Source organism: Hemiscyllium ocellatum, chromosome 4 (assembly GCF_020745735.1).
Source record: "Hemiscyllium ocellatum isolate sHemOce1 chromosome 4, sHemOce1.pat.X.cur, whole genome shotgun sequence".
In the NCBI taxonomy this organism is placed as follows: Eukaryota; Metazoa; Chordata; class Chondrichthyes; order Orectolobiformes; family Hemiscylliidae; genus Hemiscyllium; species Hemiscyllium ocellatum.
The window spans coordinates 106,658,787-106,890,173 of NC_083404.1; the positions used below are offsets into that span (position 1 = coordinate 106,658,787).

The following is a 231,387-nucleotide window of genomic DNA, read 5'->3' on the forward strand; positions in this document are numbered from 1 at the left end:
TTCTATTCATTGGCTTACCTAGGATGTATATCCTGCTTCACAATATTGCACAGGCTTACCAACTTTTGGATAGTGAAATTTCTCCTCATCTCAGTCCTAAATGCCTATCCCATATCTTTAGTCTGACCTTTAGTTCTCGAATCCATCGTCATCTCTATCCTGTCCAGTGAATATAATCCTAACTGATTGAGTTTCACTTCCTATAGTCGTCCTGCTATTCCAGGAATCAGTCTGGTGAACGCTTGTTGCATTCCCTTCTTTGCCAGAACATTCTTCGTCAGATAAGGAAACTAAGCAGCAAAGGTAACTTGTAGTTCTTTTAGTTGTTCCATGTTGGATTCGCTATTTGCAATGGAATCTCCTCTCCAACTTGGAGACTAAATAGGTATTGGTTGAACCTTCTGTTGAATACCTCTGCCACAAACATGAGCGCAAGTTTCAAATTGCTTGTCACTCAATTTTCCCACCTCGTTATCACACGAACAGATTCCTATTATGCACTCAGTTTTCAACTCTCAACATTTGGAGATGCCGGTGTTGGACTGGGGTGTACAAAATTAAAAATCGCACAACACCAAGTTATAGTCCAACAGGTTCCAGTGCTTCCAATTAAGCCTGTTGAACTATAACCTGGTGTCGTGTGATTTTTAATTTCCAACTCTCAACATTGAGTTCTGATATTTCAGACCACGAACTTTGTGTCCTGTTTGTGTCAGCTTTCTAGCTTGTACTGGTCTGAATCTTGCTTTTCGTGTTTCATTTTTAGACCCAAGCTACCCATTATTCTGCCATTTATAGTCAGTCTGGATCAATGCATTTTTTTAATGAAAGCCATCACCTTTTGCCTTTAGATCCATGAGCTCTTCCAATTCTGCTCCTGTGAGTCCAAAAACCATATGTGTCAGCACACGTACATGGGCAGCACGGTGGCACAGTGGTTAGCCAGAGACCAGGGTTCAATTCTCGACTCAGGCGACTGGCTGTGTGGAGTTTGCACGTTCTCCCCGTGTCTGCGTGGGTTTCCTCCGGGTGCTCCGGTTTCCTCCCACAGTCTAAGGATGTGCAGGTCAGGAGAATTGGCCATGCTAAATTCCCCGTAGTGTTAGGTAAAGGGGTAAATGTAGGGGAATGGGTGGGTTGCAGGTCGGTGTAGACTTGTTGGGCCGAAGGGCCTGTTTCCACACTGTAAGTAATCTAATCTATAAAAAAAGGGAGAGGGAACCTCTGAAAATTAAAAATAGTTCTTAAGAAATCTCAAAAAGAGTCCTTGAAAAGAAAACAAAAATGCCCCATGGTTTCTTTTTCTGCTTCTGTATCAATACTGGGTGTAAACTATCAATCTATTTTTCACTCCCTTGTCATTATCAATCTACTTTCCTTTGGCCCTATCATATAAATGTAACTGATAACACCCAGAACTGCAAGCTCTCTTGACCCCTGTACAGTCTCTAAACTGTCACATTGTTCATCTGACACTCATCAGAGGATATTTTCTCAAATTAAATATTGGAAAACCAGAGTCACTTGTCCTCAGTCTGTTACCTAGATATCAAAACTATCTCTTTAGCTGAAAACTATCTGCTGCTGAATCAGACTCTTCTCATCTTCAAAATCAAACATGAAACCAATTTCCAGCTTTACATTAATAAATATTGCTAAGGTCACTAACTTTCTTCTCCATCTGGGGCAATTTTGGTTGAATATTATTAAGCTGGAGAGGATTCAGAAAAGATTTACCAGGATATTACAATATTAGAGGGTTTGAATTATAAGGAGAGGCTGGATAGGTTGGGACTTCATTCACTGGAGTGTAAGATGTTGAGGGTTGGCCTTACAGAGGTTTATAAAATCATGAAGGATTTGGCAAGGTGAATGGCAGGGATCTTTTCTCTAGAGTGGAGGATTTCAAGATGAGGGGGCATTTTTTTAAGGCAAGAGGAGAAAGATTGAAAGGCAATGTTTTTTTACACAGAGAGTGGTTTGTGTGTGGAATGAACTTCCAGATGAAATAGTGGATGTCGCTACAGTTAAATGACATTTGGTTAAGTACATGAATAAGAAATGTTTGGAGGGATGTGGGACAAACACAGGCAGGTGAGACTAGTTTAATTCAGGATTATGGCTGGCATGGACTGCGTGGACTGCAGGATCTATGTCTGTGCTCTATGACTCTGAGGCTCTATGACTCTATGACTCTATAACATCACACCATATTGCTCCTGTCTCAATTCATCTGTTGTGAAATACACTCACCAGTTTGACTATATTTATACATCTGGCTGACCTCATTTGTGCTACCCCATGTAAATTGGAAACCACTAAAAACTCTGCTGCTGTGACCTAAACCATATAAAGTTCCATTCACATTGACTTTGTGTTCACTAATCCATTACGGATCTAGGTTTTGCATTATGTTAAATCAGTTTGAAGAGACTGCAGTGATATTAAAAGTCATCCTATATTATCCAAGTTAATTGAAATAGACTGCAATGTGCCATGAACTACAAATGCTTTCCACTTTCCTCAGAGAAGATTCAAAATTAAGAAAATGCATAATTAGAACTTCAATGTCATAGCATTTTATGAAATAACACTCTATTGTGTGGTCATTAAGACATCTGCAGAAATTGGTCGGATCCCCTGTTTAAATGTGTACCATGTTTTGTTATTGCAACTCTGTCGAAGCTGACAATGGTCAAAAATCATTTTAAAATCTAATCTCAGTTTTCAAATCCTTTTCCTTTCTATCTCAGTAAGCTCCTCTAGCCACTGAAACTATCTCAAGATATCTGCAGTCCTCCAATGTCTTAAAATTTCTGATTTTAATTGCTGCACAATTGGCAATCAAAGCATAATGAGTCAAAGGCAGAAATGTCAGTTCAAGCAGAATGGAGCCTCTTCGTTTTCTGGTTTTCAACAGTGTCAAGCAAGAGTGTGTTCTGGCATTGGCTCTTTTCTCTATTTCCGTTAGCCTGATGCTTTAGGAGGCAAAGGCAGACTTGACAGAATATATATCCATCTGCTACAGATGAGAGCCTCTTTAACCTCCAACAACTGCTGGCATATACTGAAACCTGTTGTGAAGGCTCTGTTTGTTGATAATTGCCCTTTTGACATTGATTAAGGAGGTAATGCAGCTGTTTGTGCACTCTGTTTATCTGGGGCAGCAAATGCTTTTGGCCTTATTATAACCTAACGAAAAGAGAATGTTGAATGAATCACAAAACAAAGAATTTACAATCCACTGCTGATTAGCGTTGTAACTGCAACTGTAATGTGCAAGTCTGGAACAACCTACTCAGGCAACATGATAAATTATTTCACAGTCAACAGAGACAATGTCTATCTGAAGCCAGCAACTCCTTTGGCTGCCTCTTGAAGTTTTGTTTATGATCCCAGTTGATATTATCATAGGACAAGTCAGATACAAGACTAAAACCTGGATTGACAGAATATATTTTGTTACCTTTTGTTATTAATGAGGTGGACTTTCAAATGCTGCATTGTAGTCTCAAAAGGAGCCCTTAGATAGATAAAACATTAAGTTTCAGCCCTGCCTGCCAAGGCTTCTCTTCCTGCTTCTGCACCATCACTGAATGTCCAACGCAATGTGGCTGATTTGTTTTGCACAGCAAAATACAAGTTTATCATGCAGAATAAAGTGATCTATTTGCATGTAACACAAGTATAAACATATTGAAACACACAGCAAACTACAATCTCATTCATCTAAACAGTAGCCCTTTACATACTCACCAGAGAAAAAATTCTCTCTTGATCACACAAAGAGTTTGACTTCACTATGGCCTCAATTACCCAAACTTGAGAATCTGATTGCCTCTTTCTTGAATCTTCTTAGATGAGATTAGACTTTCTCAATCACAAATAATCCTTCAGGGTTTTAACCAAACACTTGTGATCTGGAACTTTAAAACTCATCCATACACTGACGGAAGTCTATTCCTTAACATTTCTAAGCAAACATCCTTCTTTATGAACGACAGTTTTACACATCTCACCTTAGCCAAAGCTTCTTGAAACCTGAAACTAAAATGGCTTTCCTTAATCTATGAGTATTTCCCCAAGCCAAACTGAAAGTAATATCCAAATCTGTTGATCTGAAGCCTATTGCACAACTGTTTCCTCTCCTTGCTCATAAACCACACCCAATGTCAACAAAACTCATTCCGCTCCAAGAAGTCTCTCTCTCTCTCTCTCTCTCTGTCGTGCTGTGTCTTAAAATAAATTATCAAGTTTACAGAAATATTTACAAGTTAATCATGAAAACTGTTCATAAACACAAAAACAAACCCACATGCCACTCGATAAAACTCCAAACTAAAATAACCAATATTAAAATATAAATAAATTATGCAGCTTGCGTCAGTGTGTCTGGCAGTACTAACGACTACACCTAAACTCAGGTTGAAAAGAAATTGTCATTGTTGCCTTCTTGCAAGTGTCAGGCTCCTGGATCCTGGACAGAAAACAAAAGTGCCTGTTGTAACACTATTGTTAACACTTTTTAAAATTAATCACGAACATCAGTTGGTTGAACCACATCCAAACAATGATGTCCTCATCAGAACCAATTGATCCAGCCTTGTATTGGTTCATTTCCAATGTCCGTTGTACTGGGTATACCCTGTTTTACATCCAGAAAACTTTAGATTATGAAAAGCAGAGTTTTTTTGTGGAGTACTGCTCTGGGAAGTGAGACAACGGTACACTTGCAAATGCTTCAACGAGCAGATTATATTGTGGATGCAGAAGGCACCCCGCAAGGACAGCTAGTGAATTTCAACCAGGAAAGAACCCAATCAGTTTGAAACCCAGAGAGGCTGCTGAAGTAATTGCAGATAATGGATGATTCTGTTTATACCAGAGCTCATTAAACAATTAGTTACCTTTCTTCTGATGATTCAGCATTTATTTGGCATAAATGCACATGGTTATCATAAAATATACTTCATTGTGAGTGTAGTTGACAAAGTTTCCCATTTAATTAAATAATTATGCAACTTGATTCATGTTTGTCTAGCATTAATGAAAGTGCAGGAACACCGTATGGAGCATATATAGACAAGTGATTCATGGCAACTTCTACAGAGGCTTTAACGACCTCCTGATTTTTCGACAGAATTGACATTGACCATATGGGTTAGGATCAGGAGTGGGCTACTCAGCCCCTTGAGGTTTTCTCATCATTCACTAAATTATTCTGATCTGATTACATCACATTATTACCTACTCCCCATAACCTTTCTTCCCCTAACCTCTGCTTTAAAAATATTCCAAGAAACAAATAGCATGTGGCAAATACTTCTTCATACATTGAACGGTTTGAATCTGGAACATAGCGCCTGGAAGTATGGAGACAAGTTAAATCAAGGAATTCAAGAGTATATTCGACGATGTGCAGGGAAATGGGAAAAGGCAGGAGATTGGCACTAAGTTATAATGCTCATACAAAGTGTCAGTACGGATATGCCTAAGAAGTGTCTAAGAAGGCTCATGCAGCATGTCTCAATGACTACCACCTAGTGGCCCTAACCTTGATGATCATGAAGTGCTTTGAAAGGCCAGGCATGGCATTAATCAACTCCAGCATTCCCATTACTCTTGACCCACTCCAATTTGCCAATCAAACCAACAGATCCACATTAGATACCATATCACTTTCCCTTCACTCCTCCCTAGAACATCTTGACACCAGGAACAGCTACATAAGAATCCTACTCATTGACTACAGTTCACCCTTCAACACTATTACCCCATGAGACTGATTACTAAACATAGTGATCTCAGACTAAGCCCCACTCTCTGCAACTGGATCCTCAGTTTCCTGACCCACAGGCAACAATCACTGAAGATTGGGGACATTATTTCATCCTCACTAAGACTCAACACTGGACCCCCCAGGGGTGCATACTCAGCTCCCTACTGTACTCACTGTATATCCATGACTGTGTGGCCAAATAATGCCATTTACATGATCATTGATGCAACCAACATAGTCAGTCGAATCTCAGATGGTAATGAAACAGACTATAGACAGGAGGTGGAAAATGTTGAAAAATGGTGTACCGATAACAACCTAGCTCTCAATACCAGCAAAACTAAGGAACAATTTATTGACTTTGGCAATATGTTACTCATGCCCCCCTACACATTAACAGCACAGAGAAAGAACGAATGGAGAGTGTTAAACTCCTGTGAGTGGTCAGCAACAACAAGCTTTCTTGGACTTTTCATCTGGATGCACTGGTTACAAAGGCCCAATAGCATCTCTTCTTCCTCAAGCAGCTGAGGAAATTTAGCATGGCGGTGAATACCCTTGCCAACTTTTATAAGTGCGCCATCGTGAGCATTCTGTCTGGATGTATCAGTACCTGGCATGGCAACTTGTACCATTCAAGATTGAAGACAGTTACAGAGAGTGGTGAACTCGGTCGGACAATCACAAAGACCAACCTCCCATCTATAGAATCCACCTTCCAGGTCCACTGTCAAGGAAAGGCTGCCAGCATTCTCAAAGATCCATCCCACCCGGGCAATGTTTTTCTACAACCTCTACCATCTGAGAGAAAGTACAGAAGCGTAAACACACGTACCAGCCGGTTTTGAAACAGTTTCTGCCCTACTGTTGTTAGAATACTGAATAGACTCACAAACTCTTAACATTCGCCCATACCAGTGTTTTTGCTTTTGCCGCTGTTTACCTATTATTTACTTATCTATGCTATTTAGCTATGTGATCTGCCTGTACTACTCACAAGACAAAGCTTTTCACTGTGCCTCGGTAAACGTGACAATAAATTCAATTTGATTCAATTCAATGATGGTTCAAATAGCGTCCTTCTGTGCTGGAATGATTATATGTTTCTGTGGCTCTGATTTCAATGCTTTTTAAAGAAAAGTGTTCCAAAGGTCAATGATAGCTTGTGGAACAAAATGAATGCTTTACTTGATAAATTTTTATGCATTTTAAGTTCTAATGAAGACTTCTCTTAGATTTGAACATACACTGTGGAGACAATTCCAATCATGCTACATTATGTTGCAGATTATTTTTCAGTTAAGATGAGACATCTCTGCTGAGAGGACAGCAATATACTTTTAATTTAGGTCCAGTCTGTCACTCTCTAAATGACTCAGTATATAATTAAAGATTCTATATTACAGCACAATTGAATATAAATATTCAAATGATGATATTGCTCTGCTATCAGCAGAGCTGAGTAGTAGAGAAGATCAGACCAGAGAAAAGCCTGTAATACGGTAAAAAATAAGACATTACAGTAGACAACTGTACTCAGCCACCTGTACATATGTGAGCGCGAACTAGAAAGTGTTACAGAATTGAAGGAAATGAGAGAGTATTTTAATTTCTCCTCTATTGGTCTAAACTATATTATTTCCTTCTCCCTATTTCCTCTGTTCACTTCTCTTCTCTACTGTCTGTCTTCCTTGCTCTGTCTTTCTCTTTCTTTCCTTCTCACTCATCCCCTTGCTCACTGTAAAAAATCCAGATTGATGTTGAATTATAATGCTCCCCTCGAGTACTTATGGTGAACTGATCGCTTTTTTTCCCATCTCTGTTCGAACAGAAAATTATCCAGTGTTCTAGTTCTTGATCATAATCTGCTAATTGTTGTTAGTTGATGACAACATAATGTTTGCTTTCATAATCAAACGACATTGTCCTGTGTGGGAATATTCTAGTCCTATTCCAAATGCCAGCACACACATGGGACTAGCACTTGGCCGATTTTCCAAATCTTATTCCCTGCCAAGGTGTGAAGCAACAACACAGAATGTTGGAATTAAGATAAACATCAGCCTTTGTTCGGATAAAGTCATATAATGGTGGACCCATTTTTTTTAAATTGACCTATTTTTCTAATCAACCTGTTCAGAGTTGTTATTACACACACCTGGAGCAGGTGGGACTTGAACCAAGAGCCCTCAGTCTAGGGGTAGGTACACTATGACCGCACCACAAGGGGACCATTGTACTAACTGCTTTTAAAGTCATTTAGAAGATCTTTGCAGACAGAGTGAAGTTGAAGAAGCCGATGTCAACCATAATCACAGCAATCTTCGTTAAGAGCAAAAAGATATTGTATGAGAAGTGCTTTATGGAATGTGGCATTATCTGACAAAATGTGATGGAGATGGAAAAATTGGGAAAATTAAATCATGTCCTCACAAGAATCGGTGTGTGAGGAAGTGTGTTCAAGGTAGCTTTTTGGTCTGACTTGTAATTAAATGCTTGTTTTAGTACAACACTCATTATCATCTGTTATATGACAACTCCGCTAGCTGGCTGTGCAATCAGCCGCCTTCAAATTGGATCTACTCAACATGAATCACTGAAACAAGGTACAAAGGCCGACTATAATCATGTACTCCAATCTACAGAGACTCGTGTAATAAATGTGATTGGATGAGTAATTGTGGCTTTGAATTATTAAGCCATGAATTATCTGTTCATTCCCCCATCTTGACAATGGTATAGGCAGTTCGCAAACTGTCTCAGATGGGTTTCTCCATGCCAGAATCCAGCTGTTTCTCCGAGTCCCACTCCAGAGATTTGAATGTTTGATGTTGTATTTCTTTCCCAACATTTCTCTACTTGAGTGAATTGTTTCGGGGTATAGTTTCACAGGCACAACCAGGAAGAGTAAAAAGCTGATTTGGAGATCCTGACCCTAGTTGGGTGGGATGTAAAAGTTTTAAAAATCTTATACTATTTTTAACAGAGGTAGGATGTGTTTGGGCACCTTTGGGAAACATGTTTTCATATTTAATGATGATGTGTGCCTCAGCTTTACTCTCCAATTTCAATTCACCTCTGGAAGGCAATATTTCTCCAGCTTAAGAAAATCTGGCATTTAAAAGATGGCAAAAAACTTCAGCCTGGATGAATTAAGAGACCTTTCAAAACCCCTGCGCTTCCAGTGGAGCAGGACCACTTTCCATTCACTTACCCCACCCTTTTCCCCTAATCTGCTTATTTACACAGTGGAATGAAATAGTCTTCACCATGACATCACCAATCCCTGACAGCATTCGGAGCCATCTTTACACTTGAGTGTACACTTGAGCCTTCCCTGTGACCACCAAAGTCTCAAACTGTCTCTGTTCCTGTACGGTTTTCTCTTAACCTAACTTAACACCTTTCTACCCATTCTCTGCATAAGGAGCCCAAACTGACTCAATTTTGGATGGCAACTTCTGCTTCAGTGTTTTCCCACCTGGGAGAAAGCCATCCTTTCAATCAGATGTACTTCTGTGTGGAGACTCCATTTAAAATTAATTATACTCACTTTGGAGTTAATACTCTGCACTGTTCTGGGAAAACAGATTCCTGAGCATCTCACCCAAACCTCCTTCACACAACATGAAAATACTGCCCCATTAAACAGTGGCATTGCTGGGTATCATTTTCATTCTGAACAACTACAGCTCTTAAGCAGAAGTGGTGAATTGAAGCTTGAAATGACTGTGGGGTCAAGCCCCACTCCAGAGATTTGAGTGTGTAATCTAGGCTGACTCATTTGTGATGGAGTGTTGCACTCTCAAAGGTATAGTCTTCTCATCTTTACCAGGTTATATAAAATGATTATATAAGAGGACTTTGTTCAGTCCATGTCACATATGGGGACTCCTTGAGTGAGCATACATTTAACCACTTACCAATCCTTTCCCATATTTCTTTTTAAATATGTATCTAATTTTGCTTGTAAGTTACTTCAGTACCTTTTTCAATCTGCCCATTCAAAACAATTCTCTTCATAAATACTCTCCTCATCTCTCTCTGGTTCTTTTGCTAATTATCTTAAATCCACTTCCTCTGGTTATCAATCCTCCGACCAGTGAAAACAATTTCTACTGAATGATTATACTGTTTACTTTTGAACAGCTCTGAGTAAATCACACTTTAATCTTCCTTTCTCTGAGGTGTCTATTTGCACCTTTCCTAAACTATTCAAAATTAAAGGGAATATCTTGGAAACTAAGGAAGAGAAGTATTAAAAGCATTTTAGATGTCAAAATATTGATGTAGTGTCTGGTTAACACAGTGTTAAAGCTGGTCATTTCTGAATTTGTTTACGATGATATAACATTCTGTTCACTTTTGGCATCACTGTGTGTGTGAGCTGAAAATATACAAACACACGGGAGGCCGGAATCTCAAGGGTCTGCTGACATTCTAAGCTAATTAGTTTCCTCTCTGATTTAACCTTAAGGCATTTTGTTAAATTGTTTGTGTTAAATCCCCTAATAATAAAGCAGCCCATGTCAGCCCAAAGCTCAAACTGCAATCAAGCCACTTACTTCGAAACAAAGCCCAACTGTTACTCTCCTGTCACCCTACAGGAGTCATCACCATCTCCCACCATTGGTATCCAAGTTCTGGGCTTTAGAAAAGCCAGGCAGACAGCCCGTGCTCCAAGTTGAAAAGTGTGGCGTTGGAAAAGCACGGCAGGCCAGGCAGCATCCAAGGAGCAGGAGAATCAACATTTCAGGAATAAGCCCTTCATCAGGAATTGCACACTTTTCGAGTCTGACTTTCCAGTCTTCATTTTCTCTCGGTCCATGCCCTGGGTTGTCTTCAATCAGACAGCCAATTCCACTTTGCAAATCATCCATATTGTTATTGGATCTTGCAGCACCTTTTTTTTGAATGAAGCCCTACTTTGACTAATAACAATAAGATTCAAATAAGATTACTGATGCAAAGTTGTTCTGCCTGATTTCCAGTCTAATGTTACTAAAATCCCCAAAGTCTGACTTCCAATTTGAATTCTGCTTTGAGCCCATTTATGATGTTTTCAAATTCACTGCTCCCATCCTAAAAACAAACATATATGAGCATCTTAAAGATGCCTGAAAGCAGCCCACCCCCATGTTATGGAGCAAGTAAAACATGGCAGGGTCTGTTTCTAACTGAAGAAAGCCCAGTTTTAATAAAATCAACTTTACTGAAAAATACCAAGAGTCATTATTTAGGCCACATAAAGTTTCCATACTCCTCTTTAGAGAGAGATAAGTAGTGGTAGTTTAAGCTGAAAGTCTCCACCCCTCCGCAGCTGAGGGGTTAGATTGAGAAGAGGAGTCCTTCATGGTACTGCACCAGAGTAGGAATTGAACCTAGGCTGTTTGTATTAGTAAACCAGCTATCCAGGCAACTGAGCTAACCTCCCACTCCACCTCAGTTAGGCCATATATGTATTCATTTAACTTCAGTGCTTTCTTTAGAGGACAAAGAAAGAGTGCCATCTTCAGCTGATCTCCCTACAGAAAGTCACCCTTAATATTGATTAATCTACATTCTCAAGAATGTATTACTAATAAAACCAAGAAAATCTTCAAAATTTCTTCTCCTGTTATTGGTCTATTTACTCTTATACATTACTCTCCCAGTTTTTCTTTGAAACCTCATGCCATTTGCTTTGCTCTAGCTTTATAAATCCTGTCAGAAAGCACTTTCTCCATGAATATTCACCGTGATAGAGTGGTTGACCCAATCAGGTACATCTGTGTACACTCCAAATTGTCTTTCATTTTGTAATTCTTCTGGTTTGGAATGTTTTATTAACTTAGCTTCCAATTTGTTCATGGCCTCTAAGACTTGCCAATTTCATTGGCTTCTGCTCCTAGCTCCTCATTTGGAAGTTTCTTTTTCCTTTTTAAGCTATATCCTCTTTCTTGCCTTCATCTATTTCTGACAGCCCCCTTTGACTAATAAATTTCCTTTCAATGGTTCTCGATCTTTTCTCCTGGGACCTTATTCACTCCCAGACCCTCGGTTTGATCTTACACGGCATTTTCTTGCCTTCCATCTTTGTACTTCATGTTCAACTGTATTGGCCTAATGTCCTGCCCCTCATCTTATACAATCATCCAGCTTTTATCTTTTCCGGTAGCCTTCCCTACTCAACTCATGATAGTGACATTTCTGCATTGATTAGCCCTTTATAAATATTTTCTGAGACTTTGGGAATAACAATCGGTCTTCCTATCATGGTCTTAACTGGGTCCTGACCCATCACCCTCCCACCTGATTAAATACCCAAACCCACCACAAGGGAATGTATTAAATATCATCCAATGAAAAACAGATTATTAATCGTGTACCTAAATGTAATTTTTTGTGACTGGCTTTGAACAAGCTGGTATTTGCTTTTGATTGTAACACAACAGCAACAGCAATAACAACTCACCAGCTTAAAAAGATTTGCTGATGTCCCCAGTATGTGAAAGGTATGAAATCGCAACCGTAAAGGTATATGTCTATTCTACTCATTTGAAGTTGACATCTTCAGAGGACGAAGAGAAATTGGCGGTTTTGGCTGAATTTCTCCTTTAATCGTTTGACGATTTCCCCATTAACATTGCTTCTGATCATATATCTTGCTTCAAATTGATCCTTTCAATTTGATATCTAAAAGCTCCTCTGAGATCTAAAGGCTGGGATCAACAACAATAGAGACAGGGGAAATAAAAGCAATTTCCACAGCAATCAGTCCACCATAATTATTCAAGGGAAGCATTTTAACTCAACATCAATCTGGATTCTTTACAGTGAGCAAGGGGATGAGTGAGAAGGAAAGAAAGAAAGAGACAGAGCAAGGAAGACAGACAGTAAAGAAGAGAAGTGAACCGAGGAAACAGGGAGAAGAACATAATGTCATTTACACCAATAGAGGACCACGTTCAAGAGAAACTAAAAATATGTTTAATCAGGAATGTGGAGGATGAAGTATGAGAATGGACAGCGAGGGATAAGATGCTCTGGTTGGACAATTCACTGGGGGGTGACATGATGGTCGGATACTGGATTAAATTGACATTTCATTCAGGGGCGAAAAGGAGAATACAAGGGAAGAATAGTTTTCTGAAACTATTAAGGGAATAATGGAAGCTGAGAGTAATAAAATGGGATGAAACTGATAAAGTGTCAGTGCTACAATGAGGGCGGCACGGTGGCACAGTGGTTAGCACTGCTGCCTCACAGCGCTAGGGACCTGGGTTCAATTCCCGCCTCAGGCGACTGACTGTGTGGAGTTTGCACGTTCTCCCCGTGTCTGTGTGGGTTTCCTCCGGGTGCTCCGGTTTCCTCCCACAGTCCAAAGATGTGCGGGTCAGGTCAATGGACCATGCTAAATTGCCCCTAGTGTTAGGTAAGGGGTATATGTAGGGGTATGGGTGGGTTGCGCTTCGGCGGGTCGGTGTGGACTTGTTGGGCTGAAGGGCCTGTTTCCACACTGTAAGTAATCTAATCAAAAGTTACAAATAAAAGGTCTCTATGAGACACAGATACCCAAGAAAATGGAGTGGAACTGTGAAGACGGAGGGGGAGACGGAGAGAGAGAGAGAGAGAGAGAAAGAGTCACTCAGAAATATAGATAAAGACAAATTTCCTGAAATTTCTGAGGGATTCTTCCTGTATCCAATTGGAACTCTCTCTATATGCCATGTCTTCACAATTTTCTGGTGTTTCATGCTTTTACTGTCTGCTCATTTCAAGGCAGGCCCGAGGACTCTGCAGCAGGTAAGGATCACTGTGAAACAGAATTACACAAATGTGAAACAGGCCAGGATTATTGTGAAACAGTCTGGGACATGTGAGAGGCAGGTCAGCATCATAGTGAGGCAGACTGAGAGGAGTGTGAGGTAGGCCAATATTGCTGTAAAGCAGACCAGGAGGAGTGTGAGGCAGGTCAGAATTATTGTGAAGCAGACTGAGATGAGTGTGAAAAAGATCAGGCTTACTGTGAAGCAGAATAGGCAGTGAATGGGGCTGGTTGGGATCACTGTGAAGGAGACCAGGGGCATAATGAGGCAAATTGGTACTAGTGAAAAGAGTATGAAAGAATTAGCATCACCATGCAGCAGGCAAGGAGCATACAAAGTGGATTGGGAGAAGTGTGAAGCTGGTCAGGACCAATATTGACCAGTCAGAATAAAAGTAGAACCTACAGTTGCCACATTTTTCATCATCCTTAGCACAGAAAAAGGCCTTTTGGCCCATTGAGTCAAACACAACCACCTAACTATTTTAATCTCATTTTCCACCACTTGGTCCATAGTCTTGTATTTCTTGCTATTGCAAGTGAACATCCAAATATTCTTAAATATGATGAAGATTTCTGTCTCTGCCCTCTGAGGGTACAGGCTTTGGATTACAGAACCCCACCACCTTCTGAGTGAAAATTTGTTTCCTCAGATACCTTTAAACTCCTGCCTCTTACCTTAAATCTACACCAACTGGTGTTTGTTCCCTCCACCAAAGGGAAAAGATCCTTCCTGTCCACCCTGTCTATGTCCCTCATAATTTTATACATGTCAATCATGTTCCCCCTCAGTCTCCTCTGCTCCAATGAAAACAATCTCTGCCTATCAAATCTCTTTTCAGAACTAAAATTCTTCAGCCCAGGCAACATCCTGTCAATCTCCTCTGCACATTATTCAGTGCAATCAGTTATTCAATATAAAGAGAATTGCATAGAATTTCAAAAGGATGTAACAATTTTGACAGAATAGACAGACAAGTGACAGACAATTTATTGCATAGAGGAGTGAAATTTTGGTAGGAAGAAAACAGAGAGATAATAAAAATTAAAGGAGAGAATTCTAAAAGGAGGGTGCAGAAGCAAATGGATCTAAATGAATAATAAATCAAAGAGCTGCAAATCAAAGAGCTGCAAATCAAAGAGCTGCAAATGCTGGAGATCTAAAACAAAAACAGGAAGTGCTGGAGAAATTCAGCAGGTCTGGTAGCGTCTGAAGAGAAAAATGTTTCAAATCCAGTGGCCTTTTGTTAGAACTGAACTTTTTTTGTAGACCTAAACAAACATGTGCATAAAACAGTGAAGGTGGCGGGAGAGCTTGGATCATCAGCTATCAAAACATTCAATATACTATTTTAATAATATATCCATTTATTATGGCAACATCGAATTAAATGAAGAAAGTTACATTAAACTGGTATAAAATACTGGAATCCCCTGAACTCTAGTAGAGCATTCAGTTCTGGGCACGATACATCAGGAATGATTTGAAGGTATCAGAAGATTCATGAGAATGGTTTCAAGTGGGAAGAATTTGTGTTAGGTGATAGATTAGAGAAGTTGGGCTGTTTGTCCTTCTAGAAGAGAAAGTTGAGAAAGTGATTTGATAAAGAGGTCACGACAAAGCAGATAGGGAAAAACTGTTCCCATTGGTGGAAGGATCAAGAATCACAGAACCCAGATTGATGGATTTGGCAAAAGAAACAATGGAGACATGGGGAGAAGCTTCTTTAAACAGAGAGCACATTTCCTGAAAATGAACAGTGAATGGATGTGTACTGAATCCATAGGAATATATCTGGACCTAATCATTTGAATCAAAGCCAAGTAAAATTTTGTTTTGTAATATTTTGTAGATTCAAATTCTTGCATGAAAATCTTGGTGATGAGTAGTTTGGACAAATCGACATTCCCTTCCTTGTAGGTGCCTGAACCGCAGGAATTTGATTCCTTCCAACCTCTGCAGCAAACCCTGCTGAGGTCTATAATGGAGAACACAGGGGAGCCAAGTACAATCAATCTATAATTGGATCATGACTGGGATCTTTAGCACCAATAGGAATCTTTGTGAGAAATTAAGACTTATAGAAAAAGGCAGAGAAACAAAGATGGTGATAATGAACAAGGGCAAGAACAGATCGAACCATATAAGAAGAACAGATTAAAAGGAAAGTAGGCGACAATTTGTTTGAGACAGCAAGGGAAACAGAGAATAAGTGAGAGATGGCAACTGAAGGATAGAATATGAAAATGAGGAACTATATGAAAGAAAGAATAAAAATTAGACTAAACAATCACAATATTTCAGCACCATTCATATGCCAAATATTTCTCTTCAATATAAAACATAAATGAAAGTTTGCAAGTGTTAAATCTGCAGAAATAGCCTAGCTACTGAGAAGAAAACACCTTAAAAATGGGATGACCTCTGCTAGGCCATAACATATCACTCAAAATGACCACATCATTCATCTGTAAGTCAGAAATTGCTGAATGTAAAAAATGAATGATGGACTGGCGTTGTTTATGTTATTTACACTCAACAATTTCTTTCTCCTGAGTTTCTCCAGCACTTTCTGTTTTTATTAATTCTCTTCAGTTCAGATGAAAGGTTGTTGTCACTGCCAGGACCAGCATTTAGTTTTCATTCTTTATATTAAGGTTATGGCTGTAGCGATTTTGTACTTTTGAATTCTATACTTAAAAATGTACTTCAAGATATGAAAATTAATGGAAATGTAGACTTTTCTTTTGAAACATAAACTGAGAGTAAGCCATTTGTTCTTCAAACCTGCTCTACCATTCAATAAAATCAGAGCTGATCTGATTTTGGTCTAATCTCCAATTTCCTGTCAAACTCCATAATCCTTGATTCTCTTGTCTATCACAATCTATCTCCTTGAACAAATTTATAAACCTAGCCTTCAATACCTTCTCAGAATAAGAATTTTTCATAATAATACTTAATCTTAGATTATTTTACTTCATCTCTGTTAAAATAGGGAGATCTCTTATTCTTAAACTTTATCCATAGTTTAGTTTTCCCCACTACAGGAAACATCCTCTTGGGTTATGTTTCAAACAGATCATCAATGGATGCAGGCATAACCTATGAGTAAAAGCCTCAATATTTCTTCATGAGATAAGATCTTCGTTCCAGTATATGAGTCAATTGCACCTTCTCTAAACTGCTTCTAAAGCAGTTTTATCTTTTTCCAAATCTATGGCGGCATGGTGGCTCAGTGGTTAGCACTGCTGCCTCACAGCACCAGGATCCCAGGTATGATTTCAGCCTTGGGCAACTGTCTGCGTGGAGTTTGCACATTTTCCTGTGTCTGTGCAGGTTTCCTCTGGGTGCTCTGGTTTCCTCCCACAGTCCGAAGATGTGCAGGTTAGGTGAATTGGCCATTCTAAATTGCCCATAGTGTTAGGTGCATCATTTGGAGGGAAATGGGTCTGGGTGGGTTGCTCTTTAAACGGTCGGTGTGGACTTGTTGGGCCAAAGGGAATCTAATCTAAATACTTGGATGATGCAAGGTGAAATAGATGAACCTCACTCTTCTTTTTGTGGTAATTTTGATAATTCCTTCTGACATCAATTGCACCGCAACTGCTAATTCAAGCTGATGGCCCAACAAACCTAAGATGAAACAGAGAAGAAGACGTTCATGAAGATGCACAGACAGACAGGAGTTAGGTTTAGGTGTGGAAAGCAGCAAGAGTGAGGCCTCAGTACAAGTGATCAATGGGAATCAGGATTCAGTATAGGCCATCATAGACCAGGGTTCAATGTGAGCAACTAATGGGTGTTATGGATTAGTTTGGCAAACCAATGAGAGTTACTGAATTACAATGAACAGCCAATGGAAATCAGAGCACAACAGCAACATCCAATGATGATGAGGCATTTAGTCCCGGTTGCTACTAAGACTCAGAGTTTTTGCTTTGGAAAGACAAGAAGGTCTTTGAGTTTTAAGTCTGACAGCATGAGTAAGTGCTTTGGATCAAGAATTCCAGCAGGAACCATCTTTATGGATCAGAAACTTTACTTCCCTAGTTTGTTGGCTTCAAAATTTACTTTAAAGAAACTTGAATTAATTAAAATGAATTGACAATTAAGCTGTAACATGTATAGGGAAATTTTTCCTTTTTCCTTCTGACCTTAGGGAAGGGTGGAGTGAATCCTATTCAATCAAAAGGATAATAAAGCTACTGTGTTCGTATATAAGTAATCATACATAGTCAATGAAACATCTGCCTGTGAATCAATGACAACACTACACTGGTTTTTATTTAAAAACAGAAAATGTTGGGAATATTCAGCAGGCCTGACAGCAACTGCTTTTCACAGTCATACTCTCTTTAGCCCAACCTTTTGCTTCTTTCCTTTATTCTCCACGTTGCATTTTAATTTTCTTTGTCATTTAATCTGTCTTGTCTTTCAATCTATCACATAGTTTCCCTTTCGTTCTTATCGTACTATCACCCTGCTAACCTCCTGCCTCCTTTGTCTGCTTTCATACTTCCTTAAAACAGAGTGTAATTCTTTGCTACAGAAGGCTGTCAAGGCTGGATTGTTAAATATATTCAAAATTGAGATAGATATTTTTATTCTGTTAGGAAATCAAGGTTTATTGGCAGGAAAGTGGAATTGAGCACAATCAGATCAGCTATGATCTCATTGAATATGAGAGCAGATTTGATGGGCTAAGTGGTCTATTTCTGCTTCTGTATCTTATTTCCTTATATCTCTAAAGAATCATATTGGACATGAAACATGAACTCTTTCTCCTGAGTTTCTCAAGTACTTTCTGTTTTTATTAATTCTCTTCAGTTCAGATGAAAGGTTGTTGACATGAAACATTTATGCTGTTTCAACTTTCAACCTTGCTGCATGACCTGCTGAATATTTCCGGAATTTTCTATTCCTGTTCCAGATTTCCAGCATCAAGAGTATATTGCTTTTTTTAATGACTGGTCCTCTATTTATTCATTGATTTTCCTTCACTCACCTCCTGCAGTGAATTCCACATTTGTTGATTCCTAGTATGGATTGTGTCCACTTTCTAAGCAATAAGTTAGCAAACTTTGCTCAGCACTATTCAAACAAGCAGCCCTGTTGTTGTATTATACATATGTTGACAGAGAGGCTGGATTCTGTCTTTTCATACCAGCCCTGAATTCCCATAACAGATCAGGAACTGAAGACTAAAATGTAGCATTCCTACTAAAACATTATTGCAAATCTGGACTTTATGGCATGCAGTTGTCAAAACATTCGACAAATTCACTTTACTCAAAACAGCAAATCTGATAATAGCCCTTCAAATAAGAGACAAAAAGACACGAGAGGATGTTTCTTCAGTTACAGATTCTTGTTGGTGGAGGAATTGAAATAAAAGAACAAAAGTTGACCCAGTGAGTAGTCATCTTGAATTCAAAGGGGTGCCATTTCATCTTCCTCCTGAAGGACAGGTAGAGAGTGGACAGATCTGTGCTGGAGTTGACCAGAGACAGTTTGCAAAGGGATAGTGTCAGAGGAATCTAGGATTTTAGGGTAAAAAGAGAGAAAAATAAAAAGAGAGAAAATGAGAAAGCCGATCAGGACAAGGAAAGTAAGACAATATGACGTTCTTTCATTTAAATTTCATTTTACGGGAAATTTACTCTTATTTTTAAGCTCTTATGTTCTGAAGTTGAAATGCAGATTCGCAGGGACCATTAACCTTCCCTATCTGGCCGAATGACTGTTGAAAGTATCATTATAGTATGTTCTTGTACTTTCTACAAAACATCCACAGATATAGCTCACATGAACAAATGTACACACCCAAGTGATGACGCACACACATGTACATAACTCAAAATAACTATGCTGAGTTTTTAAAATTAATTCCTGATGCTCCAACTGTTGGTTCAGCTGAGACCAGATAATTTCAGTGTGCTGATTGACAGCTCGGAGATTCAACTGAAATCACAACCCCAGGGCACTTCATCCAGAAATATTTCAATTAGTTACAACAGCACAGAGGAGGAAGATAAATACTGATGGGACACTGATCTAATTTTGAAACACATAAATCAAAATAACAGCAACAAAAACTCACATTTAAACAGCACCCATAAATGTAATAACATTTTACAAAACTTTGCACTGAAGTATCTTAAGCAGGGGATTACGTACAGTTGGGTTTTAGTCGGGATATGAAGTAATGAAAGAAAATCATTTTAGTGAAATCTTCTAACTTAATCTTTAACATTTGGCATAATTTCAGAACCCATGTTGGGAGAACCTGAATGAATGACAAGATGAGCCAATTGGAATGACAGAACAAGCTCAAGAGGCTAAATAGCGTACTTCTCTTACTATCAATTCAATGGAGTGTTATTTGATTCATAATTCAACATGGAGCCGAGTGGGCAACAGGGATGTATCTCAGTTGTTATTGGTCTTTGATGACCTGCATGTCTCTCTTCTTCCTTATAACTCAAGTGAAGTTTGTTCTGTCTCTTCCACGTTTTGTGGCTCCTTTATACTCTAAATGTTAAACAGTCCTTTATCTTTGGTTAAAGTTAATTTTGCAGGCATCACCAGCATTTATTGCTTATCCCTTATTCCTTCTGTTCTTGAACCAATATAGTCCTTATGCAGAAATGTTCCCAAATACTGTCAGATGCAGTGGAGAAGATCACTGCCTGTAGTTGGAGTGACATGGCTGCTTATTAGCTATTTACCAAATCAGGATAATCTCTAGGCCTTGCTGCAAGCAGACATGTTTCTTTATGTTCAGAATTTCAAACAGAGCTGAACTCTGTGCAATCATCAGGGAACAATATAACATCTGATTTTTGTATTGATAGTGATGGATTAGTGGGAGTTTCCTGCAATTTTACTTTTTATACAAGCAAAGAAATTGACTGAGAGCAAGTGATGCCTTTAAAAGCACTTTAAGTGGAATCTATTAAAGGAGTGTCGCTTGACTTTATTTCAAGGGAGTTTTGGGAAGGAGTTTACCGTTCCCGAAATTAAGGAGGAGATAAAAAATGGCAGGGAGTCTATTATTGAATAAACACACCAGGGCCCCTAGAAGTTTCAGTTGAAGGAGGTTTCCTCGTTCATACACAGAGTTTCTGTATAATTTGATTGTCTTGCCTGAAAAGTTAATTTCCATGAATTCCAGAATAGCATAACTGGACACCCATCAGCGTCTAATATCCTTGGCCAAAATCCGAGCTACAGGGTGCAAAGATTTCATTGTTTGATTTAAATCTTTTGTCTTTTGTCTATGTTTTCCTTCTGAACCTTTAGTACAGGAGGAAGATGTCTTCCCAGAAACATATTTTTGAGAAAGCTTGTTTTTAATATTTAGGAAACTCATAGCTCACCTCCTGGCATCTCTGTCAGTTCGTTGAGTGGTGGAACATTATCCAAGGTGTTGGCATACCTCTTTGCAGCCTGGCGCTGGGCATAACGTGCTTCAATCTCCTTCTTCGTTCTGGGAATTCTGCACTTGAAGATACAGCACAGTACAATTACTGGAAAGAAAGAGAAAGATCTTATGATTCTCTAAGAATTCTGGTGATCTCCATGTACAAGTTGTCTTGCTGCTGAGTTGGAGAGTCAAGGCATCAAGTCTCACTTGCTGAACAAAACAAAATCTGGCCAGCCATTCCAATGCAATACTGAGGGAACGCTGCACTGTTGGTGCTACAGTCTATCTGAAGAGAATTGTGAACATAAAGTTCCCAAGGGGGAGTTTTTATGATAAATGGGGAATGCAAGTTACAGAGGGAGTATCAGGAAGGAAGTCAAGACTTTAGGCCTAAAAAAGAGATGTCATAGCTGGACGAAGTGATTACAAATGGGACAACTCAAGATGAGTGCAGATCTTTGTGGAACTTTTGCAGTTGGAACAGATTATATAAACAAGGATGAGTGAGGTCATGGAGGGGTTTGAAAATGAGGATCAGGAATTTAAAATCAAGTTGTTGCTTTATCAGAAGTTAATGTTAAACATTAGTAAGTAAATGAGATTTGGTTCAAGTTAAAACATGTGCTGCAAAGTTTTGGAAGATACCAAGTTTACAGAGGGTTAATGTGAGGCCAGCCAGTCTTTCATTGGAATAGTTAGGTAGCAATAATCAGATATAAGGATAGTTAGGCATGAATGAGGGTTTTAGCAATGAAGGCAGGGAGAAGTGTGAACTTCGGTAATGTTACTGATGGCAACTAGGGGATGGAGTTTGGAGAATGGGTCTGAAAACTGTCGTTTTAGTTTTCCAAATAATTAATCAGAGCGTTGTCTACTTATCCAGTACTGGATAGTAAATGAGTAGAATAATAATTCAGACAGCGGAGGGATTGTCTCACTTGATGCTGCAGTTTGATTGGTCTGTTTCCTGATCAATAGAAATTCAAGCGTTTCAAAAAGGTTGACTTCCTAGCTGCAGTCTGCTGTGGACTAAAGAATGTGTACAATAGAATTAAAACCCCAAAACATGTGGGGATACCCGCCATCCTGCCTAAGCAAACCACCACTACAAATATCCAGGCTATTGATCCTGTTATGTATTGGAAGGTGCATGGTGTGTGGCTGTAGTTAAGAACAGTTTGAGCATCTGAATCCTTATCTCAGGAAAGATATACAGAGGAACCTCAATTATCCAGCATTCGATTGTCTGAATTTCAGATTATCTGGACAAGATCGTAAGGTCCTGATGTTTGGCTGAACTGTGTTATCTGAACATTTGATTATCCAAACAAAATACTCCCCTCCCAAGGCTTCCGGATAATCAAGGTTCCTTTGTACTGGAATTAGAGATAGACCAGAAAAGGTTCACAAGGTTGATTCCAGGGATGGAGGGACAGCCAAATGAGGAGAGGACAAGGAGGTTGGGTTTGCACTCAGTAGAGTTTAGAAGAGTGAAAAGTAACCTTATTGAAACACACAAGATTCTTAGGAGACTGGATAAGGTACTTGTGAAAAGATTGTTTGCCCTTGTGGTAAAATCTAGGACCAGAGGGCACAATCTCAGAATGTGGATGGCCCACCTAAGACAGAGATGAAGGAAATCTTTTACATCAGAGAGTAGTGAGTCTGTGGAACATTTTAGTACGGAGGGCTCTGGTGCTGAACCATGATATTCAAAGTTGAGTTAAACAGATTTTTAGGAATTTAAAGGAATTAAGCATTTTTCTTATGTGGGGCAATCTGGAATGAGAAATCACAGTTTTAGGATGGGGGGGGCGCGGAGTAACAAATTTAAAACAGACTTGAGGAGAAATTACTTTTTTCAATGGGTAATGAATCTAAGGTAATCACTACCTCAGAGTGCAGTGGATGTTGGGACATAGAATAAATTTAAAGAGGAGATATGCAGACTTTTCATTAGCAGCAGGATGAAGGATTATGGAGAGTGGGCAGGAAAATAGGGCTGAGGCTGACATGAGTTTGGCCACCATTACGTTAAATGACAGAGCAGATTTGAGGGGCTGAATTGCCTACTCCTGCTCCTAATTCTTAAGTTCTTATTATGGGGAAAAAGCAGGAAAGTGGAGTTATCATCTCATTGAATAGCTGAGTGAGCCCAATGGGCTGAATGGCCTACTTCTGCTCCAATGGCTTAATATTTGGGAAACTCCTCCAGCGCCCGTTGTTGGATAAGGATCAAGTTACAACTTCAAGATTGTCAGTGAGAAAAGCTGAGGAGAAACTTCTTTACTCTGAGTGTTGTTAGGATTTGGACTGCGCTGTCTGCCTTGGATAATGCTGGAGGTGGAGTCTGTGGGAAGTTTCAAAAGAGAGCTGAAAATATATTTGAAGGTGTTGAAGTTAGAGGACAATGGAGATGGGGCTGGAGAATGGGCCTAGCTGGGCAGCTCTTTAGAAATTGGCACAGACATAATGGGTCAAATGACCTTCTTCTACACTATAATATTCTATAATTCTATGATTCCGTAAGTCTCATTATGTTAATGAGTAGTATATGTGACTAGTGATACCTGCTAATGTGAGGGGCAATTTGAACTAGGACTGAAACAGTAGGTTCTCTCACACTCACTGCTGTATGTTTTGTAAGTAGTTAATGTAAGTGTTATTCACTAGTATGAGGACGGACTCACTTTTCTACAACCTCAGTACAATCTCACTACACTAGTTACCTTTAAAATCAGGGTTTTAATTGTATTAAAGGAGGCAAATTTCATTATGTGAATGAGAATTCAGCCTCTCCATGCTATGACCACTCCCACTACAACGTCCATAGCTCTTGTCATTCTGATTTCATTACATTTAGCTATGCCTTATCCTTGCCCTTCCAGCAATGCCTTGTTAATATTGAGGCTATAGTTGCCATGGAAGAAAGATGTTTCAGCTGGCCTCTCCTCCTTCACAGCAATTTGGTGAGAAGGAACAGGTAGTGCCCATGATGTTTGCTGGGAGAGAACATCTTTTTTTCTGTTAAAATGCAGCTTCAAAGAATGTCAGCACAGCTTGATGGATTCTGTCTCACTGATCAGCCCCGAAGCCAATTAACCCCAACAGGGACATAATCGCTATAGAGAGAAAAAAAGTCACAGTTGGCATTTCACTGCTCTACAGAAATTGATTGTAAAGAAGTGATCAGTGCCGAAGGCCCTCATCTGCTTAGAATCAGACCAGGTAGCAGGAAATTTAGATCAAACATAAACACTCAATGACAGAACTATTGAGTCTTTATCCCTTGGCACAGCATAAGACTAATTTGAGCAGGGGCACAGTGTGATGCCAGTTACTGCCTCCCTATAACAGTTAGACTGGGAATCTGGGTCTAATAGGGAGGATTTAAGCATTTTCAGATGGGAATCACTTTTCAGTAATTCCCATAATTGAGAAATCAGAATTTGTCAAAATCATGTTTTCCTTCCACTGATGTGAATTGGAGTTGGCACTGTTTTCTTGGGTATGGCAAAAGAACTGAACAAAAGAAGTAAATTAAGAATGTATCTTAGGAAAGGAAGGTTTTGCAATCAATTTTAACAATACCACTTGAGTGGACTTTATTGAAATATGCGTAGTGACATTTTTACATAATTCATGCCCAGTGAATACTACCTTTTTTCTTATTTTGTTGTTGTCATGTGTAATTTAGGGAGAGGACCCTTTGATTGCTGCCAACATCTGAGCTTCTAGATTAGATTAGATTCCCTACAGTTGGCCCTTCAGTTCAACAAGTCCTACTCTCAGAAGAGTAACCCACCTCTAATGCACCTAACACTATGGGTAATTTAGCATGGCTAATTCGCTTGGCCTCCACATCTTTGATCATGGGAGGAAACTGGACCACCCAGAGGAAACCCACGCAGACATGGGGAGAATGTGCAAACTCCACCCAGTTGCCCAAAGCTGGAATCGAACCTGGGACCCTGGTGCTGTGAGGCAGCAGTGCTAATCACTGATCCACCGTGCTGCCATTGTAGGAATAATGTTGGGATTGCCTTAAAGTAAAATTGACTTGCAAATATTTCCAGAATTCCATTACCCTTTGAATCAAAGTACTTCCTGATTTCCCTCGTCAATGGCCCATCTCCAATTTTGCATTTACGCTGTATTGTTCTGTCTTCCTCCACCAGAGTATCAGGTAGAATCACATGAGAAGTTCAGCAAGTCTAACTTGATGTTGGGAGTAAGACCTACATTTTCCAACTACATTCTGGATATCAAAACAAGATACCAGGCAGCTGTGAGATGCCTATTAACAACCTCATTAACACCAAATCTCTGCTCATTAACATACAACTTTCCATCCTACCATTTGCCCTGAGGAAACAAGATATCAATGATTCATGACACAGAAGTTTGAGTGGGGATCTGGTGACCGCAGTCTTAGACACTAAGCAACAGTATATCAGGGCACACTCCAGGACACAGCCTCATGTAACTCTAAATCATGGAGCCTGGCATTTGAGACTTGACAACCTCTCAGGACCTTCCTGGTTCCTGTCCAATCCATTTTCAGGAAACTTCAGCGCTTCAATGCTGCACCTCAGGGTGCACCAACAGCTGGCATTGCAATTCTCTAATGAGGACACTGCATGCTGAGGCTAGCATCCAACTCAGACACTAGGCCAGACTGCATCTTAGGGCTGGTCACATGATCGCTTAGCTCTCAATTACCTTGAGGCTACCTAGATGCTCACAGTACCCTTGCCTTGCCAAACCTTTGAGAACTTTATCTCCTCAAATGGAGATATCAGGCTCACAGTACTCAGGCACAAAGGCAGGAAGCTTGCCATGATTGTCAGCACTCCTTAGTCGCAGCAAGGGAGATAGCCTTCAGTCAGGGAGTCTGTTCTCAATGTTGCCGCTGCAGATATTGTCGCTGCTGCTGAAACTGCCTCCTCTCCAATCTCCCCCGCTGCCGTTGGAACATGCCTAGGCAGGATCCATTTGCATGCCGAGCTGAGGCAACACTCTGAGCCCACTGAGAGACAGCTCAAATACTGCCGAAAGACCAGGCCAGGATCCAGCACGAGCCACTGAGAGACCAGGCCAGGATCCAGCACGAGCCACTGAGAGACCAGGCCTGGATCCAGCACGAGCCACCGCGAGACCAGGCCGGGATCCAGCATGAGCCACTGAGAGAGCAGGTGTTGCATTCAGAATCTAAGGAATTTTGGAAGATTATATAATAAGTGCATCTATTTTGCAGGTACTTCTTGTTGGAACATAGGATGGAGGGCATCTGAACCTAGGGGCAGCATATATGTCCAATAGCTTTCCCATTAATTTTGCTTTAGTGATGGTGCTTACTTTCGGTTCTTCCCTCTCATTTACTTTATGATTTTCATAGAGCTATGGAGAAGACAAAAAAAAACTCCCAGTGAAGCTGTACACAAGATAGCTCAAATGGACCTTAGTTTAATACCTCATCAGAAAGAATATTCCTGCAACTGTATACCACTGCCTTGGTACTGTATGTGTGATGATAATTTCAAAGGTTAGGTAGTGTTAAATTTTCTGGGGTCAGATTTGAAACAACAAATGAATCACAGTGACTGTGATCATTTTCAAATCTCCAGCCCCACTCTTCCATTTTGAAATTTCTCCCATCATATCCTCTGTCTTTTAGCTCAGTTTGAATGCTGTTTATGTTGTTTCCACATGTCATAAATACTCATTGCCTATTGAATGGAACTGTCCAGTGCTGGCAGTTTATATTGTCCCTCCATTTTTTAATGAAACCTTATATCTTAATCTATTGCCACAGCTGGCACGGTGGCACAGTGGTTAGCACTGCTGCCTCACAGCACCTGAGGCCCGGGTTCAATTCCCGACTCAGATGACTGACTGTGTGGAGTTTGCACGTTCTCCCCGTGTCTGCGTGGGTTTTCTCCGGGTGCTCCGGTTTCCTCCCACAGTCTGAAGATGTGCGGGTCAGGTGAATTGGCCATGCTAAATTACCCGTAGTATTAGGTAAGGGGTAAATGTTGGGGTATGGGTGGGTTGCGCTTCGGCGGGTCAGTGTGGACTTATTGGGCCGAAAGGCCTGTTTCCACACTGTAAGTCTAGTCTAGTCTAGTCTAGCTGTCAATGTTAGACAAACCAAAGTTGAGAGATATTCCACTGGGAACCAAATAACTTGAGGCAGTGATTCACAACTAAACATGAACATACCTGAAATCAACAGTTTTGCCTGCAGGGTGCCAGGGGACTATTGATTGGCAAAGATTCAATCTCTTTCCCTTTGTCCCCTCCTCTTTCTCTGCCGTTCTCTCTTTCTTGAACCATTTTGTTCACAAAACTACATTGACCCTTGACCTCCATTTCCCTGGCCCTGGGATTCACAAGTACTTTCTTCCTATAGGTACAACAATGGATCTCTGAATATCCCTGAAATCACTGCACAGAGGCCAGTATGCCATCATTCTTTATTTACACACGGAGAGTGTTTGACACTGATCCAGCTCCCTCAGGGCCAGCTCTCAGGGTGAACAGACCCTCTGACACTCCTGATTATGTCTGTCAGCCAGTGCTCCCTGCTTGGGCCAGATTAACAGCCCTAATCAGAGAATATATATTCTATGAGGTCCACCTGGCTGACCTTATCATGATCACTTCATCCCTCCCCCTCTAAGTACTGGGACAGTGGCCTGTTCTTTTTCTTGTATCTTCTCCTGGGGAGTTTTCACAAGGTGTCCCAGTCCTCTGACTCAGCCTCAGATACAGGTGGCGTGTGCAGGATTGTAGTCCACCTTTTGCTCACAGGGTGTCTTGAAAGGAATTTCATGTTCTTCTTCGGGCGGTAAAGGCATCAAGGTTGTTAAGTCTGCTGTGTCTATCTCAGACTCCTAGACTTCTCCTGAGTGGGAGGGGGAGAACCCATGGCCTTTCTGGCTGTTCTGAGGGGCTGGTATGTTTTATTCCTGCCCTGTTTGTGAGTTTGCAGCTTTCATGTGGTCCACGTACATGTTCAGGACCACCTTACCTACCTGAACCTTGTACACTACGTGACCTGACCTTATAATGACCTTGCCTCTTACCCATACAGGGCCATTTCCATGACTTTGGCACCAAATTTCAACTCCATAAAGTAAATTGTCTCTGTCGCTTAACAAAGCCTTGTGTCCAGCATCAGCATTCCTGAAGCCATTTCACTGTAACCTCCAGGTCAGGGAAGATCAGATTTAACCTGGTGCAGCATTTTCTCCCTTTTAGTAACTCAACTGGAGTTATCCCTGAGGGATGGTCCAATAATCAAACAGGAACCAAGGCGGTTTAGAATCGAGTGAAGCTTTGGACTGTTTCTTTAAGCTTGACTTAAATGTATGGACCGCTCTTTCTTCCAGACCATTGGATGATGGATTGTATGGAGCTATCCCTATATGCTGAATGCCAGTTGGCTTTAAGAAATACTCAAATTCCCTGCTGGTAAATAATGACCCATTGTCTGGGACCAACACTTCTGGGAGCACATGTATTGCAAAAGATGTTTGCAGTGTTTCTATTGTCATGCCGGTGATAGACTAATGAACTCTATGCATGTCTAATCAATTAGAGTAGGCATCCGCAATCACTAAGAACATTGTACTCATGAAAGGACTTACATAGTGTAACTGAGTCCAGGGTTTACCCGGCCATTCCAGTGAACGTGGGGGAGCTGCTGGTGGTAATTTCTGGCCTGGTTGGCACTCTGGGCACTGCCCCACCAACACAGCTATATCTGTATCCAATCCTGGCCACCAGACATAACTGTTAATCAATATCTTCATTTTGGACACCCCCCAGGTGCTACTGGTGGAGTTTAGCCAGTATCTGGTGGTGACCTTTGCTTGGGACAATCACTCTTGCTCCTTTTAATAAAATGCCATCTGTTATGGTGATCTGGTCTTGCAAGGTCCAGAAAAGTTTCAGTTCTAGTTCTGATGGCCCCTTTGCTTCCCCCCGCCCCCACCAGCTGCTTCGGGTTTTTGTCAGGGCCAGATCTTTTTTTGCCCACAGTGTGATATTGTCAGCTGTGATTGCAACTGTGTCCCGAAAGTTTAGAACCAGAATGGGTTCTTCCAGTGGTGTATCTGCCAGTTGGAGGAGGCTTAAGGCTTCCACATTTGCTACTTCCTCCTGGTTGGTGTTCCAACTTGTAATTGTATACACTTCGCATGAGAACCCACCACTGAATTCGACCTGAAGCTGTGGGTAGCTTGAGCCCCAGCCTTTTACTACAGCCAGTGGGAACTGATCCAGCTGCTTCTCATACAAGACCAGAACCAAAATTGTACCCATAATCTGTAAAGGTTCCCTGGGATAGGTTCTTAGTCGAGCTGAGGTCTTACGTAAACTTAAGGGTTGGAGTCTAGAGTGAATTTTGTTTAAGACTGGCCCTGCAATTACTGGTACTGTCGCACCAATATCAACCTGCATTAGAGCTGGGTGACTATTTAACCAGACGCTTATTTTGATTGGTTCTGATTTGAATGTTACTAAGAAATTTAGTAGTTCCAAACCAGATATAAGTGGAGTTTCCAGGATGTGCATTTTCCTGGATACTAGTCAATGAAATCTCTTACTTAATTCAGGCCCAGTGGGAGTCTTTTGCTGTCTCAAATGTGCATAGTGGCAGCAACTACAGTGGCTCGCTGGTGCGGATCCTGAAGAAAATGTTAACCTGTTGGCTAAGGCTTGTCTTTGTTTTGAAGTTTTGCTGTGGGCTGATCTAGAGTCCTTCTGTTCATGATATATTCTGAGTGAGGCTATGCAATTGTTTTCCCCAAGCTCAGTTGGCCTTGTGAAAGTGTCCACTTCCATTGGCATACCCTGTAACTCATATGTTCCACTTGCTGCATTTGATAAAGCCAGTTGAAGTCCAGTTGGGTTTCACCTTGGAGGCGTTTTTGCATGCTTATATCATTAATCTCAGATACCAAGCAGTCTCTCAGCATCTCATTAAGGGTTAAACAAAAGTCTACCAGTCATCTTAACCTCGTCAAGCGTTCCCCTTCTTCTCGAACTGCCAAGTAAAACAGACAGCATCTCAGAAATAGAGAAGGCTTGAGGTCTAAATATTCCTTAGCGTCAACTTTTGAAAGGTTTTAATATCTGGTGCCTCAGGAAATGTTAGGCTCTGACGGAAAAAAACTGTGGATCCACAAGCCGTCAGGAGGATCACTTATTGTTTTTTATCAGCCTCAATATCATTTGCCTGCAAAAAATAATGCTTCTTTCCATATACTGGGCCCAGTCTTCAATGGCAGGATTGAATCAGTGAAGCATCTAAAACAACTACATGATGCCAGAAATGCTTACCCCAACTCAAAGATGTTACAAGTGAATTTCTTCAGGAGCATGTTTTTTTCTCTCATCATTACTGAAATAACTTCACAGTCGCTGGCATCCCATCATCAAGTCATCGTTTATTTACATTTTTGAGGTACTTGACACTGGTCTGACATCCACAGAACCCAGAGTGAACCGTACCTCTGACACTCCTATTTATTTTTTATTTGTGCTTTCTCAGAGCCAGTCCCTCAAGCGAAGAGAAGCTCTGACAATCCAGTTTATATCTGTCAGCCAGGGCTCCCGAATTGGATCAGATAAACAGAGTCGAAAAGTGTGGCGTTGGAAAAGCATAGCAGGTCAGGCAGCATCCGAGGAACAGGAGAGACGATGTTTCAGACACAAGCCTTTCATCAGGAATGTGGAAGGGAAAGGGGCCTGAGAGATAATTAGGAGGGTGGGGGTGGGGGGAAGGTAGCTGGGAATGTGATAGGTAGATGCAGGTAGGGGGGTGATTGTAATAGTTCTGAGGAGTGGGTGGAGTGGAAAGGTAGGAAGGAAGATGGAAAGGTAGGACAGTTCAAGAGGGGATGGTTTGACCTAGGATGAAGTGGGGGGGAGGGGAGGTAAGGAAACTGGTGAAGTCGATGTTGATGCCGTGATGTTGAAGGATCCCACGGCAGAAGCTGGGGCATTCTTCCTACAGTCGACAGGTGGTTTGGATTAACAGTGCCAATCAGGGAACTCATATTTATGACATTCAACTGGCTGACCTTGTCACAAGCCCTACAATCCCCTATGATGTGAAAATGCTAGTGTTGGACTGGGGTGGATAATGTTAAAAATCACACAACACCAGGTTATAGTCCAACAGGTTTACTTGGAAGCACTAGCTTTCAGAGCGCTGCTCCTTCATCAGGTAACTAGTGAGACAAATTCATGGGACACAGAAATTATAACACAAGATCATAGTGTCATGCAACTAATATGATAAATTGAACAAACCTAGATTACTGTTAAGTCTTTCATCTTTTAGAATGAATTGCAAGCTTTGATTCATTCATATGTAAGCCTCTGAACTCCTTTCAAGTCACATTCTTGAGATAACTTAAGGTTTTAATTAAAAAAAAGCTAATATTAGCTCAGACAATGCATTAAAGGTTTGAGGTTAGAGTCTGTCTGTATCTTAAGCTTGAGTCAGACTGGTTTTATTTCCAAAGTAGTAAGTTATTAAATGTTACCTGGATTGTCTGCCTGTATTGTGCTTTTTGAGCAAAATAGAATGTATCTGCATATACAATTCTGCAAATGCAAATTCACCCCACAGACTTATATGTGTGTATGTGTGCGCGCATGTGGGGGGTTGGGGGGAGAGACAGCATATGTCTGTGTGTTTCTGTGTGTGTGTGGGAGAGAGTGCAAGTGTGACTGTGTGCATACATGTGAGTGTGCATGTGTATGTACATGAGTGTGACAGAGTATAAGCATGTGAGTGTGGGGTGTGTATGTACGTGAGTATGAAAGAAAAACTGTATGAGGGTGTGTGTGTATGTGTATTTTGTGTGAGTGTGTGTGTGAGAATGTATAGTGTACTGGAGTCACCAGTAGTGTGACATGAACCCCAGGCCCCAGTTGCGATCATCCTCATGGGTATCGAACTTGGCAATCAGCCTATGCTTGGCCACTCTGCGTTGTTGTTCTGTCTTGGAGAACGGTCACCCGAAGATCTGAGGTCGAATGCCCCTGACAGCTGAATTGTTTCCCGACTTGGAGTGCTTCTACCTAACGAAGGCACAGCACTCCAAAAGATAGTATTTCCAAATAAACCTGTTGGACTATAACCTGGTGTTGTGTAATATAATCCTCTAATGAAAGAATGGAACCAGCAGGAGCATTGCTGAAACTGTACAAAGACTTCAGTAACTTGGGTTTATCTTCTTCCTCTTATATTTCTTTAATTCCTCTGCATTCTTAACTCTTCCAATCAGTATTTTCATATTCTTTTGTATTAATGTATTAGTAAAGATCCTATATGTCACCTCACAAATTCTAAATTAACACAAATTTTCTCCTAGCTGAAACTGGGAAATATTCTCTTTACTAATACCAGGTTGCATTTCCATGTAGTTTATTTTTCCTTTACTTTTTGAGACATTGCAGCTCAAGTCATACTTTGGCATGTTTGTGAGGGTGGCAATTATCTGCACTCATGCTGGTCTTTTTGACTCTGCCAGTGCTCAGGACTCCAGTCAGATTAAGGGTACAGGGTAATTACATAATTACACTTTGGAAGACAGTTATTTTTCCATAAAACATGCTCAGCACGTCATCAATTTCCAGCTGGAAAGTAGTCTAGCATCAGTATTGGGTCCTTTCTTGATAGATTTTATTACCTGTCACTTTTAAAATCCTTTCACCATCCAAATTGGCTGCTGTGTGAGCTTACATCAGGAAACAGCATCAAAGTTGAATTCATTGAAGCATCTGTGAGTCTACCCAATCCTTTCAGGAAAGGAACAATATTCTTCAATCATTTTCAGATACAATGAAAGGTCATCAATGTGTGTACTAGGTGTCATTTGTAACAGCAATTTCAGATTGGGGGTAATGTGGGGGAGTAAAATGTAAATTAACCTTGTACTGAATATATTGCAATTTTAATGAAGGTAATTCGATGGGTGGATAGCTAACTGCCAAAACAAGACTGAACAACTTGTTCATTTCAAAATCTTAATGAAACCGAAAGTTTTGTTTTCTTTAGGTTTCCACATGGATGGATTTCCTGGGCCTGTGGGAACCTGGTGGCTAAATGGAGACAAAAACTGCCAGCTGTCATGAAGTTATAGAATCATACAACATGGAAACAGACTCTTCATTCCAATTCATCCATGCTGACCAGGTTTCCTAACCTAAACTAGTCCCATTTGCCTGCATTGGGCCCATATCCCTCTAAACCTTTCCGATTCATGTATCTGTTCAAATGCTTTTTAAATGTTGTAATTGTACCTGGATTCATCACTTCCTCTGGCATTTCATTCCACATCTGAATCACCCTCCATGTGAAACAGTTTCGCCTCAGGTCCGTTGAATTTTTATTCTTTCACTTTAAAAACAATGCCCCCTGGTTTTGAACTCACCCACCCTAGGGAAAAGGCCTTTGCCATTTGCCTTATCTATGCCCCTCATGATTTTATAAACGTTTGTAAGGTCACTCTTCAACTTCCTATGCACCAGTGAGAAAAGTCCCAGCCTCTCCTTATCACTCAAACCTTCCAGGCCTGGCAGTATCCATGTAAAGCTTTTCTGTACCCTTTCCAAATTAATAATATCCTTCCTTCTGAAGAAATGTCACCTTTGCTTTTAAAAGCTATGCCCTTAACCTTAAAAGCTATGCCCTTATTTTAACATGCATTTTCTGACCAGCTGAGCAACTCCAGCATTTTCTATTTTTATTTCAGACCTTCAGCAACTATGGTGTTTGTGGCTGACCATCCACATCTATTACCATAGCAGTCAACATCAGACTAAACTTAAGTTGAGAGAGTTTCCATTGGAAACTAAATAACCTGAGGCAGTCATTCACAATAAAAGGCAAACATGCCTTAAACCAACAAATCTGTCTGCAAGGTATCAGGGGATTACCCATTGACAGTGATACATTCTGTTCCCCCTTCTGGCCCCTTTCATTTCCCTCTGTTCTATCTTCCTCTCATTTCTATCTTCACTTTTCCTCAGGTCCTGGGATTTGCAGGTACTTCCTTCTTCTGGGTGCAGCTATGGATCTCGATGACCAGTATCCAGGACCAGGATCAGTTCCAAAATACCAGTCTTCCCCTGATCTAGTTCGACTGTTTTTTTCCCTCTGGATCAGCAGATCCTCAATAAAACCTGTTAAACTAATGGGACCAAAAGTATTTTGGTAACTTCCAATATTGTTTGCTCATTCTCCATGCTTTGCTTGCATGTGGGATCTTTATGACCTTCATCCCAGTGTTTGCACATTCTTTTGATCTGTCAGAGTCTACAGTAAAGACACCTTCTATGTCAGGAAATGTGAGGTTACACAAAAAGATGGAGGAGTTGAATGTCACTTAAATGGAGAAATATTTCAGAAACCCATAGAAGAAAGGCATTTGGGAGACGTCATCCATGAATCATAAAAATCTAGCATCCAAGTTCAGTGGGTAATAGAGAAGGCACATGGAATATTGACCTCCAACAAAGGGCAATGGAGTAACAGGGAGGTTTTGCTAAAACTGGACCAGGCACTAGTCAGGCAACAACTGGAATGTTTATCATAGACCATCATAGAATCCCTACAGTGTGGAAACAGGCCCTTCGGCCTAACAAGTCCACACTGAGCCTTTGAAGAGTATCCCACCCAGACCCATTCCCCATACCCTGTACTTACCTGACTAATGCACCTAACCTACACATTCCTAAACACAATGGGCAATTTTGCATGGCCAATTCACCTAAACTGCACATCTTTGGATTGTGGGAGGAAATTGAAGGACATCCACATAGACACGGGAGAATGAGTAAACACCACACAGACAGTCAGGCAACATGGGGGCAGCACAGTGGCTCAGTGGTTAGCACCAGGGACCTGGGTTTGATTCCAGCCTCAGGTGACTGTCTACATAGCGTTTGCACTTTCTCCCCGTATCTGCGTGGGTTTTCTCCAGATGCTCTGGTTTCCTCCCACAATCCAAAGATGTGCGGGTCAAGTGAATTGGCCATGCTAAATTGCCCATTGTGTTCACGGATCTGTAGATTAGGTGCGTTAGTCAGGGTAAATACAGGATAATAGGGTAGGGGAATGGGTCTGGGTGGGTTACTCTTCGGAGGGTCAGTGTGGGCTTGATGGGCTGGAGGGTCTGTTTCCACACTGTGAGGATGCTATGAATACAGTTGCCCAAGACATTCTTTATAATATAGAAGAATGAGAGTCAACTTTATTGAAACATACACAATTTTTAGAGGACTTCACAGGATCGATACAGAAAAAAACCCAGAAATTGCTGGAGAAACTCAGCAGATTTGGCAGCGTTGGTGCACAGGAAACACAGTTGTGTTTTAGGCAGGAGCCCTTCCCTGACCTGCTGTGCTTTTCCAGCACCACTCTAATCTTGACCCTAATCACCTGCATCTTCAGTCTTCACTTTTGCCTAGAGGACAGATTGTTGATGATCATCACTCCTGGAAACTTGATGCTCTCGACCATCTTCAACTGAAACTCCATTGACACAGATGAGGCATGTCCTCTACCTTGCTTCATTCATTTTGCTGATGTTGAGGGAGAGATTGTTATCTTTCCAACATGCCATCAGGCACTCTATCTCTTTCTTGTATTCTGTCTCGTCATTGCTTGAAATCCAGCCTACAATGTGGTATCATCAGTGAACCTGCAGTTGGAGTTCGGATGGATTTCGGCCACACAGTCATGAGTGGGCAGGACATATAGTAAGGGGCCAAGTACGCAGCCTTGCGGGGTACCAGTGCTGAGGATTGTCATGGTGGAGGTGTTGTTGCCTATTCTTATTGACTGTGGTTTATCAGTCAAGAAGTTGAGGATTCAGTTGCAGAGGGCAGAGCAGAGATCTAGGTCTTAGGGTTTAGAGATTAGTTTGGTTGGATTATAGTTTGAAGATAGAGCTGTAATCAATAAGTAGGGGCCTCATGTATGTATCCATGTTATCCAGATGTTCCAGGAATGAGTCCAGGGCCAGGGCGATAGTGTTTGCCATGGACCTGTAGGCACTTTACAAGAGACCAAGGCAGGCTGGCAGGGCAGAGCTGATATGAGCCATGATTAACCTCTTGAAGCACTTCACAATCATGGAGGTCAGAGCCACCAGGTGGTAGTCATTGAAACACATTGCATGAGCTTTCTTTTGCACCAGGATGATGGTGGTCTTCTTGAAGTAGGTGGGAACTTCAGATCATAATAAGGAGGGGTTAAGGATGTCAGCGAATACTCCTGCCAGCTGGTCCACAACAGGATCTGAATGCCTGACCAGGGAATCCATCTGGGCTGGTCACTTTCCATGGGTTCACCTCAAGCAATCTCATCTGACGTCTACAGCAGTGACTGAGGGAACAGATACATCTGAGGCTGTTGTAGCAGGTGACACCGTTTTACTGACCTTCTGTTCGAAACAAGCATCAAACGTGTTATGCACATCAGAGAGGGATTTAGTTTTGTTTGTTACTATGTTTTGTTTCACCTTGTCGTCTGTTATATCATATAGGGCTTGGCACAATCGGCCTGGAGAGAAAACTGCAGGTGGCGGGGTTCCCATGTATCTGCTGCTCCTGTGCTTCTAGATGGAAGTGGTCATTGGTTTGGAAGGTGTTGTTTAAGGATCTTAAGTGAATTTCTGAAGTACACACTATGATGACTAAGTGTTGGTAAAGGGAGTGAATGTTTGTGGATGTGATATCAATCAAATTCGAAACCTCTTCAGTGTTGTTAGAGCTACACTCATTCAGACAAATGGGGAAAATGTCATCACATTCCGGAGTTGTGCCTTGTTGAAGATGGACAGGCTTTGGGGAGTCAGGAGGTGAGTTACTCACTCTAGTATCCCAGTCTCTGACCTGGTCCTGCAACTGCTTTGCATTGTGGCTAGTCTGGTTTAGTTTCTGGTCAATGGTTACTCCCAGGATATTGATAGTGGGAGATTCTGTGATGTAACACCACTGGGGAAACAAAGCATAGACTGGCTCTCTACTTCAACTTCTTTTCCATGACAAAATGTTCTATACTCTTTCACTCTCTGTGCGACATGCTTTCTCCCAATGTTTTTTCTCGTCATCTTTTTGCGTCCATGTTGCACTTTTTTCACTGACTTCCCAAACAAAGTAAATAGCTATCCCCTATTCATCTGACTGTAATCCTACCTAATTTTGAAGGGCTCTGTTCAATCTTCATTTAACCCTTTCTTCTATATTTCTATGAGATTCCCCCCTCATTCTTCTAAATTCCAACGACTATTCCTAGATCATTCATCTTCAGGTGTTTACAAACACACACTCACTATCACACACGTGTCTACATTCATTCAAACATACTACATTCTTTTCACAAAAAAAAGGCACTGAGCTTCCAGTGCCTTCCACTTTACTACATCGCTGTGTTCCCTGGCCAACATCTCTGTCTCAGGTTGCTGCAGTGCTCTAGTGAAGGTCAGCACAAGCTGGAGGAAGAGCACCTCATTTTCTGCTTGAGAACTGTACAGCCTTCTGGACTCAATGTTGAGTTCAACTATTTTAGTACCTGAGGCATCTTCACATGTGCTTACCCCAACCTCCACATACCATGTCTTGTTGTCACATAGTCTGCTATTACACACAAACCATTGTTAGCCACCAACAGTCCCCATTCGTAGCTATTCATCCTTCCAGACCAATCATCATCCATTCCTTTGTCTGTCTATCTGTTCTTCCCTCTCTTTGGGCTCCATCTCCACCTATCATTTTTACCTTCCCCCCTCCCCTCATTCTATCTTCTGCATAAAAACCAAGTTAAGGAAAGGTCATATAACCCAAAACTTTAATTCTGATTTCTCTCTATAGATGCTGCCAAACTTGTTGAGCTTTTCCAGCAACTTTTGATTTTGTTTCTGATTTCTAACAACCACAGTTCTTTCAGTTTGTATGTAACACCATTGGTTATCAAGGGGCGGTGGTTAAATAGTCTCTTATTGGAGCTGTTTATTTCCTGGCATTTGTGTGGGGTGGATGTTACTTGCCACTTTTCAGCCCAAGCCTGGGTATTGTCCAGGCCTTGCTGTATTTGACATTATTTATTTAAGGATGCGGGCTTTGCAGGCACAGTTACCATTTCTAGCATTTCCCTAGCTGTGTTTCAGGAAGTGACTGTGGCCCTTCTTGAACTGCTGCACACTCAGAGTACTAACAAGAAGGGAGTTTCCAAATTTTAATCTAGTGATAATGAAGGAACATTGATTTACTTCCAAGTCAAGATGATATGTGGATCAGAAAATGTGGAAGTTTTGGTGTTTCCATGTGATTACTTTTGATTTCATTCTGGGTGGTGGAAGTTACAGATTTGGAAGCTACAGATAGAGGCAACTTGGTGAGTTACTGCAGTGCAATACATCTACAGAGCACACTGCAGACATGATGTGCCAGTGGTGGAGCATATGGTTGGTTTAGCTAATTTTTACCAGCATAAACAAAATATAAGTACACTCATTGCAAATGAAGGGGAATAGAGATTACAGGATTATATTTGCCTTTACTGAAGTAATTCATATTAGGAATTGGTGCTCAGGGTGATTACCATTGCATCTGAAGAACTCTGGGCTCGATCTTAGAAACCCTACAGTGTGGACACAGGTCATTTGGCCCATCGAGTCCATACCCACCCTCCAAAGAGCATCCCACCCAGATCCACTCCTCTATTTCCCATGGCTAATTCACTTAGGCTCTACATCCCTGGGATTTTGTGGCAATTTAGCATGGCCCAATGACCTAACCTGCACATCATTGACTATGGAAGGAAGCCAGAGCACCCAAAGGCAACCCACATAAACACAGGGAGAATGTGCAAACTCCACGTAGACAGTCGCCTGAGGTTGGAGTTGAACTTAGATCCTTGGTGCTGTGAGGCAGTAGTGCTAACCACTAAGCCACCATACCAATTGATGGAGTGATGGTTTTCTCCAATTTAAAGCTTATAACATTGGTTGCCTTTTTACTAATACTAGCTTACCAGATATTAATCTTCAGTTTGATTATATTCAAGGGACTGCAGCTCTTGTGTTATAAATATAAAACTTGACAATATTATTCTAATTGACACTGTCTCCTGTGGTTTATGGTAAAACAGAATGTTCTGAATAAGGGATAGTATGATCATGTTAATTCTGCCCAGAGATGGGCCCATGTGATCTGTGACCAAACTTGTCGTAAACCAGGTGACAAGTTTTCCAAGTATAATATGTTTAGTCTCAGGTTGCTAAACAATATTTAGAGTCTGTTGTGGGAAGGAGAACATTAACTTCATTGAAAAAGCCATCATATTGTGAATTTATCTTGCCGTGGGACTGCTTACAGAGCAAGATCATGGAGATTGCACCATTTCCTGTGGTGATTTACCCTATGTCTTATTAGTAAATTACAGAGACAGACCTAAACCCTTTATATTACAATAGGTCTAGAACATCCTCTGATACCAGTTCCGAACCTTGCACCTAGTCAGTGAGCCACCTGAGGTGGTCAGGATCTGGATCCTCTCCTTATGAGGAATAAGGTGTCAAATGTCAGATAGCCCACCACCCTTCTCAACTCTTCCTGCCCTACACTAGTCTATTTTTATCCTGGAATGAGAGTCTAGTAGGTATTAAGGGAGATGAAAGTGGATGGCAGTGCTGGTACAGATGGGGAGGTACCCTGAGTGAATGAGTATGCAGCACTAAGGGAATACAAGGTTAGTGGTGTCAGGGGCTGAGGTGGGTCAGAGAAAGTGGGAAGATGTCATGAGCAATACTGAAAGTGGTAGGACATGAGCCTTATTGGGAGACAGACACAGGTGCAGTGAGAGAGAGTGAGTGTGAGATGTCAGAGAGAAGATGGTGGCACTTAAACTGGTACAGTGGTGAAGGTCATTGATCATTTGCCTGCATTGCTGGGCATGCCAATGTAGAGGCCACATTGACCCAAGTGGCAACCTCTGATCAGGTTGGCATAGTTAGGGAGTTGTTCATGGGTAATGATGATGTGTGAGCTGGACACCTTACCATCTAATAGGATGCCTAGACAATGTTCTCTTCAAGGGGGGTGTGTGTGTGTGTATGTGTGTGTGTGTGTGTATGTAGTCACTCCAAGGTTTTGCACATGGTGATTAGCATCGGCTAGGCTATCGTGGCATTGGCTTCTGGTTCCAGAAGTTGCTGCTATGCATGGACCACGGTGGCCTGCAAAGATGGAAAGAAAATTAGAGGCAATACTGCCTCCAGGTCCTCGCACAAACAATTTTCCTTTCTTTGCCATGCCATGGGCATTTGTCAGGAATCATGTAGGGCAGCTCTGGAGTGAGAGTGTTTGTTTGTTTGAACACTGGCCTTTAAAGACGTCAGGAGTGCTGGTCCTTTGACTGGATATCCCAGCAGCAGCAGCAAGTTGTTCTGGGTATAACAAGTGGTAGAATGGGGTCAGAATTGGGTGAGGGTGTGCCATAGGAGAGGTTAGGTGGTTTATGAGATGTGTTTGGTTGGATATTGTGGGAGATCTTGCTATGCCTCGCTGTGAGAAACTCGAAGGTGCTAGCAATTAGCCAAAAAAAGTAAGATTCAGCCTGACATCTCCTTAAACATAAATGAAAACTTTCAAAATGAAGAAGCGATTGCTCCTGTTGGAAAAATATTCAATCATGTTTATTTTAATTTGCTACTGTCAAAGTCTTAACAATTGAAATCTTGTCCAATTGTTTCATGTTTCTTCTTTTTAATGTATTAGTCTCCAAGGCAATAGCAACATTATTTTTACCTCGAGCCTATGTCTTAAGCAGGCCATTGCTCTGTACTAACCCTGACCTTGTTGATTCTCTGAGCATTTATGACTTCACTCCCATTAAATCTAACCATGCTCTCAACTTGAATGTAATTACCCAATTGCACACAGCGGGAGATTTTTTTTTAATGCATGTCCAGTGACATGCTGAGCATTCACCTTAAAAAAAGGTGAGATAATCTTGGGAGTTGAGTGCTGGGGTTATTTCATTAATCTTTCTTTAAGTCAGTTTCCATTACTAACTCACTAATCTATTCTGAATCTCTCAATTCTGAAATAACCCCAGCACTAAACTCCCAAGATTATCTCACTTTTTTTGAAGGTGAATGCTCAGCATGTCACTGGACATGCATTAAAAAAAAATCTCCCGCTGTGTGCAATTGGGTAATTACATTCAAGTTGAGAGCATGGTTAGATTTAACGGGAGTGAAGTCATAAATGCTCAGAGAATCAACAAGGTCAGGGTTAGTACAGAGCAATGGCCTGCTTAAGACATAGGCTCGAGGTAAAAATAATGTTGCTATTGCCTTGGAGACTAATACATTAAAAAGAAGAAACATGAAACAATTGGACAAGATTTCAATTGTTAAGACTTTGACAGTAGCAAGTTAAAATAAACATGATTGAATACTTTTTCAGCAGGAGCAAACGCTTCTTCATTTTGAAAGTTTTCATTTATGTTTAAGGAGATGTCAGGCTGAATCTTACTTTTTTTGGCTAATTGCCAGCACCTTCGAGTTTCTCACAGCGAGACTGGCTTCCTCTTGCCAAATGGACCCATATCCGGGGGCAGATCAATAGGGTGCAACAATCTGTATTAAAATAATAGCACATTTCAAGATACTTCATAGGAGTGCTATGAAGCAAAATTTGACAATAATTTCTACAAGGCAATAATTGCCAAAAGCTTGGTCAAAGTGGTTGGATTTTACCATAAATCGGCAAAGTTTCAATTTGTTGAAGGTTTCTGTCTGTGTACCCTGGAATATTTTCTCAAGCAGTTCTCTGCATCTTGCCTTCTGTGCTATGCACCAGGCCTCCCCAGTGTTCCAGTGGCACTGTAGAAACTGGTCAGACACAAGTTAGCTCCCTACTTTGCGCATAGGGATGTAGAGGTCCTGGAGAATGGGGGTTCTGCAGATGAGATCTTTCCGCAGCACTGGTGAAGGAGACACACACCATCAGAACCTGCCAGCCTGTTCCATGTTTGTGATCAGAGTCTCTGCTCTATCCACTATTTAAAGATACACCCAGCAATGACTCAAGGTTAATGACTCTCTCCATTACGTGAAGTTGAGTGCCTTCAAGTGAAGGTCAGATTAAGTACCAATGACATGCAAATGGATCTCTCACAGTTTGCTAGTCAGATTATTGTCCCAGCATTTAAAGCTGAGTTTCAGAATCAAACTTTTATCTCAACATTGAGAATCTAATTTCTACAATCTTGCCGTAGGTTCCAAACTGATTCCCCATTCCCTATGCTATGCAGTGGCTGGAAATTCTGCCAGAGATTTTAAGAAATCTCTTGAAAGAAGAAAAAGAGCTGGAATGAATGGAGGTTTAGAGAAGGAATTCCTGAACTTAGGCAGGTAAAACCATAGCCACCAATGGTGGAGGGATAAAAATTAAGAATGTGTGAGTGCCTTGAGCTAGATGAACACTGATATCCCAGAGGGTTGAGCTGGAAGGCATTATAGAGGTAGAGATGGAGGGAATTCAAGGAGGGATACAAAAATGAGTTTGATTAGATGCTAACATAGTCCAGTGAGCAGGTAGCTGAACTGGACTTGAGGTGAGTATGGATTTCATGGCAGAAGTTTGAATGACCTCAAAGTGAATGATAGTTTTTTTTTACTTTGATATCACTGGCTGGGTCAACATTTATTGCCTGACTTTAGATGCCTTTTAGAAGGTGAACTGTTGCCTGTTTGAACCACTGCATCCATGTGCTATGGATAGATCCACAATGCTGCTCATGAGGAAATCCCAGGACACTGAAGGAACAATGGTATATCTCCAAGCCAGGATGATGAGTGGCTTGGAGGGGAACATGCAGGTGGTGGGGTTCCGATGTATCTGATATCATTGGTCTTCTGGATAGAAGTGATCTTGGGTTTAGAAGGTGATGTCTAATGAGCCTTAGTCAATTGATACACTGCATCATATAGATGGTACACACTGCTGTTACTGAGTGTCAGTAGTAGAAGGAGTGGACGTTTGTGAATGTGGTGTCAATCATGTGGGCTGCTTTGGCCTGGATGGCATCAAGCTTTTTGAGTGCTGTTGGAGCTGCACCCATCCGGGCAAGTGAAGGAATTATATCTGACTTGTGCCTTGTAGATTGTGGGCAGCTTTGGGGAGTCAGTAGGCAAATTACTCACAATAGGATTCCTAATCTCTGAGTAAAAAGTGAGGTCTGCAGATGCTGGAGATCAGAGCTGAAAATGTGTTGCTGAAAACTTCCTGATGAAGGGCTCTGGCCCGAAACGTCGAATTTCCTGTTCCTAGGATGCTGCCTAACCTGCTGTGCTTTAACCAGCAACACATTTTCATTCCTAATCTCTGACCCTCTTCCCAAAGGCCCTGTGTTTATATGGCTAATGCAGTTCAGTTTCTGTCAACTGGTGACCTCCAGAGTGTTGGTGGTAATGCTATTGAAAGAAAAGGGGTGATCGTTACATTGTCTATTGTTGGTGATATTCATTGTGTGGTACAAATGTTACTTACCACTTTTCAGCCCAAACTTGGATGTTGTCCAAGTCTTGCTGCATTTGAACATGGACTGCTTCAGTATCTGAGGAGTTGCAAATGGTGCTGAATGCTGTGCAGTCTTTTGTGAACATCCTCATTTCTGACTTCATGGTGGAGGGAAGGTCATTTTTTGAAGCAGCTGAAGATGGTTAGGCCAAGGACATTACCCTGTGAAACTCTTGCAGAGATGTCCTGAAACTGAAATGACTGACCTCCAACAAGTATAACCATCTTTCAGTAGACCCAACCCATTTTCAACCATTCATAGTCTCCATGATCACCATCTAGTTTCTCTTCCGTCCTGCTCTACTATTAACAAATCCTTTATCTGCCTTTTTCTCTCTCTCTCTTCCTGGGCTCTGTCTCTACCTATCAACATATTGCTTTCCCACCACTCCATCAGCTACTGTCATCAGCTTTCCTAACTGCTTCTAGTTTTGAAAAAGGCTCACTGGACTCAAAATGTTAACTTAGTTTTCTTCCCAAGATGGTGCTAGACCTGGTGAGTTTCTCCAGCAATTTCTGGTTTTGTTTGAGCCATAACCATATTCCTTTGTGCCAGGTATGACTCCAACCAATGGAAAGTTTTCCCCGATTCTAACTGACTCCAGCTTTGCTGGGGGAAAAAAGAAATTATTGAGATGTTGTGTGAGATTTGTATAACATGTTTCGTACCTGCAAAGTGTTCACTGATTTCACAATAAGTTCCATGTTCCTGGATATAAACATCTGATCTATGTAGATGTTAATGAGAGCTTTGTGTGTCTTATGTGTTCACAAGTTTATAGTCTTAACAGAGTATAACTAAATCAGTAATGGCCCAGGGACTCTAAAGGCGTTGGAAAAGATCTGACTGAATGTAATCTTGTTTAAAATTGCCTACCCACTTGTTGGTGAGATTTTTCAGGCTGTATTTTATTCCAGCCTGCCCCAAATGAAGGAAACAAGTAGGAATCTATTCAGTACAGCGGTGTTACAGGGGAAAAAAATGTCCTTCTTAAAAGATAATTGCTATAGTCTCTCAAGAGGTAACATTTCCAAAGACACTTTACCAGTGATTGAGGAAGGTAAGTATGTCAGGAAAGTGTGGCAGCGGAGGAGTGGTGGGGTGGTGGGAGTGGAAGGTACCAAATGGGTAGGTGTGGGGGTGCTAGGGTGCCAAGTGGGTGATATAGTTAAGGTGCTAGGCTAATGGCTGAGTGCTCGTGCGAGGGCCGAGGATTGCATCAGGCCAGGTTGAGGGTGGAGTCGGGTCTGCCAGGGCTGTGGTGAGAGGAAAATATCAATTCTGGCAGGATCTGGTCAGTGGGAAGCAAATGGTTAGATCATGTCCAACAGTGCTGAGAGGTAGGGGTGAGGGGATGAATCTGATCCGGTGTGTGTCAGGAGTTGAGAGTTCAGTAGTGAGTCAGGCATTTGCTTTAAAACTTGCTGAAGAGTTAAAACAGGAACAGGAGTAGGCCATTCAGTCTCTCGAGTCTGTCCATCATGCAATGCGATTATGGCTGATCTGTGAATATAACCCCATATGCCTTTGGCTAATTTTCCTCAATACCTTTACTTAATAAAAATTTATCTATCTCAGATTTAAACTGTGCAACTGATCCAGTATCAACTGCCATTTGTGAAAGAGAGCTCAAACATTTACCACCCTTTGTGTGTGGAAGTGCTCACAAACATCTCTCCTGAATGGTCTGTCCCTAATTTTTAGATATGCCTGTTAGTTCTAGAATCTCCAATCAGTTGAAGTAGTTTCATCCACCCTGTTTTTTCCTCTTAAGTCTGGAAAACTTTCACTAGTTCACCCCTTTACTTTCTAAATTCTAAAGAAAGCAGGCCTAATTTATGTAATTTCTCTCCATAACTTAGCTCCTGAAGTCCAGGTATCATTCTTGGAAGGACCCATTATAGGTGTGAAGCTCAGATCTGCTGTGGGGACTAACAGGATTTGTATAAATGTAGCATACCTTCTGCTCCTCAACCTAATCCCAACTTCACTTAAAAGCTATCGCCTTTGAGAGATTTGCTCAAAAAGGAAGTCTCCTGTGTGCAGTAAGATGACAGCCAATATATCTTTGATTCTTTCAAGTGGGTTCTGTCAGCAAAATTTTGCCTACTGCATTGCTATGACCACAATGAAAATATGAATCTTCGAATGGATGCCTTGTGAAAAAGGCTTTGGTGTTTGTCTTTTGCAAGATGATAAAACCCATTGCTTTTGGTTTGACCACTCTGTCATCTGTGCAGCAAGGTGATGTCAATGGTCAAAAAAGCCTCTGATCGCCTTATAATGTTGACATAACTTGCAAAGTTAGTCACATAGTACAAAGGGAGGATATTCTGGGGAGAATGTCCAGTGAAGTCTTTTTGGGTGGAACTGAGAAATAGGATTGGGATGATCGTTTTATTGGGATTGCTATATAGACGCCAATAGTCAGCAGGAAATTGAGAAATAAATATGTAACAAATATCGCAGATATCTGTAAGAATAAGAGGGTTGAATTGGTAGGGGATTTCAACTTTCCAAATATAGACTGGAACTATCAGTGTTAAGGGCTTGGATGGAGAGGAATTTGTAAAGTGTGTACAAGAAAATTTTTTTATTTGGTACATGGATGTACCTACTAGAGAAGGAACATGTGACTGAAGTGTCAGTGGGGGAGTACTTTGGTGCCAGTGATCGTAATACTATTGGTTTAAAATAGTTATGGAAAAGGAGACACCTCATCTAAAAGTTAAAGTTCTAAATTGAAGGAAGGCCAATTTTGACAGTATTAAGCAAGAACTTTCAAAAGTTGATCGGAAGCGATTACTTACAGGTAAAGTGATGGGTGGAAAGTGGGAGATCTTTAAAAATGAGAGTTCAGAGACAGTACATTCTTGTTAGTGTGAAGGGCAAATCTGGTAGTTGTAGTGAATGCTGGATGACTACAGAAGAAGAGGGTTTAGTCAAGAAAAAGAAGGCATAATTTGGGCAGCATGGTGGCTCAATGGTTAGCACTGCTGCTTCACAGTGCCAGGGACCCAGGTTCAATTCCAGGTCTTGGGTGACTGTCTGTGTGGAGTCTCCCAGAATCCAAAGATTGTGCTGTCAGGTGAATTGGCCATGCTAAATTGTCTATAGTATTAGTCAGGGGTAAATGTAGGTGAGTTACTCTTTGGAGGGTCCGTGTGGACTTGTTGGGCCAAAGGACCTGTTTCCATACTGTAGGGAAATAATATTTCAGGTAGAGACAGCTGGGATCAAGTGAATCCCTACAGGAGTATAAAGGCAGTAGGAATATACTTAAAAGGGAAGTCAGGAGGGCAAAAAGGGGGCATGAGACAGCTTTGGCAAATTGGGTTAAGATGAATCCAAACAGATTCTATAAATACAATAAGGGAAAAAGTGAAAATAGGGCCCCTTAATGATCAATGATAACTGTGGAATCACAGGAGACAGGTAAGATACTAAACAAGTATTTACATGGAAAAAGACATGGAAGCAACAGAACTTAGGGAATTAATAATGATGTCTTGAAAAGTGTCAATATTACAGAAGCGGAAGTGTTAGACATCTTAAAATGCTTAAGACCTGATCAGATGTATCTCAGACATTTGTGGGAAACTAGGGAAGTGTTTGCTGGGCCCATTGCTGAGATATTTGTACTGCCACAAGTGAGGTGCCGAAAAATTGGAGGTTGGCCATTATTTAAGAAAGGTGGTAAGGAAAAGCCAGGGAACATAGACCGGTGTGCCTGACATCAGTGCTTGGTAAGTTGTTGGAGGGGATTCTAAGGGATAGGATTTGCATACATTTGGAAAGGCAAGGGCTGATTCAGGATCTTCGTAAATGGGAAATCACAACTCACTTAACTTGATTGAGTTTTTTTAAAGAAGTGACAAAGAAGATTGATGAAGGCAGAGCAGTAGACATTGTCCATATGGACTTGAGTAAGGCATTCAACAAGGTTCTGCACGGTAGACTGGCTAGCAAGGTTAGACCTCATAGAATCCAATGGGGAACTAGTCAATTGGATACAAAACTGGCTTGAAGGATGGTAATAGAAGGTTAGTTCTCGGACTGGAGGCCTGTGACCAGTAGTGTGCCACAGGATTGTTGCTGGGTGCATTGCTTTTCATCATTCTGGTAAATGATCTAGGTAAAAACAATGACTGCAGATGAAGGGCTTTTGCCCGAAACATCGATTTCGCTGCTCCTTGGATGCTGCCTGAACTGCTGTGGTCTTACAGCACCACTAATTCAGAATCTGGTAAATAATCTAGTTATGAACTCAGGAGGAATGGTTAGTAAGTTAGTTTTCAGATGACAACTAAATTGATGGTGTAGTGGACAATGAACAAGGTGATCACAGAATATAACAATCAGATGGGCCAGTGGGACAAAGAGTGGCAGATGGAGTTTCATTTAGATAAATGTGAGGTGCTGCATTTTGGTAAGACAAATTAGGGCAGGACTTAGACAGTTAATGAAAAGGCACTGGAAAGTGTTGCTGGACAAAGAGACCGAGGAGTGCAGAAACATCATGCTTTGAAAGTGGAGTTGCAGGTAGACAGGGTGGTGATAAGGCATTTGGCATTTTTGCCTTCATTGGTCAGTGCATTGAGTATAGGAGTTGGGATGTCATGTTGCACAGGACATTGGTTAAGTCACTTTTAGAATACTGTATACATTCCTGGTTTCCAGCTAAAGGAAAGATGTTGTTAAATTTGAAAGGGTTCAGAAAAGAGTTAAAAGGGTGATACCAAGATTGGAGGATTTGAGCTATAGGGAGAAGCTCAATTGGCTGGGGCTGTTTTCTCTGGAGCGTCGGAGAATGAGGGGTGACCTTACAAAGGTTTGTAAAATCATGAGGGGATTGGATAAGGTAAGTAGACAAGGTCTTTTTTTCCCAGGATAGGACAGTCCAAAACGAGAGGACATAGGGTTAAGGTGAGAGGGGAAAGATTTTAAAAGGACTTGAGGAACACCTTTTTCACGCAGAGAGTAGTAGGTGTATAGAATGAACTGCCAGAAGAGGTGGTGGGGGCTAATATAATTACATCATTTAAAAGGCATCTGGATGGGTATATGAATTATAAGGGGTTACGGGGATATGGGCCAAATGTTGGGAAATGGGACCGGATTAATTTAGGATATCTGGTTGACATGGATGAGTTGGACTGAAGGGTCTGTTTCTATGCTATACAATTCTATGATACTATGACTCTAAATAGAAAACTTGCTCATCTATGATTCAACTGTGTCAAATCTTGTTACTTCCACCACAATGGATCTCATTGAAACCTCATGAAATGTGCCTGTACTGACATTGCTGGACTATTGGCTGCTGTCAGGTCAAAGATTTTGGGGAGCCATGATAAGCTTACGTATTGCCACTGCAGTGGAATTGGTGATCTGTTTATGTTGAGAGATGGTCTCTCCCAGGAAGCATCACTTGTTGAGGTATATATCCTTCAGGATGTGGTATTGCCATTAGCTCTTGTGTCACCTTTAGATTTTAACATGTGTTGACCTGTCTTTTCAGGATATGCTAATTGTCATAAAAGCTTCTCATCACCTTATAATATTGACATAGTTTGTAAAGTTAATCATGTGGAAAACCTGCTCATTGACTAAAATTTACCTTTTGCCTCAGTGACTGTGATAGGCTTGCATTTGTACATGCTCTTAACATCTTCCTTGCAGCCACTGTTGTGGTGCTGTTGAGCACCTCTGTTTCTGTTCTGGTGCCTTTGAAACCAGATTTCCTGCACATATGTACTCATTGTGTCTTGGCCAGATTGGCACCACAGACAGGTCACTCTACTATTTGTTTGTTAGAACTTTTTTTCTGTGATTATGGCTGACCTGAAGAAAATCAGGTCATAAGACCCTATGATGTAGGTGCCAAAGAATCTTCTTTGGTCAAGGCACATCTTAGATCTTTCAAGAGTAACTGGAGTCAGGAAAGGTCCCGGATGATTGGAAGATGGCTGTTGTAACCTCCTTGTTCGAGATAGGATCAAGACAAAAGATGGAAAATTATAGGCCAATGAGCTTAACCTCGGTTGTTGGTAAAATTCTAGAATCCATCATTAAGGATGAGGTTTCTAAATTCTTGGAATTTAGAGTCTGATTAGAACAAGTCAACATGGATTTAGTAAGGGGAGGTCATGCCTGACAAACCTGTTGGAATTCTTTGAAGAGGTGACAAGTAGGTTAGACCAGGGAAACCCAGTGGATGTGGTCTATCTAGACTTTCAAAAGGCCTTTGATAAGGTGCCACACGGGAGGCTGCTGAGCAAGGTGAGGGCCCATGGTGTTTGAGGTGAGCTGCTGGGATGGATTGAGGATTGGCTGTCTAACAGAAGGCAGAGAGTTGGGATAAAAGGTTCTTTTTCAGAATGGCAGCCAGTGACAAGTGGTGTCCCGCAAGGTTCAGTGTTGGGGCCACAGCTATTCGCGTTACATATAAATGATTTGGATGAGGGGACTGGGGGCATTCTAGCGAAGTTTGCCGATGATACGAAGTTAGGTGGACAGGCAGGTAGTACTGAGGAAGTGGGGAGTCTACAGAAGGATCTAGACAGTTTGGGAGAGTGGTCCAGGAAATGGCTGATGGAATTTAACGTGAGCAAGTGCGAGGTCTTGCACTTTGGCAAAAAGTATAAAAGCATAGACTACTTTCTAAATGGTGAGAAAATTAGTAAAGCCAAAGTACAAAGGGATCTGGGAGTGCTAGTCGAGGATTCTCTAAAGGTAAACATGCAGGTTGAGTCCGTGATTAAGAAAGCGAATGCAATGTTGTCTCTTATCTCAAGAGGGTTGGAATATAAAAGCAGAGATGTGCTACTGAGACTTTATAAAGCTCTGGTTAGGCCCCATTAGAGTACTGTGTCCAGTTTTGGTCGCCACACCTCAGGAAGGACATACTGGCACTGGAACGTGTCCAGCGGAGATTCACACGGATGATCCCTGGAATGGTAGGTCTAACATATGAGGAACGGCTGAGGATCCTGGGATTGTATTCGTTGGAGTTTAGAAGATTGAGGGGAGACTTAATAGAGACGTACAAGATAATACATGGCTTGGAAAAGGTGGACGCTAGGAAATTGTTTCCATTAGGCAAGGAGACTAGGACCCGTGGACACAGCCTTAGAATTAGAGGGGGTCAATTCAGAACAGAAATGCGGAGACATTTCTTCAGCCAGAGAGTGGTGGGCCTGTGGAATTCATTGCCACAGAGTGCAGTGGAGGCCGGGATGCTAAATGTCTTCAAGGCAGAGATTGATAGATTCTTGTTGTCTCGAGGAATTAAGGGCTACGGGGAGAATGCTGGTAAGTGGAGTTGAAATGCCCATCAGCCATGATTGAATGGCGGAGTGGACTCGATGGGCCGAATGGCCTTACTTCCACTCCTATGTCTTATGGTCTTATATCAGAGGTGAATAAATTGGCCTAAACTGCTCAAACTGAAACTGAAGCACAGGAAGTTCTGAAATCTGACTCTACTAAAATCAAGGAAGTGGTGACCATTTGCAGATGAAGAATGGATGGTGAACCACCCAAATACTGTCTGGCGATATTGGTGATAACCGATGAAATTCCAACAGCTAGTCTGACATGCACTGATCCAGAAGTGTGAATAAGGTCACATTTCTCTTGGCCAGGTCTTTACAAGGATCTGATGCATTTTTAAAAAAATGTGCTTAACAGTGCGAAATCCCAAATTACAATAATTTGGTGCGCCTTATTCCTGTACCAGGTTTGGAGGATCATTTAGCACGGCGTTGGTAGACTGTGTGGCAGGCCTTCAGAAACACAAGGGGCCACCAGTATGTTTTCAGTATTATGGATGTGGCGAATCAGTTTCTGGATGCCATTCCATGGAGAACCAGCGCTCCCTAGGCCAGGCAGCAAAGTGAACCAAGCTCTTTATTGATGTAGATTACTGACTGAAAACCAGCCTGAGGTATCAATTTTGTGCCTAAGGTTTTTCAGAAAGTTGTGGATTGTCTGGATCTAACATAGCTAAAGTCCTCAGCTTACAACCCATAGACCCAAGGGGCTATAGAATGGTTTCACTGGACTCTCAAGATGATGTTCAGGGCAGATCAGCCCTATAACTGAGACTGAGGGTTGGGATTTCATGTGTTTGTCAGCCAATAAACCATCAGGTTTAATCGCTTTGAAGTAGTTTATGGACACAACATAAGAGGTCTTCTGAAACTGACCAATAAAAGCATCTTAGAGCAGCAGACAAATCTTCAATGCTAGATTATGTTCTGTTTTCTGGAAGTGGCTTATGACATCCTGTGATGTGGCTCAATAGTATCTTTAAAATGTCATAAATAGGTGAGAGGAAAGTGAGTGAATGAATAGGCTGAGACTTGAACACTTCAATCAGTGGAATGTTGTTAGTGCTACTACTTTGACAGCATGAACCACTGAAAGTTCTTTGGTCCATTTAGACGAGCCAAGAGGATTGATGAGGTGAATTATTTGATTGATAGTGCAGACCACAGGAGAAGTATACTATGTCACATCACATTGCTGAAACAATACTACAACTGTGAAAGAGGATAAACAAGCACAGGTCTGTCAGCAGCAAGTAGAGTGGAGAATGAAGGGGAAAGTGAGGATGTTTAGCTAACAGGAAATTTATAGAGAGATTTGGCATCATGCTCACACACATAGATACAGAAAAGCAAGGGGACTGACAAGGCTACTCACAGTATTTAAAGAGGTCTGTAAGGAGAAGATTTCAGGCTGAGCAATCTTTCCCATATATGACATCATGTAGGGCATTCCAATCCCATAAAAAGGCATTATTATTACCGAGATCCCAACAAACCAACCGAGTTGAAAAGCAAACATTCTATACATATTAGAAAACCATCTGAACAAATGTAATCAAAGTACTTGGAGTTCAACAGTCATGGTTCAATCAGTATTTTTATGAACCACAGAAAGGTTAATGCAATAACTAGGGCAAACTCCTCTGACCCAATTCCTTACCTGGAGGATGAGGTTAGAAGTGCCAGTACAAATAGATCTGCTCAAGAATTACAAGCTGGTTTCCTAGACAGCCTAACCTAAAGGACAACTGGTCTTTGTTACACTAAACAATGCTGAGTGATGCCATATGCTCTGTCCACTTTCCAGAGGCTAATTAACCAGGCGGCAGTTAATGTTACTAATGGTGTAATGTATGTTGATGACATGCCAGCAAACGGACACTTTGAGGAATCATTTGGAATAGCTGGAAGCCATCAGACTGATATCTGGGATGGTATGAAACAAAGTTGGATCTGTTAGGACTATTTTCACTGGAGTTCAGAAGAATGAGAAGGGACCACATTGAAACCTATATTTTTTTTTTAGATTAGATTAGACTTACAGTGTGGAAACAGGCCCTTCGGCCCAACAAGTCCACACCGACCCGCCGAAGCGAAACCCACCCATACCCCTACATTACCCCTTACCTAACACTACGGGCAATTTAGCATGGCCAATTCACCTGACCCGCACATCTTTGGACTGTGGGAGGAAACCGGAGCACCCGGAGGAAACCCACGCAGACACGGGGAGAACGTGCAAACTCCACACAGTCAGTCGCCTGAGTCGGGAATTGAACCCGGGACTTCAGGCGCTGTGAGGCAGCAGTGCTAACCACTGTGCCACCGTGCCGCCCACAAAACTCTAACAGTCCCAAACAGAGCCAATGCAAGAAGGATGCTCCTTATATCCAAGCCAGAACCAGGGTCACATTCTAAGGATCCACGACAGGTCATTTAGGCCTGAAATGGGGAGAAATGTCTGCACCCGGAGAGTGGTCAGCCTATGGAATTCTCTGCCGCAGAAAGAAATTGTGGCCAAATCATTACATGTTTTCAAGAAGGAATTAGGTATAGTGCTTAGATCATAAATAGATCCAAGGGTTTGCGGGAGAAAGCAGGAAGAGGGTCCTGAGCTGGATGATCAGCCATGATCACATTGAATGGTGAAGCAGGCTCGAAGAGTTGAATCAGCTACTCCTGTCCATATTTTCTGTGTAACTCTTCATGAAACATTACAGTCAAATAATGTTTTGGTAAATCTGGCTCGAGTAAACTTTCGAAAGCGTATGCAACCTACAGAAGGTATTTATTGACTCAGAGACAAATGTTGTCAAGAACAACAAAAGAACGAACCTTGAAAGAATTCCCCTCCCTCAAGACCAAATGGAAAATTAATATTTTTGCCCAGTCCACTTGGGCCAACTCCTTCCTCAGGCCTGCATAATAAACAATGTCAAAACTCTCACATATGACTCTCTTCACCCTCTCAATCTGAATTTCAAACTGTAGCATGTTGTGATCACTCCTTCCAAGAGGATCCTGAACTACAACACCATTTATCAATCCTTCCTTGTTACATAACACCAGAACTAAAGTAGTTGGTTCTCTGGTTGGCTCCATAACATACTGCTCGAAGAAACAATTCCTCATAGACTTTAAGAACATTCCTTTGAGACTATCCTTGCCAAGCTGATTAATCCAGTCCATATGCATGTTCAAATAACCCATAATTACTATTGTGCTCTTCCCACAAGCCCTCATTATTTCCTTGTTTATAATGTGCCGACTTTGGAAGTACTGTTCAGGGGCCATGAATTACTCTTACTACCGTATTTCTTCCATTCTGTTCATTTCCACACGGGCGGATTCAACATTTTGAGCTCTAGTGCCAATACCACTTCTTAATACAACCTTGATATCATCCTTAACCAATAAAGTAACTCCACCTCTCGCTTATCTATCCTTCTGGAATATTAATTAGATTTGGTCATTTAACTCCCAGTCAGGATCTTCCTGCAACCAGATTATAAAGCCCTGTAAAGTTACCATAGTCTTACCAGACGATGGGGCTGTTCTCTCATTATAGAGATGGCCATGCCTCAGGTGAGGTGAGAGGTTGAGATGGAAACCTCTTCATGGTAACCTCAGTCAGTACAGGAATTCAACCCACACTGATGGCATCACTTTGCATTGCAAACCAACTGTCCTGCCAACTGAGCTGAACAATCCTCAAGTCACGAGTATTTATCAGGAAAAACAAAGTTCCAATCCCGAACCTAGGGAATTCAATTACAACCATTCCTCCAGCCCAAAAATTAGCCCATCAAAATATCCCAAATCATTGAAAATGGCAACTTGATAAAGTTGGTAAAAAGGCATGTGCTACTAGATTTATAAATAAAGGTACAGATAATAAAAGCAATCAGTATAACATCTCATCTGGAAGACAGACCCTTCAACCTGCATTATTAGCCTAGATTCTTCAGTTGAAAATTCTGGTGTAGGTCTTAATAACTGTCTGACTTAAACCAGGCAGCTGACACTTAGCATTAACGGATGTCAAACAAAGCTTGTTAAGCAGTGTTGAGGTACAGATGAGTATTATCAGATTGAAGGGTGGGACATGTTTGAATGGCTGAATAGCCTACTCCTGTTGCTATGTTCAAAGTGCATTACATTAGTGCAGTCAGCTCTGGGTGACACATGCCCTATATTCCCAAGATTTGCTTTAGGATACAAGTTGTCAGATCCAAAAAATAAAAACATGTTTTTTACCGAAACAAAATTATCGTTTTTCTATCATGGAAAATGCCAAGATCTTGGAGTCTTACCCTGAATGTACTGAAGTCCACTCTGTGTGAGTTGCTGATTTTGAATGAACCACAGATGAGAAGGCATTAATTAGAACTATTCTTGCACACATGCTATGATTAATATTGTTTCTGCCAGCAAATCAAGGCTCAGGACCTGTTATTAAGTGCAAGAGTTTGACCCAAACATCCTGCCACCTGGACAAAGTCTGATCTGACTGTTTGGCAGATGTATGTAATGAGGAGTCCTGAGCACAGATTGCTTCCTCAAACCTAATATCTGAGAGAGTAGGGAGATGCCAACAGTGATTTGTTTCTGAAGCGATTATATCTGCAAGACAAGTGGCTTGTGGGACAATCAGCGAGATAGGACGACAATCTAAAAAGTAGTGCTGGCATTCTTCAAAGCTCAATCTAACAAAAAGCATAATATAATTCTACTTTTTCAAAGATCCAATAAATGGAATTGGAGAGTAGGAGGGGATTAGGTAAGGGAAGATCACCTAGATGAGGTAAAGAATGGGCTGGATGCTGTTAATCAGCTCATATACGGCCCATTAATCACCATAGCCCAGGATAAACAGGGCTTGGACCAGCAACACAATAATCCTTCTCAATCTGTTTCATCAAAACTGGTCAGCCTGTGGTGACACAGCCTGGAGCAGGTTGGATTTGAAACCAGAGGACAATAATGAACCCTCTCTGAACCCTCCAACCACAAGGTATGAATTCAGATTTCTCCAGTTTCCTCATTTCCCCTCCCCCCACCTTGTCTCAGTCGGTTCCCTCAACTCAGCACCGCCCTCCTAACCTGCAATCCTCTTCCTGACCTCTCCGCCCCCACCCCACTCTGGCCTATCACCCTCACCTTGACCTCCTTCCACCTATCCCACCTCCATCGCCCCTCCCCCTAGTCCCTCCTCCCTACCTTTTATCTTAGCCTGCTTGGCTCTCTCTCTTATTCCTGATGAAGGGCTTATGCTCGAAACGTCGAATTCTCTATTCCTGAGATGCTGCCTGGCCTGCTGTGCTTTGACCAGCAACACATTTGCAGAATGCCTCTATGTTAGCCCATTAAAGATTCCTAAATGGGGAGGCAATGGCCTACTGGTATTGTCAGTGGCTTGCTATTCTATGGACCCTGGTCCAAATGTCTTGGGGACCTGGGTTCGATTCCCACCAAGGCAGGTAGTGAAATTTTACTTAAAACAATCTGGAATTAAGATGGCTTTGATTGTTGGAGAAAACCATCTGCTTCACCAATGTCCTTTACAGAGGGAAAGTGTCATCCTTACCTGATCTGGCCTACATGTGACTCCAGACCCACAGCAATATGGTTGACCTTTAACTGCCCTCTGGGCAATTAGGAATGGGCAATAAATATTGGCCAAGCCAATTATCCCCTCAGCCCATGAATGAATAAAAAAAATCAGGAACAGTTTGAGTTAACTGGTATATATCCCCCTCTCTCCCATTCCATCAAACACTACAGGGAGAGTAAAAACTGAAGAAGGAATTTCAGACAGACCACAAATGATGCCCTTGGATTTGATGAGCTTGCCTGAACCACAATACTCCACAGTGCTTCTGTCATGATATGAATTTACTAGAAAATAACTGTGCACATCAACTTGGCAGGCCAGGTGTTAAAATAGAAATGGCATCCACCAGGAATTAGTTAGAAAGTTTATAAACTCCCTCGATAATTCCCTGGAATGCTGTTGCTTGGGCACTGTTGTACTCAAGGATGCAGAGTAACTATGAACAGGACTCATCGTACTTTGAAAAAAAAGCCAATCAGCTACCCAGACCTTGTCTCTAATGGTATCATGCCATCATGAATTTGTTCTGCTGTCATAATGAAAGGCTCTACATTAGCAAAAGATTAGAAAAAGAGAGAAAGAAACATGCCACAGGTTGTATGTTTGATCCATGTCTACATCTGTAGAATCATAACTTGTCAAGGACAATAAATGGATTAGAGCCAAAGGAAAAAAATGAGCTGGCATTTATATTATGGCTCAAATAAACTAGATTTTTATTCACAGCTTGATCATGTGTGAACGCTTATCTTACAACAAACATAAAATGGTTATGTTTCATGTCCCATTTGAAAGGAAGAAATTGGAAACAGGTACTAAAGCTGTTCAAAAGAAAATCTTTAGTGTTTTACAGTAATAGTTCGTAATGCTAAGGGTCAAAAGCTTTACTTTCTAAAAGAAACTACCATGGACAATAAAAAAGATCTTGAGACATCATTAAGTAATTGAAGTAGAGGCAGATTTCTTCTGGCCATTTTGCGGTTGTTGACAGGAGTTATGTATCAGGACAGTGTGGAATCTCCTTTATTAGCAGACTCTGAAGAAATTGTCCGGCTAATTGAATTTTCCACTGGGTAACTGCAGAGTGCCTGGAACTGTACGAACAGCTCCGTAAAAGGCAGATACTTTAAATAGTTCCAATGAAATTAAGTAAGTAGTTACTCAAGAAAAGTTAGACTGTTAAATATACAGTCTAACTCCTATACAGCTATTAAACTGACCCCACACTTATCTAACTCACCTCCCACCTCCCAACCCAAGACCCTGACCTGACACCTTGGGATCTAACGTCCCACACTTCTTTCTCAGATGACAACATTCACTGCCTGGGACCCAGCACCACCAAACTCACACCCCCACCCTCAGGACCCAACAACCTTTCACCCAGGACCTGACCAACAGATCCTGCCCCATGACCCAATACCAAACCCACCACCCGAACACTCCACCCACCTTGTTCCACTACTCACGCACTCACTTGCACACACACACACACACAGAAACATGCTTACACCTACACTCAAACACACACACACACACACACACACACACACACACACAATCCCCATCCACCCCCTGACCCAATCTGCACTCGAATCCCTCCTCCATCACATCAGACCAAACCCTGTCATTACTGGATCTGTCCTGAATCCTTCCACCAGGCTAACCAGACATGACCTCGACCCTTCCCTCAGTCCACATGATCTGACCTGAAACCCCCCTACCGCCCCCCCCACAAGCCCGCTGCCAAACATGAGCACTCTCTATACCCAATCCCAACTCTCCCCACCAACCAGTGAACCCGATTTCTCCATCCTGTCTCCATCACAACTAGCACTCTACCTAGTTGGCACACATTTCCCTGGCACCATGCCCACCTGGTATCCTATTTACTGTGCAGTCTAACCCTGTGCAGTTGACACCTTACTTATCTGGTACTATACCTGCTGGCACCCTTTACACCACATCTAGCACCTAACCTTGCCAGCACCCTATCATTGCACTTACCTTACGGATTTACCCTTTGACAGAAGTTGCCAAAATGGCTGTCAGGGCCTACATGTTTCAGAATATGGCAGTTGACTACTGTGAAAAGAGGGTGTGATTTGTCTTCCTCGGTCTATTCTATACTATGAAAGAACTGTTAGATATAGCTCTGTATTTCTGACGCAGAAATGTGGAGCTCTTTTAAAAAGAGAGAGAGGGACTGGAGTGATGATCCTCATGTGATTGCGATTCCCCACAAAACCTGGCCCTGGTTTACATAGATACAAAATGGAGCACATGGTGGCTCAGTGGTTAGCACTGCTGCCTCACAGCACCAGGGTCGATCCCAGGGTGACTGTCTGTGTGGAGTTTGCACATTTCTGCGTGGATTTCCTTCCACAGTCCAAAGATATGCTCGTCAGGTGAATTACCCATAGTGTTAGGTGCATTAGTCAGAGGGAAATGGGTCTGGGTGGGTTACTCTTCAGAGGATCGGTGTGGACTGGTTGGGCTGAAACCCGTTTCCACACTGTAGGTCTGTTGAATTATAAAGGAACAAGGCATGACAGATAGTAAGGACTCCAAGGAAGAACAAAAATAAACTTGGAAAGAATATTAAAGCCAGCACTTTTTTTTAGGAAAAGGAGGCTAATCAGATCAAAATGGGCCCCTTGAATACTGATGTTGTCAATGATTATAAGGAAATGACTGACATGTGGAATGATGAATTTGCAGTAGTATTAAAAAAAAGGAAGCGGTTAGCTTGAACTGAAATGCCAACAAAACTAATAATGAGTCAGGAACAAGAACAGAAGTTGTAAGAAAAGCTCAGCAGGTCTGACAGCATCTGTGAAGAGAAATCGGAGTAAATGTTTTGGGTCTGGTGACCCTAAGGAAGGGAATTCTTTGAAAGAGTAACATGCACCGTGGACATAGGGGAGTCTATAGATGTAGTATAGAGTCATAGATTCAAAATGCATGGAAACCGACCCTTCAGTCCAACCAGTTCATGCTGACCCAGTTTCCCAAAACTAAACTAGTCCTACTTGCCTGCATTTGGCCCATATCCCTCTAAACTTTTCCAACTCATTTAATTAGATTAGATTAGATTTGATTAGTTATTTGATTAGATTACAGTGTAGAAACAGGCCCTTCGGCCCAACAAGTCCACACCGACCCGCCGAAGCGCAACCCACCCATACCCCTACATTTACCCCTTATCTAACACTATGGGCAATTTAGCATGGCCAATTTACCTGACCTGCACATCTTTGGACTGTGGGAGGAAACCGGAGCACCCGGAGGAAACCCACGCAGACACGGGGAGAACGTGCAAACTCCACACAGTCAGTCGCCTGAGGAGGGAAATGAACCCGGGTCTCTGGCGCTGTGAGGCACCTGTGCTAACCACTGTGCCACCGTGCCGCCCACTATCCATGTACCTATCCAAATGTCTTTTAAAATTTGTAAGTGTACCTGCATGTGACAAGGTGTCATATCATCAGTTACTTCAAGAAAAAAGAGCTCATGTTGTAGGAGTAACATATTAGTATGGAAGGAAGAATGGAAGAGTAGGCATAAATGGGTCACTTCTGGTTGACGAGATGGACTGAGTGGCATGCCACAGGGTCTAGCGCTGATGGCCAATTCTTGAAATGTTTATAAATTATTTTGATGAATGGATCAAAGATACAGTGGCTAAATTTGCTGGTGACATCAATATAAAGAGAAAGACATGCCGTGACGAGGATATAAGGAAGCTACAAAGGGATATAGAGGGGTATGCAAGTGCACAAAGATCTGGCCACTACATTGAAGAATTCACTAGAAATTGGCTATATTAGATTTGAGTTTGAGCAATGAGAAGAGGGTTAAATGATAACCAGATATGAAGATGAATCAGGGTCATATTCTAAGGATAAGGGTAGGTCATTTAAAACTGGGATGAAAAGAAATATCTTTACCCAAAGGATGGTGAGCCTGCAAAATTCTGTGTTATGGAAAGTGGTTGAGGCCAAAATACTGAACCTTTTCAAGGATTTGGCCATAGTTTCCAGGGCTAAAGGGATCAAAGCGTATAGGGGTGGGGACTGGAAAGTGGGAAAAATGTACTGAGTTGGGTAATCAGCCTTATTTATATTGAGCAGTGGAGGATGCTCAAAGGGCTGACTGGCCTACTCAGACTCATCAAGTTATAGAGGTCTACTACAGCACAGCCAATGTGTCCTTCAGAATTCAAGTCTATGCTGGTCAAAAAATAAGGAGCTAACTATTCGAATCCCATTTTCCTGCACTTGGCCCACCGCTGTATATGCCTTGGCACATCCAAATACTTCTTAAATGTTTTGTGGGTGTTTGCCTCTACCAATCAGGTAGCAAGTTCCAGATTCCCAACCAGACCACCCTCCGAGTGAAAAACGTTTCCTCACATCCCATCTAACCTTCTGCACCTTTCTGTAAATCTATGCTCCTTGGTCATTAATCACTTCACATAGGGGAAAGGTTTCTTCAACTCCTCTCTATGTCCCCCATAACTTTATTAATCTATACCCAGTTGGCCTTCTCTGCTCCAAGGAAAACAATCGTAGACTATGTAAACTCTCTTCATAAGTAAAACTCTCCAGCCCAGGCAATGTCCTGGTAAATCTCCACTGCACCCTTTCCAGTACCATTGCATCCTTCCTATAGTATGGATTTCAGAACTATACATGGTACTTGAGCTGTGAACAAATCAAAGTTTCATACAATTCCAACATAACCACTTTACACTTGATGTCTTGGCTAATAATGGCTATTATCCCATATTGGATAAACTGCTTTATGTATCTGTTCTACTACCCTAAGGGACCAGCGGACAGTTGCCTCCTGATTTTTGATGCTCGCAAGGGTCCGATGGTTCATCATGAAAGGGTAACTAGGGAGAGAATAGAGCCCCTCAAAGATCCTGTGTGGAGCTGCAGGAGATGGGAGAGATACTAAATGGGTATTTTGCATCAGTATTTACTGTGGAAAAGGATATGGAGGACATAGAATGTAGGGAAATAGATGATGACATTTTGAAAAATGTCCATATTGCAGAGGAGAAAGTGCTGGATGTCTTGAAATGCATAAAAGTGTACATCCCCAGGATCTGATCAGGTGTATTTTAGAAATCTGTGGGAAGCTAGGGAAGTGATTGCTGGGCCTCTTGCTGAGATATTTGTATCATTGATAGTCACAGGTGAGGTGTCGGAAGACTGGAGGTTGGCTAATGTGGTGCCACTGTTTAAGAAAGGTGGTAAGGATGAGCCAGGGAACTATAGACCAATGACCCTGACGTAATTCGTGATCAAGTTGGTGGAGGGAATCCTGAGGGACAAGATGCACTTGTATTTGGAAAGGCAAGGACTGATTAGGGATAGTCAACATGGCTTTGTGCATGGGAAATCATGTCTTACAAACTTGATTGAGTTTTTTGAAGAAGTAACAAAGAGGATTGATGAGGGCAGAGCAGTAGATATGATCTATATGGACTTCATTAAGATGTTCAACAAGGTTCCCCATTAGAGACTGGTTAGCAAGGTTAGATATCATGGAATACAGGGAGAACTACCCATTTGGATACAGAACTGGCTCAAAGATAGAAGACAGAAGGGGGTGGTGGAGGGTGGTTTTTCAGACTGGAGGCCTGTGACCAGTGGAGTGCCGCAAGGGTCAGTGCTGGGTCCTCTACTTTTTGTCGTTTATATAAATGATTTGGATGTGAGCGTAAGAGATATAGTTAGTAGGTTTGCAGATGACACCAAAATTGGAGGTGTAGTGGACAGCGAAGAACGTTACCTCAAATTACAACCAGATCTTGATCAGATGGGCCAGTGGGCTGAGAAGTGGCAGATGGAGTTTAACTTTAGCTAAATGTGAGGTGCTGATTTTGAGAGAGTAAATCTTAGCAGGACTTATACACTTAATGGTAAGGTCCTAGGGAGTGTTGTTGAACAAAGAGACAGGTTCATAGCTCCTTGAAAGTGAAGTCGCAGGTAAATAGGATAGTGAAGAAGGTATTTGGTATGCTTACCTTTATTGGTCAGAATATTGAGTACAGGAGTTGGGAGGTCATGTTGCGGCTGTACAGAACATTGGTTGGGCCACTTTTGGAATATTGCATGTAATTCTGGTCTCCTTCCTATCGGAAAGATGTTGTGAAACTTGAAAGGGTTCAGAAAAGGTTTACAAGGATATTGCCAGGGTTGGAGGATTTGAGCTACAGGGAGAGGCTGAACAGGCTGGGGCTGTTTTCCCTGGAGCATCGGAGGTTGGGGAGTGGGGGGGTGACTTTATAGAGGTTTACAAACTCATGAGGGGCATGGATAGGATAAATAGACTAAGTCTTTTCTCTGGGGTGGGGGAGTCCAGAACTAGAGGGCATAAGTTTAGGATGAGAGGGTAAAGATATAAAAGAGACCTGAGGAGCAACTTTTTCACGCAGAGGGTGGTTTATGTATGGAATGAACTGCCAGAGGAAGTGATGGAGGCTGGTACAATTGCAACATTTAAAAGGCAACTGGATGGGTATATGAATAGGAAGGTTTGGAGGGATATGGGCCAGGTGCTGGCAGGTGGGACTAGATTGGGTTGGGATATCTGGTTGGCATGGATGAGTTGGACATAAGGGTCTGTTTCTGAGCAGTACATCTCTATGACTTTATAACTCTATGTATTACCTTCCTTGTTAGTCCTGCCCGAGAATTTCACCTCACACTTATCTGGATTGAATTTCATTTATTGCCAATCAGCTCACCTGACCAGACTGTCTATAACCTCCTATAATCTAAGACTATTCTCTTCACCATTTGTCAGCACACCAGTTTTATATTGTCCACAAACCTACAGATTGCCCTCGTGCCATTCCTACTCCTGTTCCGATGCCAACTCCTGCTCTTTGTTTCTTTGATTCTATGTTTCTATGTACACACCATACAAGACTTGGTATATGAAACATTAAGGTTGAAAATGTGTTGCTGGTTAAAGCACAACAGGTTAGGCAGCATCCAAGGAATAGGAAATTCGACGTTTCGGGCATAAGCCCTTCATCAGGAATTCATCCTGATGAAGGGCTTATGCCCGAAACGTCGAATTTCCTATTCCTTGGATGCTGCCTAACCTGCTGTGCTTTAACCAGCAACACATTTTCAAATGTGATCTCCAGCATCTGCAGACCTCATTTTTTATATGAAACATTAACTTTGTTTCAGCCTCGACAGGTGTTGTTAGATCCTGTTGACCATCTCCAGGGTGTTCTGTTTTTCATCATTATGACTAATCTTGTGAAAGGGTCATAACATAATAGAATTCTCCATTGTGATAGGAAGTGAAATACTGTAGCCCAATCTGAAATTACCAAAAACCACAAAGGTACGAGGGGTTTTAACGTCATTAAAAGGCATGGCAATGGCTAGGTAATGCTTAATATGTAAAGAAAGATGACATGCATTGCAACAGTTATGCACTATTTTTGAGTGAAAGAGAACCATTGGAAAAGTGGCACAACTCTGGCTAATCAAAGAAGTTAAGGATAGTGTTAGATCCAAAGAAGAGTCACATGAAGTTCCTAGAAGAAGGAGCAAGATTAAATACTGGGAGCCGTTTAAAATTCACTAACGGAGAACAAGAGATTGATTAAGGGTAAAAAAAAATTGAGTATGAGATGAAATTGTCATGAAATTATCAAGATATTGTGATCCTGATCCTAATTTGAAAATCAAACCCCCGATCAAACTGACAATTCCCTTGTCTTTACTATATACATAAACGTGCTGACAGTTCTTAAAAGCTTCATTCAAGCCATTGGCTAAAAACAAAACATTGTGCCTTTGCAATTAAACAATGTGCATTAAATTCATGTTTTAATCCATTTTTACCCTCATTTATAAATCTTGGAGAATTTAGAAACATAACTTGATCAAATAAATGCAGAAAGTGCTGGACCGGCTCAGTGGCTCTGGCACCATCTATGGTGGTAGGAACAGAATTTATGTTTCAGGTCCGATATGGCTCTTTTTTGGTGGAACTCAGTGGAAAAGACCTAAAACAGGAAAGAAGGAGTGAAGAAGGTTCTTAGATCTCTAAAGGGTTTACAGATGAATGCTGAACACACTTCCTCAGTAGAGCAAGACATGCTGTACTCTGATAAAGAGAGCACGTCTCTATCGTTCATTCACATTCAGGACCAGCATGCGCAGCAAATTGGTGAACGTGCTGTACTGGTTGAGTGACTCCTCAATGTCATCGAGAAGGGAGTGTCTGCAGTCCTCCTCTGGCACTGTCCTTATCCCAGATCTACAACAAATGCTCAACTTCTCACTATATTCAGCTCCGAGTGCTGTGACACTTATGTGACAAATAATGAAGCAATTTTGTGTGGCTCCCTCAGTATCTTAGACGTCAGATGAATAACAGTTCACTTTTGGTCAAGTCTTTCATAACATCATTACTGCTAACTTCAAAATCTTTAGATGTCCAAGTTCAACTTCCAAACAATAATGGTATGTTACAAATCATCCTTGACCAGCATCTGACCCCTAAGCACCATCACTCAACATGTACAGTGAAAGAGTGATGAAATGATTGCAAATTCAATGTAACAGAGGTTCCCAAATGGCTGATTCGCGTAATTGTGTTTCCAGTGTCCTAACATCCAGCATACATGGATCACATACTTCCACCTATCAACGTGATACTTCCTGCTTCCATCCTGGACATTGTCATCCATTTTCTATTGGCACTTACATGACAGAGAACACAGAGTGATGGCAGGGAATACAGCTTGTAGTAGACATCATCAACATCAGACCCCATCTGTTCACCAAGTACCCCATCCCCCATCCCACCTAAAGACTCCATTTCACCTTGCTTTACCCAAGGAGCTCATTTTGACACCAAGATAGACCTTGCTAGACATTTCATTTACTTTGTCATAAATCTTGCTGCAGCCACATTGCTCAGACTCCTATATTTCTACTATGTATATTTTTAACATTTTCTGCATTTATTATAGAAGGATCTGTGAAAGGGTTAATTGAATTATAGTAGAACTCTATCTTGGACATGGCCTATACCATTTGGACTGAAAGGTCTATTTTTGAATGGTGTAGACTAGGTATTACTTTGTTTGTTTATGCTGGTTTGGACGCCAGAAAGAGATGGTCTTTTTAAAAAAACAGTGCCTTGGGATGTTTTATATTTACCTAACAAGGAACTTAGCATCTTCTCTTGGCATGTTTAGTATATGCATTATCCTTCTTTGAAAGCTGAAAGCTTGCAGATGCACTTTCATTTTCAATCTACATTCATAATGCTTTAGATTAACTGTGCTTTTTAATGGTTAGCAATCAGAAGATTTTTTGATGACATCCTTATTCCATATGCAAGTTTTGTGTTCTCAAAAAGCAGTACCATTTAATTATCCATATTTAAAATCTATCAACACTTCTGCATGTGAAAAACTGTCACTGTATTTTTAAATAATTCTTTTCTGAGATGTTTTACAAGATGTTCTTGACATATGCAATAGGCTGCAGTGTGAAAATTCTATGTGAACTGTTTTCACAAGGTCAATAAAACATTTTTGTTGAACTTTACTTTGTGTCGCCCATCTAAAGCACCAACTTTCATTTGGTAGTATTCACATCTGAGTCAGAGGGTTATGGTTTCAATTCCCACTCCTGGGTCCTGAGCACAATAATCTAGGCTAGCATTCTGTTGCAATATGGGTGGAGATGCTGTATTCTAACCAGTTAAACATAGGTACTTATGCTTTACTTTAAATTAGAACAATGTCTCCTCCTTAAAAGATTGTATGAATAGATTTTGAATGATAGCGGAGTTTATTCATCCCTGGATTACCATCATAAAAGTATTATGGTGGCACGGTGGCTCAGTGTTTAGCACTGCTGTCTCACAGCGCCAGGAACCTGGGTTTGATTCCCTCGGACGACTGTCTGTGTGGAGTTTGCACATTCTCCCCGTGTCTGCGTGGGTTTTCTCCAGGTGCTCCGGTTTCCTCCCACAGTCCAAAGATGTGCAGGTCAGGTGAATTTGCCATGCTAAATTGCCCATAGGGTTAGGTGCATTAGTCAGGGATACATATAGACTAGGTGAATGAGTCTGAATGGGTCTGGACGGCTTACTCTTCTGAGGGTTGGTGTGGACTTGTTGGGCCGACGGGCCTGTTTCCATACTGTAAGGAATCTAATTATAACATTTCTGCTAGCTGAACATCTCACATTACAACAGGTCTTACACTTTTAGAAATAATAATTGTAAAATGCTTTGTGATATCCTGAGATTATGAGAAGTGTTTTGCAAATGTAAACCTCTTCAACAAAACATTAATATGATACAACTTTAAGATTTCAGTATTTCACTCACAGAGAGAATTGTTCTACAAAAGTATTGCTTTATTTCTTTTATCTAGAGAGCAAGAAACAAAGAGGCATTTTTTTCACCTCAGTTAACATCCCAACAGACCGAATTTTGGGAGTACTGATAAGAACAAGGACTAACTGTTTGCAATGACTTACTGACGGCCAAGACGAAAATGGAGAAGACTCCGATCACCTGCCATAGTCGCAGTCCCCAGAAAACCACCGTTTCTGATGTCACAGGGTCTGGTTTCTTTGGAGGAACTGTAGTGGACTGTGAAATAAAAGAATGTCACTGACATTTCTGCAAGTTTTAAAATGTGCTATAGCATATTATGTAGAAGATCTGCAACTACATTCACTTAACATAATATAGTGCAAATTTACTGGGAATGTAGGAACAGAAGTAGGCTATTCAGCCCTTTGAGCATATTCTGATGTACAATTAATTGATTTGTAACTTAATTTCATTTACCTCTTGATAGTCTTGTTTCAAAAAACTCTGTTGACTTAGCATTTGATAATTTCAAGAGCATCCATAATCTTTTGTAGGACCAAGCTCCAAATTTGTGAAATGTGCTTCCTGATTTCACTCCAGAATGGCTTAACTCTAATAATCATGCCCCTTATTCTGATTCCCCCACCAACTGAAAGAATTTTCACATATTTGTGCTATTAAAGTAATCATCCTTCAGCCATCTGAATCACAAGCCACAGTTTAACATTTAAACTGGTATTATTCTGGTGAATCTGCTCTGTTTCCCATTCCAAGGCTAATCAATTCTTCTTGCGGTCCTATATCAAAAACTGAGTTCAGTAGTTATGGTTTTGTCTTTCTAAGCTCTGTAAAACTGAAGGATAATTTCCTTCCCTTTGTATTCTAGTCCCATTGAGATAAATGCTGATATTTTAATGTTTCCTCATGCCAATTATCCTATGTCTGTGTCCACTGTTTATTGACCTTTCCACAACAGAAACACTGCCTGTTTATTCTATCAAAAACCTTCAGGATTTTGAATATCTCTCTCAAATTTCCTCTTACTTATCCTTCCCTGCTTTTAGCAGAACAACCAAGCTTCTGTAGTACCTCCACATAATTGAAGGCTTTCATTCAGTAGTACACTAGTAAATCTCTTTTGTGCCCATTCTGAGGCCTTGGTAGGCTTTCTAAAGTGGGATAAAATCAACTAGGAGAGGAGGAGAGCTTCTTCAAGGAAGGTATCCTTGCAAGAGGATTCACAGTAGGTTAAAATCAACTAGGAGAAGGGCATATGCCTGAAACGTTGATTCTCCTGCTCCTTGGATGCTGCCTGACCTGCTGCGCTTTTCCAGCAACACATTTTTCAGCTCGTTTCTAAAGTGGAATGACCAGAACTGAATACAGAATCATGAGAGGTAACCAGAGCTTTATAACTGCTGAGCATAACTTCCTTATGTTTGCGTTTATTAGCATAGACGAGCACCTTGTACGTTTATTTTTTAAATAGCTTTTTTAACTGTCCCTGTCATCTTCAAACATGTGTGTGTACACACCCTCAGGTTTCTATATTCCCACACACCTATTAAAATCGACCATTTTGTTCATGTTGTACCTTTCCATTCTCCTGACTATAATGCATTACCTCACAATTCTTTGTGTTCATTTTTATGTCCTTTGGGATGCTTCTTAAAACCTATCTCTTTGACCAAGCTTTTGGTCATCTATTCTGATGTCTCTTTCTGTGGTTCTATTATTAATGGAATTGCTCTCATGAACTGCTATGGAACCTGTTGCTTCAGTAAATACATCACCTAAGCTGGTCTGTTGTGATGTGTCTTCCCATTACACCATTGTTTTCTTTTTCCTAATAAAGCCTGCTACTTTCCTTTTCACTACTACATTTCTAAAGATCCTGCAAATGCTTGAATTTTCCAAATTGTGCTCTTTATATCATGTTCAGGTCCTTAATGTGCATCAAACTTCCTTCCTTGCTTTGCTAGATTTGAGATCAATAATTGGAATTATAGGCCTAGACGGTGTTACAAACATTTTGTAACAGAGAACCTTTGGGCTGAGGAAATGATGAAAAGCACAAACTGTTAGGCTTAAAGGTTGAAAAGGTGCTTCATTACAAGGTAGCATATATATAGGCAGACAGGCTAGTGATAGGTGTTTGTGTGATTATCGACCTCATAGCTCGTAAAGTTTAGTGTATAATTTTTGGTTTCAGGAATTAAAATTTAACTGTACAGAATAGGAAATGTGCAATTAAAGCACCTTGAAGTCTACTACTTTTAAAAAGTTTGGTAATATTTCTTTAAGAAATTTAATAGGATGGGAGCAGTGACCTTGTTGGGTACTTATTATGGACCTCAAAGTAGTGGGGAGGAAATAGAAGACAGCATTTGTCAGGAGATCATGGAATTCTGCAGGACACATAGAGTTGAGATAATTGGTGACTTCAATTACTCAAAGGTAAACTGGGAAAAGGTGGAGAACAGAAGAGAAGAAATTCATACAATGTGTGCAGGAGAACTTTCTGGAACAGTACATTTCCAGTCCTACCAGGGAGGGATCTGTTCTGAATCTCGTCCTAGGAACTGAGGCAGGCCAAGTGGAGAAAGTCAGAATGGGGGAAATTTTAGGAAATAGCAATTTATGGAAATAATATATTATGGTCCAATATTAAGTTAAAAAGGATTTTAAAACGTCAATGATTAAGATCCCAGACTGGAAAAGGGCAGATTTTGTGGGTCTAAAGGTTGAACTGAAGCACGTTGTTTGGAAACGCATTTTAGTGGATAAAGAAGTGGATGAAAAAAGTTAGAAACAGAGATGAATGGAGTGCAAGCTATGTACATACACATGAGAAATAAATATGGGCTGTCTAAAGCTAGAGTAGCCTGGATAACTAAGGATATTGATGAGAAACAGGGAAGATAAAGCAGGCATATGATGCATACCTGAATAATAATAGCAACAGAAACCTGGAAGAGTATCTCAAATGCAGGACAGAGGCTAAGGAAGGAAGTTTAAGAAGATTCATGAGGAAAAGATGGCAGGCTGTTCAACAACAAATAAAGAAATGTTCTTCAAACGCTATTAGTAAAAGATTAAAGGATAGCATAAGGCCCAAAAGGAACAAGCAGGGTAAGCTGCTCACTTAATCAAAGGACTGAGTGAATACTTTGCTTCTTCTAATTACCAAATTAGAAGATGAATGTAATGGTCGAGTTGAAAATGTGGGTATTGAACAACTGAGCAGCATAATGACAGACAAAGAAGAGGTGCATGAAAGGCTGGCAGTACTTCAGGTAGATAAGTTGTCAGGGCTGGATGGGATGCATCCCAGATTGTTGAGAGAGATAAGACAGCAAATCACAGAGTCATTGACTGACATTTTCCAGGCCTCTGTGAACACAGGATTAGTCCTGGGGGCTGGAGGTTTGCATATAGTTATTGTTGTTTCAGAAACAGGCAAAGGATACCCAGGAAACTACAGACCTGTCAGCTTGACATCAGTAGTGGGAAACTCAATGGGGGCCATAATATGGGATAAGGTAAATTTATACTTAGAGAAAAAATGAGTTAATACTAGACAGTCAAGGGCGGGTCATGTCTGACAAATTTTATTGAGTTCTTTGACAAGGTGACACAGATAGTTGATGAGGGAAATGCTGTGGATGTTGTATATTTGGACTTTCAGAAAGTATTTGATACAGTACCATATGGCAGGTTGGTTAGCAAATTAGAAATGTTTGGTGATTGATGGGTCCTTGGCAGCAAGATTAGAAATAAAACCAGAAGTTGCTGGAAAAGTTCAGCAGGTCTGGCAGCATCTGTGAAGAGAAATCGAAATTAACATTTTGGGTCCTGTGACCCTTCATCATGGTAGCTAGGAAAATGTCAGTTTATATGTAGAAGATAGGGTGGGTTGGGGGTAAGGGGTAAATGATAGGTATGGATAGAGGCCAAAAAGAGTGAAGAACAGGTGGACAGATAAAGGGGTTGATAATAGTCTAGCTGGGAGGGTAAATAGCTGTTAATGGAGACTGTTAATAGCTAACAATAGATAGTGTGTAATGGCAGACTATGTCATAAGAAGGCCTAGTATGTATGATAGGGGGCTAGAACATGGGGGAGTTCAGGCCCTATTATTATTCAACTTGATATTGAGTTCAGAGGGCTGCAGGGTCCCCAAGCGAAAAATGAGGTGTTCTACTTCCAACTTACACTGAGCTTCACTGGAGCGCTGCAGCAAGCCTGAGACAGAGATGTTGGACAGGGAACAGGGTGGTGTGTTAATGTAGCAGGCAACTGGAAACTCAGGGTCTTTTTTGCAGGCAGAAAGTAGATATTCTGCAAAGTGGTCATCCAGTCTATGTTTCATTTCCCCAATGTAGAGGAGACCACTTTGTGAGCAGCAAATGCAGTAGACTAGATTGTGACAAGAGTCGAGAGTGTAGTGCTGGAAAAGCACAGCCGGTCAGGCAGCATTCAAGGAGCAGGAGAATAGACGTTTTGAGCATAAGTCCTTCATCCTGATGAAGGGCTTATACTTGAAATATTGATTCTCTTGCTTCTCGGATGCTGCCTGACTGGCTGTGCTTTTTCCAACACCACACTCTCTATTCTGATCTCCAGCATCTGCGCTCCTCACTTTCTCCTAGATTGTGAGAAGTGCAGGTAAAATGCTGCTTCACTCAAAGGTATGTTTGAGCTCTTGGATACTGAGATGAGAAGTTGGCTAAAAGATAGGAAACAATGGTTAGGTATAGAGTTGGAAGTGGTATTTCCTAGGGATTGGAGTTGGATCCTTGCTTTTGCTGATTTACGTTAATGAGTTGGAGATGGGTGTTGAAGTAATAATGTCTAAATTTGCCGATGATGCAAAGCAAGGAAGAATAATGAATTGTGAGGATGCCACTGATACATTGACAAATGGGTCAAATGGGCAGACACTTGGCAGGTACGTTTCAATACAGAGAAATGTGAGATAATGCATTTTGGTGGAAGAAACAAGAAGAGACAATTCAGGCTCAATGGTACAACATTGGAGGGAGTACAGGAGCAGAGGGACCTCAGAAGCTGAAACAATTGTTAAGAAGGGGACAAGATCCTTGACTTATAAATAGAGGCATTAAGCATAAAAACAAGGAAGTGATGCCACCCCATACAAATGATTGGACAGACTACATTTGGAGTGTTGTGTTCAGTTCTGAACACCTTAATTAAGGAAGGATGCTAAAGCTCTGGAGAGAGTTCAAAGGAGATTTACATAATAGGAATGAGGGATTTTAGATACAAGGAGATTTTAAAGAAATTGAGCTTATTCTCTTTGGAACCAAGAAGATTTAGAGTTTACTTCATTGAGGTGTTGCAAATTATGAACAACTTTGACAGGATACAAAAGGATGTTCTGTTTCCACTAGTTGGCATGTCAATAACAAGGGGTCACAATTTCAAAACTGTCAGCAAGAGAGCTAGGAGTGATATGAGGAGAAACCTCTTTAGATTAGATTACCTAAATTGTGGAAACAAGCCCTTCAGCCCAACAAGTCCACACCAACCCTCCAAAGAATAACCCACCCAGAGCTATTTCCCTCTGACTGATGCACCTAACACTATGGGCAATTTAGCATGGCAATCCACCTGACCTGCACATCTTTGGATTGTGGAAGGAAACCCACACAGACACAGGGATAATGTGTAAGTTCCACAAAGACAATAAATCTGGGTCCCTGGCACTGTGAGGCCGCAGTGCTAACCACTGAGCCACCAGGCTCTTTATTCAGAGAGGTGTTAAGATTGAAATGTGCTGCCTGGGAGAATGATTGAGGCCGATTTCACATAAGATTTCAAAAGAGAAGTAGATATATAGTGATGAATTTAGAGGGTTACAGAGATAGGGCTGGAGAAAGGGACGTCTGTCCAACTTTTTCACGAGCTGGCACAGACACAAGGGGTTGAATGGCCTCTTTCTGCAGTGTAAAATTCCACGATTCTGTGATTCTAGGGTAGAATCAATTTATAAATAATTGTTTGTCTTGTGAGTTACAACCAAATTAGCTTCAAAACATCCAGTGAACTCCAAACATGGAAACCTGGAGGCAGATGTTGGCAGTTAGCACTTCAAACGTACTCCACCATTCAATAAAATCATATCGAATCTAGTTGTCACAACTCATCTTCCCGGTCTGCAGTTACTTCTTCAGATCAAGGAAGAAATTGTAGATGAAGGATGCTAAACCCCCTAAAGGTCAGATTAAAGACAGAGAGGAGTAAGCAATATTATAATGAATTTGGGTGTAACTTAAGAAGTTTCTCTGTGTTTCAACTTGTCTGTGTGTTTGCTGTAATAAGCTATTTGCAGTTTCAGAACTGGAAGAGTGCTGAAGCAGAAGAAGTGCTGCTTTTAGCAGAATCTAGGCAAATAGGAAAGAAGTCCCTAGAAGCCACTGACAGTTTAGAACAGGGATGAATGAAGTCCATGTGCAGCGTTTGATGGGTGCAGCTAAGAAATATCAAAGCTCAGAGAAGCCCCAGGGATAGTGTCAGCTTAGTGGTGTTAGCTGCCTTTGAAAAAGTTAGAATGATTAGATACTGGAGTGCAGCCTTGGGAGTCCAGTGGAAAACATACAATCTCAGGGGAAGGGATGAACAGCTTGGACATGAACATAGGAATTGACAATAAGAATAGACCATTTAGCCTGTCATTAAATACGATCATGGATGATGATGCCATTTTTATGCTTTTTAACTCATCTCATCCATAAGTACAACTCTGTACTAGATCAATAATGGGAAATCTATAAATCTCACAGGAGAGGTTAAGTTTCTGCAGTGATAAAGAATTTCAAAGGTTCTCAAAACTCTGAGTAAAACAAAACTCCTAATCTCAGACCTAAAGGCATCACCATTATATTTAAATTACAGCCCTCCGATTCTGGACCCCCCCAACCAGAAGTAAACTCTAGCCCTGTCTATCGTAGAATTACTCCACAGAGGCCAGTATCCCGTCACCAAATCACCCTTTATTTGCATGTGAAAGACTTTGACACTGGTCCAGCTCCCTCAGAGCCATCTCTCAGAGTATCAAAATGTCTGACTCTCTTCTTTTTCTATATTTTCCACCATGGGGAAAACACCCATGTGGCTAGTGGAACATTAACAAGCAAAGACTGATCAGGGCAATGAAGAAATGTGGTGGGGAGGTGTAGAGAGAGAGGGAGGGGACTAAATTAAAATGGAGTTCAAGGGGGAAATAAAGCACTTCAACCCCACAGTGCCCACCTTCCCTACAGGCATCTAGAACATTGGTAGAGTGTTCCCTCTCCAATGACACCTGAGCTTGAACATAACTTTAGAAGAGGGCCAGGCAGTTGACAGAGCAAAGCTCCTCCACAGCCCGCTGCTTGGACCTGTTTATCACCAGACCCAGGAGCACACCCTTGAGGAGGTCCTCTGATCTGCCCACACCCCTCATCATCGGGTGACCAAAGATCAGGAGCATGGCGGTGCAACCAAAAACATAATAGAACATTTTTTAAAAAAGGGAGTGCGAACACCCATGACCAATATATACAAGGTCCACAGACTCCACAGTGCTGCAAAATAAGCAGTTGGGCTGGGAGTCTGTGAACCAGCACAATCTGCTGTTGTAAGGTACTGCTGTGTGCAACACCCTCCATCCCAGGTCACCGGTGGATCAAGGGAGGACTCCCATGTAGAGAACATGCCACTGGGATTCACTCTCACCCCGTGGCCAATAAACATGCCAAGGCGTGTCTGGGCAGGAAATGAATGAAAAGAAGTGGATGATGTGCAGCAGCATTCCGGACAGTGCCCACCATTTGTCTCCTTGAAAGACATGCATCTCATGTTCCAGAGGTAGCTCAGGCTGTGGGGCACAGGGTGGTTACAGGATCCTGGGGCCAATGTGAATTTCCACCTGGGCAGGGGTACACACAGACAGGATTCCACCGCCCACCTGAGCATCCTCCAACTGGTGCACAATGTCAGGTCTGAACATTGCTGTTTTTAGGGGTCAGATGGCATTGGCTGTAAACCAGACATCTACCGCTGCTTGCCAATCCCTGCACTAACATCTAGCCCAGGCTCCTGCCACCCAGCCTGTCCTTGACTCTGCTCACCCCCGCGGACACAAACCTTTCCTCTATCAGTCACCCCATGATTGTGGAGGTACGGATTCCTGAGCAATGGCTCTTTGATATAAGATTTGCTGATTTGCTGTCACCAATTTCTGATGCTGCTTATTACATTAATGGAAGTAAAATGAGCAATTGCATTCCCACACGCTCTCCAGCATTTATTCAAGCACAACATTCAGACCTTTCTACCCTGATTCTGAACCATAGTTTTATATGGACTTGCTGTTACTGTCAGGCCTTGCACTCATAATCTGCTAACTTATAACAATATGTCATGAAGCTTTACTGTAAAGAACACCAATAAGAAATGTGTTTGTGTCTGGTTTTGTCTTATTTGATTGCAGGTCTCTCATGAACTTTCTGTTTGTTATTCTCTCTCAGTTCCTCAGCTGACCTCTCCTTACTGTACCCATCCTCATACTCTCTGTTTCTGTTTCCTCATATTTCTCTACAGTTCTGTATGCTTCCTCCTTACATCTTCCCTCTTGTCTCGTTTACTGTGTGTATACAGATCTTGTCTTGAAAAGTATGAGAACAGTTTGTGAAGGCACAGGGTCTTAGTAATTTTGACAGATCTTTAAACATGGAATGCAATTCAAAAAATAAATTATAGCTTTTAAGTCTTCAAATTTCTAAAGCATAATCCTGAATGACAAAAGTGGTGATAGTCTGCCAATCAAAGGATATGGACTGCTGTTTAAAAAATGCTTTTAGTTGTTCCCTGTTTCATGGAAGTCTGAATCAGAGCACTTAAGGAATGATTGTTATGATGATTTTAACTGGACTGAATAATTGATTTCCATTTGGCTTCAGCTCCTTCATACTCTATTTATTTCACTAAATTTTACTTTTATTCTCTTAAATGTGGGTGACATTGATTCAAAGACTCATAGAGATGTACAGCATGGAAGCAGACCCTTCAGTCCATCTTCAATCCATGCCGACCAGATACCCCAACCCAATCCAATCCCAATTGCCAGCACTTGGCCTGTATTCATATCCACATCAAGATGCCTTTTCAATGTATCAGCCTCTACCACTTCCTCTGGCAGCTCAATTGATACACACACCTCCCTCTGCATGAAAAAGATACCCCTTAGATCCCTTTTAAATCTTTCCCCTCTCACCCTAAACTGATGCCTGCTAGTTCTTGCCAGACTGGTATTTATGACCTCTTCCCAGTTAACCCTAGGAAGGTGGTATTTGGCCTTCTTCCTAAAATACTGCTGTGGTTCATACATGTTGAACATACACCCAGAACGTGGTTAGATACTGTGTTCTGGGATTTTGACCTTATGACAATGAAGGTGTATGGCCAAGTTAGGATGGTTTGTGGCTGAGATGAAAACTTGGCAGTAATCATGGTGTTTCTATGTTCTTAACGTTTTGATGTGGTAGACGTTTTGAGGTGGAAACCGCCTCCAAGTGATTTGCTGCAGCTCAAGCCTTAGAGAAGACCAAAACTCAACAACACAGAGATTAAACAGTCAGGAATTTCTTCAGATTGTTTATGTCTCCACCAGAGTGATAACAGGAACTCCACTTTACTTCCAGGCTTGTCCTACTTGACAGAGTAGATGAAGAAAATCAACTATCAGGAACTTGTTGGCTTTAAGACTTTAACGCCCTCCACTGGGCTGGAATGGGCTGAGGGGGCAGTCTAAATGGAGCTGCGTGATTTACTCACTTTTTTCTTATGTGACTCTGAGTCAAATTTCAAATCAAAGGCAAACAGGACACCCACTTCAAGCGCGTAGGACTCTATTTAATTTATGCTGAACAGGCTCCAATAGCGTTATGACTTGAGTTTTAAACATTTGTTCATGTGTCTTTGACACCTTTGGTAAGACCAGGATTTATTGATCCTTCCTAAGTGTCCTCAGGCTGCTGGTAGTGAATTATTCCTTGAACCACTGCTGTCTGTCCAGAAGGGCACTCACTGAACTGTTAGGGAGGGGCTTCTAGGATTCTGGCCCAGGATAAGTGAAGGAGCAGCGATAGTTCCAAGTCACTATGGTATGTGGCTTGGAGGGGAACTTGTAGATGGCAGCTGTCCTTAAGCTTCTTGATGCTAGAGGTCAGGGGTTTGGAAGAGGCTGTTAAAGGAGGAGTGCCTAGTTGCTGCAGTACACTTTGTAATGCTAACACTGTGTGTCGGTGGTAGAGGGAATGAATGTTTGAAAATATTGATCAGTTGCCATTCAAGTCAGCTGAATGAGGTCAACTTTTTTTTCATGGTTTGAACTGCATGAGGCATCCAGGCAATAGGAGAATATTTCATCACACTTCTAGAATGTGTCTTGTAGATGATGGGAAGGTCTTCAAGAGTCAGGAAGTGAATTGTTTGCCAGTCTCTGACCTCAGACAGACCTGTAGTTATGTGGCTGGTCCATTTAAATGTTTAGTCAAAGGTGACTCCAGGACAGTGATGTTGGGACATTCAATGCTTCAATTGAAGAGGGAAGACCTTTATTTCTTGATATTTTGACTGGCAGCCTGTCAGTTAAACAGTTGTAGCTTCCCTGTTAGATTGAATATGCCAGGAGCTGTATTTAAAGTTAGGAGTGGCCCAGAGTGGAAATTTTTAGGAAACTGCAAGTTGATTTGTTGGTAGTGGAATGCTCCTCTTAACTCTGTAAAGGACCTTTGAAATCCCTTCTCCTGAGAATTTCACATGAGTGGCCATTCAAATGAGTGGCCATTCTTCAAGTACATCAATATTCATTGACTTCAACGTTTTGACCTTCATCTGATCCCTGAGCCTCTGCCTCAAAAGCTCCTTCCATCCTGTGTGTCCAACATCTATGCTCTGCCCTTTTGTCCTGTAGATGTTCATAGTTTTCACTTTGCACGTTCAAAATCCTCCTCAAATCCCATCATTTTGAAAACTTGTTCAGTTACTTGCCCTGCTCTTCAAAAGTAAATATTTGGTGGATCAATTCCTCCCTCCATCCCCCTTCATTTCAGTGAAATATCTTAAGTAATATTGGTATGTTCAAGATACCAATGTTATTGTTCCGTGTATGTGTGTGTGTGTGTGTGTGTGAAACTGAATTAATCCTGGTCTGTGATCAAACTGAACTCCATCTTGTCCTCATTTGCTGCCAACTTGTATTGTCCAATATACAGGAAAGTGTCACGGAATGGCTGTTAGGGGCAGTAACTCTTACAGGAACAGTTACATTTTAACACTCCTGACTTGAGAATAGGGAAAGTGTTTCAAGCAACCTGTAGCATTCCCTTGCTAAGTGATTAATTAGCTTTCAGGCAGACTAAGTTAGCACACATTGCAACATTAAAAATGAGAGCTTCTGATCTTTAATTGCAATACAGTAGCCAAAACTACAAGACAGATTTCTGCGCAGCTATTCAAACAGCCTACCACCTCACAAAGAATAGAGAATAGGAATAGACTATTTAGCCAGTCATTAAATATGATCATGGATGATGATGCCATTTTGATGCTTTTTATTCACCTCATCCATAAGTACAACTCTGTACTTGATCAGTAATGAGTAATCGATCAATCTTACAGTCAGAGGTTGAATTTCTGCAGTGCTTTATGAAAAAGAATTTCAAAGGTTCTCAAAACTCTGAGTGAAACATAACTCCTAATCTCAGAAGTAAAGGCATCACCATTTTAGTTAAATTACAGCCCTCCGATTCTAGACTCCCCCAACCAGGAGTAAACTCTTATGTGCATTAGCCCTGCCTATTGTAGAATAACTCCACAGAGGCCAGTATCCCATCACCAAATCACCCTTTATTTGCATTTGAAAGACTTTTATACTGATCCATCTCTCAGAGCCATCTCTCAGAGAGTCAAAATGTCTGACCCTCCTCTTTTTCTGGGGAAGTGTAGGGTGAGAAGGTGGGGACTAAACCAAAATGGATTTTGAGGGGGAAATAAAGCACTTCATCACCCACAGTGCCCACCTCTCACTACAGGCATCGAGAGCATTGGTGGACACTGTGTGTTCCCTCTCCAATGACACCTGAGCTTGAACGTAACTAGAAGAGGGGCAGGCAGTTGACAGAGCAAAGCTCCTCCACAGCCCGCTGCTTGGACCTGTTTATAGCCAGACCCAGGAACACACCCTTGAGGAGGTCCTCTGATCTGCCCACACCCCTCATCCTCGGGTGACCAAAGATCAGGAGCATGAGATGTGCAGCCAAAAACATAACAGAACGTTTTAAAAATAACTAAAAATGGAGTTCAAACACCCATGATCAACATATACAAGTTCAACGGACTCCATAGCGCTGCAAAATAAGCAGTTGGGCTGGGAGTCTGTGAACCAGCACAATCTGCGGTTGTAAGGTACTGCTGGGTGCAGCACTCTCCATCCCAGGTCACCAATGGAATACGTCACTGGGGCTCTCTGTCGCCCCGTGGCCAATAGACACGCCAAGATTTGTCCGGGCAGCAAATGAATGAGTAGAGGTGGATGATGTGCAGCAGCAATCTGGACAGAGCCCACCATTTTGCCTCCGCGAAAGACATGCCACACATGTTCCAGAGGTAGCTCAGGCTGTGGGGCACAGGGTGGTTATGGGATCCTGGGGCCAATGAGAATTTCCACCTGGGCAGGGGTACACACAGACAGGATTCCACCGCCCACCTGAGCATCCTCCAACTGGTGCACAATGTCAGGTCTGAACATCGCTGTTTTTAGGGATCAGATGGCATTGGCTGTAAGCCAGACATCTACTGCTGCTTGCCAATTCCTGCACTAACATCTAGCCCAGGCTCCTGCCACCCAGCCTGTCCTTGACTCTGTTCACCCCCGTAGCCATGGCCCTTTCCTCTACCAGTCACCCCGCGATTGTGGCAGTACAGATTCCTGAGCAATGGCTCTCTGATAATATCCGCTACTCCTGACAGTGGGTAGGCCCGGTGTGAGTTGCCCATGTCCCAGACAGTGATCAACTCCTGATAAAAATCAGGCAGCATCCTGAGGGTGACCTGTAAACCCTGGCGGTCAATAAACAGGAGCTGCGTGTCGTAATTGAGATTACGCACCCAGTGGAAAAGATGTGCTGCCAGGGCACACCATCCAGGAGGACATTCAATGTAAAGATACCGCTACAGCGTCTGAAGGCCAAAGTCATCACCCGGGTGTGGAGGCGCACCAGCGACTGACCGTCTTCCTCAATGGGGAGACTTATGATTTCTTTCTATTGCGAAAGAAATGAACCAATGTTCTCTGGATGTTTTTGACAAAATCAGGAGGATGGGTTAAAGGGCCAAGCCAGTACCACAACATGGAGGCCACCAGTTGTTTGACACTCCTCTTTTTATGTGTCAGCCAGAGATGCCTGACTACACTGGATTAACAGTCCCAATTAGGGAACTCATATTCTATGGGGTCCACCTGACTGACCTCATTACAATCACAATAGATTCCTTTCAGCATTTTGAAATGTTGTGAACTGTCATTGCGGTAGCCCATGTTGGATATGCTTCTCAGAAAGTTACAAGGTTAGAATTTTGAAAGTGGAATATTGGAATTCTTTATAAAGGAACCAAAGTTTTTCTAAGATTTGGTGACCCACAGTTTAAGTATCGCGTGGGTGGGTTGCTGAAAAATCCATGGGTTCAGCCTTCTTACTTTTGTTCAACCACAGTTTGTCTGTTAAATGGTATAGAATGGATTTGTTTGCTTTGCTAACTTTGTACAGTAACATATTACTTATTTGATCAAATACCTTATGGCTTCATTTTCTCATGAATCTGGGTTCTCAAGTTTCATCTACTTTGAAAAAAAATGGTTCCAAGTATTTACCATTATATGACAGTTGTGATTCATATTATTAAGGTACTAGCATAACATTAGTATTACAGTAATAATGGTATTGAGAACACTGAAGCTATAATGGGATAATTCTCGACTTCTTGCAAGCAAATGACAATGAATCTAAATGTCAACAAAAATGAATGTCAGCAGTAATGCAAAATGAGCAGCAGATTTGCTGTCACCAATTTCTGATAATGTTTATTACTTTAATGGAAGTAAAATGAGCAATTGCACTACCACACCCTCTCCAGTATTTATTCAAGCATAACATAGAGACCTTTCCACCCTCATTCTGAACCATAGTTTTTGTATGGATTTGCTTTTACTATCAGGCCTTGCACTCATAATCCGCTAATCTGCTAACAACATGTAATGAAGCTCTATTGTAAGGAACACCAATGAGAAATGTGTTTGTGTCTGGTTTTCTCTTACATGAGGTCTCTCGTGAACATTCTGTTTGTTATTCTCTCTCAGTTCCTCAGCTGACTTCACCTTGCAGTATCTGTCTCTGTTTCTGCTTCCTCATGTTTCTCTACAATTCTGTATGCTTCCTCCTTATCTCTTCCCTCCTTCACTGTCTGAATGCAGATCTTACCTTGAAAAGTATGAGAACAGTTTGTGAAGGCACAGGGTCTTAGTAATTTTGATTACATTGATTGCAATTCAAAATATAAATTATAGCTATTAAGTCTTCAAATTTCTAAAGCATAATCCTGAATGACAAAAGTGGTGGTAGTCTACCAATCAAAGAATATGGACTACTGTTTAAAAAATGCTTTTAGTTGCTCCCTGTTTCATGAAAATCTGAATCAAAGCACTTAAAGAATGATTGTTATGATGATCTTAACTGTACTGAATAATTGATTTCCATTTGGCTTCAGCTCCTTCCAGCTTTTTTTTTTCAGTAAATTTTACTTTTCTTCTCTTGAATGTGAGTGTCATTGACTCATAGACTCATACAGCATGGAAGTCCATCTCATCCATGCCAACCAGATACCCCAACCCAATCCAGTCCCATTTGCCAGCACTTGGTCTGTATTCATATACACATCAAGATGCCTTTTAAATGTATCAGCCTCCACTACTTCCTCTGGCAGCTCATTTGATACACACACCATGAAAAGGCATGAAAAATATACGCCTAAGCTCCTTCTTAAATCTTTCCCCTCTCACCCTAAACTGATGCCTTCTAGTTCTTGCCAGACTGGTATTTATGACCTATTCCTAGTTAACCCTAGGAAGGTGGTATTTGGCCTTCTTCCTAAAATACTGCTGTGGTTCATACATGGTGAACGTACACCCAGAACGTGGTTAGATGCTGTGTTCTGGGATTTTGACCTTATGACAATGAAGGTGTGTGGCCAAGTTAGGATGGTTTGTGGCTGAGATGAAAACTGGGCAGTCATCATTGGTGTTTCCATGCCCTTAACGTTTTGATGTGGTGGACGTTTTGAGGTGGAAACTGCCTCCAAGTGATTTGCTGCAGCTCAAGCCTTAGAGAAGACCAAAACTCAACAACACAGAGATTAAACGGTCAGGAATTTCTTCAGATTGTTTATGTCTCCACCAGAGTGATAACAGGAACTCCACTTTACTTCCAGGCTTGACAGAGTAGATGAAGAAAATCAACAATCAGGAACTTGTTGGCTTTAAGACTTTAACGCCCTTCACTGGGCTGGAATTTATGCTGAACAGGCTCCAATAGCGTTATGACTTGAGTTTTGAACATTTGTTCATGTGTCTTTGACACCTTTGGTAAGACCAGGATTTATTGATCCTTCCTAAGTGTCCTTAGACTGCTGGTAGTGAATTATTCCTTGAACCACTGCTGTCTGTCCAGAAGGGCACTCACTGAGCTGTTAGGGAGGGGCTTCTAGGATTCTGGCCCAGGATAAGTGAAGGAGCAGCGATAGTTCCAAGTCACTATGGTATGTGGCTTGGAGGGGAACTTGTAGATGGCAGTATTCCCATAAGTCAGCTGTCCTTAAGCTTCTTGATGCTGGAGGTCAGGGGTTTGGAAGACGCTGTTAAAGGAGGAGTGCCTAGTTGCTGCAGTACACTTTGTAATGCTAACACTGTGTGTCAGTGGTAGAGGGAATGAATGTTTGAAAATATTGATCAGTTGCCATTCAAGTCAGCTGGATGTGGTCAAATTTTTTTTCATGGTTTGAACAGCATGTATCCAGGCAATAGGAGAATATTTCATCACACTCCTGGAATGTGTCTTGTAGATGATGGGAAGGTCTTCAAGAGTCAGGAAGTGAATTGTTTGCCAGTCTCTGACCTCAGTCAGACCTGTAGTTATGTGGCTGGTCCATTTAACGTTTAGTCAAAGGTGTCTCCAGGACAGTGATGCTGGGACAGTCAGTGCTGCAATTGAAGAGGGAAGACCTTCATTTCTTGATATTTTGACTGGCAGCCTATCAGTTAAAGAGTTGTAGCTTCCCTGTTAGATTGAATATGCCAGGAGATGTACTTAAAGTTAGGAGTGGCCCAGGGAGGTATATTTTTAAGAAACTACAAGTAGATTTGTTGGTAGTGGAATACTTCTTTCAGCTCCTAAAGGATCTTTGAAATCTCTCTTGCTGAGTATTTCAAATGAGTGGCCATTCAAATGAGTGGCCATTCTTCAAGTACATCAACATTTGACGTTCATCTGATCCCTGAGCTCTGCCTCAGAAGCTCCTTCCATCCTATGTATCCATCATCTATCCTCTGCCTTTTATTCCTGTAGTTCACTGTGCAATGTTCATAGTTTCCACTTCCACCTTCAAACTCCTCCTCAAATCCCATCACTTTGAAAACCTGTTCAGTTACCTGCCCTGCTCTTTGAATGTAGCCATTTGGTGGATCAATTCCTCCCTCCCTTCCCTTCATTTCAGTGAAACATCATAAATAGTTTTACTATGATCAAGATACTAAAGAAGAGGTTGTTATTCTTCCAGGTTAGTGTGTGTGTGTGTGTGTGTGTGTGTGTGTGTGTGTGTGTGTGTGTGTGTGTGTGTGTGTGTGTGTGTGTGTGAAGCTTGATTAATCCTGGTCTGTGATCAAACTGAACTCCATCTTGTCCTCATTTGCTGCCAACTTGTATTGTCCAATATACAGGAAAGTGTCACGGAATGGCTGTTAGGGGCAGTAACTCTTACAGGAATAGTTGCATTTTAACACTCCTGACTTGGGAATAGGGAAAGTGTTTCAATCAAACTGTAGCATTCCCTTGCTAAGTGATTAATTAGCTTTCAGGCAGACTAAGTTAGCACACATTGCAACATTAAAAATGAGAGCTTCTGGTCTTTCATTGCAATACAGTAGCCAAGATATTACTACATTGGAAAGGGTCCAGAAAAGATTTACCAGGATGTTGCTGGGAATGGAGGATTTGAACGGGACTTTTTTAAACTGGAACTTAGAAGGTTGAGCGTATAGAGGTTTATAAAATCATGAGGAGCATAGATGGGATGAATAGCAAGGTTTTTTTTCTCTAGGGTGGGAGACTTCAAAACTAGGTGGTATATTTTTAAGTGAGAGAAGAAAGTAATAAAAAGGACACAAGGAGCAACTTTTTTAGACAGAGTGGTCAGTGTTTGGAATGACCTGTCAGGGGAAGTGCACATATGTTTGGGAACATGGTTGATTTGGACTAGTTGGACTGAAGGGTCTGTTTCCATGCGGTATGACTCTATAACTAACACTCAATGATACAATGTCATAAAAACAGATTAGAACCCCTAAGTGAATGGAAATATTTTAACTTCCAGACTGTATTAGTTACAGGAGAACTGGCTCTGTGGATTAGAAGGAAAGGGGGAGAATAGGAGAGTGATAGTGGTAGGAGATTCAATAGCAAGAGGAACAGATGGGAAATTCTGTGATCGCGAGAGAGACTCCCAGATGGTATGTTACCTTTTGGGTGCCAGGGTCAAGGATGTCTCAGATCAAGTCTACAGGATTCTTAAGGGGGAGTGAGAGTAGCCAGAGGTCATGGTACACATCAGTACTAATGATACAGCTAGGGAAAGGAAGGAGGACCTGAAAAATGAATATAGGGAGTTAGGTTGGAAGCTAAAGGGCAGGATGAGCAGAGTAGTAACCTCAGGATTGCTATCAGTGCCATAAGCTAGTGAGGCTAGGAACAGCGACCGAGTGCAGATGAACACATGCCTGCAGGGCTGGTGTAGGAGGGAAGACTTCAGATATAAAATAGAACATAGAACATAGAACATAGAAGGATACAGCGCAGTACAGGCCCTTCGGCCCTCGATGTTGCGCCGACCGAATCCTACCTAACCTATACTAGCCCAATAACTTCCAAATGCCTATCCAATGCCCTCTTAAATGACCATAAAGAAGGAGAGTTCACCACTGATACGGGCAGGGCATTCCATGAACTCACAACCCGCTGTGTGAAGAATCTACCCCTAACATCTGTCCTATACCTACCACCCCTTAATTTAAAGCTATGTCCCCTAGTAACACCTGACTCCATTAGCGGTAAAAGGTTCTTAGTATCTACCCTATCTAAACCCCTAATCATCTTATACACTTCTATCAGATCTCCCCTAAACCTTCTCTTCTCCAATGAGAACAGCCCCAAGTGCCTCAGCCTTTCCTCATAAGATTTTCCTACCATTCCAGGCAACATCCTGGTAAACCTCCCCTGCACTCGTTCTAAAGCTTCCACATCCTTCCTATAGTATGGCGACCAAAACTGCACACAATACTCCAGATGAGGCCTCACCAGAGTCTTATACAACTGCAAAATGCAATATGTGGATCATTGGGATATCTTCGGAGGAAGATGGGACTGTACAAGATGGACGGATTGCATTTGAACTGGAAAGGCACCAATATCCTGGACAGGAGGTTTGCTAGAGCTCTTCGAGAGGGTTTGAACTAGTTTGGCAGGGGGGCATGGAGCTGTGGATTTGAGGATGGAGTAATTAGTGAACTGCCAGATACAGCTTGCAGACAGTCTGTGAGGAGGGATAGACAGTTGATAGGGCAAAGTTGCAGTCAGTGTGATGGGTTGAAGTGTGTCTATTTTCACACAAGAAGTATCTGGAATAAGGATGGTGAATTTGGAACTTGGTACTTGGAGCAATGACGTTGTGGCCATAATGGAGATTTGGGTATCACAGGTGCAGGAATGGTTGTTGGATGTTCAAGGGTTTAGATGTTTCAAAAGGAATAGAGGGAGAGGTAAAAGAGTTGGAGGAGTGGCATTGTTAGTCATGGGTAGTATCAGAGCTGCAGAAAGGGAGATTGTCGAGGAGGGTTTGTCTACAGAGTCAGTATGGGGGGGGGGGGGGGGGGGATGTCAGAAACAGAAAAAGAGGAGTCACTTTACTGGGTATTTTCTACAAACCCCCCAATAGCAACAGTGACATGGAGGAGCAGATTGGAAGGTAGATTTTGGAAAGGTGTTGAATTAGCAGGGTAACTTAACAAGGCAGACTAGAGGGGAGGCCATATTGGATTTGGTGCTTGGCAACAAAGCAGGTCAGGTGGTCACAACTCCCTGACCTTTACTATAGTCGAAATGTGTGTTTTAGAAAAACACAGTCAGTCAGACAGCATCTGAGGAGCAGGAGTGTCGATGTTTTGAGCATAAGCTCTTCATCAGGAATGAGACGGTCTCCTGATCTTTACTATAGTCATGGAGAGGGATAGGATCAGACGGCATGGAAAAATATTTAATTAGAGAGGTGGATTACAATGCTATTAGGCAGGAGTTGGAGTGCCTAAATTGGGAACAAATGTTCTCAGGAAAATGCGCGACACAAATGTGGAGGTTGTTTAGAAAGCACTTGCTAATAGTGCTGGACAGGTTTGTCCCACTGACAAAGGAAGGGATAGTAGGGTGAAGGAACCTTGGATGACAAGGAATGTGGAACATCTAGTCAAGAGGAAGAAGGAAGCTTACTTTATGTTGAGGAGGAAAGAATCAGACAGTGGTCCAGAGGGTTACAAGGTAGCCAGGAACAAACTGAAGAATGGACTCAGAAGAGCTAGAAGGGAGATAAAAAAACTTAGTAAATAGGATTAAGGAAAATCCGAAGGCATTCTACACTTATGTGAGGAACAAGAGGATGGCCAGAGTGAGGGTAGAGCCAATCAGGGATAGTAGAGAGAACTTATGCCTAAACTCAGAGGATGTAGGGGAGGTCATTAATGAACGCTTTGCTTCAGTATTCACTACTGAGAGGGATTGTAATTTGTGAGTACAACATGTAACAGGCTAATATGCTCAAACAGGTTGATAGTAAGAAGGAGGATGTGATGAAAGTTTTGAAAAACAAAAGGATAGATAGGCCCACTGGTCTTGATGAGATATAACCAAGGTTACTACAGGAAGCAAGGGAAGAGATTGCTGCACCTTTAGCGATGATCTTTGCATCCTCACCGCTGGAGTAGTGCCAGATGATTGGAGGGTGGCAAATCCCTTCCCTTGTTCATGAAAGGGAGTAGGGATAATCCTGGGAATTACAGACCAGTCAGTCTTACGTCTGTTGTGTGCAAATTATTGTAGAGGATTCTGAGAGACAGGATTTATGATGACTTGGAAAACCATAGATTCACTAGAGATAGTCAGCATGGCTTTGTGAGGGACAGGTCATGCCTCACAAGCCTTATTGAGGATATGACAAAACACATTGATGAAAGTAGAGCAGTGGATGTGGTGTACATGGATTTTAGCAAGGCGTTTGATAAGGTTCCCCATGGTAGGTTCATCAGAAAGTAAGGAGGCATGGTATACAGGGCAATTTGGCTGTCTGGATACAGAATTGGCTGGCCCATAGCAGACAGAGGGTGGTAGTAGATGGGAATTACTCAGTTTGGAGCTTGATGACCAGTGGTGTTCCACAAGGATCTGATCTGGAACCTTTGCTCTTTGTGATTTTTATAAATGACTTGGATAAGGAAGTGGAAGACTAGATTATTAAGTTTACCAATGACATGAAGATTGGTGGATAGTGTGGAGGACTATTGTAGGTTGCAATGGGACATTGACAGGATGCAGAACTGGGCTGAGAAATGGCAGATTGAGTTCAACCTGGAAAAGTGTGAGGTGATTCATTTTCGAAAGTCAAATTTGAATGCAGAATATAGGATTAAAGGCAGGATTCTTGGCAGTGTGGAGGAAGACAGGGATCTTGGGATCCATGTCCATAGATCCCTCAAAGTTGCCACCCAGGTTGATAGGTTTGTTAAGAAGACATATGGTGTATTGGCCTTCATTAGCAAGGGGATTGAATTTAAGTGCCGCGAAGTTATGCTGCAGTTAGTAAAGCCCTGGTTAAACCACACTTGGAATATTGTATTCAGTTCTGGTTACATAATCATGGGAAGGATGTGGAAACTTTAAACAGGGTGCAATGGAGATTTACCACGAAATGGCCTGGACTGGAGGGCATGTCTTATGAAGAAAGGCTGAGGGAGCTAAAGCTTCTCTCATTGGAACAAAGAAGAGCAAGAGGCCCTTGGTGGAGGTGTACAAGATGATGAGAGACAGAGATGGAATGAATAGTCTGAGACTTTTTCCCAGGGCAGAAATGGCTATCACAAGGGGGCATAATTTTAAGGTGATCGGCGGAAGGTTTAGGAGAGATATCAGAGGTAAGTTCTTTACACAGAGAGTGATTGGTGCATGGAATGCACTGCCAGTGGTGGCAGTAGATCAGATACATTAGGGACATTTAAGCAAATCTTGGATAGGCACATGGATGAGAGTAAAATGAAGGGTATGTCGGTTAGTTTATGATTACTTACAGTGTGGAAACAGGCCCTTCGGCCCAACAAGTCCACACCGACCCTCCGAACAGCAACCCATCCAGACCCATTCCCCTACACTTACCCCTTCACCAACACACTATGGGCAATTTGGCATGGCTAATCCACCTAAGCTGCATATTTTTGGACTGTGGGAGAAAACCAGAGCACCCAGGGAGAACATGCAAACTCCATACAGACAGTTGCCTGAGGTGGGAATTGAACCTGGGTCTCAGGTGCTGTGAGGTACCACTGTGCCACCATGCCACCCATATCTTAGAGTAGTTTGAAACAACATCAAGGGCTGAAGAGCCTGTACTGTGCTGTACTGGTCTATGTTCTATGTTCAATTACAGACCAAAACCAATTGCTGATGTAAATTCAGTGCTGTCTGGTAAAGTCATTTATGTGACTCACGGAATGTTGTACCTGTAGAATGTCAAAGAAACTTAAAACAAAGATAGAATTGTAACAGAAAAAAATAACAAGGCTCCTAATGATCTTCTCCATCTCATGAATGATGATGAGAGACAGAGATGGAGTGAATTGACTAATAGTCACAATTAACTAAAAGAAATAGTGTCTGAATTTTGTCACTTTGAAACCAATATTTTAAAAGAAAAGAATGTAAAGGGCTTTCAGTGTGAACTGCTACAAGTATTGGAATGTTCACATTTGATGCTAGTGCACCCAAACAGAATCAGAGGAAGTAATTTTTAAATATTTAAAAGTTCTATGACCCAGGCAGTTAAAAGATTAAGAGAATCACTTGGGGTTAAAATTTCACTTGAAAACCAGAAAACCTTAAATTGGTAAAGCTAACTCAGAATCTGCTCGTAACAACAACATGGGTATGAGGAGAGAGGTCAAAGCAAATTGATTAAAGAAAAATGAATGAACCAAATCTCGGAGGTGTTTCTAGTCTATGCTTCGAATTGCAGAGCATAATCAGGCAAAGCATGTGATTTCACCAAAAAGCATTGAATAGTGCTCAAACAACAATGAAAACTAGAACAGATAGAAAGGACTAAAATTCAAAATGTTAGCATTGTTAGCTTTCCATAAGAAGCCTTTAGACCATAAGACATAGGAGTGGAAGTAAGGCCATTCGGCCCATCGAGTCCACTCTGCCATTCAATCATGACTGATGGGCATTTCAACTCCACTTACCAGCATTCTCCCTGTAGCCCTTAATTCCTTGTGACATCAAGAATTTATCAATCTCTGCCTTGAAGACATTTAGCGTCCCGGCCTCCACTGCATACTGCGGCAATGAATTCCACAGGCCCACCACTCTCTGGCTGAAGAAATGTCTCCGCATTTCCGTTCTGAATTGACCCCCTCTAATTCTAAGGCTGTGTCCACGGGTCCTAGTCTCCTCACCTAATGGAAACAATTTCCTAGAGTCCTCCCTTTCCAAGCCTTTAAATGTGATGTTTTTTGGTCTTATCAAATCAAAAAGAGTCTCTGCGATGTAAATGATGTTGTGAATACTTCAGAGAGGAGGAAAAATTAGCAAGTGTTTATGTAAATGGGAAAAAAATTAGTTACAATCATGAAAGTGGTGATATTGAAATGAAAATATCAGTGCAATTGATGAATGAATCAGACATTGAAACTTCAAAGGTTGATTTATGAGAATTAAGGTTGGATTCTGGTACTTAAAAGGGTTAGGTAGCACAATATTTTATGTTCTAGAAAAGTATCAAAGAGACATGCATAGTTTATTTCAGAACCTTAAATAGATTTGTGTGAATAGGCCAGGAATACATGTTTGGTTGTTCATGATGTAGCTGTAAAACAACATCCTTTCAAACTCACTTCAGGAAAATTTGCTCAAGTGAGAGGAGTTGTTGAATTGAATCATAGTAATTGGAGCTTACATATCATGGTGGTTCTATACTTGTTAGTAGTGGTGAGTGGACTCAACAAGTGAAACCTGTTATCAAGCTGGAAGCAGGATGAGTGATATTTTCCATGAATTTAACTGTTGTGAAGTTAAAAAAAAGTTCTACAAACCACACAGATGAGTGGTGTGATATATGAATTTCAATTATATTGTGTTGCCAGGTATGTATGACTGGCCAATCATATTAAATGGTGCATTTCACCAGACTGTTCATAGAAACAAAGTACAGACCATACCTAACCAGCCTATTTGCAAAACTTGCAACAGTATCCAACGTTAGATGTGATACTACAATTGGACAGCATTTGCCAAATAATCTTGACAATCAATTTAAGATTATTAGTCAGGTTTGTAATGTGGCACACTGGTGTTCACTGGAAGCCACATCTATTAACAGAGAGAGCTCTGTTCTTTGCAGGCAGAAAGATATGTACACACCCAGTGCAAATCTCAAATCAATGAAATAAGTGACAGCCATTCTCTCGTTCATTTGTCAGACTGCTACCCTGATCAATTAGAGTCACCTGCCTGGTTTAAAATAAAAACAAAGCTTGTCAGTTAACTGTCAATCATCAGAGTCCACTGACAACCAATCAGCACTCTATTCTGATACCGTATAAATGTTGGTTTTTACCTTGAATTGGTATTCTTGCAAATTGTCCTAATGTGTAATTTGAAAAGCTTCAGTAAGATATATCTTTTCACAGCAATACTCAAATAGAAACTTCACTAATCCCGAATTGCCCTTGAAGAGATGACGGTGAGCTGCCATCTTGAACCAATGCAGTCCATTTGAAGAGCTTGCACTACATTCTGCGTAATCTTTGTAGAAATATTAAAAACAAGTGTGGGGTGCAAAAGCAGCAGATCTTCAAAGTGGCTGAAAAACATCATTCAACCACCTTGGGAAAAATCAAGTTTAAAACACTTTCAACAAGTTTTATAAAATGCGTCACTGCTGGCACCCATTGGCTGCAGGTGGTATTACAGTTTGATTGTTAACTTTGCCCAGAGGGCTTTTCTTCCTTCTGATTCTTCTAAAGAAACTGTCCCTTACTGGTCAGTCACTCAGGCCCTCTTCACATGTAAGTATTAGTGTGATACTTGGAGACTGGACAGTGCTGGCACAAAATGGGGATAATAGATGATTTCTATGCTGGAATGGTCAGAACCAAGTAATACTCGAAATGAACTGAGCTTTATTTAGCCAAATGATCCAAAAGTTTTTATGGTACCTCCCCAGGCAGCTCTCCAGTAATGTAAATTCAATTTGTCCTGCTGCATTGCTACCAACAGCCTCAGGAAACATGGAGTGAGAGAAAATTAACTTTGGCTTTTCTGCTAAATTTACACTCACATATGTATTTTACTTATCAAATTTTGGTATCAAGCGTCCCCACAAAGAATCAACAGTTTACATTTGTCAGGAGTTCTGAAGAGCTCATTAGGTTTGAAACATCAGCTGTTTCTCTCTTCAAAGGTACTGCCAGACTTGTTGAGTTTCTGCAGCACTTCCTGTTTTTATTTTTGATCTCCGACATTGGAAATATTTTGTTTCTATTTGAGGTGACCTTGTCATTCTAATCATGGCCATAACCCACCTTAACTGTGCATAGGGAAACTAAATTTTGGAAAGGGGTCCTGAAACAATATGACTCCTATTAGTAAATGAAAAGGGTCAGTTTCAGAGTTCAGCCTTCAGACTTTGCTAATAAAGCTGATTGCACATTTTGAGCAGTGAATGTGTATACTTCAATAAAACAGTCATGGCATCAATAAATCTCAAAGCTGTACCATTTCTAATTTCTTTCCAGACAGAATGCAAAAATTAAATGTTTAATAGTTGTTAACAGCTGCAATGGATAATTGTGCTCAGTTCAGTGATGCTGATAAGAGGTTTTTTATAATCCCCTCTCTTATCGACACCTAGGTTTGAATTAAACAGATAAGGTAGTTCAACTCAGGAAGTTGTATTAAAGCACACCAACAGGAAATATTCCATTTGTAATAACAAGGTTTACGCTTGTTTGGAATTGTAAGGAATTGTAATTTTTATCAGCACATTAATCCGGTAGCTGCAATGTCACAAACTGAGGATGCAATCTTACTGGAAATCGGCTTAGTGTTATTTTTGTCGACTTTCATTGACGGTTTCTCTTTGTGAGGCCCATTGAGTTTTCTCGCATAATCATCTCAGTCTCAGTTCATTAACCACGCACCACATCCCAGTGCCACCCATCTGTCTGACGTTTTTCACATGTTGGAGGCAGAAACACTTCGCCGTGTTGGGACATCCCAGGATTTATGGTGCTGGCACCATAGTTAAAAGGATGCTGTGCACCCAGTCAAGTGCGGGCAGTCGTGAGCTGCCCTGTACAGTTGGAGATGCCCGTTGATTTATCAGACCCTCCCAGTACCTCAAATGCATGTAAATATACAAGTAAGAGATGCCTTTGGTTTGTTTGTTAGATAGAGTCAAGCTCCAATGTTTGTTTGTCTCCTTATATGCTACAGTACAGAACTGAACTGAGTTTGTTATTTTGTATATATTTTTAACAAAAAAAGTACATTTTTGAAATAAAGAAAGCGAGAGAATATTGGGGTGCTGCTCTCCAGTCAGGAATGTGGAGGTTCTGCTGAATGGGGTGATGCAGAGGAGGCTCATTCTCTTCCTCCAGGACTGCAAGAGGGGGGCTGAGACACCCTGAGGTTGCCACCCAGGTCGGTGCTGTCGCAACAGTCTGAATCAGCATCCAACATTGCCATCAGTGGTCTTACCTGCTTCGCTACCATAAGTACCACCATCTTCTCTCTGCCACCTCATGGTCACTCTCTGCTGTTGCACCCATGTCCCAACAAGGCTCGTGACTGGCCACTCTCACTATTGTCTGTGATGCTTTTCATCAGTTGCTCTTAGCCAGTCCAACCACTCCTCCCCGCCCTCACTACCCACTGTGCATGCCTTTTCCATGGTCATCTCACTCACTGGGGTCACCTCAGCACCTTTCTCCTACCTGCTCCTGCACTAACAGCAGTGCCAGCCACTTTCACCTGATTCAACTCTCCCCTTTGTCTCATTCCAGAAGGAAAGAAAACCTGAAATAGCCAGGTCAAATTTGGGGCACCCAGAATTCAGATCATCAGCCCCTATGAAGACAATGTTTGCCCTTTATCAACAAAGACCAGAACCCATTCTGTGGATGTACAATAACACCCATATCCTAGCAAGCAAGTAAGAACCATTTTCCTTTGCTGTGGACTCTCCATTGTGAATGTGCTCTAAATGTGCCCAAATCTCTAGCCTTCGATCATGGCGCATTCTCTCTTTTGTCTACCGTAGGCACCAGCAACATTACTGCAGTCTCCGCAGTTAAAAAGGTGGCCCCACAAGAATTCCTTTCCTCTCCCGCCTGAGGAAGAGAATAAGTCTGTCACAGAGGAAGCACTGACAAGGCTGGCACTCTTGCACCCTCCACCAGTTCACATACAGGCACCTTGGTGGGAACATTCGCTAGATTAGAGATGGGGTTAGATCCTGGGGAGTTCTTCACTGTCAGTCTCCACAGTGTTTTGAGGAAGAAATGCCACAGGTCATAAGAACACAAGAACCAAGAGCAGGAGTAGGCCATCTGGTCCACGAGCCTGCTTTGACATTCGATAAGGTCATGGCGGATCTTTTTGTGGCCTCAGCTCCACTTACCCGCCCTCTCTCTGTATCCCTTAATTCCTTCTATCTTAGGTTTAAAAACATCAACTACTTCACTGGGCCAGGCATTCCATAGATTTACAACCCTCTGGGTGAAGATGTTTCTTCTCAATTCAGGTGGACGAGGGACCTTGATCTCAATCAAGGTGCCCATTCCTCACCAAGCAACAGGGTGGCACCAAAAGGGTACTCGACTGGTGTGGGAAACACTTACAGGACCCCCAAAGGTCCCCTTTCAGAATGCTCCAAGGGTAACTGGGCCTGCCACCTCCATGCTGCCTGCCACCCTCAGCCCTGTGGGAGGGACAGCCGAGGAGAGTTCACTCCCTCCGAACAGGATACACTCACTATGTCTGGGCCCGCTCGACACAAATGCCCCTGAGGTCCACCAAACAAAGGTTCAAGGCCAACAGGCTCCATTCCAAAACAGACACCCTCAACTCTAGATGTGGATTCCAGGGCTGAACCGAGAGACAGTGGGGAGGAGGATAAGAAAGAAGAAGACATTGTGAAGGCATTGAACAGACCTAGAAATCTAAGATGGACACGGCAGATAGCACCGCATTTATGCTCTGAAGAGGGGAAGGAATTTCTTCTGAGATGCTCCAGGCATCTGTGGTATCGCACATCACCCAGATCAGAGGCAGAGTCAGTGGAACCTGGCTCAGTGCTAAAATGTCCCAGAAGGTACTATAAAAAAAAAAGGCCTAAGTCCTTGGACTCAGAGAAGGAGAGATGTAGTGATTGTAATGAGGTCAGCTAGGGGGACCTCATAGAATACAAGTTCACTGATTGGGGCTGTTAACCTGATCCAATCAGGGGGCCCTGGCTGACAGATGTAAACAGGATTACCAGACATCCTGACACTCCCAGACCTGGCTCTGGGGGAGCCAGATCAATGCCAAGCACGTTTTGCGTGTAATTAAAGGGTGATTTGGTGACAGGATACCTGCCTCTGTGGAGTTATTTCAAGTTGAAGCCTTCTTCATCACAGATTGAAACACTTATCCCGACCGATTCAGGCGTGTTGGCAGTGATCTTCAGTTCCACTCTACATTTGTTAAATACATCATGACAGAAGAAACAACTGTTCATTCCTCATGAAATGAGTTCAGGTTTAACTTCTTACTACTGGTGAACTCCCAAACATACGCCATCTCATCTTGATGGTCCATCCTATCCACCCCCTAGATTTTGAATGTTCTCACCCAATCCATCGAGTGAGTGAAGAACTTAGATACATTGAGAAAGATAATGGTAATCTTCTTAATAGAACATTTTATCTTGAGGCACATCATGTTACCATCAATAAAATGATATTGAATTTTAATAAGGGATGTGGAAATAACAACTGAAAACAAGGTCAGAAAGATAAATAAAATCAGAAAATACTGGAAATCTCAGAAAGTCAGGTAGCAAATGTGCAGAGAGAAGGGAGTTAGCACTTCAGTGAAATGGGCATTCTTCACAACCAGATAAAGTTAGCAATTAATCAGATTTTAAGCAAAATGAGAGGCCGAGGAGGTGATGGGATGCATAAAGAATAAAACAATTTGGACAAAGATAGATAGCAGTGATTAAGCGAGTAAAGGCAATATAGTGCAAGGAAAGAGGAGATGTTGATGGGACATGTAAACAAACAAGGGATGTAGCTGGAAGTGAGTAAATGAGAAAGCAAATTCATTACAAACTGCTTCCAGCTGGACGTTTGAGGACAACAGTTATGAAAAATGTGTTGCTGGAAAAGCGCAGCAGGTCAGGCAGCATCAAAGGATCAGGAGAATTGACGTTTCGGGCATAAGCCCTTCTTCAGGAATCCCTGAAGAAGGGCTTATGCCCGAAACGTCAATTCTCCTGATCCTTTGATGCTGCCTGACCTGCTGCGCTTTTCCAGCAACACATTTTGCAGCTCTGATCTCCAGCATCTGCAGTCCTCACTTTCTCCTAGTTTGACAACAGCTATGACCTGACTTTGTTAAACTCAAATAAAAGACTGCTGGAAATTTGAAACAAAAACAGAAAGTGCCCAAGAAACTCAGCAGATCTAACAGTATCTGTAGAGAGAAAGCCAAGTTAATTTTTTGAGTCCAATGACCATTCTTTACAACTAAGTGTGGCTAGGAAAAGGTTGGTAAATAGGTTGAAGATGCGTTGAGGGGAGGGGGGTGGGGAAGAATAAACGATAGGTGGAGATGGAGCCCAGAGAGAGAACAGCAGTCGGGCAGACAAAGAATTGGGTAAAGGTCAGCCTGGAAGAATCAATAGCTGCTAATGGGGATCATTATATCATCCATTAAACTTGACTAGAACAGGCTGAGAATATAGAGGTCACAGAGGGAGTTGAGTGGAGAATTGCTAGTCATTTTAATTCTCCATCTCTGCTCCTTCTGCCACCTACAATTTAAATGAAAGACCCTAACCCTTCTTTCCACCATCTTTATCCAATGGGAAAGAAACCTAGCTTCTCCAGTTAAAACAGAAGTTTAAGATTGTTAATGTAATGGAGCCTAAACTTCATAAAGTACAGTCAACTTTCAATCAGCATCTTCTTATCTGCACTGGAGATTCAACTCAAAGGAAGAAAATATTTGCAGGTTTCACCACAAGACATCCCAAATGCTTTACAGCCAATTAAGTACTTTTAAGTGCAGTCATTGTGAAAAATTGCAATTAGCAAACTTCAGGAATTACAATGAAATAAAACTTTCAAATTAGCTGTTTTAGTGATATTGATCGATGAATGAATATTCACTCAGGTGCCAGGAGATTAGATCTGCACTGTTTGAACCAAAGCCATGAAATATTCTTCATCCAGCTAAAGCAGCAAACAGGGCTTTACATTTCATTCCTTTGACAGCACAGCAGTGTATTTGGATTTTATGTCAAAGTCTCAGTGGGACTCTGAGCTAATGATCTTTTGAAAGTTAGAGTGCTACCATTGAGCCATGCTAAGGTCTATTCTAAACCCCTCACTATGCTGTGCTTGTATTCTGTCCATTTCATCCTGTTTCTCCTTGAATGAATTCAGGCAATGTTTAAATGAAAATAACTAAGGGTGATTTTTTTCCAGCCCTTGAGTAATGTGGGTCCTGGCAAGCAACTTGGAAAAATTGAGTGAGATGTCCAGCAAGGAGCATTGTGATGGCGAGTCACATTTTCCAACCACATGATGAATAGTGAGACAAGATCGCTAATGAAAGACTTATTTGCATGTATTTGCAGAATTAATATCACTTTAATCTCACCTCATTCTTCCTTCCAAGTACAGTCCTAACAAGGACCTTGCCTCCCTCAATTTTGTCTCCTTGTTAAAGTTCCAGGGTTTATCCTTGTCTAACCAACACTTCCTGCTTTATCTTGCATGATATTTCTAGCTCCAGTGTTATCTTGAACTCTGAACTTTGGCCTTTCAGTATAACTATAATTGCTTGGTTGATGGTTAAGATGTTGCTAAGCACCTAGGTTCCATTAAGCATGGCAATATCTCAGTGATTGTTTTCTCTGATAGCTGTAAATGAAGCTCACCAACAGACAATTCCAGTTAGTCATCTGATAGATACATGTAAGCAATGAAGGACATAACTTTTAATGAAGAAATCTAGAGGCACAGAAAATCAGATGAGATTAAAGGGCAAGAACTTTGTAATTTCAGCTGCCTTTAATTCTATTAACAAATGATAGTGATACACTTTGTCCTGTTCAAATTATTGTCTCTGCCAACAAGGTTATAGCTATAGTTTAATTGCAAAGCTAGATAGTGAATTTGCATATGATTAAAATTAACATAATCGAGTAGTTTATGAACCAGGCTTTCTTTTTTAACTTATATTTCATATCTGAGCTTCTGAACACAGATATTCTGAACACATACCCACACCATCAGTATGACTGTCCATTTCCAAATCTGTAATCTGACTGTATACCTGCCTCAGCCCATCTGTTGTTGAAATCAAGAACACAAGAGTTTGGAGCAGCATTCACAACACTGTTAAAATAAATATGTACATCCTTTTCATTTGCCCTGTGGAACCAATAAGCAATTGTTATTCATCACACAAGTGCAGAAAACTGTCCCTACTTGGGATCACTTCTTGCTGATAGCAATAGTAATTGATAATTACTCGTAGAACAAGGGAACATAAACAATATTCGTAACTGGCATGTGGGTAGCAATTAGTCAATCTGAACATCAGACTAATGGTCTGTGGATGCCAGCAGAAAACAGCATATATACAGAAGCGAGATGGTGCAAAGTAACAAATTTGGAACGCCAAATGGCACGATAGTGCAAAGGGACAGTTATCAAACAGAACAGTGTCACAAATAGAAATAAGTATATATGACTTGATAACAATTTCAGATACGTGGTTGTAATGTTTAAGTGAGTATTACCTTAGTTCTAAAGATCAAGATGTAGAATCACTTTGGGTGGAGTTAAGGCATAGCAGAGGTAAAATATCACTTGCAGGCTCTCTAACACTAACTACACTTTGGGATAAATTAAGGATCAAATAATAGGTACTTGAGAGAGGTATTACAATAATCGGGGATGATTTTAATCTTCATGTAGATTTGATGAATCAAATTGTCAAATGAAGCTTCGAAAATGAGTTCCTAAAGTACATTCAGGTCCAGTTCCAGAACAATGCATTCTATAGCCAATCAGAAAGTATATTACCTTACACCTAGTCATGTGCAATGAGACAGGATTAATTCATGACCACATTGTAAATCAGTATAGTTACTTGCTTATAGTTACTTTTTGTATGTTACTTATATGTCAGAACTGTCCTATTGGTTTTCAGCGTCCATCTTTAGTAGGAAAAAATTACTATGGTCTCTATGAACCATAGTTAAATATTATAAATTATTTTGTGCAAAAAAAAGGGTCAATTTAAATTGAAAGTGGAAAGATAGAAAATCAGACAGAAACACAGAAAGCAAATTAACAAATTATCCAGAAAACATCTCATCCAAAAATCAACTGATGTCCTGCCAGGCTTAGGTTAGTCAGCAGAAGGAATAAGCTGGCCCTGTCAGGTTTAGTCAAAACCAGGTGAGCATTGTGATTGTATGACAGTCAGTGTTGGCTCTTTTAGGCTTAGAGTTTCGAGGATTTGGTTTAGGATTAGTATGTAAGATTATTTTTAATTATATTCTAATAGAGTAAATTGTATGTGGAGTAGATATTCACTTGTTTCCTTATAAATAGACACAGACTGAAATTATAGTTTTAAGTTGCAAATGTGCATGCTTGCATTGTATAGTTATGTAAATACGTGCTCATAAACATGAGGAAAGTTTGGCTCCAGCTCTACCCTTCACCAACTAGTTTTCTGGATAAAATGCTCACAGACAGAAGGATTCTTCAAGGTAAAAACTGAATATTAAAAAAAGTTTATTTGGACAGAAAACCACAATCCCAATGACCATTGCCAAAAATGAGTGAAAGCTCCCCTTAGTTGCCAAGATAAGAGGCTCTTAAAATCAGAACTATGTGACTTGGAAGAATGAAGGGGACTTGTGGGCATGAACTGCATTTTTACCAAAAAAAAATAAACAAGGCTTCGCCTTAGTATTGTCAGAGGTAAAATATTTTATGACGTGGATCCTCATGAATTAGAAAATGGTGAAGATTTGAATCAAGTGAATTCCATAAGAAATATACTTTGTTAAATTGCTGAGAGGCATGGTCAGAATTTGACAACTGTCACACAATGGGTGGTCAATCTGAATAATATACCATGAGCTTTAGCAGGTTGCATTTAAAAGATTGCGAAATGCAACTGATCCTAACTGGGACGATCACCTCTCGGGGTGGGGCAGGGGAGGGGAGGGAGCATGTTAGATTGAGGTGTGTATTAACTTCAAAACAGTTCTGGGGAAACAATCACGCCTTTCAACTTTCATGAAGCAAATGGCACATTCCATAGTGACACAAAGACTAGGGGATTCAATAGTGGCTAGGTTTCCCCATTCAGGACATCCTTGTATCCCTTAACAAAACTTGATGAGCTGAATTTTACCAGATCTTACATTGTCCCATCACTGGGATCAGAAATGCATCCTGAGGCCATGGGGATAGACACAGGACCCCGATGTGACATTACCTGCAGCAGTTAATTAAGAGGTGTTCCATTTTACTAGGATTTCTGCCTCGCTGTCCATATCTAGGAAGCTAGTGCCATTTAACCCAATGGTACTCATTTACATGTGAGACAATTACTAATGACATCTGGTTTCTTTTTAATTCTTCTTTAATTCTTTGATGGACTGAATGGCTTCCTTCTGCACAGTAACAATTCTGTCATTCTGCCATGGGATGTGATCAGGCTTGGCTAGGCCAGTATTTATATCCCATCCCCAATACCTGTATTCTTGAACCACGGTCATCTCCAGTGTGTTGGTAAGTTTGCAAAGTTGTTAGGGGAGGATGCTCCTAGCAACAAGAAGGCACAGTGTTACGGTACAAAATTAGGATGGTGTATGGTTTAGAGGGGAACTTGAGGGTGGTACAAGATTGCAGACATCTTGTATCACCGAAGGAGGCTTATCAAGTTGTTGCACCATCACCTGCAAGTTCCCCTCCAAACCACACACATTCCTGATTTTGTAGCAGCAATGTATATTCTAGGTAATAAATAAACTGCTGCTAATCTGTATCATTGATGAAGGGAATAAATGTTCAAGTTGGTGGGAGGGATGTCAGATAAGTGTGCTACTTTTTCCTGAACACTGTTGCACTTCTTGAGTGTTTTCGGAGTCTGCACATTCAGGCAGTATTCCATCACCCTCCAAACTTGCACCGTGTAGACGATCAACAAGCTTTGGAAAGGCACGAGATGAGTTTCTTGCTGCAGAATAAACACCACAGAGAAATAAAGCCAAGTGTCTTAAAGACACAAAGCCAATATGCCCATCCTAATGGGCAAAGGTTAAAAAATCCTGTTAAACATTTTAGGTATGGTTAATGAAGAGTACATGGGTTAGTCAAAAAGCTTAGTGAGAAATGTGAAATCTATAAAAGACATTGGATGATTCTGTCACATCCTTTTGTAAGCTTTCTATTGGCATGTGACATTAACAAGTTGTTTGCAGCATGGTGGCACAGTGGTTAGCACACAGCACCAGAGACCTGGGTTCAATTCCTACCTGAGGCAACTGTCTATGTGGAGTTTGCACATTCTCCCCGTTTCTGAGTGGGTTTCCTCCCACAATCCAAAAATGAGCAGGTTAGGTGAATTGGGCATGCTAAATTGCCTGTAGTGTTAGTTGTAGGGAAATGGGTCTGGGTGGGTTGCTCTTCGGAGGGTTGGTGTGGACTTGTTGATCCGAAAGGCCTGTTTCCACACTATAACTAATCTAAATAAATAGGCACCATGCATTTAAAGATATGGAACAAAGAGAAACATATTTTCATTCTACATTTTATAAATGTGAAAATCAGAATTAGGCTTTCTACAATAGTAAAGACAAAAGCATGATTATAGAGAAAAATTTAGGGAAATAAACTCAGACCAGATATTGGCCACCATCACGTTTCCTGATTGATAATGCGCAGAATTTGCTAATTATGAGTTTAGAAGCATATGTGAAAACATAAACATTACGTCATTAATTCTACAAATGTAAGTCTTTTCAGCAAAGAGACATAGCATGAATTGTGCTTTTAGCTGTTCAATCAGACTGTAAATTGATAATCAGATTGACATGGATGTGTAGGTATTCAATTCACTGGTGAATATTGCTCCAAAACATGGTCTCTTAGCAAAATCAGAATTGCCTTAATTTTGTGCTTTGTTAAGGTCCTTCTTCTTTGGATGCTACCACAATTAGCCCTTTTCTCCCCCTCTATTTGCAGGAGGACAGACTTTCATCATCGTTGAGGTCTCTGTGAAAATTCTGAGTTTTGAGGCACGTGCAAAGGGACCAAAGTCGAATCAGGAAATCAGATGTATTAAAAAGGCAAGGCTATTGTCAACATGAGCATGACAATCAAACAATTAAGGTCATTTCTCATAATTGAATAGAATTAATTAAAAAATCTCAGAATCAAAGTAGCTGATAGAACATAGAACATAGAACATAGAAGGATACAGCGCAGTACAGGCCCTTCGGCCCTCGATGTTGCGCCGACCGAGTCCTACCTAACCTATACTAGCCCAATAACTTCCAAATGCCTATCCAATGCCCGCTTAAATGAACATAAAATGAACATATAAGTAAACATGGTACTTTGTATCCCAAATGTTTATGTATTGTGATGAATGTCCTGACAAACAGAATATAATATGATAAATGTAATAAATAATAAAATATTTAAATAACAGATATAATAAATAGCCTGATAGATCACTCTAATGAAAGAAATCATTACATATATGACAGATCTGTCAGATGCAGCACAAAGGGGTAAAATGGATCCACAAGTGACATTCTTGAGGGATCCAGTTGTGGGATGTGCGGGAAAAGTGACCAGCAAGTTTAAATTTTGTTAAATCTAGTGGATAAATGGCCAAGAGATGATGTCCATAACTTGGAAAAACGTTATGAACTTCATTACTAATAGAGACTAGACAATATGAGCACTGGTGTTGACCTGATTCCATTCTTCCCTCACTTCCGCTGCTCAGTGGCACATTAAAAGTAAATCCTTTATTCTGCTACACTCAACAAATTGCACATTTACTCTTTTCATAACAAGACCATAAGACATAGGAGCAAAAATTAGGCCATTCAGCCCATCAAGTCTGCTCTGCCATTCAATCATGATCTGATAAGTTTCTCAACCCCATTCTCCTGCTTTCTCCCCGTAACCCTTGAACCTCAAGAACCTATCTATCTCCATCGTAAATATACTCAATGACCTAGCCTCATAGAGATCATAGAATTCCTACAGTACGGAAACAGGCCATTTGCCCAACAAGTCCACACCAACCCTCTGAAGCGCAACCCACACAGACCCATTCCCCTACCCTATTATTCTACATTTACCCCTAACTAACATATGTAACTTGTACACATCGCTGAACAATGGACAATTTAGCAGGCCAATTCACCTAACCTGCAAATCTTTGGGTTGCAGGAGAAAATCTACGCAGACATGGGGAGAATGTGAAAAATCCACACAGATAGTCACCCAATGCTGAAATCGAACTTTAGTTACTAGGGCTGTGAGGCAGTAGTACTAACCACTGAGCCACCATGTCTCCACAACCTTCTGTGGCAATAGATTCCATAGATTCACCACTCACTGGCTGAAGAAGTTTGTTCTTATCTCCATTCTAAAATGCCTTTCCTTTACTCTAAGGCTATGCCCTCGGACCTACCAATGGAAATGTCTTCCCGACATCCACTCTGTCCAGGCCATTCAATATTCTGTATGTTTCAATTAGATCCCCCCTCTCATCCTTTTGAACTCCATTGAGTATAAACCCAGATTCCTCAAAAGTTCCTCATATATTAAGCTTTTCATTTCTGGGACCATTCTTGTGGACCTCCTCTGAGCATACTCCAGGTCCAGTACATCCTTCCTGAGATATGGGGCCCCAAACTGCACACAATACTCCAAATGTGGTCTGACCAGGCCCTTATAGAGCTTCAGAAGTACATCCCTGTTTTTATATTCAAGTTCTCTCGAAATAAATGCCATCATTGCATTTGCCTTCCCAACTACTGACTCAACCTGCAAGTTTACCTGGAGAGAATTCTGGACTAGAACCCCCAAGTCTCTTTGCACTTCAGATATCTGAATTTTTTCCCCATTTACAAAATAGTCCATGCCTCTATTCTTCCTACCAAAGTGCCTGACCTCACATTTTCCCACATTGTACTCCATCTGCCACCTCTTTGCCCACTCTCCTAACCTGTCCAAATCCTTCTACAGCCTGTCCACCTCCTCAATGCTACCTCTCCCTCTACCTATCTTTGTATTGTTCTAGGGAATTGACTGGGCCTATGTCCCCCAGTACATGCTAAATCAATATTCAGCTTTGATTTCCTCCTCAATGAATTCTCAAGCCACATTTAGGTCCCCAGTGCCTAGGAAATTCAGGCCCATTAATTCATCCATTAATTTCTGATCTCAATGTGGCATAATTCAAAGAGTTCCCCCAAACAGGACAGTTAGCCAAATAGTCATTGTGTTGGTGCTGGATCCCATTCATGTAATAACTAATACATAATCTAAATCTCACTACAAATACATGAGATTAATGAGAGAAGCTAGCTATACTAGTCATGAAACAATTTCAATTGCTCAACATATTTTGGTATCATGTAATTTTTACAGTTGGGCACATGATCCTGTCTTTCATGTGTGTATTCATAATCCTCTTCTTCCAGGCAAGCTTTGTTATCTTATAGATTTCAACCAATCATAAATAAGAGAAAATTGAACAAGTAGACCCTAGCACCATTTGTGTTATCTTATCCAGATACACTGCACCTGCTTTGATGTTAGGTATCTCAACAGATTATTAGCTTTTTGAACCTGACATTAAAATGAATTGGCAATTTCAAGACATTTACAGTAGGAATTATTGATTCCTTGAAATCAGAGCAAAAGGCTAATATTATTTCTATCTTGTCTTTATAAATTGCATCACCATGGGTTAGCTTCCCATCCAAGAGAGCTGGTTGGAGAGTGTTGATAGCCTGGGATTGGTTCCTGTCCTACTAAAGCTTAGGACAGTAATAATTCTCCTCCTTTCACCAGGCCCACCGTCCCCCTCATTCAACCCCAGTATTGCGATGGAGTGTAAAATTTAACTTCAGTTAACAGCTTCTGATCACTATTGGGATTAAGTTGTTCATTTTGAGGGCAGAGCTAATGCTCCAAAATTATGAGTTCAAATCCCACCATGATAATTCAATAAATCAGTAATGTTGGGCTAAGAGTCCAACTGCATTACTGGAGACTGTGAAAGTATAGGGCTATTGTAAACAGCCATTTGCTTTCCTTTTGCCCTTCAGGTAAGAAATATCCTTGGAACACCTGCAGGTAACCTCAGACTCACAGACACTGAACTGCCCTCTGAAATGGCCTTGGAGACCTTGTATCACTTGTATCAAGCTATGAGAGAAAGTTTGAAGAAGAAATAAATCAGACAAACCCCCAGCATTGGCCTATGTACCAGATGCAATAAAAGACAGACAGAAAGAACAGGTATACACATTATGCCTGTTCCAACTTGCCAAAACAGGTGACAGCCAATCTCTAGTTCAATACCTCGTCCAATCAGAGTCAACCTGCCTGGTGTAAATATTTCTATTCACCCACTCACTTTAGGTAACTGTTTTCATCACTGCCAGGATACCTCAAAATCCCAGGCATCCCAGAAATGGAACAGCAACCATAAATCAACGCTTTTGATGACATCAAGTGACGTGTCTAAAACCTTCCTTGCACATACAACTGTGCATTCCTACACTTACTTATGTTCAATCAACAAGCCACAAAGTTAGCCTGCCCTCAGCCACATCCCACCCTACATCACTCTCTAAGTCACTTTTACTCTTCTACTGTCAATGATGGGTGTATCCCAGCGTCTCATTGTCATTCAGTGTGGGGTCAGCATGCACATGAAATCTTCAGATGCTTGAACACAGTAATTTTTTATTCACCAGTAGCAGAACCAACGGGAAACAAACAAACAGAAGCTGAATCTGCCGCTTGGAACAGAGACAAACTACTTGCCTTTCAGCACAATTTTATAGACAATGAAATGATCACTACATCCAGCTGATGTACTGGATACTCAGTGTCAGTTATGTCCTGTCTGGTTTAGTGCACCTAATGTTGTTGGGCAAGATGATGTTCCTGCTGCCCAGTATCCTCACCTTCCTCCTCCCACTCTCCCAGCTCATTAGCCTTCATCACTTCTCATCTTTACCTGCTCCAGTTGTAAAGCATGCTAGCGTCATGTGGTACACTCTGTCTGGACTGTACTATTAGACTCACCCCCTGGCTGATCCACAGATTGGAGCCTCATTTTCAGGAGGCATATTGTCTCCTCTACATTGGGCCTTGTTGAAAAATGGATTGCAATGTATCGCAAAGCAACTGGGGAGATTGAGTAACAGAGTCACCTCTCATGGCACCCCCCCCCCCTCCCCCCACCGCACCATCCAGGTTACCATTCTGTCAGAAATCTGGTTGTACAGCACAGCAGGAATTACTCAAGGATATCGGTAACATGGAATTTCCCAGAGCACCAGGCACAGACTTCTGAGAAGAGGCATTGATGATTATAGATCACTTGGACATTGTGCAATGGAAACTCTTTCAATTTATGAACTCAGCAGCATCATGATATGGACCTCTCAATGTTCTGTTTGTGCAGTCCATGACATCCTGACCTGGGGGAAGGTCAGTGAAGTAATCAAATCTGACTGACAGGCTGTAACAGTGACCATGGAGTGTAACAGTGACCCTAGACAGTAACACTGACCCCAGACCGTAACACTGATCCCAGGCTGTAAAACTGACCTCCGACTGTAAAACAGATCCCAGGCTGTAAAACTGACACCGGGCTGTAAAACTGACCCCAGACTGTAGCGTTGATCCCAGACTGTGACACTGACCCCATGCTGTAACCCTGACCCCAGGCTGTAACCCTGACCCCATGCTGTGACACTGACCCCAGACAGTAACACTGACCCCAGGCTGTGACACTGACCTCAGGTTGTAACACTGACCCAGGCTGTGACACTGACCCTAGGCTGTGACACTGACCTCAGATTGTAACACTGACCCCAGGCTGTAACACTGACCCCAGGCTGTGACACTGACCTCAGGCTGTGACACTGACCCCAGGCTGTGACACTGACCCCAGGCTGTAACACTGACCCTAGGCCGTGACATTGACCCCAGGCTCTACGCTGACCTCAGGCTGTGACACTGACCTCAGGCTGTAACACTGACCTCAGGCTGTAACACTGACCCCAGACTGTAACAGTGACCCTGGCCTGTAACACTGACCCCAGGCTGTAACACTGAACCCAGGCTGTGACACTGACCCCAGGCTGTGACACTGACCCTAGGCTGTAACACTGACCTTAGGCTCTAACACTGACCCCAGGCTGTAACACTGACCTCAGGCTGTAACACTGAACCCAGGCTGTAACACTGACCCCAAGCTGTGACACTGACCCCAGGTTTTAACACTGACCCCAGGCTGTAACATTGACCCCAGACTGTAACACTGAACCTAGGCTGTAACACTGACCCCAGGCTGTAACACTGACCTCAGGCTGTAACACTGACCCCAGGCTGTAATATTGACCCCAGACTGTAACACTGACCTCAGGCTTTAACACTGAGACCAGGCTGTAACATTGACCCCAGACTGTAACACTGACCCCAGGCTGTAACACTGACCTCAGGCTGTAACATTGACCTCAGGCTGTGACACTGACCTCTGGCTGTGACACTGACCCCAGGCTGTGACACTGACCCCAGGCTGTGACACTGACTCCGGGCTGTAACACTGACCCTAGGCTGTAACACTGACCCCAGGCTGTAACACTGACCCTTGGCTGTAACACTGACCCCAGGCTATAACACTGACCCCAGGCTGTAACACTGACCTCAGGCTGTGACACTGACCTCAGGCTGTAATACTGACCCCAGACAGTAATACTGACCTCAGACTGTGACCTCTGGCTGTAACACTAATCCCTGTAACATTAATTGATCACCATATATCACTTGGACATAGTGCAATGGAATCTTTTACGATTGATCAACTCAGCAGCATCATGATATGGACCTCTCAATGATGCATGTGTACAGTCTATTATATCCTGCACCTTGGAAAGATCTATGATGTTACCAAATCCGTTTGCCCAGATTGTAACACTGACGTCAGACTGTAACACTGACCCTGAAGTGTAACACTGACCTCAGATTCCCCAGGCTGTAACACTGACTCTAGATTGTAGCACTGACTCCAGACAATAACACTGACCCCTGGCTGCAGCACTGACTCTAGACTGTAACACTGATCCCTGTAACACTAACATCATGCTGTAACACCGACCCTAAAAAGTAACTTTGACTCTAGGCTGTAACACTGATCCCAGGCTGTATCACTGACCCCAGGCTGTATCACTGACCCCAGACTGTATCATTGACCCCAGGCTGTATCACTGACCTCAGACTGTATCATTGACCCCAGGCTGTAACTCTGATCCTGGAGTGTAATACTGACCCCGGGCTATAACACTGACCCCGGGCTATAACACTGACTCCAGGTATAACACTGACTCCAGGCTGTAACACTGACCCCAGGCTGTGACACTGACTCCTGTGACACTAACCTACGTCTGTAACACTGACCCCAGACTGTAACATGTTCCTCAGGCTGTAACACTGACCCGTGTAACACTAACCACATACTGTAACACTGACCCCGGACTATAATACTGACGCCAGGCTGTAACACTGACCCCTGTAAAACTAACCTCAGGCTGTAACACTGACCCCCGGCTGAAACACTGACCCCGGACTGTAACACTGATCCCGGACTGTAACACTGAGCACAGACTGAAACGCTGACCTTAGGCTGTAACATTAATCCCCGACTGTAACAATGGCCCCAGGCTGTAACACTGACTCCAGGTTGTTACACTGACCAGATTGTAACACTGATCCCAGGCTGTCACACTGACCCAGACTGTAACACTGACCCCAGACTGTATCATTGACCGCTGACTGTAACACAAACTACAGACTGTAACATTGACCGTGGACTGTAACACTGACCATGGACTGTAACACTGACCTCAGACTGTAACACTGAGTCAAGGCTGTAACACTGATCTCAGGGTGTAACACTGACCCCAGGCTGTAACACTGAATCCGGACAGTAACACTGATCCTGGACTGTAATACTGACCCTAGGCTGTAACACTGACACCAGACTGTAATACTGACTCTAGGCTGTAACACTGACCTTGGACTGTAACACTGACCCCAGTCTGTAACACTAACCCCGGACTGTAAAACTGACCGTGGACTGTAACACTGACCTTAGGCTCTAACACTGACCCCAGGCTGTAACACTGACCCCAAAATGGAACATTGACACCAGACTGTAACACTGATCCCAGACTGTAACACTGACCCCAGGCTGTAACACTGACCCCAGACTGACACCGATCGCAGGCTGTAACACTGATCCGAAGCTGTAACACTGACCCTAGGCTGTAACACTGACCCCCGACTGTGACGCTGGCCCCAGACTGTGACACTGACCCCAAGCTGTAACACTGACCCCAGGCTGTAACAATGACCCCAGGCTGTAACATTGACCACACACAGTAACACTGACCTCAAATTGTAACACTGAATCTAGGCTGTAACACTGACCTCCGGCTTTAACACTGAGCTCAAACTGTAACACTGACCCTTGACAGTAACAATGGCCCCAGGCTGTAACACTGACCATGGACTATAACACTGACCCCAGACTGTAACACTGATCCCAGGCTGTCACACTGATCCCAGGCTGTCACACTGATTCCAGGCTGTAACACTGACTCCAGACTGTAACACTGACCCCAGACTGTAACACTGACCTCTAACTGTAACACAGAGGCTAGGCTGTATCACTAACCCCGGGGTGTAACACTGACTCCAGGCTGTAACACTGACCTCGGACTGTAACACTGATCCCGGACTGTAATACTGACCATGAACTGTAACACTGAACTTAGGCTGTAACACTGACTGTGGACTGTAATACTGACCGCGGACTGTAACACTGACCGCGGACTGTAACACTGACTCCAGGCTGTAACATGACCCTGGACAGTAACTCTGACCCTGTAACACTAATCTCAAGCTGTAACAGTGACCCCAGACTTTAACACTGACTGCAGACAGTAACACTGACCCCAAGCTGTAACACTGACCCAGGGCTGTTACATTGAACCAGACTGTAACACTGACCTCAGGATATAACCCTGACCCCAGACTATAACACTGACCCCAGCCTGTAACACTGACCCTGATCTGTATCACTGACTCCTGTAATATTTCCCATGTAACACTGACCCCTGGCTGCACTATTGACCGCAAGCTGCACTACTGACCCCAGACTGTAACACTGACCCCTGTGACACTAACCTCAAGCTGTAACAATGACCCCAGGCTTGATACTAACCCCTGTATCACTGACCCCAGACTGTAACCCTGACTCCAGAATGTACGACTGACCTCAGGCTGTAACACTACCTTGGGCTGTAACACTGATCGCAGACTGTAACACTGATCTCAGGCTATAATATTGACCTCGCGCTGTAACACTGACCCCATCTGTATCTCTGATCTCAGGCTGTAACACTGACCCCAGGCTGTAACACTGACCCTGATCTGTATCACTAACTCCTGTAACATTGTCCTGTATAACAGTGACCCCAGGCTGCACTACTGACCCTGGGCTGTAACACTCACCCCAGACTGTAACACTGACCCCTGTAACACTAACCTCAGCTTGTAAAACTGACCCTGGGCTGTAACACTGATCCTGGGCTATATCACTGTCTCCTGTAATAGTGACCACGGTAACACTGACCCCAGGTTGTAATCCTGACCCCAGGTTGTGTCGCTGACGTTGGGCTGTATCACTGACTCCTCTAACACTGACTCCAGGCTGTAACACTGACCCCAGGCTGTAGTATTGACCACACACTGTAATATTGTGGGCGGCACGGTGGCATGGTGGCACAGTGATTAGAACTGCTGCCTCACAGCACCAGAGACCTGGGTTCAATTCCCGCGTCAGGCGACTGACTGTGTGGATTTTGCACATTCTCCCCGTGTCTCTGGGTACTCCAGTTTCCTCCTGCAGTCCAAAAATGTGCAGATTAGGTAAATTGGCCATGTTAAATTGTCCATAGTGTTAGGTGAAGGGGTAAATGTAGGGGAATGGGTCTGGTTGGGTTGCGCTGCGGTGGGTTGGTGTGGACTTGTTGGGCCGAAGGGCCTGTTTCCACACTGTAAGTAATCTAAAAAAAACACTGACCTCAAATTGTAACACTGCATCTAGACTGTAACAATGGTCCCAGGTTGTAACAGTGACCCCTGTAACACTGATCTCAGGGTATAACCCTAACCCCAGTCTGTATCTCTGATCTCAGGCTGCATCACCGACTCCTGTAACGTTGCCCCATGTAACACTGACCCCAGACTGTAACAGTTACCCCTGTAACGCTAACCTCAGGCTGTAACACTCACCCTGGGCGAAATCACTGTCTCCTGTAATAGTGACCCTGTAACCCGATCCCAGGCTGCGTCACTGACGTTGGGCTATATCACTGACCTCAGGCTGTAACACTGATCCTGGGCTGTAACAATGACCCCTGTACTACTGACCCCGGGCTGTAACATTGAGTCAGATTGTATCACGACCCCAGGCTGTAACACTGACCCCGGACTGTAACACTGACTCCTGTAACATTGACCCAGACTGTAACACTGACCTTGTCCAGGGGAAATGAGAAGCAATGGTATGACATGCTATAAATGGTATTAGCAGCAGCCTCGATCCATGTGGGTGATTGAGAAATTCCTTGCACACATCTCCAGCAGCTGCTTCACAGGAGCGATTTGCACAAAAGTTCAATACAGCTGTCGTGCCATCAGGATGGGATGGCCAACCCTTCATATTGTAGGTGCCACCCAGCAGTTGCCACAATTCTGTGACAGTGTCCTGGGACTTCTACTTGTCTGAAGCGACAGCATACTTCACTCATTTGGAGGAATTAGCATTAAGGATGAGAGATGTGAAGCCTCCCATACCTTCTGCACACACAGATGGGACCTTCAGCTCTGAGCTGTTCATGTGGAGGCTGCTTGGTATCTGCTACTGGTCATGGGCTCACTCTTACATCTGCACAGGTCCTCCTTTGTTTGGCTGCATTTTCATTAGTTCACAAACAATAGCAACATTAACTCCTGCCATTCTGGATTCTTTAGTCACACTTATGGAGTCATAGAGTCATACATGCTCCATGCCAACCATGTTCCCAACTAAACTAGCCCCACCGGCATGCATTTGGCCCAGATCTCTCCAAACCTTTCATATTCATGTACCTGTCTAAATGCATTTTAAATGCTGTAATTGTACTTGCATCCACCAGTTCCTCTGGCAGTTCATTCCACACATGAATTACCTTCAGTGTAAAAACGTTGTCCTTCATGTCCTTTTCAAATCTCTCTCCTCTCACCTTAAAAATATGCCGTTAGTTTTGAACTCCCTCACCCTATGGAAAAGACCTTTTTTTTAATCACCTTCTCCATGTCCCTCATGATTTTATAAATTTCTCACACCTCAGCTCCTACACGCCAGTGAAAAAAGTCCCATCTTATCTCACCTATTTTTATTACTGAAACCCTCCATTTCTGGCAACATTTCGGTAAATCTTTTCTGAACCCTCTCCAGTTTAATAATATCCTTCCTATAAAAGGGCGATCTGAACTGTACACGGTACTTCAGAGGAGGCCTCACCAATGCCCTGCACAATCTCAACACGTCCCAACTCATTTACTCAAAGATCGGAGAATTGAAGCCAAATATACTAAACACCCATCAAACTCCCCTGTCTACCTGCAATGAAACTTGTGTGGGAACAATAGAAGCAGAACACGTCCTTCAGAATATGTCCTTCCTGTATTTGCCTCACCCACAAATCACAATTTACCATACTCCTCCACATAGTGGGATATAAAGCACCCCACTAGAGGGCCATGAACTACCTCCACAAGGAACTTTCGCTTTGCACCTGATTCCGATGAATGCAGTTTCAGTCACTTTGCAAAGATGCAGTAGGAGATTATATGTCCTGCATTAATATTGTCCTATCCCTCTTCCACATCACCCAGGAAAAGCATAATTGTATATAAGAGCATGGTCAAGAATATTTACAATTCAATGTGAGAAGAATCAGTCCTTGCCCCTGTGCAACCTATGAGGTCTCGCATTAACATTGTGCTTTGGGACTTATCTCTTTTAATGTCACCTTTGAATATATCTGTTTCATAGCAATGACAATCTTCAATCTGTTATGATCAATAATGTAGTCATGATTATTTGTATCCCACACAGTGGGACATTGCCTGCATTTCACATGCACAATGAGATGGTTACAGATGTTGGCAACCTGCACTTTGCAAGTTCATCATGGTTGATGTTATTGTCTCATGAAGAGCTTCTTGTTGCTCAGAAAGGAAATCGTATGTTGGGACAGAAATAAAAAAACACAGAATATAGAAATCAGGAACAGGAGCACACCATAAGGTCCTTCAATCCTGCTCTGTCATTCAACAAGGTTATAGCTGATCCTTCATTACAACACTATATTCTCACTTTCTCCACATATGCCTTAACGTCTTTAAAGTGTAAAAATGTTTCTATCCTCCTTACGTATATATTCAGTGTCTTGGCCTCCACAAACTTCTATAGTAGCAAATTTCACAGAGTCATCCTTCTTTGAGTGAAGAATTTTTTCCTCCTCTCGGTCCTAAATGGTCTTCCCTGTATCGTGAGACTATGTTCCTTGGTTATAGACTCCCCAACCAGGAAAAACATTCACCCAGCATCTAATCTGTCCAGCTCTGTTAGAATTTTATATGTTTCAATTAAAACCCCTCTCGTTCTTCTAAATGTAGCAAATATACATCCAGACGGACAAATGTCTCCCTGAGGACAGGCCTGCCATCCCTGCTATCAGCCTGGTGAACCTCTGTAGCAATACCCTCTCTTAGTTAGGCAGAACAATACTTGAAGTGTGGTCTCACCTTGGCCCTATATCACTGCAGTAAGACATCCCTACTTTTAAATCAAAATACTCTTACAACAAAGAGCACAGCACCTTCTGAGTATGGTCTCAGCTATTTTCTATTCCTCATTTGCATTTAAGAGTCAAGTGACTACACCAGGAAATGCAGGTTGTGCTCGACACAGTGAGTCACAGGTCCAACGTGGTCAGCATAGGACACCATCCCACCACACCAATGCTCCATGACCCTTACTACCTGCACTCCATAGACAGACCAATCACTACTGCTCCCCTACATTTATTCACATACCACCTGACATTACAGCAGTAACTCTCATCCATATTACCAATCCCTGTCCCTACAGCTTAGTCCTGCGACCATTGTGATGTACAAGAGAGTGAGCAAGCAGACCTGAAATGTAACTCATGTTTATGCAAATTATCTTTGCCGGCAGCATTGTAATGACAGGCTCTGCTGATCCTTAAAGTGCAATGTTGTTGAATTGCAGCATTGCAGAAACTTATTGTGAGTGGATCGGAAATGTGCCATGTTAGCACAGAGGTTGGGACATATTGGATGCCAATGTCCATGGAAATGGGGCGTGTGCAGTCCACTGCCTGTGGAGTGAGCCCAGAGTTGGTGGTGCCGACGGTCTAAGGAGGAGGTCAGGAAATGCAAGCACCTGCCTTTGTTCTGAATTTCCTGTCAGGAATTCTCAGCATCTGATCTCTGTCTGGTGGGTGGAAGAATGTGAAACTGCATATTTAATGGATTTGATCTGATTCATTATTGTCACATGCACTGAGATACAGTGAAAAGTATTGTTTTGCATGCTATTCAGGCAAATCACACCCTACATACGTACATCATGATGGTAGAACAGAATGCAGATGATACTGTTACAGCTACAGAGAAGGTGCAGAGAAAGATCAACTTTAATAAATAAGACGTCCATTCAAATATTTGTTAACAGCGGGGAATAAGCTGTTCTTAAATCTGTTGATTCATGTTTTCAAACTTTTGTATCTTCTGCCTGATGAAGAAGGTGGATTGAGATTGAATAAGATATCAATGCACACTAATGCATGAAAATACATCTCTCACTGCTCACCAGCAAGAAGTTTGGCTCACAATTTAATATTTGGTTGGAAAATTGGACTTTTTGCTCTTGAAGTCGGGAAACTCCTCATTAGATTTCTCATCCAATTTTCCCAACTATCTTGCCATGGTCCCCATCATTCAGGTCTATGGAGATTCCATCCTGAGTCTCCAAGAAAGATCATTGTGCTCAGACTTTGTACAGGAAATCAATGTGCCTACTGCCTTGTTGGAGTACTTCCATCAATGCTGTCTTCACACCATCATGAAATTTAGGTGGTCCTCAACAGAACCAATTTGTTTGGCATGACATGCATTCTCTTCCAATGCCAAATGAACCAGGACAGATTTGTATCACTGATGGGTGATTCTAGAATGTCAAAATCAGTGTTTAATGTTGAACCAACCTCTGATAACAGAGAGACTGTGCTACAGGAGCGGACGCATTATAACAAGGGAACTAATCAACAGGTTTGAAACAAACAAATATGAGGCTGCTGAAGAAAGGCAGAGTCAATGGAAGGAAATTGCTTATACCAGAGCTCCACCAAGAGTTCCTTTGGCAAAACTGCTCAAGAAACTGCAGATGAAGAATGAGCTGGTTGACCAGTCTCCAATGAAGATGCCAATGGAATTAGATAAGCCATCCTATGAAATTTTTCCACAAAGAATTTGATATCATCCCACAGTGCTTATGTATGTGGCACAACATAGAAACAGGTCATTTAACTTTATTGACATTTGCCTTCTATGTGAGTAAATAGTCTTAGAAATACTTACCCATCTTATTTGCATCGGCATTCAGCCTTTTTCCTTTCGCCCACCTATCCATTCTAAGCTTTAATGTTGACAAAATTACTAAATCTGAGTGAGCCAGTTACATAACAGTTTCTACCCTACTGTTGTTAGAATACTGAATGGACTCACAAACTCTTAACATTCACCTGTACCTGTGTTTTCTTTTGCCGCTGCTAACCTATTATTTACTTATCTAGGCGACTTAACTCTGTGATCTACCTGTATTGCTCAGAAGACAAAACTTTTTACTGTGCCTCGGTACATGTGACAATAAATTCAATTCAAAATAATTCAATTTTCACAGCCTTACAGCTCTCTGTGGAAAGGGATTTCTCATTCCTCCTGTTCTATATCTCTTACATTTAATCTTCTATCTTCGGAAACTCATTATGCAGCTGTAAACTGCTGGAAACAGCCAGCTTCTATCTAAACTGCCCACTCTCTCATAATCATAATACATATCTCTCATGTCTTGATTCATTTCATCTTCTTTCCAACATTCGTGTTCTGCGTCACATGTTTTTGTCCTGCACCTGAGTTTCTTAATAAAACTAATTCTGCCTCAGTGATTGCAGGAAATTTAAAAAGAAGGTCGATCTTAAACTGAGAGTTGAAGGTCACAGAAATAGCATGTGACAGGATATTCATATCTTTGTTAACCATAAAAATATTCATGCACAATTTCTTGGAGATGAGAATGCTGCTTGCATTCAGAATTCTTTTAATAAGTTGCTTTCATCTTTACAGTTTCACTGATAAGCATGTGAGATCATCAATATTTTTTATTAATCACAAAGTGCAGCTGGCTTTCAAGTTTTCATTAATTTGTCTTCAAATAACATTGCTCTCAGAGACGTGCAAGGTGACCTTTGCTTTTTTTCCCTTTGTGTAGCTATCCTTATGAACTTCAATCATTTGTTGTGTTGTTTCTTCATAGGATCATGGAGTCATACAGCACGGACATAGACCCTTTGCTGAACATAATCCCAAACTGAACTAGTCCCACCTGTCTGCTCCTTGCCCATATTCCTCCAAATCTATCCTATTCATGTACCTATGCAAATGTCTTTTAGAAGTTGTAATTGTACCTGCATCCACCACTTCCTCAGGAAGTTTATTCCACATGTGAACCACCCTCTGTGTAAAATTATTTGCCTTTCATGTCTTTTTTAAATCTCTTTCCTGTCACCTAAAAATTGTGCCCTCTAGAGTTGAAATTCCCCATCCTAGGGAAAAGACAACTACCATTAATTCTAAGTACACCTCTCATCATTTTATAAACTTCTACCAGGTTGCATCTCAACCTCCTATGCTCCAGTCTATCCAGCTTTTCTGTACAACTCAAACATTCTGGTATGTCTCTTTTGAACCTCTCCATGCAGTCCTGCTTGCCAGCAAGCACTCTGCTCCTGCAACTCTGTCATCCTGTGTATCATTCCTGCCCTGCCATTCTATCATCTCCAGAATGGCTAATGTTACCTACAATGTCCACATTCCAAGAATACTTTTTATTAAAAAAAATCTTTCTTCCTGTACATTCAAGGGAATTAATCATCATTTCTTAAACACTATCGATAAAGGTCGTTGCCTTACCACCCCTTTCCCTAGTTTCAAAAGACTCCTTACAGCCTTGAAGCACTTCCCCTCATCAATCACCCTTTCTGCTTTGTTCAATCTTTTTATTGGGAATCCGAGGGGAAGTACCAATATGACCTGCTTAAAGCAATGAATGATGGGAATTACACGCCAGACCTGACTATATCCAAAGATTGAATTTAAACAAAACAATGTTGCTTCTTCTCAAATGATGAGGGAAATTAACTTTTTACGGGATTTTTTTATATGAAAACCAAGCTTTAAAAAAAATCCACAACTTTAACTATGCAGGAAATGGATACAGTATTGGTACAGGATGTGACTAATTTGAGACATAAAATACTTAGATGGAGCAGGTAACTCGAGATCTTCCGTCACCATAGCCCTTTCTCTCTGGGATTTTCTTTGGGCTGTGTCTGGATTTATTGCAGATTTATTGATAAGGATTAGTTGCAATGATTATTCAACTACTTCATCATTATTTTATCGTCCAAACATCAGTTTGGTAAAATATGAACTAGTTGGATTGCGGTCTTTTCATGTCTCACAATTCCAATGTTCTTGTGGTCATTGCTGCATTATTGAATCATTTTGTTAATTCTAGAACATGAACACTGAGACTGTATTATTGTTGAGAACAAGTACCAGAGGATGTATTCATATAGCAATCTCTATTACAACTCTATCACGGGTATTGATACAGTCTGGACTCAATCTGCTTGATTAACTGATTATACTGTTGGATTACAAACTAAAGCAAGAGTTGTTCAACATGGAGCTGGTATTTTATACAAAGACATAATCACTTAATTTTCTTAAAGGTACCTGCTTGCCCAATTATAGAAACAATGCAAGATCACAGCAATCGCCATCATGACTCTCGGGGTAGGTATCTTATTGACAATGGAAATAGAGTCACAGGTAGATAGGATATTGAAGAAGGTGTTTGATATGCTTATCTTCATTGGTCAGAGCATTGAGTACAGGAGTTGGGAGGTCATGCTGCGGCTGTACAGGACATTGGAATGTCCAGTTGGAATATTGTATGCAATTCTGGTCTCCTTCCTATTGCAAAAATGTTGTGACTCTTGAAAGGTTTCAGAAACGATTTACAAGGATGTTGCCAGCGTTGGAGGATTTGAGCTATAGAGAGAAGTTGAACAGGATGGGGCTGTTTTCCCTGGAGCATCGGAGGCTGAGGGGTGACCTTATAGAAGTTAACAAAATTATGAGGGACATGGATAGGTTAAATAGACAGTCTTTTCCCTAGGGTAGGGGAGTCCAGAACTAGAGGGTATAGGTTTAGGGTGAGAGGGGAAAGATATAAAAGGGACCTAAGGGGCAACCTTTTCATGCAGAGGGTGGTACGGGTATGGAATGAGCTGTAGAGGAAGTGGTGGAGGGGGGTATAATTGCAGTTTTTAAAGGCATTTGGATTAGGTATATGAATAGGAAGGGTTTGGAGGCATATGGGCTGACAGGTGGGACTAGATTGGGTTGGGATATCTGGTCAGCATGGATGGGCTGGACCGAAGGGTCTGTTTCCATGCTGTACATCTCTATGACTTTATGACTCTAAAACAAAGACAGTCCTGTTAAGTTTAACACATAATCATCCAGATGAAAACTGGATGGTTCATTCCTCTCCCAACTATCCAACCACAGGTACAGTACTGACCCCTGAACCTTCCTTGTCCATTTTCAAATGTATCCTACTCAATTGCCTATCTTTAGAGAATTGGAACAATGGCCAGAAATCAAGAGGAGAACAGTCCTGTCCATGTTTCATGTTGCCAACATAAAGGTCTACACATAGGAATCAGCCAATAGCAAAACAGTTGATTTGTGGATGGCTGTGACAATATTGGGGAGATGGTGGCACAGTAATCATGATGTCACTGGGCTAATGATCTAAAGACAGGAATTCAACTCTCATCACATGGGAGTTAGTGGTATTTGAGTTCAAATAATAAATATGGATTTAAAGCTAGTTTCCGTAATGGTGAGTATGAAAACAGGGTTGTAAATAACATCAGATTGAATAATGTCCTTGAGGATGGGCAATTTGCCATCCTTGATTTGGTTTACATGTGAATCCAGGCCAACTGCAATTAAGCTGAGTGTTAACTGGTCTCTGAAATGGCCCTGTGAACTATTCAGCTCAAATACTCAGTTACTTAGAGATAAGCAACAAATAATGGCTTTGCCAGCAACACCCAGATCCCGTCAGTGTCAAACAGGAAGATTGATAACAGGAGAGACAATTATCCCCTTTCAACTACTCGTAACACTCAGTACTCTCAATGGTGGTGACAGACTTCAGTCACTGATAGCACTCCCATGTCAGAGTCACAAGGCTATGACTGCAACATAGTACTGACACCAAAGTAGGGTATCTTCTGGAAAAGACATTAAACAAAAGTTCCATCTGCCTTCTCAAGTAGATATTAACATTCTGTGGAACCATGTGAAGAAGAGGAGGGATGTTTCCCCAGTGTCTTTGACATGTTTTATATTCCACAATCAAAGATCAGAATATCTTGTTACTTAACTTTTGCTAATTGTGAATCTTATTCTGTGCAAATTGGTTATTTGCCCACTTAGTTAGCTGTGACTTATAGGTGAAAGTGAGGACTGCTGATGCTGGAGATTAGAAGCGAGAGTGTGGTGCTAGAAAAGCTCAGGAAGGGCTTAGGTTGAACCCTTAAAATGCCCTATAATGGCAAGTTCTTATCTTAGATAAAAGAAAGTCCAATGGCACAACGTATGCTAGTTTTACAAAATTTATTTCCTCAGCCTTCCATCCCAATCTCTCTTCTATCCAATTCTTCCTGGTGTTTTTGGTGGAATCTGGTTCTCCTCCACTGGGTGCAATCAGCGGGTACTGGGTGCAATTTGAAGGTGTGAACTGCATTTCCTTAGAATGGGTAGTATTGGGGCCAAGAGACTGGTGCTGGAAAAGCACAACAGGTCAGGCAGCATCCGAGGAGCAGGAAAATCGACGTTTCAGGCATAAGCCCTTCGTCAGGAAATTTGCCCAAAACGTCAATTTTCCCGCTCCTCAAATGCCATCTGACCTTTTCCAGAACCACATTCTCGCCTCTAACCTCCAGCAGCTGTAGTCCTCACTTTCACCTGGGCAGTACTGGACCTGAATCCAGGTACCTTCCTGCCGCTATCTGAATTTAGTTCTGGGTCGGAACAGCAATGGTCAAAATTCCAGCCCTGTCACCAATTGAGACTGTGAAGTGTCCAATTAAAAACTAGTTAACAGCCTCCTGGTGCTGCTGCTTGGTTGAAGCTGGTGGCAGGGGAACCCTCACCATGCAGCATGTATATCCGCACAAGCTGCATGGGCAGTGGGATGGTTCAAAGACCTAAACGTCACAGGCTTGGACACCAGGAGGCAAGATGTGATTTGCCCTTTGCTGGACCCTCTCCCAATGACCTCCATCTCCAACCCCACACCCCATATTGTGAATGGGGTCCCCTGCAACCCTGTGATTCTGGCAGACTGATCTCGTCGCATGGGTCTTCCACTTGCGGGGCTTTGTCAGGGAACACCTCACCAATGTCTGTCTGGCTTGCACTTCAAGTGGGCCTTCCCTGGGAGAGGCAATGCAGGTTTCTTACTGGCTCTACACCCAACAGGCCAGACTGCTCTCACCAGAACAAGATTTTGCCTGTCATTTCAATCATACATGAATCTCTGACATTGAGCTATTCCAAAACCTAGAAAAGATCTCACGCTGGCATTGACCAGTAACATCTTTGAGGGACATCTGCTATTATTGGATATCTTTTGGAGTTAAAACCCAATCCTTGATGCTGACCAAGTCAATTTCCATAAATGATGCAGAATACGTGATCATATTCTGGTACTGAAGGTTTAGGCATATTGCTATAGGACCTCACAGCTGCATATACTAGAGTGTGACACATTGTCCTGCTCTTAAAGTTGTTGTGAATTCTTCCCACTTGGGTCGGGACATTGTTGAAACACTCCACTGAAACTGATGATTTCGAGTTCACCTTGGACATGGGAGAATTGTATGGAGAAGATTGAACAAAGGACTACTGCAGGCTCAGTGCTAACCACTGTGCTGTCCAACATGAATACAAATGACCTTCTAACACCTACATCTTGTAAGTTCATCTTCGCTGATGACATCTGTTTTGTAACCCAAGTTCCATCCTTTAAGAATACATTCCAGACTAGCAGATGGTATCTCACACTGAACCCTTTAAAACTATATCCAGTGTGGTCCATCTCCACAATGTTGGTGCCAAAAAAGAATTGTATTTCTCCACTGATTATCAGAGAATAAAGCATGATTCCAATCCAACATATTTGGCAGCAACTCTGGAGAGGACTTTGTACTTTAAATGTCTAAAGCAACAGCAGTAAAGGTCATACCAGAAGCAACCTCTTAACCTAGAGTGCAGATTCCACATGGGATTCTGGTGCCTTATGTTAATGATTTGGATACAGGGATAGAAAATGTTACAGTCAAATTTGCAGATGACATCAACATAGGTGGGAAAGTAATTTGCAATGAGGAAATCAGAAATTTACAAATGGATATAGATAGTTTAGTTGAATGGTTCAAAATTTGGCAGAAGAAGTTAAACGTGAATTATTGTGAGATTATTTATTTTGGTTGGAGGAATAGAAAAATAGCTTATTATCTAAATGTAAAATAACTTCAGAATGCTTCAGTGAGAGGGATCTGTGTATCCTTGTGCATGAAACACAGGAAACTAGTATCCAAATACAGCAGATAATAGGGAAGGCAAATGAAATCTTGACATTTATTCTTAAATGAATAGAATGTAAAAATAGGGAAATGTTGCTGCAATTGTAGAAGGCAATAATGAGACCTCATCTCAAGTATTATGTACAGTTTTGGTCCCCTTACTTGTGGAGGGATGTAGTTGCTTTGGAGGTAGTTCAGAGGAGGTTCACTAGATTGCCTTATGAATAGAGATTTAGCGGCTTATGCTAAAGTCTCTGGAGTTTAGAAGAATGAGAGGAGATGTAATTAAGATATATAGGATGCTAAAAGGGATTGACAAAGTAGATGTGGAAGAGCTGTTTCCTTATGTTGGTCAACCTAGAATAAGATGTCATTGTTTTAGGATAAGGGGTGGCAGATTTAAAACGTAAAAGAAAATAAATTACTTCTCAACAAAAGGTCATGAGTCTGTGGAAGTAATTACTCCCGATTGCATTGGATGCTTGGACATTGAGTAACTCTGGGTAAGAGATAAACAGGTTTTTAATTAGTATCAGTTTGAAAGGTTATGGAGAGCGGACAGAAAAGTGGAGTTGAAGCTGAGATCAGCCATGAGCATATTGAATGGCGCAGCAAGCTTAAGGGAATGAGTTACCCACTCCTGCTCCTGGTTCTTATGTTTTAACACTCTAAACCTCAGTGTTTGCCCTAATCTGCAGTATGTTCATCTGTTTATTCATTATACAGACATCTTATTGACTACTGACTGTATGCAACAATATGCATGATAACTGTGACTTTCCACACAACTCCCTGGTGACCTGCCCTCACAAACATCATTGCTCAAATAGTCACCATTCTGAAGTTAGGTCATTAAGATTTCCTTTCTACAAACTGGTTGACTAGAAATAAGGAAGGAGAGGATCAAATACGAAGGTAGGCTAGCCAGTAATATTAGAAATGATAGTAAAAGTTTCTTTCAATACATAAGAAACAAACGACAGGCAAAAGTAGACATTGGGCCACTTCAAACTGATGCTGGAAAGCTAGTGATGGGAGATAAGGAAATAGCTGGAGAACTTAATAGGTACTTTGCGTCAGTCTTCACAGTGGAAGACATGAGTAATATCCCAACAATTAAAGGGAGTCAGGGGGCTGAGTTGAGTATGGTTGTCATTACAAAAGAGAAAGTGCTAGAAAAGCTAAAAGGTCTTAAAATTGATAAATCTCCTGGCCCCTATGGGATACACCCTAGAGATCTGAGGGAGGTGGCTGAGGAAATAGCGGAGGCGTTGGTTGAGATCTTTCAAAAGTCACTGGAGTCAGGGAAAGTCCCGGATGATTGGAAGATCGCTGTTCAAGAAAGGATCAAGACAAAAGATGGAAAATTATAGGCCAATTAGCCTAACCTTGCTTGTTGGTAAAATTCTAGAATCCATCATTAAGAATGAGGTTTCTAAATTCTTGGAAGAGCAGAGTTGGATTAGAACAAGTCAACATGGATTTAGTAAGGGGAGGTCGTGCCTGACAAACCTGTTGGAATTCTTTGAAGAGGTGACAAGTAGGTTAGACCAGGGAAACCCAGTGGATGTGGTATATCTAGACTTCCAAAAGGCCTTTGATAAGGTGCCACATGGGAGGCTGCTGAGCAAGGTGAGGGCCCATGGTGTTTGAGGTGAGCTACTGGTATGGATTGAGGATTGGCTGTGTGACAGAAGGCAGAGAGTTGGGATAAAAGGTTCTTTTTCGGAATGGCAGCCGGTGACAAGCGGAGTCCCGCAAGGTTCAGTGTTGGGGCCGCAGCTGTTCACGTTATACATTAATGATCTGGATGAAGGGACTGGGGGCATTCTAGTGAAGTTTGCAGATGATATGAAGTTAGGTGGACAGGCGGGTAGTACTGAGGAAGTGGGGAGGCTGCAGAAGATCTAGACAGTTTGGGAGAGTGGTCCAGGAAATGGCTGATGGAATTTAACGTGAGCAAATGTGAGGTCATGCACTTTGGCAAAAAGAATAAAAGCGTAGACTACTTTCTAAATGGTGAGAAAATTCGTAAAGCCAAAGTACAAAGGGATCTGGGAGTGCTAGTAGAGGATTCTCTAAAGGTAGACATGCAGGTTGAGTCCGTGATTAAGAAGGCGAATGCAATGTTGTCACTTATCTCAAGAGGGTTGGAATATAAAAGCACCGTTGTGCTACTGAGACTTTATAAAGCTCTGGTTAGGCCCCATTTGGAGTACTGTGTCCAGTTTTGGTCCCCACACCTCAGGAAGAACATACTGGCACTGGAGTGTGTCCAGCGAAGATTCACACGGATGATCCCTGGAATGGTAGGTCTAACATACGAGGAACGGCTGAGGATCCTGGGATTGTATTCATTGTAGTTTAGAAGATTAAGGCAAGATCTAATAGAAACTTACAAGATAATACATGGCTTGGAAAGGGTGGACGTTAGGAAATTGTTTCCGTTAGGCGAGGAAACTAGGACACGTGGAGACAGCCTTAGAATGAGAGGGGCTGAAAATGTGTTGCTGGAAAAGCACAGCAGGTCAGGCAGCATCCAAGGAACAGAAAATTCGACATTTCGGGCATAAGCCCTTCATCGGGAATGGCTTATGCCCGAAACGTTGAATTTCCTGTTCCTTGGATGCTGCCTGACCTGCTGCGCTTTTCCAGCAACACATTTTTAGCTCTGATCCCCAGCATCTGCAGACCTCACTTTCTCCTTAGAATTAGAGGGAGTCAATTCAGAACAGAAATGCAGAGATATTTCTTCAGCCAGAGAGTGGTGGGCCTGTGGAATTCATTGCCACAGAGCGCAGTGGAGGCCAGGATGCTAAATGTCTTCAAGGCAGACATTGATAAATTCTTGATGTCACAAGGAATTAAGGGCTACAGGGAGAATGTGGGTAAGTGGAGTTGAAATGCCCATCAGCCATGATTGAATGGCAGAGTGGACTCGATGGGCCGAATGGCCTTACTTCCACTCCTATATCTTATGGTTTTATAGGCCACTTCGAAGACCAAGAAATTTAATCTATCCACTTTGAAAATTCAGTTATCTAAGGTAAGTATTTCAGGCTTCCATACCACGCTTAACTACAGTCAGCTGTGGTTCAGTTTAGAGCACTCTTACCCCTGAATCCAAGTGTCATGGGTTCAAGTCCTGCTTTGCGACTTGAGCATATGAATCAAAGCTGATATTCCGTTCAACACTGATGTAGTACTGCATTGTTCAAGACACTGTTGTTTGAATCAGATGTTAAACTGAAGCTTCTTGGGTGGAAATTATCTCACAGTGGCACGTTGAAGAAAGGTAGGTGGGTTATCCTAGTGTTCTGGCCAATATTCATCCCTTAACTAAAATTACAGAAACAGGTTGTCTGGCTGTTATTATATTGTTAGAAATGTGCAACAGGTCATTTAGCATCAAAGAAGCTGAATAGGCTGAACAATTCTGCTTTGTCTGTAAGGGTGATCCATGCCTTTAGTTCACCACTTCAACTTTCTCATTCCATCTTCTCTGATGTAGATTAATGAACTGAGTTGATACAGCAATCTAACAGGTTTAATGCCAATGGCTGAATAATGACTGGGTTTGGTGAACTATGTTTCACCACTAGCCACTGGCACTGACCCGCTATTTGATGCCATAACCAGTATTTTAGAGACTTGGGGACAAAGTGAACCTTTTCATGACAGAAAATGACATCTCGAGAAACACTTTTGTTATTTGAATTGAGTTCGATTGTTCTTGTTAAACAATTATTTCTAAATTACATCCTTTGAAAATGCAATTAGAATGACATCAACTCCACTGTTGATTCATTCAGATGTGACAAGGCCAAGTGTTGAGAGAACTGTTCTGAATCACACTAGAAGCCATCTGTCCTTTTAACTTTCATTGTATCTCATTAGGATAGTATCAGTTACTTTTCCGGAAGCTTCTTCCACCTCTGTTCAACCACATGATTTGCTTAATTGCTTTTGTTGGTGAGCTTAGCTCTTACAACTTTTCCTCATCTTTCTCTGTTACTAAACAAACTTCTTCATATTGTTTATTTTCAGAATATGACATTCACTGAAAAGACCAGCATTAATTGTCCATTCTGGTAGTGAGCCTTCTCTTTGAGTATCTCCTAATATTAAGCCACTTCAGAGGATAGTTAGTGAAGCATGTTAGTGTGAGACTCTTATAGTTCAGATTGCATAGTACAAACATAGTAACAAGGAACAGAAGTATGCCATTCAGCCCTCTCCTTTGTTTTGCCTGCTGTCTAATCTCACTTGCCTTGTTTTTCTTCCTGCTGCCAACATTATTTTCTTGCAATTTGAGCTACCCCTCAATTTCCCATTCCCAGACAATGCCAGTTTAAAGTCTCCCTGACAGGATTAGCAAATCTCCCGACAAGGCTGTCAGTTCTGGTCCTGTTAAAGAGTGATACATTCAGACTGTGCAAGCCCCATCAGCCTCAGAACCAGGCCCAATACCTCAGAGATTTGATGCTCACCTACCAACACTTCCATGCTTGATCAAGTTCTCCAGATATTAACAGCACTTGGCATTGTGAGTAATCCTGTGATTACTGCTCTTGGGGTCCTGCTCTTTCCTTCATAAATCACTAAAAACTGTTTACAATACCTCATCCCTCTTACTATCTATATTGTTGGTCCCAATGAGGACCATAACTTCTGGCCTTTCACCTCCACCATCTCACCCTACTCTGGAAGGATATTCTGTAGCCATTCCATGACTCCTAGACGCTGATATGTTTCTAAAACTAATTTAAACCACAGAATTATCACCATTCTGTGCAATCTTATTAGTATCGCCTTTAGATTTAAAACCATCCTTAACAACTTTCATTACGCCATGTACATTATTAATCTTTTTCACAGTTAATTGCATCGGAAAATTGTTTATCTCTTGCAATTTGTGAAAAAAGCTATAGCCTATATGACAAACCTCCCACACCGATGCAGCAGGTTATCAGGAAAGCTAATTATTCTTGGCCCTTGTTTCAGCAGGGTTGGAGTAGAAGAGTCAAGAAGTCTTGAAACTGTGCAAAGTGCTGATGAGACCGCAGCTGGAGCACTGTCAGTAGTTTGATCCCCTTATGTAAGGAAAGGTGTTACTTCATTGGAGGCAGTTCAGAGAATATACACTCAGATGATTCCTGGTATGGTGGGATTGTCTTGCAAGCTAAGGCTAAACAGTTTGGGACTGTTAAGGGGCTTGACAGGGTAAAAGCTGAGAGGATGTTTCCACTAGAAATGTAATGGAACAAAAGTAAATTAGATGGTTGTAGGAAAAGAAATAAAGCATTTATGTAAAGTAAATATACACAGCAGAAGAATGAAAAGCTCTGTCTGAAAACAAAAACATGAAAAAAAATTAGATAAACACAATTCATAGCTCTCAACTTCCCAATATTTTTTAAAAAGTATTTTTGGTTTGCATTGGCTCTATGTCTTGAATATACCCAAGCCATTCTTTGTGGTGGATAATTCCAGAGATTCACAAACATTTGAAGAAATTCCTTTATATCTCAGTTCTAAATGGTCAACCGCTTATTATGAGACTGTGACCCTGTGTTCCCAAATCCCTAGCTGACAGAAACATTTCCTCATCTTCCACTTTGGTAGTCAACTTAATATTTTATGTGATTCGATTACATGACTGCTCATTCATCAAAAAAACGTAGGGTACTCCTCATAGTACATTCCTCTCATCCCAAGAATGAGTCAAGTGAACTTCATTGTACTCCCTCTGAGCCAAGTGTGGACTTCTTTAGGTGAGAAGAGGAGAACGGCATACAATGTTCCTGGTGCAGCATCACCAAAGCCCTGTGAAATTGTGATAAAGGACAAGGGTAACAGGCACATGGCAACCTGCAAGTCATGAACAATTCTGAAGTAGAATCATGTGTTCTATCATTGTTGATGGATTAATAACTGAAGCTCTGTATCTGACAACTGTATGAGCGTATCTACACCTCATAGAGAGAACACATGACAGTTCATCCCAACCTTTTCAAGGACAGATAGGAACTGGCAATAAATGGCATCCTTAGCAAAAGCACCTCCATTCCATGAGCAAATTAAAAAGGATAGATAAAAACAATCAGAGAATAGATTTTCCTGACTTCTTTTCTCTAATGAATCCTGCAAGATAGGTGTAAATCAGAATGACATTGGGAACTAGTCATGTTAGCCTGTTCTGGGCAATACACTGTACTTGAATTTCGTCCACAGCATTTCTAGTATCAGTACTTGTCTGTACCTAGAGAGGGCAGAGTAGCCTTGATTATGAACCTCAGATGCCCTTAGATTGATTTATGTAATAGGCCAGGCGTAGGTGCACTCAGTGAAAACTAAAATCCTGAATTAAGCTTCCATGGCATTTGGCTTACTGACAATGTTGTCAACTAAAGCCTTTAGGGATTTGTCTTTGTCAGGAAATGAAAATGGATACAAAATGGATTGGCAGCTCATTTTACACTGTCCCAATTTTCACTTTCAATCTTTTTGGCACAATGTAAAATGAGCTCTTCATTGGTTCTCAGCACATTTCAGCTACTTTATCTTATTAAAATGTTGCTTTTGCTTGCATCAGAAAATTGTTTATCTCTTACAATTTGTGATAAAAGCTACAAACCTAACACACAGGTGCAGCAGGAAAGCTAATTATTCTTGGCTCTTGTTTCAACAAGGTTGGAGTAGAAGAGTCGAGAAGTCTTGAAACTGCAAGGAGCTGATGAGACCGCAGCTGGAGCACTGTCAGTAGTTTGATTCCCTCATCTAAGGAATGATGTTACTTCATTGGAGGCAGTTCAGAGAATATACACTCAAATGACTTCTGGTATGGAAGGATTGTCTTACAATCAAAGGCTGAACAGTTTGGGACTGTTAAGGGGCTTGACAGGGTAAAAGCTGACAGGATGTTTCAGAACAAAAATGTAACAGAACAAAGGTAAATTAGATGGTTGTAGGAAAAGAAATAAAGCATTTATGTAAAATGAATGTACACAGCAGAAGAATGAAAAGCTCTGTCTGAAAACTAAAGCATGAAAAAAAGATTTGGATAAACACACTCCATAGCTCTCATCTTCCCAATATTTTAAAAACCTATATACTGCTTTGTTTAATATTTTCAATAATCGAACATCAACAACTCTCTGGGGTAGAGATTTCTAGAACTTCCTTTGCATCTCCATTTTGAATGAGTGTCCCTTTATTCAGGAATTATAATTCCTAGTTCATGATTTCCATACTACAGGAAGCATCTCTCTACTTCCACCCTGTTAAGTCCCCTCAGAATCATGTACATTTCAATAAGATTAACTCATTGTTCAAACAGTAATGAATGAAAGTCTAACTGTTTAACCATTGTTGATAAGTCAACTCCTCATTCCAGGATGAGAGTGGTGCTGGAAAAGCACAGCAGGTCAGGCAGCATCCAACGAGCAGGAAACTTGACGTTTCAGGCAAAAGCCTTTCATCAGGAATTTCCTTTCGAAGGGCTTTTGCCTGAAGTGTCGATTTTCGTGCTCCTCGGATGCTGCCTGACCTGTTGTGCTTTTCCAGCACCACTTTCATCTTGACTCTAATCTCCAGCATCTGCAGTACCCACCTCCTCATCCCAAGAGGCAGTCCAATGAATTTCTCTTGAATTGCCTCCTATGCCAGTATTTCGTAAATATGGAATCAAAACCTGTACACGATCCTCCAGGTGCAGCCTCGCCCAACACCCTGAACAGTGGTACCAAGACTTTTCTGTTCTTAAACTCCAAACCTCCCCTCAGCAATGAAAGTTAAAAAGTTAATTTGCTTTTTTTAATAATTTGCTGCACTTGTTTTCCAACTTTTTTTTAATGCATAGTTTTTTTCCATTTAAATAGTTGTCTGCTTTTTGATTCTTCCTAACAAAGTGTATGACCTTGCACACTCTTACATTAAACCCTATCTGGCAAGCTTTTGCTCACTAACTCAAAAGATTTATATCCATTTGCAGATGCTTTATGTCCTCATCATAACAAAACCTCACACCTATTTTTGTATCATCAGCAAATTTGGATATATTACACTCTGTCCCTGCTCCAGGTCATTAATGTAGGTAGTAAATAGTTGAGATCTTAAGACTTATCTTTGTACCACTCCACTAATTATATCTTTCCAACCTGTAAAAGACCTGCTTATCCTGACTCTCTGTCTTATGTGTTAACCAATCCTCAAACCATACTAATACAGTATCCCCAATATAATGAGCTCCTAAGTTGTGTAATAATCTTTAACGTGGCATATTATTGAATGGCTTTCGTAAATCCAAATGCACTTTATTGGCCCCCTTTATCAACTCTGTTTCTTATACTATCAGAGAACCCGAGCAAATTTGTCAAACTTGAATTGTCTTTCACAAAACTATGTTATGTAGAAACATAGGAGACAGGAACAGGAGTAGGCATCTGGTCCTTGAAGTCGAGAGTGTGGTGCTGGAAAAGCACACCAGGCCAGGCAGCATCTGAGGAGCAGGAGAGTAGATGTTTCAGGCAGAATCTCTTCATGTGGTCCTTGAAGTTTGTTCTGCCATCTAATATGATCATGGCTGATCATTCAACTCAGCACCCTGTTCTTGCTTTCATCCCACACCTTTTGATCCCTCTAGATGGATCTATCTATCTTCTTCTTGAAAACATTGCCTCAGAAGGCAGTTGAAGTGAAGACATTGCGTGTCTTTATAATGGAGGTAGGTTCTTCATTAGTAAGGGAATGAAGGATTACTGGGATAAAGCAGGAGAATGGAATTGAGAAACATATCAGGCATGATTGAATGTCAGAGCAGACTTGATGGGCTGATTGGCCTAATTCTGCTCCTATACCCCATAGTCTTGGGGTCTAATATTTAATGTTTGGGCCTCAACTACTTCCTGTGGCAGAGATTTCCATAGGTTCATCCTCTTTCTGTGAATAAATTTCTCCTCATCTCAGTTCTAAATGCCCTACCCTCTATCCAAGGGAGTTAGCTCAGTTGGCGTAATTGGGTTTGTAACACAGAGTAATGCCAACAATTCCCACACCAACTGATGTTCCTATGAAGGACTTTCCTCACCTGAGGTGTGGTGACCCTCGAGTTAAACCACCACCGGTTGTCTCTCCTTAATGAGAGAGTAGGACTATGATACCTTTACTTTAGATTGTGACTCTTAGTTCTAGAACTTTGACTGTTAAGATGTTCTAAATGCCCTGCTATTTCTTCCTGAATAATGAACTCCAGCATTTTCCCAATGGCAGATGTTAGGCTAACTGCTTCTTATTTTCCATCTCTCTCTCTCTTCTTGACCATAGACATTACATTAACAGTTTTCCAATCTGCTGGAACCATTCCAGAATCCAGTATGTTCTGGAGTACTTACACGAAGGCCTCCACTAATCTCTACAGTCAATGCCTTTAAAACCCTTAGATGCTAACCATCAAATACCTGTGATTTGTCTGTCTTCAGTCCCATTAGTTTGTTAAATACTGCGTGCCTTTTGATAGAAACTGTTAGATTTTCCGCCCATTAATATATTGTTATATCTGGGCTTGGAACATTAACTCAGTTTTTCCCTCACATGTACTACCAGACCTGCTGAGTTTCTCCAGTGTTTTGTGTGTTATTTTATATCTCAGTACTTTGCTTTTATTTGACTGATGTTTGCAAAACAATTATGTATTTTGAGGCAAGCTGGCTACTTTGGCTGCAAGGGGGAGGTGAACGCCTAATGGTATTATCACTAGACTGATAATTCAGGTAATGCTCTAGGGCCCTGGGTCCAAATATCACCAAGGCAAATGGTGGAATTTGAATTCAATAAGTATCTGGAATTAGGAAGTATAAATCTATTGTTAGAAAAAACCCATCAGGAAATTGCCATCCTTACCTGATCTGGCCTACATATGATTCCAGACCCACAGTAATGTGGTTAGGTCTTAAAGCCCTCTAGCAATTAGGGATAAATGCTGGCCGAGCTGGCAATGCCCTCATCCCATGAATTAATGAAAAAAAGGCAGTGAAGCAGTCTGTTGAAGACCTTGAGAACTGGACTGTTTCAGTCAGCACTGCACATTGCAGTTGAAAGAGAGAAAATGAAATGACAAGGTCCACTGATAAACTGGGCCGTGCAGTGCAATCTTCCATCCCATGAACTTTACTCAGCATCCAGGCACCGAATCTCACATGGTCAATGCGCTACAACTGTGACTGCTGTCCATCTAGTGGGGGGTGTCCTTCCATTAAAATGCAAGCAGTGTGCCCTTCTTCAATTTAAAACTATATATATATATATATATATATATATATGAGCCTACCCAAGCACACATCATAGATCACAGAGTCATAAAGCATGGAAACAGACACTTCAGCCCAACTCATCCATGCCAACCATGTTTCCCAAACTAAACAAGTCCCATTTTCATGTGTTTGCCCCTTATTCCTCTAAACCTTCCCTACTCATGTACCTGTCCAAATGCTTTTTAAATGTTGTAACTGTATTATTTCCTCTGGCAGTTCAATCTACACATGCACCACCCTCTGTATGAAAATGTTGCCCCTCGGGTCCCTTTTAAATCTTTTGCCGTTCCTGTAAAATTTCACTGTCAGGTAACCATCTTGACACCATGCAGAGTCAGGAACCTGATCCTAAATAGAAATACACTCCCATCACCTCCCAACCTCTCGAATAACCTCACATATCTCCACCCTTCTCCCCAGCAATGTTTCCCCATTTAACATCTATTAAAGGGATACCCTGTTGTAAAACCTTCACCAGTGACAAAAGGATATTTTTAACAAACTGCTGCCCTCAACACACAGCAAAAACACAGAGGCAGGCACTAAAATTGGAGAGGGAAATAAATTTCCCAGCATTGAAACAGTGACAGTGTCAGGAAGAAGAAAATGAAGCAAGAGAGGAAACAAGGGATCAGAATATGTGTTTGAGGAGCTGCATGACCTCCAAGTGTTTTTCTGTAGCGAACATTTGTCTTTCTTGTTGAGTGGCCAGGGGATCCAGGCCTCCTGAGACAGTGACAGCACTGCCTGTACTAACCAGTAGCACCAAGGCAGCTCAATACCACAATGACGCAGAGGATAGGGTGTCAGTGAGAAAGGAAGAGGAAACAAATACGTAACTCACGTCTGGATCCAGGAACTGAGAAGATGCAGCTGAGATAAGGAGAGAAAGCAGGGCCGTGACAGTGCTGATTATCCTGAGGGCTGAAAGGCAGCAGTATGGGTCCTCACGACACGCCATTCCCTTGTATGCTCGCCTTGACCCAGAGGCGATCAGGATAGTTGCACATCTACAAGCAGGCACATTCACACACCGTGAGAGGCTGAGTGATTGATGAGGAGAAGCTGGGCTCACAGACTTCACATCTGCCCCTGAATCAGCTGCCTTCTTTATTTTATTTCACGGTACACAGGGCCTGCACTGCACCCTGGGGAAATTCATTAATTAATTAAATGAATCTCCTTTTACACACAGGCTGTACACAAACACTAGTTAAGGAAACCATGAGTGCTGATGACTGGCGCAGAATTCTTCCGTGCCAACAAAAACATGTTTCAGTTTTCTCTGCAGCTGGAAATGTTTTTGCATTGATCTCTGCAACATAGCAGCATGACAAGAAGTAGCTTATACTGAGGCTGTGTCCATCTCCCTGACTGATCAGTATAAAAGGAACAGGAGCAGAAGTAGACCATTCAGCCCCTCAAGCCTGTTATATAGAGCATAGAACATAGTATAGTACAGAACAGGAACAGGTGCTTTGGCCCAACGTGTCTATGCCGACCACAAATAAATTAATCCCATTTGCCTGCACATGCACCAAATCTCTCTATTCCCTACCTGTAAATATGTCTGTCTAAATGCTACTTAAACTTTGCTAATATATCTCTTCCTCCCACTTTCCCTGGCAGCATATTCTAGGCACCTATCACATTCTGTGTTAAAACTTTCCCTCACACATCTCCTTTAAACTTTTCCCCTCTCACTTTAAACCTATGTCCCCCAGCATTTGACATTTCCACCCTGGGAAAGATTTTTCAACTTTCCATCCTATCCACGCCCCTCAGCAAAAAACAATCTAGCAACATTCTAGCAAAAACAATCCAAGTTTGTCTAACCTTTCCTTATAGCTAATATGCTTCAATCCAGGCAATATCCTGGTAAATCACTTTTGCACCTTCTCCAAAGTCTCCACATCCTTCCTATGATATGGTAACCAGAACTGCACACAATACTCCAAGTTTGCCCTAACTAAAGTCTTATATAGCTGCAAAACGACTATATACGCAAAGCCCATTCAGTGAAGGCAATCATACCACATGCCTTCTTTTCCACATTGTCCACTTGAACTGGACTTGAAGCTCAAGATCCCTCTGTATATCAGTGGCTGCTCGGGGTCTGGCCATTAATATACTTGCCTCTTGCATTTGACCTCCCAAGATGCATCACACTTGTCTGGATTAAACTCCATTCGCCATTTCTCTGCCCAATTTTCCAACTGATGTATATCCTGTTTTATCCTTTAATAACCTTACTCACTATCCACAACTCCACCAACATTTGATTCATGTGCAAACTTACTACCTGCATTTTCATCCAAGTCATTTGTATATATTACAAACAATAGTGGTCCCAGCACGGATAATTGTGCAACACCACCGGTCACAGACCTCCAGTCAGAAAAACACTCCTCCACAACACAGTCCACCTTCAATGACCAAGCTAATTTTATATCCAACTTGCAAACTCACCATGGATTCCATGTGACTTAGCTATCAGGATCAGCCTTCCATGAGGGACCTTGTCAAATGCTTTAGTAAAGTCCATGTAGACAACATTCATGCCCGACCTATACCACTTGCCCAAAAATCTGAATCCAATTTGTGAGACATATAAGGCCATCCTGACTATCCCTAATAAATGCATTCCTCTCCAAACGTGAGTAAATCCTGTCCCTAAGAATCTTCTCTGGTAATTTCCCTGCCACTGATGTAAGGCTCACTGCCTATAGAGTCATAGAGTCATAGAGATGTACAGCATGGAACCAGACCCTTCGGTGCAACCCGTCCATGCCAACTAGATATCCCAACCCAATCTAGTCCCACCTGCCAGCACCCAACCCACATCCCTCCAAACCCTTCCTATTCATATACCCATCCGAATGCCTTTTAAATGTTGCAATTGTACCAGCCTCTACCACTTCCTCTAGCAGCTCATTCCATACACGTACCACCCTCTGTGTGTAAATGTTGCCCCTTAGGTCTCTTTTATATTTTTCCCCTCTCACCCTCTAGTACTGGACTGCCTGGCCTCAAGTAAAAGACTTTGTCTATTTATCTGATCCATGCCCCTCATAATTTTGTAAACATCTGTAAGGTCACCCTGCAGCCTCTGACCCTTCAGGGAAAACAGCCCCAGCCTGTTCAGCCTCTCCCTATAGCTCAAGTCCTCCAACCCTGGCAATATCCTTGTAAATCTTTTCTGAAGTCTTTCAAGTTTCACAACATCTTTCCAATAGGAAGAAGACCAGAATTGCATGCAATGTTACAATAGTGGCCTAACCAATTTCCTGTACAGTCGCAACATGACCTTCGAAGTCCTGTACTCAATACTCTAACCAATAAAGAAAAGCATACCAAATGCCTTCTTCACTATTCTATCTACCTGTGACCTCACTTTCAAGGAGCTATGAATCTGCACTCCAAGGTCTCTCTGTTCAGCAACACTCCCTAGGACCTTACCATTAAGTGTATAAGTCCTGCTAAGATTTGCTTTCCCAAAATGCAGCACCTCGCTTTTATCTGAATTAAACTCCATTTGCCACTTCTCAGCCCATTGGCCCATCTGGCCAAGATCCTGTTGTAATCTGAGGTAATCCTCTTCGCTGTCCACTACACCTCCAATTTTGGTGTCATTTGCAAACTTACTAACTGTACCTCTTATGCTCGCTTCCAAATCATTTATGTAAGTGACAAAAAGTAGAGGACCCAGCACCGATCCTTGTGGCACTCCACTGGTCACAGGCCTCCAGTCTGAAAAACAACCCTCCACAATCATCTTCTGTCTTCTACCTTTGAGCCTGTTCTGTATCCAAATGGCTAGTTCTCCCATTATTCTGTGAGATCTAACCTTGCTAGCCAGTCTCATATGAGGAACCTTGTTGAACACCTTACTAAAGTCCATATAGATCACATCCACCGCTCTGCCCTCATCAATCCTCTTTGTTACTTCTTCAAAAAACTCAATCAAATATGTGAGACATGATTTCCCACATACAAAGCCATGTTGACAATCCCTAATAAGTCTTTGCCTTTCCAAATACATGTACATCCTGTCCCTCAGGATTCCCTCCAACAACTTTCTTACCACCGAGGTCAGGCTCACTGGTCTATACTTCCCTGGCCTGTCCTTACCACCCTTCTTAAACAGTGGCACCACGTTAGCCAACCTCCAGTCTTCTGGCACCTCACCTGTGAGTAGCGATGACACAAATATCGCAGCAAAAGGCCCAGCAGTCATTTCTCCGGCTTCCCACAGAGTTCTAGGGTACATCTGATCAGGTCTTAGGGATTTATCCACCTTTATAGACATCCAGCACTTCCTCCTCTGTAATATGGACATTTTGCAAGGAGTCACCATCTATTTCCCTGCAGCCTATATCTTCCATATCCTTTTCCATGGTAAATACTGATGCAAATACTCATTTAGTATCTTCCCCATTTTCTGTGGCTCTGCACAAAGGCCACCTTGTTGATCTTTGAAGGGCCCTATTCTCTCCCTCGTTACCCTCATGGCTGATCCATACCTCAACTCCATTTATTCATCTTTAATCTACACTTCTCAATACCTTTACCAAAGAAAAAATGATCACAGTCTTCAAAGTTTGAGTTGATGCAGCAACCAAATCCTGCTGTTTGAAGAATGAATTCCAGGTTTTCAAAATGCATTAACTCTACAATTATGAAGCTTGTATTGTCAGATTTCATCTGTTTGTTCTTGATTCGCCACCAAAGAAAATAATGTCTCTATATCTATCATATCAAATAAGTTTATTATTTTAAAGATCTTGAGTAGCTCACTCCTCAATCTTCTAAATTCAAGGAAATATAAGCCACATTTCTTCAGTGTCATCATAACAATGCTTGAGACCCTATTAAGGTTCTGATTCAATCTGTACTGTAACATCTCCAAAGTATTATGAATAGTCCCTGGTGATGCTCCTTAATTCATTATGTTTCCAGACAGGATGCCCCGAGTTGTTATATTCTCATGTGCAGAGACATGACTGTCCCCCCTTGTTTACTCACCCATTCCCTATGTGAAGATCAACTCAATGGTCCAGTTCCTCTTTTCTCAGCATTTCCACATTAATCAGTACCCATATCATCCACACTAATCATTCAGCCATGTATTCAGTCTCTGATTTTATTTATCCTTTTCTAATTTACTCATGGCTCAGGCAATATGCCAATATTTATTAATCTTGTAGTTCCACATTTTGATTTAGATCTCATGTGGTCATACTCCCTCAGTAGAACCGTTTACTTAGTCCAATCTGTATCATTGGTGCTCATATGGACTGCAACAACTGGATTCCTCCCCTCCCAATCTAAGTTCCTCTCAAGCTCTGTAGACCTGTCCTTACTTTGGCTCCAGAGACAAAAATATGCTGGAATCCAAAGTAGACAGGGAGGAGGCTAGAAGAACACAGTAAGCCAGGCAGCATCACGTCGACTTCTGCAACTCCTGACGCTGCCTGGCTTGCTGTGCTTTTCCAGCGTCCTGCTTGTCCACTCCTTTTCCAAACAGGTAACATAGACTTCAGGACTCACATCCTCAGCTACAGAGAATAATATCCATACCCCTAACTATTTTATTGTGGGCAGCACGGTGGCACAGTGGTTAGCACTGCTGCCTCACAGCGCCTGAGACCCGGGTTCAATTCCCGACTCAGGTGACAGACTGTGTGGAGTTTGCACGTTCTCCCCGTGTCTGTGTGGGTTTCCTCCGGGTGCTCCGGTTTCCTCCCACAGTCCAAAGATGTGCGGGTCAGGTGAATTGGCCATGCTAAATTGCCCATAGTGTTAGGTAAGGGGTAAATGTAGGGGTATGGGTGGGTTGTGCTTCGGCGGGTTGGTGTGGACTTGTTGGACCGAAGGGCCTGTTTCCACACTGTAAGTCTAATCTATACTGTCTACTGTGTTAGGAGCAGGTGAGAATAGGGGTGTATTGGTTTCCTCCTCTTGTCCATTCTTTTGTTGGGTACAATAAATATTTAAAGTCTTTTTAGGCACAAAGATATATCTCTCTCCAATTCAAATGTAGCTTTCTAATTTGCAACACAGCAGTAAGGAGACAATTACCAGGTTTTCTTGAGAGAAAGAACAAGCAAGTTTATTAGCTGCTAACGCTGAGAAAAAAAACATGATGCAACATCAAATAAGTACACACACACACACACACACACACACACACACACACACACACAGATGAGTTTGTTATGTTGGATGAAGTCAATAGCATTGACATTGCAAATTGAGATTCACATAGGTTTTGCAAGTTAACAGAAATTCCGTTTCTTGCTTCCCTGTGATGGCAACTAGTTTGTAACAAGAAGTGAAAGGTTATTGTTTTCTTTTTACCTGCAATGCAGGGGTTTTTAATGGCTGTCCTCAAGCTGTGACCTTTGCAGCAAATTTGTCCACACACCAGCACATCAGGCTACTAACACATCCTGATCAAAGATTGCAGTTGTTTTATTTTAATGCCTGTTTAGTATATCCCTAGAACAATAAAAACCTAAAAATAACTATCAACTTATCACCTGTCTAGAATCAAATCAGTAGGAGAGCTTATGTGGCCCCCTAAAAGGTACAACATTCCAAGATTTCACACGGGAAATTTTTCAGCATTCAAAACTTAATGAAAAGTCACCTGACATGAAACATTAACTCTGCTTTCTCCCCACAGATGCGACCACACTTAATAATTTTCATCCAGTGATCTCTATTGTTGTGTCATTTTACTCCCATGTCAAAGAGTCTGAATTCAAAAGCTTGGTCAAGGAAAAGGCAATATTGAGAACTACCTTCTGAATTGGGCTTTTCTAGAATAATGTTTTTTACTTGCTCCGACTAAATGCTACAATGTCTGGTATTCAGTGATATAACAGGCTCTAATTTTGTTGTTATATTATTGAACTATTGTTTCGTACACTCCACTATCTAAATGCTCATCAGTCTCCTCCACAATCTTCTCCACACACGTTTCTAACATTTAAATAGTTAGATTTTAGGCATCTACTTAGCTCTCTGTGTTTTTCTTTTCCTCTTTGAGCTGTTCAAAAATCCAACCTTGGTCTTTTTATGACTCATCCAAATGCCATTCCTCAGAGACATTATCCTAAAATACAGTGTCAGATTTCACAAATGCTCTAATGATACCTAGCTCTATCTCACAATCATTTCTCATGACCCCTCCAATTTCTCAATACTTGAGCAAAGTTCAGTCCTGAATGAATTTCACATAGAACATTGATAAGGAAAAGGCCATTGTCTTTGGTTCCCTCCCACACAATCTTCTATAATTCTCTCCCATTGCTTGGCTATTGTCTCAGACCATTGACTGGTTACAACATTGGTGTCTCTTTTGACCTTAAGATGAGTTTTCCACCCAATATCTTCTCCAGTTCAGTGGTCATTTATCTCCACCTCTGTAAAGTTATTTGTGTTCACAACTGCTTTTATTCATCTGTGGCTGAAACTGAGTGACATTGACTCACAGAATCCCAACTCTATTGATTTAAAATTATTTCTTCTTCAGCACTCCACCCCCCCCCCCTCCCTCCTTAGAATGCTCCAAGCAGTCTGCCATTTTCCAGGCCTGGGATCACTCATTAACAATGAAGTGATGGGTCTTGAATAATGTCCATTGAACAATGAGAGACTGATAGAAGGGACTGAGACAGAGATAATAATTTGAGAGAGATTTTTCACAAGACAGATTGATTTCAGTGGAGAAACAAATATAAACTAGAAAAGGTAATAACCAATTTGCAAATGAACATAAAAGAGATAACGATGGAACAGCAAATCAGCTTGAAGGGATATATGGTCTATTCTTGTTCTTAAGTTCTTGTAATCTCTTTTACTTTATGTGGTTGAAGAACAAATGTTTGTTAGATCTTTAGAACATCTCTTCTGCTCTGCTTTGAATAGTGACATGGGAATCACCCGTTAAATCAGAGGGGTCATTGGTTTAATCCAAAAGACACCATATCTAAATCCAATGCCTCTTCAATGCTGTACAGGAATGTCAAGTGAGCTTTTGTCTTCAACTTCCTTTTGCTTTATAATACAGGATGGGTTTTGAAAAACTTGCAGCAAAAATGCAAGTTTTTAAAATACCAATGGGCCAATTTTACATTGTCAGGCTTAAAGAAAGGACCTCATGATTGACCTTTGAATGTAGTCATAAAAATATGACGGCATTTTGTGAAAAGCAAGCTTCTCCAAACAGCAATGAAGATACCTAAGTAGTTAATTTGATGGATTTGATTGAGGAAGCACACTGGGAGAACTCTGCTGTTCTTCTTTGGAAGAATTATCATTGGCCCTTTAATGTCTTGCCAGACAGGGAAATGGGGATAATTGGCATTTTTTTCAAGAAATCATAGACAAATTTGGAAAATTATCCTAAGTAAACAGAGGCACAGCCTATGATTAAACACGTTACTGCCTGGAAGGGTGCTAATTTCTTCGATTGCAGTATAAATAATTTCTCTACCAAGCTTAATCATAGCTGGTTTGTGGTGAACCTCTGGAATTGATGCTCCAGGACCTCAACCTAAATCTTCTTGATGCCTGAGTATCGGCTGTGACATCTTTGCTGAATGTGTCTAGGAAATTACTGAAGAATACCAGCCTGATGTTGACTAAATTTTCTGAGGAAATATAGCTAAGATAGTAAATTGTGAATTGGAAATAATGAAGCTACAAAGGAATATAGGTAGATAAAGTGTGTAGACAAAGTTCTGGCAAATGGAGTATAATGTAGAAAAATGTAAAGCTGTCCATTTGAGCAGGAATGAAAAAAGAAGCAATATCTAAAGGGACAGAGACTGCAGAGCTGTGAGATGCAGAGATATCTGGGTTTCATGAAGTATGAAGGGGTGATTCAGTGGTTAGCACCGCTGCCTCACAGCACCAGGGGCCCATGTTCGATTCCAGCCTCAGGCAACTGTCTGTGTGGAGTTTGCACATTCTCCCCATGTCTGTGCGGGTTTCCGCCAGGTGCTCTGGTTTCTTCCCACAATCACAAAGATGTGCAGGTCAGGTGAATTGGCCATGCTAAATTGCCCATAGTGTTAGTCAGAGGGAAATGAGTCTGGGTGGGTTACTCTTCAGAGGTCGGTGTGGACTGGTTGTGCTGAAGGGCCTGTTTCCACACTGTAGGTAATGTAATCTAAATTGCAAACGTTCAGTTTTCAGGTAGAGCAAGTAATTGGGAGTAATAATAGAACTATATCATTTATTACAAGGGGAATTGAAAATATAAGTAAAGATGTTATGCTTCATCTAAGCAGAATATTGGCAAGATTACATCTGGAATACTAAGTATACAGTTTTGGTCTCTTTACTTAAGGAAAGATGTAAATGAGTTCAAAGCAGTTCAGTGGAAGTTTATGAGAATAATACCTGGAATAATACCTGGTTGTCGTATGAGGAAAGGTTGGATAGACTAAGCTTGTATCTCGTGGAGCTTAGACATGTAAGGGAAGGCTTGATTGGGACATACAATACCTGATGGGTCATGACAAGGTGAATGAGGGCAGAATGTTTCCTCCTGTAGGAGGGATTCTAGAGGTCACTGTTTAAAAATAAAGGGTCACATGTTAAGACAGAGATGAGGAGATTATTTTTCTTGCAGAGTGGAGTGTTTGAAACTTTCTTCCTCAAAAGCTGATGGATGCAGCCTTTGACTCTTTGTAAGACTGAGATGAGTAGATTCTTAACAAGTAAGGAGGTGAAATGTTATTGGGGTAGTTAGGATTACAACTAATCAGATCAGACATGATCATATCTAATGGGAGGATGGGCTTGAGAAACCAAGTGGCTTACTTTCACTCCTAGTTTGTATGCTCCATATCACTTTTGCACCAAAATATTTTTTGCTCTTGTGTAATATCTAGTTCAGTTCTGGATTCATGCAACTTTACGCCAAAACAAAAAAAATTGGAGATGGTGAATGAATGAACTGACATCATAAAATTTTATTAATCCTTTGACACCTCTGTAAACTACAACAAGCTATTAAATTATCCTTTCCTCATAGCTGCTGTAATTGGACTTTTAACCTGTTTATGACAGACTACAGTTTCTGATCTCACCCTTCCATGGATAAAAATGATCATCCATTCAGCATCACATGCTCCTAAAGGTAATGAATTGTTCTCACTGATGAAATTCCATGAGGAAGTAAAGTATAACAAGAGTGAAAACAGGCGCTGAATGAGTGCTGTTAGAATGATACACATCACTTTGGAAGTATAACTTTAGCACACAATGCTTTACCTAATTGCTAATGACCATAATTTCAATTTGTTTAGAGATCCTCCAAGTTTACCTCTAACATGATGTTCAGACTAAGGTTTGCAGAGTGGTATGATCTCTTCATATTCACTGGAATTAGACGTATGGAGCATGATGGCTAATCCACAGTGGAATAATTTAAGATAGTTCAGTGACCTTGTGAAAGGGCCCACAGATTCTCTGACGTCTTCCTGGAGCCCCTAGTTCAGAGGGTGGTGGTGGAGGAGACATGTCTTGTACACAAGGGAAAGATTCCACCTTGCCCTCATGTTTTTTTTAGCTTCCCTACAGTGTGGAAACAGGCCCGTCAGCCCAACTAGTCCACACCGATCCTCCGAAGACCTACCCAGCCAGACCCATTCCCCTACATTTACCCCTGACTAATTTAATTTAGCGTGGCCAATTCACCTAACCTGCATACCTTTGGACTGTGGGAGGAAACCAGAGCACCCGGAGGAAACCCACGCAGACACGGGGAGAATGTGCAAATTCCACAGTTGCCCGAGGCGGGAGTTGAACCCGGGTTCTTGATGCTGTGAGACAGCAGTGCTCACCACTGAGCCACCATGCCACCCCAAGATATAGGGGCAGAAATATGCCATTCGGCACCTCAAGCATACCCTGCTGTTAAATGATACAATGATTAGATTCCCTACAGTGTAGAAACAGGACCTTTGGCCCAACAAGTCCACACCGACCCTCCGAAGAGTAACCCACCCAGACCCATTTTCCTCTGACTAATGTACCTAACACTACGGGCACCTGGAGGAAACCCACGCAGACACAGAGAGAATGTGCAAACTTCACGCAAGCTGGAATCAAACCTGGGTCCCTTTCACTATGAGGCAGTAGTGCCATCCACTGAGCCACCGTGCCGCCCGTAGCTTTCTCTTCTTCAGCAGCTGGTACTTTTCTGCCTTGTCTCATGTCCTGCTCCCATTCCTCCCACAGTTGATGACCCACAGCATTCTCTTTCTCCTTGGCGTCTCCAGGAACGTAGCAATAAGGCACCGAATTGATTTTTTAGTTGAAATCCTTAGAGAACTTTGGCATAAAGTAGTGATTGAGTGTGGATGAAGTCTTGATGGTGTATGAGAAAGTGTTGCAACAGTCCTTTTCAAACTCCCAGCAATGTCAGTAAAAGGTGACACACTTTGAAGTAATAGTTGAAAATCTCTGCAGTAACCTGTCAGTCCTAATCAGCTCGTGTCTGCAAAGAGAAGGTCAAGAGCCATTCACTAAAATGCCATGTATCCCCCGAACCAGGCCTAGAAAGCAAATAAAGTGTCAATCTGCCCCTTGCTTGTCTTATGAGGCGAGTTGGAGCATCTTTGGCTGATGTTCCTTAGAGTTTAGAAGAATGAAAGAAGATCTAAGATCTAAGCTGATAAGACGTTAAAATGAATTGACAAGTAGACATACAGCGGAGGTTTTGCCTTGTGGGGTAACCTAGAATGAGAGATCATAGTTTTAAGCTCGGGGTGTTAGATTTAAAACAGTGTTGAGGACTAATTACTTCTCTCAAAGGGTGGTGAGTCTGTGAAATTCACTGCCCCTGAGAGCAATGGATACAAGGACACTGAATAAATTTAAGGAGGACAGAGACAGATTTTTATTTAGTACAGTAATGTGTTAAAGGTTTATGGGGAATGGGACAAGTGTGAAAAGTGGAGTTGAGATGAAATCAGAGCTGAAAATGTGTTGCTGGAAAAGCGCAGCAGGTCAGGCAGCATCCAAAGAGCAGGAGAATCGATGATTCAGGCATGAGCCCTTCTTCAGGCCTTGAGATGAAATCAGCCATGATCATCCTAATTAGCAGGCCAGGCGCAAGGGGCTGAATTGCCAACTCCTGTTTATAGTTCTGATGTGTTTACCTTCTTGCCAAGCTTCAACTCTTTCAATCAAGGCAGTGCCTCATGTGAGATGCGATTTGGCCACATCAGAAGCTCACTAGCACTTGAAGTGTTCAAGGAATATCGTCCTCAAGATAGCACGATTCAAAAATCCTCAGCTGTCTTCCGTGAACTGAAGCTGAAAATTAAAACATAATTCAAATATAGAACATTAACCAACCTGCAATTTAATCATCCCTTCCTCCCTCCTCCCTCACCACTTGGCACAAAATTCAAACCACAGGAGGTCTTTCTCTCAGTAAATGGTGGGTTAAAATGTGCCAATCCTATTTTTAGGCAAATGCAAGTGACATTTCAGAGGACATACAACTCATAAAGTTCTGCGATGCTTCTCAATAAGTGCTGATGACTATGGGTCACAGTACATAGATGTACTTTTCACCTAAGATGTACTGTTCTCAGTTTAACAAGGATTTCAGATGAGCCAGTTCGTGCACTGTGACCACCTGACCACCTTCACTCTCCCCCTCAAATAAATAATTCAGCCTCAGAGCAAATGAAATATCTCGAGACTCACCTTTTGAAGAAGTCATTGAACAGTTTCCATGACCGGGAAAGAAACCTCATTCTCTATTCACTGATGGATAGGAAATGGAAATGTTACAACAATGCGTTAGAGAACCAACTTCTATTTTACACTTAGGGCACATTGGGACACTCCTATCTTAAACTTTGCAAGCTGCTCTGGTGCCATATGGGCCCTGTGAAGTACCTTCAATTGAACATCTTGAGTCCTATTCCAGATGGAGATCTGGCATTTTCCCAGATGTCCTCCCACGTCTCTGAGGAGACTTCTACCCCAATTTTTGAGTCCAGATTTTATAAAGTTGTTCCATTTCCTTCGACACATTATTACCTCGCGAGTGATAGAAAGTACTGACTGAGGGGGCACCCAAGCCAAAGCACGGTTCACTCCATATCCAATTTATAAGGATTGACCATCAATGTAATCTTTTTTTATATGAAGTCTTGTACTTGAAAATAAAGAAAGACGTCCCTGCTAGGTAACCCGAACTTCTGACGCAACTATTCGAAGGACATCATGATCTCCCCATCAAATAGATCTCCCAAGCAGGAGATTTCTCTGGACTCCCAAAGTTTAAAGCCAGCATCTATCAAGCCTGGCTGAAATGCCAACATTCCCACTATAGGAGTGAGGGGGGAGGTTTTCTGTCGGATCATCCTCCAAGCTTTGATTGGGTTGAGGACATCAGGCTTTTATAATGATCCGTGACAGTTCTCATCTTATCCATAAACAATTGGTTGATGAGGGGGCATTTTGATGGGAAGCCTCGATATCCAACCAAATTGATTGTGGATCACGAGAGGCCCAATCAGCCACATATGATAGGAAGGAGCTCAGTTGGTACTTCCTAAAATCTGGGTAATCTAGACCCCCACTTACCTGTGGGAGCTGCAATTTGTCTAATTTGATAAAGGGCCATCTATGACGCCAGACAAAGGAACCGAGCGAACCATAAAGCCTATGCAGCACTTGCCTCGGCAATATCAAAGAAAGCATTCTCCTGGGGTATAATAGGCGAGAGAGAACATTCACCTTGACCAGAGATATTCTTCCCAACCAGGATATCAGGAGATCTTCCCAGTGCCAAAGGTTCTGCCTTATTTTCTCTATCAGATGCACATAGTTAGCTTTATAAAACTGATCAAATGTCGGGGTAATAGAAAATACCTAAGTGGAGCAAACCTCCCTGTGACCACTGAAAGGGAAAGCAGGTTCTATCCGCAAAGTTGGATATGCTGGTAAGACCTCCCACTGGCATAGCTTCTGATTTCATAAAATTAATTTTGTACCCTGAAAAAGTACCAAATAAATGAGCCACTTGTATTAGGCGGGGCACAGATGTCAATGGATCAGCTGAGAAAAGAAGGATGACATCCGCATAAAGAGTAATTTTATGCTTGCTTGATCCTACCTCCGGGGCCGTTATACTGGGGTCCATCTGGATAGCTTCCGCCAGCGGTTCGATCACTAGTGCAAATAATAGTGGCGAAAGAGAGCACACTTGATGACAACCTTTGCCAACACTAAAACTACCTGACCTTATGCCGTTAGTAAGCACCACTGCTTTTGGGTCATTATATAACACTGCGACCCAATTGGTAAAAACCTCTCGAAGGCCAAACCGCTCCATGATATGAAAAAAGGTACAGCCATTCCACCTGATCAAATGATTTCTCTGCATCTAGGGAGATAACGAAGCCTGGTATCGCTCTTTGCTGGCATGCCTGTACGTATTTAACACTCTTCTAATATTATGAGTAGATCTGCAACCCTTAATAAACCCCGTCTGATCCTCTTTTATGATAAATGGCAATACCCTCTCCAATCTTTATGCCAGCATTTTCGACAGGATTTTAAAGTCCACATTCAGTAAGGATATAGGCCCGTATGAAGTACAGTCGTCTGGGGCTTTCCCTTTCTTGAGGATGAGAGAGATATTTGCTTCTCTCAAGGAGGGTGGGAGACTACCTTGTCTAAATGAATAATCGTACATGTCTATAAGTGATCCAGCCAGTTCATCTATAAACTCTTTCTAGAACTCAGTCTGAAATCCATCTGGCCCAGATGCTTCACCACTCTGGAGCTGCTGGATAAGAATGGCCATTTCTCTACTTTTCAAGTTGAAAGGTGAGAACACCTAGCCAAATCCTCCCAGATGCAGCTTCAAATGCTCTTTGTCAGTTAGGTGTGTTTTCTGTAAAAGGGCTACATCGACCTTCTCTTTTTTAAGACTTGACAGTGTCTTTTTCCTTTTAATTGGAGAGTAACTCCTTCTAACAGTCCAGGTGCACCATTTAAACGAATGACTAGCCATGATTGCTCAGGAAAATCTGAGCCCCCCTTCCCCCACAGGAGGAAGAACCCGACTCATAGAGCATTGAGTAGAAACCGTAAACAATTCATATAAATTTTGAAAATACAACCTTTAAAACTGCTAGATCAAAACTATTAAAAACTACTCCTAAGAAATAACAACATAAAACATAACTAAAAGGAGACTTTCCCACTTGTCCACAGGGGGCACTCCTACCATCCAATAATCCCACCATGACTCCTTCCCGCTGGGACCGTGTCCTTGCCCCAGACATCGCAAAGTAAGATAAACAGATGGCAATATCTTATAACAAGGAAATTAAAAGTGGGTATCCAACCCACCCTTCCACACTATTACTCTGGGCGTTCTTGACAAAGCAGCAGCATATATAAAATTATGATACCATCATATATTAAAGGAGAAATCAAAATCACCCCCCAACAACCAGGTAAACCGGGCAGATTATAAATAAAGATAAGAAAAAGAGAGAAAAAAGGGAGAAGGGGGAAAAAGAAGGATAAAACAAAATAATTGTCCATATAATTCAGTCCAATCAGTCTATTTAAGAGTGTCCAAAAATTCTTTTGCCTTTTCCGGCGATCTGAAGTTATTCACAGACACTCTGTGACTGAAGCGCAATGTTGCCAGCTATCTCATGGAATACTGAATATTCCGATCCCTCAGACGCGTCTTTACTTTGTCAAATGTCTTCTTCTTGTGTATCACGACCAAAGAGAAGTCCTGAAAGAGCATTATTCTTGATCCCTTGTACACCATTGCTTGGGGGTCCTTCCCCAGTGCTCTGGAGGCCTCCAGCAACATTTGTTCGTCTCTGTAGTGCTGGAGTCACATTAGGATCAGGTGGAGGCACTAGTCCAACCGGGGCCTGTGCACTGTGACCTGGTGGGGCCACTCGACCAGCACTCAGACTACCTCACACTCCAGCCTCAGCAGTTGTGAGAGCCACTGCTCCAGAAAATTAACAAGCTGGACTTCTTCTTCCCATTGAGGAAGGCCCAGCAACTGGATATTCTTCTGATGACCTTGATGAGTCCGTTGTTCCGCCCCGTCCGACATGCTGCCCGAGGCTCTGGATCTCCAGGCTTGCCTCTGCAGATAAGTCCCCCGGGGAAGCCGTGGATGCATCTGTTGCTGCAGGGGGCGTCCATGTCTGTTGCGAGCTCTGTGCTCCTTTGCCTTTGGTCATTTTAGAATGCACCAAACCGCTCATGTTTGTTGCAAAATGGCTATAGCAGCCAGGAAAAAAACTACATTTAGCAATTTGAAAGGTGAAGGGAGGGTAGGTGCCCCACTTTGTCTGAATCCTGGGCAGAGTTCAGCAAACTCAGACCGCCATCTTGAATCCACCAAGCCTGCTCCATTATCATGGCTGATCCACTTGATTCATTCTTTGGATCTGGACATCACCAGCAAGGCCATCAATCATTTTCTTTGAGAAGGTGACTTTCGTTGTTAAGCACTATACTCTGGATGTTTAAACTGGTCCATGAATGATGTTCGATCTGGAGTTCCAGAACTTCAAGCCAAAGACAATGAAGGAATGGCAAAGCTGGTGTGCTACTTGACTAGGAGGCATGCTAGAGATTATGATATTCTTCTCAATATGCTGCCTTTGTCTTCTAGACTGGAGATATCACAGGCTTGGGAAGTAACATGTTGAGGAGTTGCAGTAGATCTTCTAACTTGTACACATACACTGAGAAGAGGCCAACAATGATGGGAATTAATGTCCAGATAGTGAAATGAAATGACAGTCAAGTGGACTGTTTTTCCTGCATGATGTCTGCCATGTTGATGGTCATTGACTAATAATAAATCAGTCATCATGGATTGTTTAACTTCATGAGTTAATTTATTTAAAACAATAAGCCACATTTTAAGCAATGAAGCAAATATTACAGCAGATCAACAGATATCTGCATGTATAGTGTGCAAATCCAAAGCAGACTGGTAGCCAGATAGATTAACAGCACTGCCTACATGTAACATGTGAATATTTAGAGGGAATGCTCTTAAAAGCAAAGTACATACAAACAACAGATTCAATCTTTCAGTTAATAAACTTGCTGCAAAAGAAATAATTGCAACAATATGTATAGAGCAAATACATGAGATTACACAAGAACTAGGAGCAGGATGAGGTGATTTAGCCCCTGGAGCTTGCTCTGCCATTTAATACAATAATGGTTAATCTCATCTCAATGTCAACACTACTCCTTACAACCTTTCAATCCAATTAAAAATCTGTCTACCTTCTCCTTTAAATTTAAGCAATGTCCCAACATCGACCACATTCTAGAATAGTGAATTCCACGGATTCATGATCTTTTCAGAGAAGTAATTTCTTCCCATCTCTGCATTTAGGGAAAAGAACTTTCACCAAAAGAGTATTGGGAGTCTGGAATGAAATACCTGGGAAGGTAGTGAGATAGGAAATTTCACAATCTTTAAAAAAGATACTTGGATGAGCACTTGAAATGTCAAAAGTCTCAAGGTATGCAAAAGTGAGGACTGCAGATGCTGGAGATCAGAGTTTAGATCAGAGTGGTGCTGGGAAAGCACAGCAGGTCAGGCAGCAACCAAGGAGCAGGAAAATTGATGTTTCAGACAGAAGCCCTTCATCTGCCTGGCCTGCTTTGCTTTTCCAGCACCACTCTGATCTAAACATAAACTCTCAAGGTTACAGGCCAAGTATGGGAAAGTAGGACTAGTCTAAATTTTGTCAGTCCTGATGAAGGACTTATGCCTGAAACATCAATTCTTCTGCTCCTCAGATGCTGCCTGACCTGCTGTGCTTTTCTAGCACCTCACTCGACTCTAAATTTTGTCAGTGCAGACTTGATGGGCCAGGTACTATATGATTCTGTCATTCTTTGATTTGAGGTGGGGGGTTGCTGCAGAAATTCATCCTCAAACCTGGGAATGTGGAAAACAGGCTAGAGGAGTTTGGAACAGGCTAAAATCCTCCTGTGGTTCCTCCATGGAACAGGTGGGAGATTCAGAGGATTGGTGAGGTGAGGAGAGGGACAGGGAAGCCACATGTCCATCCATTGAACACAATGGGAATGATGGTACGGAGAATATTAGGAAGAGAGGTTAATGAATCTGTCACATCAGGCATTACCATTTTCATTAAGAACAATGGGAAGCTATTGATTAGATCATGGCGAAAGTGGGTACTGCAGATGCTGGAGATTAGAATCAAGATTAGAGTGGTGCTGAAAAAACACAGCAGGTCAGGCAGCATCCAAGGAGTAGGAAAATTGACATTTTGGGCAAAAGCCCTTCATCAGGAACCACTAATTGATTACACCATGTCTCATGTCCCTCCTCACCAGGGTCTGGCATAAAGTGACTCAGCAACCCCATGCCCAGTGATTGGAGGCAATGACACTTGATCTATTACATTCTGCTATTGGCATTGCATGTATTCCAGAGAGTCGTACAGAATGTTAACCTGAACCTGGTTCCACCATGAAGCTCCACAACAGACCCAGCCATGATACGACTGCTGTCTCAGCTTTCATGTAACATAGGCAGAAGTGAACATCTCAGTGCTTCAGAGGAAGGCCAGAGGGAGGTCAGAGTGAGGTCATTAGATCCATGAAGCCTCAGACTGCTGCCATTTTTCCTGTGGATCTGAGTACACAAAGTGACATTCAATTTCATGCTGCAGCCCAGCAACTGTCTGTACAACACATGAGGTAAGGCAGTCCAAAACGAAACTTTAGTGCCCAGAATTGCCCGAGGTTGTCCTGCAAAAGCATCTGTAGCCTCAGCCAGTGAAAGTCTGCAGTTTTGATGCTACTGTCACCAGGGGAGCACCACATCAGTCAAGACAGGTGCTACAGGAATGCACAAGGACAAGTAGCTCATTGCATATCTTATGTCTTTATACATATCAAAAGATTTTACAAATATGTTATATATGACATACAACGTACATATACATTACATCATATGAGTAATTTATTGTTGTTTTTATAATCAAATGCATTCTTGTAGGAAAATGCTATGTCAGGGTTTTGTGCTGATAATATTAGTGGCTAAAGTAAAACTGACTGGGCAACTCTTGTGCAGGGAGTGGTGCCTTCATATTATTCAGGAGAATGTTGTATCACTCACAAGGGAGACGGATAATTTGCTCTCAAGCATCGTGTTTGCTTAGGGGTCTAGGATACATTCCCTTCTCCCATTGTTACTTCTTCAATGTTTCAGATCTCCTTGTTGCCCTACAGCTTGCTCCAGGCCAAAAAAACACTTACTGCCATCACAGCCCCTGGGACAGACCTCCAAACCCCAATACCAAAAATGCAGGAGGATACTTTCAAGCAGTTAACAATAGCAGAAATTCTTCAAAATAGCTTTGCCTGCAAGTCAGACACCTGCCCTTGAAGGTAGTGCTGAGCCCCTCTTGCAGCTGAATACTCGATCTTCAAGTGACTACAAATTTGTTGGATAAACCCAAGTAATCCAAGTTAGGATAATTTTGTCACTTCAGCTTATTGGCCTATGTGACACTGGCTCAGCTGTGGGAATGCCATCCTCATTGTTTGGATCATGCTGCAATCAATTGGCAGCACAGCACACTGGCTGTGAAAAATGATCAGCAATGTTCCAGATATGAAATTTACACACACAGACATCACAAATGGGCATTCAGAGAGAGATTTTACTTCAGATATGGGACCAATATAAACAAAGGTAACCACAGAAAAAGTGTATAGGAGAACGAGTTGAGGATGAACAGTTTTATCTCCAGATTATGTATCACATTTCATTGAATTTTGCGTCTGTTTTATCAGTACTATTATACACAGCTTTTTCTAAACAAACTTGTCTTGTTCTACTTAGTCATTGTGGTACGGTTTGTTCCAGTCCTATTCCTTCCACTTGTCATACCTTCTCATGTCTGCATTGTCACTAGCTAAAATTAAGATTCTCCACACAATCTCCTACTATGCAGTCTGTCCAAAGATTTCAACATCATCTCCTTCAATATCTTCCTATACTCTGTTGGCTTCCTAAACCCAAGATTTACAGCAACTAAGAGTTGCTGCTGTTGAGTACCGGGAATTGCTGGATATTCCAGCCTTCAAATGAGACCTTAAACAATGCCACGTCTGTCAGTTCAAATGGGCATTAAAGATCAAAATGATATTATTGGACAAAAAGAGAGGAGTTCTCCTTGAGTCTCATCCAACATTCCTCCTGTAACCAAGATTACCAAAAGCAGTTCAACTTGACTGTTCATCTGACGCCCATCTGTGAAATTGCTGTGTGTGAATTGATTGCAACATACCTAACAGGCAATGTCGTTGGAATAGGAAATCTTCAGATATTTAAGTTTACTACTTACAACAATTGCCCTTCATTAGTTGTAAAGTGCTTTGTGTCATTCTATATTCAGGAACAATGTAATAATCATGTCTTTCTTTCTTTCTTTCTTTTGTTTGAACCATGACATTATCAAATTATTACCCTTTGTTTTCTTCATTACATTTTTTACTTTATATTTCCTTCTTTCTCATTTTCTATCTTTCTTTGTTTTACATTTAGTTGATTAAAGGGTGAACAATAAAGCAGATCACAGCATCTAAATATCAGAGAGAAATCATGAAACATTGGGTCTCTCTAAATCCAAGAAAAAAAACTGCCAATGCAAATAAAAACAAAAATAAAAATAAGAAAAATGCTGGAAAAACTCAGCAGGTTGGGCAGCATTGGGGAAGAGAGAAACAGAGTTCCTGTTTTGAATCTGATATGACTCTTCTTTGGAACTCTAAATCACCGACTGTCTAACAACAGGTTACTTATTTGATGTGGAGGTACCAGTGTTGGATTGGGGTGAACAAAGTTAAAAATCACACCACAACAAGTTATAGTTCAACAGATTTAATTGGAAGCACTAGCTTTTGGAGCACTGTTCCTTTGTCAGGTAACTAGTGAGGCAGGATCATTATTCACAGAATTTATAGTAAAAGATCAAAGTGCCATACAATTGATGTAATGTATTGAACAAACCTAGACTGCAGTCCTCCTCACAGTTTACAATCCTCCCAAATTTTGTGACATCACAAACTATGAAATTTTCCAATGCACACCAAGATCTATATCATTAATATGTATCAGGAAAACCAAGGCCCCAGTACTGACCCCTGGGGAACTCTACTCCAAACCTTCCTCCACCCCAAAAAATGCCCACTCAACATTACTCCCTGTCTCCTGCCACTCAGTCAACCTTTTTTCCATGTTGTTCAAGTTCCTTTTAGTCCATGTAACTTTCCTCACATTGCTTCTATAAATTTTCCATCCCCAAAGTTAAACCGCTCTCTGAAGTGATTTAACAAGCCATTCAATTCAGGTCAATTGGGAATGACCAGAAACCTTCCACTTGTCATACCTTCTCATGTCCGCATTGTCACTATGCTAAAATTAAGGTTCACCACACAATATCCTACTATGCAGTCTGTCCAAAGATTTCAACATCATCTCCTTCAATATCTCCTGCTTCCTATACACTGTTAGCTTCCTAAACCCAAGATTTACAGCAACTAAGAGTTGCTGCTGTTGAGTACCGGGAGTTGCTGGATATTCCAGCCTTCAAATGAGACCTTAAACAATGCCACGTCTGTCAGTTCAAATGGGCATTAAAGATCAAATGATATTATTGGACAAAAAGAGAGGAGTTCTCCTTGAGTTTCATCCAACATTCCTCCTATAACCAAGATTACCAAAAGCAGTTCAACTTGACTGTTCATCTGACGCCCATCTGTGAAATTGCTGTGTGTGAATTGATTGCAACATACCTAACAGGCAATGCCATTGGAATAGGAAATCTACAGATATTTAAGTTTACAACTTACAACAGTTGCCTACTCTCGAATAATATAGAGATGCACTTTCTACTTTGCTGTTTCATAACATTTGTCAAATCTTAACTTGAAATTTGATTTAATTGATGATTTATGACCTTCAATGAAGACTGACAGAGCCATCATAGCAAATGTCTTTCCAGAGTAGCTGGCAGCCCAGGAGTTAGGATGGTCCTAGTTTTCATACATTGAACTGGAACTTTATCACATCTTTCAAATAGTGCCCATTGCACTTTATGTATGATGAATTATTTTGAAGAGTAATCACCATTGTTTTTCAGGAACCCATCATTATGCTTGCAGCAAAAGCCACAAATAACAAGTTGTTAAATGAATAGTTCATCTATTTTTGGTGTCGACGAAGGAACGAACATTGACCTGGAGAAAACTTGCTGCTACTTTCTGCGTAGAAATGTAATTAGATCTGGATGAGATAATTCAATAAGGCCAATCAGAACTGATTGTTTCATATGAATGAAACCTTGTCTGTCTGTGTCCAACACCGTGCAGTTTTAAATCTACATGCTAAAGAACATTTTCAAATGCTTTGAAAATACAGGGGAGCATGTTCACTTCCTTCTGGCCTTGCTGCCCGCACATTTGGTGAAATCAGTTTAAAAGATTTGATTTATTTCATTCAGTACAGAGGGACTCTGCAACTTCCCATGTGATCATAGCTGAAGCAAGCTGTTAGGGCAAGTTATAAATGATATTAAGTTAAGGATCTGACACCCTGTTATCTCTGATTCAAAGGTAATCAAAAATAATTTGGGAGTGCAGAATTCAGAAAATAAACGAACCAATCATGATCTTATTGAATGGTGGAGCATTATCCACTCTCTTCAGCAGGATCATGGTCATGTGGGTTGAATCAACTGTTTGGAGACTGGCATATGTGATGCTGGGGCTGTCAGGAGGGAGTCAAGATGGATCACCCAACTGGCACTTCTGATGGAAGATTGTTGCAAAGTCTTCAGTCTTGTCTTTTGCACTGATGCGCTGGGCTCCCTTGTTATTGATGGAGATAGCTGAGGAGCCTCAATGTCCAGTTGGTTGCTTTTACCCACCTTTATTCATGACTGGACAGGGCAGAGCTTAGATCCAATTCATTGATTGTGGGATTGTTTAGGCCTGTCACATGCTGCTTTATTGGCGGTCATGCAAATACTCCTGTATTGTAGATTAAACAGATTGACACCTCAGTTTTAGGTATCTCTGTTGTTGTTCCTGGCACATGCTCCTGCAATCCGCATTGAACAAAGTTTGATTTCCCAGCTTCCTGGTAATGGCAGAGCCTGGAATAACCCAGGCCATGAGGTTACGCAGAGTAGTTGAAAATAATTTTGTTGCTGCTGATGACCTACTGTGCCTCTTTGTTGTTCAGTTTTGAGTTGCTAGATCTGTTCAGCATCTGTCTGATTTAGCATAGTGGTGCTGCCACCTGGCATGATGGATGATATCCTCAATATGAAGATGGGTTTCACCTCCACAATGCCAGTGCAGTTGTCATTTTTCCCAAAGTTGGTGAGGATGAGGTCAGGTAGATTTTTCCTTCTTGTTGGTTCCCTCATCACCTGCTGCACAGATAGTCTAGCAGCTTTGTCCCTTTAGGACTCAGTTGGCTCAGTCAGTAGTAATGGTGGCATTCTTGGTGATGGACATTGACATCTTCACACTCAAACTACATTCTGTGCCCTTGCCGCCCTCAATGCCTTCTCTAACTGGGATTCAACATAAGGACTACTACCTTGGAAATATATTTTCATTCCTTCATCATCGCTGGGTCAAAACATTGCAGATCTCTACCTAACAGCATAGCACATGTAACAACATGAGATGGACACTAGCAGGCCAAGAATGTTAATCAACACCACCTTCTCAAAGATACCTAAAGATAGGAAAGGAATGTTGTCCTTGCCAGTAATGACCACATTCTATGAAAACAGCAAAGGACCTGTATTTATATTGCATCCTCCTCAAAATAAAAGCCCCCCTCCTCTCACAAAGCACCCCCTGAAGTACTACCATTGGAATGCAGCTACATTCTTGTGATGTGGGAAATGGGACAGAGTGCGTGCACACAGCAAACTCTCAGACAGTGATGTGTTAGAAAGGACAGTATCAGTTTGGGTGTTGGTGCTGCAAGGTTCATAGCCAGTGAGATCACACATACAACAGCTAATGGAAGGGGGAGATCTGGCAAAGAAAATGAAGTCTTCAGAACAAGTCTTGTGTTCCAAAACCTGCTATACAACTATTTCTGACAGAATCACTGATATAGTAACATAGAAATAAACAATACAAAGCAATTCAGCTCACGACATTAGAAATAAAGGTGAAAATAATCATCACTTCATTGGAAATGAGGTCATTATTATACAAACTAATGTGACTCTTCTGGTCTGCTTCCCTTTCTGTTTCTCATTTACTGCACTTTATTAAAAGGGTTTCCTTAAAATTGTCAGGATTGAAATTTGGAGATGGACTTTTGCAGAGTTTGTTGATCCGGACACACACTGATTCCCATTTACTTTGAGTGTTGCGGTCTTTGAACATCTGCACACCTGTCTGGATTGTTAGTTACTATTCTCATTGTCATGCACAGAGCAGCAGATTGTGGTTCTTGGCCCAGATGGTACATCATACTGGAGAGAAACTGGTCTATGGTAGTATTCTCTGAAATATGCCTCAAAATTCAGGCCCAAATTTCCTGGTAAGCTGGAGCAACAAATGAAAAATACATTGGCCTGAATTTCCTAGAAAGTGAAATTGCAATGGAAACATTTTTCACTTGAGTGTCAGTTAGCTGGATGACTGGTTTGTGGTGCAGCGTAACATCAACAGTGTGGGTACATATCCTGTACTGGCTGAGGTTACCATGAAGGACTCTCCTTCTCAACATCTCCCCTTGCCTGAGGCACGGTGACCCTCAGGTTAAACTATTAATGAGAGAGCAGCCCTATGGTCTATGGTGACTTAACCTTACTGACCTGTCCAAGAGTCCAAGGGATGAGAGTTCCATGAAACACATCCATATCCTTGTTTCATTTTCATCATGATGGGCTGTAGTAAGCAATTAAATGTCTCAGCTCTGTTTCCACATGCGACAGCTAGAACTGCTGTGCTCTGATAAATATCCCCAGTGGTTGCTGTTTACATTTTTCACCATTCACCATCATCTGTAACTGTGAGATTGACACACCTCATTTTTTCATTATGTTTCTGCGAAGTCACTGAAGAAGTTTCTCTAATTTAAAGGATCTATGTAAATAAAAGTTGTTGCTATTGTTTTTGGCGAATGATTCATAAATCTGTGGAAATAATATTTCTGCCAAAATACTATTTCTGCTTAAAAGCTACCACCAACAGTACATCAGGAGATAGACCACACCCTGCCTGTGCATCTAACGTTATATGAAAGCTTAGCTTTCCCTAGTTGCTTGGACCAATGTGAGAATATTTCAGTTTATTTGACACAATCTGCATTCTCCTAGAAAGAAAATCAATCCTTAAAGAGAGGATTGGGGAGTGTCAGTGTGAGTAAACCTTTGCATCTAATTTACTATAATTACAGCAAAGAAAAGCAAGATATAAACCTCAAAAGAAAGCAGATGAAGCTATTGAGGTTTGGAGGGAAAAGGCAGTTTGTAGAGAGTTTTCAAACATGATGGTTAAACGTGGGACTACCCTACAGATTTGCACTGGTGAGTACAAGGCATTTTAATTTCCTAGATTTTATTCATCCAGAATAATTCAGGGCTGATTTCAAAGCAATAAAAAAGTATTAATTTAAATCAAGTTAATTTTAGTGTTTGAAAAGAATTATTGTTAGAAAGCATTAAGTTCAGATTTATTACAATCCCATTATACAGCATTGGTGGGGCTAATAGAAATAACTAATTAATGGTAGCAAGAAGATTTGCATTTTTACAATCACTAGATGCCTCAAAGTGATTTACAGCCCCAGAAAAATAATACGTAGAAACTGTTATATTGTAGGAAACACAACAGCCAATCTTTGCTCCACGTTGTGGGCGGCACGGTGGCACAGTGGTTAGCACTGCTGCCTCACAGCGCTTGAAGACCCGGGTTTAATTCCCGACTCAGGCGACTGACTGTGTGGAGTTTGCACGTTCTCCCCGTGTCAGCGTGGGTTTCCTCCGGGTGCTCCGGTTTCCTCCCACAGTCACAAAGATGTGCGGGTCAGGTGAATTGGCCATGCTAAATTGCCCGTAGTGTTAGGTAAGGGGTAAATGTAGGGGTATGGGTGGGTTTCGCTTCGGCGGGTCGGTGTGGACTTGTTGGGCCGAAGGGCCTGTTTCCACACTGTAAATCTAATCTAATCTAATCACGTACTCCCACATACAGTGACATGAGAACAAGCAGATAATCTTTTTTTTAATGATAGTTGTCAGGATATCAGTGAGACATTCCTCTTTGAAATAACCAAGCAGGCAGACGGGATCTCTCGGTTTAATGCATCATCTGAAAGACAGAACCTCTGACAGTATGGTTCTCCCTCAGCTCTGGGGCATCAGAACTGATTTATTCTGTTCAAACCCCGGAATGGACTTGAATCTGGAATCTTACAATTCAGAGGCAAGTAATCTACCAAGTGAGGCACAGGTAGCTCAATTTGTACGTCTATCCTCAGGACAAATTCTCTAATCTTGGGAATACTCCCTGTTCCAGTCCAAGTGAGGCCAGAAATTGGAAGATAATACAATTACGTGGCTAAAGTGCTGGTATAGAAGGGAGAGTTTCAGATATCCGGATCTTTGGGATCACTTCCAGGAGGGGGGATCTGTACAAAAAGGATGGGCTGCACCGAAACTTGGGCAACAATATCCCAGCAGGGAAGTTTGCTAATCCTATTCAGGAGGGTTTAAACTAGTGTGGCAGCTGGTGGAAACCAGAGCAGTAGGTCAGCATGTGGAGTGATTGAGAAGAAAGTAGAGTTTAAGTCAAGTAAGTCTAATAAGAGGAACAAAGCAGGGCCAAGTAGTGAACAGGACAGCAGTGGTGGGCTGAAGTTTATTTACTTCACTGCAAGGAATATAGCAGGTAAGACAGATGAGCTTAAATCCTGCTATGGTACATGGAACAATGATGTTCTAGACATGATAGAAACTTATTTGAGAGAAGGGCAGCATTGACAGCTCAAAGTTCCATAGTTTAGATGATAAAGAACAATGTAAAAATGTTGGGGGATTATTATTGATTTAGGAGAATATAACAGCTGCACTAAAGAAGGACATCAGGGACAGCTCATCCAGTAAAGTCATAGTCACGATGGATCATTGGTTAACACTGCTGCCTCACAGCACCAGGGACACAGGAACATAAGAAATAGGAGCAGGAGTAGGCCATCTGGCCCTTCAAGTCTGCTGCGGCATTCAATAATGTCATGGCTGATCTTTTCATGGACTCAGCTCCACTTATTCACCCTCTCACCTTAACCTTTAATTCCTTTACTGTTCAAAAATCTATCTATCTTTGCTTTAGAAACATTCAATAGTGTGGTGTTAACTGCTTCACTAGGCAGGGAATTCCACAAATTCACAATCCTTTGGGTGAAGTTCCTTCTCAACTCAATCCTAATTCTGTTCCCCCTTATTTTGAAGCTATGCCCCTAGTTCTAGTTTCACCCACCAGTGGAAACAACCTTCCTGCTTCTATCCTACCTATTCCCTTCATAATTTCAAATGTTTCTTTAAGATCCTCCCCATTCTAATAAAATCCAATGAATATAGTCCCAGTCGACTCAATCTCTCATCATCAGCCAATCCTTTCAATTCTGGAATCAACCTAGTGAATTGTCTCTGCATCGTGTCCAGTGCCAGTATATCTTTTTTGAACTAAGGAGACCGAAACTGTACACAGTACTCTAGCACCCTATACAGCTGCGACATAACCTTCTTATTTTTAAACTCCATCCCTCCGGCAATGAAGGACAATGTTTCATTTACTTTCTTCATTACCTGCTGCACCTGCAAACCAACATTTTGTGATTCATAAGGAAGGACACCTTGGTCCCTCTGCATAGCAGCATTCTGTAAATTTTTATCATTTAAATAATAGTCCATATTGCTGTTATTCCTACCAAAACAGATGACCTCACATTTACCAACATTGTACTCCATCTACCAGACCCTTGCCCACTCATTTAACCTATCTCGATCCCTCTGCAGACTTTCAGTGTCCTCTGTACACCTTGCTCTACCATTCATTTTAATGCCATCTGAGAACTTTGGCCCCCAACTCTAAATCATCTATGTAAATTGGAAACAATTGCAGTCTCAACACTGATCCCTGAGGCACACTACTTCCTACTGATCGCCAACCAGGAAAATACAGGTTTGATTCCACCCTCGGGCAATTGTCAGTGTGGAGTTTACATATTACCCCCATGTCTGCTTGGGTTTCTTCCGGGTGGTCTGGTTTCCTCCCAAAGATGTGTAAGTTACGTGGATTGGCCTTGTTAAATTGTCTGTAATGTTCAAGGATGTGCAGGCTAGGTGGATTAACCATGGAGAATGTGCAATTACAGGGACAGGGTAGGGTGCTGGGTTTGGGTGGGATGCTCTTTGGAGGGTTGGTGTGGACTCAATGGGCCAAATGGCCTGCTTCCATACTGTAGGGATTCTATGATTCTATGATGTATCTTGTGAGGTCAAGTGCAAGTGGAAAGTATACAGTAAATGGCAGGACCCTGAGGGGCATTGATATATAGAGGGATCTTGGGGTGTAAGTCCATCGCTCCCTAAAAGTGCAACACAAGTAGATAACATGGTAAAGAGGGCATATGACATGCTTGTTTTCATCTGGACTTTGAGTATAAACATTGGCAAGTCATGCTGTAGTGGTATAATATTTTAGTTGGCCACATTTGGAGTATTGTGTGCATTTCTGGTCACTACGTTGGAGGAAGCATGTGGAGGCTTTGGGGGAAACTGTTCTGAAGAAGGATCACTGGATTCAAAATGGTAACTCTGTTTCTTCTCCACAGACACTGCCAGATCTGCTGAGTTTCTCCAGCAGTTTCTGTTTTTGTATTTTTTCAGATACAATGAGTGCCTGACACAGTCCATGTCATCATGTTTATTTCAGAAGAGTTCACAGTAATAATAACAAGCCTATCGTTTTTTCAGATTATTTCTTGTGTTTTTGCAACAGATGTGGCCTGAGATTAAGTACATTTTAAAAATAAAACAGTATTACAAATAGAATTCAATACACGTAGCAACAAATAAATGTTATTAACTAGATTTAAAATTTTAACAAACATTAAACACGCCAAAATTCTGATCAATAATGTTAACCATTATGCAAGCTATTTCCTACTTGCTGTCTCTTCCCCTCTTATGGTGACTTGCTGTTGTACTCAGCCAAATTCACTTTTACATATAGCCCCAATTAATCATTGCCAGACTTCTCTCTATATTAGTCTATTGCTGATAATAAATACTGGTGTTAAACAGGCTGATATTTCAACTTGATTTCCTGTTCATTCTTCAACTTTTTCTGTTGCTACATTCTCTCTTGGGCCTAAATCTTTCCAACAAGGCTTTCCTGACATGTCCAATCAAATATCTCCTAAAGGTCCACACTTGTGCATTCCCTTCAACACTTCTTTAAAAAGTTCTTATTTACTTTGCGAAGTACCATTATTCTTTAGCAAGCACATGGTGATTACGTTTGATTAACTCTGCAATTCCTCAAAGTATCTTGAAAGATGGATTCTGTGAATTTCTGCTGAAGGCTTACAGCTTCTTCTTCCATTTCTCCACAGGCCTCATGCTCTTCCTGTTGATGCTGCAAGTGGACGGACGGCCCCAGCGTCGTAGACGTGATATCTGGCAGCTCTCTAAAGTGCTGTCCTGCGCTACTGGCAAGAACTTCTTTCAGATAACTTGGCGATACCTTAACTACGGCTGCTGGTGTGGTGTCCGTGGATCTGGGAAACCGGTAGACAGGATTGATTGGTAGTGCCAGCTTTAATAGCTTACAAGACACCTGCTGCTTCTTCTTTAAGCATCCTTTCTGACTCTGATGTCTTCCATTGAATGGCACTGACACAGCACCCGGAGGACACTGCTGTTTTAAAATGCCAGCTGATCTTTGATAACTCTTCCATGTAGCCACCATGTCTTGTCATGTCCTCATAATCCAGTGTTATCTATCCAATGTCCATGCATGCACAATCTGTAGGTTTGGGTGTTAGATGTTCATCTCCCCACATCACTTGGATGTGAAGAAACCATGAGGGAAATATCGAAGAGGGTGGTGCGGGAAAAGCACAGCTAGTCAGGCACATCTGAGGAGCAGGAGAGTTGACGTTTCGGGCCTGATGAAGGGCTTATACCCAAAACTTTAATTCTCCTGCTACTCAGATGCTGCCTGACCTGCTATACTTTTCCAACACCACACTCTTCGACTCTGATCTCCAGCATCTGCAGTCCTCACCTTTTCCCATGAGGGAAGTATCCCATATTAGTGACAGAAACAACCTACTCTCAAAATAGACTTCAACTGAAATCCAACTTCCATAATTACATCCATTATGGCATATAACCCTGAAACTAATCATTCTCTCCTGTGATACTGGGATAGTTTGTTTGTTGCCATTTTCACAACACCTCTAATTCCATTGATTTAGACGTTTATATAAGTTAAAAGTGTAAGTCTGACCTCTTACCCTTGGATGGGTTTGAGTAGGTTGAGATACTAAGTAGGACAGGTAAGATAGACCCAATATTTCAAAGCCATTCTGAGCAGCAGAATGCGCGAGAAATTCGGAGCTGTGAAGGATAAATCATTGAGAAATGCAAATTATTGACACAGTAGACATTTAACACAATGTTGGGAATGATCATTGAGGAAAAGACACTCCAACCATTTAAGGATGATTGCGATGTTGTAATGAGGAGCTAGTGGATTAATGTTCATAATGGACATACTGGCACTGGAGCATGTCCAGCGGAGATTCACACGATGTTCCCTGGAATGGTAGGTCTAACATACGAGGAACAGCTGAGGATCCTGGGATTGTATTCATTGGAGTTTAGAAGATTAAGGGGAGATTTAATAGAAACTTACAAGATAATACATGGCTTGGAAAAGGTGGACGTTGGGAAATTGTTTAGGCGAGGAGACTAGAACCCGTGGACACAGCCTTAGAATTAGAGGGGGTCAATTCAGAACAGAAATGCGGAGACATTTCTTCAGCCAGAGAGTGGTGGGCCTGTGGAATTCATTGCCACAGAGTGCAGTGGAGGCCAGGATGCTAAATGCCTTCAAGGCAGAGATTGATAGATTCTTGTTGTCTCGAGGAATTAAGGGCTACGGGGAGAATGCGGGTAAGTGGAGTTGAAATGCCCATCAGCCATGATTGAATGGTGGAGTGGACCCGATGGGCCGAATGGCCTTACTTCCACTCCTATGTCCTATGGTCTTATGGTCTTATGGTAAACATTCATAAATGTGGGTGGCACGGTGGCACAGTGATTAGCACTGCTGTCTCACAGTGCCAGAGACCCTAGTTCAATTCTCGCCTCAGGCAACTGTCTGTGGAGTTTGCACATTATCCCCGTGTCTGCGTGGGTTTCCTCCGGGTGCTCCAGTTTCCTCCCACAGTCCAAAGATGTGCAGGTTAAGCGAAATGGCCATGCTAAATTGCCTATAGGGTTAGATGAAGGAGTAAATGTAGGGGAAACGGGTCTCGGTGGGTTGCTCTTCGGAAGGTCGGTGTGGACTTGTTGGGCTGAAGGGCCTGCTTTCACACTGTGAGTAATCTAAAAAAAGGATTTTTACATCACACTTTCCATATCCTTAAAAATTTCAAGTCAATGATGACTGTATGAAGTATAGCCATTGTTTTAATGGAGGAAGCGTATCAACCAATTTGCACACAAATAAAACAACCACAACCTGCACTAAAATAAATGACTGGATGAACTGTTTGACTGATGTCCAGTTCTGGATGAGCTGTTCTTTCCTCCGTGTGAAACAATGAGAAGGGAAAAATCATCTGTTTTCAGGCATTGTCACAATTTCCGTTCCCTAATTCCAAAGCCCCTGCCAGTACCACCAGGTGAAACAAGACAGGTCCCAATCTTAGCAGCATACTCATCTGAGAGTTTGTCCTCATATCTCTCCTTTACCAATGCCACCTAAAGGTACCTCTTGATAACCACCTTAGCTCTCTTATTGATGTTACAGTTGACTATTCCATAACTACCCAGCTGGCTGCTCATCTTCAAACCTGTGTCAATGTCTAATTGCTGTCTGTATTCAAAACAGAGTAATGTGGCAGAGGGGGTGGGGTTGCCTTGTTAGTTAAGAACAAAATTAAATCTATGGCACTGAATGGCATAGCGTCGGATAATGTGGAGTCTGTGTGGGTGGAATTGAGGAACTACAAAGGCAAAAAAAACCCATAATGGGAGTTATGTACCGACCTCCTAACAGTGGTCAGGACCAGGGGCGCAACATGTACCGGGAAATAGAGAAGGCACGTCAGAAAGGTAAGGTCACGGTGATCATGGGAGACTTCAATACGCAGGTGGACTGGGTAAATAATGTTGCCAGTGGATCCAAAGAAAGGGAATTCATGGAATGCTTACAGGATGGCTTTTTGGAACAGCTTGTCATGGAGCCCACAAGGGAGCAGGCTATTCTGGACCTAGTGCTATGTAATGAACCAGACTTTATAAAAAACCTTAAAGTAATGGAACCCTTAGGAAGCAGCAATCATAATATGGTAGAGTTCAGTCTGGAGTTTGAAAGAGAGAAGGCAAAATCGGATGTAATGGTGTTACAGTTAAATAAAGGTAATTATGAGGGCATGAGAGAGGAACTGACAAAAATAGACAGGAAGCAGAGCCTAGCAGGGAAGACAGTAGAGCAAAAATGGCAGGAGTTTGTGGGTATAATTGAGGACACTGTACAGAGGTTCATCCCCAGGAAAAGAAAGATTATCCGGGGAGGGATTAGACAGCCATGGCTGACAAAGGAAGTTAGGAAATGTATTAAAGAAAAAGAGAGATCCTATAAAGTGGCCAAGAGCAGTGGGAAATCAGAAGATTGGGAAGGCTACAAAAACAAACAGAGGATAACAAAGAGAGAAATAAGGAAGGAGAGGATCAACTATGAAGGTAGGCTAGCCAGTAATATTAGAAATGATAGTAAAAGTTTCTTTCAATACATAAGAAACAAACGACAGGCAAAAGTAGACATTAACTTCAAACTGATGCTGGAAGTCTAATGATGGGAGATAAGGAAATAGCAGGAGAACTTAACAAGTACTTTGCATTAGTCTTCATAGTGGAAGACATGAGTAATATCGCAACAATTAAAGGCAGTCAGGGGGCTGAGTTGAGTATGGTTGCCATTACAAAAGAGAAAGTTCTAGAAAAGCTAAAAGGTCTTAAAATTGATAAATCTCCTGGCTCCAATGGGATACATCCTGGAGTTCTGAGGGAGGTGGCTGAGGAAATAGCGGAGGCGTTGGTTGAGATCTTTCAAAAGTCACTGGAGTCAGGGAAAGTCCCGGATGATTGGAAGATCGCTGTTGTAACCCCTTTGTTCAAGAAAGGATCAAGACAAAAGAAGGAAAATTATAGGCCAATTAGCCTAACCTTGCTTGTTGGCAAAATTCTAGAATCCATCATTAAGAATGAGGTTTCTAAATTCTTGGAAGAGCAGAGTTGGATTAGAACAAGTCAACATAGATTTAGTAAGGGGAGATCGTGTCTGACAAACCTGTTGGAATTCTTTGAAGAGGTGACAAGTAGGTTAGACCAGGGAAACCCAGTGGATGTGGTCTATCTAGACTTCCAAAAGGCCTTTGATAAGGTGCCACATGGGAGGCTGCTGAGCAAGGTGAGGGCCCATGGTGTTTGAGGTGAGCTACTGGTATGGATTGAGGATTGGCTATGTGACAGAAGGCAGAGAGTTGGGATAAAAAGTTCTTTTTCGGAATGGCAGCCGGTGACAAGCGGTGTCCCGCAAGGTTCAGTGTTGGGGCCGCAGCTGTTCACGTTATACATTAATGATCTGGATGAAGGGACTGGGGGCATTCTAGTGAAGTTTGCAGATGATATGAAGTTAGGTGGACAGGCAGGTAGTACTGAGGAAGTGGGGAGGCTGCAGAAGATCTAGACAGTTTGGGAGAGTGGTCCAGGAAATGGCTGATGGAATTCAATGTGAGCAAATGCGAGGTCATGCACTTTGGAAAAAAGAATACAAGCATGGACTACTTTCTAAACGGTGAGAAAATTCGTAAAGCCAAAGTACAAAGGGATCTGGGAGTGCTAGTAGAGGATTCTCTAAAGGTAAACATACAGGTTGAGTCCGTGATTAAGAAAGCGAATGCAATGTTGTCATTTATCTCAAGAGGGTTGGAATATAAAAGCACTGTTGTGCTACTGAGACTGTATAAAGCTCTGGTTAGGCCCCATTTGGAGTACTGTGTCCAGTTTTGGTCCCCACACCTCAGGAAGGACATACTGGCACTGGAACGTGTCCAGCGGAGATTCACATGGATGATCCCTGGAATGGTAGGTCTAACATACGTGGAACAGCTGTGGATCCTGGGATTGTATTCATTAGAGTTTAGAAGATTAAGGGGAGATCTAATAGAAACTTACAAGATAATACATGGCTTGGAAAGGGTGGACGCTAGGAAATTGTTTCTGTTAGGTGAGGAGACTAGGACCCGTGGAGACAGCCTGAGAATTAGAGGGGGGTCAATTCAAAACAGAAATGCGGAGACATTTCTTCAGCCAGAGAGTGGTGGGCCTGTGGAATTCATTGCCGCAGAGTGCAGTGGAGGCCGGGACGCTAAATGTCTTCAAGGCAGAGATTGATAAATTCTTAATGTCACAAGGAATTAAGGGCAACGCGGAGAATGCGGGTAAGTGGAGTTGAAATGCCCATCAGCCATGATTGAATGGCGGAGTGGACTTGATGCACCAAATGGCCTTACTTCCACACCTATATCTTATGGTCTTATGGTTTACCCATCATTCCTAATCTCAATGAACAACATATGCCTTTGATCTCTCAATTCTATTTAAAATTCAATTCTCATATATGTTTTGGATATAGGTTTGCTGGCTGAGCTGAAAGGTTCATTTCCTGGTGTTTCGTTACCTTACTAGGTAACATCTTCAGTGGGCCTCATGCGAAGCAATGCTGAAAATTCCTGCTTTCTATTTATATGTTTGGGTTTCTTTAGGTTGGTGATGCCATTTCCTGTGATGATGTTATTTCCTGTGGTGATGTTATTTCCTGTGGTGAAGTCACTTCCTGTTCCTTTTCTCAGGGGGTGGTAGATGGGGTCTAACCCAATGGGTTTGTTGATCTATCAACAAACACATCAAATTAGACCCCATCTACCACCCCCCGAGAAAAGGAACAAGAAATGACTTCACCACAAGAAATAACATCACCAACCCAAAGAATCCCAAACATATAAATAGAAAGCAGGAATCTTCAGCATTGCTTCACATGAGACCCACTGAAGATGTTGCTGAAAATGTGTTGCTGGTTAAAGCACAGCAGGTTAGGCAGCATCTCAGGAATAGGGAATTCGACGTTTCGAGCATAAGCCCTTCATCAGGAATGAGAGAGAGTAGCCAAGCAGGCTAAGATAAAAGGTAGGGAGGAGGGACTTGGGGGAGGGGCGATGGAGGTGGGATAGGTGGAAGGAGGTCAAGGTGAGGGTGATAGGCCGGAGTGGGGTGGGGGCGGAGAGGTCAGTAAGGAGATTGCAGGTTAGGAGGGCGGTGCTGAGTTGAGGGAACCGACTGAGACAAGGTGGGGGGAGGGGAAATGAGGAAACTGGAGAAATCTGAATTCATACCTTGTGGTTGGAGGGTTCCCAGGCGCAAGATGAGGCGCTCCTCCTCCAACCGTCGTGTTGTTATGTTCTGCCGGTGGACCTGCATCCACTGAAGATGTTACCTAGTAAGGTAACGAAACATCTGGAAATGAACCTTTCAGCTCACTTACATTCAAAACCTCAACCTGAGCTACAAATCTTCTCAAAACTCTCATATATGTCTTTGAATCTCTATATCGCCTTTTTTTCTTGCAATATCCTCTATCCCTACAATTCTCGGATCCTATTCCTGTTTGTGTGGCCCCTTTTGCATCCTTGCATCATTTCATCCCATCATTGACAGCCAGGCCATGAGACAATAAAATCAGCCAATTGAATCTACTCTGCCAACCAGTGAGACTCTGGCTGATCTGACAATCTGCAACTCCATTTTCTTGCCTAATCTGGTCCTTACACACCAGTCAGTGACAGTAGACAGGCAGGTGCTGCAAGCAGTTCGGAAGGTCAAAGGTATTTTGAACTTCATTGCAAGGGGATTTGAAAGTCAGAGATGCCTTACTGCAGTTATACAGGGGCTCGGTGAGACTACACCTGAACTATTAGATGCAGTTTTAGTCTCCCTACCTAAGAAAGAATGTACTTGCCATAGAGGGAGTGCAGCAAATGTTTGCCAGGCTGATACTGGGGATAGCAGGACAGTCCCATGAGGAAGGATTGGTTCAATTGGCTTGTATTTGCTAGAGCTTTGAAGGATGAGAGCATCGCTGATTGAAATGTATAAAATTCGAACCGGCTAGATGCTGTGAGATTGTTTACCCTGATGGGGCAGTCTAGACCCAAGGGACAGAGTCTCAGGATACAGGGTAAACCATTTAGGACTGAGATGGGGAAATACTTTTTCATTCAAAGCCGAACGAATCTACGAAATTCTCCACCACAGAAGACTGTGGAGGCCAAGCCACTGAATATATTTAAGAAAGAGATAGTTGTTTTACTTAAATGTTAAAGGCATCGAAGGGTACGAGGTGCAAGTTGTAATATGGCATTGAGATGGAGGCTCAGCTATGACCACATTGAATGGTGGAGCTCGCTGGAAGGATTGATTGGCCTACTCCTACTTCTAGTTTCTATCCCTACTTTTATATTCCATTGAGAGGAAGAAGTTTCTGAATTCTCCAACATTAAGGAGACACAGGGATATCCCCCATTAAAATCTTTCATTTGCCAGACAACTCCCACAGTGTATGCTGTGTCTGTGATTTTGCAGGGCCCCAGTACACAACTCCACCCTGGGCTGCTCCAAAGATTACCTGGCCATCAGAATATCAGGCAATAATGTCTTATGAACAGTGCCTCTTTGAAGGATGAAGTTGCTTCTAGGAGTGCAATGGTTGAGAGGCAATGCTTCCCAGTTCTGTGATTTCACAGAGCTTTCTAATCAAGCTTCCAGTTCTAAGCTGACAGCTCCATCTGGTGGATAAATGAAGTCAGCCCTACACTCATAACAAGTCGAGAATATAAGGAAGTTATATTTATATAGCACCTTTCATGACATCAAGACTGCTGGAAGCACTTTACAGCCAAATAAGCACTTTTGAAGTATTGCAATTTGGAAAATGGTGGTTAATTTACATTAGCAAGCTCTCACAATCAACATTTTTTAAAAAAACTAACTTATTTTATATTGTCTTTTGGTAGTACAGAATTTGCTGAAAACATATACATTTTATTGGAACTTTTAGTTTGGACTCATCAGGACAATTCATACTTGAATTAGTATTCTTGCAAATTGCCCTGATGAGTGTGAAATCAAAATCTTCCACAAAATGCGTCTTTTTTTTGGCAGTAATCTATTTTAGATTTTGATGGGGAAATAAATGTTGACAAGGCCATGGTAAAACTCTAATTTTACACTTCTGCTAGAACATTGCGATGTTTTCTTATGCTCAATTGGGAGGGCAGGCAAGGTCTTGGCTCGTTTGTCATCCAAAAGAAGGCACCTCTGACACTGCAAACCTCCCTCATTATTGCACTGAACTGGTAACATAAATTCTCATGCTCAAGTTTGTACAGTGGTTCTTGAGTCTCAAGCAAGAGTGCAACCTCTGAGCCATGCCACTTCATGAGAGAAGTAGAATATGTATTTAAGATCCAGTTAGGTGGATAGGCCTTGCTAAATTACTAATATCCAAGGATGTGCAAATCAGGAGGGTTAATCATGGTAAACGGGGATAAGGTAAGGGAATGCATTTGGGTAGGATGCTCTTCTCAGTGCAGATTCTGTGGGCTGACAGGCCTCTTTCTGCACTGTAGGGATTCCCTGATTCCGTGATGTGGGATTTTTAATCACTGAGGATGTAGTCTGTCAGAAACTGAAGTGGCACTCCACGTGGTTCAGCATGTAAAAAGAATGCCTAATTTCTCCTACATCATAACAATGACCACATTTCAAAAGAACTTGATTTGTCATCAAGCACATTGGGGCATTCTGAAGTTATGAAAGGCAGGATTTTCCTTTTGTACAGACTCCAGAGAAATATTTCCACTTTGCAAAATAAAATCCACCTAAATCAAACAAAGAAAGGACATGCTACATGAAACATGGGTTAGAAGTATGTTTGTTACATTGTTCTGGCCATTAAGGAATGCACAAGATTAAACCACAGGCAGAAATAGTGAAATAGTAAAAATATTACTTAATAATTTTAATTCGGTATTTATCAAGGTAACAAGATGTAGGAGCGAAATGCCCATCCAGGGACAAAGACTCAGGAGGCTGGCAGAGTTCAGGCACATGGCAGTCTTCATTCTTATTCAAGCAACAACCGGTTAATACAGGGAGAGGACCAAAGACTTCCCTGAATCTGACCTCGCCGTGAGAACCTAGTCGTTCTCTTAATCTTTGGCTCAGATCAGAAGACAGATCAATGGCACACTCTGATTTTCACAGTGAGGTACAACATTTTTACACATCATGTGTTTCAATAATCACAAAAATCATGGTCACTGTGTCTTTCCCCTTATTCATACATCCAATCCTGTGAAACACTTAATCAATGATGGGCACTCCTATTGACAATACCAGGTTCCCATGATCTCATGGTGTTTAACAGACATTGCAATCGCCAGGCCTTGGGATCTTTCTATGCATCCTATTAACTCATGTTCCAAAGCTACTGACCATTGTCCTTCAGATATGTTCCAGACTTGCCTATCCCTAAGGTCTGGATGGGTATATGAATAGGAAGGGTTTAGAGGGATATAGGTCAAGTGTTGGCAAATGGGTCTGGATTAGGTTAGAATATCTGGTCAGCACGGATGAGTTGGACCGAAGGGTCTGTTTCTGTGCTGTACATCTCTGTGAGTCTCTGACTCTGTGACACTATGACTGGTTGAATTCTGTTAATCATTATATTCCATTTGCTATCTCTATCACTCCTCTTACATTTTCCCACTGTTCCAATTATATATACAGGTAGTTCTCCTATAATGCAAGTTTATTAAACGCAATTTGTCTGTAACGCAATTTGTGAATCGCCAACCTTTTTAATAAAGTGAACTCCCGTTCGCTGTTACACGAGTCTCATCCCCAGCACAACGTGTCGAGGTGCATGGAGGACTGGACTCTGCATCGGCATCACGTGATCAGTCAGCTCATGTGTTTTCTCATGAAGAGCTTCATGAAAGTTATTATGAAGTGCTTGTGTAAGTGGACTTGGAAAAGCATCGCAAAAATATCTCTACAGCCTGAGGACAAGAAGCTGGGAGCAATTTGTTAATGTAAAATCTGGAGAAGTTGAGATACGAGTGAAACTTTATTGGAATTGACTAACTGTAAAATGACAGTGTTGAGCAATTAGAAACTTGGCTTTTATATTTGTATTAAAAACTTTCTTTCCTCTCTTTTTATTTAAAAAAATGTGTTGAGATGATAAAGGATATCTGCAGAATCATGTAAATCTGTTTCAGAGGCTAATAACTATGGTGACTAACTGCAAAAAAATACCAGTACTCGGGGCTTGGACATAGTCAATCAGCAGGTCAGGGGGTCAGAGTCAGGAAACTCTGAACATAGTGGGCAAGGGAGAGAAAGGTGGGTGGTACACTGTGACTTTTGGTACATGAGTGGAGATATCCTGAGGGGGTGAATAGGCTGCACAGAGAGATTCATTGTTAGGGTCAGATGTTAATGAAGGTGAATGGGGAAGATGTTGCAGGAAATGCTGGGTACAGTGGCAGAGATAGAGAGAGTGTGAAGTATCAATGAGAAGATGGTGGCACTTGCATTGACAGAGTGGTGAAGGTCATTGATATTCTTCCTACATTCTGTACATTCCTTTAGATGGGTGAGAATGCATTGACTTGGATGGTAACCCTGGTCCAGGTTGGCATGGTTCCGGTAGAATGGTATCCTCTGTTGGCCTGGGAGAAAAGGATATCCTGCCTCTGCATCACTCCATCCACAGCAGCAGCATCTCCATGTCCCAGCCCACAAAGAGAGGCACCAATTTTCCATTGCCTGCCATGCCCAGGGCTGGTGTCAAGAGCCATGCAGGGGAGCTCCGGACTGACAGCTCTTATCTAGGTGCACAATCTCTTTTTAAAGATAGCGCTGCATCATGGGTGTTGGTCAATTCTGGGATATCCAGGAAGTGGTGAGCTGTTTTGGAAATGGCACATGGTATGATTGTGCTAGAATACGTGGGGGGGGGGGGGGGCACAAAAGGGTGGGGTTTGTAATAAATCTGGGAGGGTTTTGCAAATCAAGGTGATAGACATCCCCAAGCATCATGATGTGAAACCCTCTGAAAAACTTGACAAAACTGACACTTAGTGGATGAAATTAACACTCCATCCTTGATCTATCAAGGTACATTTCATTCTGTGATCTGACTAGTTACCATTGGGTGGGATCAAAAGACTGGCTAGAATGTAGTGTATTGAGAAGGTATTGATGCCAACCAAGAATAATCAGTTGAAGATCTTGCTGAATTGCACTATACAGTACCATAGAACAGGTCAGTTACAATAGGCCAAAATTTACTTAGACTTGCTTTTGTTAGGCGAAATACTATTTTTGTTTTGATTTTTACTGGTATTTTTGGTGGTTCACCCCAACCCCATTTTTCCCATTGACCCCATTATTTCTATTGTACAATTTTCTATAACATGGCGTAACAAGGCAATGCAACCACAATAATAGGAGAACTAACTGTATATAAAAAGTACACAAGACCAGCTGGTTCTAATTAACTGCTATAAGATTCACAATATTAACTTCTTTTATAAAATTAGTTGCATGTAAAATTTTATAGCTATTCTGCTGTTAGCACTCTTTAACTAATGAGTTGCAAATAATCTACTTCATACAGGCCATGTCAGTAATCATTTTAGAGATAAGAAAAGCATTTCCCAAAACTACTTTCACATCTATATTTGAATATTTTCCCCTAATGCTTCTATTATATTTTGGTTATGTATGTGTATCTATAATTCTTTAACTAGAATTTATGTCTTAATATTGTGAATAACTTCAAAGAAACAACTGATTACTACAAAGTAACTTCAGCTGTTGTTTTCACAACTGCATGATGAGTTAGGTTGACTGTCTCATGGACTGAGATTTACACCCCTCATTTTAACTGACACTGGTCACCGAATGGGACAACATCCTTTCATTAATGAGGCTAGACTCAATTACTTGTAGCTGACACAACTTGTAACTATCCTCAGACATCTTCTTATTGAACTGTCTCTGATGGCTGTTTATACAGGGCCTTCCATTCACCGTAGAGTCACCCTGTTCAAAAGTATAATTGTGTTTCACTTAAACGCTGGAACAGGCATTTAATTCTGTTTTAATTACTTGTCCGCCATTTTGTGTCTAAATGCTGGAGCAGGCTGTTTGTCCCTTGATTGTCATTTTGTGTCTTTCAAATGTGGGCAACCCTTACACATGACATCCAAATATGATAGTAATAGTTTCATTTACAATAAATAAGCATATAAATAGTAAATAACTCAAACATAAGGATAATAAAACTTCTATTCCAGATGGATTGCATCTGCACATTCTAAAAGAGTCTAAAGAAGAGGTACTAATCACATGTTTAATGATTAAAATAATGTATAGGTTTATATGACTATTTCTTAGACTGAGTCTGAGAATGACTAACAACACAATTTGACACTGAATCTTTATTGAAACTTTTACAAAACATATTTTCAACTCTTACATTTTGTTTTTATTTATTTGGGGTCTGAGGGCTTCAATGTTACTGGGCCAGGATTTATTAGCCATCTGTAATTGCCCTTGAGAAGGTGGTAGTGAGCTGCCTTCTTGAATTGCTGCAATCCATTTGAAGTAAGTAAATACCCAAGGAAAGGAAAGCAAAGATTTTGTTGCAGCGACAATGGATCAACAATGATCTATCTCCAAGTCAGGATGGCCTGTACCTTGAAGGTAACCTTGCAGGTGGTACTGTTCCTTTGTATTTGTTGGTGTTGCCCTTCCAAATGGCTGTGGTTGTGAGTTTGGAAGATGCTGTGTAAAGAGCCTTTGCAAATTTCTGTAATGTATCTTATAGATGGTAAAGGTGTGCAATCCTTTATCCGAAATGCTCGGGGCCAGCTGGTTTTCGGAATTCAGAATTTTTTGAATTTCAGAAAAAGTGACAGTTTGATGGTGAAATTTTAAAAAATTTTACTGAACAGCAGACTCACTGAGTAAAGTGGGCCTTGGAACAGAATCGAGGCCTGCCAGTGATGGGCCACGCCCCGCAACGTCGCATCTGAGTGACACACATCGAGGGAGTGTTGACTTGGGTAAACTGTTTGCACACCAAACAACCTTGTTAATGAGAAAACAACTTCACAAAAAAAAACCTTCGGTCTTTGGAGCTTTTCTGATTTTGGGATTTTGGATAAAGGATTGTCTGCCTGTACACACTTGTTCCTGTTGTGGGGAATGTTGTATTATAGTCCTGACTTGTGCCCTGTTGATGGTGGACAGGCATTGGTGAGTCAGGAGGTACATTATTGGTCACAATATTCCTGCTCTCTGACCTGCTGTTGTATCCACTGTGTTTGTATAATGGCTAAGTTCAGTTTCGGTCAATGGTAACACCCAGGATGTTGATAGTAAGAAATTCAGTGATGGTAATGTCATTGAATGTTAGATTTTCGCTTGTTGGAGACGGTCATTGCCTGACACTTTCCTGACATGAATGTTACTTGTCAGCTGAGGCATAACTATTCCTGACGAAGAGCTTATGTCTGAAACATTGATTTTCCTGCTCCTCGGATGCTGCATGACCTGCTGTGCTTTTCCAGCACCACACTCCAGACTCTGATCTCCAGCATCTGCAGTCCTCACTTTCTCCTAGGCATAACTATTACCCAGGTCTAGTTGTGTATTGGCACAGGTTTTCTCAGTACGTGTGGAACTCCAAATGGCACTGAACATTGTGTAATCATCAGTGGGCCGACTGATCCTGATCTAATGGTGAAAAGTTGGTTAGTGATGAACCAGTTGAAGATTGGAGTCACATATACGCTACATGAGGGGAGGGTGGCTGAATTTTGTTCTGGAAAGACAACTGTGAATGGTCTGAGTTTTACCCCATAATTGTCATTTTGACTGATGTTGGTACTGAAACTTGTAACCACGCCTACCAGTCGATAGTGGGATTTCATACTTCTCTGAACTGTAATATCCTCAATGTCTCCTGTAGCTTATCTGCAACCATTCTGTAACAGTCAGTATCTACGTCAATCATCTCAGTCAATTTCTTTATTTGCTGTCCTCTACTTTGCCTCTAGAAGAGATTGCTTGCTTTTCAGTTCTGGCCAAATGGCAAAAACACTGACATTTTCTTCACTGTACATCACCTTGTAGAACTGTTTATGTTCGTACAGCTTCAATCATCTCTGCTTGTCTTTCACTGATAGCAGCAGTTCATTTCTTGGTTATTTAAAATGAATTTTAATTCTCACATTATTGTGGAGGGATTATAAAGTTGCAATTTTCTGGATTGTTGGTGCAGGTCCTGGATTTATTAGGTGCCAAACGACAGTGTCTGTATTTACGATAAGGATTCACTGATTCTGTCTGTTTGTTTGTTTGACAGGTGCTGCATGAAACATGACAAATGTTATGAGAGGCTGAACTCACAGTGCCGTTTCTTCCACCCATATCTTACAAGATATTCCTTTCAGTGTACTTCAAGGCAGCAAGTACAATGTGGTATGTTTCCTCATTTTCTCATTTTCTCACCTGCTTCCTCGCTCAGTGATAAATTACCGTAAGGATTTAACCTCCAAGCCATTCAGAAGGTCATTGCAATATAGTCTCTTCATCCTGTGGTGTATCACAGAGGACAAAATGCGAGTGAGGTACTCGATATAATTGAAGCATTAGGATACCTCATTGTTGGGTGGAAATGCCTTATTCATTGAGGTATTTTAGAGACAGTGGATATAGTACTTCAGAAATGAAGATGAGAGAAAGTGTTAGCTATAATTTTACAAGTTATTCAATATCTTAGGCAAATTGAAGCCAAAGTATCATGCTATTCTGCAAGAAGGTGCTAAGTGTACCTTTCTTGTACATCCCCAGGAAAATTCCTCATCTGCCGATGGAAAAAATAAAATCTCAGTCCTACTCGGGTCCCTCCCCACAACATTTTCTTCGGTACATTGATGACACCATTGGCACTGCTTCCCTCTCTCAGCCGGAATTGTAAAGATTTATCAGATTCACTTCCAATTTTCGTCTAGCTTTCACCTTCACCTGGTTCATCTCTGACTACTCCCTTCCCTTCCTTGACATCTCTGTTTCCATTACTGGGATAGACTGGTCACCAATATTCACTACAAACCCACCGACTCCTACAGTTATCTCGATTGTACATCCTCAAACCCTGCTTTCTGTAAATACCCAATTCCATTCTCCCAGTTCCTCCGTCTCTGTTGCATCTGTTCTGACAATGCCACCATCCACAAGCGGGCCTCACAAATGTCCACCTTTTTCCTCAGTCGAGGATTCCCCATCACTATGGTTGACAGGGCCCTCAGCTGTGTCCAACCCATTTCTGCCCTCCTGTCTTCTCTTCCCTCCCACAGCACTGAAAGGATTCCCTGGTTCTCACTTACCATCCGACCAGCATTCACATCCAAAGGATCATTAGCCCTCATTTCCTCAACCTCCAGCGGGATGCCACCACCAGTTACACATTCCCCTCCCCTCCCTTGTCAGCCTTCGACAGGGATCATTCCCTCTGGACCAACCTTGGTCCACTCTTCCTCCACTCCCAACACCACCCCACATTCCCACAACATCTTCCTCTGCAATCACAGTAGGTGTAACACCGCCTGTTTACTTTCTCCCTTCTCAGTATTCAAGGCCCCAGACATGCCTTCCAGATGAAGTAGCAATTTACCTGCACTTTACTGAATCTAATCTACTGTATTCGCTTCTCACGATGTGTACACTGGGGAGACAAAATGTAGACTGGTGACTGCTTTGCAAATCATCTACATTTTGACAACAAAAATGACCCCATGTTAACTGCCACATCAACATAACACATTGTTCCCTGGCCAACAGTTCTGTCTTGGACCAGTGAAGCTGGAAGAACAGCATTTTGTTTTCCACTTGGGGACCCTAAAGGACTCAATATCAAGTTCAATAATTTTAGGACCCGTACACGTTCTGGAATGTCCTTTACCCAAGGTAGATAAACAGGAGGCTGGAAGAACACAGCAAGCCTGGCAGCATCAAGAGGTGGAGAAGTCGACATTTTTGGTGTAACCGTCTTCAGGACGCTTTACCCATTCGCACAATCCAGACCTTGTCATCGAATGGGCTGCTTTCATCGCAGCCAACCTATTTTCACCCACTAATTATCCCTTTTAGCAGCTTTTCTTTCTCCTAGACTCACATTATCCATTCCTTCATTTGCCCAATTGTTGACACCTCCACCACTCCCCCCCCCACCCCCCACCCACCCTTTAACACATAAACCATCCTTTTCGGAGCCACAATCAGTTCTGAAGAAAGCTAACTGGACCTGAAACATTGACTCTGTTTTCTCTCCACAGATACTGAATTTCCCCATCAATTTCTGTTTTTACCTCAGTTAGTTATCATTTTTAGTGACAGAACTGACAAAATGGTGTCTTCCCCAACTCTTCCTAAGACAAATGGACAGCAAAGATTGTGTGGAAAGGAAGATTAAAAAAAAGTGATGTATCAAGTTTAGAACACAGCTTCAATCCAAAGAACTTGACAATGTAAAACAAATTGAGAAAAGCTATGCCAGCAGCAGCAGAGGGGGCATAACTCCAGGCATAAGGTGACAACTCTGTCAACATTAAGGCTAAGTTAGAAAGTCTGGTTAAAGGGCCAGGAAACCAGAAGCCAGAGTCATCACAGTAACAGACCAATGGAGATCTTAGGTTATTAGAATGCCTGAGGAGACTTTCAGGAAGGTTAGAAAGGCATTGTCTTACTCATGTCAAGGGTCTTAATCATGACTATGATTATGATTATCATAGCAGTGTGTACAAAGTGGTACAACTATTTCAGATCGAGTATAACAGCACCAACTTACTGCTGAAATTAAGCAAAGTGTCAGAGGATTAGGGTTAGGATTAGTGCAGACGGATGTGCTGCCAATCAAGCACACTGCTTTTCTCTGGGTAATTCACTTATTGAGTATTTTTGGACCTCACAAGTGAACAGTATTCCATCACATCTTCGCCTAATCCCTTGTAGATTATGGGCAACTTGTGGGAGGTCAGGCGGTGTGTTACCTAGCCCAGACGGCATTGTGTTTATACTGTTGGTCCTGTTCAGTTTCTAGTCAATAGCAATTCCCCAGGATATAGATATCCCGGCATTTAATGATGATAATGCCATTGAATGCCAACATGCAATGGTTAGATTCTCTCTTGTAGATGATCATTGCCTGGCACTTGAGTGCAGTAAATGTTTCTTGCTACTTATGAGCTCAAGCCTGAATATTATCCACATCTTTCTGCACTTGGGTAATGATTGTTTCTTGACTATCTTCCCTCATTGAATGAAGATCCACGAGACCTTTCATTACCCAATCAGTCCAGTTTTTAACTGCCAGTCAATTTTTAATCACCAGTCATTTGACCTTTCCTCCTCATGTCCATTAATTTTATGTGATTTTTCTTTCCTCCTGGGTTGCTCAAGAAAATCATTTTTTTCATTTCCTGAGGAATCCATGTTGATTCGAGAACTCAAACTGGGCTCACAGGGCGCAGCTTATGACACAGCTGGCTAGATTCTGCCATATTCTCAAAGGGCTGTGTAACTTTGGAACTGTTTCAGAAGGTGGTGGAGGTGGAATCACTGAATATTTTTAAGATGGGGGTCGGTATTTTCTTGCTAGGTAGGGAAATTAATGGTTAGCATGGATAATTGGGAAGATGGAATTGTGAATGCAAACACATCAGTCATGATCTTATTGAATGGTGGAGCAGGCTTGAAGGGCCATACAATCTGCTTCTGCTTCTATTTTATATGGTTGTAAGCCATGGGTCAGCATCAAACTCACTGAGACAAGACTCAGACACTTGATTTACACCTTCACAAGGGAGCTAAAGAATACAAAGTTTTATTTAATATTCTGTAAATTCATCAAGAGGTGTGCTGAAACCATTTTCCCCCAAAGAAGTGAAACAGATAAATAAAACAAAGGATTGTGGTCTGAGGACAGTCACCAGACTCGAAACGTTAACTCTGTTTTCTTCCCATAGATGCTGTCAGACCTGCCAAGTTTCTCCAACCATTTCTGTGTTTGTTGAAGATGAAATTGAAGTTGAATCTATTTGCTCTGCTCTTGAGGAACTGTGCATTTGGGAATGAGACTGGATGTTGCAGGGATATTGCAGGCTGAGGTCAAATGACTGGTTCCCACTTGATCTCACCCTTCCGAAAAACCCACAGGGTTTACTCCTGATTTGATCATCCACTTGTTTTGCAAGGGTCCTCTATGGAGTAGGCCCCAGAAACCCATCCTGACAGTCACTACCAAATGCTGATTTGAAAACTGTTGTCAGTGCATGCTCACAAATCAGAGTGAACATGGAGGATGAAACAATACTCCAGAGCTTCACTTTATTCCAGATTATCAATTCCTACTTTCTTTGGGTAAGGAACATAAAGCTTAGATAGTTTCTGTGTGCCAACTTTGTGCCACATTACCTTGCTCACATAATGTGATCTTGAAATGTAAATGTTGTAAGTGGGTCTGAGGTGAACTTAATGCCCAGTTTGTGGTTTGATATGTAACCGGGAGGTGGGAACTGCCTGAGTGACCAAGGCAGATGGCAACAGCCTTATAAAAGGGCTTCTTGCTGCTTTGATGCCAGTACTATGATGGCCTGCATTCTCTGCCTGTAAAAATGATCAGTCAGCTAAATGTAAGGGAATGCACAAGATTCAGAGAAAGATTACCCAGGCCCCATGATTTTTCACCCACGATATGTGAAAGAAACTTCAACAGCATTGAATCCAACAGTTACATATGCACCAAATTCTCAGGTTTGCTGACTTACAGGTTATTCTTCCCCAGGCCATTAACAAGCTTCTACTCTATCCTTCCTGCCCTCCGTTGGATAATTCAGGCTGGTCCTGGTTGCACTGGAATATGTGCGAGTAATCCAGAGGCCTAGGCTAAACTCTGGGGACATGGGATCAAGTCTCCAAACTGCCATTTTTAAAACAGTTTTAAGCTCCATGAATTAAAATCTGGAATTGAAAGTTATTCTCAGCAATGATAATGATGATTGTTGTAAAAACCCATCTGGTTCATGAATATCCTTTTAAGGAAGAAAATCAGTCATCCTTACCTGGTCAGCCCTTTGTGTCACTTCGGGCCCACAGCAATGTGGCAGACTTCAACTATCATTCACTACAAAATATAGGAATAGGAAACACCACTGGTATTGAGGTCCAAGCTGCCATAAAAGAAGAAATAAAACTCAGGAAAACTTCTGGGAATGCAATATTAATCAACACACATAACTCTGCCCACCTTGAAGCACTTTGAGATGTAATGTAGAAATTAATACTGTATTTGTAAGGAGATTTGTAAATGAGTTGAGTCTCTAAATGTGTTGTTAATAAACAGTGCAATGGATGCTCTGAGCCCCAGGCAGAAGCACATTTGTCCATTTCTTGTCACCAGTCTCTATCAGATGGTCAGAAAGTGAGGATAGGTTGATCCAAGTTTTCATTGTAGAGCCCGGATCAAAGTAAGTTACTCTTCTAGCCCCATCTTCGCTTCAGGTAACAAGTTTGGCCTGGTATCATGAGAACAATCTGCATATTTAAAGAACAGCACTTATCTGTTTTCAGGCCAGTTTCCCTCTTGCCTTTTATGAGGAGCAGGCTGATACCGATGCATTGATGAATTGAAGGAACATGGCAAGTCACATGGGCCATTGTAGTTGTCTATTTGGCCAGAGCGATTAGTCTCTCTTCCAACCATCCCACCACATGACAGTAGTGATTGTGGACACTGTGAGTGGGGTGATTGTAGTATTGGACATAAAAATGACATCTTCAAATCAGATCATTAAGGGTTAATCATTAGGGGCAATTACTCATACCAATGAGCAACTGAAGGTAGGTAGAATACTACATGGAAGACAGGCCTGTTTTGATTGGGAGGTAATTATATGACACTGAATTGTCTGTCCTATTGTGCATGGGGCCACCTGGATTGGTTTCTCAGCCTGTTTTCAAGGCTGGAAAAGGACTGCAGTCATTACGAAATGCAGCGTATAATCCTAGAGTCAGGATAGTATTTATCTCAGTGACCTTGCCGCACTGATCAGACTTTTCGCCATCAGGCGGGGGTTCAAACCAGTGTTGTGGAACCTGAGCTAGTGTTCTGAGTGCCACCATTGCCAATGTCACTGATAGATATAAGGCAGTGGGAGACTCACTTTGTTTATATAAATTAGAAACAAAAACAGAGATTGCTGGAAAAGCTCAGCAGGTCTGGCAGCATCTGTGGAGAGAAATCAGAGTTAACATTTCAAGTCGAGTGATCCTTCCTCAGAACTGTATGTATATTATGATTATACATGATATATTATGACAGATTGCAAATATGTGTCCATTATGTAGTTTAAGCGAAAGATTTTCAACCATTTGTTTGCATTTGTCTCTGATATATATTAAGTAGATTAAACTAACATATTTGCTTCATATTGAAGTGCATGTGTCTACTTATATTCATTTTGATCAGACTTTCCAGAACCTGTTAGGTACTTTCGGCCTAACAATACAGAGATTAAACTGGCGGCCAAGTCTGTGGATGTACAATATAAGAGTTTTAAGAGATGAGATCAAAAGGCTACAGACAAATGCCAAAATGGGAGATTCTATATGAACCAGAGGAAGAATGGACCTAATAGGTTGAGTAGGTTTTTCCCATGTCGGGCTGGCTAGTCTTTCATATTGAAATACATTTCTCAATGTTGCTGGACAATAATTGACTGGTCATGTGATATCTCCTACTCATTCTTAAATGGCTGAAATTGTATTCATTCACCAACTTATCCCTTTGCTTTCTTAGCCCCAGGAGGCCTAGGCAGTAAGTGCAAGTATCTGCTGTGTGAATGTGACCAGCGATTTGCAAACTGCATCAGCCATCAGAATGACTACAGCTCCAGATACGTCCGTTACACGCAGCACCATAGGTGTAGCTAAACACTGCTCAACCAACACAATACGGGCATGAAAATACTGAGAATAGTTACTGCTGTCAGAGGACTGTTAAACTCACAAGATGATCCAGGAGGATGAGTGACCTCTAAGAATAACAAAGTTTTAAAGGAATATCAGCATGCACACTGAGAATCAACAGAAGAGACTGGGAAACACCTCGCAACCAAACTGGATATTAACAAACTGCTACTTTATGATTCATCAAATCCTGTTTGATTCTTTCTAATTTCTCATACAGAGTCTCAAGCTTTTATCTGGTTTTCTTCAATTAAGAAAATGTATAGCTCAGACACAAATGACACTGATAATTGATTTAACATTAATTGAGGTATTAAAACTTCTGGTACTATAGCCCTAGGTCATTTATTATGTTTGTGATTTGAGTCTGTTTATATCATTTTATTCCATTGCTCAACAACTTTGTTGAGACCACTTTCCTACGTTGAGTGTATACCACAGCTTCAAGCACTCTGATATGTTATAGCATAGATAGAGATGGACTAAGATCACTAGATTGCTCCAGCAAACACTACCTGATGTTATAGCATGGTTAAGCATAGACTAGGTCATCATTACAGTAAAGTACCAAGCATTGATGGATGGGGTGGGGGAGGTGATGCTACAGTTGTATTATTGCTAACCTAGATATTCCAGCAAACCCAGCTAATGTTTTCGGGACACCGATTTCATTCCGGTTGTGACAGATGTTGGAAGTTCAATAAATGTCTGGAATGAAAGGGCTGATGTTGCCCATGAAACCATTTTGATTTTTGATAAAAACCCATCTGTCTCACAAATATCATTTAGGGAAGGATAAACTGCCTTTCGTACCTAGTCTGGCCTATGTATGACCCCAGCCTGACTGCAATGTGATTGGCTGTAAAGTTTCTCTGAAGTGACCTTGTTACAAATTCAGCTGAAAATGTGTTGCTGGTTAAAGCACAGCAGGTTAGGCAGCATCCAAGGAATAGGAAATTTGACGTTTCAGGCATAAGCCCTTCATCAGGGCCTAAGCCTTCCTGATGAAGGGCTTATGCCCGAAACATCGAATTTCCTATTCCTTGGATGCTGCCTAACCTGCTGTGCTTTAACCAGCAACACATTTTCAGCTGTGATCTCCAGCATCTGCAGACCTCATTTTTTACCCGAAGATTGTTACAAATTCAGCTGTGTCTGCCACTAGAAAATCTGAAAAAAATCTAAAACTGGACTGATCACCTGGAACTCACCTCAGCACTAGAAATAACATTAGCAAATTCAGCTGTTAACACTGTACAGTCCTCTTGAGTAACATCTGGGTGCCAAATCAAGCACAGATTAATCAAGCAATAGAGCGATGTAATCATTCTTATGGGCTCATACCTTACAGACAATGGCCCAGACACCACCATTATCATCACCTTTCCCATCTCTGACAAAACAGATACAACAGAGGTGCGGGCACAGTGGTATATAGTTGTGAAGGAGTCCTCTACATAGATCCTGGATACAATGAAATCTTATGGTCAAACATGGGCAAGGATATTGCTGCTGACTATCATGGAAAAGGGGAAGTAATTATCAGCCATAGTAACCTTCACTTGTGCTTGGAAATGTTTAACTATTGGACATTATAAGTTTCAGTACATGAGAAATCTGAGACTTGATGTAGTAAGTGTAATGTGCTTAGGAGGAACTGGCAGCATTGAACACTCTGGTTCATAAATCTCTGGGGCTTTTCCTCACATCATTTTTGTGTTCCTCCTCATTTACTTCAGAGAGATTGATTGCTATTATTACAAACAACTCCATTAACATTATGCCACATGACTAGAATGGCCCTGGTCTGTCTTCAACCTCCAACATTCTTATTTGCAGAAGAAAATCTTGAAGAGGCTATCAAGAATGACAAACTTCAATTATTTGGAGCAGTGAAGGTGAAAAAAAAAACTGCACAGAGGCTGGTAAACAGACTGCACGTATACAGTACATGGGCTCTGATCAGCCAGCTCAGAGCCAGTCCCTGGAAGGAGGACACTCTCTGAATCTCCAGTTTATGTAGTTTATTACCGCAATGATCACTGTCTAATTCCACCCATTTACCTGATTCAAATTTTACCACCTGCCAAAGTATGATTTGAACTTGCATTCCCACAGGTCCTTGTTCTATTGATCCAGTGACATTGCCATGATCTCCTACAGCCAAAACAAGGATGGCTGTTAGTGGTGTGGAGTCAAGTTGCCATAGTCTTACCTGACTATAGGGCTGCTCTCTCATTAGAGAGAGGTAGCCTAGTGGTGACTTAACCTGAGGGCCATCACACCTTAGGCAAGGGGAGAGGTTGAGAAGGAGAGCCCTTTATAGTAACCTCAGATAGTGATGGGAATTGAACCCACATGGTTGGCATTACACTGTTTCGCAACTGAACTACACCAATCCACTCCTCTGCCAATCTCCTTTTTTTAATTCTTTAGTGCTTATATTTTCCCCAGCATCCAAGTTGATCTCCTGTTTATATATTTTTTTCTTCAGAGTGAATAGAACCTCTGAGACTCCCAGTGATTTTTAAAAATTGGTTTAACCTACACACTGCTGCTTAACCTCAGCACCCATGTTGTGTGTGTGCAGGTGTGACATCTCCCCTTTACTTTTAAAAAAAACTCCCTTTTTTATTTTATTAAATAGTTCACAGTTTATAAAACAATTAACATTAACAGCTGTTCACAAAGAAACAGCAATTTCACAAAAGAGAGGAATGGCAAAAGCCAGGCCCTCAAACCCTAACGTTCAACCAGTTTTCAGGGAAATAAGGAAAACCTCAAATCCCAACTCCCCTTTATTTTTTTCCCTGTTTATTTATATTTTATTAAACAATTCACAGTTTACAAAACAATTAACATTAATAACTGTTTACAAAGAAACAGCAATTTCACAAAGGAGGGGAATGGCAAAAGCCAGGCCCCAAACCCTGACATTCAACAGGTTTTCAGGGAGATGAGGAAAAACCTCAAATCCTAACTCCCTTTTCTTAAAATTATTTTTATCACCCCCATACTACCGGCTAACTGCGGTGCCAACTCCCCTTTTTTTTCTTCTAGAACCAATTACACTCCTATTTATTATCACACATCCTTTTTTTCAGAGTGAACAGAACCTCTGACACTCCTGGTTTTTTTTCCCACACTCCCGCCTAATTGTAGTAGTGCTTATTTTTCCAACTCCCCTTTTTTTTATTTTATTAAACAATTACGAAACAGTGTACATAACAGTTTACAAAAAAACAATTAACATTTGCAGCTGTATACAAGAGACAGCACATTTACAAGGGAGAGAGAGCAGCAAAACCAGGCCCCAAACCCTACTGTTCAACCAATTCACAGGAAATGAGGACAAAACTCCAATCCCCGAACTCCCCTTTATTTTTTTTTACATATTATTTTTTCCCCCAGCACCCATGTTGTGTGTGTGCCGGTGTGAGACACAGTGAAAGACATAAGATGCATGAACCTTTATTCAGATTCCACCACCAGAAAGAAAGGAAACACCGAGTGGCCAGTGACAAACACTGCCCTTCACATCAAAGGGCAATGCTGTGTGATCAAACAGTGAAGGGCAGGGCAGGGATTAAAATAGAGTTGGAGGGGGAAATAATGTATTCCACTCCCTGCGGTGCCCCCAACTTCCTTTGTTTTGTGAACAGAACCCCTCAACACTCCTGTTGATTTTTTTTTACCCCCACACTATCGCCTAACTGTGGTACTGTTTATTTTCCCTCAGCACCCACGTTGTGTGTGTGCAGGTGTGAGACACAGTGAAAGACACAAGGTGCACAAATCTTTATTCAGTTTCCACCACCAGGAAGCAAAGAAACACCCAAATGGCCAGTGACAAGCAGTGCCCTTCTCAAAGGGCAATGCTGCGTGATCAAACAGTGAAGGGGAGGGGAGGGGAGGGCAGGGATTAAATCAAAATAGAGTTGGAGGGAGAAATAATGCACTCCACTCCCCAGGGTGCCCCCAACACCCCTTTCTTTTTGCACGAATCTTTATTCAAATTTCCACCACCGGGAAGAAAGGAAACACCCGAGTGGCCAGTGACAGGCAATGCCTTTCACATCAAAGGGCATGCTGTGTGATCAAACAGTGAAGGGGAGGGGAGGGGAGGGGAGGGCAGGGATTAAATCAAAATAGAGTTGGAGGGAGAAATAATGCACTCCACTCCCCAGGGTGCCCCCAACACCCCTTTCTTTTTGCACGAATCTTTATTCAAATTTCCACCACCGGGAAGAAAGGAAACACCCGAGTAGCCAGTGACAGGCAATGCCTTTCACATCAAAGGGCATGCTGTGTGATCAAACAGTGAAGGGGAGGGCAGGGATTAAATCAAAACAGAGTTGGAGGGGGAAATAATGCACTCCACACCTCTCGATGCCCCCAATTCCCCCATTTTTTTTGTTTTTTTCGGGATATCTGACACTCCTGTTTATTATTTTTTAATTTACCCCCACACTACCGCCTAACTGCAGTAGTGCTTATATTTTCCCCAGCACCCATGTTGACACCCCTTTATTTCTTATTTTTTGAGAATATCTGACACTCCTTTTTTTTTCTTTCTCCTCCTTTTTCTTTTTACCCCTACACTATCGCTTAACTGCGGTAGTGTTTATTTTTTCCCCCAGCACCCATGTTGTGTGTGTGCAGGTTGAGACACAGTGAAAGGCACAAGGTGCACGAATCTTTATTCAGTTTCCACCACCTGGCAGAAAGGAAACACCCGAATGGCCAGTGACAAGCAGTGCCCTTTACATCAAAGGGCAATGCTGTGTGATCAAACAGTGAAGGGCAGGCCAGGGATTAAATCAAAATAGAGTTATAGAGTCATAGAGATGTACAGCATAAAAACAGACCCTTCGGTCCAACCTGTCCATGCCGACCGGATATCCCAACCCAATATAGTCCCACCTGCCAGCACCCGGCCCATATCCCTCCAAATCCTTCCTATTCATATACCCATCCAAATGCCTCTTAAATGTTGCAATTGTACCAGCCTCTACCACATCCTCTGGCAGCTCATTCCATACACATACCACCCTTTGCGTGAAAAAGTTGCCCCTTAGTTCTCATTTATATCTTTCCCTTCTCATCCTAAACCTATGCCCTCTATTTCTGGACTCCCCCACCCCAGGGAAAAGACTTTGCGTATTCATCCTATTCATGAAACCTCAATTTTGTAAACCTCTATAAGGTCACCCCTCAGCCTCCGACGCTCCAGGGAAAACAGCCCAAGGCTGTTCAGCCTCTCCCTATAGCTCAAATCCTCCAACCCAGGCAACATCCTTGTAAACCTTTTCTGAACCCTTTCAAGTTTCACAACATCTTTCCGATAGGAAGGAGACCAGAATTGCACGAAATATTCCAACAGTGGCCTAACCAATGTCCTGTACAGACGCAACATGACCTCCCAACTCCTGTATTCAATACTCTGACCAATAAAGGAAAGCATACCAAATGCCTTCTTCACTATCCTATCTACCTGCGACTCCACTTTCAAGGAGCTATGAACCTGCACTCCAAGGTCTCTTTGTTCAGCAACACTCCCGAGGACCTTACAATTAAGTGTATAAGTCCTGCTAAGATTTGCTTTCCCAAAATGCAGCACCTCGCATTTATCTGAATTAAACTCCATCTGCCACTTCTCAGCCCATTGGCCCATCTGATCAAGATCCCGTTGTAATCTGAGGTAACCCTCTTTGCTGTCCACTACACCTCCAATTTTGGTGTCATCTGCAAACTTACTAACTGTACCTCTTATGCTCGGGGGGAAATAATGCACTCCACTCCCCGCGGTGTATTTTTCCGGGATATCTGACACTCCTGTTTATTTTTTTTTAATTTTACCCCCACACTACTGCCTAACTGTGGTAGTCCTTATTTTTTCCCCAGCCCCATATTGGCTCCCCTTTATATATGAAAAGCTCAGCAGGTCAGGCAGCATCCAAGGAGCAGGAGAATTGACGTTTCGGGCATAAGCCCTTCTTCAGGAATCCTGGAGAATTCCTGAAGAAGGGCTTATGCCCGAAACGTTGATTCTCCTGCTCCTTGGATGCTGCCTGACCAGCTAGAATTCCCTGATTGACCCAGGTTAACAACCTCCCAATCAAGGGTCCCGTAGTCAATGAGATCAATCTGGCCCTGGTTCCAATCACTACGGAAGGTCAAGGGAAGAGTTAATGCAAGCATTCGATTCCAAGAATAGTTTTGAAAGAGTGACTGAGATAAGGGTTTCTTGCAAAGTAGTCCCTACTTCTCCCACAAGGCCCAAGTTCAAGTTCCACTTGATCTGTTCCTTGATAGATTAAAAATATCAAGAATGCTTAGGAAGAGACCGATTCCAGTGACTAATGATCAGAAGACACAAGTTTAAGGTGATAGTTTAAAGAGCATGAGGTGACAAACAGGGAGTGAACTACCTGTGAGAGGAGCAGAGGCAGATTCAGTAGCAACTTTCAAATCGGACAAATACTTCAAAGGAAAATTAGATACAGCATCATGGATAAATAACATTGGGATAATTGAAAAGCTTGATCCCTCAGCTACCACAGGGAAGACGGGCCGAAACGTCTCTTTCGTGCTGTGCTGTGCTGTTGATGGGGTTGAGAAACGGCTCGGATTTCGGGGGGAGGGAACGTGGAGGTCAAAGGACAGAGAAACCATTTGCTGACACTTTAAAAAAATTCCGTCTGTGCTGGGATATTTTTAGTGACTGGGACAAATCCGACACTAACAGAGGCAGCTGAGAGGGGAGGTGGGTCTAAACAGCAGGGGCTATTGGAGAGAGCAGGCAGCTGAAATATTCTCCTCAACTTGATTTCACTTTCATTTTCCCCGGCTGGAGACGCAGTTCAGAAAGGGAGGACTCGCTCACCAATTCAGGGAGACTTCAGCATGAAACGACGTCAAGTGAAGCCCATTGCCCCGGAGAGGTAAGAGGTAGAGGGGGATCTGTTGGAAATCCCCTGTTCCACAGGAGCTGTCACTGTAACGGGTACTGTCTCTTATCAAAGGAAACTGCGCACACTGTTAAATATTTCGAGTCTTCCCAATATTTTCAGTTTCTACTCGTTATTAAGAAACTGATTCGAGCAGGAAAACCAAACGAGGGTCAAGCTTCTTGAGTCGGTCAGTTCAAAGCAACAAATGGTCAGTTTTTGAGGGGATTAGGGCGCTCTCGGAGTCACTCTGTCAGTGGATCATCCAGACTCTCAAGGGATTGGGGGAGGTGGACCTGAAGGTGATTTGCTGCCTGAACTGCTGTGCTCTTCCAGCACCACTGATCCTGAAGGTGATAAGATCGAGTTTACCAGCACAGCAGATACAAGTCCGGATTTTGCACCTTGCAAAGTCAATGAAGAATATTTGAGGAGGAGCGAAGCAGAATTTTAGTTTTAAATCTGGAGCATACTTCCTGCAAGTGGCTTAGGGGAAACAGAATCAATAATCACTTTCAAAAAGGAAGTGGAAGATGTCAGCGACACAAAATTAGGAGCGGGGGAGAGGGCAATGTGACCAAATGAGTGGGACAATAGAGTAAGACCCGTTCTGGAATATGTCAACAGCTTTGGGCCCCTTATCTAAGGAAAGATATACAGGCATTGGAGGCAGCCCAGAGAAAATTCGCTTGGATGTGGAGAGATTGCGTTATGAGGAGAGGTTGAGAGGGTTGGGCCCATTCTTGTTGGAATTTAGATGAATGAGAGGTTACCTTATTGAAACGTAAAAGATTCCTATTCTTACGGACTTTCCACAGAGGATGTGGAAAGATTATTTCCCCCTTTTGGAAGAAAGTGAGGCCTACAGGTGCTGGAGATCAGAGTCTGGAGTGTGTCGCTGGAAAAGCACAGCAGGTCAGGCAGCATCCGAAGAGCAGGAGAATCGACAAGGGGTTAGGCAAGAGCCCTTCATCAGAAATAGGTTGTGAGCTGAGGGGGTGCCAATTCCTGTGCCGCTGGAACCCAATTCCACGGCATCTGCTCCCAAGAGGACCAGTTCCACCACAGAAAAAAAAACGCTGTCCCTTATTTCCAATTCCTCTGCCTCTGCTACATCTCCCAGGAGGACCAGTTCCACCACAGAACACACCAGATGGCTTCCTTCTTCAATATCCATAACTTCCCCCCATGTGGTTGATGATGCCCTCCAGTTCATCTCATCCAATTCCCGCACCTCCACTTTCAAACCCCACCCCTCCGACCGCAACAAGGACAAACCACCCCCCCCAGGTCCTCACTTTCCACCCCACCAACTCTGTATACATCGCACCAGTCTCCACCATTTCCGCCACCTACAAACAAACCCCACCACCAGAGATACATTTCCATTCCCATCTCTATCTGCTTTCTGTAAAGACTGTTCAATCCACAACTCTCTTGTCAGGTCCACACCCCCCCAGCACCCACCCACCCCTCCCAACACCTTCCCCTGACACCACAGGAATTGCAAAACCTGCACCCACACCTCCCTCCTCACCTCTGACCAAGGCCCCAAAGGAGCCTTCCACATCCATCAAACTTTCACCTGCGTTTCCACACATGTCATTTACTGTATCGTTGCTCCTGGTGTGGCCCCCTCTACATTGGGGAGACAGGATGCCTTCTCACAGAGCACTTCAGAGAACATCTCCAGGACACCTGCACAAACCAACCCCACTGCCCTGTGGCCAAATACTTCGATTTCCCCTGCCACTCCACCAAGGTTATGCAGGTCCTGGGCCTCCTCTATCACCAAACCTTTACCACCCAACGCCTGGAGGAAGAACGCCTCATCTTCCACCTCAGGACTTTTCAACCCCATGGCACGAATGTGGACTTCACCAGTTTCCTCATTTCCCACCCCCCCCTTTATTTCCAGTTCCGACCTTCCAACTCGGCACTGCCCTCATGACCTGTCAATCTTCCTTCCCATCTATCCACTCCACCCTCTTCTCTGATCTATCACTATTATCCCCACCTCCAACTACAATCATGCTCTCAGTTACCTTCCCTCCCATTTATCTCTCTACCTCCTCAGCTGACAAGCCTCATTCCTGATGAAAGGCTCTTGCCTGAAACGTCGATTCTCCTGCTCTTCGGATGCTGCCTTCCCTTTTGGGGGAGCTTTGGACAAGAGGGACATAATCCCAGAATATTGGGGACACACATTTCAGACCAAGATAAGCAGGAATTTCTTCTCTGAGGGTAGTGAATCTGTGGAATTCTTTACTACCGAGGCAGTTGAGGCTGGATCATTACATATATTCAAGACTGAGGTAGAAGTTCATAATCAGTAAGAGAATCAAGGCTTATAAATAAAATGCAGGAAAGTGAAATTGAGCATTATCAAATCAGCAGTGATCTCATTGAAGGTCAGAACAGACTCGATGGGCTGAATGGCCTATGTTTGCTCCTACTTCATATGATTTTATTAGGGTATAGTAGGAGGCCATTTGCCAATCACATCTGTGCTGTCTCTCTATAGAGCAGCCCAGTCGATTACATTTCCTGTTCCGCCTCTGTAGCTCTGCTTCTCGAAATGCACATCCAGTTTCTTTTTGAAACCAATGATTGTGCCTGCTTCCATCAAACTCATCTATAGCAAGTTTCAGGTTGGTAACATTTGCTGTAAGCATATGGTATCACGTGGCTTACTCTCCCTCCATATCCTTTGCAGTACAGACTGCCTATTCAGAACTGACTTCCATCAACAATTTGGATGCAAGCCCTCTGCACAAATGTTTCATTTTATTCACTCATGGATGTGGGTGTCACTGGCTGGGTCAGCATTTATTGCTTGTCCCTAGTTGCCCTTGAGAAGGTGGGATTGAGTTGCCTTCTTGAGCCACTGCAGTCCACATGCTATTGATGGGCCCACAATGCCATTAGGGAAGGATTTCCAGGATATTGATCCAGCAACAGTGAAGGAATAGCAATATGTTGCCAAGTCAGGAGAGAAACTTGCAGGTGATGGTGTTCCCATGTATCTGCTCCCATGATGTTTGTGGATGTGGTGCCAATCAAGCGGGCTGCCTTGTTCTGGTGTCAAGCTCCTTGAGTGTTGTTGGAACTGCACTCATCCAGGAAGGTGGGGAGTATTCCATCAGCCTTTCATGATGAAGGGCTCTGGCCCGAAACGTCGAATTTCCTGTTCCTTGGATGCTGCCTAACCTGCTGTGCTTTAACCAGCAACACATTTTCAACTGTGATCTCCAGCATCTGCAGACCTCACTTTTTACTCGAGTATTCCATCACAAACCTGACTTGTGCCTTGTACGTGTAGAACAGGCTTTGGGGAATCAGGTGGTGAGTTTCTCACGGCAGTATTCCTAGTCTCTGACCTGCTCTTGTAGCCACTGTGTTTATATGATGAATCCAGTTGAGCTTCTAGTCAATGGTAACTCCGAGGATTTTGATAGTAGGGCATTCCATGATGATAACACCATTGAATGTCAAAGAACAATGATTAGATTGACTATCTTCAATAAGAGACATTGTCTAGCATTTGTATGGCACAAATGTTACTTGCCAGTTGTTAGCTTGATACTGTTCAGATCTTGTTGCATTTGAACATGGACTGCTTCAGTATCTGAGGAGTCACAAGTGGTGCAGAATATTGTACAATCATTGGTGAACATCCCCATTTCTGACCTTATGATGGAGGGAAGGTCATTTCATGAAGCAGCGGAAGATGTTTGGGCCCAGGATCTATCCATTCTAAGCATGGTAACCACCACTACTCTCCATGCCTTTAGGGAGAGGTGAGCACAGTGAGAGATAGAGTGCTTTATTTCCCCCTCCACCTCCATTTTGATTTAGTCCCTTCCTGCTCTCCCTACAGCCCCCTTTCCCTTTGATGCTTGGCAATACCCACAATGGGTTTTACTTATAAATATTCAATTGACTACAGGAGTATTTTACTGATAGTCATTACCAGTTTAAAAAAAGTAAAATCCCACTGTTTTTGTGGAGGGCACATCATTCAGTTGTGTGTGATAACACTTCCAGGTAGAAGAACAAAGAAAATGAAAATCCACTTCTAAGCATTCTTCAGTCTTTCAGCACACTTTCTTTTCTTCACTCCCAGGATGTGAGTGTCACTGGCTGGACCAGCATTTATTGCTCATGCCTGGTGAAGGTGGTGGGGAGCTGCCTTCTTGAACTGCTGCAGTCCTTATGGTTTAGAAGCACCCACAGTGCTTTTAGGGGAGGGAGTTTCAGAATTTTTCAGGACTTTGACCAGTGACCATGAAAGAACAGTGATATATTTCCCTATCAGGATGCTGTATAGCTTGGAGGTGGAGGTATACCCATGTAGCTGCTGCCTTGGTCCTACTCTGTGGTAAGTGCTGATGCTGGAACTTTGGTGAGTTACTGCAGTGTATCTTGGAGGTGGCACACAGTGGTGCCACTGTGCAACAGGATGGATGAAGGTGGTGGATGAGGTACAAATCAAACGGGCTACTTTTATGCTGAATGGTCCTTGAATATTGATGGAATTGCACCCATCCAGGCAATCCATCACGTTCCTTGTAGATGGTGGACAGAGGACAGCGAACAGAAGGAGACAAGACACAAACTTGTGGATTGTTTCAGATCTCTGGGACACCAGCACTAACCAACCTCACCATCCTGTGGCTGAATACTTCAACTCCCCCTCCCACTCTGCCAAGGACATGCAGGTCCTAGGCCCCCTCTATCGCCAAATTCTAACCACCCGACGCCTGGAGGAAGAACACGAGATATTCCACCTTGGGACCCTGCAACCACACAGGATAAATGTGGATTTCACCAGTTTCCTCATTTCCCATCCCCCCATATTATCCCAGACCCAACTCGGCACCACCCTCCTGACCTGTCCATCACCGTTCCCATCTATCCTCTCCAACCTATCATTTTTTTCCCCACCTTCATCCTCCTATCGCATTCTCAGCTATCTTCCCCCCCAACCCCACCCTCCCTCCCATTTATCTCTCAGCCCCCTGGCCCACAAGCCTCATTCCTAATGAATGGTTTATGCCAGAAACATCGATTCTCCTGCTCTTCGGATGCTGCCTGACCTGCTGTGTTTTCCAGCTCCACAATTACCTACAGATGGTGGACAGACACTGGAGAGACGGGAGTGAGTTACTCACCACCGAATTCCTAGTTTGTGACCTGCCCTTGTGGCCATGGTCTTGTTATGACATGTCCAATTCAGTTTCTAGTCAATGCTAACTCCGAGGATGTTGACATGTGCCTTGCAATTTTGACTTCTTTCATTCGTTACCCATACCAACTCACTAGAGGAAGAGGTTCTACAATGTCCTATCCCTATGACTAAATATCGGTCATCAGTGGTGAGCCTGCAGTATTTGTTTTCCCAGTTCTAGATGATATATGATTCCCCTGACTTGTGAAAGGAGGAATTGTGATATGTGCCTCTCACCTGCAGTCAGTGTGGTGTTTGGAGGAGTAGAAAAGTTTTAATGAATTTCACATGCATTAAGCTTTTGGAATTTGTCACCTCAGAACTTTGGAAAGCAAAGGCACAAATTTTGGTGGAGACTGTGAATGAGGCTGATGATTAGTCAGCTGGCTTAAATAATATTTGCTTCTGGATTAGTGGTGCTGGAAGAGCACAGCAGTTCAGGCAGCATCCAAGGAGTAGCAAAATTGATGTTTCGGGCAAAAGCCCTTCAGGAATAAAGGCAGAGAGCCTGAAGCGTGGAGAGATAAGCTACAAGATGATGGGGGTGGGGAGAAAGTAACATAGAATACAAAGGTGAGTGGGAGAGGGGATGAAGGTGATAGGTCAGGGAGGAGAGGGTGGAGTGGACAGGTGGAAAAGGGGATAGGGAGGTAGGACAAGTCCAGACAAGTCATGGGGACAGTGCTGAGCTGGACGTTTGGAACTAGGGTGAGGTGGGGGAAGGGGAAATGATACTTGTACATTTAAGGAAATTGTGAACATTCACACGCACATGCTCTTCAGCTACAGCAAATCAAGTTTGAAGTTTTTAGAAGCTGCCAATGGAATGAAAATGGGTTACTGGAAATATTTAATGACAAGCTGAATAAGTTTCGGCCAAACATCGTAATTGTAAAAGAAAACATTGAATAAAAGCAAGCATTTTGAGAATGGTGCAGTGACATCTAGTGGCCAGAGCTTCTAAATATAACGTGACAGAAGTGATTTACATTGGATGTCTATGGAAAAATAAAACTACTTGTAGGTGCTGAAATCTGAAATGTAAACAGAAAATGCTGGAAATTTTCAGGTCAAGCAGCATCTATAAAAAGAGAGAAGAAGAGTTAATGTTTCAGGTTGATGACCTTTCACAATGGCACTTTGAAAAGGGAGAGGAACAGACAAAGGTAGCACATGAGCTGTGCTGAAGAGAGAGAAAGAGAAAGAAACCCACACTGCTAACTGACACAGCAGTGAACCTGCACAGTCACTACCTTAAGTCAATCTTACTATTTCCATCATCTTTTGGGACCCTACATTCCATACTGAAACAGCTAGTTACATTCAATCACTCCTCCTTTACTTGGGTATCATTTGGAATGACATACAGGAAGTCAAAATAAATTTCATTTCATATAAAGGTTTGTTTCCACAGGCTCGGGAACCCAGAAACAATGCCGCAACACCCAAAGAAAATTCAAGTCCTGAATGTTCCTGAAAATGTTTCTGTGCAACGTCTGCTGGATAAACTGACCATCTATTTCCAGAAGTCGAGCAATGGAGGGGGTGAAGTATTGGACGTGGAATATCAAACTGGTGTTAAAGGCTGTGCTTATGTCATTTTTGAGAAGGAGGAAGGTAATTGAGCTCGGTGATTGCTGCAGTGGGGTGGTGATATTGGGGGCTTTGGGCTGGTGCAGAGGCCTGAATTGAGGAGGGCATGGTACAGAGCAGGGGAAAGGCAGTTGACCTTTTACAGACACTAGTCACAGGTTTGCATCAGCCCCAGTGTTCAGAAGGATATGAATGCTCTTGCACGTAAGACTCAAAATGTAACCGTACAGATAGTTAGCAAGGAAAATTGCATTTTAAGCTTTATTGTTTTTAAAAATGAATAGAGCTTACAGTATAAGAGCAGGGAGGTAATGCTGGATCTCTATAGGATCTCAGCTGGAATATTGTCGACAGTTCTTGTGCCACACTGTAGGAAGGATGTGAATTCATTGGAAAGAGTGCAGGAGAGGTTTATGAGAATGATCCCAGGGATGGGACACCTCAGTTATGAGGATAGGTTGGAGAAATTGGATTCTCCTGCTTGGGTAGGAGATTTGATCAATGTTTATAACATCATATGGGGCCGGGACAGAGGGACCTCTAAATTGAAAGAAACTATTCCTGCATGTAAAAAGACCAAGAATCAGAGGCCACCTTTTCTAAGTGCTTTGCAAAAAAAAGCAAATGCAAGATGAGAAAAAACTTTCTCACAAGGAGAGTAGCCCATGTTTGGAATTCACTGCCTGGTAGCAATGTGGAGCCAGTTTCGTTGGGATATTGAAGAGAGCATTTAATGATCATTTAAATAGAAACAATGTGCAGGGTTATCGAGAAAAGGCAGGAGTTTGGCACTAAGTCACAATGCTCAGAAAGCCAGCGGTAACATGATGAGCCCTACACGCTCTATCTTGTAATAATTCTTCAAATTAGCATATTGTCTTACTCTCAGGTCTTGGTGAAACCTTGTCTGAATTACTGAGCGCACCTTTGGACTCACTACCACCGGAAGAATATATTTGCCTTTGTGAAAATACAACAAAGTCTCCCCAGGCCGATTTGTGATATATTGCATGAGGAAAAATTGAGTCATCAAGCTTTATATTTCCCCTTATCCTGAATTTGTGTCTGTGTGTTCAAAGTGTCTTGGCCAAGGGAAATAAATACTAACTATGCTGTTGAGCCCCTTTAGAATCTTATACATTTTCAATAAGATCTCCATCCAGTCTTCCAAACTCCAGAGAATATAAGCCCCATTTTTTCAATCTGTTATCACAGGGGGAACTGTTTCATCCAAGGGGACAATCTAGTAAATCTTTTCTCTGCTGCCTCAAAAAAATGTCCTTCTTGATATATAGAAACCAAAACTTGGACAGTATTCCAAATGTGATCTCGCCATCTACATTTGTAGGAATACTTCCTTATTTATGTAGCTAATCTCATTCTCACTCCTACTCCTCTTGACTCCATATTTAGATAAGTATACTTAAATTCTAATCTTAATGCAAGTAGCCTGCAGAGCTGCTTTAACAGTTACACTGTTGGGTCTTAGCCTATCTAGGAGATAATGGGATCCACTCCAATCTGCAATTTTGTGTTTCTTAAAATGATTTCTTCCTTACAGATGCAAACAACGTCCTTAAAAGAGAACACGTATTTACATTTGACAATAAGAAATACAAACTGGAAGTACGGGAAGTTGAAAAAGAACCGTGCGATGCTGATGATGAACAGGTATATGTTTTGAGGGAGAAATTTAAAACCTGTGAAAAATGGGGATAATTTTAAGTCACCAGATGGGCAGCCCACTATTGCTTGTACACATTCCATCTGGCACTTATTATCAGCATTGTAAAGAATAATTTACAAACAAGGGACGATAGTGCAAGGCAAGTGGATCAGTAGTTATCTGAAATGAGTCCAGTGGAGGTGTAAATGTTTACTGTGGAATCAATGCCAATGAGAAAACAGTCAGTAACTAAATTGTAAAAATGAGTATTGAGACCTTCAAGGCTGTTAAAAGCCTAATGAAAGATAAAGTGCTTCTATTGTGTCATGGGTCACTCAGGTAATGTGCAGGAAATCAAGTCCCACTATTCTGGAGCTGTTACGAATGTGAAAATTTGATTAAACTATCAAATTGCCCAATTTTATCCAATAGTCTAGTTCCGGTTATTAGAATGCACACAGCAGGTTTTGATCATTTTCAAGATAATCACCTATTAATTGCCATCAACAGTTTAACAGCAAAAAAGAACCATAAATTGCTAACTTGCAATTAAATAACTCAAACCTTACCCCCTTTTTTAAAAGTCCTCTGTAAGTACAAACAGACACACACACAGACAAACCAGACACAAATATTATGAGAGGGGGAAGGAACATAAAAATTAGTGATGCACCATTCTAGCACCAGTTTGGATTTCAGGCATTAATGAGTTGTTTTCTGTTAATTCACTTTTGATTCTTTGATAAGGACGTGTGGTTGTGGACAAATTGATTTTAAATCTTCCGTTTACTGATTCTTTCAGGGTCTCTTAAAGTAGTTCATCCTCTTTTCTTTCTCAAGAAAGGATTTTGCACTGAGAAAGAGAGAGAGAGAGAATAGCTAGGTGCTGAGAATTTTCTTTTACTTCTCCACTCACAAAAGAAATAGAGATTTAGGCACTTGTTCTTTCACAGGCTAGATGCTTCTACTTTATTCTCCAAACAGAAAGCTGTAGCCACTCACCCAAGAATAAGTCAAAAACTTGTTACTATGCTGAATATTTCTGATTACAAATAACTGGTCCTGGTTGAAATATCAATCAAAAGTCTTTGACTGGATAAAACTACCCTGAACACACACATAGCCATCTGGAATTCTCCCCCACTGCTTGAATGGGCCATATTATGGATATAGCTCACAATGAGTTCTGGTGAATCATTTTTAAAACTGCAACGCTTTCCATAGTTCCTTGTTTTAAAGGAGTATCTTTTCACATATTATAGTCATCAGTCCAAAAAGTCTACTGTTGAGTATCTGGAACATTGTGGGAGGCCAAAGACGACAACAACTGGAAATTTGGGATCAGTGTTCACTGAATATTCACCCAATCTGTGCTTTGTCTCCCCACAGTAGATACTGCACTGTGGGTGGTAATTATAATATATTAAGTTGGATGAGTGCAGGCAAACTGGCATTTCACCTGCAAAGTGTAATTGAGGGCAAAATAGCAGAAAGGGAGGGAATTAAAGTATATATAGTGCTAATTAGACATTTCTTTTTAACCTAATAGGTAATGCTGTTTGTGACAACAAAACTGGACACAAGCTGCTTTTCAGAAAGGAAGGCTCGTCAATTAATCTTTAGGCATGATTTTCAAGTTATACGTTCCCAAGGCTGCATTGTGGAGATCAAAGGTTCTTTCCCTTCTTTAGTAAAACTTCGGACAGATCTTAGGGACTTGATTTTGCCTCAGCCAGCACATGTAGTCTCCAGCCAAAGTCACTCAGCCAACAAAAAGAGGTGTGAAAGAAATGAGGAATTTTTACAATCTGGAGCTTTCAGAAAATACAGGCAACCAAGTTCCCCTGATAGTGGCTCTGATTCATCAGCATCCAGTGAAGAAGATTATAGTACCAGCCAGTATGCCTCAAATGTCCACTCAAGATCCTCTGAGCCAGAATTTTCTTTGAATAAAAGCAATAATTCCCCAATGCCTTTGGTTGCTTCTCCATCTTCTCTGTCAGTTGCCAGTTCCAATAACAAAGAAGGCACTGCTTCATATATCAAGAGGAGCACTCATGACCCTCAAGAAGCAACGAAGTATATGAGTACTTCTGCTGTGGAAAACGATTCCATTTCTAAAATGGATGCTAGTAGCCTGAATTCATTTTCATCTCAGTCTTCAAACAGTTCTTTTGCCCCTCATATAAGCTTTATGGTTGATAAATGGACCTTCAAATACCTGCAGGCTTTTAACAGCAATTGCCTTCAACAGTTTCTTACAAAATATTCCGCAGACATTAAAGCATCTTGTTTTGATGAGCTGTGTGAAATATCCTTATACCCAAAAAGGCCAGCACACAATTCCCAAAGAAATCTATCTGAAGCCAAGTCAGTAATTTGTACACAAATTCAGGAAATACAACAGCAGCTAAGGATCTATCATATAGATTTAACTTCAAGGAATTCCGACAAGGAGGCGATCCTGCAAAGGTGCAAGAGACTTCGTTCCATTTCAGTGAATGTCCTGGTGAAAATAAGTGATCACAATGTAACTGTGGTGGGACCATCAGCTGAGAGTCATGACATGAAGCAATATATTTTGGGGAATGGTTCTTTGGTCTAAACTGGGCCATGACACTGAGGTAATTGAACAGGTCTGAAGGACACATTAATAGCAAATCTTTATGTTCTCTAACTTGCAAGGAAATACATTGGATGACTCAAATGCCAATCTCTCATCAATCAAAACTACCAATCCAAACTCAGGCCACAAACCAGTGATCAAACTAAGATCCTTTCAAGAAAAGCCAGTCCAGGTTATACCTGTCAAAAGCAATGTTCTTCACCAGAGAGCAGAAAGACAAAGTCTCCAAGTGACATTGATGCACAAGATTCATTAAAACAATTGGATATCTCAAGGCTCAAAGACCAAAGAATTCAGAATCCCCAGCAGCCTGTCAAAAGCTGACTTCAAATTGTGGATCTCATTTTTATAGAGGTAACAACAGAGGAAAAACAGGATTAAATATCTACCATCCCACAAGATTAAATATCTATCATCCCACAGGAATAAATCTCTACCATCCCACATGTTTATTCTTGGTGCTTCATTTCCCCTCAACAAAGGAATTTCAAATTGGGATACAGAAGCAGAAAATGAAAATTTGATGCGTCCATTATTTTCTCTTAAGGGAGGGATCTGTGTTCCTTTGTAGATTACAGTAGTGTCTACACCTTTATAAGTACTTTACTGTTGTAAAGTATTTTGGATCTCCTGACATTGTCAAACATGATATATAAATGCAAGGTTTATCTAAAATAATGTTTACTTTTGCTAACCCTACAAAATGCACCAGGCTCAGTACTATTGGGTGGAACCCTCAAAATAATGGTTAATGGATGTTGAAGGCTATATTTTCCCCAACTCCCAATCATTACAATATTAATTATCACTTTTAAAAACTCCTGAGTCAGTTTGAAGAGGCAGTGGTGTGGTTGTAATGTTACTGGGCTGGTAATTCAGAGCCCCTGGTTAATACTCCGGGGATATGGGTTTGAATCCCACCAGAGCAAATAATGAAATTTGAATGAATTTCTTAAAATGCCTGGAATTAAAAGCTAGTCTAATGATTACCATGGAAACGTGGTTGATTGTCCCTTTATAGAGAATGAATTCTGCCATCCTTGCCATAAATCTGACTCCAGACCAACAGTAATGTGTTGGACTCTTAACTGCTCTCTGATCAGAGTGGCTTGCTTGGGCTATTTTCAGTGACCAATGCTTGCTCAACTAATTCCCATAAAGAAATAAAAAAAGACTCACTTGCTTCAAATCGTCTATCCTGGTTGATGAGCCTGGTTGAAAAATTACTTTAAAATATCTGTCCTGCAGCTGCCTTTAATCGGTTTGTTTCCTATGGCCCTTTATCCTGCAGCAATGACTCGATTGGGGTGCTACAGGACAAAGTGCAATGATTAAGTTAATTAACAAATAGTATAAAAAGCACAAGTTCAAGTCCCACTATAGTAGCTTTAGCAAATGTTAAAAAATAAGTGTTTTTGGGCTTTGATTTTCATAGATTGACCATGGCACAGCTATATTATCATAAAAACCTAACTGTAAGAATTAATTCACTGAAGACCTGAAATGACGGAAACCAGCGGATCCATCTGGCCTTGCCGAAAGGTGCTGTGAAGAAATGAGTCAGGTGTCTTAGGCCAGAAGATCCAGGTTCAAGCCACCCTCAACCCCTAACATGATTGTGTGTCATAACATTAGATTAGATTCCCTACAGTGTGGGAACAGCCCTACAGCCCAACAAGTCCACACTACCTAGACCCATTTGCCTCTGACTAATGCGCCTAGCATTATGGGTGATTTAACACGGGCAATTCACCTGACCTGCACATCTTTGGACTGTGGCAGAAAACCAGACCCTGGAAGGAACCCACGCAAACACGGGGATAATGTGGAAACTCCACACAGTCAGTTGCCTGAGGTTGGAATCGAACCTGGAATCCTAGTGCTGTGAGGCAGCAATGCTAACCACTGTGCCACCCTTGTCCAAGCAGATTGATTTTAAAAAACATAAAACCAATTTGTGACTCTGCTCCCATAGCAATATGTTTCACTCTAAATTAGTATCTGAATCCATTCAGTTTAATTTGAAATTTATCCAAAGAGGATAGGCATTGCTGCCAAAACCTGCATTTAGTACCTGTCCTAAATTGCCCCTGAGAAAAGTATGGCTTCATATTGAATTGCTGCAGACCATGTCTTGAAGGTACTGCCTTAGCCCTGTTCGGTTAGGAGTTCCATATTTCTGACCCAGCAAAGGAGTAGTGAATATTTGCAAATTACAATGATGTGCGGTGGAGGGTAAGTTAGTGATGTGATGGTGTTCATATTTACTTGCTGCCTTCCCCTTCTTGGTTATCAGTGGGAGGTGTCAAGCTTTGCAAGCTGCCACAGTGCATCTTGGGATGGTACTAATTGATGTCAAGAGTAATCACTCTCGCCTCACCTTTATAGCCCATGTTTGGGCCAAGGCTATAATTAGATCTGGAGTTGAAGTGGTCCCAACATAACCCACTTTGGTCATCACTGAGCATGCTGAGTAAGTGCCCTTGATAGCTGTCAGTGACAGTTTAATTACTCTGCTGCTGTTTCAAATGTAGCTGATGGAATGGTAATGAGATGAATGAATTTCTGTTTTTTTGTGGATCCAACATACTCAGGCATTGGAATCGACACTGCGGACAATGTTGAATGTTTGCTGGGACAGCCTGATAAGAAGCATGGCTAATTCTGGAGCACAAGTACTCAGCATGTCGAGTTGTACAGGGCTGATAGCCTTAACTGTGTCCTCAGCTATTTTTAGATGCCATAAAGATGTAAAAAAATTGGCTGAAGATAGACGTTTTGTTGGCGGGGAAACCAAGAGGAGGACAAGATGAATCATTAACTATGTACCTCTGGCTGAAGGTGATCGGGAGAATTCTCTACTCCAAAAAGTTGTAGATGCTTAGCTTTGAACGTACTCCATAACGAAAATAGTAGCTATTTAGATTCTAGGAGGATCAAATATTTTGGTAGTTGGGGAAAGTAGCAATAAGTTCCAATGTCAGCCATCATCTTATTACAAGACAATGTATGTTTTAAGGGTTGTAGGAGCTGTTGTACCTATATCCAGTCAATAAATGCATTGTACAAAATAAATTCTGAAGTTTCTGATTTACCAGTTCACTTTTGACCCCCATCAACAAAAAACACAATAGATTCTGCATCAGGATGAGATACAATCACCCTGACAACTTAATGTCTGGCTAAACTTTACACACCTCTCATTCCAAAAATGGGCCACAATCATTTTGACAATAGCCTGTAGCTCAGAGAAATAGGATGCCTACCCAGTCCCTGTACAAAAGTTATAAAAAAAAGGTGTGAGATGGCCAGACAGGAGCTTCTCATGTTGAAAAAATCCAGTTTTCCAACCATGAGATTGGTTCTTACTAGACAGCAGCGAGTGGCCTATTTACATGTAGTAGCATGCACTAACATCTCAATATTAGTTATTCCTGTTTTATTGATATGAAGTTTCCAATTTTCCCATCTGCTGGATAGAAACCAGATGACAGCAGTTTCCAAGATGAAAGTCATAGTGGTTCCCTGGTGATTCCAGCTCATTGTTTGCTCCTCCCAACCTGCAACTTGGACACCAGGCACCAACATGTCATGGCACACTCCATGAGCACTGAGTGCATGTACCCTATATTATTTATTTCCCTTGGCATCCAACACTTGTCACTCACACCGTGCCTTCATGGTGAATCTCTAATCCACTTACAGTACGGTTTTCTACTTCAACGCGGTGGTTTGGAGTGGACTGGCAACTTTCATTGAAATCAGGATGTTTTGCCATCAAGGACAGTCTCCTATCTCATGGATAGGGAAGCATTTCAAGGCTTATTCTCTTTTAGCACGGGCTCACTTTGTGTCTACTACAATGTTCACAGCATTCCTGCCTTGCCCTGCCTGGCCTTGTTGTGCTTTAGTTAGAGCTTAAAGTCTCATGGTAGTTCTGTTTTGACCTGCCTTTTGGTGCAGACACAAGGCCAGGCAGCAGGTCATTGTTAAAGAGGGTGGCCATGTGTTACACCACTGTGTAACAACAACCTCACACTTGTGCCATGTTCCAGCAGCATAAGCGATGTGCGCACTGGAAGTGCACAAAGGATAAATTATGGTGTAATGGGAATGTCACTGAACTAACAATCCAGACATCAGCATTCTGGAGACATCAGTTTGAATCAATCAATGGCAGATGTTTTTTTTTGTTTTAAACTTTTTTGAAAATCTGGAATTAACAGCTACCGTGTAACACCGTTGATTATTGTGAAAGAAGACCATCTGGTTCACTAAAAACCTTCAGGGAAGGGAACCTACTGTCCTTACCTGGTCTGACCTACATGAGACTCCATACCCACAGCAATGTGGTTGACTCTCAAATGTCCTCTAAGCAGCAACAGATGACCTAGACAGTGATACCCACCTCCTGTTTAAAGAATAATAAAAACAAGTTGAACAAAAGTTGCCCGCAGTCAAGTTGGGGGTGGGGGATATTGTCATCTTTCGAGGGTCCTGGCACAGTAGGTTAACAGCAGCCTCTGCAATCAGCCCAGGTGTCTGAGCACAGAGATGTACCAGGAAGAAAAGAAAACCTTCTGAGACCACATTGATAATATGGATGACATTCAATGGTAAATATGTTATCACATTTACAAGTAAATGTTCTCTTTTCATCATCAGGTGTATGAGTAAATATGTGTCCTGCAGCTGCTTCAATGGTAAAGGCTTTGAAGCCAGATTTAGCACTAAGTAAATGCTTTGTGAACCAAGGTGTGAAACTTGGTTCACAACTACTGCATCTTGTGCATGATATGAGACATGTGAGATGTTCACAACTTGGCCAAACTGGGTGAATTTTTCCAGGATGCATCACATTGCTTGTACATCACAGCCATTAATCGGGATTCAGTTGAAATGTTGCATGATGTGTTCAAAAGTGCTTCGGGCAGAATTTGTACTTCACACAGTTGGTTAATGCCTCAGGTTCACACAAGGATGCAGTGCTCACATTGATCTTTGAAGGACCTCAGATCATTTGAAAGTGATGCCCCTTCCCTCACAGAATGAAGTAGATACTCCACCCTTAGCTTATAGGGTGAATCTTCACTGGCCCTTTACCTGACCTGCTGCATGAGCTCCAGTCCAATAGGCTATGTGAGAGCAGCTGAGGGCTTAACTGTCAGTATCTAACAGGGGAGTTAAGAGCTGCCAGAAAGCTCACTACAAGGTGGCTGTGAGCTCCCACAAGCTCCAGGCTTCTAGTACAACATGGAATACATAACACATCTACGTGTGCCACTATAACACACCCAAAGATGTGCAGGTTAGGTGTTAAATTGCCCACAGTGTGAGCTGCATTAGTCAGGGGTAAATATAGGGCTGTGGAATGGGTCTGGGTGGGTTGTTCTTCAGAGAGTTTTTATGGACTTGTTGGGTTTCCATACTGTAAGGAATCTAATCTAATCTATAACATGATTGATAGGAGCTCCTCCTCTGCGTGTCTGGGTACATATTAAAGATCCCTGTACATTCTCCCATCAAATAATCCAGGTAAATGTGAAGTTAGGGGTTTGATTTAGAGAAATATATCATTTACACTGTCTCATGAGAGCACTGAATAAAAAACAAAAGAATTACACAGTTCTGAGGAAGAGTCACTTGACCTGAAACGTTAACTCTGATTTCTCTCCACAGATGCTGCTAGATCTGCTGAGCTTTTCCAGCAAATTCTGTTTTTTGTTTTCCACTAAACATTGCCAGGTCTGATACTTCATGAATTTGATACAGAATATAACTGTCTCTACAATATCCTATCAGAGGTACAATACTCCTCTATGTTTAGTTCTTTCACTGTAATTTTCTAGTTGATTTATATCACAATTTTAACTTACTTCTTACTTTTTAACTTACTTAACTTACTGTTTAATGTGAAAACAGGATGCTGCCACCTCACAACCATTGCTGTCTGTTGATCCAAATGCTTACAAACGGAAATGATACTGCCATTGACCACATGAAGTGACACAAAAGGACTTGACAGGAAGTGCACCCACCTTAATACTATTCCTGATAACACAGTTGGCGGTTTAAAAGAAAAAACACTGCCTCAGTTGTTTGAAGCAAACAGCAACAGTATGTATTGCCTTTTGAGAAAATCAACCTTCAAGATAAGGGAATAACTCTCCTCTACTGAGTGCAATTGTGAAAACCTCCATTTTCTGGACAGGCCAGATACCTGCTCTATCAAGTCCCTGACCTTACATCATTTCACTTGAATTGTCAATAGCTTTAATGAAGCTATGCCAAAATCTTGGTCTATAACAAGTGTTGATCAAATCTAATCATGGAAAGTGGCAGAAAGGGATCTCTTCCACATTCATCTACTAGATATCAGAATGTTGGGGAATTCTGGGGGGAAAAAACGAGCAGAGGAATTAGGCCAGGAATGTCCTGAAACATAAAATGTCCAAGGAAAAGCTGAGAACAACCCAAAGTGCTAGGATTAGCAAAAGCATTTTTATCCTTTGCTTGTATTTGAGATCTCCTGGGATGCCATCAACCAGAATGCCCTGTGAAGTCTTCAGCTAGGGCGGCACGGTGGCACAGTGGTTAGCACTGCTGCCTCACAGCGCCTGTAGACCCGGGTTCAATTCCCGACTCAGGCGACTGACTGTGTGGAGTTTGCACGTTCTCCCCGTGTCTGCGTGGGTTTCCTCCGGGTGCTCCGGTTTCCTCCCACAGTCACAAAGATGTGCGGGTCAGGTGAATTGGCCAAGCTAAATTGCCCATAGTGTTAGGTAAGGGGTAAATGTAGGGGTATGGGTGGGTTGCGCTTCGGCGGGTCGGTGTGGACTTGTTGGGCCGAAGGGCCTGTTTCCACACTGTAAGTCTAATCTACACTCTTGTTTTTCATTCATCATAAGCTTCTGCCAGCACGCTAGCCTGTGCTTTCTGGGCACTACCAATGGAGAGGCAAAAGGCCTAGGCAGCAATTTCAGACTGTCTGGCATGAGAGGGAATAAAAAATGTCACCCCTGACATTATTAGGTCTATCGTAACTTTAGTGATGTAGTGTATGGTCCCTCCTTGTGTTCTGTCATGTTTGGCATAATCAGTCATGCCCTGTTTCATGGCACTGCTCCTTTGACATTTTACTCCTATGCAGCACTACAAAGAGACTCCCGGAATGGCTTCTCTTCATCAGCACCAGCAGCTCAGGAGACCCGTAAGAATCCTGCTTGGCCCTCTGTTTTCCCTTGTTTACATGTTGCCTCTTGACACTATTGTGATACCAGCTTGCTCTCTGTCTCTCTCACACTCTCTTTCAATCTACCAGGACCCCTGTCCATCAAGTTGCAAATGAGTTGGTCAGTCAGACAACAGATAGAACATAGGACCAAGAATAGGCCATTTAGCTCTTCAAACCTGCTTCACCATTCAATAAGATCATCAGAATGGGCCTTAATTTGGCTTTCCTGGCTACCTCCTTTCATCCATAAGTCTCTTGCCAATCAAAACATTTACTATCCCAGTCTCCACTGGTCTCTTGAGAAGGGGATTCTAAATTTTGATGATCCTCTGTAAGGAGATTTTCCTCCTCATCTTTATTTTAAGTGGGACACCCTTTATTTTCAAATTGTTCCACCAAACTTTGTTTTCTTTATATTTTCTTTTATCTTGTCCAGTAACCTCAGCATAAGACCTAAGACAGAGGACCAACAAGATCACTTTTCATTCTACTAAACTCCAATGGGCACAGGGTCAATCGACCCCACCTTTCCCCATAAGGCAACCCCCTCATCCTAGGAATCAGGATCCGAACTTCTTCCAATAAGTTATGCCTCCTTCAGTGTGATGCATTTTGTTGATGCCATATATAGCTGTAGCAATACTCCCGTACTTTTAGAACGTATCTCCTTTGCAATAAAGACCAATGTTCCACTTGCCTTTTTATTTCCTTTCTGAACTGGTGGAATATTTTGTGGTTCATGTATAAGCAAGTCCAGATCCCTCTTTACTGTAGCCTCTTCCCATTTAAGTTATCCAATAAATCTATAAGTTAATATGGTTCAAAGCCTAGTCATAAGACTCACCAGGAAACTATAAGATCAACTCAATGGTACAGCTCCCTGTTTTCTCAGTGCTGTTGCTATTTCCACATTAATCATTAATCCTGCACCAATCTTTCAGCAGCATATTCAGTCTCTGATTTTATTTACCCTTTTCTAATTTACCCATGGTTCAGACAGTATACCAGCATTTATTAATCTTGTAGTTCTGCTTTGTAATTTATTTCCCATTTGGCCATACTCACTCAGTCCAGCCACTATCACTGGGGCCCATATGGACTGCAACAATTGGATCCCTCCCCACCCAAGCTCTGGAGAGATGTCCTTACCTTGGCTTCAGACAAGTAGCATAGACTTCAGCACTCATATCCTCAGCTGCAAAGAATAATACCCATACCCCTAACTATACTGTCCGCTGTGTTAGGAGCAGGTGAGGATGGGAGTGTATTGGTTTCCTCCTCTTATCTACCCTTTTGTTGGCCTCAACAAATATTGAATTTCTTTCCAGCACAAAGATATATCTCTCCAATTCAAATGTAGCCAACTAATTTGCACAGTTAACAGTAAGGAGGCAATTATCAAGTTTCTCTTTAAAGGGAAAAAGAACAATTTTACGCCGAGAAAAAAAACATGATGCAACAGACACAGATACACCCACATACCCACACACAGACACAGACACACACCCACACACCCACACACAGACACAGACATACACCCACACACCCACACACACACACAGACACAGACACACACCCACACACCCACATACCCACACACAGACACACACCCACACACCCACACACACACAGACACAGACACACACCCACACACCCACACACACACACAGACACACACACAGACACAGACACACACCCACGCACACCCATACACACACACACACACAGACACACACCCACGCACACCTACACACACACACACAGACACAGACACAAACATCCACTTGGAAAGACCCACACACAGACACACACAGACACCCATACACACCCAGACACAGACACACACCCACACACACACAGACACATACACACACAGACACATACACACACACAGACACACACACACACACAGAAACATACACAGACCCACACACCCACACAGAAACACATATAGACCCACACACCCACACACAGACACATACACAGACACACACACACGCACAACAAACACCCACTTAGAAAGACCCACACACAGACACACCCACACACAGACATCACAGACACCCACACACACCCAGACACAGACACACACACAGACACAAACACACACAGACACAAACACCCACACACAGACACACACACACACACAGAGACACACACACACAGAAAAATACACAGACCCACACAGAAACACACACAGACCCACACACCCACACACCCACACACAGACACACACACAGACACATACACAGACACACAGACACACACACACACACACTTGGAAAGACCCACACACAGACACACCCACACACAGACACACCCACACACACAGACACACACACAGACACAGGCACACACACAGACACAAACACCCACACACAGACACACACACAGACACAGACACACACACACACACACACACACAGAAACATACACAGACCCACACACCCACACAGAAACACATACAGACCCACACACCCACACACAGACACACACACAGACACATACACAGACACACACACACACAAACACCCACTTGGAAAGACCCACACACAGACACACCCACACACAGACACACACAGACACCCACACACACCCAGACACAGACACACGCACAGACACACACACAGACACAAACACACACACAGACACAAACACCCACACACAGACACACACAGACACACACACACACACACACAGAAAAATACACAGACCCACACAGAAACACACACAGACCCACACACCGACACATACACAGACACACAGACACACACACACACACACACACACTTGGAAAGACCCACACACAGACACACCCACACACAGACACACGCAGACACCCACACACACCCAGACTCAGGCACACACACACACACAGACACACAGACACACACACACACAGAAACATACACAGACCCACACACCCACACAGAAACACATACAGACCCACACACCCACACACAGACACATACACAGACACACACACACACACACAAACACCCACTTGGAAAGACCCACACACAGACACACCCACACACAGACACACACAGACACCCACCCACACCCAGACACAGACACAGACACAGACACACACACAGACACAGGCACACACACAGACACAAACACCCACACACAGACACACACACACACACACACACACACACAGACACACACACACAGAAAAATACACAGATCCACACAGAAACACACACAGACCCACACACCCACACACAGACACACACACAGACACATACACAGACACACAGACACACACACACACACACACACACAAACTTGGAAAGACCCACACACAGACACACCCACACACAGACACACACAGACACCCACACACACCCAGACACAGGCACACACACACACAGACACACAGACACACAGAAAAATACACAGACCCACACAGAAACACACACAGACCCACACACCCACACACAGACACACACACAGACACATACACAGACACACAGACACACACACACACACACACAAACTTGGAAAGACCCACACACAGACACACCCACACACAGACACACACAGACACCCACACACACCCAGACACAGACACACACACAGACACAGGCACACACACAGACACAAACACCCACACACAGACACACACACAGACACAGACACACACACACACACACACACACACAGAAACATACACAGACTCACACACCCACACAGAAACACACACAGACCCACACACCCACACACCCACACACACACACCCACTTGGAAAGACCCAGACACAGACACACACACACAGACACACATACAGACACAGACACACACACACAGACACAGACACACACGCAGACATAGACACACACACACACACAGGCACACACACACAGACACAGACACATACACTCACACACAGACACAGCTAGACACAGACACACACAGACACAGACATAACACACACCCACACACACACACAGACGCAGACACACACACACACATACACCCACACATAGACACACACAGACACACACACACACACAGACACACACAAACACTCACACAGAGACACAGACACAGACACACACAGACGCACACACAGACACACACACAGACACACACACAGACACACACACACACAGACATACACACACCCAGGCAGACACCCACACACATACACAGACACACACATACATGCATGCACACAGAGACACCCCCCCACACACACACAGACAGACCCCCAGACAGACACAGAAACACATACACAGATGCAGACAGACACACACACAGACACACCCACACACGTACACAAAGACACACACAGATGCACACATATACACAGACACGCACACAGGCACGCATACACACAGACACACACCCACACAGACACAAACATACACACACACACACGCACACACACATGCGCATGCACACACACAGACTCACTCACACACACGTAAGCTCACACACGCAGACACCTGCACCAAACATTGCAGTTATCCTTTGAATCCTCAGGATTCTTGGTTGTTTTTCAATCCGTCTTGCATTCTGGAGATGCAGCTATAGGGTTTCTCAAGCTGGTTCCAGTTCTGCAGTTATAAAACCACATTCACCCATCAATACAAACAGCTCCCTGAAATACAACAAGAGTTCTGACGAAAGGTCACTCCATCCAAAACAGTGCCAGACCTGCTCAGCGTTTTCCAGCAATTTCTGTTTTTTTGCTTGAGCAAAAAGCTTTTTTTTGGTATTCCATCTGAGGACACTCACCTTTATCAAAGCTTGCTAAGTGGGGGTTCAGTGCCATTTCTAATGTATAAAACTTCCCATAAAGGTGTAAAACAAAACAGAAGAAGAGGACATTTTCATTCCTAACTGAGTTGGCTGTTTCCAGGGCTTTTGAGAATGTATTAATTTCAGTTCAGATTGGTTTTGTTTGGTCCATCCTGGTTTCATGAAGCTGCATGGTCAGGTGATAACTGTGGTCATTTTATGGCAGTGTTTTGATTCTTGCTGTGAAACCATTTCAGTCTTTGAAAGTCCCAGGTTTTAAAATCAGGTGATAGAATTTGAAAGCCTTTTTTGAATCACTAATATGACATCTACCACAGCTACATTCTTGACACTGAATTCTTTTTCCTGGCTGTACACTGAGAATGGACTTGCCGCAACCTTATTGTATGGCGTGCAAGGCGAAACACTGACCAAATGGCATATGGGGCAGTTTTCTGCCACCATCTTCTTTCTTCGATACCATCAAGGGGCTTCACATTTATTCACATTGATAGAGGAAAATCACATCAGTCTTAAAGAGAAGAGGCTCTTATCTTATGCAGGGGCTAGATCAGAGTAGTGCTGGAAAAGCACAGCAAGTCAGGCAGCATCCGAGGAGCAGGAAAATCAACGTTTCAGGCAAAAGCCCTTCATCAGGAATAGAGGTAGTGAGCCTCCAAGGTGGAGAGATAAATGGGGGCGTGGGGCTGGGGAGAAGGTAGCAAACAGTATAATAGGTGAATGGGGGTGGGGATGGAGGTGATAGGTCAGAGGGGAGGGTGGAACAGAGAGGTGGGAAGGGAGATTGGCCGGTAGGACAGGTCATGGAGACAGTGCTGAGCTGGAAGGTTGGAACTGAGGTAAGGTGGGGGAGGGGAAATGGGGAAACTGGTGAAGTCGACATTGATGCCCTGGGGTTGAAGGGTTCCAAGGTGGAAGATGAGGCATTCTTAAGCAGCATGTACTTTATTATATGATAGCAAACGTGTACAAAATAGTAAGTTAGCCATTGGCCCAGATATTCTGATTAGATTATTTACAGTGTGGAAACAGGCCCTTCGGCCCAACAAGTCCACACCGACCCTCCGCAGAGCAACCTACCCAGACCCATTCCTCGACATGAACCCCTTCACCTAACACTACGGGCAATTTAGCATGGCCAATTCGCCTAACCTGCATATTTTTGGGGGAGGAAACCGGAGCACCCAGAGGAAACCCACGCAGACATGGGGAGAATGTGCAAACTCCACAAAGACAGTTGCCTGAGCTTGGGCAGCTGCTGCCAAGGCGCGGTGGGGAAAGACCACCATGTAACATCTACCTGCCTAAGAAGAACAGGGGGCCCACGCAGTCATTTGGGCTCTGCTAACGCCTCAGTTAAATATGTAATATTTAAAATCTGATTGAAGATTTGTAGCTCGGGTGTCCGTTGTTGTGGTTCTGCTCGCCGAGCTGGAAGTTTTTGCTGCAAACGTTTCGTTCCCTGGCTAGGGAACATCATCAGTGCTGTTGGAGCCTCGTGTGAAGCGCTGCTTTGATGTTTCTTCCGGTATTTATATTGGTTTGTTCTTGCCGCTTCCGGGTGTCAGTTTCAGCTGTAGTGGTTTGTATATGGTGTCCAGGTCAATGTGTCTGTTGATGGAGTTTGGGGATGAATGCCATGCTTCTAGGAATTCTCTGGCTGTTCTCTGTCTGGCTTGTCCTATGATAGTGGTGTTTTCCCAGTCAAATTCATGTTGCTGGTTGTCTGAGTGTATGGACCCCACATACAAATCACTGCAGCTGAAACTGACACCCGGAAGCGGCAAGAACAAACCAATATAAATACCGGAAGAAACATCAAAGCAGCGCTTCACACGAGGCTCCAACAGCACTGATGATGTTCCCTAGCCAGGGAACGAAACGTTTGCAGCAAAAACTTCCAGCTCGGCGAGCAGAACCACAACAAATATGTAATATGTTTCCTGAAGAAGGGCTCTGCCCGAAACGTCGATTCTCCTGCTCTCTGAATGCTGCCTGACCTGCTGTGCTTTTCCAGCAACACATTTTCAGCTCTAAATATGTAATTGTACAGACCTGTATATATGAATGATTACTCTGTCTCTGTATACTGAGAAATGGAATGTTTACGGATGTATGGCATGACCAATTGTAAAGAAGATCAAAATATTTTATGAATAAAGTATATTTTTGAAATTTAAAAAAATTGAACCTGGGTCTCTGGTGCTGTGAGGCAGCAGTGCTAACCACTGTGCCACCCACATGGACAAAGAGTCTTTGAAGCATCATAAAGTTGAGTTATGCATTGGGCCCACATAGAATTCGTAAAGTAGCTGTTTCCACAGGAATTATGAAGGAAATTGGATTTTCTGATGGACAGTTTACCTTGTATTGCACTCCTTAAACATATCTATTTAAGTCAGTGAGTTTGGAGAGTTCTCACTGACTTGAACATCAAAGTCACATAGAAAAAAATGTAAAACTACACTAACTCCTGAGCAACTATTAAACCGAGCAACATCCCCCTTCCATTTATAAACTACATTCGTCCTACAAATAACTTGACCCCCATCCCACTTGAGACTTGATCCTCCCTCCTCATCGGCTGACCTGTCCCTGATGGACACGACAAACTCCAGTTGCCCCTCCCCCAACCACCTTTACACCAGACTGACACTGCTGGAAAAAACGCTTGCCCCACCTGTTTCCTCCTCACTGTCCCAGCTCAACTCGACTGGAGCCAACATTTGTCCCATTTCACATTTATTACCCAACAGCCCTCCTCTGGTTTTTTGCTTGACCCTGATCTGAACTTTCAAAGTCCACGTTGTTGTGACTGCTTATGTTGACCTCTACGATGTTGCTCACTTCAGATTCTACCTCTAGGTTCTTGATGCTAATTGAGATTGGAGCCAGAGATCAAAGAACAGAATTTTCAAAATACGTCACTGAAATCCTCCACTATCAATATCCTGGCAGTTAGATTGACCAGAAACTGAACTGGACTATCTATGTAAATATTATGACTATAAAGGCATAGACAAGGAACTCAGAGGCAAGCAAGTCATCTCTGAACTCCCCAGAACCTATCCACCATCGATAAGGCACAACTCAGGAATGTAACCGAATACTCTCCAAAACTCAGGAATGTAACTGAATATAGCTCTAAGAGTTCACGCAAGAGTTCAACACCACCCAGTTCACTTGACACACATCCCAACCATCACATTACGCCATTAGTGTGTACCATCACACCACAGTGACTCAGCAAAGGTTCCTCTGACTGCACCCTCCAAATATTTGGGCTCGACCACCTGTAACAGACAAGGGTAGTAGATGCATGGCAATGCCTTTACATGCAAGATCCCCTCTGAGCTATGTAGCATCCTGACTTTAAAATGTATTACCATTCCATCACAGTCACTGGATTAAAATCCTGCAACTTCCTTCCAAAAATCCTACAGGACTGCACTAATTGCCCAGTTACAGATGAATCTATCCATGGTAATACTAGTGGAGTGAGTCACATTGTTGAGATGATGTCCTATCCTCACATTAAGGATTCATCCCATTATGTTGTGTGGCACCTCCATGATGACTGGATAGAATAGAATATAAACAGATCCAGCAACTTGAAATTGGGTACTTGTGATACAATGCAGACCAGCAACTGAACAGCATTATACACAACCACAATTATTAATTTTATGGTCAATATTTCCCTCACTCAAACATTATCATCAAACCAAGGGATGAAAGCTGGTTCAATGAGAAGCATAGGAATGTTTGGCATGAACAACACTCAGGTCAAATCAGGGTAACCTATTGAAGTTACAACATTGGATTAAGTGCGTGCTAAACATTGGAAGCAGCATACAATTTGATTAAACATTCCAACAATCAGTGGATCACAGCAAAGCTCTGAAGTCCAGCCAATACAAGTCCCAAATGTCAGTAGATAATTAACCACAAACCAGAGGAGGACTCATTACAAACATCCTCATCTTCACTGATGGAGGAGTCCAGTTCATCCATGCAAAAGACAAGGCTTAAGAATTTGCAAAGATCACTAGCCAGGTGCTGAGAAGATGGTTCACATTGGGCTCCTTCAGAGGTCCTGGCATCACAGACATCCACCAAATAATGTTTTTGCATGTAATGTCAATAAGCGGTTAAAAACATTAATTCAGAAAAAGATATGAAGCCTGTAAACCACTCTGTTGTCATACTGAAGATGTGTGCTGCAGAATTAGCCTTATCCTCACCAAGCTGTTCCAATACAGCTGTCATCTGCCTGACAATGCGAAAAATTGCCTGAGTATGTCTTGTCCACAAAAAAAAGGACAATCGAATCCAACAAATCTTGGTCCTTTCAGTGTAGTCTCAATAGAGTCATAGAAGTCTACAGCACGGAGAAAGCCCTTCAGCCCATTGTGTCTGCACTCAAAAACAATCATAGAACTGTTCTTGTCCCACTTTTCAGCACTTGACCCATATGCCTTGGCATTTCAAGTGACCTTCTAAATACCTCTTTGGTGTTAAGAAGACTTCTGCCTCCACCACCCCTACAAGCAATGAGTTCCAGATTCCCACCACCCTTTGGGTGAAAAAGCTTTTTTTCCCATTCCCTCCTGCCTTTTACCTTAAATCTATGTCCCCTGGACATTGATCTTTCCACCAAGGAGAAAAGTTCCTTCTATTAACCCTATCTATGTCCATCATCATTGTATACATCTCAATCAATCATCAACTAAATGAAGGAAGGTGTCATTGTAAGTGTTATCAAGCAGCACTTGCTCAGCAATAATCTGCTCATTGATGCTCATCTTAAGTTTTAACAAGACCACTTAGCTTCTGATGTTAATACAGCCATGGTTCAAACATGGATAATAGGAGTGAACTCAAGAGGAAAGGTGAGAGGAACTGCTCTTGACAACAAAGCAACATTTGGCTGATTGCAGCATCAAGGACTCTCAGAATTATTGGAGTCAATAGGTGTTGGGGTCAGACTTTACATTGCTGGATTCATATCTAATACACAGGAAGAAGGTTATGAAGTGGAGAGTTTTCCATTATATCTCAGCCCCAAGATATCACTGCAGGAATTCCTCAGGGTAGTGTCCTCAGCCCAAACATCTTCACCACTTCATCAGTAATCTTCCATCCATCAAAAGGTCAGAAAGTGGAAATGTTCACTGATGACTTCAGAGTGTCCTTTACAATTCAAACACCCACCCCCCCCACCCCCACTTTGCCAAGTTAGTAATGCTGTCCAAGCCTGCATGTCGCAAGGCTTGGGTTATGAGTATTAAGTAAGAGTTGTGTCACAGAAATACCAGACAAAATCTCTCTGTAACAAGAGAAAATCCAGCCATTTGACTTTGTCATTCAGCTGCATTGCCATCATAAAAGTCCCCACCATCAAAATTATGAGGGGTTGCAATTGATCAGAAAATGGAGTAGATCAGAAATATAATTACAATGACTAGAAGAGTGAGTCACAGATTGGAGAATTTGTGGTGAGCGGATTTGACACTCAAAGCTTGTCTGCAAGGCACATGTCTGAAGTGTGATGGAATATTCTCCATTTGCCTGGATGTATGAAACTTCAACAACAGTCAGAAATCTCAAAGCCATCCAAGACAAAATAGCATGATTGACTGGGATCCTATCTGTCATCTTAAATGTTTGTTCCTTCCACCACCGGCATACAGTGGCAGAGCGTGTAATATTTGTGAAATACACAGCAACAATTTGCCGAGCCTCCACAGAGTCATGGAATCAGAAAATGCATATAACTCAGAAGAAGACAATTCAATCCTTTGTGTTCATGTCAGCTCTCTCCAAGAGCAGTTGATCTGGCTACTCTAAATCTTTTCTCTTTAACTTTGTCTTTTTCTCTTCAGATGACTGTCCAAGTCCCTTTTGTAAGACATAATTGAAACAGCCTCCATTATTCCTTTAGTCAGTGTTTTCTAGATCCTAACACTTGCTAAATATGAAACAGTTTCCTCATTTGGCCTTTGATCCTTTTGCAAAGCACTGTGAATCTGTATCCTTTGAACCTCCACCTTTCTGCCAATCGGAACAAGTTACCCTAATCTACTTTTCCTCGACCCCTCATTATTTTGAATGCTTGTATCCAATTTCCTCTCAACCTTCTCTTCTTAAATGAGAACAACTCCCACCTTTTTTTCAATTTATTCACGCAACTGATATTCCACACTCTGGAAGCCATTCACACAAACCTTTTCTGCATTCCTTCTAAAGCCTTCACATTCGTCACTAAATTACCAATGCTATGTTTTAGGGGCACGCTCAAGTAACTTCTGTGCTGTATTGTTCTATGTTCTATGTTCTATAACAGATCTGTTATTTACACTTGAGTCAACAGAGTCACTTTCACCTTGCCTTGAAAGCAGAAGTCTTTAACAGTATTGCAAAATGTATCAATCTCTATTACATGTTTATGTTGCGGGAATGGGATTCCAAAATCAGAAACAAGAAAGCTTCCACTGAGCCAAGGCTGGCAGCCAGGAGCTAGAGGCATTGTAGCTTTTCTCATTAGATTAGAGAAGGCTAAGAGCTCTGTCTGAGGTGATCGAAATCATAAGCCTGAATATAGGGGAGGAAAATATTTCCACTATCTGCTCATTTAAGCAGGAGAGACGAGAACTAGGGAACACAATTTAAGAATCAGTGTCTTCCATTTAAGACAATAAGCATGATAATTTTGTTCTCAGATTGTCAAGTCTTTGGAACTCTTCCTCAGAAAGTGATGAAGGCAGCATCATTGAATACTTTTAAGGCAGAGGTAGATAGATTCTTGACTAAAAAAGCAGTCAAGCATTGTTGGAGTTAGATGGGAATGTGGAGTTGACTTTACAAGAAAGTTGGAGAAGGCTTTAGAAGCTAAAGGGCTTTCTCCTGCTCTGAAATAGTATGCTCATATAAATGTAGCATTATAACCAAAAGAAAATGATTTACTTAGAAGGCTGTTGGGAATTACCTAGGAAAAACAATGGGTTATGAATGGGAATGAAAGGATAAGAATGAGTTTAGAGGCGTAGGTCTTTCAGGGACCTAATGCAGAAAAAGGTGGGATGAACAAGGGAAAAGGAGGGAGACTGGAAAAAAGGAGTTCTTTCGGAGAGGTTGAAGAGGCATAATGGGCTTAACAGAGAATGTACAAAGGGTAGAACTAAATGTGAGTAAACAGTGCGTTAATGACAGGTGAACAATTTCCTTTCTGCTGTAAAATTATTTGGATCACAAAGCAATTGCACACAGATTCTTTAACAGAGAGCAACATGATCATTGTGGTAGCAGTCCTTGAAAGAGAGGTGGATGAAAGTTTTTTTCCCTGAGTCATGTCAACTTCCTGTTTGCTCTTTTCTGAAGATGTATGCTGACCAGGAGATTTCTATCATGAGAGTAGGACAGAATTGGATGCTGGCCTTTTATATCTGGGACATAGATTCCAGTGAAAATAATGATTTTCTAGGATTAAGATCCAATGCAAGATGAACTTGATTGGACTTTCTGTAGTTGTTAATGGAAGTGGGTTCATAAAGCAGAAATTGCTTTCATATTAGTCATATCACCCACAAATAGGAAATTTAAAAAAATAGTACTGGTGCAACTTGAAATAGCAACAGTGCACAGGAAGCTTCACTCTGCAGCTAACTGCATTGCATTGAATAAAAAGAGAAATAACTTGCTTTTCTAAGTTTTACAAGGTCAGGATAGAACAAAATGTTCCATGACCAACCAAGTACTTTGGCTGAAGTGTAGTCACTGTCATAATGTAGGGAAACAAGTTGCCAATTTGTATACAACAGTGACTTGATAATTCATTGTAGTGATGATAAATTGAGGATAACCATTGGCCAAGGTTTGAAGACAGCCTGTCTCTCTTTGTTGAAAAGATCTTCCACTCTGAGCAAGGGTGAATGACAGGGTCTAGCTTTCAGGTTTCATCTTAAAGATGGAAGCACTGCATGTTTTCATTTAGCACTGAAGTCCCAGCCTGGATTATAGAGTGGGATTGGTACCACTGAATGAATCATCTGATTCAGTGTATTACCAACCAAAAGGTGCAGGGGAGAGAAAAATTACTGCAAAAAGACCCAATTCAGAAAGTTTTAAAATTATGACTCAAGATTAGGAGAATATTTCAGGGGAATTTTGACATTTTTATTTTGAAGGAGCAAGGCTCAGGCTCAGCAGATGTCTCAATCTGTCTTCAGAACCTGGAAATTAATGGAGTGAATAGAATGCTGCAGCACAGAATAAAGTTAGTTGTCCCATCTATCCCTTCTGTTGTATTTCCCTTAAGTTATCCAGACAAATTCCATTTTCTAACTCACTTCTGATATTCTTTGATAGATGTTTGTACTTCTTTTCTCATGTTGTTAGCTATTTGAGAAGAGTGGGTGGAGGTTAATAGCCATGCTTGTCTTTCAGTTGGTAGAACTCTGAATCAGAAGATTGCGGGTTCAAGTCCCAATTCAGAAATGTCACATATAATCTGGGTTGGGATCCCAATGCATTGTGGAGAGCACCATCAACGCATCCACCTTTCTGATGAGAGTGTCCAGTGTGTCTCCTTTGGTGGAAGTGAAACACTTTCACCACAATTTCAATGAAAAGCAGCGATGTTCTCCCAGGCTTTTGGCCAGTAATTGTTCTCAATTAATAATGATTTGGTGTGTTGTATTTTCTTTAAGCTCTTTTCAAGTTCTGAGAATTTTTCCAGACTGGGCCCATCTATAAGTTTAATGGGCCAGCATGCTTCAATTCACTTACTGGTCTGCACAGATACATGGATTCATTCCTCTAAGGAAATAAAGTGACAAATCTTCACACAGGAAGTTTCCTCTCTCCCCTAGATGTTATTTGGCTTGTAAGTGGTGGCAAATATTCTGCCCAACATCCCTCCTTTTTGTTAGGAATGCACAAGTGATTAGATTCATTGTGTGTCCCTTTTAAAGATGTCTCCAGTCAAACACGCACGGTAAATTAAACGGGGTTGTTTTACGCACAACCTGACAGGACTTTGAGGTTGCTGCTCTACCCCACAGCTGAGCAAAGACATTGGTGTTTGCCTTACCAAGAAAAGATCAAAACTCTCAACAAAGACCCAATTCACGAAAGTTTTAAAATTATAGCGCAAAATTAGTAGAATATTTCAGGGAATTTTGACCTCTTTAGTTCTAAGGAGTGAGGCTGAGGTTCAGCAGATTTCTCAGAACCTAGAAAATAATAGAATGAATAGAATGCTGCAGCATAGAGTAAAAGTTAGTTGTCCCATCTATCCATCCTGTTGTATTTCCCCTTAAGTTATTCAGACAAATTTCATTTTCTAATCACTTCCCGTATTCTTTGATAGAGTTTCTGAATATCCAACTTATAGGCATTTAGATTAGAATACCTACAGCGTGGAAACAGGCCCTCAGGCCCAACAAGTCCACACTGACCCTCCGAAGAGTAACCCTCCCCCCCCCCACATTTCCTTATACTTACTTCTGACTCATGCACCTAACACTATGGATGATTTAGCATGGCCAATTCACCTTTGGCTTGTGGGAGGAAACCCACACAGACAACAGGGAGAATGTGTAAACTCCACACAGACAGTCACCCAAGACTGGAGTTGAACCTAGATCCCTGGTGCTGTGAGGCAGCAGTGCTAACCACTGAGCCACCATGTCACCACTTTGTACAAACAAACATGATCCCTCACAAAAGAGGGTAATTTTAAAGATCCAATATACAAACGATTCTTGCACTTAAAAACACTATGTAAAAGATATTGAAAATATTCGTAGAACAATGGGGAAACAGCAGGATTAATTGTACAGTTAATTCAATGTGCTGACACAAACACAATAGACTGAGTGGTCTCTATTGTGCTGCAAGATTCTACACATTTTTTTTTTACACAGATTCCAAGTGAAGAAATCAATGAACTTCTTTTAGAGACAACTAATCTGCTGTACCGATGGATTCAACTATGTGCTCAATTGTGAACTTTCTGCAGAGTGCTGATTCTAACAGTCGCTACTGTATACCCCTCTGTATCTCTCATCACTGGAATACTACTTCAGATTATTGACCAGATGCTCATAAGTAGAATATTCTTTGGAGTAGTTTAGCAACCAATGATTTGCTAAAAATACATATAGCAAGGCACCAAGTGAAATGGCCACATTAATAATGTGGATCTGGAGGAAAGGATTGGCTCATTCAGATATTGCACTCCAGAAGATTGATGAACTATTTAATACTGAAAGACATCATGGCATGCTTTTTTACAGTTGCAATGACAAATGTTTCAATGTCAGCTCTAGTCCATATAAGGTTCACAATGGTAGATGGAAAAAAATATTTTTATCTGTCCAATACAGGGCTATGAAGATTGTTCATGTCTAATATTACTCGGAGGAATTCAGCATTGAAGGTTTGTTGAAAAAATGGATTATTTCAAGTTTTGTTGAATTCTCTGGAGTGGTTACTTTGAAATAGGTCATTGAAAAGTCACTGTGGACATTCAAGATTATTGTTAATAAGGCTTCCTCAAAATCATATGGTATGCTATTTTGCTGTAGTCTCTGCTAGAACTGTTTTGAAGAGTGATTGGCTTGGAGATGTTTTGGTTTTACCTGGTTAATTTGGAGGAAATCTGATAAGAACAAACTTTCCAGCTGATCACTGTTAATTCTGAAATGATGTATTTGCAGAGACTAAGAATACACCAGTAATTGTAGACTGCACACTACCTGAACCTCCATGTGAATAGCTACACATAATTTAAAAAAAAATTAGAAGGAAACAAAACAAATTACTTTGCCTGATACTTTTTTGTTACATTTTGCAATACATATTTTCATTTAATTACATTCTTTGGATGCGTATGCTGGCATTTTATTTTGTAAATGTGTCATAGAGGTCAGCAGGATACAGCCTTTTTTGGAAAGCAACCCCTCTAATTGTATTCAGGGTGAAAACTATTTGTCATTTTGAAAGAGTGATTGAAAAAGCATCTCAAGATTATATTTCCTGACCAAGCTATGCTTTGGCAAAATGTCAGAGACAACCTTTTAATGGCTTGACTACACCATCCAGAGCTTCAGAGCAACAGACTCTGGAAGAATCAATGCTTTAACCTTTTGCCTTCAAAAATAATCTCTTGGTCAAGCGCAGTTGTTTTCAGAAAGCCAGTCTCTGCAGAGAAATCTTTATTTTTCTGTTTTCCTGAAGCGAGTGAGTGTGTGTGTATGTGTGTGTGTGTTTTGTCTGTGTGTGCGCGCGCGTGCACAGTCAGTCAAAGATCTGTGTTCCAGTCAGTCAGGGGTCTGTGTTCCAGTCAGTCATGGGTCTGTGTTCCAGTCAGTCAGGGGTCTGTGTTCCAGTCAGTCAGGGGTCTGTGTTCCAGTCGGGAGGTCAGTGTTTCAGTCAGTCAGGGGTCTGTGTTTCAGTCAGTCAGGGGTCTGTGTTCCAGTCAGTCGGGGGGTCTGTGTTTCAGTCAGTTAGGGGTCTGTGTTTCAGTCAGTCAGGGGTCTGTCTTCCAGTCAGTCAGGGATCTATGTTCTCGGAGTCCCCGCTCTTTTCCCTTTGGTGGGAGAGTCCAGAACAGCAGCCAGGAATCTGGTTTAGGGTGAGAGGGGAAATACTTTAAAGGTGTCTAAGGGGCAACTTTTTCACGCAGAGGGTGGTGCATGTATGGAATGAGCTGCCAGAGGAAGTGGTGGAGGCTGGTATGATTACAACATTTCAAAGGCATCTGGATGGATATGCAAATAGAAAAGGTTTAGAGGGCCAAGTGCTGGTAAATGGGACAAGAATAATTTAGGATATCTGGTTGGAAAGGATGAGTTGAACTGAAGGGTCTGATTCCGTACTGTACACCTCTTTGTACAGCACAGAAACAGACCCTTCGGTCTAACCAGTCCGCACCGAACATAATTCCAAGCTAAACTAAATCCACCTGCCTGCTCCTGGCCCATATCCCTCCAAATTTTTCCTATTCATGTATCTATCCATACATCTTTTAAACATTATAATTGTACCCGCATCCAGATTTTCCTCAGGAATTTCCTTCCACACGTCAACCATCCTCTGTGTAAAAGAATTGCCTCTTGAGTCTTTTTGAAAACTTTCTCCTCTCACCTTAAAAATGTGCCCCCTTGTCTTGAAACACCCATCCTAGGGAAAAGCCAACTGCCATTAATTCTATCTGTACATCTCATTATTTTATAAACTTCTATCAGGTCGCCTGTCAACCTCCTACGCACCAGTGAAAAATGTCACAGCTTATCTAGCCTTTCTGTATAACTAAAACCTTCTAAACCCAGAAACATCTTGATAAATCTCTTCTGAACCCTCTCCCCCATTGATAATACCATTCTTAAAAGTGGATAGTACTCCAGAAGAGGCCATATCAATTATCTGTACAACTTCACATGACTTCCTAGCTCCTATACTCAAAGGACTGAGCAAAAGCCTTTTTTACCACCCTGTCTATATGTGACACAAATTTCAAAGAATTATCTACCTGCACCTCTGTTCTGCAACACTACCAAAATAAGGTAAGGATTTTTTATTTCTTTACCAGTGACTAGTTAAAAATTTACTTTTTTTTTGTGTGTGTATATATATTAAGTCCTTTTTAGGGAAAAAAAAACTATAGCAGAGAGGTATCAGAAAGTATTCTAACTCATACTTGTACAAAGTAACTAAGTAATTAACTAACTAAGCAGAGATGGCTGGGCAGGTGATGTGCTGTAGCTGTATGATGTGGGAGCTGGCTGATCCTATTGTGAACGGCAGTGACCACACCTGCAGCAAGTGTTGGTTGCTGGAAGAACTCCGGATCAGAGTTGATGATCTGGAATCTGAGCTTCAAACACTGCGGCACATCCGGGAGGGGGAGAGTTACCTGGACGCTTTGTTTCAGGAGGCAGTCACACCTGGGAGATTAAGTAATTCACATTCAGCTAGTGATCAGGCACAACAGAATGTGACTGTGATTGAGGCAGGTAGGGGGAACCTGAGTTCAGGAGTGGAGGAGCCTCAGCCCTTGACCTTGTCCAACAGGTACGAGATTCTTGCTCCCTGTTTGGATGAGGAAAAGGGCTCTGGACAGGATGAGCTAACTGACCAAGGCACCATGGTGCAGAAGGCCATTCAAGAGGGGGAATCTAATAGACAATTAGTGGTTATAGGGGATTCTATAATTAGGGGGACAGTTAGTATCCTTTGCAAGCCGGATCGGGAGTCTCGCATGGTGTGTTGCCTGCCCGGTTCCAGGGTGCGGGACATCTCCGACCGGCTTGAAAGGATATTGGAGCGGGAGGGGGAGGATCCAGTTGTTGTGGTCCACGTTGGTACTAACAACATAGGCAAGACTAAGGTGGAGGACCTGTTTGGGCACTACGAAGCACTAGGCAGGAAATTGAAGCACAGGTCCTCAAGGGTCATAATCTCCGGATTACTGCCAGAGCCACATGCCAATTGGCATAGGGAGAAGAAAATTAGGCAAGTAAACACGTGGCTAAGGGATTGGTGTGGGAAAGAGGGATTCCACTTCATGTGGCATTGGCATCAGTTTTGGAACAGGGGGGATCTGTACCGTTGGGACGGTCTCCACCTGAACCGATCAGGTACCAATGTTCTAGCAAAGAGGATAAATAGGGTGGTCAGTAGGACTTTAAACTTCTGAGTTGGGGGGAAGGGAAAGTGAAAGCGACAGGGAGCATGGAGTTAAATGGAAAGATAAGCAGCAGGATAGCATGTGTCCAGGCGGATTTAAAATTGAGGCAGACTGAGAATGCAGAAAAAAGCAAGGATAACTTAGGACATCATATGACTTCCAACATCTCTAATGATAAGGAAGTTAGCATTAAGGCACTTTACCTGAATGCTCGTAGCATTCATAACAAAGCCGATGAACTAATGGCACAGATAATAGTGAATGATTATAATGTGGTAGGCATCACAGAGACTTGGTTACAGGGGGGTCAGGACTGGCAGTTAAACCTCCATGGTTTTTCAACTTATCGAAAAGACAGAGAGGTGGGCAGAGGGGGTGGGGTTGCCTTGTTAGTTAAGAACAAAATTAAATCAATGGTATTGAATGACATAGCGTCGGATGATGTGGAGTCTGTGTGGGTGGAATTGAGGAACCACAAAGGCAAAAAAAACCATAATTGGAGTTGTGTATAGACTTCCTAACAGTGGTCAGGACCAGGGACGCAACATGTACTGGGAAATAGAGAAGGCATGTCAGAAAGGCAAGGTCACATTGATCATGGGAGACTTCAATATGCAGGTGGACTGGGTAAATAATGTTGCTAGTGGATCCAAAGAAAGGGAATTCATGGAATGCTTACAGGATGGCTTTTTGGAACAGCTTGTCATGGAGCCCACAAGAGAGCAGGCTATTCTGGACCTAGTGCTTTGCAATGAACCAGACTCTATAAAAGATCTTAAAGTAAGGGAACCCTTAGGAAGTAGTGATCATAATATGGTAGAGTTCAGTCTGCAGTTTGAAAGCGAGAAGGCAAAATCGGATGTAATGGTGTTACAGTTGAATAAAGGTAATTATGAGGGCATGAGAGAGGAACTGACAAAAATAGACTGGAAGCAGAGGCTAACTGGGAAGACAGTAGAGCAAAAATGGCAGGAGTTTGTGGGTATAATTGAGGACACTGTACAGAGGTTCATTCCCAAGAAAAGAAAGATTATCCGGGGAGGGATTAGACAACCATGGCTGACAAAGGAAGTCAGGAAATATATTAAAGAAAAAGAGAGATCCTATAAAGTGGCTAAGAACAGTGGGAAATCAGAAGATTGGGAAGGATACAAAAGCAAACAGAGGATAACAAAGAGTGTAATAAGAAATGAGAGGATCAAATATGAAGGTAGGCTAGCCAGTAATATTAGAAATGATAGTAAAAGTTTCTTTCAGTACATAAGAAACAAACGACAGGCAAAAGTAGACATTGGGCCACTTCAAACTGATGCAGGAAGCCTAGTGATGGGAGATAAGGAAATAGTAGGAGAACTTAACAAGTACTTTGCGTCAGTTTTCACAGTGGAAGACATGAGTAATATCCCAAAAATTAAAGGGAGTCACGGGGCTGAGTTGAATATGGTTGCCATTACGAAAGAGATAGTGCTAGAAAAGTTAAAAAGTCTTAAAATTGATAAATCTCCTGGCCCCGATGGGATACACCCTAGAGTTCTGAGAGAGGTGGCTGAGGAAATAGCAGAGGCATTGGTTGAGATCTTTCAAGAGTCACTGGAGTCAGGAAAGGTCCCGGATGATTGGAAGATGGCTGTTGTAACCCCCTTGTTCAAGAAAGGATCAAGGCAAAAGATGGAAAATTATAGGCCAATCAGCTTAACCTCGGTTGTTGGTAAAATTCTAGAATCCATCATTAAGGATGAGGTCTCTAAATTCTTGGAAGAGCAGAGTCTGATTAGAACAAGTCAACATGGATTTAGTAAGGGGAGGTTGTGCCTGACAAACCTGTTGGAATTTTTTGAAGAGGTAGTAGGTTAGACCAGGGAAACCCAGTGGATGTGGTCTATCTAGACTTTCAAAAGGCCTTTGATAAGGTGCCACGCGGGAGGCTGCTGAGCAAGGTGAGGGCCCATGGTGTTTGAGGTGAGTTGCTGGGATGGATTGAGGATTGGCTGTCTAACAGAAGGCAGAGAGTTGGGATAAAAGGTTCTTTTTCAGAATGGCAGCCGGTGACGAGCGGTGTCCCGCAGGGTTCGGTGCTGGGGCCATAGCTATTCGCATTATATATTAATGATTTGGATGAGGGGACTGGGGGCATTCTAGCGAAGTTTGCCGATGATACGAAGTTAGGTGGACAGGTAGGTAGTACTGAGGAAGTGGTGAGGCTACAGAAGGATCTAGATAGGTTGGGAGAGTGGTCCAGGAAATGGCTGATGGAATTTAATGTGAGCAGGTGCGAGGTCTTGCACTTTGGCAAAAAGAATAAAAGCATAGACTACTTTCTAAATGGTGAGAAAATTAGTAAAGCCAAAGCACAAAGGGATCTGGGAGTGCTAGTCAAGGATTCTCTAAAGGTAAACATGCAGGTTGAGTTCGTGATTAAGAAAGCGAATGCAATGTTGTCTCTTATCTCAAGAGGGTTGGAATATAAAAGCAGAGATGTGCTACTGAGACTTTATAAAGCTCTGGTTAGGCCCCATTTAGAGTACTGTGTCCAGTTTTGGTCCCCACACCTCAGGAAGGTCATACTGGCACTGGAACGTGTCCAGCGGAGATTCACACGGATGATCCCTGGAATGGCAGGTCTAACATATGAGGAACGGCTGAGGATACTGGGATTGTATTCATTGGAGTTTAGAAGATTGAGGGGAGACTTAATAGAGACGTACAAGATAATACATGGCTTGGAAAAGGTGGACGCTAGGAAATTGTTTCCGTTAGGCGAGGAGACTAGGACCCGCGGACACAACCTTAGAATTAAAGGGGGTAAATTTAGAACAGCAATGCGGAGACATTTCTTCAGCCAGAGATTGGTGGGCCTGTGGAATTCATTGCCACGGAGTGCAGTGGAGGCCGGGACGCTAAATGTCTTCAAGGCCGAGATTGATAGATTCTTGTTGTCTCGAGGAATTAAGGGCTACGGGGAGAATGCTGGTAAGTGGAGTTGAAATGCCCATCAGCCATGATTGAATGGCGGAGTGGACTCGATGGGCCGAATGGCCTTACTTCCACTCCTGTGTCTTATGGTCTAATGGTCTTAAAATGAGATTAGATGTGCATAAAAGTCTGACGAATAATGTGTAAAATTCCATGAATAGAGCATCAAAAGATGGTCAGGGAATATTCCACACGAACATATTCTAAGGCAATATTTGTTTGAGGAAAAGAAAATTTCAGTGTCGCATATGATTTGCTCATTAATAATGAGACTTTGGACATGCATAGAGACCTCAGATTTGAGATATTTCAGAGGTTACACCAGAGTCACTTAGATACCACAAAGGGTCAAGCAAGAGTTTGAAATTCTGGTTGGTGGCCAAGGCTCTCAAAGTCATTAAATGAGATGATTTCTAATTGCATCAAATATACAATCTATTGACAGGAGTAAAGGGAATGACTGATGGGATCTTGTCCACAGCAAGGGAGAGGGGGGATGACTCCCATGCCAACATAATAAGGAATTACAATAATTCCCCCAGCGTAAACATCTCTCAGACTTCCAGCTTCTGGTGTTTGTGTGGCTTCATGATCAAGACCAATAAGGCCAGTTTCTTGAGAATGTATTACTTTGGTAAGCCTATCTTGCGGAAGCTGTTTTGTTACTTCTTGCAAATAATATGCAGTATATTTTTAAGAGAAATACTCATGATATAATCACCCTGTACCATCTTAAGTGGGGTCACTTGAAGCATGACATGCCAATAAAAGGGAGCTGCAATTTGCAATGAATAAATTTTCTTCAATTTAGCCTGAATACTGAAAAGCCTGTGATTGTAAAATAAATGTATATGCAAGGAGCAGTCTTAAATGTCTGCTTAATCCTTCAGTACAACGTTAACCACAGTTAGATCATATGTTACAGGACATAACATAATATTGCTTCGTGAGGTAAATCCCCATGCTGAAAGTAGATGTTGACAACATGATTACAGGTTGTGGTGACAGAGAAGGCAAATGAAATGGTGGGAATAAACAGGAGTACCTTGTAGTTTCTACAAGAAAGCAATTTCTATTGCTTTGATCAGTTATTGATGGGGCTGAGAAGATGCCTAAGTAGTGATTTGGTATCATCTGGCAATTCTCATTCTACCCAATAGAATTTCAGAGAAAGCATAGAGAGTTCAAATTTTCGACCTCCGTTGAGAAGATTGAGGACACAATTGAAGAGATTGATGAAACTCCACAATAGTCAAAGATAAGAGACTGATCTAGAGGTCTTTTTTTTTGTTTTGGTGGGGAGGACAAGTTGTGTAAGTGTAGTGTAAAGAGTTAATGAAAATATGTCAATGAAATAGTCTACCTCATCAAGGGAAGTGATGCAGGATCACATGACTATCAGGAGAGTT

At 41.9% G+C, this 231,387-nt stretch overlaps 2 protein-coding genes across 2 annotated transcripts; one reads left to right on the forward strand and one right to left on the reverse strand.

The window, feature by feature from the left end:
- Nucleotides 1-19,020: 19,020 nt before the first annotated feature.
- On the reverse strand, nt 19,021-148,529 carry tmie (transmembrane inner ear). The gene is made up of 5 exons (XM_060824048.1): nt 148,394-148,529; nt 146,805-146,860; nt 67,127-67,241; nt 20,970-21,119; nt 19,021-19,127 (listed from the first exon to the last, which is right to left on the reverse strand). Exons 1-5 carry the CDS (start codon nt 148,527-148,529, stop codon nt 19,021-19,023), a joined length of 564 nt encoding a protein of 187 aa, XP_060680031.1.
- Nucleotides 148,530-189,918: 41,389 nt separating this feature from the next.
- Nucleotides 189,919-204,380, forward strand: LOC132815481 (uncharacterized). The gene is made up of 4 exons (XM_060824444.1): nt 189,919-190,184; nt 196,835-197,037; nt 198,575-198,684; nt 200,229-204,380. Exons 1-4 carry the CDS (start codon nt 190,147-190,149, stop codon nt 201,282-201,284), a joined length of 1,407 nt encoding a protein of 468 aa, XP_060680427.1. The 5' UTR covers nt 189,919-190,146; the 3' UTR covers nt 201,285-204,380.
- The last annotated feature ends 27,007 nt before the right edge of the window (nt 204,381-231,387 follow it).

Bases quoted from the DNA above. Each gene is read 5' to 3' on its own strand.
- tmie (XM_060824048.1), bottom strand. From the start codon at position 148,529: ATGTTGCTGGAGGCCTCCAGAGCACTGGGGAAGGACCCCCAAGCAATG. The intron at 146,861-148,393 runs GTCTGAGGGATC...TATTTGCACTAG, and splicing joins ATTTGACAAAGTAAAGACGC to TGATCGAACCGCTGGCGGAA. The intron at 19,128-20,969 runs GTGAGCTATGAG...CTAAAATCCTAG, and splicing joins ACTGACAGAGATGCCAGGAG to ATTCCTCTGACACTATCCCT.
- LOC132815481 (XM_060824444.1), top strand. From the start codon at position 190,147: ATGAAACGACGTCAAGTGAAGCCCATTGCCCCGGAGAG. The intron at 190,185-196,834 runs GTAAGAGGTAGA...TTGTTTCCACAG, and splicing joins AAGCCCATTGCCCCGGAGAG to GCTCGGGAACCCAGAAACAA. The intron at 198,685-200,228 runs GTATATGTTTTG...TTAACCTAATAG, and splicing joins GCGATGCTGATGATGAACAG to GTAATGCTGTTTGTGACAAC.